This window comes from Ovis aries, chromosome 4, assembly GCF_016772045.2.
Source record: "Ovis aries strain OAR_USU_Benz2616 breed Rambouillet chromosome 4, ARS-UI_Ramb_v3.0, whole genome shotgun sequence".
Classification (NCBI taxonomy): Eukaryota; Metazoa; Chordata; class Mammalia; order Artiodactyla; family Bovidae; genus Ovis; species Ovis aries.
In genome coordinates, this window is record NC_056057.1 from 44,789,759 (window position 1) to 45,078,116 (window position 288,358).

Genomic DNA, 288,358 nt, shown 5'->3' on the forward strand with positions numbered 1-288,358 from the left:
AGACACCTGACCACTGTTCCTGCGGTACAGGTGGGTTTGCTGTGAAGCTGGAGGAACTGAAGCATGCGTGAGCCCTCAAGCTTATGTGAAATTTTACATTTTCTTTCATACTGAGTCTCTCCCAAAATGTGTAAGCTTGGGGCTCCCCTAGAATGAATCTGACCCTGCCCAACTGATATTATTTTTCAGGCCAAACTCACTGCAAAATCAAGTGACCTAACTGCTGAAGAAGTTGGACTAACAAGGTTTCTTTTTCAGATAACCATAGCGCCAGACGGGATGCCTACAAAATCTCCAGAGTGCTTTCCAAGTCTTAACACAGTACTGGCACTACGTTCAATGATAATGCATGATTCCGCATCATGTCAAGTTTATTTAGGGCACCAACTGAATGTGTAGAGATGATGCTTATGCTTACTGGTGGTAATAGCAGCTGCAGTGTGTAAACATTTGGGAATAAATGATGGAGCAACAATCTCAAACTACACTGACCTCTTGCTGGGCCACACTGGTGGCATATCACTCCGGCAGCCCAATGATCCAGGAAAGCAGAAGTCTGTCCACCGCCCTGGGGGAGGATTGCTGGCAACCGCAGATGAGGGCCGCATCTGTTTTAAAAGATTCTGAGAGTTTCATTGGATCTTTTCTTCTGATGTAACGGTGTCCTGGAGAATGAGTTCACCTGGAAATCTTGTGAAGCAACAAAGTGACCTTTCTTCATTAAGTGGAAGGAAAATTTTCTAAAACCCTCACAAGGTGTGTCCGTGTGAAAGAAGATGCGATCCCCACTGTGCCTTCCTCCTGGGTCAAATGCCTTCACGCCAAGAACACACAGTCCCTGGAGGGCACACAGACTTTCCAGGGCTCACACAAGCAGAGACCTATCTTACTTGGAATCCACTTCCAGAACTTCATCTTCCATTTTTATGCATTTCAAGGCCTGTGGTTTGCCCACTGCCCATTCCCACCTGCCCTACACAAGGACCCTTCACATTATGGAAGAAAGATGGACTTATCATGTAACCTAAATTCGACTCTGTTCATCCCCCTAAAGTGTAAAACCTCTAGGGCATTAAAGTGACAACTGGAGAAGGCAGCCTTTGGGAGTCAGGAGAGCAAAGCAGAGAGCGTCACTTACACGGGCAATGCCTTCCTTCAATTCAAGAGCCCTGTAGGGTTCCTATCTAAGAATTAGCACCCACGTTTATCTAAATTTTAAAATAAAGTCAGACTTTTTTTCTGATTAAATGTGTGGCTTGGCTGTTTGTCTGACTTGACCACAAGGACTAGCTTTTCAAGTTAGATTATATAGCAGGTATTTTCCATAAGTTAAATGAGTCAAATCTGCAACTACAAGGTTTAAATAAGATACATTTAAAGCATATATAAAAAAAACATATCCTTGGCAGTATTTAAATTTGTGGAAAAAACATAGATGTCAAGTTAAAAATGAAATCAGATCTAGAATTTTTATAAAATTATCTTATGGGCTACATGAAACAAAAGGAGCATGAAGTTAAACCTACTTAACTCAGCTTAACAAACATTTTGAACAGTGTTGAGTACCTACTATGTATAAAGCATTACAGATGCATAGAACACAGCCCCTGTTCTCAAGTTGCCTATAATCTGGTTAGAAGATCAAGACAGTTAACACAGTGGGAATGTCTGTTTCTACAAAACGCAGAAATGGGTGGAGGCAGTTAGAACTGACCTTGGACAAGAGGTCTATTAGTGGGCTTTGGAGGATGGGTAGGATTTCAAAAGGTAAGGGAGGGATAAGGCATAGAACAGCATGAGAGAAGTCAGAGTTAAGAAAGTTGGAGGTGCATCAGAGAAACAATGTATTGTTTATTTTGACTGAGACTGACAGAGACAGAGAGGCAGAAGAATAACAGACATAGGGGCAAGAAGATCACAAATGCTATTATGAGCAGTCGAGCGTCATTAGAGCTTTCTGAGCAAAGATGAACTCAGCACTCAGCTCTGGGAGGCGGCCCTGGTGGCCCTGTCCAGGTGCAGTGGAGACAGGAGACGCGCTGGCAGGCACTGACATCCTCCGGTGAGAAATAAGGAGACCTGAGTACCTGTTAAGGGTGCCAAGATATAACCAGGGACTCTGACTCGAGCACACAGTACATATACAATGACCCGTACACATTTTTAAGTTGTTTCTCTTAACAGCTGAGACATGTAATGGTTTGCAGTGGTGCTCCGGAATTCTCGTTCAGCAGATGTTTTTCAGTGTCAGTCATGTGACAGGTACTGTGCAGAGGGCCGAGACTACAACTTTAAACCAGACAGGCACTACCCACCTGTCAGAGATGTGCAGGCTTTAAATATCAGGAAGCTAATTCCACAACTAGTTACGTTACTTGCAGATGTAATAAGAGCTACAAAGGAGAAGTGAAGGAGTCAGAGTGGGCAAGCGGGAGGCCCCGTGAGGCCAGGAGGGGTATACCCAGGGCTTCTCCTAAGAAAACAGCCGGGGACTGGTTCAATGTGTGCAGATATCAGGACAGGAACAGTGTGGGGGGTCCAGGCCTCGGGAACAAGGTGACAACTTCCCCCAATTTGACAAGGATGGTCCTGGGTTCGAAACTGTTGAGTGGGCATCCAAGCAACACACTCCCTACCTTGAGTCCTGGGCAAACTGGAGCAGTTCAGCAACCTGAGAAGAAAAGGGCCTGGGGGCCAAGCTCCAAATCTGAGACCTGATGGCAGCCCATCACCTGGGGGCAGAGGATATCAAAAACTGGCCTGCAGAAGGCTGGGGGGCCTGGGCTGAAGATTTCACAGGCCTAACAGGCCCTGGCCAGGATGTGGGCCTCCACGCCAGGCAGCAGCAGGCACTGACGGGTTTCACTGGAAGGACAACCTGACACGACGTGGGTCCCCCTACAGAACCCGGAGCTGAGGTGGAGCCCACCTGTATGCTTCCTGCCTCTCTTCCTTCCCCTCCATCCTCTGCTGGAGGCTGCAGCCCTCACAGGCTGCTGGCCCGGAACTCACCCTCTCCCAGGCCCCAGATGTGTTTCAACTCTTCCAAGAGCTTTCCTGGGCAGGTATCTAATCAGTACACAGATTCACATTCTTATAATCTGCTCTCTTCTCTATCATCAAGGTATGAAAATTCACCTTGGATTTTTACAATTAATCTTCATGGTGCCTCACATACAATAGGCGCTTGGTGAGTATTTAAACATCAGATAATTAAAAAAAACAACTGGTCTCATGTCTAAATCCACTATAGTTTCCCTCGAATAAAAATGGTTTTCAACATGGTAAATGACCCTGACTAGTCAAAGTGGACAGCTTGCAATTCTTCCCAGGTTTGCTGCTATTTCTACACAATTCTGACAGAAGGGCTTGATGTTATATGAATAGCAGATGGGATCAAGGCTAGCTTCTGCAACCCACCCAAGTGCTTTATCCAAAATCAGTATCATTTTCCCTTGACTTCCTCCTGTTCCTGCTCAGGCCCAGCTCTGTCCCAAAGCCAGCAGGCCTTGAGAAGACCCAGCTCTGGCTTTATTTCAGGAAGGTAAGGTCAGGACCATACCCACAGTGATAGGGCAGGCCTTCTTGTTCCAGCCTTTCTTCCTCTCCACCTGGGGAGAGACTTCCCACTAGCGTCCTTGGCTGAATTCAAGCCCACTGGGTCCAGCTGGTCAAGGCTCCTCAGATGAACTTGGCCTCCCCAATGTGAATGTTCACTGCAAGGAGGCAAAAGGCTCCTGTGGCTTTTGACCTTGGAGCAGGTCTGGACTCCCTCTGCCTCTCTGCCCCAACTGCAACTCTTCCCAATAACACACACACTCAGATACCATATATCCCATCTGCCTCCCTGCCCAGGCTTCTGTCACTGGTGTCAAGCAGCCTTTGAGGGACCACACTTTCGGCTGGGCTCCTCCAGCCAACGTCTGCCCTGCAACCTGTACCAGGGCCCTGGCACTCTCCCGCTGGTCCCTTGCTTAAGAGACTCTACCCCAGCTCCCTGCTCTGAGACTTCTCAGGTCTCAGACCTGAGAAGACCTCAGAGACCTTCATGGTCTGCTCTCCACTAACCTTCCTGCCAGATGAGGCAGATCATTCACAACCCATCCCAAACATTTTCACTCTCTGTTTTTAATCCAAGTCAACAAGTATAAAACCCAGATTTTTTTTTTCCTTTCACCACTGCTATTGTCAATGAGCTAATGGTATAAGGCTTTGGCAGGTTTCAAAATGGGCTTCCCTTGTGACTCAGCAGTAAATAATCTGCCTGCAATGCACGAGGCACAGGAGACGCGGGGTCGACCCCTGGGTCAGGAAGATCCCCTAAATGGCAACCAGTATTTTCCAGTATTGCTTGGAAAATTCCATGGACAGAGGAGTCTGGCAGGCTAGAGTCCATAGGGGTTGCAAAGAGTCAGACGTGACTGAACATGCAGACACACCCATACCTCTCTGCAAAGGCCTATTTCTCACTCAGGTAACAGATCAGGAGTTGCTGAGTAAAGGAGATTTTTCTTATTTAAGTGATTCAGAGACAGGTTCCTTTCATTTTATGGCTCCATCACAGAATAAAGGTCTAAGCACCAACAGCACTGCCATCTCCTGGAAGCTTGTTAAAAATGCAAGATCTCAGACCCTGCCCTGGACCTACTGTGCCTGCCCTGTGCTTTAAGATCTCCAGATACAGGTGACTCAAACACACATAAATTTCAGAAGTCCTGCTCCACAACCTCAGAGCCCTCTATATCCAGATAGCTGAAGGGGACAGAGGGCTTTCAAGTGAGTATTTCATTAAAAATCCCAGCCTACAAATGACAGGTCACTCCCATTCCCAATCCATTGGTCAGAACTAGTCACATGGGTACACTAGACACAAAGGACTGTGGGAAATGCAGTTCCTGACTGGACAACTATCAGGCAGCTACCACACCACACTATGGAACTAGGAAGACGGATTTTGGTAGACAGACATTTCTGACTCAGAGTACTTTTCGTATTTTTTTCCATGAGTAGAAAGAAATGTCTTCCTCTCTCCTAGAAACTGTCTTGGAATAAAGTGACAGGGCAATTTTCCCAGCTTTCTTTTGGGTTTTTAAATGGATTTTTGTGGTAAGAATACTTAGATCTACTTCCAACAAGTTTTAAGTAAACAATTCTGTATCATTAACTACAGTCGCCATGCAGCCTCCAGTGTGAAGGTGGCCCAGCCTGGTGCTAAGTGGACCAACGTACTGGACAAGAAGATGCCCCCACAAGGCTTCTATATGCAAGAGTCTGTGACTACACATCAGTGCTGCTTCCCTCCTCACCCTCAGCTCAGAGGCCATCCCTGAATGACCTTATCTTCCGAACACATCTAAGGTATCCAACCAGGGCTCAGCAAACTTTTCCTATCAAGTGTCACATAATAAATATTATGAGCTATGCAGGCCATTCTGTGACTGCTGCAATCACTCAGCTCTGCCATTCTAGCATAAAAGCAGCACAGACAAAATGTAAACTAATTCACATTATATAAACAGTATGGAGAACTGACTATAGTTCATGTTGCAAACTTTACTGAGTATTTACTAAGCTACTTAATGCCTCCTGTCCAAATCGTAAACTCTGTGAGGACAGGAACCATTTCTATCTCCTTCCGTATTATAATCCTTGAACACAGCACCATAAATGTTACATTTAAATGAAAGAATGAATAGTTAAATGAATGTAAAACATGGGGAAATTTTCAGATTGGAACAGGTGTAGCAAATGCTCTGAGGTCCATCCTGGCCAAGGGCACTGCCCAGTCAGGGCTGCCATGCACCACAGGATCAGCATAAGGCCAGAGAAAGTCATCGGCAAGGTCATTAATCTTGGGCAATCTGGCCCAAGGCCCCTCCCAGAACAGGCTAGCCTGAGGCTTTCACCTTCTTGTCCAATACATCAGACCATTCAGCACCAGGATGAACCACCCTCACAAAGGAAGCAAGGATAGCCGCTAATAGTGCACTGTACACTTGAAATCTGCCAGGAGAAGATCTTAAGCATGTTCTCACCATGACACTTCCTTAGTGAGCAGGTGGCCAAAGGGGAAGAAACACTGCTCTGACAACAGACACCAGGCCCCGCCCCAGGGCACACACGACATGAGTGTGCAAGGGAGAAACAAGCAAACCCTTGAGAGTCCTCAAGAGAACCATCAGAGCCATGCAGAACCATGGAGCTACAGTCATCAAGACTGTGAGGTCCTGGCAAATACACGCAGATCAACGGAACAGGTAAGAGCTCATACACAACCATACATAAGCCTAAACGGCAAGTCAAAGAAGACAGAATAGTCTTTTCAAGAAATATATATATATATGTTCCTTGATGCATGCCTCACACTGCATAGAATTTAACTCAAAATAGATCACAGACCTAAATGTAAAACCTAAAATCTGATAACTGGACTTAAGTAAAAACTGGAAACATGTGCCATTCAAAAGACCCTATTTTTTTAAAAATGGGAAAAAAGAGAGTCAAAGACTGGTAGAAAATATCTGAAAAACAACAACTTGCTAAAGAAATTATATCCTAAATACATTTTTTAAAATTCTGAAAATTCAACAGCAATTCATCAAAGGCATGAAATATTCGTAAAGACATTTCATCAAAGAAGATATACAGAGGCAAATAATTACATAAAAATAATGCCCAGCGTTATTAGTCACTAGGGGAAATGCTACTTACAACCACAAAGAGACATCACTCCATACCAATTAAAATGACTAAAATTTTAAAAGTGATATGCATTGGTAGTGGGAGTGCAGAACGAGACAACCACTTCGGAAAACAGTACGATAGTTTCTTATACAGTTAAAATGTGCTTGCCATCTGACTCTGAACTCCCACTCTGAGGCAACTATCCAAGTGAAATGAAAATCTATGTTCACACAAAAGCTAGTATGTGAATTTGTATAGTAGCTTTATTTCTTATTCATCTAAAATTGGAAACAACTTGAAAGTCCCTAAACTTGTGACTGGATCAACACGGAGGCACATGCACACACTGGACACACTCAGCGAAAAGGAGACTGGGCAACTCCCTAGCGGCCCAGGGGTTAGGCCTCTGTACATCCACTGCAGGGGGCATTCTGCACCCACCAACCAAGACTGAAGATCCCGCCTGCTGATCCTGCCTGCTGCAACTAGGACCCAGTGCAGCAAATAAATACACATCTATATAGCACAGGTTAAGGATACATAGTTTCATTTATATGACGCCCTACAGAGGTAACTCTGAAGACAAAGCTAAAAGGCCAGAAAAGAGAACAGTGGTGCCAGGGACTCCGGGTGAGGGCCGTGCTGACCACAAAGGGCTCCCCATGCACTCTGAGTGGGGAAACTGGTCTACATCTAGACTGTGGTGACAGTCACGTGACCACACTTGTTTGTCAAAATTCACAGAACTATGTAGTCCATATCCTCAGGTTACCCATCCACAAATTCAACCAACCTCAGATCTCAGATTCAGGGGAAAAATTTTTTTGACAAAGTTCTAAAACAACAAAACTTGAATTCGAAGCATCCCAGCAACTATTTACACAGCATTTACACTGTATTAGGTATTACAAGAAATCAGAGATGATTAAAGTACATGAGAGGATCTGCGTAGATTATATGCAAATATAAGGAACCTCAGTATCCATGGATTTTGTTCTCTGCAGGCACGGTGTTCCTGCGGATCCCAAAAAAGGTGAATTTTACTGTATTTGAATTCAAAAAATTATATATGAATAGGATTTCTATTTAGACTTTTAGAAAGAAATTTGATCACTTATGAACCTGAATAAAATTCTACGACTGTAAATAAAACAAGTCAGACTCTCACTCTTTGGCTCACACTCAGCACCCTCTACCCTCTCTCCACACGCACACCTACCTGACTTCACTTCCTTTCGCTCTCCCTGTCGCTTCACTCCAGCTACGCTGGCTCCCTTGTTCTTCCTGAAATAGTTTCTTTTTCCTTTGCTCACGATGCTCTTCCTGTTGTTTTCTGCATGCCTTCCTCCCTCACTTCCCTCAGGGCCTTAGCTCAAAAGTCACTATCAGAGACCTCTTTCCTGATCTTTCTCTCTCGGTATTCCTTTTCCTCCTTACTCGGTTTTACTTGTCTCCACAGCACTTCCCAGGTACCTTTTTTGCTTATTTGCATAAGAATGTAAGCTTTACCTGCTGTCATCACTTTAGTCTCCTAAAACAGTTTCTGAAACATTGTTGGTTGCTCAATCGTGTCCGACTCTTTGCAACCGCATGGACTGTAGCCCACCAGGCTCCTCTGTCCATGGAATTCTCCAGGCAAGAAACTGGAGTGGACTGCCATTCCCTTTTCCAGGGGATCTTCAAATGCTCCATAATTACCTGAGTTTTTTGTTTCTTGAAAGAAGCTTTTTTGAGGTATAATTGACATACAGTATTATATTAGTTTTGGATGTTATAAATACTTGCTAAATGAACAAATAAATGAAAGACTGGATGCAGTGATGGGAGCAGGGATGGAAAGACACAGGAGGGAGGAAGGGAGACCGAAAGAAAGGAATGGGTGGATTAGCTGGTGGAGATGACTGGATATCCTCTCAGAATTTGAATTCAAAACATGAAATGAGAATGAGCAACAACTGTAACAGTAAAAACAGAGATATGAACAACTGTTTTACAGAAAGATTAAACACTAAAATTAGCAGTCACAAATAACTGCAATCTCACAAATAATTAAAATCTCAGTCAGCATGGTCACAAATTTTAACACACGATAAGTAAATGTATCACAGTCTTCTAACTAGCAAGTCTAGCTGCCCGTCTTCCTTACTTCCCCGAGTTTCCCTATACTAACTCTCTTTTGACTAAGGTTCCCCACACTCTTTCTGGGGGACTGGGGGATGGACTGTTTCCCCTGCTCAGGAAGAGCGCCCTCTGCAGGTTTCATAAGAGACCACCAGCCTCAATGTTATGACTACAGAATTTCCGTGTGTCCCCAGGAGACCCCTACAACTTCCTTCTTGCACCATCAGGATAACTTGCCCCAAATCATCATGCCCCTTAACTTTGCTTTGACCCTCAACGCTTTAACCCTCAAACCCTTATCCCACCCCTTTCTGAGACTCCTTTTTCTGATCCCCTTCCCGGAAGCTCTTCCACAGAGCCCTTTGAAAATCATCAGCAAAATGTCCACAGCCTTTATTTCTTCTCTGAACTTTTCTGAACCTTTGTAGTCACTGGAACCTACCTTCCCCTTGGGACTCTGCTTCCCCTGCAGGCTCTCAGGTGGTAGCAGTTTTCGTTTCCACTTCTCTTGTTCCTTGAGGGTTAAGTGTCTTTCTTACAGCTCATGTCACTTTCAGCACCTCTCCATCCTCCTCTATAAAATGTTTAGTCTCAAAACTCATGTCAACTGACTTAATAGTTCATTTCTATATATGAATTCACTGCTACAAATTTTCTTCTAAGCCTTGCTTTTATTGCATTCCATAATTTTGATGTTATATTTTTATTTACTTGAAAATATTCTTTAAAAATTTTCCCATGGCTTCATTTTGACCCATGTTATTTAAAAGTGTCATGTTTAATCTCCAATGATGTTGAGATTTTTCAGCTTTCTATTACTGATTTCTAGTTTAATTCCACGTGGTTGAGAAGAGCCTTTGTAGGATTTCTACTCTATTGAATTTGTTAAGGTATATTTTATGACCCAGATGTGTTTTAATCATCCATATGAGCATGAAGAGAATGAATATTCTGCTGTTCTGAGGTAGAGAACTGTATAAGCATAAACTAGATCCAGTTGATAACAGTGTTGTTCAATTCAACTGTATCCTTACTGACTCCCTGCCAGCTGGATCTGATCTAGCTTAAACTCCATGGGCACTCACCATACTCCTCCCTTGCACCTTGCCCCTCTCTGTTTTCCGTGCATTCACTTACCTAAACCACAACTCTGTTCAATCCAGTTTTCTGCATATATATTGCCTGTCTCCACACATACTGACTGTGGTCAGTGAAAGACACCCCAGCATGGTGAATGGTCTCTCCTTAAATTCATAAGCACTAAGATCAGGTGGGATTGGTTTGCTACGAAGTGAACAGACTGACACTCCCCATTCCCCGGAAGGCTCCATTTCTAACCCCATTCTCATGGGTGACTACTTCCTATCTTCTTATTCCCCCTCAGATGGCTAACACCTCCCTAGTCCTCACTCTCAGCAGCTGTTCTGTTTCTTAGTTCAGTGAGAAAGCAGACGTTTCCATCACCGTGTCTACACTTGTACATGCGCCCACTTACTCTGCCTTCAAGACTTTTACCAGGAATCTGTCTTTCCTTCTAGCAAGTGTCAACTGCTTGACTTCTGCACTGGATTCCCCTTGCTTACTCATAGGTGATTCTCCAGCAATTCTTTTTCCCCTGCAGCATCCGTTTGTCCCTCACTTTGATCTTTCTCATCAGCACACAGGCTATTTTGTCTCAAAATGGCAGGCATGTTCCTTGAAAATTTGCATTTGTTTTTTTCCTCTTGGGAAGATGCTCTTCCCCAGGACAGTCACATGACTTTCTTCCTCTCCTCCCAGGTCCTTCCCCAAATGGTACCTCTCAGGGATGCCTTCTCCGGCCCCCCTAAAACTGCAACCCCACTGGGTCGGGATATTCCCTAAGGTGACCTCTAATGAGCCACACCTAGAATCCTTCTCACCTTGGGTGAGAGCAGAACCTGTTATTTGCTTCTAACTAATAAAACAGAGCAAAGGTAATGGGATGTCACTTCCCTGATTAGGTTACAATATACAGCAAGGCGATGGGCTGTTACCCCATATTTAGACTGTATGATGAAAGACACCATCTTAGGAAACTAGAGTGACAGCTCTTCCTTGCTGACATGAAGAAGTCAGCTGCCATATAGAGAGAGGGCCAGTGGAATTGGGATGCCTCTAGGATCTGAAAGTGGGCTCCAGCGGAGAGCCATCAAAAAGCTGGGGCCTTCAGTTATACAACTGGAAGGAATTAAGTTCTGCCAACAACCTGAATGAGCTTGCAAGAAGATGATTCTCCAGTTAATTCTTCAAATGAGCCTGGGTGGCATGCTGACTGCAGTCCCGTAAGACATTGGGCAGAGGACCCAGTGAAGCCATGTCCAGACTCCTCAAACCATAGAAACTGTAAGATAACAAACATATGTTGTTTTAACTGGCTAAGTTTGTAGTAATATGCAGAAAAATTGAGAATATATCCCCCAAATCCTCCCAAAGAAGGATTCACTTTTTTGCCCTGGCATTTATAACCATTTAACATTTTCTATTTCACAGATTTACCTTGCTTATAGTCTGCCTCGTCCTCTACTTTCGAACACAAGTTTCACTAAAATAGGGATCCCTGTCCATTTTTTTTCCCCATCATTATATTCTCAGTGCCTGGAACACTCTCAGTAAATGTTTGTGGATGGAAGGAATACTGAATAGATGCTAACTCTTGTTACCTGAATAGAGGAATTCACTAAGCTCACATATATCTCAGAAAGGCAAAGGTATGAGAGGAAAGGTGTGTATTGTTTTAAACTTGTTATGGAAATGTTTAAGCACTCTTTCAGAGCCACTGTGATGTGTCTAAGCAACAGCTTCTTACTAGTCTGGCTTGCTCCAGTGGTAAATTACACATTCTGAGAGCAGCACTCTTCAAGACCTTTTGACTTGATTTAAAAATACATTTCACATTATGTCTCAGTATACACATATACCCCCATAAATAATTGAAACAAAGCTTTCATAAGATAGTACTTATCTTTATCACATGCTCTGATGGTTTCCCATTCTATTTCATCCTGCTGCATTTCATTTTTTTAGAAACTAGGTAAGATCCACTGATAGGTCAGACAAACCCTCCAGGCAATTCTCTAGGAAGATCAATTTTCTCAGTTGTCAAGCATCTCCCGGGTGCGGACTGCTACCAGTTATTCCTGGAGAACACAGGGAAGGCACCTCTGTGAGGCCTGGACAGCAGAGGCATCGCCTCAGCAGACAGAAGAGCTGAGCGGGAGGGCTTGCAGCGAGTGAGCCTGGGCAGGGAACCACAGCTTCTGGCTGCAGCAGAGCCACAGGACAGGCCTGGGGCTGATGCTCATCACTGTTAGCTAAATAAGCGTTCATACACTTCAAAGATTCTAAAATATCATAATACTGTTACAACTAACCTTTAATCACAGTCATCTCTCAGATGTCTAAATGGTCCCTAAGTCACTGGCATGTGGTGCTTGAATTTCTTGGTTATACAGTATTTTTGAAAACCACCAAAACATTAGCTACTTTACATGGTTCCAAATTGCATAACCTGTGAACTAATGAAAAATTATGGTAGGGCACTTTCCATATTGCAAGAACTAATCAGTGAGCCCAGAAAAATCTCATGTTGATGAAATGCCATTAAGTCATGGCATTAAATGCCACCTGTGGGTAAATCTAGGTGTAATTTGCCTTTTTGCAAGTAGTTTTCTATTTATTTGAATGTGAAATGAATCCCAAGGATGGGAGATGATAAAGATGCTGCCCCTTCAAAACTGATTTGATTTTAAATGTATTTATCTTTTTTTTTCCTTAAAAAGCATGTGGTTCAAGAAAAATAATTTTTTTCAAAAACCTTAAGTTTTAGCTCAACAGTGCAACCAGAATGAGGAAAATGCCCCTGACACCTTCCTCCCCTGCTGCCCCTGCCCTACCACTCTGCCTGAGGGTTGAGGTGGCAGGGTGAGGAAGGGGAGGTGCTGGAAGACAAAGAACTCAGAAATCAGCAGCAGGCGAAAGTTATCCCCAGTGCTTCTCCTTGCGGGTCCTCTGCTTTTCAGCCCCCACTTTCCTCACCTTCCCTGTGGGGTGTGCCCCTGTTACTGCAATTCCTTTCTTTGGGTCAGATGGCTCATTTTTCTTCCCTTCTGTTTTCATCCCTGACCTGTCTCATTCCTGTAGGATAATTTCTAACTTTAATGGATTTCTGTTAGGTATATTTTTTGTCACCATGAGGTAGCAACAGCCAAATCCACAATTGGGAAGGACAAAAGACCCAGTTGTTCTACCACAGGAATAGCAAGGAGGGAGAAGTGGAGATAAGGTATGTAGGGGAGAAGGGAGGAGGAGCTGTTATAAGAGACTACATTAATAAGATTCAGTCTTGTTTCAAAGTACAGGCAAGAGTTCAGTGACTCCCCATCCAGCTTGCCCACCATCCAGCTTCAGTATTTATCAATATTTCGCTCTTTTTTGCTTCAATTATTCACTTCAACAGATGTTTGTTTATTCCTTTGTTTTGTGGAGAATTTTAAAACAAGTCCCAGAGTTCTTACGATTTCATCCACAAATACTTCAATAGTGTATCTTACAGAAATGCACTTTGGCAAGAAGTGTCCAGCCTTCAGAGAAGGGCTCTCCCAAAAGTATTCCTTTGACTCTAAGTGAGGGTTTGCTTTAAGGATATTACTGATATTTAGAAAAACACATTGTACACACAGCCTCAGAGTAAAATTCCTTCCAGAGTTAGCTTGGGAGAACTACCACAATTTCTGACCCAAACACTGAAAAATTAGTACACGATCAAATTTCCCTTTATGTATTAATAAGATGTGCTGGGAAGCTTAGAGGCAAACCTGCAGCCCACCATGTCCCATGTCTGCCCTCCATAATATGAAATTGTCTGTTAGCATCATCTCCAGCTCTAGGCCCTCTCCTTGCTGTTCCTTTGACCTTTCTGATCTACTTCAAATCTTACCTTAGTGTATCTGTATATGTCCCTGTAAGCAGAGGAGTGCTGGTCAATGTTCCACACCTGGTTCTCTGAAAACAATGTACATTACAAATGTGCTGCTGTAAAAGATGTATAACACACAGTAAACAAATAATAGTAAAATACACAATACTTACTGTAAATTCCAAGCAGCCAATTGATTCTCATAGAATGCTTTTGTTCGTTTTTGTCAAATCCTTTATCCACAGCCAACCTGTGGTTGCAATCAATAAATAAGAATAGTTTAGACATGAATGTTGGCTGATACTTCCATTTACTTTAACAAGGAAGACAAAAGTGAAACAACAAAGATCTATGTCATGTGTCAGAAATCCACTCACTCTTCCCCATGTAAGCAACTTTTTTGCTAAATTTGTTAACTGCTTCCAAATGCTGGAGGAGTATTTCCTCAACTTTTTGTGCTATTCAGAATGTAACTGTTGTGGATATGACACACTTTTAGTATTTACTCTGCACTGTTATCATTCTCTTCATCACTATATGAAATTTAGACAATCAATAAAGAAATAAATAAAGAGTTGATTTGTAATGTGTGTCCATTTCTCTGGTGTAAATACTCCCCCCATGGCCAATTTCAAGATACTAACATGAGGCTGTCCAACGTGGATTTAGGAGATGTGCAGTAGGATACCTTTCTGTAGCATTTTCACCATGCAGATACGATGGACATAAATAACCTCAACAGTATAAATAACAGTGGAACATAATTAGAAAGTGATAAATTTGAGTATTTATTACATTTTTAATAATTTATTTAACTGTAAGTTTATATAATTTAATTTTTAATGATGGCTGTGTTTAACAGATGGCTTGCATGAGTCTTAAAAGTTTAACAATAAATTTCTCATAAGCCAGTACAAGATGACTCTACCATACCACTATCTGTAGGCCACCTAAGATAATTTTGGAATTAGGTGGGGAATGAAAAATGAATAGATCAATACACATGTGGGGGTTGCTCTTCTGGTAAGGTTATGGATTGCAATTATGAAAATCCTCCCCTGAGAATACTAAATTCTGGATTAATTATAATAAACATACTCTTTAAAGTGCAGCTGAATTATTTACAATAGCCAAGAGATGGAAACAATTTAAGTGTTCATCAGTGGATGAATGGATAAAGCAGACAGGTATACATATGCAGTTGAGTATTATTCAGCCATTAAAAAGAAGCAGGACTTGCCTGGACATCTAGTGATGAACAGTATGCACTTCCACGGCAAAGCACATGGGTTCAATCCTTGGTTAGGGAACTAAGATCCTGCCTGCTGCATGGCATGGCTAAAAGAAAACAAGAAGGAAATTCTGTCAGTCTGTGACAATAAGGATGGACCTTGAAGGCATTATGCTAAGTAAAATGAGTCAGGCAGAAAAAGACAAATACTCTTTGATCTCAATGTTATGTGGAATCTAAAAAGAACATAGAAACATAGAGACTATTAGTTGCCAGAGGGAGGGGCTCAGGGTGGGAGAAATGGGTGAAGGTGGTCAAATGTACAAACACAAACTTTGAATTATAAATAAGTTCTGGGGATGTGGTGTAAAACATGACTACTGTTAACAATACTGTATTGTATATGTGAAAGATATATAATACAGTATTTGTATACTGCTAAGAGAGTGAATCTTAAGGGTTTTCATCACAAGGAAAAAAATCTCTGTAACTATGTAAGGTGATGGATGTTATTTAAACTTAGCATGGCAATCATTTCACAGTATATACATATATCAAATTATATTCTGCACCTTAAACTTATACAATATTATACGACAATTATATCACAGTAAAACTTGGAAAAACTAAGTATTGCTGAGCTCAAATGAAAATATGGGTTCAATGGGCAAAATAGGAGCAGTGAGCTAAAACCAGGTCTGTAGACAGTAAATGAAAAATAAAACCAAAAACAAACCAAAAAACAAGACTAAACAAGCTTGGTTTCTCCTGAAGGTCAATGCTTCTATCAACAAAGAACCAGAGACCAATTTGGATCATGCAGAGTGAGGAACTGAACCTTGGACCCTCACAATGATTCAAGGACTCTCAAGCGGAGTATACCCTTTGTGGGACTTCAGGAGAGAAAAATAACTCATCTCCCAGCAGAGGAAACCCAGGCAGAACGTGGATTGTCTCTATCATAATTCCAGGTGGAATTATGTGGGTGCTCTGCTCTCTGCTCCTAACCCTGGAGCTGGTGGGGTCTAGTCCCCTCCACCTGGGAACTCACACCCAGGTCCCAGGCCAGGCAGCAGTCACTCCTGAGGCTTTCAGGACCCCCTCCTCCTGAAGCTATTGCACTTCCCTGGCCTCCCTTCACCCCTGGGCAAAACCAGGATCCGGAGACAGGCTGAGAAGAAACCACTGAGGGACCTGGTCCATTCAGTCTTCAGGGGTCTGTGGGGAAAGGGTGCTATCCTAGAAGGCTTCCTGGAGGAGCGGAGCGCTAAAGCTGGAAATAGCACTCCCTCTGGGCGGAGTTTAGTCCCGTCCTAATGACTTATTTTCTTACTAATCCCACGGACACCCCTTCCTACACCTCACGTCATTTGGCAGTGACTCTCCGCTCCTCTAGAACAACCTGTGGCCCCTCGGGCCAGTACAACTACATCCAAAGCCCTGCGTCTCACACAGGTGCCCTGCCATTCACGCTTCTTTACCCCTCCATCTGCTGCAGGCACAGTGTACAGGCAGTTTCATCATGACCACCCGAACCCAGCAAACTGCATGAAGAACTGCTGAAAGAAGCGGCAGGATCACGTGGGGCCATTCCCACAGTCCCACTCGCTTCACTGTTTTGCAGCTCACAGTATTTCTATTCCTCAGAAAGAGGGAAAACCACCACAACATTTAAAAGCTTCAGATTTCATTTGCTATTTTTCTATTCTACCCTTCTTCCCTGAGCATCTTTAAGGGCACTACTACTTAAATGGATAAATCCACACAGCGTGAACTGACCTCTGGGAGTGCCAGAGGAATCCATCTAAGCATGCCCAGTGTTTCTGACAGAATGGTCTCTTCTCTTTCCTTATTCTCTCTCCCTCCCCCTTAGGGTCTGTAAAAATAAGTAACAATTATTTTTAAAAATAAAAATTAATTATAATAGAGCGGTGAAAGTGGTGTCAGGTTACTAACACTTCCTAACGCCTAAGCAGAAGCAAGCACAAATTCTCTGGAGAAACAAAGTAAGTTCCATCAAAAATGATCCCATCAAATACAGAAGGAAATAAAACGACATGGGTGGGAGTCAGGAGAAACAGCACACAGCAGATTTACATCTCCAAGAACCCCAAACGTTAGAATCACTGGAAACAAAGTTAGTATGTATGAAATATTTAAAGAGGAAGATATCATCAGAAAAGGTCAAGAAACAGAACCAGAAAGACTTGAAATGATTCATATGAAAATTTTAGAAAGGAAAAATATTAAAACTAAAAATTATGAATGGATTAAACAGTCGATTAGATATACTGTTTAAAAAAAAAGGCAGCAAACTGGAAGATAGATTCAAAGAACTTACCCACAATTTCATAGAGGCATGGAAATAGAAAATAAGAAAGGAGAAATGAAAGAGAGAATGAGGTTCCACAGAAGGAGACTCAAAAGAAATAATAGAGAAAATGTAAATAAATAGCAGTTTGTTTGGTTTTTAAATTCGTGAGATGTTACTATAGGCAAGAAGCACATAGATAAATGAAAAGAAAAAATATCCTCACCTAGATCTGCTAGAGTAAAACCACAAAACAAGAAAAACAGAGATGATTACAAAAGTACCCAGAGAAGAAAGACATCTTGGTCACAAGTAATGTCAATTAGACCAATAGTCAACTTGCCTACAGCTATACAGGAAGACAGGAAAGGGTGGGGAAATCTCTGCTGAGAGGAAATAACTGTCAGCACAGAATTACGTATCCTTTCCAGAAGACAGGAGAAATACCCAAACTGAGGGAGTTTACCACCAACAGGACCTGCACCTAAGGGGAGGGTATCCTACAGAAGAAAAGACAGGACTGAGAAAGTACCTTGAATAAGAAAACTGATAAATCTGTTAGTAAATATAAACAACTATGTAAAATAATAACAACATCTAATTCTTAGGGGTTAAAAAGACATTAAAAAACTCACCAATAGCTTGGAAGTAAGGAGAGCAGATCTAAGTTAAAAGCAGTCAAGTCTCCTTATTTTTATAGTAAAGGAATTAAGATATTGATTACATTTGAACTGATGAGCGTGCATATTAAAGTTTCAAGGACAAACACTAACACTGTAAAAGTAGAGGGTCTAACTTCCCAATCAGTGAAAACGGGGATATGGAATAGGAAAACAAGCAACGACAGGCAAGCCATTCAAAAGACAGTAAGGCAAGAAAAAGGTGCAGGGCATTTGAATGATGAAATGACAATGGTCACCAGGAGGAAGGCACTGATTTGAGAGAACTCTTCCTGGTAACTCACCAGCAGTGCAACCATCCCTTCGCTCCCTTAAGCCAGACTGTCTCCAAGTTCAGCTGCCACCTGGGTGGGCAGGTAGAAGCAAAGGGTGAGCAGGCAGGTACCTGAAGCCTAGACATACTTTCTCAGAGAGGGAGGTTCCAAACCCATAGCCTTTCAGGATCTCCTGAGAAACCCTGGCTCAGTCTGACTCTTCCTCTCCCAGCTGCCTCCCTGAAGTCTGCTCAGCGGCAGCACAGAAACATGAGGTGTCTGTTTTACAGCGAATGCTCCTTCAGCACAGTTAACGATGAAGTGGATGGGCCTGGACAGAATGGAGTGGCCAGTGGTAATCCCTGTTACACTCCTCATGACTGTGTAAGCTCAGGACTTTCAAGTCATCTCTGCATATTCCTCATCTGTGCAATTGAGGAGGCTGAACTGGCCAGGTCCTTTACAGCTCCAATATCCCTTGATTACGTTGTTCATTAAATATGCATCAGGTACATTCAATTGTAAGCCTCAATTTTTTCTGATTAAAATATTAAAGTCTTCTCTTCGCACACAGCTTTTATAACTTGCAGCTTACATAACATGTCCAGCATGCTCACAAAACATGATAGCAATACTCCCTCTAATAACCTGTATTCAGTTACTGCCTTTCTTAATGTCACTTTTTTAGGACCTCAAGTAAGATGTTTAAAAAATAAAAAGAAGCAAAACAAACAAGCCACCTTCAGTGACTCTGTTCCCGTGATACATGTCTTTTCTCATCTATTCAGGTGCAACAGGTCTGCAGAGTTGGCTCAGATCTTAAGTTCTCTACTCTGGGGAGCTAATGGGCCTTCATCTGCCTGGATTTAGAAGTCAAGTTCTCCTGACAGTACACTATTCAGAGCTTCAAACATCCCTTGATAGATAAATTAAATGGTCATTGTCCACTATGATCCCACTTGATTTAGGTGATGTTTTGAAGTGATTAATCACAAGGTATTGCTTCACTAACTGTCCTCATTAAGCTTTCAAGGTTCTGGACTGCAGCCTCTGCTGTGTTTATTCCTGTCCACATCTCTCCCTTGGACAGCTTGAGTGACCATCATTATCATGCAGAAAGTGAAAGTGAAAGTCACTCAGTGTGTCCCAACTCTTTGCGACCCCATGGACTACAGTCCATGGAATTCTCCAGGCCAGAATACTGGAGTGGGTAGCCTTTCCCTTCTTCAGGGGATCTTCCTAACCAGGGATCGAACCCAGGTCTCCCACATTGCAGGCGGACTCTTTACCAACTGAGCTAACAGGGAAGCAGAAGATCATGCAGAAGGGACCCCAAAATCCAATGCTCCAAATTATTCTCCTCTTACCTCTCAGGCTCAAATGTGTCCACCTGTTTCACTAGAGTAACAGCTGAGAAACAGAGCAGCCTCTTCCTTGACTCACCACTCAAAGCCACTCTGCCCCCTTTTGTGTGTGCAGGCATTGCACTCAGGTGGACAGTCCAGATGTAGAGTGCTAGACCACGATGCCAGCCTCTTGCCCCATCATCCCCAGTTTCTGTTCTATGTCTGTGAGAGCATCCACTAAGGTCTTGAGGGTGTTCCAAGAATTCCGACCTCAGTCTGACCACTGGTACCTTGAGTAATGTCAGTCAAAGTAGCAAGATCTATGCACCCAGGACCATCAGGAGAACCTTTGCCACACACCATTGCCGTGCCAAGCTCATTTAATTCTTGCAATACTGTCAAGAGGGCTGATATTCAGCTGGTTGGCACGAGTCGGTCCCAACAAGTGATTTACAATCCTCATCCACAACCACTGGTCTGTGCCTGTGCCACACCGGTTGGAAATGTACTAAACACAGCCTGGAGATAGACAGCACTCCCAGTTTATCAACGAGGAGACTGACGCTCTGAGCTTCACAGGAAAAGGGGTAGTAGACCACGGTAGAGGTGCGGGAGGCCCCAGAGCTGCAGGGGTGCAGCTTCCTGCTCACGGTTAAGACAGCAGCTCTTTGGCAGCACAGTTCTATAATGTGGTCTGGAGGGTTGTTCCTGGAAGCCCAAGCCATAGGCCATTTCTTCAAACTCTCCTAATTCTATAAAATACCCCCATTAATAAATGCCTTGTGTAATATCCAAATGTCAGAACTAAAACTACAGAATTCTTAAGAGAACCTAGGCATAACCCTCCGTGACCATGATGGTTCCTTAGTACCAAAACGCACAAGCAAAAAAGAAACAGATAAACTGGACACCACGGGGTCATCAACAGTCAGAGCTTTGGTGACCTTGATTAAGAGCAGTTTTGGAGGAAAGGAAAAGAAGAAAGGTAAAAAGACTTGTACATGGAAATAGCAATGGGCATAGATAGACTGTAACAGATAAGGCAGGGGATGCGTCAGCAAGACCTGGCAAAAGAAAGGATCTTTCCCTGTGGTACAAGAAAGAATGAAACATCAAATATGGCACAGGTATGTGTATGTGGGCATGAGCATGCTCAGTCGTGTCCAACTCTTTGTGACCCTGTGGATTGTAGCCCAACAGGATCCTCTGTCCATGGGATTTCCCAGGCAAGAATACTGGAGTAGGTTGCCATCTGCTTCTCCAGGGGATCTTCCTGACCCAGGGATCGAACCCATGTCTCCTGCAATGGCAGGCAGATTCTTTACCACTGTGCCACCTGGGAAGCACCAAAGGCACAGGTAGCTATTAACAAAAATGCTTATTTTGAATTTTATTCTGAATTTAACTGTGCAACCTTGCCATTGAAAGGTAAGTGGCTCAGTACTTAAAACCCCAGTCTGTTTACATACATACATACGTATACGCACAGAAATAACAAAGTACACAAAAAATATTTACAGTGTTTCTTCCTGATTGAGGCATAATGGACGATTTTAATTCTTTATATTTTTAAATCAGAAAAAAAGTTTTAAGAAAATAAATTCAAAGAGTTGTTCAAATTTCATAATACACAACAAGAACAGAAAAAGGTTAGTGTTTCCTCTCTTATCATCTTCCTTCACTTGCTACCCTGCCCAGGTCCTTCCTTTGCTGAAAATTCACAGCAGGCCAAACCTTCAGGGATTAAGTAGTTTCTACAGACTTGGTTCTGCTTAAATCAGGAAAAGAAACCCTCAGACACAAAGTTAAAAGATGTCATTGCACACTTCTCTGGGGGAAGTAAGACAGTGTAAAGGTTAAGAGCAAACCCAGAGATTCTGATCAGGCACTACCCCTTATGTGTGAGTAGCCTAGAGCACATGTAAAATCTTCTTAGCTGTGTTTCCTTGGATGAAATAGGCTAATTCTATAAAGGTATTCTGAGATAAAACGAGCTAATGCTCATAGCTGGGTTATGAGTTTGACAACTTTCAAAGGGCAGCAAAACCTCTGAATGTTAGAGTATCTATGCACAGCGACAGAGTACCAGAACTTAAAGAGTTTTAACAACATCCTGTGCTGACCTTACTTGAACTACACAAGACTCATCAAGCCTGTCACATGTTGCTCCCCGCCTGCTCTCTCCCTAATGTCCACATCCCTTTAATTATCCAAACGTGACGGCAGATTCAATGATCAACATCTGGAATGAGGCTAGGGAGCTGAAATCACAGACTTTAAGATGACTCAAGATTTTAAACCTTGCTGTTTAAACAACTACTCAAATTTTTAAAATTCAAGCAATGCAGAGAAACAAAAGAGAATTTAAAATATATATATATATATTAGCAAATGAGCTCAGCAAACCATAGCCTGGAGACCTGCAAAACCCATGCCAAATGAGACAGGGACTCCCCACCAAATGACAGTTCAGGGGAGACTAAAGCATGGAAAGAAGTCATCCCAGGGAGGAGCAAGCTCAACTTCTTCACTTCACAGAAAGATCTGGGGTGTCTCCATCCAGCTACACATGGCTTCTCTTCCACTGTCGACCCACATGGACGAGCAGCACTACTGTTACCAGGTGGTCACACCTCAGCCATGCAGGAAGCCTCCCGCCAGAGTCACTCTGGCTCCTCTGACTCCCGACAGTGGAAGTTTCTCGAGTTTATCAAAAGCAGCTAATGTGGAAGGGCAAGAATTCAACAGCAAGCCCCCTAGATTTTCATGAACCGAGCTCATCAACTGAAATGCAAAGAACAATTCCTACAAGGATAGAAAAGAAACTAGGGCTTCCATGTCCCAAACTTCTTCAGAAAAGCTCTGTTCTTTATTCAAGGGCCTCCACTGGGCAGCTCCACACTACTCTTCTCATCTTATTCCAAAGGACTCTCTTCCTGAATAAATACTACTGGAATCTCCCAGACACTTAGCCCATTCTCCCCACTCCCCTGAAGTGCCTTTGTCCTATCCATTTCCACCTGTCAAAATCTCACTTATCCTTGAAAACCTAGTTTAAACCACTGTTCTCCATGGATTTATCCCTGATTACCGTGACAGGAAGCAGTGACTTTCCTTTGAAACTCAAACGGAACCACTAGGTAAACATCTCCCACAGTGATCTGATGAAGAAAACATATGACAAGTGGCATGATTCTTAAATACTGAAGGCCCTGAAGAGTAGGAGCTGTTTTTGTGTTAATGTCCTTCCTCAGTACCAGGCAGTGAAGGGGCTTCATGATGAACAAATGAATGAATGAAGAAATAGAAGAAAAATTAGACCTTCATGTTTCATCTCCTCAGCTTAAGAGATAATCAATCCCATCAAATGAGATACCTCTTTAAAAAAAAAGATTTATTTATTTATTTTTGGCTATGCTGGGTCTTCACTGCAACACGTGGGCTTTCCTTAGTTGTGGAGAGCGGGGGCTACTCTAGTTGTGGTGCTCAGGTTCAGACTTCTCATTGCAGTTGCGTCTCTTGCTGCAGAGCACAGGGCCTAAGGCGCACAGGCTTCAGCAGTTGCGGCCTGTGGGCTCAGTAGTTGTGGCACACGGCTTAGGTGCTCTGCAGCATGTGGGATCTTCCCAGACCAGGGATCGAACCTGCGTTGCCTGCATTGGCAGGCAAATTCTCAACCACTGGACTACCAGGGAAGTCCTGTAACTTTTGCCTTGTTTTGTGTTTGTGCCTGTGCTCAGTCATGTCCAACTCTTTGCAACCCCATGGACTGTAACCCAACAGGCTCCTGTATCCATGGAATTTTCCAGGCAAGAATACTGGAGTGGATTGCCATTTCCTTCTCCAGGGGACCTTCTTGACCCAGAGATTGAACCCGCATCTTCCATCTCCTGCACTGGCAGGCAGAATCCTTACCACTGGGCCACTGGGAAGCCCAACTCTCCTCTTAATGACAATTTAAACCTAGGAGCAGCTCAGACAACATACTGATGGATTAGAGAGATGATCATCAAAAATGTGAAGCACATTTGTCATCAATACTATTAATAAGTACAACTGATTTTATTACTTGTTTTTCCCCTTACTTTTCAATAATGAAATAAACCCCAGTCCCAGCAAATCACAAATCTCTATTCTTAAAGTACACTTGGATTTTACTAATTTACTTTGCTTATACATAATTCAAAGGGGGATTTTATTTCAGTGCTTTATTTGTGGCTTCTAGTTATTACTCCTTCTGGAAAAGGTCCTTCATGTATATTAGATGTAAAGCTCCACTAAAAGTTTTTGGGGTGTGTTTTTAACTTCATTTTCTTTAGCCTGTAAAGTGGAAGAATGAGTTTGGGTGTTTCATGGTGGCATTCAATTTCTAGGACTGTACAAACCCTAGTGAGGACTGGTGGCAGGATGAGGAATGAGATGTTGAAGTACCAGAATATGGGCTTATGGTTTCTCGGAAAAGGTCTTGTTTGAGCCAAAGTCTCTAATTGCAGAGAAAAATGCCTTATTCAGAGTCAAACAGGCACCTTCTCTGAAGTGCCAGGAACTATATTCCCCAGAGCCTGAATAAGCATGGTTTAAAACAAAAGAAAGAAAGAAATCCATCTTACCCCAGCTCTGCGATAGAGGGAACTCTCTATACTGTGGGGAGATGTCAACAAAAATCTCAGAGATTTAACAGATAAGCACTATATCTTGAAACCTCCTAGCAGGGCCAACAAAACAGCTGCCGTGTGCGTCTCAGCTCCCTAGGCTGCCCCCTATCAAGTGAGGTCTAACTAGTGTGTTGCCTGAGTTTCCTGCACCTCTGTGGGAGCAGAGATAACCTATAAGATGCTGAGATAACATATAAGATGCTGAGATAAAACCTGATTTTAAAAATAGTATTTAATTGCACGCCTGGGGCATTGGGAAGGGTTTATAGACAGAAGGGACAAGGGTAAAAAGGCAGATGGTTAGACTTACTATCTACCGGGTAGGCCAACTCATCCAGAAGAGTTTTCTAAGCTGCCAGGAGACCTGACAATGCTTCAGGTCCTTGCTTTCTGCCCTATTCAGCAGTGCCCTGCCAGCCACTGCTATGCTTAGGCCCTTATCTCCCGCTTTCCTGAGCTGATACAGACCTGACCTTGACAGAGATCAGGGAGTTAGACAAAATAACAATCTCAGTCTGAACGGTCCAGGAACCCAGAATCTAAGGTCCTATGGGCCAATCTGATGCCTAAAGTCCTTGGTATCATGACCGTTACTCAGTCCTAACCTCCTTTCACAGGGAGGTTGACCCTGGACCTGCTTTTGCTGCTCAACGATGACCTCTGGCTAGACCACAGCATCAAAGACTAAAAGCGTTGTGGATATCATTAAGTCCAATAGCAGAGATGAGGAAACTGAGGCTTCCAAAGACCAAACCCCTACCTCCTGCCCTCTGCCTCCTGAAAGGCAGAGTGTGAATGCGCCACCTCAGTGGGAGTGTGCACGCTCTGGCTCTAACCTGCGTGGTCACTGGCTGTGAATCAGTCCAAACGTGAATGCATTAAAATGTAAGGGTTTTACTACCCTCAAAATAGAAACCAATTTCTCTCCTGATATTTTCCATCTACCGTTCTCCTTGCTGAGCGTTTTCTTAGCGTTCTGCTAGCAAAGTCTCTTGCTGAAATAACTCTGCCTGTTATACTCTTGAGGGAAGTATCATAACTGCCTGGGGTGAGCTGACTAGTATTAGCCAAAATCTGAGGCTCTTCTATAACTAGTTCTTTAAAAGGTGGGGATGGGGGAAATCTGGTATTATCCCAAGGATTTGTTAGGAACAAGTGCACGAGACAGAAGGAATGACAAAATGGCATTTCTGTTTACAAACCCTTTGAACACTGTACGACCCAGCCAGTCCTCCCAGTGATGCCTGTCTCGATCTGCCTGATGACTGAGCCCTTGTATTATTTAATCAATTCAAGAAATATAAACTAGCTTCATTTCATTAGTACTTAAAATGCTATGATTAGGGCATCCAGCTGTGAATGGTTGTATTTGTGTTGTATAAAGTGGAACATATATTTTAATTGTGATTAATTCTCTCAAATTGGTTGACTAATGTCGTTAAGTATTACTGTGAACAAACAAACACAAAGGATATAAAAAGAGACCTCGTCAAACATAGAAGGCTATACCATCTTCAACTGATTTCAAGACTCACATTTTCACATTTAACATCTCTCAATCTATGACAGTGCTTTTTCTTAGTAATACACAGAATAATGATATATTTTACAATAGATGGCACCTTAGATTCAATAAAACACTGAACATCAGATTGCTAAGAAGAAATTACTGAGTGACTTATGATTTTGGAAGAAATAGAATGCAGCCATTTCCTTATCCTAACATTTGCATGTGGAAAATCAGAGTATACATAATGTATATGAAGTAATGAAAATTGCAAAGGTTATGTTTTCTTTGCTCCAATCCACTGAGGCCCACATTATATTTAGTAAGACCAGATGCTCATAGACTTCTATCATATCTTACATGTTTTACTCTATTAGAGAAATACACTGATTTGATGACCGGTAACTTTTTCAATGACAGTTTTATTAAGAGAGAAAAGTAAAATATAAGAATATACAAAAAAGTGAGAACTTCCATTATAGAATTAGTAAACTCAGTAGAGTTGCTTTCTCTTTTCTCATTAAAACAAACAAACCCAAAAAAATCTGATACATTTTGAACATTAGCAATGACAGTCTGCCCTGTTAATAGCACTTCCTATGAATAACAGGCCTAAGCCTCCCAAAGCTGAAAAAGGTCATCCCGGGAATCTGAAAGATGGAAGCATCATCTCACACGCTAGTAAAGTAATGCTCAAAATTCTCCAAGCCAGGCTTCAGCAATACGTGAACCATGAACTTCCTGATGTTCAAGCTGGGTTTAGAAAAGGCAGAGGAACCAGAGATCAAATTGCCAACATCCACTGGATCATGGAAAAAGGAAGAGAATTCCAGAAAGACATCTACTTCTGCTTTATTGACTATGCCAAAGCCTTTGACTGTGTGGATCACAATAAACTGTGGAAAATTCTGAAAGAGATGGAAACTACAAACCACTTGACCTGCCTCTTGAGAAACCTGTATGCAGGTCAGGAAGCAACAGTTAGAACTGGACATGGAGCAACAGACTGGTTCCAAATAGGAAAAGGAGTACATCAAGGCTGTATATTGTCACCCTGATGATTTAACTTATATGCAGAGTACATCATGAGAAACACTGGGCTGGAAGAAGCACAAGCTGGAATCAAGACTGCCAAAGAAATATCAATAACCTCAGATATGCAGATGACACCACCCTTATGGCAGAAAGTGAAGAGGAACTAAAAAGCCTCTTGATGAAAGTGAAAGAGGAGAGTGAAAAAGCTGGCTTAAAGCTCAACATTCAGAAAGCGAAGATCATGGCATCCGGTCCCATCACTTCATGGGAAATAGATGGGGAAACAGTGTCAGACTTCATTTTTTTGGGCTCCAAAATCACTGCAGATGGTGACTGCAGCCATGAAATTAAAAGACACTTACTCCTTGGAAGACAAGGAGCAACCTAGACAGCATATTCAAAAGCAGAGATATTACTTGGCCAACAAAGGTCTGTCTAGTCAAGGCTATGGTTTTCCAGTGGTCATGTACAGATGTGAGAGTTGGATGGTGAAGAAAGCTGAGCACCAAAGAATTGATGCTTCTGAACTGTGGTGTTGGAGAAGACTCTTGAGAGTCCCTTGGACTGCAAGGAGATCCAACCAGTCCTTTCTGAAGGAGATCAGCCCTGGGATTTCTTTGGAAGGAATGATGCTAAAGCTGAAACTCCAGTACTTTGCCCACCTCATGTGAAGAGTTGACTCATTGGAAGACTCTGATGCTGGGAGGGATTGGGGGCAGGAGGAGAAGGGGACGACAGAGGATGAGATGGCTGGATGGCATCACTGACTCGATGGACGTGAGTTTGAGTGAATTCCGGGAGCTGGTGATGGACAGGGAGGCCTGGTGTGCTGCAATTCATGGGGTTGCAAAGAGTAGGACACAACTGAGCGACTGAACTGAACTGAACTGAACTGAAGCTGTTTCTAGTTATGCAGTGTTAACTGAAGCATAATAAAGACAATTTATAGTTAGTTGGTTTAGAGATGAGCAACAGATAGTTTCTGGTTTTACTAACAGATTTGATGGGAAACTTAAAGAATGGGGTTTTGAGTCTGATAAAAACTGCTGGAGGGGGACTGAATTTATTTTGTAAATATGATTTGGCATTAATGAGAACTGTCACTTATTAAGCAATTTCCACTGCCAACATTTGACCCCATCTTATTTCTGGTAAGCTTTCAAAAATAAACTATCCAACTATTTCTACATGAGAAAATCATCTAAGGGTTAAGTTCTTCCTCAAGATCTCATCACTGTTGGCTGAGAGCCAGGACTCGCATCAAGCCTACCACCTTGAAGACCCATTCTCAGTCTTAACCTGGGCCTGGAGCTACCAGATAGTAGTCAGGTATCTCTGAGGCTTCTAATCGTGACTTTGTTCTTTAACAAGTAGTCTGTGCATCAGAAGGAGCAGTTCCCAGAGACTGGGTCAGAGATTTGACACGACACTGCACTCTTCACCAATGGGTTTGTGTGTGTGGTCAGACAACTGAGCTTACTCAGAAGAGATGAGCCAGTGGTCCTGCTGACATGCTGTGAATGTAGACCAGGTAGATGCTTGAAGGGAAGGCTTGGGGGTGAAGGCCTGCTCTCAGGGCACTGTGCCTATGTCTCTCCCTCCCCACTTAAAGCGATATATATGCTCCCTCTCCACTGCAGAGCTTACTGTCAGAAGTTGGGGGAAATGTCTCTTCTTTGCAACACAGTCATAAATCTTGGCAACTGCAGACCGGAACATAAGCTTCAAAACTTCCTCTGGGTTTGTCCTAAGAGGCCTTATGGTGCTTGTCAGACAGCTCTCCTGCAGCCCTAATGGCACAACAAAGGGTCCTGAGGTGGGTACACATGCCAAACCACACTGGGACTCCCCAGAATTAGGGCAGAATCAGAGTGCCCAGACAGGGGTTCAAGCCAGAGTTTCCTGAGTGTCAGTGGGTCTCATTCAGTAGGTGTATCCTGCTTAAACATAATTTGGTTTCTAAGAACTTTCCCAATTCAGCACAGATGCAATTTTTAACAATTATTTTTGTTTTAAAAAAAAAAGTCATCTCATTAACATAGCAAAGATACCCTTATGGCTCTCAGTTCAGTTCAATTCAGTCAGTCAGTTGTGTCCGACTCTTTGCGACTCCATGAACTGCAGCACACCAGGCCTCCCTGTCCATCAACTCCTGGAGTTTACCCAAACCCATGTTCATTGAGTCAGTGATGCCATCCAATCATCTTATCCTCTGTTGACCCCTTCTCCTCCTGCCCTCAATCTTTCCCAACATCAGGGTCTTTTCCAATGAGTCAGCTCTTCACATCAGGTGGAAGTACTGGAGTTTCAGCTACAACATGAGTCCTTCCAATGAACACCCAGGACTGATCTCCTTCAGAATGGACTGGGTGGCTCTCCTTGCAGTCCAAGGGGCTCTCAAGAGTCTTTTCCAACACCACAGTTCAAAAGCATCAATTCTTCGGTGCTCAGCCTTCTTCACAGTCCAACTCTCACATCCATACATGACTACTGGAAAACCATAGCCTTGACTAGACGGACCTTTGTTGACAAAGTAATGTCTCTGCTTTTTAATATGCTATCTAGGTTGGTTAAAACTTTCCTTCCAAGGAGTAAACGTCTTAATTTCATGGCTGCAATCACCATCCGCAGTGATTTTGGAGCCCCCCAAAATTAAGTCAGCCACTGTTTCCCCAGTGGCTCTCAATACCTAAGAAACTCCAAAGGTTTAAGAGCTATGTGCTACGGGACTTCCCTATAAAGTGGCTAGGACTCCATGTTCCAAACACAGGGGCCCCAGTTTGATCCCTGGTCAGGGAACTAGACCCACATGCCCCAACTAAAGGATCCTGTGTGCCACAACTAAGACCCAGCACAACCAAATAAATAATTCTTTTTTATAGACCTGTGTACTGGATGAAGACCAAACATACATTTCTTATTATAAATCACCATATCACACCATCTAAAACATGCCTTTGTAAAACTTACTTTAGCTATGAGGACCTGATATTGACAGACTCAGTGTGAACTAATAATGGACGAAAGAGAAAAGGCAGTCAGTGAGAAGGGCAGTCAGGGCCACCCGGTGAGAGACTGAATATACAAAGAGACAACTACCAAACCGGGTATAAAAACAGAACTCTGACCCACAACTTGCAGCAATTTGCCCAGGAAACCAACCCTCTTATACTGTATACAATAATCAGCCCAGGAAGTCTCCTTGCAGGAGACTGGATTGCTATCTCTAATAATAATCCAAGAAGCCAAACAATAACTTCTATAATAACTTGTTCAAAGTGACAAGGACTTGACTAACAACTGATAGCTTCTCTAATTTGAATCCTCATTTCCAATTTAGGACCAGTCAGAGAAAGCTAAATACATACACCATAAAATACCCTGGTTTAGGCTTCTAGTTAGACCACCTATGGCTTCCTCATGCAAACAGCTTCCAGTCACAGCACAACCAAGGCCTTCCCTTTTTTCCAGTATAAAGCTATCCCACTTTTCTACTTGTCTTTGAGTCTCCACTAAAATGCAAGTGACAGTGGTTGACCCCCTTGCTATATCAAAGATCTGAACAGCCTTTACTTGTTCTTTATAGTATTTTTTAATGTGAAAGTGGTATGTGCTCATTACAAAAACACTTGGACAGTAAAGAAATTAATATCACCCATATTTTCGTTTTCAGAGACAACTTCCAATAACTTTTTGAAGCATTTCTTCCAGCAACCTACCCATTTAAACACAAGTGAATGCCAGATTCTTGTATCTTATTGAACTGAGTATGGCTGAATCTTATGGAAGATCAAGGCCTTATATTTAATTCCAAATGTAAATTTCTTTGCTTGAATATTCTAGAATATAATAACCACCTGGTGTGTTCCTTTTCATTGTGATAGTACCAATCTAAATATAACATGTAGGTGATAAGCTACATTCTGAAACATAACTAAAATGACACTGTTAATCTTATTTTTTGTTGTTGTTGTTCAGTTGCTCACTCATGTTCAACTCTTTGTGACCCTGTGGATCTTATTTGTATGAGTGCACAAATTCAGACTCTACATTTTTGTTCAGTTCTCTTAGGCTTAAAAACATAGGAATGAGATTCTAAAGTGGATTGGTAGAGAGAGCTTTTAACTAAAGGCTGCCGCTTCAGAAAAAAAAGAATGCATTATATAATAAACATTCTGGCACTGTGCATAATCCTTCACCTATGTGTTCACTCTGTGTGTTTGCACTCCCAAAGAGGCTAGAGGTGATTACTCAACTAAACATTAAATCTGATGAGGATTCTGTATTAAGAGATCATCCTCTTTGCCTTTTTATTGATCTGTACACTTTTAATACCAACTCTGACTATACATGTCTGTTACACATCAGGGTTAAAGAAAATATTCAAGTAGAAAAGATTTGGACTTGAAAAGAAGCATGAATGTGATGGTCCAAGAAGGAAAATCACTGAGTAGGAATGCTCTGGGTACACCTGACTCTTGTCGATGTAACAAAAGTTAGTAAAAGGCTTTAGAGCAAAGATGATTTCTAAAGCGTGCAGATAAACTACCTGAAAAGCAATAGGCAAAGAGGAAACTGTTCCTAAGAAGAGAATTAGGGTACCCAGAAGAAAATGCCAAATTCTCAACAATGCTGTAATAGCCACATGATTGTATTTCTTTTTAAGTCATAAACACCTAATAGGCACAGTCTGCTTCACTTCACGACACTTTGAAGATGCAGGCTGCAGTCTGCCCAGCAGCCACTGAGCTGCCTCTGTCTTATTCCAGGTAGTTCTGATAGGATACCAATACCAATTTATCCACCACTCCCTGCCAAAGGAGTGGGCATATGACCCAGTCTGGTTAACCAAGGTTCTCCTGAGCTCTGTCTAAGGTTACTGGTTGAAAACAGGCATGTGGCCAAAGTCAAGCCAATGAAAGAGTCTCCAAAGGATTGGTCTGTGACTGCTGAGAGTGCATCTTTGTTTCGATCTCTGAGCTCATGAGCTCAAAGGTCCATATGAGCTTAGAGCTTTTGATGGCTATCCTGTGGCTGAATGGAGAACAAAGTAAACACAAGTAAGCAGAGGGAATGGGCAGAAAATGGGAAGAAAGAACAGGGAAGAGAACTTAGAGTGAAGCCAGTTTGAACACTTGGATCCAACTGATCCAAGCCAGCACTAGCTCAGCCTGGTTTCCCAGTTACACGAGTTAATAAATGCTCTTTTGTGCTTAAAGCTAGTTTGATGCAGGTTTCTGTAACTTAGACGAAGACCTAGAAAGGCTTCTGACTCCAACTTTGTAACTGTAGATAAACTATAATAAGTCCCAGAGAGGTGTTGCCCAGATTGGACAATAAGGTGAGGGAAGGTCCTCATTCTCCAGTGTGTGCCAATGAACTACCAGCATACTGAAAATAACCACAGAATCACAAAACTAGAGATTCCTTTTCTACACCTCAGACATGCGATCTGCTGGCCTCCCCATGAGCACTGTGAACAGTAAGAGCCTTTGTCATAGCAATGTAATTTCTGGACTCCAAAAGACCCTGGGCTCTCAAAATGTCTCCCTTTAAAGTCTACCACAGTGTTTTATTTTCCCTTCCTGTTTCTTTTTCCTCCCTAAAGGGAAAAAAAAGAAAAAAAAGAAAAGATGGAATTTAGTTTTAGTACTGTCTCAAATTTCTGTTTTAGAGAGGATTGCCAGGTATTATACTCTCACAGGTTCTTAGGAAATTTTGTGGAATGTTTAAGAGTTACTGAAATTCATTTATGGAATATTTTCATGGAGAAGGAAATGGCAACCCACTCCAGTGTTCTTGCCTGGAGAATCCCAGGGACGGGGGAACCTGGTGGGCTGCCGTCTATGGGGTCGCACAGAATCGGACACGACTGAAGTGACTTAGCTTAGCTTACTGTCTCAAAAATCCTAAGGGCAGGAGGGATAAGTGGGCCTTATAAATGTCTATACAGCAGCTGAAAAGTGAGAAATCTACATTACCCTGAGTCTCTTGGGAGCTATGTGACTTAACTTTTGTTTGTTGTTGTTGTTCTATTTGCTTACGGGTCTTCTCATGTTTATACCCATGCCCTCTTCAGCACCAGGGTTACCCAACTTGTAGGTTCAAGCAGTCCACTGTAACTACCTCAGACATTTAGATCACATGTACTCAGATTATTTTTGTCTCAGAATCACTTTACACTCTTAAAGTGAAGTGAAAGTCCCTCAGTCATGTCCGACTCTTTGCGACTCCACGGACTATACAGTCCATGGAGTTCTCCAGGCCAGAATACTGGAGTGGGTAGCCTTTCCCTTCTCCAGGGGATCTTCCCAACCCAGGGATCAAATCCAGGTCCCTCGCATTGCAGGCGGATTCTTTACCAGCTGAGCCACCAGGGAAGCCCGAGAATACTGGAGTAGGTAGCCTATCCCTTCTCTAGCAGATCTTCGCAACTCAGGAATTGAACTGGGGTCTCCTGCATTGCAAGTGGATTCTTTACCAACTGAGCTAGCTACTAAGGAAGCCCTTACACTCTTAAAAATTACTGACAAATCCAAAGATTTTTGGTTGCATGGCTTGTATCTATCATTATTTACCATGTTCAAAATTAAAACAGAAGAAGTTTAAACACTTATTTGTTAATTTATTTCAAGGTAATGATAATAAATCAATTACATGTTAATCTAAATATTTTTATAAAAAACATTTTCCATAACAAACAAAAAATAGCTTAAAGTGTAGAATTGTTTTGAATCTTTGCAAATCTCTTTAATATATGGCTTCTAGAGAATGGACGAGATTTCTGCTTCCAAAATAGATGGGAAAAACAGTAATCAGATTTACCATTCTACATGAATCATCTAAGAAACAGGAAAAAATATATAATGGCAGATTAGATGTGGAGAAACAAAAAATCAGTAAACTTGCTATCATGATTGAAACCATACAAAACGAAACACAGGACAAAAAGCTGAAAAAAAGTGAACAGAACACCAGTGATAACTTGGGAAAACTCTAAGTAGCCTCATATACATGCATTTGGAATCCCTAAAGCAGATGAGGGGCAGAAAACAATTTAAGAAATAACGGCCAAGATTCTATTGAAATCAAATTTGATAAAAGTAATAAGCCCATTAGATCTAAGAATCTTAATTGGTTCCAAGAACAGGAAACACAAACAAAGCCAAACCAAGTCACTTCATAAACAAACTGCTTAAAACTAGCTGTCCGAAAGCAAAGGCAAAATAAAGACGGTTTCAGACATACAAAAGCTAAAGGAATCTGTTACCAGCAGATCTACACTAAAATAAATACTAAAGGAAATCCTTGAAGGGATAGGAAATCTAGATTTACACAAAGGGATAAAACAGATCAGAACTGGTAATTATGTCAATAAATATAAATATTTCTTTTTATTGTTTAAATACATTTAAAAGACAGCCAATTATTCAAAGTAAAAACAACTACAATGTACTATGGAATTTATAACATATGGAAACAAAATGTATGACACAACAAGAATTTTCAGAGGGAAGAAATGAAAGTATATTATTATAGACTTTTTCTACTATATGTGAAGTGCTGTAACACCAATTGAAAGTAGAATATGGTAAGTTTAAGATGTATACTACAAACCCTAAGGCAACCACTGAAACAAAATGGTTATAAGACAACAAAAATGATAAAAAGTATCATAAAAAATGCTCAACCCAAAAGCAGGCAGAAAAAACATAAAACAAGAAACTGATGGAACAAATAGAAAACAAATGTCAACATGGCAGACTTAAATCCAACCATATCAATAACACCATTTTATGTACATGGTCTAAACTTCCCAAGTAAAAGACAGAGACAGGGCTTCTCTGGCGGCTCAGTGGTAAAAGAAGCCACCTGCAAATGCAGCAGACATGGGTTTGATCCCTGATCTGGAAAGATCCCACTTGCTGTGGAGCAACTAAGCCTGTGTGCCACAACTATTGAGTCTGTGCTCTGGAGTCTGTGAACCAGAACTTCTGAGCCCTCACACTGCAACTACTGAAGCCCACACACCCTAGAACCTGTGCTGAGCAACAAGAGAAGCCACCACAATGAGAAGCTTGTACAGCACAACTAGAGAGAGGCCCCCGCTCGCCACAACTAGAAAGAAGTCCATGCAGCAACAAATGCCCAACAGAGTTGAAAATAAATAAATTAAAATTTTTTTAAAAGAGAGATTAGGAGACTGGATAATAAAGCAAGACCTAAATACGTCCCCGATGCAAAAAAACTAACTTTAAAAATGAAAATACAAACTGGCTAAAAATAAAAGGATGTGATAATACATGCCATGCTAATAGTAACCAAAAGAAAGCCAAAGTGGCTATATACTAATATCAAACAAAGTAGATCTCAGAACAGAGAATATTACTAAGGATAAAGAGAGTCATTTCATAATGATAAAGAGCTCAATTTATTGTAAGTTCATAACAAGGCTAAACACATATGTACCTAATAAGAGAACATCAAAATAAATGAAGCAAAAACTGACAGAAATATAAAGAGAACTGTTATTCTCTTGAATAATAATTATATTTGGATGACCTCCCTAGCCGTCCAGTGGCTAAGACTCTGTGCTAGCAATGAAGAGGACCTGAGTTCAATCTCTGGTCAGAGAACTAGATCCCATATGCTGCACCTAAGAGTTTGAATGCCACAACTAAAGATCCTGCATGCTATGATGACGGCACACCTGAATAAATCAACACTAAAAAAAAGTTACATTTGGAGATTTCAACACCCCTTCCTCAATCACTGATTGAGAAAGTAGAGAATTTTTAAGTAAACAGAAAACTTGAACAATATGATCAACCAATTTGACCTAATATTTATCACACACTCTAGGCTCAGCTGGTAAAGAATCTGTCTGCAATTTGGGAGACCTGAGTTCAATCCCTGGGTTGGGAAGATCCCCTGAAGAAGGGAAAGGCTACCCACTCCGGTATTCTGGCCTGGAGAATTCCATGGACTGTATGGTCCATGGGGTTGCAAAGAGTCGGACACGACTGAGCGACTTTCACTTTTCACTACCAAATAATAGCAGAATACAAGTTCAAGCGTACATGGATTATTTAAAGCTAACATCACTGGGTAGAATCTGGAACCACATTTTACATATTTTATGCTGCTACATTAAAATACATTGATCCATATTACACTTGGATGGACCTTTCATTCATTCATGAAAGATCTATCATCTTGCAGATCCATGAAAGAGTCTTGGTAATATCCAAAATGCCCTGAACCACACTTTTCAATGGCAGATCTAGATTATTCAATCTTTTATCAACTGAGATGGAGGCAACTCCTGGGGCCTAGCTGACCCTAAAGAATCTGACAAAGTAAGGAAGGTAATCCTCGTGCTGATTTAAAGACTAGATTTGGTAAGTAGTTTGGATCAGTTCAATGTCTGCAACAAATTACTGTGCTTTCCTCTTTAAATATCCTCTTGAAACAAAGTACCTAAAAGACCTGCTGTACCTCTGCACCACAGATGAGCACTCTGGGAAACAGAGACGGGCTAAACATCACCAACAACACCCAGCTGACATATTCTGTCTGAACATATCAACAATCTTAAAGTCCTGAGGCAGGAACAATATTACTCACAGGTGCTATCAGCAGCTAACGAGGATCAACAGGGTCTCCAGGTATGAGAAGCGCCAGGAAACTAATAAATAAAAAAAACAATGGTACGTTATTTAGGGCACAAAATTTTCAGTTGTCAACAGAGCAAACACATTTCTTCTAGCCTCTGAAATCATGAATCCACTGGCAATGTTTTCAACACTGTCTAAATGTTTCTGATAATGAAGACCAACATTTTAATAATCACAATTCTGGTTCCCCAAGAGTAACTGGTAATAGTGGGCAGAGTTAAAAAATCCTCTTCTCAGAATCTCTGGGAGTGGAACAAATACATCAGTTTTCTTAAGGGTCCAGGTCATTCTAATAGTCAGCCCAGCTTGAGACACTCATGAAGACACCACACTCTTCAGTAAACCTGATGGTCTGCCTCTGCTACTCCCTCTGAATCTTCCCCTCAGTGAAAAGGTTATGTTCAAAGGTCTACATTAGATGTTTGGGAGGATAGAAAGACTTTGTTTCTTATAACCTACACACACAAAGATGTTACATTCTATTATGATGGCAGAATCATGTGCCTACTTAATATTTTAATAAGATGCTTAAAGAGGACAGAAAAAGTAAGTTGTAAACAGAAGGGCAAACTAAACAAAGAGTGAAGTGCAGAGGATCTGTCGCTTTCTGACAAGGTGGCATTCAGAGTTTAGTACCCTGTTGGGACTGGAGCATGAAGGGAAGGAGGAAATAGAAATCAGTCAGGGATCCTATCTCACAGTTCTGGGATTCACCTATTCAGCATAAGAAAAGGCCATAGAAAATAAGAGTTTGCCACCGTGAGCTACATTTTAGGTATGGTGGAAGATCAATGGAGTAAGAAAGTTCTGTTTCCAGAGTTTTAAAATAAAGGCCTACTAATGAGATGTGATCTGATTAACTCTTTGGTCAGAGAGTAACAATGCTTTTAAGTATTTATATTAGGAAATTATAACCACAGTCAAACGGCAACCCACTCAATTATTCTTGCCTGGGTAATCCCATGGACAGAGGAACCTGGTAGGCTACAGTCCACGGGGTCGCAAAGAGTTGGACACGACTGAGTGACTTCTCTTTCACCCTCTGAGAATGAAATATTCTTAATTCTATTGCTTATTAGCAGTAGAGAGAGAAAATGTAAAGAAAAAAGTCTCAGAATGGTAAAGTTCAATGGGAACAGACCAAGTTATTTTAATTCTGTCCCATCTTTATTCAGATAGAGAGTAAATGGCTACTATAGGTCACCAAGGAAATCAGCCTAAAAGGAAAGATAAAAATCTAGGTTCCTGATACTCAGAGCAAGACGCTCCTCCTATGCCACATCTCCTGCATATTCAACTGAGATGAAAAAAATCTTTCATTGCAGATGAGAAAATATGATTTTCAGGATCACCTACTGAATGACAATGTACTCTACATGGTATCATTCTACACTGATAAGAGGAGGATTCAATGCACCAATTAAACCAGTTCCTATTTCCAAGCAGGTGAACCCCATAACTGCCTGAAGTGTCTCTAAAGTTGGGATCGCCTCGGCTTCTACTAACATTCAGTGTTGAATAAGATGCTTTTTGTTTCATACTTTGTGTGTGTGACGAACCAAAGTCCCACAATACAATCTAAGGTACTACCTGCTGCTTTAAATTCTGAGGTGAATGAAGAGCAGCTGATTAGGGACTTCACTGTAAGCCATAACATGCCCAAAGACAAATGTGACCTTCCATTTTTTTTTTTCCATTTCCATATTGAGTAGTCCAAGTGCTTTCTCCCAAAGCCTGACTTTTCATCTCTTTAACAATTTAGACTTTTTTCTAGACAGCTTCAGTTTCTCTAGCTCATTTTCCAATTGGATAATTTCTTTAATTTATGGAGATCACTGAATCTTCATTTATTACCTGAAAAGGATGCTAATAAAAAATAATAATGATAATATTTAACAGTTATTGTGACATGACTGTATGTCAGGTACCAAACTAAACACTTTTCTTAAGTGGCAGGATTCTTTGGAATATCTGATGCTGGAAAAGACTTAAAAAAAAAAAAAAGTGATGTCTTCCCCTCCACTATTCTAAGAACACAATCCCACAAATCTATTTTGAGCTCAAGTCCCTCCCCTGCAAGGGTATCATTATCTTTGGAACTTCTAAACAGGAAAGAGTAGTTCTCAAGGCTCGCAGGACGACAACTCAACCAGGCTTTGGCTCAGAAGTCTCGTGGATTCAGAGCATCTAGTGGAAAATGAGGGAGTGTGGGTTACTGGAAGAGGGGCACATCCTCAAGACAGGCTGCAGACGTGCAATGGCCCACAGATGTGGGGCATCTGTGGAAGGAGACGGGCACTGATAGCAGAAACCCTGAAGCAGAGATGAGGACCCTGAGGCTTAGCCTGGGGTCAGAGTCATGGAGGACCTCTGTGGGGAGCATCTCTGAGCTGGCTAGAGCATACATGCCCAATAGACACAGGACACATTGGCCATCAGAATGGAGGAATAGCTACCACCAGAGAATAAGGACTGGGCCAGTTCTGTACTTTCCAAGTACTAGGTGAATCCCCCCTGGGATTTTGTGTCACTCTAGGGAAGAGAGGCTCTTCCAAACATAACATATTATATTCTCAATAATCTTTTCAGTAAGTGCTCAATGCTGGATTTAGTTTGAGGATAAATAAACTGATGTTTTATTGCACAGGAGGTTGGTGGAGCAGGACTATGCCCAGTGCACGGACATTTTCTAATTTTATACTCACAAGAACCACTTCAGGCTCCAGCAGCAGCAGCTCCACACCGCATTTTACAGGTGAGGCTGAGGGAGTATAAGGAGCTTGCCCAAGGCCATACACATGCTGTGAAGTATCCCAGCTCTGCCTAACTTCAGAACCCATGGTCCTCATCATAGTGCAGATGAGCTGGGCTACTCTGTAAAAAAAAAGACAGAGAGAGAGATGCAATTTTGCAAATATCAATAATTACAAATTGACTCTATCATCCAAACATGGAGAAAGAAACTGAAGTCAATTTAATTTTACAGTACTCTTGGATACAAATTCGTGCCATGTCATTTTTTTTATGACACAAAAATTCTAGCATAGATTTAACATGGACAAAAATTTTAAATTAAAAACCTTAATTCTCAGTCTGGAGCTGTTCACTGAGTACCCAAGTGAAGAACATGGTCCCTGAGTTTGGTATTTGCCAAGTAACTACAACATGCCAGAACTGAGCTAGATAGTCCCAATCTTTGAGAATAAAATTCAAAACCCTTAACTTCACAAAATCATCTGCTAGTGTTATCTTCCAACCCTTGTCTACGAATATCACCTTCTCCAGCCATACTGAACTGCCTGCATGTGACACTTACGCCGGCACCTCCACACATGCACCCTTCACAAGCTAAAATTTGTACCTCCTAGCCTCCATGGTAAATGAAACGAGGGGCTGTACTATTTCCCTAGTACCTAGTTCAGTGCCTAGCATGTGATATTCAAATACTATCCATGGAATGGATGGAAGAAAAACAGAATAAAATTGCAATTTTAAAGGCATTTGGTGTGTTTCCCATTTGCTAGACTAGCCTCTTACCCCAATGTCTTTCCCCAGACAGCAGACTCACATTTTGAGAATCTTTCAGCACTACTAACCTGACACAGTAAATTCTGGCTGAGAGCAAGAGTAAGGGTATAAATAGAAGGCCAGAAAGCTGCCAGGTCAGTCTGCATTTCCAGGCAAAAACAAGCAAATGCATTTGCAAACATTGGGTATATATCCCAAGGGATGCAAACTGGTCACAGCCTTTGGCAACATGTCTATTTTGGTTTAAAGCACACCGCTCACTACAAGGTTAGGAAAACCAGAAATTCCCAAATATAAATAATTGATCAAAGCTTGTAAGAGAATTTGATAAAGACAACCCCAAATTCTTAAAAACCAGTCAAAGATTGCTAAATAACTGCATTAAGTGAATGATTACATTTGGCACAGAGTCAGATTTTGCTTTAAAAGACAAAAAAGAAAGCAAGCTGCTAATTTAAATTTCAGATCATTGTTGAAAACACAGAACTGAGAAACGCAGCAGCATAAAAAGGAAGGAACAAGCAAAACTTTTAGTCCTGAGACTGTTAACTATTTTGTAGACACAGGAGATATAAATATGTTGGAAGAGTAGACAGCACTGATAGCCAAGCACTATCCTTAACGAGATAGGAGCAGAAAGATGCAGAGGGAAAGCCAATTAGGCAAGAAAAATGGCTTAAGATTATACAGTCAGTCAAATGTATGACGCTTATCCAGGTTGACAGTCATCCTTTGGTTACTTGAGGTGATGAATTTATCATAAAGATAAATGGGGGCATCTGGCCTCATGGTTCAGGACACAAGATGAAGCTACCACAGTCTGAGAGCAGCTCTAAAGATTCAATGGCACAGCTGATCAAGCTATCACTCGGTCTCTCTGCCTCCAACAGCTTAGGGAAGTTTCTGTTAGTTTCTTCTCCCATCTTCACTTTCACCACTGTCTCTCTACTTTAAGGCTTTTTAATTTCACGGCTTCTTTTGGGACTCTGCTATCCTACCAACTCTTCCTGTTTATACTGTGTCCTGATTCATTCCTGTAGCATTAACAGAAATTCTGACTGGGTCAGGAAGTAACCATTAAAGATGGAAAGCCTGTGCTGGGGAAAACTCTCATGCCTGTTGGTTTCACAGGCTCCTCAAGGCCTGTAAAATGGCTGGCTGCTTTCGGGCCCAGCACCAATCATTGACCTGTTCAGCTATGGCTGAGAGAGAAAAGTGAAGAAAACCAAGCTTGACCAACTTCTTGCTTTGTTCAGATGAGCGCTGTAGCAAGCCCTTACAGGGCCATCTAGTAGACAATGGTCCCATCCAACCTATGACCAATACATTCAATCTCATACTAAGGATCCAAGCACCTCTCATTGAAATATAAATGATTTATAACATAAAATTGCAAAGGGTTAAGACTGGAGATGATGATGGGGAAGAGCGGAGGAGGTATCGTACAGGAGGGCAGCAACAGAATCCTGAGCACTGATAGAGAGCTGGCCTCACAGAGCAATGTTTCCTTCACAGAACTGAAGGAGGGGAAAAAGACAGAATTCATGCATGAGGATTTTTCTCTCTTTCGTAAAATAACTAAAATACCAACAGCTGTAAAATGAGAGGGATTAGAAGCTTGAGGATAACAAAGGAGGTTTGGAAAAGCCATTGTAGGCAACATCTAAGTGGACAAAAGACTGATTAAAGAAAGTGAAAGTGAAGTCGCTCAGTCGTGTCCGACTCTTTGTGACCTGTGGACTGTAGCCCACCAAGCTCCTCCGTCCATGGGATTCTTACTGGAGTGGGTTGCCATTTCCTTCTCCAGATTAAAGAATAAGCACTGCCAAATACAGGATTCAAAATTTCTAGTCATACCTTGATAAGCACCATTTGTAGAAAGTGAAGCCAGCTGTTCTCCAGCTAATCAAAGCACAAATAGTGAGCAGACACTTAAAGTGAAGAGGTGAGATCAGGTAGAAGACAAAAAGACTAGGCTGTTACTAGTAAGGGAATCTACCACATAAATGAAACAGAAATCTAATAATGAAAAGATATGAATAGAATATGCGCCTGAGAATTTAGTAAAGTCATTCACAATTGGATAAAATACACAGGCTAGCAAAAGAATGAGAATAATTCCCTTCCACATTTTAGTGTGCCTACTTATGAAGTAAAGGAATTAGATCTCAAATCTATAAAAGAACTCTTCATGTATGATAATTTATATGAAGCATGATACTTAGTTATATCTCATATTTGGTAAGGATGCATACATCTTATGTAATGTGAATGCTTTAGCTTGGAACTTTTTGTTTGTAAATTGTCCTAGGCCATTACTTATTTGGAGGGGAAAGAGAACCAATCTTTCTGCACATTTAATACATATCAGTTCCAATGCTGGTGCTTTGCATATATTAATCTTACTAATCCCTCTAATAGTCCTGTAAAATAACTGTCAGTAATTTATAGTTGAGAAAACCAAAGTTCCCAGAGGTTAAATAATTTGCCTAAGACTGTAAAATAAGTCTGACTCCAAAGTATGTGTTCCCTCCAGCAAGTCCCACTGCAGAGCTGAACAGGGAGCCATCAAATGAATTCTCTTTCCTAATGCCAAAAGCTTCTTAGTATACACATGATCTCACTACGCATATGTATAGACTTATAAATATTTATAAATATTCCAGAATTTTTTCCTATAATTAAGCATTTTGATTAGTTAAGAGGTGCTGTTACAGAATATACCTCCAAAGGGAATAAAGAAGAGTGTGGATTCTACTTGAGGAAACTTAGGCAAGCTTTTCAATCTCTTCTTTGGATTCTTTTTTTTTTTAAACCTATCAATAGTGAAATGAGAGCTTTGGACTAGGTGGCGTTGGGTTCTATGTGACTCAGGTCATCATTCATTCAATAGACTGAGATTAGGCACTATTTTATGTGCTGGGAAAACAGCGGTCAATGAAGTTAAAAATCTCATGCAATTTACATGCTCTAAAATTTCTGATCTTAAGACAGTAATTCTCAAGGTGGTGAGGAATGATAAGTGGAACACAATTTCAAAATCACTTATGGAATACTTTTTTCAGAGTATGCATGTACCACATCCAAGATGCACAGTCTACTCCCCAGGAAGTAAGCACTGTGGGGAGCCAGAGATATCGATAAGCATTTGTGGTATCTCTCTTACAAGGTTGGCAGAAAAATGGTTGAGAATTAGTGTTCTAAGTGATACAATATAAAGAGATGCAAGTCATATTGCTCTATCTGTAAGTGTGAAGGGAGACTCACTAAGAGACCCAATTATAAGCTTAAAGAAAGTTGGAAAGTGCACTTCAATGAAGAGTCCCTGATTAAGGCCTAGGAACATTTGTACCAGTCAGAGAACAGAAATATTACAACGCTTACCCATGTTATTGGTGGCCATGATCTCTCTTGTTGAATCACGTGTAAAATCACTTGGTTAAAAACACAATCCTTCTGATAATGAATTTTAATATCCCAGGGTACAGCCAGTTTTCTGTATTTAAATACAAACAAGCAACAAACATTAATGATGTCATAGCATTTTGGTGATGAAAAGCCTGTGCACCAATTCTTCTTTACTATTCTGAGAATCATAACACAAAATCTGAAATGTTGGAAACGTTTTAAAAATATATTCCCACTCCCCTCAAATCTAACAGTTATACCTAAAGTTTATGCTACAGTAAATACAAAATTACCATAGAAATGTGCATGACTTGAAAATATGAAAAACAATCCAAAAAAACCAAACCCACTCCAGGTTTAACACTGTCAGTCATAGAACGTTTTATTTTAAACTTGCCATTCAAACTTTCAAATATGATACATGTGGCAAAGAAACAACAGTTAACACACAACATCTGCCACAATTCTATCTTTGAACTGTCTTTTCCATATAATGTGGTATATTACAATTTCTTTCAATTTCTTACATTCATTGTATTCTTAAAGGCAGCAATGTCAATTTTTCTGCTTTGAAAACAGTTCCATTAATGTTCTGAAATTACCTAAAATGATAACTTTTTCCTCTTAGCATTCTACCGCTGCCATATTAGTGACATAATTCAACATATTAATACGATGTTGAGAGGTACACTGTACTTAATAAATCAACTCTCAACTCCAAATTGAAATGAACTTCAATCAAAAAACAAGCATTTTCCTAAATCAGTTTACTCAGCTACTTTTCTCAAAAATATTTCCATTCTGAAATAAGTTTTTTTTTGTGTGTGAGATACAATAGTTTCATTTTTATTCCTAACAGAACTCATGCTGTACTTTTTTTTCTCAAAATATATTCAATATATTCTGTGCAAAATGTTAAGTTCTGTATAGGTATGTACCTTATCTTGAAAAACTTTATAAAATATAATTCCTAAAAACAACCTCAACATTAGACAATAGAGGAAGAATAAACATATCAGACAAAGCCTAATTTTTCACAGGAGAAAAAAAGTATGTTCTTAAAGCTCCAGTAATACATTCCTTGAAAAAACTCAGAATGCACTTTGGTCATTATTAAACATATTAGAACATAGGCAAATAAAACAAAATATTTTTGTTTTCTATACAATGAGGCTGATTTGAGGCTGATCAAAAGGAATGGTGAGAACAAAGTGATATTATGATATGGCTCTGTTCTCCACACATTCCTGATCTTAAGATTATGATTTGGGGATTAAAACTGTACCAGTCAAATAAATCGTTTACAATTAATTATTTTAAATTCCCTAAAACATGGTAAAAAAAGGTGAGGATATTCAACATGATACAACTTGCACCAAGAAAATTCTAGATTGTTTCAAATAAAGTCTTTTAAAAACTAGACACCCAGTTAAAAAAAAAAAAAGCTTGCTAAAACATTTCATATTTCATGTAACTCCTAAAATCTGATTGTGTAAATATAACAACTTAAAATCAAGGCCCAATGTAAGATACCATCATAGTTGCCCTATTTACCTAACATGCCAACAGATAAGTTCTCATTTGGACACTTGGCAAATTATTTGGAGGGGAGGAAGGGGGTTACTTTCTAGGTTAAAAGCATCTAAAATAGCCCTTATATAACTGCGAGTTGAGGAGGGGGATGTACTAGATAGTAGAATTTGCAAGCTATCGCTATTTTTCCTGAAAACTCATATATAGTTTTACAGCTAGCAATCAGGAATATCTGATTGGTTCTTAATGTTATTCTTAAGTTGTTCATTTGAGTGCGGTATGAATAGCATACACGATAGTGTACCATGGGGAGAAAATTATTTTACTTGAGTAAACATAACATACTTGAGTAATATCAATAGGCACTTCACTTGTGAGATGAGTATATACCTCACTCAAAAGGATACCATATCATGCCCTAGTACACTATAAAGACACATTATAGTACACCCCATATAAAGACACACATTAAAAGTAACAATTTTAAAAAGTGCACATTTTGAGCATGCACAGTTGGAGCTGTGCAAACAGCCCAGTGTTTCAAATAAATACAATTATTACTATTTATTTTTATCAAAATATCTTACAGTATGGTAACCATTTACAATTATTGCTCTATTAAGAGTTTTATCATCAAAGAGCACTTGTTGACCTGTTGTGTAATACCATAGATATTAATACTGAAGGGTGCTTAAACTGCAGCTTAATCAGTTTAGATCCTGGCATTGTTTCAAAATAACTCAAAAGAAACCCGGACTGGATCTTAATTTACTGAATAAAAATGTTTTATGTGTTTAGCTGAGTCTAATGCAAGATTACAAAGTTAAAGACGTTTACTTCAAGTAAGGCAAGTCACGGCATTGATGGAGAAACAGTGTTTAGCAATGGCTTCTATTCTCACAATTTGTTGTCATTTTTTATGAGCAATTACCAGGATCTCAAGTATCTGGACATCAGTTTCATCACCCTTTCAACAACTAAGTATATCAATGCTAAAAATAAAATATAAAGACTAGATGTAAAAAACAGTGAACAAGTGAAATAAATATAAGAATTGCACAGGACAGTCTGATGTAAACACTTCGATTTCTCAGCTGAGATTCCTGAAGCAAAGAGTCAGTGACTGCTTTCAGGCAGCTTAGTTGGTACTCTTATTCTGGAAAAGAGGCTACATCTTCTTTTCTCTGAATTGTCATGATTTAATCTTCCAGAGCTAGTGAAAAAATAATACATATAGGGACCATTAGAGCCAGTTTTGATATTGCAACTTATTAAGTTATATCATACGATGTTGTTTTTTATCTAAATTTCGTTCATAAACAACTGAAGGTTCTACTATTTTAAATTCTTTCATTCTTTTATTTTTAAGAATTCACCTCAAACAAATAAAAAAGTGAGACCCCAATTTCTCTTGCTTTCTCTAACTGGAAAGTGACAATATACATCTACTACCGGTTAATATAAACATTCTAGCAAACCTTATTTGCTAGCAGCTTTGCACCTGTTGGAGGATGCATATATTGCTATATAGATAAACAATATAGCTTTTGGCCAAAGCCAGTAATAGGGCTCTTTTTTAAAAAATCATCTAAATTAGATTTATCTTATATTTGAGCAAAAATAAACACTTCCACTTATCCTATCCAAGAGTACCATTTGTAACAAATACTGTTCTGAATGAGAAGCTCCATCAGTATTATAAGCCAAGAATATTTATCATTCTTTGAAATTAAATGTTAAGTTATCTTCATTAATTGTATATAATATAACCAAAATGACTCCATTACTATACATGTGAGATCTCAAAGTGTTAGGGTGAAATAAACATCACGAAAATGTAATAGGGTACTAAGAAATTTAAAAATACCTGCAAGCCCTTACCTTTAAATTAAATCCAAGCAAGTCACTGATAACACCAGAAACAGCTGACAGGATGACAACCTGGGTGATGTTATAAAGCAGTGGATTCATTGTAAGTCCATATAGTCTAAAGGGACTGTCCAATTCCTAGTAGAAGAGGAAAAAACCATGAACCCAGATTCATTGAGAATTATTAGTTAAACTAATTCAGGGCAATATGCAAACAGAATTTTTATAAACACTGTTTCAAAAGACAGTTACAAATCATGATAGTCTTACAATAAACTTGGTTAAACCTGAAGTAAGTAAATATACTTTTAGGTTTTCTTAGGAGAACGTAACTTTCATTTAAAAGAAATCTATAACCTAAATTTGTAACTCCAATTTCTGTCCCAAATGAATGACTAATAACTATTGGTCTGGTAGCTATAAGGTTAAAGAATACTTTTCACTATAATAGAAACTGAAAGAGAAAGAGAACAATATTATTTTTGCATAAGAATTAGAAATTTATTTAGCCAAATTTTCTGTCTATACACAGACACACACACATATACATACATATATGCGTATATATATAATCCCCCTTTGAGATAATTTTCAAATGCATAGATTCATTAATTGAGTCACTGACGCAAACATTTAAGTAAAGTTCTATATATGCTAGGCACCATGGCAGACTCTGGAAAAGTTAAGATTCAGTCCTCATGCTGAAGGACCTTGCAGTCTAATAGACAAGCAAAGATATAATTCAACTATGTGTCCCACAAAAGAAATATGTATAAATGGCAGAGGGCCAGAGTAGAAGGTGTTCCTGCAACTTAGTTCATGGGAGGAGAGAAGGTATTCCCCAAGACACAAGAACATGGCACCTTTAAATTGCTACAGGTTGTACGAGGCAAGGATAAATTTTATAAAACTAGCTACTTAGGTAAGGGTCATTCTTTAGGCAAAGTATGACAGGAGATTGGAACAAGAGGAATTTAATTTGGGGAGTAGTATATCAGATGTGCATGTGAGAAATACAGATTAGAGAGCAGCAAGATCAGAAGGAAGAAGCCCTCAGAGTTCAGTTCATCAGAAGCTCAAGTGAAAATGATGCGGGTCTGACTTACAGCAGTATTGGTAGGAAAAAGAGGATGAACTGGAAAATATTTGAGAGTGTGAGTCAATGGGCCCAAGAGTTTCTTGGCTGTGAAGAAAGAGAAAGAAGGAGCAATCTATATTTTGTCCCAGGTTCTGAACAGAAGACTATGTTTGATCAAAAAAGATCACACTGATGTGTTTTGTTTTTTGGTTAACTTTGTATTTCTCTCTATTTTGCAAATGAAGCTGCTCACATGAAGTCTCAACTTTAGAGCCTTCTCCTAGTTAGCATAGTGCCTAGACTCTTAAGATACTCAATATTTATGTGTCAAAAACTCACCCAGAGCTTCCCTGGTGGCTCAGTGGTAAAAAAGTCTGTCTACCAAAGTAGGAGACATAGGTTTGAGCTCTGGTCTGGGAAGATCCCACATGCTGCAGAGCAACTAAGCTCATTTGCCACATCTAATGAGCCGTGCTCTAGAGAGCGGGACTGGCAACTACTAAAGCCCATGCGCTCAACAGCCTATACTCCACAAAAAGAGAAGCCACCACAAAGAGAAGACTGCTCACAACTAGAAAGGGGTCCCTGCTCACTACAACTAGAGAAAAGCCCATGCTGCAACAAAGACCCAGCAGAGCCAAAAATAAATAAAGCTGGAAAAAACAAAAACAAAAACAAAACCCACCTAACTCCTCTGACCCTTTTCAGTGCCTATATACTGTGAGGCACAATCTATAGTCAGTTAATGCATTTTAGTTAACTGAAGAAGTAACCATAGCATTGAGACGCAACTAATTTCCTACTATTCTATGAACACCTTATACACAATTCTAAACTTTCCATTTAGTTTGTTACAGAAACAGAGATTTTTAAAAAATGGTTTCCTTTTAAGAAAGAAAGGAATTATTAACACTGCAGTGATAATGATATTTTATTAAATTACCTCCAAAGAGGGAATACCAGACGACCTGACCTGCCTCTTGAGAAACCTGTATGCAGGTCAGGAAGCAACAGTTAGGAATGGACATGGAACAACAGACTGGTTCCAAATAGGAAAAGGAGTACGTCAAGGCTGTATATTGACACCCTACTTATTTAACTTATATACAGAGTACATCATGAGAAACACTGGGCTGGAAGAAGCACAAGCTGGAATCAAGATTGCCAGGAGAAATATCAATAACCTCAGATATGCAGATGACACCACCCTTACGGCAGAAAGTGAAGAGGAACTCAAAAGCCTCTTGATGAAAGTGAAAGAGGAGAGTGAAAAAGTTGGCTTAAAGCTCAACATTCAGAAAACAAAGATCATGGCATCCGGTCTCATCACTTCATGGCAAAGAGATGGGGAAACAGTGGCTGACTTTATTTTTCTGCACTCCAAAATCACTGCAGATGGTGACTGCAGCCATGAAATTAAAAGACGCTTACTCCTTGGAAGGAAAGTTATGACCAACCTAGACGGCATATTAAAAAGCAGAGACATTACTTTGCCAACAAAGGTCCGTCTAGTCAAGGCTATGTTTTTTCCAGTGGTCATGTATGGATATGAGAGTTGGACTATGAAGAAAGCTGAGCACAAAAGAATTGATGCTTTTGAACTGTGGTGTTGGAGAAGACTCTTGAGAGTCCCTTGAACTGCAAGGAGATCCAACCAGTCCATTCTGAAGGAGATCAGTCCTGGGTGTTCATTGGAAGGACTAATGTTGAAGCTAAAACTCCAATACTTCGGCCACCTGATGCAAAGAACTGACTCATTGGAAAAGACCCTGATGTTGGGAAAGACTGAGGGCAGGAGGAGAAGGGGACGACAGAATGAGATGGTTGGATGGCATCACCAACTCAATGGACATGGGTTTGGGTAGACTCCGGGAGTTGGTGATGGACAGGGAGGCCTGGCGTGCTGCGGTTCGTGGGGTTGCAGAGTCGGACATGACTGAGCAACTGAACTGAAAGAGTTACAGTTATGAGATGAAATATACTGAAATTATATTATTTTTGATTGCTACCCAAAAAAGCTTTGAAAATTTATTTATTGGTGATATATAATTATTACAGTGATAATGTATTACTACTTTTTAAACCAATTCAGGCCAAGTAAACAGAAGACTGCTTTGAGAAATACAAAATGAAAAAAAATTAGCAAATTAACATCATATCTTTTTTAAATTCTATTTTAAGTTCTAGGATGCAAAAACTTCCAAAGATGCCAACTTCTACACTATTCTAAACATTATTAAGAGACTTAAAATTTCAAAACTGAATAAAAGTTCAAAATAAAATGATCTGAATTACTTTGATTAGCTTTTCAATGAGAAATAAAATGTAAACTGCATGAATGTGCTCAAAAATAATTTGGAAAACATCTTCAATAATCCTGAAAACCAAACACAAATTAGCATCTACAAACAAAACAGTAAGAAAAGTTAGAACAGCATTTTCTACATGATGTCCATTTTCATTTCACTCTTACCTTTAGCAATTTAGTAGCCAATTTTAAAACATTGTTTACTAGTGTCAATTCCTCCTTTTTGTTAGGTTTCTTTTCCATTTTCAAGTAGAGGTTTATCTTTTATTAAAAAAGAATGAACAATTAAATAAACTTAAAATTATAACTAATACTCATTTTTAAGAGGAACTGAAAAACATTTACTAAAATATTAGCAGTAGTTCTCCATTATTAAGAGTATAGGTGATATTAATATTCTTCTTCACACTTAACTATATATTCCTAACTTCTTACAGCAAATATTTTATAAGAAAATAATATTTTTTTAACTTTTCAAATGTAACTAAAAGCTGAAAGAAGGAACACTGGATTTCTTTATTAAAATGTGAAACAGTTTAGCCCCAGATCCAAATTAACACAGAAAATAAACAATAACTAGAGTAAAGCATGGAGAAGGCAATGGCACCCAACTCCAGTGCTCTTGCCTGGAAAATCCCATGGATGGAGGAGCCTGGTAGGCTGCAGTCCATGGGGTCGCTAAGAGTTGGATACGACTGAGCGACTTCACTTTCACTTTTCACTTTCATGCATTGGAGAAGGAAATGGCAGCCCACTCCAGTGTTCTTGCCTGAAGAATCCCAGGGATGGGGGAGCCTGGTGGGCTGCCGTCTATAGGGTTTTACAGAGTCGGACACGACTGAAGCGACTTAGCAGCAGCAGCAGAGTAAAGTAAATCAGTTGGTTTGTTTACTACTTTCCCCTTTCCTTCTAACTGACTTGGTTTGACAGGGTTACCAATTTCTAAAAATCAAACTATTCCTGACAAAAATATTCAACAAGTTCACTAGCAATAAGTTTGTTTAAATATTCCTATGAAATAAGGAAAACACTTTTTAAAATTCATATAAAATAAAGTTAAGCATCAAAATTATTTGGCTTTACACTTTCTATCAAATAAAAGTTTATGCTTATTCAAATATGGCTCTGCTACACTGCAATGCAAACATATCCCAACAATGGTTTAAAATCCATCCATTTCTACAAACGGTATTTCCTGCTTATCAAATGAAAATGAGACTCAGAAACAATAGCTTAGACTTGAAATCTGTATCAAGGCAGAACACTGAAGAAAGTTTTGTGCTCTACCAAATTTCAAGTTTTGCTCTGCAACATAAATGGTCTTAACAGAGGTTCCTGAAAAATTCTGAAGTAAATGAAAACTTTTAATTTTAACATATAGGTATCGGACATTAATTTATAACATAATTAACACGAATTCTCACCTGTTCAGTAAGTAATATTGAGGTATTGCTATATTTTTTACTTGTTTCTGATCCAAGGGTAACAAATCTTAGGAGAAAAAGTGTTAACGAGATGCACCAGATTACCAGTTCCCAATTGTAGTGACAATCAAGGAAGATCTCATGTACATGAAGCAACTAAAAATGTAAGGAAAAGGCAATACGAAGAAGAATGTGATTCAAAAATTTCTTCTTTAAAAGGAAGTAAAATTTTACTTCATACAGATAGATCATGGATATAGTGTTACATTTTTCAAACATTTGACATTTCTTAGGAAATATTGCAAGCACATGAAAGGTATTGAGTATTGTATAATCAAAACCTACATATTTACTTTCATTAAATCTTAATATCTTGCAACATTTTTTAGATTTTCAAAAAAATAAGAGTAAAGATTCAAAGGAAGCCCCTTTAAACTGTTCTTTTTCATCACTGCCCTTCTTCCTCACCCTTCTGTAAGGGTAATGACTTTTGCATTTACCTTTTCCACTTAGCTTTTATAGTTAGCTAGGTATTTATGGTTATACTATGTTATATGTATGTTGGAATTTGTATAAATGCTATCACATTGACCTTATCATTCTTTAATTTGCTTTTTAATCTACTGGATTTTGTTTTCAAAGTTTATCCATGATTCATTAAGCTTACATTCATTCATTCTAACTACTGCAAGGTATTATAGTAAAAGAATCAACCACAGTGGATTTGCCTACTCTACCAATTAACATTCACTGGGCTGCCAATTTCCTCATTGCAAACTATGCTGCAATAAATATTCTCTTCTGCCTCTCCTGGTCTTCTTGTGCGCATGTAAGACCTTCTTGAGGAGTTAATAAATAGGAGTAAAACTGCTAAAGCCTTGGATAGTCACACATTCAGTGTTAGCAGATATTACAAATTTGTCTCTGAAAAACAGTTATGCCAATTTATACTCTCAGCAGCAGATCAGAGTTCCCTTTGCCTTCATATCTGTCCAAACTAGGTATTATTCAACTTCTTAACACCTGCCATTCTAATGGGTGTAAATTGTTCTCTTACTCTTTTCCTTTTACTTTTCCACATTACTTAGGGAGGATGAGTATGTTTCATATGCTTACTGGTCACTGGGTTTCCTCTTCTCTAAGTTATCCTTTTAAATTCTGTATCTAACTTTTTCTATTAGGTTGTCTGTTTTTATTGATTTATTGAAGTTATTTATTTATTGTGATTAACAAAGCTAAAGTCATGTCTGACTCTTTGTGATCCCATGGACTGTAGCCTACCAGGCTCCTCAGTCCATGGAATTTTCCAGGCAAGAGTACTGGAGTGGGTTGCCATTTCCTTCTCCAGGGCATCTTCCCAACCCAGGGATTGAACCCGCGTCTCCTGCATTGCAGGCAGATGCTTTACCGTCTGAGCCACCAAGGAAGCCTATTTATTTATTGTGATTAACAAAGCTATTTAAACCATGTATTTTGCCAGTATTTTTTCACAGATTCTCTTTTGTCACTTACGGTGCTTTTTTTAATACTTAACAATTTTTAGGGAGAGGCAGGAGAGAAGAATATATGAGAGACTGAATGTATCAGGTAAAAGTCTGAAATATTTAGTCCAGACCTTTATAGAAAAAGTTTGCTGATTTCTGACTTAAAGAAACAAAACTGATTCTTTTATATTGAGGTTATATCCATTTTTATTGATCTTGCACTTCTAAAAAAATGTGTCATGTTTTTAATAATTTGTCTGGAAAGTTACTAGAATATTGTACATAGACATCCATACAGTCTATTTTTTTTTCTTTTCCAATCTTTATACAATTTCTTTCTTTTCCCTATCTTCACTGGTTAGCACCTTTCTTAACTAGAAGTGATCAAGAGGCCACTCATCTCATTCCTGATTTTAGAGTATCTCGAAGATAATAAATATCATATGTACAATGTTTGCTCCAGTTTTTGAAAGATTTTTTATTTATCATATTAAGAACAGTACTTTTCAGTCACTACATTATGACTCTCCTATTGAAATTTACCAATTTGTTTTCTGTATCTATTGAGATGATCAGATGATTTCTCCTTTAATCAACTAAAGGAGTTCAAACTAGATAACTGGAGGGATAGGCTGTCTAGGTCATGGCATATTTACCGTTATTAACTGCTGGCTTCATCTTCTGAGTATTTCTGCATCTAAGCTGGTTGACTGCTTCCTGTGTTCATACTGTCTCTCTGGTTTGGTAACAAAGTTACATGAAGTACATAAAATGAGTTGGGGAATATTCCCTTTTTCTACTCCCTAGATCTTTTGCGTAGGATTAGGGTTACTCGTTTATTAAAACATTTGGCAAAATTCATCTGTAAAAATCACATGGGTCTTGGGGATTTTTGTTGGTAGCTGATTTTCAAACTACTGAATCAATACTGCTGTATGGCTACAGGGTCTTCCCAGCTCTTCAGTTACTTTCTGAGTCAGTTTTAATTAATATTTCTACAAAACTGTCAACAGAAGCTTTTAACTTTAATGACATTAATATACACTACTAAAAATTCTCAACTATTTCAGTTTAATACTGTGAGTTTTCTTTTTAAACACTGCTATCTATAAGCGTGTTTTGAAATTTCCAAATGCATGGTTTTCTTTTTGCTGTCATTGTTTTCTACCTCTAGTATATAACTAGAGGTCTGTATGGTATCAGTTGAGAATCATTTTGTCACCTAGTACATGGGAAAGTTTAATAAACTGTTCTGTGTCTGAAGAGTATGTATTGTCCAATTTCAGAATAAAATTTTAACTGTCTTGTTTAGATACATGTCTTCATATTTTTGTCTGCTTCATCAATAATGAAAGAAATGTGTTCAAAGCTCCCAATGTGGCATTTTGTCAATTCCTCACTACAGTGCTATTGATTTAGGCTGTATATAGATAAGACTGAAGTTATGTGATAACACACATACTATTCTAGAATTGTTAGATCTTCCTGACTAACAATTCTTCAAACTTTTTGTCAGGTTTCTCTCTATCCCAGTAACACGTCTTAGATTACAGTCTATTTCATCTGCTATTAACGTTACTTCTCCAGCTTTCTCTTGGCTAGTATTTATCTGCAATGTATTTTTCTATCTTTTTACATTTAAAACTTGACAATGTTATTATGTTCCATGTGCCTTTTGTTGACAGAAATAGATTTTATGTTCATTAGAGACAAAAATACTGCAGGATGTACTTCAGGAACATGGAAATAAAACCCTGAAGAAAAGACTAAAATGCAACAAGCAATTGTGAGTAAAGAAACCAGTCTTCTTCCTTTTGATTGGGTTAGGTTTCTCTGTTTTCTGGTGTTCTGCAGTATCTTTACTGCTGTATCTCTATAATGTATCCAAGTGTCAATTTGTTTTTATTGTGGCTTCTTGTTCTTGTCCTTCCTAAACCTGAAAATTAATGTCTTCTACTAATTCAGAAAAACTCTTAAGTCATCATCTCTCCAAATATTGCTCTCTCTCTTCTTTCAATATGAAATCCCTGTTAGATATATGTTGGATCTTCTTTTCATATTTCCATCTCTTCATCTCTGTTCTATATTCTGGCTAATTTCTTCCACCTCCCAGCTCACCAATTATCTTTGTCTTCAATTTGCTGTTTCTTCTGTTTGTTGTGTTTTTAATGTCAGTGACTTTTTTTTTTTTAATTCTATGAAGCAATGCTCAGGTATTTTTCAAATCTATCTGCCTTTTTTTTCAATAGTGTTATCTACATCTTCAGTCATTTTAAACAAGCTTATAGTTTCTATCTGATCAGATCTGAAGTTGCTGGAGATGTACTCCTGCTATGTGTTAATTTGTTGACTCACTCATGCTAGAAAGTTTTTTCATGTGTTCTGAGACCTGATGGGGCTTTAACTGTGCAAATTCTGTGAGGATTAGGGTTGATGTTCCCCAAGAACAGTCTTGGTTTAGCTTCTTTCAGGTATCCAGGAGTCTAGGATCTTGTTATATAAACTTCTTGACACAGCGGCTACAAGACAATATCTGTAATGTACACTTGAACCCTGAATCTGTATTAAAAGCTGACCTACATTTATATATTCTTAGGAGAGACTTTCTCTGCCTCCTTGGCCAGAACACTGGCAAAACTGGCCAAGCTCCCTATTGTCTTCCTGCGCTGTTGGGCAGCCTTGTCTTACTGCACCTCTCCACTGAGACTGTAGGCCTTCGAGGGTTTTGGCCTTGCAGCATCTGTATATGGAGGGACAGCAGATCAAGGCCTCATCTCCTGTCCTCAAATGGGCGTAAAATCTCAAGTCTTTCACATACTAACACAAACAAAGCACTTCAACCTAACATTAACACATATACTTAACTGCTCTGTTTTTCACTTTTATCCTCATTTTTGGCCCCTTACTGTGTTATAAACTCAAATATACAAGCAATATATATATTTATAAAACACTTCACTTATACATATTAAGATGCTGGGTTTTCTTCCCCCAGTATTGTATGTTTTAAACCAGAAGAATTTTCAGGTAATCCAGCATGTCTTATTACTTGAAACGGAAGTTTAAATTTCATAGCGTAGACTATATCCTGAGATACTTTTGTGCTTCCCGACTAATCTTGGTCAATGAGAATTCTTTTTTCAGAGATGAGGCGGTCAAGTGACAGTGATATATTCAGGTATAAAATAAAAGTTAATATTAAATGTGAATAAAGCAGAGATCATGGAAAATAGTCTGAAAAATTTCATAACTCTAGACACTCATCAGTTTGTTTTGGGAAATAAAGGTGAATTGTAGACAAAAACTATTTTATGTTCAATTAATAGACCCCTGAAAATAAGTTAGTTATTATTCATCACATAAATAAGTAAGATGCATTTACTTACTCTACTGAAAAAAAATAGACTGTAAAAATTCAATTTGAAATTACTTATTACTTTGTTTATTATTAGAAAGCCTTGGAGGTTGAATATTTACAGATCTGATTATCTAAGTTCTACACAAAATAAATTAACTCACCTGGGCACAACAGATAAATACAACTGAGATAGTCAACAAGAAAGCAGATGAAACTATGACATCAACTGATCGCTGAGGACCTCGACGCTGGGGGGAGAAAAGTGAAAACACTTTTAAATATATTTACTAATTAGCAGCTAATTCCATGCTTTCAGTTAAGGTACTGATCCATCACTGCACACTGACCATAGCTTATGACATTGCAAATATACCTGATTTGTGAGATGAATTTTAATTATAAACTGTTATTATTGCCTGAGGATTGGCAACACCATGAAAAATGGTGAATATATAGCCTAGAATTTGTAGAAGGATAAATCCCAAATATTCCATTTTGTCAAACACTAACTATTTATTCAACATGTTTTTTGAACACCTGCTCAGAATGAGGGACAGTGCTAGATGGTGGAAATATAGTAGAGAACAAAACAGACAAGGAGTCAAACATCAAGGTCACAGAGACAGATATACATGCAAGTTGTGATGAGAGCTATGACGGAAAGGTATAGAATGCTTTCAGAACACTGGTGACAAGTTTGGTACAAATATCATTTCCTTACAGAGATCTTACCAGGCCCATACTCCTCTCAGGAGGACTGTGTAGGCCTGGGAAGATCTCTCCAAGGAAGTGATATTTACACCAAAGTAGGGTGCAGTAGCATGATGGCACACGGCAGTGTTATTGGTAGAAGGAAAAGCAAGTGCAAGAGTGTAAAACAGAAAAGATCACAGTACATTCAAAGCACTGAAGCAGTGTAGTCTGGGAGGAAAGTATTTCAAAATGAGACAAGAGGGACAGGCTATCTGCAGGAGCTGAGTCACGAAGGGCATTAAAAGCCAATTAAGATTTGGTTCTACATCCTAAGATCAATGGAGAATTTTCAGAAGGTTTTAAGAATATGGTCAAACTGGCAGCAAACTGAGGAAAATATTAAAAGGAGGATACAGGAATGCTGAGAGGCCATATAAGACGAAACTGCAGTAATCCAATACAGGAGATAACTGGTGGCTGCAATTAGGTTGGGGAAATAAAAACAGAGAGAGAAGTAAATGGATTTGAGATACATTTTGGAAACAGAAAGGGTGGGAACTGAATAAACTGAATGTTGGAAATGCAAAAGATGAAGTCAGTACTCAGGATAATTCCTAGACCTAGGGTTACATGTTTCCCTCACTGAAGAATGAGCTCCTAATGGCAGGGAGTTTCATCTCATCAATAATGAATGGCACATGGTTAACATTAAATGAATGTTTACTGACTAAAATAATCAATGCATAAAAAAATGCAATACCTGCTCAGGGATGATACGGAGAGCAAATTTTAGGTGGCTTCTCACTAAGACAGGTAACAAGGATCATATCCATCCTTCCAGCGGTGTCACAGTGAGAAAAAACAATCTACACTGATCTGTGGCATTGCCCAATGAAGACTAACTTAGCTGAGTTCAACAAGTTAAATAAACAGCATAATGAATTTTTTAAAACAGAAGTGGAGACAAATACTGCAAAATTTTTCTACTTTTTCCTTGTTACCTCAAAATAAAAGCCATTAAAGATCTAAGCATGTCAGAGGATAGTCGGCCTTTGGGTCAATTTTATTAAGCTATGATTACTCCATACACAGTGCGTACGCAACAAAGAAATAATCCTCATAAAAATGTTTTCCTAAAACTAATTCAGATGTTTCCCATTTCCCTCCTGAGCTTTTATATCTTAATTCCATAATTAGGAAAGTTATTTTAAAAGATTAAAGGAAAAGAATGGCATGAAAAGGATGGCTTAGAATTGGAAGCTAAAGTTTTCAAATAGTAATAGGTCACCTCAGTGAGGCAGCTCATTGACAGATTTTTTTTTTTTTTAATTTCCTTTTTTAAGCAGTGGGCTCCCTCTGCTGGCTTGTGGAGTAGTAGTAGTTGGTGAGATTTATGAACAAAAATAAATTTAGAACAATCTGATCTTGAATCATCTACCTAAAATGCATTTAAGTCTTCTGGACTTCAGATCTTTTACTGTAAAGAACCAGTTAAACATTTTGAATTTCTGCAAATGGATCAAAATGAACACTAGACGTGGCCACATAGCACCATGTGAGTACAAATCTGACTATAAATCTAGACATACATACATACTGACAAAGAACTAGAACTATGAGAGGGAGCCAGCAGGTTAAGAGTACTTTTATCACTACCATTCTACCTTAAGATAGGATCGGAGAGAGAGCCACATTTTTATATTCTGTACTTTCTTCAATCGGAAATGGGGAACCTCAGATTTTCGAGCCCTCCTTGCCGATGTTAAATGTCCAAAGAGTTTTGCAAAAAGTAATCGCTAAAAAAGATTAAAATAAAAATTAATTTTCAAGTAGATTACCACATAAAAACAAAAATAACAAAATAGAAGTCATTATGGTTTTATTTGGTTAACTATTATAAAAACAAAATGGGGAAATAATTAGCATGTCAAAATGATTTAATGAAATACTTAAATACTTCAGGAATACCATGAATATTATGAAAAGGATAAAATTCTCTATTGAGGTGTCCATATTATACTCACCTGTTTATAAGTTCTTTCTGCTACACAGAGCAAAAAAAAGAAAATCCACACAAGAGACACACGAACCACAAAGCTTATTATAACCATAGAAAGAACTATAACATCTTCATTAGAACCAAATGCAATCATATAAAGTTCTGAAGCAGAATGTGCTGTGAGTTGATCCAAGTCGGTAGCTTGGGAGAGTCGGAAAACAAATGGAGTTAAACCCAGGATTAGAGAGATTGCATTTCCAAAAATCTGGTAGCCTATTCCTGGTATATGGCTGTTTACCTTTAGAGAGAGAGAGAGAAATACACAAATTTTATCTACAGTAAAATTAATTCCTAATGAAGCATTATTTTATTTATAGCAATATGAAATTACTGTTATATATCAGTTTTAACACCTGAATAATGCAATTTAAATTTACTCAAAGTTTGAGAACCTATTACACATAAAATATAAGTCAATTTTTTCAGTTTTTAAAAACAGTTCATTATCAGATCTCTAATTCATTAAGTAGATGCAAAAGGATTTACTTACCTGGTCTTACCTGGATCTTGAAAAACATATTCTACTTATCTCATTATTTAAAACTTTAGAAATACTTACAAATACTGAAAAGAATGAGGAGATCTTATCTACTTAAATCCAGTTACAGAAAAAAATCTAGAATTTATACTTTATGTTCTTCTTCAAAGAGTTCACAATACAAATGGATAATCTCCTTAAACTGTAAAACTACTTTCTTTTATGTATATATACATACATGTATATACATATTGTTTTCTGAAACCATTTCAGAAGAGAGACTATGCTAGAGGGGTAAAAATTAAATAAGAACGAGGGAAAAAGGGGCAGGGGAATTATAAGAAAAAAAAAAGGAATTTGGAAATTGAATAATGGAAAATATAAAACTGGCAGGACTGGGAAGGATTTTAAATATCATCTAGCTACCTTTTTTATCATCATATTACATAGTATGTAAAAATTCACAAATAAGGTACAGAGTATTAACCAGATGCAAGTTTTTGGAGACTCCTTGTTAACAGCTTTTCATAGCTCACATGGAAATATGTAATAGGAAGTAGCTCAGTTTCTGAAACCAGTTATTTTAATTCCTTCCCACATAAAAGTATGCACAAGAGTTCTAACTAGCAACACACAAAAAATTTAAAATTCCAAGTTAAATCACGCCTAGCTGTCCATGGGAATTAGGCAAAATTTTTAAAGTAGTAATGATGTAAGAAACTGAAGTTTAAATCTGTAGGATTTGTATTCTACATCTCCAAGTGACTTAAGATTATTTTACTGTTAGTTGCATTACTCTTGTATATTTAAGAGGCAAGCATCAATAGAAATTTTCCAGTGTGAATTCTCTTTTTTAATGTTTTGAGTAGTAATAAACCAATAAAGTGAGATAAATAATACAGAAAAACGTTTTCATTAACAACTGTATATACCTAGCAGCTCCTAAATTTGATCCACTGAAAGCAAAAAAATAGAATAACATAAAAGAAAATTTTAAACCATCAAGGTCTATTCTTGATCAGAAAATGAAAAGCACCAAAAAATGTTTGGTGACAAACCACTCAAACACAAGGAACTCTTTTTTTTTCAGGTTAAAGAAATGAGGTGAGTAGGTTGTAAATATAACACTTCAGTAATCATTTACTATATTAATAATCACTATCTAAACAAAATTTAAAAACTCACTCTGTTCATTATCATTCCACTGATTTCAAGGACAGACATATCTGCTTTCTTGCAGTCATTGCCTTCCCATACGATAGCACTTATTTTTTCTAATCCCGGGTGGGAACTATGGAGCCAGGGCAAATGACTCTATAAAAAATAACCAGAAATTGGTGAGTATATTAACTGCATTTCAAAATAAACTGTGTATATATACATATACACACACACACAATTTTATCTATATACACTAAAAAACAGAAATTGGTGAATGCATTTATATTTATAGAATAGATATATCTATACAAAGCTATCTCATGTACAATTTCAAGGACACTAAAATTCTATCTTAAAATTAGTTAGCATATACACTGGACATGTAGCCTAAGAAATTACAGTTATAAAAATGCATATAAGTTTCAGAATCTATACTAGTGCAACTTATTGTTCAAAAATACTCTAAAATTTGTCAGCAAAGGCACTTAGTTGTTAATCTGTTTACATAACTCCTAATATATTAGTGTTCAAAGACAAATGTGCATCAAATTCATATTACTAATTATTCATACTACTGACTGTTCAACTTATGCACGTCTGATACGAAAGAAAATGATCATTGAGATCTGAACCTTTCTGAAAGACTAAACAGTGATATAATCTCATTCAGAAAGACACACACTTACCCTTAATACTTGATTTAGTTACTTTTCTGATTTTTTTAAATCTAGCATTTCTCCAAAGGATCCATTTAACTTTTCCCTTTGGAGCAAATATTGCAAACTGAAGCACATAGAACTAGAAGTATTCCCCCAGGTAAAATAAAGTATCTCTCACAGTTTCACAGAATAGAAAATGGTAGGAAGAAAAGCTGGAAGCTTTAATGCAAACAAAATCATATATTTAGTGTGTTTTTCTGTTTGTTTCAGATCTATAATTAAAAGAGTAAAACTTCAAAATAGGATAGTTGAGGGTTAAAGATAGCAACACAATAAAACACTAATCTTTGCATTATCAGATATCAATAGAAATAACACAAAAAGACTGGTCCCTCCTCCCAAAAAAGATTAGTTCCAGAATGAGATACAATTGATATTTTTAATATCATATTATTTCTAAGTTATTTTAATAACATATTTCATTGAGAGAACTTCTAACAATGAACCAAAGAATCTACTTTAAAATATTCTTTGGCAGAGAAAAATGTGATTGAAATATGATAAAAGATATGCTTCTGCAGACTTAAGGAATATATTTTCCTCTGGAGGAAGTAAGTTGCACTGATTAATTTCAATTAAAGGTATAAAAAGTAATATAATAATATGCAAGAAATAAATATGGGAACTTATTATTCTGACCTCATACATTAATTTTACGTAAAGCTAATACACCACATTTATAGTGCACAGAGTAAAAAAAGTGATGACCAATTATACAGGCAAACCATAATGCCAGTAGTCAAGCTACTGGCAAAGCCCTTTTATGTGTAGTTATTTGGCTACCAAGACGGTTCCTCTGAAAATTTATCTATTCCAAAAACAGAGTATCTTAATATACTTTAACCTTCATAGTATATATTTCATTATTGGAGAACCTTAAGAGCTATGTGATACAAATTGTATTTTAAAATTTATCCCCAAACAAAACAGAAATAATTTACACTAAAACGTCAAAATTTCCCTGAAACTATAATTAAATTATGAAAAATGATGAAACCAAAAAGCCTGGAACAAGTATGATAAGCTGAATGGAAAGAGTGTTAAACCACAGAGGTAATAGATTAAAGCATCGATATACAAGCTCCTTTTTTTTAAACTCTTAGTCTGTAACAGTGAATTATATGAAGCAAGATATTCAATACCAAGAATGTCCATCTAGAAAAAGAAATGGGAAATCAAAAAATTCTTCATTCTAATTCTAAAAGTACTCATTTTGCTCAGGTAACTTCTAACTAGCATGTGATAGCATTTTCCTATTTCTAGAAAGGAAAAAGGCAAGAGCATAGAAAGCAACTAAAACCTGGAGAATTTAAAAAGATATAGGAATGTGTGTGTGCATGTGTAATGTACTAAAAGAAACATTCTTATTGAAATATACACTGCCTTTAGTACATGAAAGATTTTTTTAAAGGCTCAAAGAAAACATAAGAGCAAATCATTCCATTTTACAGCTTCATCAGATAACAGGTTCTTCTTGGCTATGTTTTTCAAGCTAAAGTTTAGAACTCATTCAATACTTCTTGTTATCCTTATCAAAATCTCAATTGCTTTGCTCCCTGTTCGGTCAAAGTTTTCTTGAAGTTTCCACCTCTGAGAACTATAGCAGTTAAAGTATGGCTTTACCCACTGAAAAATTAACTTCACTTGAATGTGTCTTGGTCACTGTTTGGTCACTAAGTTGTGCCAACTCTTTGTGACCCCATGGACTGTAGCCTGTCAGGCTCTTCTACCCATGGGATTTCCCAGGCAAGAATACTGGGGTGGGTTGCCATTTCCTTCTTCATGGGATCTTCCTGACACAAGGACCAAAACCATGTCTCCAGCACTGGCAGGTGGATTCTTTGCTACTGAGCCACCAGGGAAGCCCCCAGAATGCACCTTTATATTATATACTCATCCGTGGCTACAGAATAAAAATTTTCTCTTTTAGAAATGTTTCAGTAACTATTTACCAAGAAAAGAAAAGAAAACTACATATTTGGTGACACACTGTCTAGAACACACTGACTGAAATGTTCAGTGCGTCTTCATGGGGAGGAATTTTCCAGTCTTTATCGTAGGCAGAAAAGGGTCCTCCAAACCTTATACAGATCTCAGCCAAACAAACAAACAAAAAAGGCAGCTTTTCATTAAAGGGAGCTAATTTCAGCTAAAACTGAAAATATGAGCTTGTTTTTAGAAGCCTGAGAATACAGAATGCATGTGAAATCGTCCTAAATCAAAAAGCAAAACCACTTTAAATCTAGAATATTGTAATTAATATGTAGAGTAAAACAGTAAAAAAAATTTTTTTTATTTTACAAAAAAAAAAAAAAAAGGAAAAAAGAGATATAACAGATTTAGGACCAAAATTTATTCTATAGAGCATTCATTACAACAAAATTTTTTATCATTTAAGAAGGTCTACTTAGCACCTTTTGAAAATTTTTGTTTCATTATTTGACTCAACTAATATTAAGCACCTACTATGTACCAAGTGCTGTGTGATACAACAATGAGCAAAGCAACGCGAGGTCCCTAGCTCTGTGCCACTTATGTGGTTGCTAAGAAAAGAGCTCACAGACATTTTCATAAACCTAAAATCCAGTTATTATCCTCAGTGACTTAGATGAATATACAGGTAACTCATCCATCACCCTTTTCCCATGCATTATTCTCTTCTCTCTTTTTTTTTTTTCTACTTCTTAAATTCGAGGGGTCTTCAACTAGTCCCATGACCACACCCTGGACCCTGTCACCACACTGAAATGAGACTCTAACCACAGTCTTCCATCTTACCAGAGAGGAAAGATTCCACAAACCTTCAATTTAAAACACACTTTTCCTTGAACACACATATTCTTCAACCTATCGGTCTCTTCTTCTTCATATTTCCTTCTCAACTTAACATGTTTAGATTCTTGCCTTATCCATTATTTTAACCAGCATAGCATCCCCTTTCCTGTCCCTTGAATAGCAACTACTTGGCACCTACACTGTGTGACTCTGGGTGCATTACTTAATCCTGAGCCTTCATCTCATTTATGAAACAAAAAACTACATTGACATAAATCATGGAGATTATATGAGACAATGCATCTAGACTACTTTGCACAATGGGTGATATATAGGGTCAATGCTTATTAAATCTTTGTTATTATAATTATTACAACTATATTCTAGAGAATATCATACAACTGTGTAAAACTGTTATTTTTCAGTCACTAAGTCATGTCCGACTCTTTGTGACCCCATGCACTACAGCACACCAGGCTCCTCTGTCCTCCACTATAACCCAGAGTTTGCCCAAATTCAAGTCCAGTGAGTCAGTGATGCTATCTAATCACCTCATCCTATGCCACCTCCTTCTCCTTTTGCCTTCAATCTTTCCCAGCGTAAGGGTCATTTCAAATGAGTCAACTCTTTGCTTCAGGTGGCCAAAGTATTGGAGGTTCAGCTTCAGCGCTAGTCCTTCCAATGAATAGTCAGAGTTGATCTCCTTTAGGATGGACTGGTTGGATCTCCTTGCAGTCCAAGGGATTCTCAAGAGTCTCCTCCAACACCACAGTCCAAAAGCATCCATTCTTTTCACTCAGCCTTCTCTATAGTCCAACTCTCACATCTGTACATGACCACTGGAAAACCCAAAGCTTTGACTTCACATACCTTTGTCAGGAAAGCGATGCCTCTGCTTTTAATATGCTGTCTAGGTTTGTCATAGCTCTCCTTCCAAGGAGCAAGGGTCTTTTTTTAATTTCATGGCTGCAGTCACCACTGACTGTGATTTTGGAGCTCAAGAAAATATTTTTTTGAAAATCCATCACTGCTTCCACTTTTCCCCCTTCTATTTGCCATAAGTGATGGGACCAGATGCCGCAATCTCAGCTTTATTTAACATTGAATTTTAAGCCAGCTTTTTCGCTATCCTCTTTCACCTTCATCAAGACGCTCTTTAGTTCCTCTTCCCTTTCTGCCATTAGGATGGTATCATTTGCATATCTGAGGTTGTTGATATTTCTCCTTGCAATCTTGATTCCAGCTTGTGAGTTATCCAGCATGGCATTTTGCATGATGTACTCTGCATATAAATTAAATAAGCAGGTGACAATATACAGCCGTGATGTACTCCTTTCCCAATTTGGAAAATTGGATGTTCCATGTCTAGTTCTACCTGTTGCTTCTTGACCCGCAAACAGGTTTCTCAAGAGGCAGGTATGGTGGTCTGGTATTCTCATCTCTTTAAGAATTTTCCATAGTTTGTTGAGATCTACACAGTCAAAGGCTTTAGCATAGTCAATGAAGCAGAAATAGATGTTTTTCTGGAACTCCCTTGCTTTCTTCATGATCCAATGAATGCTGGCAATTTGACCTCTGGTTCCTCTTCCTTTTCTAAATCCAGTTTGTACATCTAGAAGTTCTAGGTTCACACGATATTGAAGCCTAGCTTGAAGGATTTTGAGTGTTTCCTTGCTAGCAAGTGAAATGAGTGCAATTGCATGGTAGTTTGAACATTCTTTGGCATTGGAATGAAAACTGACTTTTCCAGTCCTCTGGCCACTGCTGTTTTCTCCAGATTTGTTGGCATATTCAGTGTAGCACTTTAACAGCATCATCCTGTAGGATTTATAACAGCTCACCTAGAAATCCGGCACTTCTGCTAGCTTTGTTTGTAGTAATGCTTCCTAAGTCTCACTTGACTTGACACTCTAGGATATTCAATGTGAGTGACCACACCATTGTGGTTATCCAGGCCATTAAGATCTTTTTTGCACAGTTCTTCTATGTACTCTCAATCTCTTCTGCTTCTCTTTGGTTCTTACCATTTCTGCCCTTTATGGTGCCCATCCTTGCACGAAATTTTCCCTTGATATTTCCAATTTTCTTGAAGAGATCTCTAGGTTTTCTATTCTATTGTTTTCCTCTATTTCTTTGCAATATTTATGACTCTCTCTCTCCTTCCTATTCTCTGGAACTCTGCGTTCAGTTTGGTATATCTTTCCCTTTCTCTCTTTTCTTTGCTATCTATAAAGCCTCCTCAGACAACCACTTTGTCTTCTTACATTTCTTTGGGATGATTTTGGTTACTGCCTCCTGTATAATGTTATAAACTTCTGTCTCCAGGCACTCTAACAGATCTAATCCCTTGAATCTATTCATCACCTTCACTGTATAATCATAAGGGATTTGATTTAGGTCATACCTGAATGGTTTTCCCTACTTTCTTCAATTTAAGCCTACATTGTGCAATAAGGAGCTCATGATAGGAGCCACAGTCAGCTCCAGATCTTGTTTTTGCTGTCTACATATAGTTTCTCCATTTTCAGGAACTAAGAACATAATCAATCTGACTTCAGTATTGACCATCTGGTGATGTCCATGTGTAGAATCATCTCTTGGGTTGTTGGAAAAGAGTGTTTGCTATGACCAGCAAGTTCTCTTGACAAAATCTGTCAGCCTCTGCCTTGTTTCATTTTATACTCCAAGGTAAAACTTTCTTCTCTGATTATCTCTTGACTTCCTACTTTTGTGTTCCAATCCCCTATGATAAAAAGGACATATTTTTTTGGTGTTAGTTTTAGAAGGTGTTGAAAGTCTTCACAGAACTAGTCAACTTCAGCTTCTTCAGCATCAGTGACTGGAGCACAGACTTGAATTACTATAATACTGAATGGTTTGCTTTGGAAAATGTGTAGACTGGGCAGCTACAAATTCATAGTTTTAGATTCCAGCTAAACAAAGATTTCATTCAACCAAGTAGGAGTGTGACTCTTTTAATGTGTTATATGGCCTGAACACAAATAAACATATACTCTTTCCTCACTATCTCCATTTCCCATAAATGATAATGCCAGGCCTTCACCACTGTCCACAAGCCCCTTATCCTATCTCACTTCTTTACTATTAAGAGACCATCTGACCTCCAGCACTTCAGATAGAGATCATGCAGTAACTCTCATGGTCTGACTTGCTTCATGAACTCTTCCTCCTCTGCCTGTTTCAGCAGAGGATGTGTTCCTTGTCCTATTGGAGGCTAGGCTTCCTAAGTACACCTTTTCTCCAGAACCCTAAGAAACCAAAACTGTACCAATTTTCCCACCTGTTTTTCTCCTATGCATGTAAGTGCTCTCCCATCTTCACATCTAGCAGCTGGGGACCAAAACATTCCTTCACTTTCTCCAACTTGTCAGGGTTATGCTTCTTCTCTTTTTTTTTTTTTGTATTTATTGTATTTATTTATTTAGCTGCATTGGGTCTTAGTTGCAGTACTCTGGATCTTCTTATTGTAGTTATATGTTGAAATGATAATATTTTGAATATACTGGGTTAAACAAAACACATTTAAACTAATTTTATCTTTTTAAGTGTTTTTAAATGAGACTACCAGAAAACTTTAAATTATGTATGTAACTCATTTTATTTCTGTTGGATAGCATTACTACAGGCACTTTGAAATAGAAATCTGATATTCATGAGGTGTAGCTGTGTGAATTATAATTGTATATGTGTGTGGAATTAAGGTTACAGGTATAGATGAATCTGACCATGAAGCATGCTTAGTGAGAAAAGAACTAACACATCTAAAGTACAATCTGACTTAGAAAATTCTATTTGCCAACAATTTCTCAGGAACATATGTTTGCAAGGTGATTGACAATCACTATATAAATACTGAGATTCTATGTTCCTATGAAGCCAGATCATAGGTCACATAAAGATTAAAATATGGGAACATTATTTTAATTGAATGTAAGTTTTCTCTCACCTCTGTAAAATGTACATACATTCAAAGGAGCGGGACCAACAGCCCCACACAACCCAACACTGTAAACCAACCTGATGAAAAGGGTCGTCTCTATATTCTTTTTTCACACATGGATTAATTTGAGGATTTTCCACATCTGTCTCACTGGTACAAGATGATCGGCATTCTGCACAATGTAACAAGTCTTCCCATAATACATCTTCTGTTTCAGATTCTGGCCTTGTGCTCTCAGAATCCTGTCTGGAACTTGAACAGCGAGAGCTGCAACTAGTACCCGATTTAGGGGCATCCTGAAATCAAGATATTCTTTGACATTAATACAATTTATGTACCCTTTCCAACTCAATGGATTTTATCAGAAACATATATTGCTACTTTTTACTAAAACAACAAACACACTGCCAAATGACAGTGAAATAAATAGCAAAACATTAAAATACATATTACTTTTTAAGGAGTAACAAAATTTTCTCATATCAAAATGTGATTTCACATCTCAGCTCCAGTATTATTTTGCAGGCAAAAGCTTTGCCTGTTTTCTCTTAAACTTTATACAAAGTTCAGAATTCAAAGACTAGCCTAAATCTATAAGGACTGCATAGTCAGTGAATACTAACCCACTTTAACTGATATATTTAATGAAGTTCTTTTCTTACTCTAGTCTTTCTTTTTTTTTTAGGTTTCATATATCTACTGTTTTCGTTTTTCAAACAGAAGTTCAATAAATTGATATAAAATTAACAAATACTCTATACCAGGAAGATAACTGCCAACTTGTGTTTTTTAGATGTGTGCTGTGCTTAGTCATGCCTGATTCTTTGTGATCCCATGGACTATAGTCTTCCAGGCTCCTCTGTTCATAGGATTCTCCAGTCAAGAATACAGAGGGTAGTTGCCATGTTCTCCTCCAGGGGATCTTCCCAACTCAGGGACTGAACCAAGGTCTCCCGCACTGCAGGCAGAATCATTACCATCCAGGCAAACCCAAGAATACTGGAGTGGGTAGCCTATCTCTTCTCCAGCGGAACTTCCTGAACCAGGAATTGAACCAGGGTCTCCTGAATTGCAGGGGGATTCTTTACCAGCTGAGCTACCCAGGAAGTCCCAGGTTTTTTAGATAATCTATGGTAATTTAAAAAAAAGGGAAAAACTAAAAGGCCTAAGTTAAATAATTTCTCATCAATATACTTTTCCACTAGGAGTTTTTTCAAATACAAAATAAATACCTTTGAGTAAAATTTTAATTTAAATTAATTCAAAAGTGAAAATGAAGTCGCTCAGTTGTCTCTGACTCTGTAGCCCTACAGGCTCCTCAGTCCATGGGATTTTCCAGGCATGAATATTGGAGTGGGTTGCTATTTCCTTCTCCAGGGGATCTTCCTGACCCAGGGACAGAACCCGGGTCTTCCGCATTGTAGGCAGATGCTTTACTGTCTGAGCTACTAGGAAAGTATTATTTTTTTTTAATAACTTCCTAAATAAAGAATGGTAATAGCCATCCTTATAGTCAAGTACGCTGAAATTTTTGGATTTGTTTTTACCCATCCTCTGTTGGTAAGACTGTCAATTTTACTTGCAAATGTTTTATATTTATTCCTCTCTCTTTGCCATGTTACCACAACAGTTCAGATTTCATCATTCACACTTTATTTACTGTAAGACCTTCCTTATTGACCCCTATCTGAAAGGCCTTTCCCTATTTCTAGATTAACCTTCTCACAGTGCAGCTGCTCTTTCATTCCTCAGACTAAAATCTTTCTGTGGCTTCTCACATTCCTTCAACCTGCACGCTTGTCTTTCAATGTACTACTTTGGACCCTGATGTCTATTTCTCCCACAGCGACACTGGGCTACTCCTAGCCCCTCAACACAGCTTGCTCTTTGCCACTCTAGCCTCTGATCATGTTCCTAGCATGATTAACATTAATCATGTTAATCCTACTCTCCTTTAAAGTCTACTCTACAAAGTATCACGAAAATACCATCTCCATCCTTTCCAGCTGTCTTACGTTGTTTCTGAATCATCTACCAATGGGGAATAAAACTACCTACCTTAAAGAGATACTGAAAATTAAATGAGAACTGTGGTTTTTAATGCAAACCTAGTACAAAGCAGGGGCTCGACAAATGTTAGTTTAAAGCTACTCTCTACCCATGGCTGATTCATGTCAATGTATGGCAAAAGCCACTACAATATTGTAAAGTAATCAGCCTCCAATTAAAATAAATAAATTTAAAAAAATAAAGCTACTCTCTATTTAGAGCAATCATTTTGTCCGTGAAGCAAGTTGTTACTTTTTATGTTTATTTAATGACAAATTTTGCATTGTTTTCTGGCATCTGAAATTTATCTATGTTAATTAAATGCTCATGTAGTTCATATTCTCAAATATATCTCTTAAATATACTATAAGTCCATGAAAGACAGAAACCACTTTTTTTTGCCATCATTAGCACAAGTAACAAATATCTTAAATGAATTAGATATATTATTGATAATTAATTTATTGATACTAGGATGGGATACCATAAACATAAATTTACTGCACTGATAAGAGTATTTATGGGAGGAACGTTGTTTGAGAGAGGAAAATTTTCCAGAAGAGCTGAGCAGGAAAATGAATAAAGAAAGAAAAAAGGGTAAAAATAAGTCAATTTTGTTTTAAGACATACACTCCCAAAATACTTCAGACTCAGTAATATCAACCATAATATTTGAAAGATAAACTGTTTTCATCAGATAGGAAGACACACTGCATGAAGTAATCAGTAATTGCTAAATCAAAATTTTTAATGAAACTAGATTATCTGTAACTAATTGCTGATGCAGACTTGCTAACCAGATACAAATATAAGTAATAAGATTAAAGGCCTGATAACTGTTTAGGTGAAACTAATGGGTGATTTCAGGGATTAAAAAAATGTATATGTAATTCTTAATGAATGTATTTCATCAAATATTCATTGCTAAGTGGGCCATTTCACAAATGTCAAATCTAAACATTATTACCTATAATTGCTTACATTTCAAATAGAATTTTACCTGAAATATTTAGGTGGTTAATGGCCACTTTAAATTTCACTACAAATTGCTGAATTAAGCCTAAAAGTAGGGAATTTTACAACTGAAGAAAATAGCTCAATGGGTCATTCAATATGGTTTGCTCTGCTTATCTCAAATCTCTAGACTGGTAGTTTCAATTGAGGATACAATCATATTAATAAAGACTATTTATTTGAACTGAAATAGTTGAAGGGAAGAAGCATTTATAACATAAATGCTTTGTGCCAGGCAATTATGCATAATCTTATTTAAACTTAACAATCTGATGAGGCCAGTCTCCTCTCCCCACTGTACAGAAGCAGAAACTGAGATGCACACAAGTTAAACAATTTTTCCAAAGTCACTTAAGTAGTCTGACTCCAAGCCCATTGTTTCTTCATTATGCTTCCCATTATCAGATGAAAAGCTAATTCACAACAGGAAATAAAAACTGAGACACTTGCAGAGTTAAACAAAGCAAGACAGAGCTAAGAAATAGTACAAATGCTTAAAAGGAGCTACCAATTACCCAGGACATCTCCTATATCCCAGATAACCAAGTAATTCCACCACCATCTTCCCAATAGGAGACTGGAAGAAACCCATCAGACATGGTAGATATTAACAGCAGAAACAGGCAAGGAACCAGGGTAGGGGGTTGAGGGGTAAGAGACAGAAGGGTTAAGTCAAAGTCCAAGATACTGAATGGCAAGATCACACCTCATCCCCAACTCCCTTGGTGCCAAACACCATGACAACATGGTATAGTACCTACCACCCCCACGCCACCAGAAGACTGGATGATTTCTTCCTGAAAAACAAAATCCCCCTAAGAAGCATATCTACAGATGCTAACATCTGGGAGGCTTACAACAAATGGCTGAGTTCCTGAAAAGTACTCTTATAGTGAGGCCCATCAGTCCTGCTCCTGCACAAAGTGTTTCGCCAAATGATTTATTTGTGTCTCACCCTAAAAGAAAACAGTATCACCAGTAATTTGAAAAGTACAGCAATAACTACATATAGATGCAAAACAACACTATAAATCCTGTTTGAATTTTACTTATTCAAAGGAGGTTTTGTTTTGCTTTTTTAATAAAACAATAAGAACAACTTTTCAGTTGGTTTGACTTGAGAGTAAAAAATTTTGAAACACAGCCTTTTAAATATCCTTGAGTCTCAAGTTTCTCACTTCACAGATGAAGAATTTGAAGATCTGATTTTATTTTTAATGTAACCTTTTAGATCACTTTTAAAAGATTTAAAACAACCACTGCCTACTCTCTAATTATTAGCCTTACTTAGCTTAGAATCTGGAAGATGTGAAGAAACATTAATTTAAAAGTTAAGATTAGCAGAATAATGTTCTGTCCTTCAAGAGTCTCAATATCGGGACTTCCCTGGTTGTCCAGTGGCTAAGACCCCTAGCTCCCAATCCAGGGGGCCCAGGTTCAATCCCTGACCAGGAAAATAGATCCCACATGCAGTAACCCTGGCACAGCCAAATAAACAAATAGTTAAAAAAAAAAAAAAAGAATCTCAAATCTCAAAATATAGTTGCAAATCAAGAAAAGTAAAGATTATGGGTAAAAAAAGTAACTTTAAAACCAAATACGTTATTCTATAGGAGAGTGGAGACCTCTTTTTATAGAAGGTTCTGAATCCTTTCCAGGACCAACAGACTTTCACCTGTTTACAGACTAAGACTATAAATTTCACAAGCATGGTTATCTGGCTTAGGAACAGGAGATGGAACATCAGTTGTGGGCGAAGAGGCAATGAGCAGACACACTGGCATTATGCGTCTTTCAAACGGAGACACTAACAGAAGAAACAGCCATAGTTCTCAAGAAAGATTAACTAGAGACAGAATCACAAAGAAAAGTATAGGAAGAACAAGTAACTCCTTCAATCTTAAAACTCTTAAGGTTTTCATATTACAACATAGCATAATATTAGATTTTTCAGAAGTTTGACTCTAAACCATCAAGAAAAAAATATATATTCTAATATAGTACAAAAAGAGCAGAAGGTAACATTTATCAGCAAGTGACAAAAGGAGTAATTCATGTGCCCTGAAGAAAGACAATGTTCTATCCTTAAGAAAATGTGAAAATACAATTGAATGAAAAAATCTTTTTCTATTGAAATAGTTTCCAGAGATATGACAACACCAAGAGATGCAATAAAGTTGGAAAAAAAGGTTTAAAGAAAAACACACATTAATAAAGAAATATAAGAGTTATAGAAGAAAAAGGAATTGAATTTTATAGTGTGGGCAATGTAACTGGTGACAGTGACAAGAAAGAAGTCACTTAGAATAGTAACACTGCTATAATTTAGAAGTTGTAAAGCCTTTTCAAATTGTGGAAGTCTAACATGGGAGTTCAGATTGTCTCTCCAGAACGCTCTTTAAAACAAAACAACAAACTCAATGTATGAATCCTCAGAGATGATGCACAAAGTGAATAAAAGTATGTGGCTATTTATATGTGAAATATATAAAACTAAAAGTACTCTTCTATAAATTCAGATCATATAACAGTAAGATATTGAGATTGATGGGAGATATTTATTTCAGTAATATATGCAATAGTTGAAAGAAGTTGTAAATGAAAAACATATAGATAAATATGCACAAATGTAAGGCCAAAGTAAATACCTCATTAGGGTAATGTTTCTTATAATGGTGTGACTTTCTATTCCGAAGAATGCTCTCAGAAGTCCTGTCTGCATGACGGCGTAATGGGTATCCTGTTTCTGGACCTTCTTCACTGGAGACTTCATCAGAGACATTTGTTACTGTCCTTTGGGTATCCTAAGTTAGGAGTATGCAAAGAGGATCGTTGGTAATTTCTGACTAAACCTGTAGCTTTAAAACTGAAAATTTTAAATTATACATACATATATACACATACCTTCAAATACCTCTAAAAATTTCAAAGTAACTGATTAATACCACCTGATTTTCTAAAAAACATCTTAAACCAGTGACTTTGGTACTGTTCTGTCAAGAGTAACTCAAGTCATTTATCAAATATTGTCCTACAATGTTTCTGTTCAAAAGATCTGAAATAGCTTATAAAATTATGAGAACATAAAATAGTATAAAAGTAGAAAAGAGACCCTTTAAATGAAGCTGAGAGACCTAAAATGTATTTACTATTTTCACAAACCAAAAATGCCATAAAACCAACCCTGTTTTAATAATGGTTTACAAGGCAAGATGAGGTGACTGGTAGCCAAATGAAACACGTATCAGACAGACAACATCATGTACACATTAAGATACCCAGATTTTAGAAATTCTGAAACCAAGAGACTTCAGAATAGGTATTTTATTGATACTTTCATGTTCCTCTTATAGAATGTTAGTAGATAATACATATCTGGAAATGTGTTTGAAAACTGCATAACTAAAAACTTTGTTTGTTGAGACATGCTAGTGATGTGAGGGCTCACATTACCAGAGAGTTAAATGCCTCAAAAATCTAAAATTATGGCAAGGGACTCTATTTTACTGCCACTCTATGATATTTATTATATAGCTACAGGTACTGAAAATATATATACTGTCAAGCTATAACACATACTTTACTCAAAAAGAGAATTCTCTTTTCTTCATTTACTATTCCTCAACAGCCACATTCATGTTTATATTTCTAAATGTAACTAAGGTATTATCTTTTAATTTGACCAAATTTTTTCCTCTGTAACAGCTTTTAAAGAAAAAAATTATCTAACTAAAAAACTTCAGGGAAATGAAGAGAAAGAAGATATTTATATTAGGCTATGTTACAATAAACCTAGGGTTTCTTTTAGAAAAGTAAATAAACAATTGTTATCCTTAAATATTTTCTCTAAGAATTTTAAAAAACAAAACAAATGTGCTGACACCAAAGGCCACAAAGGTAGGAAAAACAAAGTAAGATTTTCTTATAGAGAACATTAAAGGAAAACCAGGGTCCTAGGTTAAGCTTTTAGATTAACATAGATCTTCCATTTGAAACAAATTCATTTACACATATGGAAATGGAGAAATAAAAAGTAAGGTTTAATGAACATTAATTATAAATTTAAAACTAATTTAACATTTTAGAAAAATTGGAGTCAATTAATTTAGAAGGTGCCAGGTTATAATGGAAATCAGGCTTATTCACATTACTTTATCTATTTTCAGCATTATCAGTGTTATTTGTAAAGGCTCACAGAATAAATTCTGGAGAATATATATACACTCAAGGGTAACTACTACGTCTAAGTCACTTTCCATTAACTAATGTAAAATCTCACAAAGCATTATTTTTTTTAACCACACGTACTTTGCTGGGGATGTTCCTCAGTGTTCCAGTGTTCCAGGTTGCCTCTTCTGGTCGAAGAGTTTCACACTGAGGTTCATGGCTTTGTATTCCATCTTCACTGCTTTTAACAGTCTTTTTCCCATCAAGGGATACATAGCCATTGTCAGTCTCAGTTGATTTATCAATTGAATTCTTTGCTTTCTTTGATCTACAAAGAAAAATATGTGAAATGTGTTATATGGACTTAGTTTATTTTGGATAGGTTACCAGCAGAAATTACAGTCTGCTAAAAATTAAATATGGTAGTTATTTCTCAGGTTTTAATTGCTATCTTATATTTACAATAAATCATTCATAAAAATAATATCATAAAAATAAATATGAAAACCAAGGTCCTATTTTACCTTACTTTATAAGTTTTAAGGTTTTACAAAGAGCAATTCTAAGAGACATGCCCTAACTTATCAAACAATATTTGGTCAAAATCAACCAGTCTTTGAGCAAAACCTAGATCAAAATTTGGCCCACTTTATTATGGTTAATAATATACTTTTAAAGACTAATTTTAAAAAAACTATCTCAGTAATTACAAAATTAAGTTACAATTAGTGGTTTAACTTAATTTTAATACTCTCTTTTACCCAAACACTTTACCGTAAGTGTGGATATCTAAATACCTCTGATAAATTCATTTTAATACACAATGGAGACAAAGGACCTTTGTAACATAAAAGCACATGAAAAAAGGGAAAACTTGATACAAAATTCTACATAATGGAAGAAGTAAAAATGAAGAACACATAAAGAAAGAAGTAACCTCTTTCACCCACTGAAATACTCTAGGAAAAATGTCAGTAATCATATAGCTTACAAGTCTCTAAAAGACTACACTTGAGGTTCTTCATTTACAGGAATTAAGTTTTTCTCAATACATAATATGTAACATGGAAAATAATAAATCATTTTTGATTAATAGACAAATGTTTGAGGGATCCAGCGGGTGAAAGAATGGCTATTCAAAAGAAATGGTTAGTAGAAGAAATACAATGCAAATCCCACACAAACTTAAAATGTGCTCAATGCAGATTAAGTCTATCATAAAACATTATTAAAAAGCAACTGTGTCTAATTGTATTCAAAATAAATTTCCTTGAATTTTCTCTAGAGTATCGGCTTTGTAAGACAGGAAAAATAAAACTAGTACAATGCCTTCATGTAGGTCAAAAAACAGAACTTTTAAATGGTGGGGGGGAATGTTTCTTTGGGAGAAAAATGTTATCTTTAACACTACAGTTGCTCAGTTCTATTGGAATATATCAGAACTGTACAAGACACTATAACTCATCTATGCTAAATGCTCGCTTTGGAAACAATAAATCAGAAATAAAAAGAGGTGTAGATGATTAATTTAAGGTCACACAGTTGGTTAGAGCCAAAGCTGACATCAGAACACAGACCTTCTGACTATGAGGTGTATTCTCTATATGATCTCCAACAGCCCACTGTTCGGGAAACTGCCTGTTAAGATTTCTTCTTAACACACTCAAGGCCTACAAAGTTTGTCTTACACTTCCGACCTTCTTCTGTAAGATTATGAAAGGGGACAGACAGATCATACCTCCCACATGCTCTACAGAGCTCTAATGCTTCCTTCCCGGTCACCAAGAACAGATCTTCACAAAGGTGCAAGATGCAATGCCCAATCATCTCACCCTTTTCTTTCTGTATGACCCTAAGAGGCACAGAGAGACTAAGGGCATGCACAACAGAACAAAGATCATTTAAGAGTGGCAGATGCAGGGAGGAAAATGAACTACGGGAGAGAGGAGAGACAGGGCAAAAGAGAAAATAAAAGGTGCAGAGAACACCTGTAACCTTCTCTGCCTACAGAATGTCATTTACTGTTCCCTTTACCTCTCCCTTGAACACTGTGCAACATGGAGTTGTAGAAAAAGACCAAAAGAAGTGAAATTACTTGACCTTATAAAAATGTGGGAAACTCAGACAGTGAAAGAGTGTGCTGGAAAGGTATTATGAAGCTTCATGGAAACTGTACTAGGTTGGAAAGGGAGGGTGAGGCCGTGAATAAGAGGAAGGGAGACTGGAAAGTTAGCAGAATAGAGTCATTAATCAGCCAGGATATGCAAGGAGAGAAATTTATTTGGGAAGAAAGATGAAAATGTTGGAGCTAAAGTCCCCAGGAACATCCTGAGAAAGATCAGTAGACAGTTGATAACACAGGCCTAGAAGACAATTGTTAAAGCAGAAAAAGTAGCTGTAACCTTGAAGAGTAACCCAGAACCCCAGAGGACCAAAAGATATGAACCTAGGAAAAGAGCTTGAATCTGTGATAATGGCTGCTTTAAGAATATTTCTAAAGAGAATGTATTCTTTCTTTACCAGGACAGAGTAGACTATTAAGCCAAGAGAAAGAGTTCTAGTAGAACTCATTCCATATAATTTTCAGCTATCTCCTACTTCCTCTCTTCCTTATCTCTGCCTCCTTCCAATTTTCTCTGGGCTGTTTCTCCCAGTATCTCCTGAAAGTACAAGTAATGCTGTGAGAAGGTATGAATAGTAATTTACTAAGCTACAGTAGCTACTTGATATTTCTCTCACACTAAATGCACATAAGTTGAAAATCCAGCTGAAATAACAAAGAAAATACTAAAGGTAAGTACCAACCTCAGGGCTTACAAAGCAGCTTAAAATACAAATTGAGGCATACTGGCAGTGGCTGATAACAGCAGTGGTAATAAGAGAGTTGCAAGAGCATACACTAGTTGGAATGGAACAGCAGGAGCAGCCCAGCAACAAACAATAATGGCAACTAATCTGAAGGCAGTTTTAGGGCAGGGGGGGCAAGGTGCAGCCCAGAGGACTGGAAATGGGCTATCAATACACACAGAGGATTAATCGAATAAGTATATTCAGGATTGGAACCAGGTTTTTCAGTGACAGAGAATGAAAATATAAAAAGGAGAAAAGATACAATGAGCTTTGCAGTACTGTATCTGAATTGGAACTATCTCTGAAAATCCATGGCTTATATCTAGACAAAGAAATAAATATAAATGTAAAAGGACACACACACACACACACACACACACACACACACACACTTTCTAGCTCTTTCCACTGAGAAGGCTCCAGGGTGGCAACATTACAACAGCAATGAGTGTATCCAGCATTCAGAACTTAAGTTTCCACACATTACTCTCCTTGAAAAAGCAGTTCATCCCAAGCCTGAGGAAGAGAAAGTACAAGTTGAACCTGGAAACATTTTGTTGTACCAAAAAGGAAGGGTTCAGAAAATGACAAGGACATCCCCAAAAAGAAAAGAAACTGCTCTAAGGTATCCCCTGGCCAAACTGAAGCCAATCTAGTCATCCAAATAAAAAATGACAATAACAAATTGAAAAAATAAAAATCTCTAAGTAAATAGTTAAGGGAAAGCTCTTCCTTGAAGTCAATGCCAATTAATAAATGTAGAGGGAAATGATGTCGTTAGAAAAATTACCATTTGGCAACTACCATAATTCAAGCAAGAATCATCAATAGATGCTAAAACTAGAAAGAGAAAGTGGGATCAGAAACAGGTCATTTTTACAGTTAATGTATCTCTACACAGGATATCTGTTGACTACAGAGGAAAAGTATATAAATTTACAGTGGAGAAATTTAGCTGCTGCTGCTACTGCTAAGTCGCTTCAGTCATGTCTGACTCTGTGCAACCCCACAGATGGCAGCCCACCAGGCTCCACCGTCCCTGGGATTCTCCAGGCAAGACCACTGGAGTGGGCTGCCATTTCCTGCTCCAGAAATTTAGCAGACACTATCTTAATCAAGTGATTCATATAAATATCACTAGTGAGGAACAATCTATACTGTTTGCCATCTGATAGTACACAATGATATTCCTACCAAAAATGTGCAACTGGGATATGAAGAAATATCACACAACTAGCTCAGTGGTGGGCTGCTAAATGTTGAACAACCAGCTATCCAGGTGTAAAAAGTCCTTGTCTGTAGTGTTTTCTGATTTCCATAGTGTAGATAATCCTATCATGATCAATTTCAGACAGCATAGGGAAGAGATATACACTGAGCTCTCATGAGTCACCTGGAACTAGACACAGAAAACCACTGACACAAACCCACATTAAGGGACATTCTACTAAGTGACTGCCCTGTATCTTCCAAATTGTGAAAAACAGGAAACTTCAGGCAAGACTGAAGTCTGTCCCAGAGTGAAGGAGACTAAAAGGACATGACCCCTGAGTGTGGCATATAATCCCAGATTAGATCCTTTTGCTGCAAAAGATATTAATAGGGACAATTAACAGAACTGAACTGGGTCTCTGGGTGAAAAATATATGGGAGTTCTTTGCACTGTTCTCTCAACTTTTCTGTTAACAATTGTTAAAACTGTTTCAAAGTAAAATTATACATTTTTAAAAGTACAAACTGATTACTTTAGATTTTGACATAGGAGAAATGCAGGAAGGAGAAAATGTAGGAGAGCTAAGTTCAAAAAAACATGTAGGTTAAAGAAGGTCAAAAATGTAAGTTAAAGAGGTTAAACCTCCAGGCAAGGTTTAATTTTACCACTGATTGCTATATCATTGATATTGTTATTAATAGCTGAAAGTAAGAACTTCACAGAGTAATAATTTCTCAAAAGGAACACAGATTACCAAGACTGAGATTTTAAGGAATTCCTCCCATTTCTTTATAGAAGAGAATAAAACTGTTAGGGAAAGACAGTGGGAGTGACATTCAGTTTTAAAAAATAGATAACTGTGAAATTCTACTTAGAATATATTTTTTTAAAGGGAAGTGACTTCTACTTAAGAAAACTTTAAAATATGCTAAAAAATAAACTGAAAGGAGATAAACATCATTTTGATTTTCTTCCTTTTTCTTTTTTTGGGGGGATCATTTACTAGAATTTCCTCTTTTACAGGAGATAATTTAGTCAGTTTATTATTTTTTATTTTTGTCAATATTAATAGCGCATTGATTTTAAAGTAAACACATAAAAAATATAAATAAATAAATAAAATAAAATAAACACATGTATCTAAATCATCTTTTTCTACCAAAAACAAAAAGCAAGGTAGAAAGAAGCTAGTTAGGAATTAAAACCCTACAGTATAGAAAGAAATGGTGCTTTTTACTATTATTTACAAAAAGATCTTACCTTTTGATAGCTATATATAATGCATATAATACAGTCACCTAATAAAACCAGAGTTAACAATGGGCAGTGAGGTTAGCAGTATCTTTAAAAAAGGAGATATACAAGTCTATATGATTTTACTTACTCCACAACAGAAGTGGTATTTCTTGAATGTGGCCTTTTTTTAACCGAAGTATTGTTGATATACAATATTATTTTAGCTTAAGCTGTTAACAACATAGTGGTTCAGCATTTACATACTGCTGCATTGGATTCTGGACAGAAAGCATCTGCAATGACAGAATGTCCAACTTCACTGCCATGGCCATGGCTTATAAAGGGACTGATAACTAATAAACACTTTTGGAAGGCATGACCTGTGTAATCCTTTCTTTGGAGTATCATGCTTGACGTTCAAAGGAGGTAGCTCTATGTCAAAAATATCTTAGGAGGACATGACTTTAATTGCCTTAGTTCCTCTGTGAGACACAGTGGGAGACAATTTGGGTCTTTTCTGAAAAAAATGTAAGTAAATTTTGTACATGTACGATCTACACCATAAATAAATGATGAAACTAAATTTTTTCACATTGAAACTTTGGCCAAAAAGTTAACAGAACTTTTAAAGAACTACTTAGCTTATGAAATATCCAATCTACTATGCCAAACATGAGAATTAGTGTGTTTCTATATTTAAAAACCTAGTCAGGTTATCAAGAACACTCAGAATACTCTGAACTGCTATGGAAAAAAATGTTGGAAGTATTTTTTTGGTGCTCTCAAAACTGTTCAGAGCTATATAAACTGAGCCAACTGAAGATCATGCTTTTGGTACTAAAGGACATTAGACATGCTAGGGAAAAAGTCAACAGCAGCAGGTAACTCTGCTCTAGAATACAGTATGAAATTTCTGTTCCTGCTCTCATCTGCACATGGTTAGGAATCAAGGGGGGAGAGAAAGTTATAGAAACAAAATGCATAAAATCTCAGATATAAGAAAATGACAAAGGAGCCTATTACAACCATCACTGCTATCTGGATCTATGACTACACCATGATTATATGCTAACATACCCCTTTCAAAGACTCTGGGGACCCTATGTTTCTCTAGGTATCCTCTATCACAAATAAGTTTGAGAGGTGTGCCAAATTATTTATAGTACCTGTAACCTTTCCAGGATCAATCCAACCCTAAATACAGTGACGCTAGCAAATTTAGTAAGCTATCTAGTTGTGTCCATAAGATAGTCTTAAAAATCTGGAAAAAGACAGAATACACTGGCTTTTACATGGTCTTCATCCTTCTCTGTGGAACACATGCAACATAGCTTCGCCCAGTCAACAGCTTAAACAACTGAATTATAAACTACAGTCAGTAAAAGCCAAGTTTTAATCCCTGTTATCTAAAATTCCTGGCGGAACTGCTTACTATTTACACTACGCAATATACTCCATTATGTGAAGAAAATCTATTTATTGAAACTTTAATTTTCACTTTGGTGTTAAAAACAGTAAATATGGAAGCTAAACAGAACAGAACACTTCAAGGTAGGTCAGTTACGCAGAGGAGTTAACACGAAACCTGATTTTATTCTACTGTCTCTAACTTACCAATTCAATTTATATAATTACTTTTTTTACTCAAAAGCATAATTCCAAATGCTTTTGTTTTAATGATATTGCGAGAGACGAATTATTAAAGGACGTGAAAGAGAATTTAGGAACTCTGAATTTTGAAATAGGTACTGTGTTGAAGAGATGTACAATCTAGATGCAATTCTCATATTTACTCTTTCTATAATTATGCTAATTTAAGACTATAACTAACTGATATTAAAGTGCTAAGTCCTTACAAAATACGACTGATTTGTGTATCTTTTCTAATTGATATTTTGTCTGGCTCAGTTTTCTCAGGTTTACAGAATTCCTTTACAATAATTCCGAAATCTTTTCAAATGAGAAATATTATGCCTTACTTTAAAAAGTTTTATCTTGAAAATGAAATATACTCAGAAATGACATTAATAAGTAGTGCCTAGTGAGCTGACTGTGGCTCAGATCATGGACTCCTTATTGCCAAATTCAGAATTAAATTAGAGAAAGCAGGGAAAACCACTAGACCATTCAAGTATGACCTAAATCAAATCCCTTATGATTATACAGTGGAACTGAGAAATAGATTTAAGGGACTAGATCTGATACACAGAGTGCCTGATGAACTATGGACGGAAGTTCGTGACATTGTACAGGAGACAGGGATCAAGACTATCCCCATGGAAAAGAAATGCAAAACAGCAAAATGGCTCTCTGATGAGTTCTTACAAATAGCTGTGAAAAGAAGAGAGGCGAAACGCAAAAAAGAAAAGGAAAGATATTCCCATTAGAATGCAGAGTTCCAAAGAATAGCAAGGAGAGATAAGAAAGCCTTCCTCAGTGATCAATGCAAAGAAATAGAGGAAAACAAAAGAATGGGAAAGACTAGAAATCTCTTCAAGAAAATTAGAGATACCAAGGAAACATTTCATGCAAAGATGGGCTCGATAAAGGACAGAAATGGTATGGACCTAACAGAAGCAGAGGATATTAAAAAGAGGTGGCAAGAATACACAGGAGAACTGTACAAAAAAGAGCTTCACAACCCAAATAATCACGATGGTGGATCACTCACCTAGAGCCAGACACCCTGGAATGTGAAGTCAAGTGGGCCTTAGAAAGCATCACTACGAACAAAGCTAGTGGAGGTGATGGAATTCCAGTGGGAGCTATTTCAAATCCTGAAAGATGATGCTGTGAAAGTGCTGTACTCAATATGCCAGCAAATTTGGAAAACTCAGCAGTGGCCACAGGACTCGAAAAGGTCAGTTTTCATTCCAATCCCAAAGAAAGGCAATGCCAAAGAATGCTCAAACTACCGCACAATTGCACTCATTTCACATGCTAGTAAATGAACGCTCAAAATTCTCCAAGCCAGGCTTCAGCAATACGTGAACTGTGAACTCCCAGATGTTCAAGCTGGTTTTAGAAAAGGCAGAGGAACCAGAGATCAAATTGCCAACATCTGCTGGACCATCGAAAAAGCAAGAGAGTTCCAGAAAAACATCTACTTCTGCTTTATTGACTATGCCAAAGCCTTTGACTCTGTGGATCACAATAAACTCTGGAAAATTCTTCAAGAGATGGGAATACCAGACTATCTGACCAGCCTCTTGAGAAACCTATATGCAGGTCAGGAAGCAACAGTTAGAACTGGACATGGAACAACAGACTGGTTCCAAATAGGAAAAGGAGTACTTCAAGGAAGCACAAGCTGGAATTAAGATTGCCAGGAGAAATATCAATCACCTCAGATATGCAGATGACACCATCCTTATGGCAGAAAGTGAAGAGGAACTAAAAAGCCTCTTGATGAAAGTGAAAGTGGAGTGAAAAAGTTGGCTTAAAGCTCAACATGCAGAAAACAAAGATCATGGCATCTGGTCCTATCACTTCATGGGAAATAGATGGGGAAACAGTGGAAACAGTGTCAGACTTTATTATTTTGGGCTCCAAAATCACTGCAGATGGTGATTGCAGCCAGGAAATTAAAAGACGCTTACTCCTTGGAAGGAAAGTAGTAACCCAACCTAGATGGCATATTCAAAAGCAGAAACATTACTTTGCCAACAAAGGTCTGTCTAGTCAAGGCTATGGTTTTCCAGCAGTCATGTATGGATGTGAGAGTTGGACTATAAAGAAAGCTGAGCGCCAAAGAATTGATGCTTTTGAACTGTGGTGTTGGAGAAGACTCTTGAGAGTCCCTTGGACTGCAAAGAGGTCCAAACAGTCCGTCCTAAAGGAGATCAGTCCTGGACATTCATTAGAAGGAGTGATGCTGAAGCTGAAACTCCAGTACTTTGGCCACCTCATGCAAAGAGCTACTCACTGAAAAAGACCCTGATGCCGGGAGGGATTGGGGGCAGGAGGACAAGGGGACAACAGAGGATGATATGGCTGGATGGCATCACCGACTTGATGGACATGAGTTTGGGTGAACTCCGGGAGTTGGTAATGGACAGGGAGGCCTGGCATGCTGCGATTCATGGGGTCGCAAATATTCGACACGACTGAGTGACTGAACTGAACATAAATACAGGGTATTAAAAATACAGTTTTCATCATACCATCCAGAAAACCACCAACTCGCCAAACACAAAGCTTAGATATTTGTGTGATTATGCATTTATTTTTCCATCAATTATGCTAATTCAACTTATCATCGGAAACAATTTTAAGTCTCAGTTGATATTTCAGTATAAGCACTCTGTGTCTTATCAAAGCCTGAAAGACCAAGACATCATCAAGATTCCAGAACTCGGTTTAGAACTTTTGAAATTAACATTTTTCTTAAGATCTTTTTATACCCAGTATTTAAAACAGTCTCATTCATATGCTGGCAAACTATCCCAAATGAGACAGTTCAAAGCAGTGCTTCTTTAAAAACAGTCAGATTACAGTTGTCATGATTAAAGGGAATAAATCCAAAAGGATTTAGCCATCCTAATATCAATAACTAGGAGTCAAAGTCATGGTACAGCCCCAAAAGATGAAAATTAAATTCTGGAACTCATTTGACTAGAGAAACATGGCAGAATTCTAAAGGCACGAACTAAGTCAGGAGGATTCTGAATACTACATAACCATGTAACACCAGTTTCAATGACCAAAATATCTAAATGATCCCATCAAAGCCAAACATACCTACTATGCCATTGATACTTGCTTACAGAAAGTCCTGAGAAACATTTAAAAACTTGACTCTGCAGTGATAATACTATCATATTATAATGCAGATACTATCATATTTTCACTGTCAGAAATTAAGAGATATTTATTTATATTCATAAAATTCTCCAAGCTAGGCTTCAAAAATACATGAACTGAGAACTTCCAGATGTTCAAGTTGGATGTAGAAAAGGCAGAGGAACCAGAGATCAAATTGCCAACATCATGAAGAAAGCAAGAGTTCCAGAAAAACATCTGCTTCAGTGACTACGCTAAAGCCTTTGATTATGTGGATCACAATAAACTGCGGAAAATTCTTAAGGGGATGGGAATACCAGACCACTTTACCTGCCTCCTGAGAAGCCTGTATGCGGATCAAGAAGCAACAAGACATGCAACAACAGAATGGTTCCAAATTATGAAGGGAGTACATCAAGACTGTGTATTGTCACCCTGGTTATTTAACTTATATGCAGAATACATCATGGGAAATGCCAGGCTGGCTGAAGCACAAGCTGGAATCAAGACTGCTGGAAGAAATATCAATAACCTCAGATATGCAGATGATACCACCTTTATGACAGAAAATGAAGAAAAACTAAAGAGCCTCTAGATGAAATTGAAAAAGAGTGAAAATGCTGTCTTAGAACTCAACATTCAGAAAACTAAGATCATGGCATCTGGTCCCATCACTTCATTGCAAATAGATGGGGAAACAATGGAAACAGTGACAGACTTTATTTCTGGGGGCCTCTAAAATCACTGCAGATGGTGACTGCAGTCATGCAATGAAAAGACATTTGCTCCTTGGAAGAAAAGCTATGACCAACTTAGATAACATATTCAAAAGTAGAGACATTACTTTACCAACAAAAGTCCATATAGTCAAAGCTATGGTTTTTCCAGTAGTCATGTATGGATGTGAGAGTTGGATTATAAAGAAGGTTAACTGCCGAATAATTGATGCTTTTGAACTGTGGTGTTGGAGAAGTCTCTGGAAAGTCTTTTGAACTGCAAGGATATCCAACTAGCCAATCCTAAAAGAAATCAATCCTGAACATTCACTGGAAGGACTGATGCTGAAGCTCCAATACTTTCACCACCTGATGCGAAGAGCTGACTCATTAGAAAAGACCTTGATGTTGGGGAAGATCGAAGGCAGGAGGAGAAGGGGATTACAGAGGATGAGATGGTTGGATGGCATCACTGACTCGATGGACATGAGTGAGTAAGCTCCGGGAGTTGGTGATGGACAGGGAAGCCTGGCATGAAGTCCATGAGGTGGCAAAGAGTCAGACAACTGAGCAACTGAAGTGAACTGATATAAAATATGTATTTTCTAGAAGACTAAGTGGTTGAAAAGTCAGAGAATCAACTTAATGCCACATTCTTGCAAATTATTAAAATCTGTGAAAATTTCTCCCCAAATTACTATCAATAAGAATATTCCCAGGATATAACTGGTTAATTATATAATTAATTATATGCACTATAATTATATAGTACATGATAAACTTTATCATAAGAACACAATCACAAATTGATAAAACAATGATACTAGCAGAGAAGTTACCAGAAGTGACTGAAAATAAGTTACTTACAGTATCCCTTTTCTTGACTTATTAACTTAGCAATTTTCATCAGTTTTTATTATGGCACAAACTAAAGAAAAAACCCAAGCTACAGGAAAAACAGAATCTGGTATTATAGTATATATTTTATTCTTTCAAGTAACAATACGTATACCTATACGTTTTATTTCAGATAATTTTATGTAATTGAGGCAAATTTTTTTTAAATGTCATACAACTCACATGCTATATTAACAAAGCCAATTTGTCCTATAGTGCTGATGAAGATTAAATAAGCAATTTAATAGAAATAAAATAGTACTTGAGAAATCACAAAAGAAACTAAGATAAATACTAAATATACTTTAATAGTATATATTCATTCTCATACAGAATGAATATACGTATCTCATTCTCATATACATTTACATATATATATGTATATCTCAGAGTAAATTTTATGGTCTCTATTTTTTCCATTATATATAGTGTTATAATTTATAAAAATAAAATCCACACTAGGACTGTCATATTCAAAATCATTAGTACTCATTAATTAAGATTGTAGTGTCAAAAAAGGGACAGTGCATTTCTAAGCCACAGGAAGTCTTGAATAAATACAAACCCTGATAAAAAGAAAGCAGCATGCCAGAGGTCTCTGAAGACGGCGCCAACACTGTAAGAGGTGCTTGTACCGGGGCTCTGGGCCGCTCCCTCCTGTGTGTTATCTGTGGTGCTAGAACCATCTCCTTCCCTGTGTACTTCCAAATGGGCTGCTTTTCTTAATTTCCTTCATTAGAAGAGATTAAGAGTGGAAGGTAACTTTAAAATTTAATAACCACTTTCTCGACAGTACATTAAAAAATTCGGAAAACATAAACACAGGAACTCTAATACACAGTAAAATTCAGGCTGATGCATAAAAGTTATGCCAAATATTAAGTACATATTCAAGACCAGTTTCTATAAATGTTAAGTTATTGTTTCTTGCTCATACTGATAAGTCAGTGGACGCTAGGTTGTAAGGACAGCACTAGGCAGATTATTTACAAAAGTACCCCTTCCCTATTGGAATGCCACTTATTTGCAGATGAAGAAGAAAATTTAAATTGGAGAGATTTATAATCTATCTGTTCAGCAGTGCTACTTATCTAATTAGGTATTATTTATTTTTTTAAATAAAGAGCTTAAATCAATATTCCAAAACAACAAATGTCACAATCTCTTAGCAACAATATTCAAAAGAGAAATTGTTCCCAAAGACCCTTAAAACAGAACTTCATTGTGCTAAGTGGCCAGTAAGACTTGCTATGCTTACTTAATCAAAGGGAAATATTAAACAGCTTCAAATGACATATAATAAATGGAATTTAGCTAAAAAATTTCCTTGACTTTTGTTTTTGCCAAAGCATCTTTTCAGTACAAGGTTCTGTAATGGTGGAAATTATTAGCAATTCCAACTAACATATATTCCCTACATTGATATGTGCCTGAGCAATGAGCTTCAAGAAAGAAAACAAAAACAAACAGGTATAGGTCTCAAAATGGCTCTGAAGCACATATAAGAAACTAACTTATTCAATAGCTGATTCTGACTGAAGCTCAGTTTCAAGATAACATTTCATTCAAGTCAAGAACAACACTGGATTCAAATTACAGAAATCTACACAAAGATCACTTTTAAAGAGACAGCACCTTCTCCTTTTACCCCCTGTGCTTAGGGGAGGCTTGGGTGTCCTTGTTGAGACAATCTGGCAGTGCACAGTGCCTAGGAGCAGCATCAGCCATACTGGCTCAGTCACTTCCGTCAGAGGTATGCTATGCGGGCTAGAAGCGGAACAGAATAACACTATTGCGGCAACTACAGGAAGGGAAAGAAAATACATTTAGTCATAGATCTGACAGTCATGTCCTCAAAGTTTACAAAAAACTTTAAAAACTGTTCTGACATTGTTCTTTGCCAGATTATTTTTCTAAATTTAAATGAGTGTAAAAGTTACTTCAGACAAGCTCTTCAAGACTTCTTTGCCCCTGGCTAATCATGCCATTCAGAAAGAAACTCTTGGAACAAAGTTAAGAGCCAAGGTGGTCTCTAAAGTACACACCTTAACACTGCAATGAAAACTAGATACATATAAATCTAAAGGCATTCCTGGTAAGATCACAGATACCCCCTCCTTAAAGGAAAAGGAGGACATATAGAGAAATAACTAAAACCCCTGTAATGAACTGAATTGTGCCCTCCACCCTCATTCCGTATTTTAAAGTCCTGACCCCCAACATGATTATCTTAACAGATAGGGTCTATGTGATGTAATGAAGGTTAAATAAAATCATAAGGGTAGGACCTTAATCCAAAAGGACCAGTGCTCTTACAAGGGCTAGAGAGAGGTACCAGAAATATTTTGCAGCTCATGCACAGAATAAAGGCCATGTGAGGATACTGCAAGAAGGTAGCCATCTACAAGACAAGAAAAGAAACCTCCAACAGACACCAACCCTAACAGCACCTTGATCTTAGACTTCCAGCTTCCGTAACTATGAGAATATAAATTTCTGTTGTTTAAGCCACTCAGTCTGCAGTACTTTATTACAGCAGCCTGAGCAGACTAACCATGTCTATGACACATAAAAACAGATATGTACGGTGGAGAGGTATGAAGGAACTCTAATGCCTAACTCTCAAAAGTTAATTAATCACACAATAAGTAGTGGACTAAGTAAATAAAAGGGGAAAGGGCTACACAGGCAAAAAGAGTTACCCCCAAAACATACAGGTTACCAAAAAAGGCACAGAATGTTTAAGAAACAGCACAGAACCAGTTTAGTTTGGTTAAAGTTGAGAAATTTAAGAGACTGACTGAAAAACTGGCTCTTTATCTTGAAAGCAATGATAATAAAGATTTAGAACTTGAGTGGCTGGTTTAGATTTGTAATGTAAAAGGTAAATGCGTGTGTGTATGTTTAGTCACTAAGTCGTGTCTGACTCTTTCGTGACCCCATGGACTGTAGCCCCCCAGGCTCCTCTGTCCAATGGGATTTCCTAGGCAAGAATACTGGAGTAGATTGCCGTTTCTTTCTCCAGGGGATCTTCCTGACCTAGAGATTAAATCCATGTCCCCTGAAAGGCAGGTGGATTCTTTATCACCAAGCCACCAGGGAAGCCCCCCCAAAAGGTAAATGGACAGAAAGTAAAAGACATAAAGGGCTCTCGGCAGTGATCCAGGAGAGAAATGACATAAGCAGTAAGTAGGATGAAGCTGAAAACACATAGTTGAGATATTTAAAAGGCATGCGACTGAAGTGAAAAACTGTAGCTATGTAAAACCCAGTCTGACTACACATGATTTTTTCTACTCTTCAGGACAAGAAGGTGGGACAGAGAATGAGGACATAATTCAGAGTGCTATACTCTGCTCAATATGCAAAGAGGCAGAAGCACAGGGGTTTCTAAAGGCACTCAGATTGCTGAGGGTTTGTCTTATCATGGCTTTGTCACTGGCTTGTGTGACTTGAAACAAGTTAAGGCACTTTTTAAACTAAGCTTTACCAGAGAAGATTTCAGTGGCCAACACTTATAAACACTAATTACGTTAAACTTCGGTTTGGAACTGAAAAATATCTGTTTTTCATGTTTCATCTAAGCTATGCTCCCTATTTAATTTAGGCAAGCCAATATGTGAATTTCAGCCACAATATACACCCTTCTAATTACACTGGAAACTTGTTTGTCCTCAAATACAATAAAGCAATAATATCATAAAAGTACAAGGCACAGTAGTTACAATGACTGATACTGATTAATTATTACTCTAATAAGCAATTGCAATTTCTGACCATGGAAAGTGTTCTCCTCTAGGTAAACTAGAAAACATTGGAGAATAACTTCAAGTTCACTCCCTCTTAAGTATATAAGATATACACAAGCTTAAATAACCGAAATAAGTCTTTCGTTTTTATTGTTTTCATTTACTTAAAGGATATCTTTTAATTAGTGTTTTTTGATAGAAAGACAGTGAAAGTCGCTCAGTCATGTCAACTCTTTGCGACCCCATGGACTGTACAATCCATGGAGTTTTCCAGGCCAGAATACTGGAGTGGGTAGCCTTTCCCTTCTCCAGGGGATCTTCCCAACCCAGGGATCGAACCCAAGTCTCCCAGATTACAAGCGGATTCTTTACCAGCTGAGCCATGAGGGAAGCCTGTCAGGATTACAATTGTGTTTAAAAAAAAATAAATAAGATAAACCAAATTAAAATTGTTGCTTTGTCAGAGTGATACAAATGTGAGCAATTTCTTCTTTGAGGCTGTAAATGCTCCAGAGTGTTGTGCATTTTGCACTGTACGCTGCTGCTGTGACTGTGCACGGGAATACTGCTGTGCTGGGATGCAACGTTACAGAGGTGTTAAGCATGTGGTTCTGAAGTCAGACTGCTTAGGCTCGAACCTGGACTGCCACACTTGCTGAGTATGTAACTTTGGACCTGCAGGTCCTTCAGGTCCCATGTCTATAGGCTAGGCATACTAATAGTACCCATGCTTCACTGGATGGTTGTATTAAATGAGCATCTCTGACGAGCTCTTAGAACAGTACATGGTACACAGAATTTTAACACAGAACGAGGACAGTCTCAGAACACGGTGGTTAAGGAGAAAAAAAGAATACTGCTGAAAAAGGAAGAATGAGCCCTAAGACTTCATAAAAAAAGACTCACGGGTCCATATTGTACGAGTACATTTAGAAGAGATTCTGTAATTTTTAAAAATCCTCTCAACTTGTATTTTTCTTTAGCAATCCATACATTCAAATTATCATAAAATTATTTTGGAAAATAACTATTTTGCTTCCTTAGATATTTTTAATCCCAAACTATTTGCGTCTTATTAAATGAAGCATCACAATAAATTTTTTTCCATACTCAGTAGTAGTATATTTTAAAAATAACAAAGCCTTAGTAATCCTAACCAAAAAGAAAACATGCTGAAAGTTAAAAGCAAAATGCATTTCCTTCATTTAGTTGTACCTTGAAGAAGATAAAGGACTAGAAGCCAGAAAAAGATGACTTTTGATGTTACTTGTAACCACCACCGGAAGAAAAAGGGAAAAAATACAACTCGAACAATTCCCTTTCTAGTCAAAGAAGTCCATGGACTTTCAGGTTTTGCCTTAGCAAATGCAGACCCTAAGAAAAGTAATGCAAAATGAAAGACAACATTTATTATTTTTTAATTTCCTTAAAGAAAAAAATTTCAACATCTGAAGAACAATACAACATATTATTTCTTTTGTACTATGGGTGTCAACTGTCCAATTGTGGGTAGGAAACATTTTTTAAAACATCACACATGCCATCATATTGACTCAGGTACTTTGAAAAGAACTATTTTTAACTGAAATAGGATCAATATTTCTCCTAGATATTTTATAAATACAAGACAATTTTCAAATGTCAGTTTCAGTTAGGAATTAAAAATACCACTTTAATGTTTATAACAAGTTTCATAGTTTGCTAAGCAAATATGAACTGCTTTTCTTTTACACTTATTAACTGGAATGATTTTTAGTGAGAGAAAAGACTAGTCAATGGTATTTAAAGGTCTCCACTCTCTCTTTTTTAATACTACTTCTAACTTCATTTAGCCTCACATTGCTTTTATTCCTACAAACATATTCATCTAACCCATTTTGATCGCTGTTCCTTCGAGGACAATTTCTAACTTCATTAAATATTTGGTTATTCAAGACTCACCTCTTACAAGATCAACATCTATGAGGTCTGGTTTCACATGGGCTGTTTTCTTTGGTTTATTCCTTAACCCCTATAACATATTAAAAGTAGTACTGATAAGAGAGTCGATCTTTAAAGTTCTTATCACAAGAAAAAAAATATGTAAGTATGTATGGGGATGATTATTTAAACTAGACTTATTGTGGGATCATTTCTCAATATATACAAATATCAAATTACTATGTTTTACACCTGAAACTAATACGTTATATGTCAATTTTAACTCAGTAAAACAGTAGTATTGAAATTCAACACATGTACATTTTTAATACCCCAAATCAATGCCTACAGATTTCGATTAAGAAGAAAAACTTTAATAGACAAAAACATATATATCTGTGACAAACGGAACACAACAGTAGTGTAATAAATTTTATTATTTCCAAAAGGATAACTTTAGGGATGTATGTAACACATGGGGTCTGTTTATTACTAAAAGCATAATTTTAAAACAAAGACTATCACCACCAATTTAGATGTACAGCCTGAGATGGTCCAGGAGACTGAGGTGGTCCTTGTTTTGCACAGCAAAGTGCTGAAGCTGGCTGGGAGAACAGTGGCCCTAAAAGGCCTTTTAAGGTGTGATGCTGGAGGCAATGCTGAATAAAGCAGTGGTCACAGAGCTGAGGACAGACAGGAATGCAGACTTCTTAGCAGATGCCAACATGTAGGGTGAGACCAGAGAGGACGATGCACATCTCAGGGCTGCTATTGTCTTCACATGCCAACCACTAACCAGACCACAATGCCACCTTATCCCCTCATAACTTAGATGCCATGCCCAGGAGGAGGAGAAAGGAGAAAGCAGAAATCACGAAATGAGTTAGTTTCAACTTGGAATTACTGAACACTAAGATTAAGTTTCTGCATCAGCGTACTGAGTTAGAGTAGGAGTAGAGATCAAAATGAATGAAAAAAAACTATCAAAATAAATTACGCTTTATAACTTAAGACTAGGATGTTAAGAACTGGAGCAGCCTAGGCTAAACTCCTTGGAATCCAAGTGCTGAGAGATGACCTAGTGTTTCAAATATTTGTTTATTGTTCATTCAATTAACCAAGTAACTATAAAGTAAATCCTTTGTTTAGTCCTAATCTAAGTAATAATGACCCCTTAAAATAAAAATTTAATCAAGTAACATTTTTATCTGAAACAGAGAATAGGACATTTGAGCTCAAAATTAACTGAGATTTTTAAACCAAAAATGTATCCTGAAATCAAGATGCAATTAACCTCTGAACTCCTTCAAATAGTCTGTGTGAAGGTGCAAACTACCCACAGATACAAAAACAAAAGAAAGAAAGGGTCAGAGTTGAAGACACAGCCACGATCATCTTACATGTAGTCAGTACTGATATTCATAGATTCCATACCTGCAAACTCACCTATATGGTAAAACTAATTTGTCCCTAAAATCAGTATTTGCTGTGCAGACATGCAGTGAGAGTACAAACAATTTGAGTCACTCAACGTTTACATTCCCAGCTGGGATCAAACAAGGCATCACTCTGCTTTCTTGTTTAGCTCTCTTGTTTCAGTTCCTTTTCACAATCTATTCAGTGTCAAATCTTTTGCTTTCTGTTGGTAATTTTGTGTTGAAATGATCCCTGAGATAGTGCTGACAGGTGGTCTAGTGTTCCTAAGTGCATGAAGGCTGTGACGTGGCTCACTGAGAAAACGTGTTAGATAAGCTCTGTTCAGGCATGAGGTGTTTCCTGTTCAGTGTTAATGAATCAACACCATATATTAAATAAGATGTCATTTAAACAAGGTTATATATTGATTAGCTGACAAGTGTTGTGACTAGGGGCTTGCAGGAACTTAATTCTGTATTCTTCCTAAGAACAACAGTCAGTATTCACTAAATCAGCATTCACGGTGAGCTGAAAGAACATTAACTATTGCACATCACAAAAAACAACTATCTATATGTCATTTCCCACTTTAATGTCATGATAGTGTCACTCATAGACTGCAAATCACTCCCAATATTTTGCAAATTGAAAAGGTAAACTAGTAAAACATATTTAAACAAAAAATTCACTGTTCAAACACTATTTAAATTTGGCATGAAGTTTATTATGCTATTTTACCTTTATTAGTGCCAACAAATTTGAAAACAATAACATATTTTCATTTACTTATATCTTTCATAAACTGCTTTTCTAGCACTTTGAAAATAACCTTATTGCTAATGTTTATAACAAATGTGAAGCCTAATTTACTGCTGTATACCTAAACTTTTCCTCAAGACTGTTTTAAGAACTTCAAGTCCTTATAAGAGAAACAGTAAAGTATTTTGATTTATGCAATTATGTTGTTTTCAACATGCTTATTCTACCTGGCCTTTTAAATATGTGTTAATTTCCTATTTTATATTTTATTAAAACATTTTGAACTATCGTACACTGTAAAGTCATAGCATAATTTTGAGCTACATTGTGAAGTCATAGCACTGTAAAGTCACAGCAGAGTCGAAAATACCCTTCAAGGTAGCCTATCAGTATTTAAAGGGTTTAAAAAAAAGGATATAGAAAATTATTATTGATAAATCTTCTAACATTAGTGACTTTATTCACAAAAACAAAAGATATTAGTACCAAGGTCATTTATAACATGTGATTCTAATTAAGTAGATATTTTAAGTTGGACAACTTTAAATTGGTTTTGAATAAACTACACTTACACAAAACAGCATAGCTTTCAGTACTAAAAAAAATGTATGCGCCTTCAAGAAGTTTAAGTGAACAAAGAAAAAATGAAAACTAACTTAGTTTTAGAAAGATTTTTTAAACTACTGGTTTAACTAGAAAGTAGAAATAAGTACTATGAACACAATTGCCAAGAATTCAAATAATATATTCTTTATTGAATATATATTATTGAAATATATACTAACCACAGTTTCACTTCCTGGAAATCCTAGTTTCCCCCATCCCTTTAATGACTTGAAACAATACAGTTTGTTTTGTTGAAACTTTACAACTCTAGTGGGTACTACAACAGGGAAATTCCATATTTACTTTTAAATTTGGGTCAAGGGGAACAGAAAACTATAGTTTTCAGTTATAATTTCTAAAATGTTTAAGAAAAAAATAACTTGCAATTTACAAGAGACTTTACACTTTAGCAGTATCAGCTAGGGTCTTTATATAAAAATAATTTTCAAGAAATATATTTTCATGGTTTCCTTTAATTGTTGCTCACTGCTTTGACAGATAATAAAAGAACTAATTATATAAAAGGACAAAGTCAATACATTTGTTACGGTATTCTCTAAGCACAACAGGTAAAATGTTTTTGTTTTTTTAATCAAGTATCAACATTAATACACCACAGTTACACAACTTCTCTACCTTCCACAGAATAAATACAAAATTATTTTACACTATAAATAGCTTGCTTCCAATAGAACATTTAATAAGAATGGAATGTGCTTTGAGGCTTGTCAACAAACTGAGCCTTTCAATGCAAAATAACGAAAGTAAGTTTTAATTCTTCAGTTACTATTTCAAAGTATTATCTTTAAAAGGAAGACATATTTCAGAAACAAGTTATAAGTCTTAGCCTTTCCTAAGTTCATCCTGCCAGCACACCAAGTACCAATGGATATAATCCTCCCTTACTTTGGCCTCTATTTAGGCATTAAAATAGATCTATTAAAAATGAGATTATATAACTAAAATAGTAATTTGTGATGAGCACTTAAAGCTAAAAAACTGCGCATAGACAGATAGATAGATTTGGGGTGGGGAGTTAATTTCAAAAACATCTAAGTGTGCCAACCGGTAACACAATCTCTTAAGGTAGTTAACATTTCCTGCCCAATAAGTTAAAGACTGTCAAAGAGCATTTTAAAGCATCTTAGTAGACCTCTCTGCTAATATTCTTGACTATTCCACCTCTTTGTGACGTTCTCAGACTATTGTTTCATGATCTCTCATTTCTCTTTCCTCCTTCACTTACATCTCTTTTTTTTAATAAACCTATCTGTTAAATCTTGTTTCCCAATGTTCTGTTCTCAGCTTTTTTCTCTCATCATTCAGTGTATATCCACTGAGTCCTATGGCCGTATCTATATAATGTGTACCATATATAATCTACATAACACCCAGGCACAAACTTAGAGACTGAACAACAAAAAACCACCCACACATAGGTAGCTCAGCTGGCAATGCAGGAGACCCCGGTTTGATTCCTGGGCCAGGAAGATCCACTGGAGAAGGGATAGGATACCCACTCCAGTATTCTTGGGCTTCCCTGGTGGTTCAGCTGGTAAAGAATCAATCTGCAATGCAGGAAACCTGGGTTTGATCCCTGGGTTGGGAAGATCCTCTGCAGAAGGGAAAGGCTACCCATTCCAGTATTCTGGCCTTAAGAATTCCAAGGACCATTCCATGGGGTCACAAAGGGTCAGACACAACTGAGACACTTTCACTTTCATACACATACATGTGGAGAATCTGCCGGCAATGTGAGAGGTCCAGTTCGATCCCTGGGTCCAAAAGATTCTCTGAAGAAAATGGCAACTCACTCCAGTATCTGGCCTGGAGAATTCTATGAACAGACGACTCTGGCAGGCTACAGTCCATGAGGTCACAAAGAGTTGGACACAACTGAACGACGTAACACACAGGTACATACATATACATATATACAGACATACATACTTTATATACTGAGGACTCCCCAATCTCTCTGCCAAGTATCCTGAATATTTCTAAAACAGAATTATGTATCTGCTCCTCTTCTAATATTTCCCGCCATACTTAGTGCTGCCTTAGGGAAGTTGTTGAAATAGAAATCTAATCAGGTAACCTTTTCTGCTTAAAATTCTTTCATGTCTCTTCCATTGTTTTTTAGATATGTCTAGACTTTTGGGTAGAGTAGTTAAGCCTCTTCAAGATCTGACTTCATTTTCCTTTCTTGTTTTTCTCCACATCACTCTAATTACCTTCCTCCATCCAACTATTACCCATCAAGTTCCTTGAGGATTCCTGAGTCAGTCATGCTCCTTCCATCATGTCTATTTTCATAAGCTCTTCATTCTGTCTGGAATGTTTTCCTCATTCTCCCTAATGTGTGTCAAACTCAACTCATGAGTCACTTCCTCTGTGAATCTTTCCTAACCTCACTAGCGGTGCTTCTCAAATTTGTACCCTAACAGAGAACTACACATCCCTCTCTTAACTGAATTTATCTCATTTGTAATCATGTATCTCGTCTACATAATTACAGTATACTTTATCTTTTTTTGTCCCCATGATTTAATCCTATATTTAAGACATAGCAAGTGCTCACTGCAACTTTGTTGACTGTATTAACTCTTCATGACAATAGTTCAAAGATTAAAGCTGACAAATGGTAGAGTCTTGCTCTTTATTATAGACTAAGTTTGTCTAAACACTAGATTTTTTTTTTTGACAGATTTTTAAGCAAATATAGACATGGGTTTTCAATTTAATGTAAACTTTTTGTACAAAATATAAAGCAACTAAAGTATCATTCTCTGGGCCAATATTAAGTTTAGTTCGTGCAGGAAAACACTGATTAGTATCATCTATGCAAATGAAAAATATAAATCTTATTACTGAAAAGGTGTGACTGCTGAGAAACAAAACAAATTTAGTTAAAGAACGGTTTTCATGCTAGCAAGGTAGCCTATGAGGACATCTTATCACTGTAAATGATTACATGTTCAAGAAGAAATTGCAAACTATAGAAACATTTTAATTAATGTTTTATTTTCCTAAATTCTTTCCAAAAATGACCAACTTTTCAGCGATTCTGTTTGCGTCCAAGTCATTGTTAGTAGCACCAAAAAGCAGATCTCAATTAAGCAGAGCAGCGTTTGCACAGTATCACTCAGGCGGGAAAAATCCTGAAACACTTACCAGTTTAATAAACTGTACAGAGCAATGACAGCATCAAAAGGGAGGAAAAGTAAACTAGAAGTATAAGGTGACAAGTGAAAGGGGAAAAAAGCTGACAAAAAAATAATCATTAGAAATTAAATTTTAAAAAAACAGAAAGATGCTAAAGATCCCAAAAAGAAAAATCAGAGGTAAAGACACATGAATATACCATCATTAAAGACTTTACTTTGTTATATAAAAGTGTGGACAGAATGAGTAATATTAATTTGTACCTGAAAAGGTCTGCGGAAAGATATTAACTATGGTTCATAATCAATTTATAGAATACACAAAATAAATTCATTACCTTGATTTCTCTTTGTTCAACAGATTTTTCCCATATTTGTTGATCATATGCTCCAATCTATAAAAATAAAATAAAAACAGTACTACATTAAATGATCATTGTTGGAGCCCATCCAACAAGTACAACTTTTGAATTACAAGCAACAAGTTGTTCATTCAACACAGATTAGATCCAGCTCTGTCTCATACTTCTGTACCAGTGCTGTATGGCAGTGGTTCTCAAAGAGTGCTTGTAGGACCAGCAGTTTTAGCACCATCTCAGAACTTGACAGAAATGCCAACTGTCTTCACCTCAGAATTACTGCATCAGAAATATGGATTCGATACTCAACAATCTGTTTTTAAAATCCCTCTAGATGCTTCTGATCCACTACTAAAGTTTATAAGCCTAGGGCAATGACCCTAGGGAATCTTTTATTTTAAACTAACATAATTGTTAAAGCCCTGGTACATTCAAGAAAAAACTCCCAAGTGACACACTCTTTATGGAGTTATTTTTAAAGAGAAAATGTCAATATTATACAGAAGTAAAAATTCATGAGCAGGCAGACCACAATTACCCACTTAGATTAAGGTTCAAGTTGAAAAATAAAGTCAGAAAAGCAACTGAAGACAGAGAGAAAGCATCAAGAAGCAGAATTCCTTGGAGCTTGTGCCTATTACTCTTACATGCTGGAAAGTCCTCTGGATATACCTTTACTTGGGCAGGATGAACAAACCATTCTTACTGTTCCTAACCAAGTTCTTTTCTCTTGCCTCCTATTATCTCCAGTTTCCACTCAATTTCCTATATTCAAGAGGACACTGAAATGGGTCAAAAGCCTATAGTTTAAGAGTTTTCATTATAAGCATTAATTGAAAATTAGAATTCTGAAAAATTAAAATTACTTCAGATAATTACAATTTAGAGACTTGAGACAGTGACCAGAGACAGGCAAAGACATGAGTAAATTCAAGAAAGTATTTTCTGACTCACAAGATCTTTCTACCCACAAGTCCTCTTTTCTACCCATTCTTTTTAAAATCTCATTTCAAGAAACAACAAATTGATAAGCTGATAATGTCTTAAAGATAGACATAAAGGAGGTAAAAAAAAAATATTAAATCATATTTTAAAGGTGTGACTTTTACAAAGACTTTTTAAGGATGTACATGCTTTTACACATTTTCTAGCAGAGAGAAAGAAATGCCCAGACATCCAGTCTGTATCTGGGGCTGTTCTGTAAGTACCCTTCATTTCTATTATTATCTTCTAATTTCTCTGTTCCTTGAAATACTGTTCTTTTTCATCACTTTCCTGTGACTTCTTTCTTATTTTAAAGACCACTTCATGATATACTAATACCCTGCAAATTAAAATCCTTTAACATGTAGACCAAGTCACACATACTTAACTGAAACTGCCATCAGTCTCTATAAAGCATGATTACTAAGTCCTAGGTAAGCAATAACCGAGTGGTTAGTCCTAATGGTAGTGCTGAACTGAGATGACTATCTTCCCCTTACACTCTTAAATTCTGAATTCAATCAATCATCTTTCTTAAAATCATAAAAGGTTAGTATCAGAATATAAACTCCATAGGAATAATTCTGCTCTAACATGATAATTCAGAATGACTGGGCTAATTCAATCAACATTTGTTTTTTTAAAATATGTAACTATTTCAGTGCACTGCTTACTCTTCAGTGAAACAATAACCAAAACCAATAAATAGTAGGTTTTGTTGTTATTGTTTAGTAGCTAGTGAGTGAGTGCTGAAAGTCGCTCAGATGTGTCTGACTCTTTGCAACTCCATGGACTGTATGCAGCCTGCCAGGCTCCTCTGTCCATGGAGTTCTCCAGGCAAGAATACTGGAGTGGGTAGCCGTTCCCTTTTCCAGGGGATCTTCCCAAGCCAAGGATCAAACCCAGGTCACCTACATTGAAGGCGGACTCTTTACCATCTGAGCCACCAGGGAAACCCTAGTAGCTAAGTCACATAAAACTCTTTTGTACTATATACCATGGCCCACCAGGCTCCTCTGCCCATGGGATTTCCCAGACATAGGTAGCAATATGTTTAATAATTATTTTGGCAGTATTTTGTTTTCAGGTACAAAACAATGCACTAGTTTCTCTTTAAAAAGAACTGTGGTGGGTTTTGTTTTCTGTTTGTTTTTTAAAGTAATTAATTTATTGGCTGTGCCATGCAGCATGAGAGATCTTAGTTCCCTGACTAGGGATGGATGTTAGTTCCCTGCAATGGAAGCATGGAGTCTGACCATGCTTAACTTGATCATGAGGGGATCCAAGAACATCTAAGTGTTTTTATTTCAAGATGACTCAAGAATATGGGCATGGGAATATATACCCCACAGTTCTAAAGTCAGGGAAAATAAAATAATCCATGTACAACAGACCAACTCAAAAAAGCATGCCAGTACAACCACAGTATGCTACTGAACAGCTCCAGATTTTAAAGGTGTATAAAGTCTAATAAACCTTGCAGAAGCAGTGGTTACAAGTGGAAGATTTTTGAAGGCTGAAATTCTTGCAAATAGCAGAATGGTGATGCAGAATATTGCTATAAAAATATAAAAAAGAAAAGGATGGCTTGTTTTACTGGGTAATCAACTTTTCTTCAACGATTTTGTAGATGAGAGGAGGCACAACTTTTGCTGTAACAGAATACCTTGTGAGATCTTTGTTGTTGTTTTAAACCAGGTTTAAGTGTCATTTTCAATTACAAGCATTTAAATTGCTCTAAAGTGGAAACATCAGTTCTCTTTTGTTTAGTTTTCATTTTGTTTTGAAAATAATACCAGAGCAGACCCTTTAGTTACATAAACAGACTGCCTGGTTTACTGAAGAAAACTACGAGATAGGAGCCTTTAAAGCTAACCACAGGTGTTTCAGGAGATGCTAAGGCCATTAACCAATTACCCTTACATATGAATTTAGGCTTAACTGTCTCTGAAAACTGCATCCTGGGATATGTGTATAGGACCTCAGAAGCATCATGAAATCAGGGTGGTGGCAGGGCACTAGAAGGGACTGGAAAGGAATTCAGAAGGGAAGAATCCTTTCTGACCTAAAGCCTCACTTTATTCCACCCTGAAATCTGGCAAGATAGAAGACTGGAACACACGCGGCTGGGGTCAAGCTTTTCTCTTGAAAGAAACATAATCTATGGTCAATCGTAACAGAGCAAAAAGAGAAGTGAAACAAACTGAAGAGAAGAACGAACTTCTCAAGACTTAAGGTCATAGATCAAGAATAATTTGCAGAGCTGTGTATTAAAAAAAAAAAAACCTGACAAGTTTTCCAAAGGTTATATGCTATTTCTGACTCACACATACTACACAGACTTGACTAAATCACCTAACCTTGATAGCTATTTCTCTTGCGTATTTATTTCTTCAACAAAAAATTAAATGCCAAGGCCAAGTTCAAATAGAGTTCTGTGAAAAATCAGGAAGACAATAACTACATTATATTTTAATGCCATACAAAATATTAACAGAAGTTCAGTAGTAACACGTGTCTAAAAGAGAATGCATTTTAATCAGAAAATATGTTCAACTGAGAAATATGTAATATTTTGGCCACTTTCAAATTTTAGCTACCTCCTAACTGCCTAACTGCTCTTCCCTGACCTATAAAATACCTCCACTGTTTGGGTGTTTAGAAAAGTGTCCAACATTCTATAGGAAGAAAAGGATATATATGCAAATAATGTTTTGTTGGTAGACAAATACCTACGTAATTAATGTATCAGTAGTTCCATGAATTTTGGCCATATTCTCCATGTGATGCTGTGCTTTAAGGAGGGAAAAACATTGCTTCTATTATAAGAGAGGACTCAAATTCTGATTAACATTTGATGTGCAGCCAACAGTTTTATACACATTAAGAAAGTAACATTCATTCTCTGGTGCCTGGCTACAAAAAGCAAATTTTATCAATGCTCTGATTATTACTCCCACAGATGCCCCGAACACCTTAAGCCTCTAGTGTAATCTTATCTAACCAGAGCTAATCAGCAGTCAGTCTTTTTCACCAGGTCCCAGAAGACCAAACACTTTGCCCTCTATAGATGCATTCTGTATCTTCAACAACAGGTCTTTTAATCTTATATGGATCATTTACAATACTCCCCATAATGACAGCAAGCATAATTCTAAATTTTCTCCTTACAGGCTTTAATTCCTAATTACTCAGAACATAACACTCCTGGAAGCGCTTTTAATCAATTGCAAATGTTAAGATTGGTTTTTAAAAACAATTAAAAAATAAAGAAAATATTTGAGGGACCAGTGTCCTGAAAGTGGTTAAAAAAATAATTTTAAGGAAAAAAGGAGAAAAAAAATTGAGATCTTATAATTTAGTAGTATCAAGCACATTAAAACTGAACTAATAGATGCTTTATGACATTCTGAAGAACTGCTTATAAAAGGCAAATGGATGGAGCTTATTAACTACATTAAACATGTATATAAATATACAGAGCAGACATTTCAAAAAGATACATAAAAACCATTAATAGTATCTTTGGAAAGTACAGAAAAGAACAGCACTTTTACTTTCTGCTTTATATTCACTGATACTGTATCACTTTTTCTCCCTACAATGGACATGTACTATTTTTATAAAGCAGGAGTCTAACCCAGGTCTAGTGAACCACAAAGTCATTTGAACTGGTTATCTAAGAAACTAATATGTTTCTGTCAATGAATATTATCTTTGCAAGGAATCATCTACCTCTACTTGCCATCATTCTAGTTTTTATTTTTCTATATACTGAGACAAAATGGGGAAGAGAAATAGAGGAGTGGGACAAGGAGAGGGAGAGGTGGGACAGACAGTCAGGGATGGAGGGATAGAGGGGAATGAGAGGAAAGAATTGGTAGGTAAAGAAAAAGACTGTCCAGGTGTCTGCCATTTGGCTCTGGCTTCTCCGGAAAAGAAATTATAATGAAAATGAAGGTATTGAGAATACAAATACTAAAAACTTGGTAATTAAATGCTGAAGTGGGAAATATGTACCAGTTATGATTCCAGAAAAGAAATACCTCTGAAAAACAATTTGAAAAGGTACTCTTGGGTGATCTGATTATTACTTAGGTCATCACATTCACAAGAACAGTGGAGCAGATATCAGGAGGCTAAAGAGAAAGTGTTGCTTCAAAAATGTAGTTACCAACAATTAATAGATGAAGTGCTTAAATAAAAAATGTAGAGTTCACAAATATAAGCAGGGCAAATGGAGGCCCAGATTTGCACACATACTTTAAACACTCAGCTCTTTCATTAATGAATGGGCATTCCATAATACTATGTTAGAGCCTTAATTTTTCCTACTACTTTCATGCTCAGTTTCATTTTTTTGCAATCTCATTTCAGAAACGCTGAAAAGTAGGCTATTAATTCTCACAAACAATAAATCAGGTTTAAAAAGGTGGGACTTCCTGGTGGTCCAGTGGCTATGACTCTATGCTCCCAATGCAAGAGGCTTGGGCTCAGGCCCTGGTCAGGAACTGGATCCAAAATGCTACAACTAAAAGATCCTACATGGCACAATAAATAAAAATAAGTAAATGTTTTAAAAAGTAACACAGAGCCCAATCCTCTCCAAGCTTGGTCTCATTCAACAAACATCAAAGGCCAATCACGTGTCAGGACAAATGAAGCCTGCCTTTGTCAGCAAGAGTGTCTGTTAAAAGCACAAGACAAGAGGCTAAAGAATCTTGAGAGGTAACTGATTTCCAGTACAAGTCACAATAATTAGTTTTTATCTTTGAGTCTTTTTATAAAAATGAAAGTTATCAATCAGAAAATATCCTTTGTTATATTTATAAGTTTGGTTTCTTAATCCTATGTTCCTGCACTGCCTTAGTTTTTCAGCTCTTAATGTTTGCTGACAGGAGTTAGAAGAGACCCTGGACTCTGCAAGAGAACTGGCTTTTCATCCTGCCTCCACCATGACTAGTCTTATGGTCCTTGGCAAGTTTCTCGACCTCTGAGTTTCTTTAAAATGGGGGAAACAGAACATAGTTCGCAGAACTGGAACATAAAATGACTGTGTCTGCTATACTGTCAGTGCTCTGTGAATGTTAGTTCTTTCCTTTCTTGGCAAACCTCAATCTCTCCAGGCCTCAAATACCTCATTTTTAAGTTGATGAAGTTAATTATATTTAAATTGAATCAGGACAATTTTTTTAAAGTTTTAATTGGAGGACAACTGCTTTACAATGTTGTGTTGGTCTCTGCCATACAACAGTGTAAGACAGCTCTAAGTATACACATATCCCCTCCCTCTTGAGCCTCCCTCCCACTCTCACCCCTCTAGGTTGTACGACAACATTTAGGCTCACTATTGATAATTTGGATGACCAGAGATAATTTTTTTTTATGTACCAGTATGGGGAGAGAAAAGACTCAGTGCTACTATGGAAAAAAGTAGAAACAAAAGGATAGCTAGAAATGTCGAGGCAGACGGTACTAAGAAAAAAAGCAAACAATGGTGTAAAGTGTCCTTTTCTAAATTACCAAGATAAAATTTTTCTAGAATTACAAACAATTTATTAGTGAAACCAGAACTGTCAACACCCAAAATCTCATTTACCCAGACAACTAAACTATATGGTTTCCACTCTCACAATCTACAAGGATGACAAGAAACATGAGACTGAGGGAGGGGTTGAGCAAACCAATAGAAGTAAAGTTACTGAAGAGAACAGTAGATCTGAGAATACTAATCACCAATGAAAGAAAATTTATATCTGTAATAAATTATGTTGTCATGGTAGACATTCTGAAATTATATGGTACTTCTGTTCATGTTACTAAAAAATCCTAAAGAAATAATTAGGGTCATTTAAAATCATTAGGATTATTACCTTGCAGATAAATCTCTCCCCAGAATTAGTGTAAACTAATTCTTTTGACTTTTTTAAACTTTCAAATTTAATTTTATAACCATTTTTATTTGAAGTATAGTTAATTTACAATCTTGTGTTACTTTCAGGTATACAAAAAAGTGATCCAGTTAGATATGTATATGTATATAGTATGTATATACATACACACATATTCTTTTAAAGTTCTTTTCCATTATAAGTTATCACAAGATATTGAATATAATTCCCTGTTCTATATAGTAAGTCCTCATTGTTTGTCTATTTTATGTAGAGTAGTATGTATATGCTAATCCCAACCTACTAATGCATACCTTTGGTAACAAGTTTGTTTTCTATGTCTACAAGTCTATTTCTCTTTTACAAAAAAGTTCATTTGTATCAGTTTTAGATTCCATATTTAAGTGATATTGTATGATATTTGTCTTCGTCTGACTTACTTCATTAATATGATAATCATTAGATCCATCCATGTTGCTAAAATGGCATTGTTTCAATCTTTTTCATGGCTAATGACCCATTGTATAAATAAACACCACATCTTCTTTATCCATTCAACTGCCAATGGATATGTAGGTTAACTTTTTTAAACTATTTTATTTCAAGGAAAAGCTCTCAATGCTTTGAATATCAAATAGGTTTTCATTGTTTTTTGCTCATAAATACTGCCTCTCAAACAAATTTAGCTATTGAATGCCTAGGAATATCTGAGTCCTTAAAACTGCTCCTATGTAACATAAGCCTTATTTCTAACCTGCTATGTATCTTCAATACCAAATTCCCATTACATCTCCAATTATATGCTCTCTTATCCTATTCTCTTGCTTTTTCACAATGTCTTATTTTAATCAACATATTGTCCAATGTTTCTGATTGTCCATTACATACATACACACACTCCTATAATTGTCAGACACTCATGTAACTTTAATGATAAGGATCAAATGAAGACGTTAAAATCATCTCTTTACACAATATAAACTATGAGTGATAATGTCAGAAAAAATGGTGTGGTATGAAGACATGGCATGAGTTAGCAACTCCTTTGAATGTGTAACAACTACCAAATTACGAACTCTTTAACTCTACTGAATCAGTTTTAGAACTCTAAAAATCATATGAGACGCCAAATCATAGTGTGAAAGTGTCAGCAGCTCAGTCATGTCTGACTCTTTGAGACTCCACAGACTGGAGCCCGCCAGACTCCTCTGTACATGGGATTCTCCAGGCAACAATAATGGAGTGGGTATCCCTTTTCCTTCACCAGGGGATCTTCCCAACCCACGGATTGAAGCCGGGTCTCCCACATTGCAGGCAGATTCTTTACTCTCTCAGCCACCAGGTAAGCCCAAGCCAAATCACGGAAGCCTTCTAATCCAATAATTAAAATACTGCCCTATAATTCTAGTTTTGAGGGCAAGAGAAGGACCTAAAATGGTAAGTATTTAAAGTTAAGATAGGGTTTCTCCCACTTTCTGAAAGTAGAGCAGTCCTATGAAACTGTTTATAGGCCAAAATGGCTTAAAATGAAAAATGAAGAGGACACATCTTGCTAACAGAGGCACAAAATAAATCGAGATAAAGCACAGATGCTCACAGACACAGTTCAAAGCAGTGGCAGCTGGGATGCTTCACGTTGTTCCTGGGGAAGGAGTTTGGCGGTGCATTCTTGCTGCTCAGGGTGTGTGCGGCCCCTTGAACAGCTCACTCACTGCAAAACAAATGCTGGATGCTATTTTCACTTTTCACCTTTTTTCATAAAAGTGAAAACACTCTTTGGATTTTTTTTGGGGGGATGGGTAGCAACAAACCCAATGTAGGCCTTTTGTAACCTGTATCCTAATTGGGGAAAGAAGTTTAAATCACAGAATAAATTGGAATAATCATAAGCAAAGAGGTTTCCTGGCAATCTCTTTGATTCAACTGTCATTTATTTCTTTTGCTATCAATTACTACCAGAATCATATTATGCCAAAAGTGTTACTACAGAAAGCAAAGCTGCTTAAGTAGAAGGTAAAGTAAAAAATAAAACTTTTTTTTTTTAAGAGTAAAAAGTCTTTTCAGATGGCGAATAGAACTTTAAAGGAAGAAAAAAGATTTATGAAATTTAACCCACTTTGCTTCCCTGGTGGCTCAGAGGTTAAAGCATCTGCCCGCAATGTGGGGGACCTGGGTTTGATCCCTGGGTCAGGAAGATCCCCTGGAGAAGGAAATGGCAACCCACTCCAGTATTCTTGCCTGGAGAATCCCATGGTAGGCTGCAGTCCATGGGATCACAAAGAGTCGGACACAACTGAGCAACTTCACTTTCGACTTCACTTAAAATTAAAACGTATCTACCTGGCCTCTGGCATTTGGATTAAATCATCGAAGTTTGAAAACACATCCTCATCTACAGATATTAAAATCTGGCTAAATAGCAAAGATTCCATTCATTATTAGTAATAACAGCTAAGGTCATTTCACGTCTTCCCACAGATTCTGCTAGGTTATACATCATCTAAAACTACTCTCTTACCTGGATTAACCCTAAGAATAGTGTATTACAGGCCACATACATATTATCAAATCGTGAATCATGACCAAGTTTCTACTGCCTAAAAAAAAGCCAGTTAATGATATAGTAAAACAATGATTCAAGTTCAGAAAAAAAGTCTTGAAGGGTATTCTTTAGTTCAATAAAGAGAGATGATTATAGTAGAATGTGCTTCTAAGAAATTATAAATCCAAAGAAAAAATACTCAGAGTTCATTATAATGCAAAACAGAATGAAGTAAGGACTATCGTCTCACACATCACTGAGAGTTGGTCTGAAAATGAGCAGTATTTGTGAGACAAAAGGTATAATAGGAAACATACTGGATATGGGGGCATGGGAAAGAGGTAACACGACAATTTCTGGCTTAAGTACCTTGAACTGTATAGGTATCATTAACCATGGCATGGAATTTAAAAAAAAAAAAACAAAAACACAGTTTTGAAAAAAGCTGTTGGAGCTCTAGGACAGCTAGGAATTATGTCTGAGATCAGAGAGTTGAAAAGATGATTAAAAAAAATTGGAACTCAGAAGCTTAAACTAGATGTTTTGACATTATGTGGTCAATTTGATAATCTAGGGGAATAGAATAACTCAGTGAGATCAAGAACAAAATATTAAGAAGGGTAAATATTCAACTGGAGAGGAGAAATATCAAAAGTCAAGTTATTAAGAAGGACAAATATTCAACTGGAGCGAAGAAGTATCGAAATCAAGTAAGGAGACTTAGAAAAATTAGATAGGTAGGAAGAGATTGTATAATATATCTATATATGATAATTAAAGCATTATATTTACATATATAAAGGGAGTATAGTATACATATTAATATACTATAATAAATGGCAAACAGGAGTTTTAAGAAAAAAGGTAAAGAGAGCTAAAAATATTGAAACATTTTGAAGTTATTAGATAAACATATTCATGTCAAATAATCTTGATCACATTTAAATAGAGGCCAAGTCATTAGCTGAAATATGGAACTGGGAGTTTAGGAAATGGGGAATGATAAAGGTAAGAAATAACCAGTCGGGGAGACAATACAGAATCAACTAGAGTGAGTTAAATTAGGGACACCAGGAAGAGCAAATGCAGATGAGTTGGTATTAGAAACAGTCAGCTGGGAATCAGCTAAGTTACATGTTTGTATTTTCTCTTTCACCACCAAATCTCAGGATCAGGAGAGAAGAATTAAATATACAAACAAACACACACCTGCCACCAAATATCTACAACATACCAGGCATGATGCTATGCCCTTGGCAAGGCCCTTCGTTAAGTCTTCAAACTACATAGCTTGCTTTCTCTTTCTTCCTGCTTCTCCCAAACAATTCAGGAGTACAGCCATTACGTGGGTCAGAGTTACCGGGGCGGGGGGCGGGGCCGGGGGTGTGGCACATGCAAAGCAGGGTGTCAGAGATTCTGACACACAGGGGTAACCATGGTGGGTTATCAACCGAAGAGGGGTGTAGAAGGGGACCTTGTGGGAAGGGTAAGGAGAGGACATGTGAGAGTGACCCGGCCTAGCAGGGTAAAGAGATCAACTACTTGGAGAATATGCTGATGAGGGGTATCAGAGCCCAAGAAACATAGAGAAGGTCTAGAATAAAGAGCTTGAATGGGATTAAGAGGGTATCCATATACAATATGGTATTACAAGAGACTGGTTACATTTATAGGGACTAATATCTCAAAGGCTTGGAAATGTTCCTCTGTTGACTCAAAAATCTCTATAAAGCTATTGAAGTACAAGAGATAATTAGTTCAATGACATGAATGCTATATATAAGCAGAGGGGTTTCATTAATAAATTATGGCATATTTAGTCAAGAGACTATTATAATCTTTAAAATTATGCTTTAAAAGGATGTTTAGTGATGTGAAAAAGTATATTTTTGCATGAAAACAGGATATAAAAAACTAAATACAATATAATCCTAATTTTGTTGGGGTAAATTCACAATGTTAATAGTAGGGTAATTGTGTGACCTTATACTTACCTGCATTTTCCACTTTTTGTAATGGAGACATATATTACTTTTAAACTATGACTAAAACATTAAAAAATCAAGAGGAAATAGAAGCTCATATTATCTGAGTAGCACCAAGTATTGGGTTTTCCTTGTTGTTCTGACAGTAAAGAATCCATCTGCAATGAGGGAGACCTGGGTTCAATCCCTGGGTTGGGAAGATCCTCTGGAGGAGGGCATGGCAATACACTCCAATATTCTTGCCTGGAGAATCCACATGGACAGAGAAGCCTGGCAGGCTACAGTCCATGGGGTTGCAAAGAGTCTGACAGGACTCAGTGACACAACACAGTATCAAGTATTTAGGTACTGGGCTGCTGCTGCTACTGCTAAGTCACTTCAGTCGTGTCTGACTCTGTGCGACCCCAGAGACGGCAGCCCACCAGGCTCCCCCGTCCCTGGGATTCTACAGGCAAGAATATTGGAGTGGGTTGCCATTTCCTTCTCCAATGCATGAAAGTGAAAAGTGAAAGTGAAGTTGCTCAGTCGTGTCTGACTCTTAGCGACCCCATGGACTGCAGCCCACCAGGCTCCTCCATCCATGGGATTTTCCAGGCAAGAGTACTGGAGTAGGGTGCCATTGCCTTCTCCGTAGCTACTGGGCTAGATGGTTTTAAATACATTTTCTCATGGGAAAGTACTGCCAAGAAAGTAACTGCCATTTTTCAAAATCAATTTAAGTCTCATTATGAAAATAAATAAGGCTTTTTCTATGAGTTATGTAACAGAAATTTTCAGCTAAGTTATGCTGTAATAACAAAACTGTCAGAAATTCTAGTACTGTAAAAGGGCAGATAGATATCTACATCCTAGAACATCAACGGAAAAAAAGGAGTTAAAGAGGCAAAATGCTAAAATACTCAAAAGCTCAAGAAAACAACACTTCATAGAGGACTCCTGTGGTAGAAGGGTAACTTAAATTGCATTACGTGGTGATGGAAGGAATTAACTGGTTCACACAGGAAAGGGAGGGAACAGAGGAAGGGAGACTGGCAAACAGCTCCACGGTAGAACTGGGAGAACTCCAAGTTCTGGAAGGAGCCAAGGAGAAAAGGCCATCATCAGTTGTTTGGCCTCTGGAGCCACCAGTAGGGGCTGGACATACAGGAGAAAGCAGCAGCTGTGGACTGTCTCTTCTGAATCCTCTCCTGGTGTTCCCTTCGATCCTCAAGAGAGTAAAAGTCTACCCTCAGAGCAAATGAGAGCTAGTGATACAGTGTGGTATCAGGGATTCTCGAGAGATTCAAAGTCTACCCTCATAGCTAACGAGATCTAGTGACGCAGTGTAATATCAGGGGTCCTCAATAGCCCCTGAATGCCAAGTTCCCAACTTTAATATGGAGTTGTAATCTGTAACTTAAAGCTTAAAAAGGATACAGCTGATTTAATGCCTTTCATGTATACTTAGGTAAAATCATTCAATCACTAAAAATAAAGGACTGAAGTCCTACTATACTCTGAGGAGGACTCCAAAGGACCTGGTCTGTGTAATTTGATCCTGCCCAGGCCCCTCCTCCAGTGATTTCAGGCGAGACAGCTGACTCAAATGAACAAATCAGATTATCTCTCCATTTCAGTGTCAGGTAAACAGAAAAAACAGAGATGAATGGTGAACAAAGGGAAATAAAATTAATACCACAGAGCCCTACAGAGAAGTATCTAGAAATTCTGCTGCTGTGGGCCCTAACATAGTCCTGGTTTGTCTTTCCGTCCCAGCTCTCTCGGCCGTCTGCTGTTGGCACAGTTTACATGTGTAGTGGAAGGAGAAGCAGAACACAGTGGTGTATTTTCCGGGTCCAACTTTAATGAGAATGCTGCTGTTGATGCAAACCAACACCACTGCATAATTTACGAAGACTGTTTATTTTCCAATGTGCTAGTACATGGCAGTGTATTCTCAGTGGATTTATTAATCAAGGCACTATCCAATTAAAAACTTTCTCCAAGAAGTCATCTTGGCAAAGATAATTTTACTTCTATGTTTTTACTTAACCTAACTTTGCACAGTAAATTGTGAAAAGACCCTGCTAGTGAGAAAAAGGGAGCATTGGTTGCTACTATTAATCATAGGAAAATAATTCAAATATGCCTTACTTAATCAATCAGAAGGTCAAAAACACATTGCCAAGGGTAAATACGAAAGTTCTGTTTAACAAATCTATAACATCAATTTCCAGGTGTTAAAGTTTTTACAATCAAGTCTATAAAATTTAACAATTAATACTCAAAACTTTCAGTAAATGATATTTCAACAATGAGAATGGAAATTATTAATAGTTTAAATAAATTATTAAACTATTTAAAAAAGCTTTTTAAAATCTATTCATTACTTAAAATACAGTTTTAAAAATTAAGGATTCACTTCTCTAGTTTCTAGATCATCCAAAAACAGTGAAAGACCAAATATAAACTTTACTTGGTCTTCATTTTACCATTTCCAGTGCTGCACATAGTTTATATATCAAGCTTAAGAAAGAAAGTGAAAGTGAAGTCGCTCAGTTGTGTCTGACTCTTTGAGACCCCATGGACTGTAGCCTACCAGGCTCCTCTGTCCATAGGATTCTCCAGGCAATAGTCGTGGAGTGGATTGCCATTTCCTTCTCCAGGGGATCTTCCCAACCCAGGGCTAGAACCTGGGTCCCCTCCATTGTAGACAGACGCTTTACCATCTGAGCCACCGGGGAAGCCTAAGAAAGAAAACCACCCCCAAAAAATAAACTTCATCTCACCAAGTCCATGACAAGACATTCACCAACAACACAGATTTTAATTCTCCTAGCCAAACATGCATTTATAAAAACTTATTTAAATAACAAGTTGACCCAGACCAAGCTAGTCAGAATATGTACAAGACTTCCAATAGACTAAACAAATACATTTAAGCTAACGTAACAGTTGTACGAATAAACATAACTGCTGTTCTAGTTACTGAGCACTTGTTGTTTTGTCACAGATTACAGTCCTGGCAGGAAACGAGACACACAGGACGGATTCGATCCCACCACTCACAACCACCTGAGAGCCCACAGCCAAGAAAATGCAAAGTGAAAGAGGAAATAGGCCAGATTTGGATATAAAGTTGGGAGTTGAATAGCTATCAGTTAAGGAGTGAAGATTATGAAGCCTACTACAACTGGGTTTAAATTTTGGCTCTTCACGCCTTCTTTATGTGACTTTGAAGAAACCAATAGACTTCTCTGAATCTTAAGTTTCTTCAGCTATAAATTCTGGATAATGGCAGTAATGCCTATTTCGTGAAATTGCTGTGATAATTAAAGGCAAGTATGGTACTAAGGACAATACTGTAGCACATAGTAAGTATTCAATAAATGCTACGTGTTATCATCATTCAACAAGTTCAACAACTGTGACATAGGAAGCCCTGGGCCAACTACTTTACTTACACAGTATTATATAATCCTCATATTTTAAAGAAAATTGGACATATGAAATTCAGTAATTTGTCCAAAGTCACAACATAGCAAATGATGAAACCAGATTCAAACACAGGCTCTATTTTTTTGTGTTTTTTTTTTGTTTGACTGTTTACTCCTGGCTGACTTTCAAGTTATTAAGACTCGGTATCTGTATGTGCTACAAATTCAAATTGTGTCAAAGTGAGAGAGAATGTTTATTTTAAAACTTTTCAGACACTGTGCTAGAATTTTCTCAAAATACATTCAGACTTATGGTTACCAGTGGGAAAGGGGGATGGAAGAAGGATGAATTGGGGTTTGGGGTCAGTAGGTGCTAACTATTACACATAATAGATGAACAACAAGGTCCTACTATAAATCACAAGGAATCATATTCAATACTCTGGGATAAACTATAATGAAAAAGAATGTAAAATAGAATGCATGTATGTGTATAACTGAGTCACTTAGCTGTATAGCAGAAATTAACACAACACTCTAAATCAACTATACTTCAATAAAAAAATAAAATAAAAAAAAGTCAACCTTTTCACTCCATTTTGAAGATGAGGAACTTGAGTCTCAAAAAGGTTGAAACAACTTGCTCATGGTCAGAGAGCTTATAAGATACAGAATTTGGATCCCATCTATAAACACTGATACCCAAAGACTGACTTTCCATTGCACAGTGCTATCTTCCTAAGATAAGTCTTCATTTTCTTTTCTCAAAATAACAGCAATCTGTGGAAACTGCTATCTCTTAGTAGCTGAAACCATTTCAAATTACTTGTTAAGGTAAGAATTAAGTAACCATACCAACTATTTCAGATATATCCATTCTTTGATTTGCCAAGACTTGTTTTTAACCAATCACATTCCCAAGAATAACTATCACTTTTCCTTTGCATTCATGATTGGAGTATTATTACTTACTTTGCATATAAGAGGATTAACACCAACCCGGAACAGTGAGAAAAGATTCCACACCAAAGCACTTCATGTACATTGAGGAGAAAAATTAACTATTTATTAAAACATAAATGTATATACTTTCCTCTAAACTGTATTGTTTAATTATTTTAGACGAGTTTTTTAATAAAAGTAAGTTTTTTTAGTTTTTTTTCTTTTTAATCAAAAGTAAATTCCCTGTACAGGGTTTCACTGGTCTCAGTTCAGTCCAGTTCAGTCGCTCAGTTGTGTCCGACTCTTTGCGACCCCATGAATCGCAGCACGCCAGGCCTCCCTGTCCATCACCAACTCCCGGAGTTCACTCAGACTCACGTCCATCGAGTCAGTGATGCCATCCAGCCATTTCATCCTCTGTCGTCCCCTTCTCCTCCTGCCCCCAACCCCTCCCAGCATCAGAGTCTTTTCCAATGAGTCAACTCTTCGCATGAGGTGGCCAAAGTGAATAAAACCAAAAAAGCACATGAATAGGATAATTCTGTAGATGGTTTACTGCATCAGACTGTAGATTACAATTATAATACCAAAATAATAAATTAAAAGGAACAATAATGCAAATTAAGTCACCAAGAGATAGCACTTCACATCCACCAGAATGTCTATAATTAAAAAGACATCAGGCAACTTCCCTGGTGGTCCAGAGGTTAAGACTCTGTACTTCCACTGCAGGGAGCACAGGACAGATCCCAGTTGGGAAACTAAGATGCCGCAGGCAGCATAGCCAAAAAAAAAAAAAAAAGAGGAAAGACAGGCAATAACAGATGCTGGCAAGGATGGGGAGAAACTAAAATCCTCATACAATGCTTGCAGGAATGTAAAATGAAGAAGCCACTTTGAAAACAGTTTGACAGTTTTGACCTGGTAATTCCACTCCTAGTTACTATTCTAAGAAAAATGAAGACATATGTCCATATGAAGATGCGTATGTGAATGTTTATACTTGCACCATTCATAACAGTCAAAAAGTGTAAACAATCCAGATGCCACCAATGGTGAATAAACAAAACACGGTACACCTATACAATGGTATTCTCAGTTCAGTTCAGTTGCTCAGTCATGTCCAACTCTGCCACCCCATGAACTGCAGCACACCAGGCCTCCCTGTCCATCACCAACTCCTGGAATTCACTCACTCATGTCCATCGGTTGGTGATGCCATCCAGCCATCTCATCCTCTGTCATCCCCTTTTCCTCGTGCCCCCAGTCCCTCCCAGCATCAGAGTCTTTTCCAATGAGTCAACTCTTCGCATGAGGTGGCCAAAGTACTGGAATTTCAGCTTTAGCATCATTCCTTCCAAAGAACACCCAGGACTGATCTCCTTTAGAATGGACTGGCTGGATCTCCTTGCAGTCCAAGGGACTCTCAAGAGTCTTCTCCAGCATCACAATTCAAAAGCATCAATGGTATTCTACTCAGCAATAAAAAGGAATGGAGTACTCACATATGCTAAAACAGGAGTGAAACACATAAATAGCATGTTAAGAAAAGAAGTCAGATACAAAAGACCACTCTATCATTCTGTTTACATGAAATGTACAGAAAAGGCAAATCTATGATACAAAAAGTAGATCAGTGGTTGTGTGCTGGTGGGGGTGGAAATGAGGAATGACTATAAATGTTTTCAGTCACTAAGTCCTGCCTCACTCTTTGCAACTCCACGGACAGCAGCATGTCAGTCTTCCCTCTACAAATAAGCAATACATTTTTGGGGTTAATGATCAAAATGTTCTGAAATTAGATTGTGGTGATGGCTGTACACTTAAAACAACTGAGTTTTATTTCATTTAAGCTACATGTCAATAAAAGCTGTTTCGTAAAAAGGAATAGCTGTGTTTCTGCAAAATTTCTTTAACTAAAATAATATAACAGCATTTAAAGGGAAAAGACATACAAATAGATATAGATAGGTAGATATGTCTATAATTAAAGACACTGTAGGGAATTTTAGGATTTCTCTGTAAATATGTATAAGAAACTTGTTTGCAATTATTAAATATGTAATTTTTGCTTGGATAATCAGATAATTGCTATGAAAGTAAATAATAATGAGTTGTTTTTTTTTTCTTAAGCAGGGCTTTAGAGACAGAAGATCTGGACAAGCCAAGTTCTGCCATTTACTCAGTGAGTAGAGCACTCAGTGAGTAGAGCAAAAATGAAAAAAACCTCTGAACTTGCTTCTTCAGTGACATTTTTGAAATTGGACAGTGCAGCACTTAATATATATCAGGAATTTAAGTTTTATTTTAATGCCAGCTATGTCTAGCATTACACAAAAATATCATATACAACTGGAGAAAATCTGCTGTAATTCGATTCCATCAAAATGCCCTCTCTAGAATTTTTGGATCAACACTGAAATAAAAGAATGAGTTATTTACTCCATGACATAATATTTGAAACATAATAGAAAGCTGAGTTAGTTTCTGATTTTGACATCTATGGCACTATGGTATGAACTTGTAAATAGGGATGACAAGTTAAACATTCATATTAACAGCAATTTAAGCTATGAAGAAATTCAATGCTCATATTTAACTTAGACAATAAGCAATTTTTAAACTGAAGTATTTATAGGAAAATCTAGCTTTTGCAGCTTTCAATTTTTGATTTGTTCAACCTATCAAAAATATATCAGAACGTTTTCCTAAACATCACAGGTAAAAAAAATTTCAGTTAAAAGTCAATTTCTTCTAGGTTTGATACAGGATACAGGATGCTTGGGGCTGGTGCACTAGGATGACCCAGAGAGATGATATGGGGAGGGTGGTGGGAGGAGGGTTCAGGGGTGGGAACTCATGTACACCTGTGGTGGATTCATGTCAATGTATGGCAAAACCAATACAGTAAAGTAAAAATAAAAAAAAATAAATAAAGAGTCAATTTCTCAAAGAACAAAAGCATCAGGAAATGGACTCACACACTGAGAAACAAGGCAAATCTGAGTAACTGTACCTGAGCATTCTTCCATGTACTCTAAGAATTTCTCAGCTTCTTATTTCTCAATGGTCAGTACTCCTGTATAATCATTTTTTAAGTTAATTATTTATTTTGTTATTTTTGTCTCCACTTGGTCTCTGCTGCTGTGCAGGCTTTCTCTAGTTGCAGTGAGGTGGGGATACAGCTGTGAGGCAGAAGAGTGCATGCACTCTCTTTGCAGTGGCCTCCTTTCTTGTGCAGCATGAGCTCTAGGGCTTGCAGGCTTCAGCAGTTGTGGCGCATGGGCTCAGCAGCTGTGACTCCCAGGCTGTAGAGCACAGGATCAGTAGTTGTGGCCCACGGACTTAGCTGCTCTGCGGCATATGAGATCTTCCCCGACCATGAATAGAACCCATGTCTTCTGCACTGGCAGGTGGATTCTTTACCACTGAGACATCAGGGAAGCCCCTGTGTATTCATTTCTGCTTAAGGGCAAATGAAAATTCCCTCTCATGGACACTTCTATTAAACAGCCAAGTAAATGAAAAAGGAACCTTGTGCTTCACAGACGTTAACCTAGGATGCCGTACATTTTCATCTGATATTTTTTAACATCTAACGCTATTAGACTACAGCTTGTTGACAGCAGTATTTGCTTTACTCTGTCGCCAATTTGCTTTCAGGAAAAGAGTCCTTCTATACATAGACATGGAAGAAATTTCTAAAACAAACAAACAAAAAGGAATCTAGTTCTATTTAAGACCAATTTAAGATACTGCCTTGTTTACAAAGGGGTTTAAATCAGAAAACTTCTACTCACTGTAAAATTATTTGCTTTATTTATTTTTAAAGCAGGGGACACAGAATTAAAATCCGAGGCTTAAACTTCAGCCTTATCAGTGACTAACTAATGACTTCACTCAAATTACTTCAACCTCCTGATGTTTTCTCATTTACTGCAGTAGACAGACATTTCTGAAGAAACACCCTTTTTAAAAAAAAAAAAAAAAAAGAAAGAAATCTCTCCCCCAACCCTTCCATTCAGGAAATCATGTAATAACAGCATCAGTATCAGGAGTTTTGTCTGAAAAACAGAAAACTTGAAAGTAGAAGTAGAGAAAGTACTGGTGTTGAGTCATGTTCACTGAAATAACCTTTATATCACCCAAGATGTCAATAAGAGGTGGTCTATCTTTAAAATTTGTTATTTACCAAGTGCCAGACACAATTTCCACAAAATAATTTAATGAATCCTCACAATTCTATGAAGTAGATACTACTGCTATCCCTATTTTATAGTTACAAAAACTTAAGTTGTACAAAATTTAACAGTAAGTAGTGTAATATAGGAATTCAAATCCAGATGGACTGGCTCTACAACTGAGGTCTTACCCACCAGTAATTTCATTCACATCCTTACACAAACCACCTTATGGTCTTCTGCCTTGGCTCTGATCACTAAGAGGTATCCGAGAAGGGTGGTATTCAACCCCTAATCATTGTCAGATGCTCTACTGACTCTCCATGGCTGCCTTGCCAGCTGGGAAGCTGTCAGACCTATTAAGAAAGCAAATGAAAATACACAAAACTCCTCTGGAAGTACAGTTTACTCAGTTCTAAAAATATGCAAAATACTTAATATTATTAGTAACCACAGGGATAACCATAAGGATTAAACGTGCTAAATCATATTGAGCTAACAACAGTAACAGACACGTAAGAGCTCAATAAATGTTAGCTATCATGTCACTTTGATAAATTACCTAATGCTTCCCTTTCCTTAATAACACAGCATGAGACAAGGAAGGAAGGTATATATGCCTTTTTTGCATTCTTTTAATGTTTATCACAGGATATACTCTGGTTTATTACTCGAAAACATAACCCTGACTAAATGATGCATACATATTATGAATCAACACTACAGCACCTTCCTTGTTTACATATTTCAACAGTTAACTATAAATAGCATGAAAAGCTGTATCATATTTATAAAGCAATTAAAATGCTAAGAGTATTAAAATATCTTGGTTATTTAAGTACCTTTGTATTTTAGAAAATACCTAACATATTACTGCCACTAATTCAATCATTTGAAATTAGAAATGAGATGATGAAATAGATCTAAGTTATTCAAAATCAAACACATTAAAGTGTTTAGCTTTCTTCCACTTACCTACATAAGATACAATTAATGTGGAGAAAAAGTTAAGATAAATTGCTCCTGGATGCTTAGTTCAGATTCCTCAGAATTAGAATCTAAGGGACCTGGACCACTATTATTATTGGTTAAGAAAAGATTTGCTTTAATTCAAGAATCCAGGTGGCTACAAAATTGCTACTAAGAGTGACTATGGGAATTCCTTTCGAAAACAGACTGTTTCATCTTCCCTATGTAGAATTAGGAAAAACTTTGCAGAGGAAGGAATGAACTGTTTATCTAGATAGTAAGACTATGCTAAATTACTAATCTTTGTCAAGTGCTTTGTAAAGAATTTGTAATCTTAGGCTGTACATGGGTTTCCCTGATAGCTCAGTAGGTTAAGAATCCTCCTGCATTAATGCAGGGGAACCCGGTTTGGTTCCTGGGTTGGGAAGATCCGCTGGAGAAGGGACAGGCTACCCACACCAGTATTCTTGGGCTTCCCTTCTGCCTTAATTGGTAAAGAATCGGCCTGCAATGCGGGAGACCTGGGTTCAATCCTTGGATTGGGAAAATCTGCTGGAGAACGGAAAGGCTATACCCACTCCAGTATACCAGGCTATACATACTAGTGCTGTATATCTTCTTATACTGATGAGAAAACAGAGGCTCTCAGAAAGTTCTGCATCTAGGGTTTCAGGGTAGAAATTCAAGTCCTGACTTACAACAACATGCCTTTTCCACTGCACTGCACTCTTTTCTATAACTTGGCCAGCATTTTCCTCAGTATGTTCCACAGATACTTGCAGGGGGAGGGGATGGGGAATTAAACAAACTGAAAAATTAACCATGTTTCTTCTATTTGTCTTATAGGCAGTAACACTACACATAAACTATGAAATCCTATAATAAAGTTTTTAACCTCTATTTAACTCAATATTTGACTCAAACTTATTTGACCATAAAAATACCTCTATTCTAATAACACCTATTAACATCATACAGAAAACACTTGGGGAATGTTCAGTTCAGTACATTTCAGTCGCTCAGTCATGTCTGACTTCTTCGGTGCTCAGCCTTCCTCAAGCTAAAGTATTATGTTTAATACTTAATGTAACAGATATTCGGCATACAGAGACTATTTCATATTTACTACTAAATAAATTAAATCAAATTACTCAAAATACGTGTCTGCCTTGGTAGGTATATGGCACATCACTGGCACTCAATATAATAAAAAACTACATAAACCAAAAGTTTTAATGCAAGTATTGTCTTCTGAAAGCACTGTTATCAAAGCAGAAAAATTTACCAAGCTCTAAATAAAAAGTAAAGCATTGAAATAAATAATAGAGTTACAAAGATAGCGATTCCTTCCCTTATGGATTATCAGGGGGAATTAATTATATTGCACTCAATCTGTGGTAAGTGCTAGAATAACAAAATACCACTGTAACACAGAGTCAGAAAAATAACTGAATTTATACAAATACTACTAGTCATGCAGGCAGGAGGAGAAGAGAACGACAGAGGATGAGATGGTTGGATGGCATCACCGACCTGATGGACATGAGTTTGAGTAAGCTCTGGTAGCTGGTGATGGACAGGGAAGCCTAGCGTGCAACAGTCCATGGGGTCACAAAGAGTCGGACATGACTGAGCGATTGAACTGACTGACTCACTAGTCATACCAAAGAGACTCAAAAGCCAACCTGAATAATCTCCTATTGGCAACACAATAATCTGAGCATCAATTACTGCAACAGGGTGAAACATTATCAAGTATCTTTAAAGCCAAGAGTTCACAATGATAATTAAAAACAAAGAATGGTGTTGACTTCTGAAGGTGGCAGGTAACTATCACATTAGTTCGTAAAGTTGTTAAAAAAAAAAAAAAACGAACAAGAAAGAATCAAGAAAATAAAAATCACCATATTCTTGCCTTACCGATAGCATGCATAAATTTCCTATATGAGCATTGGCAGGGAACACATAATCCAGTCTCTATGGGATTATGAAAGATGTCCTTCGGGGAAGATACTAGGTTTACCTATTAAGGATCAACTGAGTTAGTTTGGGGGTGGGGTGGGCAATGAAGTGGGCACCTCAAGCAGTAAGGTAGAAACCAGTATGGGGAGATGTCAAAGTTTCATTTGTTGGAGAATTGGAATTAATTCAGTGAGAGCTGAAGGCTGGAAGAGGTGACAAAGGTTACTGAAATAAAATTTTTTTTAATCCTTATGGTTTGTGAAGAAATGTGAGTTTATACGATATGTGAGAAGTCTTTGAAGAGTGTTATTAAATATGTAAGTCCAAATTTTCATTTAAGATAAATCACTCTGGTGGCTGTAAGGAAGAAATATTTAACTGGAACAAGAATTAAGAAACAATAAAGACAGGAAGATTACAGCAAATCTGAGAACTAGTTAGGAAATACAAGTAGTATATCTGAGTTCCCACAGTGCATCTAGGATAGTTTTCTTGTAGCACTTGTATGATCGTTTTCTGTTTGCACTTTGTTTCTCCCATGATGCAGAGCTGCTGTAGGGTAGTACTCAATGCCTAATACATAGCAGGTCCATCATAAATGCTATTTAAATACAGATGGGTGCAAATTCTAACAGGACATTATTTTTGGAGAGAGGGGGAAGTCTTGATTTTTTTTTAAAGGCTTTAATTCTGAAAGTCAAACTGTACTGATAAAACTTATATGTATTGAGTTTTCCTTATATGAAGTCAATGTAATGAGGCTTCACTAACAATTTTTCCTAGTTTTCTACCAGTAAATAAAAATGAACCACGTGAAGTGTTGTGGCCACAAACCAGTAATTAAAAATTACTTTTTAATTAAAAAATCCTTCTGTCTACCATTTTGATATTGGAAAAATAATACTTCATTCTCTGATTCCCCAAAACTCTATTAAATAATTAAATTTTAATAAGGCTATCTTTGGCTTGCCAGGTGGTGCTAGTGGTAAAGAACCTGCTTGCCAGTGCAGGAGATGGAAGAGACACAGTTCAATCCCTGGATTTGGGAAGATCCCCTGAAGAAAGAAAAGGCAACCCACTCCAGTACTCTTGCCTGGAGAATTCCATGGATAGAGGAGCCTGGCAAGATACTGTCCACGGGGTCACACAGAATCGGACACTGAGGGCTACCATACTTTCTTTTATATACTGTCTTTTACTTGTTTACAGTTATGCACCAACCCACTTCTTCATTAGATAAACCAGATAAAGAAACTAGATAAATAAACTAGATAAATCAGAACTCTCTATCTATAATTCCAATCTCATCATAGGAGGAGAAGGGAAAAGACACCAAACACAAAAAGCACACCAAAGAAAATTTCATTAAAATGACCAAGTGTATCTTAAGGATGTTCAGTTCAGTTCAGTCACTCAGTCATGTCTGACTCTTTGCGACCCCATGAATCGAAGCACGCCAGGCCTCCCTGTCCATCACCAACTTCCGGAGTTCACCCAAACTCACGTCTATCGAGTTAGTGATGCCATCCAGCCATCTCATCCTCTGTCGTCCCCTTCTCCTCCTGCCCCCAATCCCTCCCAGCATCAGAGTCTTTTCCAATGAGTCAACTCTTCACATGACGTGGCCAAAGTACTGGAGTTTCAGCTTTAGCAACATTCCTTCCAAAGAAATCCCAGGGTTGATCTCCTTCAGAATGGACTGGTTGGACCTCCTTGCAGTCCAAGGGACTCTCAAGAGTCTTTTCCAACACCACAGTTCAAAAGCATTAATTCTTTGGCAATCAGCTTTCTTCACAGTCCGACCGTCACATCTATACATGACCACTGGAAAAACCATAGCCTTGACTAGACAGACCTTAGTTGGCAAAGTAATGTCTCTGCTTTTGAATATGCCGTCTAGGTTGGTCATAACTTTTCTTCCAAGGAGTAAGCGTCTTTTTAATTTCATGGCTGCAGTCACCATCCGCAGTGATTTTGGAGCCCAAAACAATAAAGTCTGACACTGTTTCCACATCTATTTCCCATGAAGTAATGGGACCAGATGCCATGATCTTTGTTTTCTGAATGTTGAGCTTTAAGTCAACTTTTTTACTCTCCTCTTTCACTTTTCATCAAGAGGCTTTTAGTTCCTCTTCACTTTCTGCCATAAGGGTGGTGTCATCTGCATATCTGAGGTTATTGATATTTCTCCCGGCAATCTTGATTCCAGCTTGTATTTGGGGCAAAAAATCAAATAGTAAATTTTTAGGCAATATACCCTCTCCAGCTTTTTATTTTCGTGAATCAATCCTTGGTACTGAATTAACAGCCTTCTTTTGAATAAACTCCATGTGCCATTTGGCAAATGGCAATTTAGTGTGTAAGTTACCCTGCTAAACAGCATTTATAAATGTCATTCTTTGTGAACTATAAACACAGAGCAGGTTAACACCAGTGTTTTAGATACTTCAGGCCTTGTAAAAGCTGGTACATTTGCCTAATTTTAGACTGTCAATGGCAACCTACCAACTTATTTCACCACTCTGTCTGTTACCATGGTTAAAGATAAACTGACTGCAAGATATTTGGAATATAATTGGCAAACTTATATCCTTGACTAACATTTCTATTTTAAAGAAAATGAAAAAGATTAGAGACTAGTTTTCTAGTATGTCATAAAATATTAATATTTTTCTTACCAACTCCCTACAGGTATAAGCTTTAATCACTGAAAAGCTTCAACTCTCTTCAATAACGTTGTTTCCTAGATCTTCTCATAATCTGTGTAAACAACTACTTTAATTTTTAGGCACTGTATCTCCAGCAACTGCTATAGGCAAATGAATATTTCCTTCTAAAGGAATAAATAGTTCACCTACCCCCCCAAAAAAAAAGTCATAAGCAAATAAGAGAACTGCAGTATTTCAAAGAAGTTATGTACTTTGTAGACATTCCTAGTTCTGGCATACCAGAATATTTGCAAAACAAAACCAAAAACCTTCTATCGCCAAAACTCAACTTCTAAAGAGGACAAACATAAAATATTAAGCAATTGCGTGTTTATGTATTCATAATATATTAACATAGGGAAAGATACTTCAAAAACTTTAATAATGATAATTTCCTATTAATACTGTTTTTGTGAACTTAGTACTTTAATACTAAGGAGGACTGAATATGGATCCCCTTGGAGTGTGTAAACATTACCATGTAGCAGCTCAGAAGAACTTTGCTAGGAAAGAGTACAAGGTATTTTTTTTTCCATTTTTTTCCATTTGCTTCATCCACGGGAGCTGACTCTACTATTTCAATTAAGTACAGGTAAAGCTTGCTCAAAAAGTGAAATTCAATAATTCACAGTATGGTTGACAGCTCTCTAGACTAGGTAAAGACAAACACATAAATAAAAGCAAGACCTTGCTGAGTTCTCTCATCTCTCAGTGTCTCAGTTTCCTCATCAGTGAAATAAAGATACTAAAAAGGTTAATTTCTAAGGTACCTTTTTCCCTCTCTACATTTCTGATTCCTTAGAAACAAGGTTCTAACACAAGGCAACCTCAAAGAATGACAGCCTCAGGTCAAAAAAAAAAAAAAAAAAAAACCAGAAATAAGAGTTTCTGAGTCACTGAAAAAGCTGTCGGCAGAATCAGCTCACTGGAGTACTTGAATTTTTACCCAAAGAGAAACTTCCTTGAACCTTCCCTCACGTTTTGCTTCAGAGACGTCCTCCTTCAGTATCCACAGGAGATTGGTTCCAGTTCCTTACAAAAAGGGCATAATATTTGCATTTAACCTATGTACATCCTCTCGTTTACTTTAAATCATCTCTAGATTACTTACAATAACTAATACAATGTAAAATGCTATGTAAGTAGTTGCTTGTGCTTGGGAAAATCATATTTTGCTTTTTGGAACTTTCTGAATTTTTTTTGTTCCTGAACATCTTTGACCTGAGTTTGGCTTAACTTGAGGATATACAACCTGAGGATATGGAGAGCCCTGTGCAATGAATTTACCTATTATTTTACTAACTGATTAAACAATAAGGATGAGGCCAAAGAAGTGAAAATTCATGAGAAAAGAGCACAGGTAAACTACAATGTATTACAGACCAAATCACAATGAACACAGTTAAACCACAATTAACAGCAACCACAATTCAGGAAAATATTAGAAAGTGATCATCTCTACACCATTTGCAGTAAAAGAATTTTTGGAAAAAGTCAATTTTTTAAAAACAAGTTTGGCTATTTGAAGAAATGTATCAGAAAATGTATCAAATAGTATGGTTCATTCTTCACAGTTACTATGTAAAATTAGGCTGTATTAAACTTAAGAAATTATCCTATTTCATCCACTTTTTAACGCATCATTTGTTTTGTTCCTTCCTAAAATACCTCTCCTGAATCATGAAAAAAAGTATTTCAAATTATCTCAGATAAAGAATGACATTTTACAAAAAAAAGAAACTATTTGTTCTAGAAATTAAAGCAAAAAGCAAAGAAGAGAGCAACTAAATGCAACAAATACAGAGCTATCAAAAATACAAAAGAAAATTGCCCCCTTCTTTTGATGATGTCTATTTTAACAGATATAGAAATGTCCAATTTAAAACTATTAACCAAAACTTTAAGTATCCAAATTTTTCTTAATAACAACATTCCATTATTCTCAAGAGGGAACAGAAGAGAAAGTACAGAAAGAGTGACGAAGCCAACATGAAGTTGAAGGCATGGACTGGAATGATGCGTCCCCAAGCCAAAGAACGTCAGGGATTGTGTCTGCACAGAAGCTGCATGAGAGGCATGGACAGTTTCTCTTCTAGAGCCTCCCAAAAGAAGGAACCAATCGTGCTCATGCTGATTTTGAACTGCTGGCCACCTGAACCATTGGGAAAATATAACTCTGTGGTTTTAAGCCATCCAGTTTGTGGTCAATTATGAAAGTCCTAGAAATCTTATACAACTTCTTATAGTGTCTTGATATTGCCACCAAGTTAATCCATTTCATTATCACAGTAAATCAAACAATGAAAATATATAATATGGAAGCACTCTGAAAAACAGATGCTACTTAAATATGTGGCAGTGCTAAGTACCTTCATTATCATCATCATCATTCAATCATTAATGTTAAATCAATACCTATGTATATTAATTCTTTTATTTAAAAAAAAAAGGTGACACCCTTTCAAACACTCTCATAAAAGAAATTACCTTTAAAAAGCCCTGAATATCCATGTAAAGTGCAGACAGTATACCATGTTCCTATAGGGGTCAGACAGGTGATATAAATGAGAGGTGAGGTAGGTCCAAGGGCACATATATTCACCATGAGGACTGTAGCAAACTCGACAGTATATTCCCTAAGTTCAGATTTTTATCTGAAATATTCTGCTCTTTCAATGTTGACTTGATTTTTTAAAATTTATCCAACTAAGCCAAAAACATCTGCAAGTCCTGCATGGCCTTATGATTCTCCAGGTTTCTCCCTTCAATGTAAACAAAGCACTGAGCCCAGTGTTTGACATCCAGTAAATCTACAAGAAGCAGTAGGTGTTCTTGTAATAATGGTTTATTATCACCTCTGACCTTTGAATACTTCCAGTAGAAGGGCAGAGGCAGAAGCCAGACTGTAGCAACTCGAGGACCAATGGCTAAAGAGGCAATAAAGACAATGTAATGCAAGGAGATCAAACCAGTAAACCCTAAAGGAAATCAGTCCTGAATATTCATTGGAAGGACTGACGCTGAAGCTGAAACTCCAATACTCTGGCCACTTGATGCGAAGAACTAACTCACTGGAAAAGACCCTGATGCTGGGAAAGACTGAAGGCAGTAGGAGGAGAAGGGGATGACAGAAGATGAGATGGTTGGGTGGCAGCACCAACTCAACGGACGTGAGTTTGAGCAAGCTTTGGGAGTTGGTGATGGACAGGGAAGCCTGGAGTGCTGTAGTCCATGGGGTCGCAAAGAGTTGGACACAACTGAGCGACTGAACTGAACTGAAAGACAATAGCACAGTCCTTTCTAACGGGAAGCCAAGGAACAGTAAGAAGGATGAGCAAGGGCAGAAGCTGGAAGGGGAGTCGGGGAACACAAAACATTCTTTATTAAGGTTTCAGTTCAGTTCAGTCACCCAGTCGTGTCCAACTCTTTGCGACCTCATGAACCGCAGCACGCCAGGCCTCCCTGTCTATCACCAACTCCTAGAGTCCACCCAAACCCATGTTCATCGAGTCAATGATGCCACCCAACCATCTCATCCTCTGTTGTCCCCTTCTCCTCCCGCCCTCAATCTTTCCCAGCATCAGGGTCTTTTCAAACAAGTCAGTTCTTCTCATTAGGTGGCCAAAGTATTAGAGTTTCAACTTCAACATCAGTCTTTCCAATGAACTCTCAGGACTGATCTCCTTTAGGATGGACTAGCTGGATCTCCTTGCAGTCTTCCAAGGGACTCTCAAGAGGACTCTCAAGAGTCTTCTCCAACACCACAGTTCAAAAGCATCAATTCTTCAGTGCTCAGCTTTCTATTAAGGTTATATACAGATTAAATGAAGCTTTTTTAGAAGTTTTTTTTAAAAAGTTCACATTCAACAGATAAATTTTATAAAAGTTTCTTCAGTGTGTTTTTCAAAGCAACCTTAGTACAGGAGAAAAGAGTGGCCTGAAAGTCAGCAGACTTGAGTTTTGGTTTTATCATTAATTCATGACTACGATCAGGTTATTAGATCTACAGGCATCAGGTTTCTTATCAGTAAAGCAAAAAGTTTAACAGGAACTAGATGATCTCTAAAGTCAAACTATTTTGACGACTGCATAGTTTCTTTCTTCCTTGTAAATAAAATTCAAACTCAAATTATTTACCTTAGAAGCACCCAAACTGGAGAGACTGTGAGAATGGAAAATTTCAAGAACTTCATGACCAAAATAGGGGAGAAAAGTCCTAAGTGAAAAGGTAAATAATTCAGTAACTAAACTAACCAATCTATTTCTGCTAGGAAAAATCTTTATTTTTGGCAAGAAAGTGACTTTGAAAAGGAAATGGTGGAAAAAATGAGCAGTGACTGAAGCAAAGAAAGTTGAGGTTTATAAATTACACTTAATCATGTCTCTGTTGCATAAGTGTTAAATATCAACTAAATACCTACTGTTCTAATACTAGGCATCAGAAGACTGATATTTCAGGTTTCTTATTTACAAATAAGAATCTTTTTAGCCTCATGAGAATTTTTAGAATCCATGAAATAAACACTCTGAAATAAGTTAGGGGGACTTCCTCTGATCAGTGCATAGACTCTGAAGCAATTATAACAGAAATAACTCTCATTCATTGAAGGCTTGCCTGTGAAGAGCACTTTGCTAACACTTCACATATGTTATCAATTAATCCTCAAGTAACTATAAAGGACATGACTGAAGCAACTTAGCATGCAAGTATGCAAATATAAAGGACACTGTTTATATATATCATGAAAGTGAAATTCAGAGATGAAACTTATCCAGAATCATACATGCTTTCAAGAACAAGGATTCAAAATCTTTTGCCAACCCCAAAACCTGTGTTCTGGTTACCATGAAGACATACTGCCTCATACACTGGTCAAAGGGTCAGGCTGTGACTAAAAGGGAGCCTGAAGGTTTTGTAAAGCTAGTAACATTCTCTTTCTTGATCTGAGTCCTATTTTGTAAACAGCAAACAAACAGTCTTGAACACAAGCAATTGCTCAGTTTGTAAATATATATATAAATATATAATATATATAATAAATTATAATCTGTGTGGTTCTCAGTATGTATCATACCTCAATAACATTTATATATTCTCTATATGTTAGTTGGGACTCTTTTACAAGTAACAGTCCAATTTGAACTAGCTTCAACAAAAAGGGGAAACATCAGCTAAACAATTCAAGGGTCAGAGCTGAAACTAACCTCAGGGTGGAGTGAACCGACCACTGCATAGCATAGTTTCTTCTTTGTAAATAAAACTCAAACTCAAATCATTTTTAAGAGCGATACTGCATATTACTGAGCAATTCATAAACCAGTAATAAAAACCTTTTTAAAAACTGTATTCAAAGTTGATTTATTGCTTTACAAGCCTTTCAGGCACACCAGAAGAAGCATTAATCTCCTCAGCTTAAAAGAAATTGAGGTTCACACAGATTAGGTAACATACTCAATATTACAAGCTAACCAATATCACAAAATCAAATACAAATGCTCTTTTAATCACATCATACTATAAGGCACAGTAGTTTTAAATTACATTAAAGATTGAATGATTCCTGTAAGAATACAGTTCAAGAAAAAAAAAGAGAGAGAAAATGTGATAAATCCATTGGTCTGAGGCTCAGGACTTCTATGTTGGTAGATGTTAATCTTGTATCTACTCTATAACCATTCAAAGGGAAAAAAAAGGACTATGCAGGAAACCACATACCATTAGAAAGCATTTCTTGGTAATTATTTAGCATGCCTTCAGCTGCAAGGAAATTAAACTTCAAGTAGCTGAAAAAAATGAGGGGATAGTATCTCATACAATAAGAAGTTTCAAAGTAAGATATCTCCAGAGTTAGTTAATTCCATGGCTCAAAAAATCCTAAAAAATTCAGGTTCTTTCCATCTTTCAACTCTGCCTGTTGTTCCCCTCTGGGGAGTAAGTTTGCTACAACAGCTTCAGGCAGCAGAGATTCACCCAAAATGTACAGAGACAGGAAGCAGACACTGTATCTCATTTCATTCATTTATGTTAGATTATATATTTATATATATCACCTAGAAAATGCCTGGTACATAATAAATGTTATATAGCTTTTGCTATTATTATTGTTGGGTCTCCTTCTAAGATATGGAAGACTTTCCTCAGAAGTTTTCATATCTCATCAGCCAGAAACGGAATATGTGCCTCTTTCTAAGCCAATCACTGGGCAATGGAAATAGACTTTCAGACTGTCTTAGACTGATCAGGATTCATGCCCTCCGAGACTAGATATATGCTCCCAGGCCACACAGCTCTATAATCATTCCCTAACAAAACAGAGGTTCTTCCAACAGGGAAAAAGGTTGGGAATAGTTTTGGTAGGAAACCCACTGTATTCCAGTCCTCCACACATCCTCCTTAAGGAGCTAAAAGGAGTGTGGAGGCACCTCTGGGGATATTTCTACAGCAAGTAAAGTTTTTTGCGTGTACGTGGCAGGAAGAAACAAGTCAGCTCAAGGAAAGTAGGAAAGAAAGAGACAGATAAGACACCTCTGATGAAGCTCTGGTCTTAGAATTCAGTCAACCCTGAGATGCATTTCACCACTTTTCATAGTTTAGTTTGAAAGACAAAAAATGTCCCTTGTTTTGCCAAAGATAGGCTGAGTTGGATTTGTCTTACTGCAAATTATAGCACAGGTTTTTGGAAATGAAAGCTGACACTTAATACTTCTCAACCATCTGTGTGACCCTGGGCAAGTTTTTGCTCTGAAATGCCTTACATATGTCCTTAGTACACACACATACACACACACACAAGTATACACAACTGAACTTTACTAAAATGGTAGAGAATTTAATGTTCCCAACTATCAATAGTTGACAGTAGTTATCAATCAAGTTCATGATACTAAGGCCAGTTTCTCATTTAAACTACTAAATAAATTCCACTGTTGGCTCATATTTAAAAGCTATTAAACATAATTCACTCAAATTTTCTTGCTGGCTACTGACTCCATAAAAGCAGTGACCAAGATGTATACAGCTCTTCCTCGTTCTATAAAGTAAAGTTCCCTGTTTCACTATTTCTATACAGTGTCACTAGTGCCTCCTTAAAATTTGGAGTTGTATCTGGGCCACTCTGCTTTTACATACTCATTTCCCGAAAACATACCCTCATTCTCTCATAATATGATCTACATATTTACAATAGAACTCTACAGGTCATATTTTTTTAAAAGAAATACTTAGTGTGTCAATTATCTTTGAACTCCTATAACTTAAGCCCCTACTTAGGATGCCTTCTGAAAGATAAATAATCCCGTCTTCTCAGGAACAAGAAAGGAGAAATGTTAAAGAAAAGCACTGTACTATTTAAAAAAAAAAAAAAGTTCAAAAGCCCAATATTAATCAAAAACTATTCTGGTTTCTTCTATTACCATTCTTGAGGGTTAAATGAGTCTTCCAAATTAACACTGAAAATCACTTTGCTTCAACAGGAACTTTCAAATTCATGACTATAGATGGCCATGACAGTACAAAATGAAGTTTAGATTAGACACTAGTGAACTGTTAAAATCTCAAAATAAACCACGAAATTTATTAAAAGTTTTTTTAACAAGATATTTACCTAGGTCGTCAACACACATTTTAATACTTAAAACCAATTTATTTGTACTTATTTTCCTCCTGGAAATTTCCCATCTGATATTAGAATTCATGTTCACAGCAGTCCATAAATCAAGTAATGGTCTTTGGGGGTAGCTCATTTTCATTACTCAAAACTAAATTATGAAAATGTCACCATTTTCCAGTTAAAAAGGTGACTCTAAAGTGAGTTACAATTAAAGAAATATTCAAGAAAATGAAGTTGAAATTTCCCGGTTTTTATTTATAGTGATACCTCCTAGTATATAACATGAGTAACTACTGAATGACAGACACAAAATCAAAGAATGCTAAAATATTAAAACATTTACAATCACCTAACCCAGGACTTCTTCATGTGGGGCTTGAATCAGATGTAAAATTTTTTTTGTTCCTTATATACACTTTTCTGGAAATAAGAACCTGGAAACTGGAAATTTCATCATAATTTCAAAAAGATAAATGACTGAAAAGAGGTTGTGAATCATTAATTAATTCAGAGAAATGAGATTCAAAAAATCAAATCATCTGCTCATAGTCAAATAATCAGGAATATCAAGCTTCAGTACTCAAGCCTTCTTTTTTCAATGAAAGATGAACACCTCTGAAAGGACTTCTTTTTACTAGGATATATTTAAGAGGAAAACAAATCTGTATGATCTAAGAGCAGTGAAAGGAACTCTCAGGCTGATGATAAAAGAAAATACCAAGATGGCAGGTGACAGGCATGACTTGAGAACAATCCACCGAAGAATGCAGCAGGTGGACAGAGGGTTCTAAGAAGGTCATTCCCAAGAAGGAAAAAAACAAATTGGTAGAATACCCGAATGGGATTGACTATAACAAAAGTTCTCCAGTTCTGTCAGAGACTTTCAAGATCTAGAAAAACCAAGCAAAAAATATAAACTATTGCACTGAAAGGAAATATTATCACAGTATATTACATTGTAAATGATTTCTTATTGATTTTTGACTGTATAATTAGGATTTCATTTTTTTATGATTTCTCCCGACTAACCCGCCTCCATCCTCCCAATGACTAAAAACTCTGGTTAAATAAGTATTCAGGGCATAGGAATTTAAAACAACTACCTCTGGGAACAGAGCTCAGAGGCTGGATAAGGATAGGAAAGGCTACTTACAGGTGCTATTTTGTTTTTTAATAAGCCTTGAAAGATTAAGTAATGTTTCCAAGAAAATTAAATTTAAAAGCAAAATAAAACAATCAAGCAAATCAAATCTGGTTAATGGTTCTGGTGATTATGATGTGGTTATGATTGCTAGATATAATTTGTTGTATCTATTAGGGTTGCTCTGGAGAATTCTTTGGTTGCACATATCCCAAGCTTTTGGAAAAGGAAATGGCAATCCACTTTCCCGTGTTCTTGCCTGGAGAGTTCCACTGAACAGAGGAGCCTGGTGGGCTGTGATCCATGGGGTCGCAAAGAGTCGGACACAACTGACCGACTAACACACATCCAAAGCTGTTAGACCCTCAGATAAGAAGGGTGTTACTGTGCTTACTGAATGTGAATATAATATTTCAAACTCTCTGATCTTAAAAGAGGTCAGTTAAGCTAATACCTTCTATAAATGATCTTTAGTGTTTAATACCTTCTATAAATGATCTTTAGTGAAGTTTGAAATGTTTGCACATAAAAAGTTAGATTGATAAGCATTTCTCTCATAAGTAGAAATTAACAGAAAAGCTTTCAAAGATCTATCTGCAAAAACAATTAGTTTTCTTTAATTCAGCTTTCTTTAAGGTTAATGGAAATTTAAAAGTAACTTTAACACTAATATAGAAACATAAAAGACTGAACAGTGTGATCAACACCAATACTTCCAACTCACTGCTGCTGCTGCTGCTGCTGCTAAGACGCTTCAGTCGTGTCCGACTCTGTGTGACCCCAGAGACGGCAGCCCATCAGGCTCCCCGACCCTGGGATTCTACAGGCAAGAACAATGGAGTGGGTTGCCATTTCCTTCTCCAATGCATGAAAGTGAAAAGTGAAAGTGAAGTTGCTCAGTCGTGCCCGACTCTTAGCGACCCCATGGACTGCAGCCCACCAGGCTCCTCCGTCCATGGGATTTTCCAGGCAAGAGTACTGGAGTGGGGTGCCACTGCCTTCTCCATCCAACTCACTACTTCATGAGAAAAATGTGATACTGAATTATCTGTGGTATGTTCTACCCAGAAAGAAATAACATATTCAAAGACAGACTGTATTCTTGGGTTTGTCTAATCTTTAGTGTGCTAATTACCATTTATTTACTACTAAATTTTAAAATTGCCTGATTTTCCCATACAAAGGAAAAGCTTTAAATACCTAATTATCCTTTGTTAATAGGGACCTAATGAATAAGGCATAAAAATGTTTTAAACGTGAAAACAAACACAATTCACTACAGAAGTTAAAAATCTAAGATATCACATATAACAACAGTACATTTTAAAGAGTATAAACAACACTCTTTAGGAGTAAATAGGAGTATATTCAAAAAAAAAAGGCACTGGAACTTATACTTTGTAAAGGAAACATTAAATTGGTAAAGCTTATTTTGAAACATATAGCATGACAGAGCTAGTTAAGTAGTTATGACAACTATTCCTAAAATGTCAAATAAACATTTTAATATTTCAGTTTGGAAAATACAGTCTCCAAAGGTTTATTTTACTGAAAAGATTCAGCTGTTGAATTGTAGCTTACAAGAAAGAGATTAAACCTATAGTTACCCTTGTAAAATAGTTATAAAATTATAACAGCTCTGTTAACCTACCTCTTCTCGAAATTAATGCAAGAAAAAATGTAATGCTTTCATAACATGTGAACTGGAATCCTGGAAATGTGGTTTATAACTGAAAATAATCTAGATACTCTGACAATGTGGAGTAAAAATTAAAGAAAAATATTTTTAAGCATCACCTTTCTTATTTTAGGTAATATCTGACACAAATTCATCAAATTTTTAAAATATGCATAAAAAATATTTAAAAAGTAAAAGCTCTGGTTGTCAACTTACCTTCTTTTGATACCACACAATAGCATCTGTGACTTTGGACGCCATTTATTCCACTGAAATCACACATTCGTCATTTTAGGCTGTGCAAGAGAGAGAAAAACAAAGGACTTCTTGACTTCCACCCTCTAAAAGGAGACTGAACAACATGTATACATAGCACTCTGGTTACTTGCAGAGCAAGGGGTGTATGACTATACTTAAATTACACCCTTCCTCATTACTATTTTAGCAACAGGTTCTCTTAGGTAAACAAAAAATCAGTTGCCATAATAAAAGAAGGATCTTTCTACATGAATAGAACATTTAAAATTTCTTATAAAATAGTTGAATTTTTAAATAAGTCATTTAAATAAATTTCAGAATTTTCAGGGTATACAAGAAATTTTTCATTTATAAATTCACATATGATAGGAATCAATCCATTAACTCAGTAACAGATCAGTTGTGTTTTAGCTTCTATCCTAGGAACTAGCATCAATTACTGCTGCTAATGGATAGCTTGACAGAGATGCCAAAATTTATAATCACATTTAATTTTCCCTGATACTTGGTAACACAAAGTTGAACTGAGATCAAATAGCTGGGGAAACTTAATTAATGTATGTTAAATGCTAAGTGAATATTAGAGTTAATTACACACGAATAACTAATATTAAGGACTTTTCAGGTATCAGTTTGCTAATATTTAAAAATTCATCACAGACAATTTTATAACCATCTTCTAGATACTAAACTTAATGGCTCCTTACCCCTAAAGAAAATTAATTCCAGATTGATTCCAGTAACCTCTGAAATAGTTTACTAGTTTTTAATACCATACTGGCACAGGAGGGTACCTCTGGCAGGTGTTAAGCACAAGCCTAAACAGGTTCAAATGCAGATACTGGCCCCAGAATTCATTTTACAAACTGGGATCATCCAAGGCCAAACAGGATCTCAAGGAAATTCTGAGAGTCAAGAGCACCCTCCTCAGCCAATCCTGGCACATGCAGATTTGCAAGGGCCAAGTTCACCCAGAGGAAACAAAATACCAGAGGTTTTTATACTCCATTTTTAGGAGGGCATAATGATTCAAATATAATGACAATAATTACTGGCAAGTTCAAATAGTCAGATCAACTTCTAAAATTTAAGGCAGAATTTACTTACTGCCTGTATTTTTTTTTAACGTTTACTGAAATATAGTTGATTTATGATGTTGTGATGGCCTATATTTATGATAGTGTTAGAGACCAGATTACTTATTACCTTTCCTAAGATACTGATTATATCTTTAATTGGTCAAATTCAAGTAAACCATGTTGTGAAAACCTCATAAATTCCCACATATCATGAAAAGAGGAGTACAGAGTCAAAAGACAAGGATTCAAATGGCTCCACAAGCTAATACGTAACACTGAAGAGATCATTCACCTCTGTGACCTAGTTTCTTATATTTATAAAATAGGAACAACTGTACCTATCTATCCTCTATAAGATTCTTGTGACTAATAAATAAAACAATAACATAAAATGCTTTCCAACGTCTAATACATATCGATGCTCAATTATAATTATATTCTCAATTTTATATTTTAAAGTTCCCCAATTCAGTAACTAGGGAGTATTAATAGTTCATTTTTTTAAACATTGCAATCAGTTTAAAGAAGGAAAACAAAGTTCAATCATTTTTTATTGACATTTAAAATAAAATTTTTGCCTGGGAAATCCCATGGACAGAGAAGCCTGGCAGGCTATAAGTCCACAGGGTTCCAAAACAGTCAGACACAACTGAGCAACTAAACACCACCACCACCTAATTATCTTAAGACTGCAATGTCAATTCTCAACTATATACACACCAATTATTTAGAGACTTCAAAGTTCACATCCTCTGAACTTCCTCAGTCAAATGTGACTACCTTCATTTCTCTTACCAAGGTTTTGGGAGGAAGCTTGTCCTTACCAACTTAAAATCTCCCCTTTGTTTTTTCCTGGAGGCCTCTGGGAATATTTCATTAACTGTAAACAGATTTTGTCCTAGAGGTTTTCCCTTGATTCTGTCAGTAGACTACTCATTAAAACATTACACAGTCATTGTAACTGTTAAGACATGTGTATGTTTTCCAAACTGGTTTAACTCTCCTTTTCCCCCGCTTCTGTCCCCACCTTACCAAATGCAAATTACAAAAAATTCTACAGAATGTATGACAGTATCAATTTTTCACTTTACTGTCCTTTAATCTCACCCAATCTTCACTGATGAAAATTCCACATTATCTACCAAAGTAAAAATCCTTTTTCCTAATGTCCCACCTGTGTAAATACCATGCATTTCATATACAAAATGTGAAAGAATTTTTTTACTCAATCTATTAAATATGAGGTATTTAATACATTTAAAGAATATTTAAATTGTCACATATAAACAGTTTTGTTTTGTTTTTAAGAAAAATGCTTCAATGCAAGTTAGGAAAACAGTACCTGGTTCAAATAAAATTATGTGAAAAGCATTTTTTAATATGCTTTGGTTTATACTATGCTATCCTTGGAAATAAATTTCAAAAATCAACTATAACATTACCCTAGGTAAATAAAATGTTCTAAATATTTTAGTTATATTCATATGGACCTACAGAAATAAACTTTCAATTTTATTTAAAAAAAAAAAAACACCAAAACACCACCCTTCTTCATGTAAAGGTAAGTTCTGGTCCGCAAACTCATTTAACAGTTTCTCCACTGTGTCAACAATCTTTCAGAGACACTGAGTGGCTCATATCTATTTTTAAAACAGGTTTTACAGCATGCTAAGATGCATTCCTGAATCAGACATCTGACAAAGCATAAAGACACATTTAAGTCAACAAACGATTTCATTAATAATGAAGATTGTTTATAAAGCTTTTCCAACTACTTTAATTCTGACTGTCCAGGAAGAGATCTCTTTTATCATGATAGTTCATGCTAAATAACTTTATATGCTAAATTATGACACTAAGTTTAATTTACAGAAAAAAAGTAGAATATTATACTTACTGAGTACCTTAAACACAGGATTCTAAGAGGATTTTAACTTCTGATCAAATGACCTGATAGAAGGTATTAAGATATAAAAATAATCCAATTGTGAAAATAGAGCTAACCATAGGCATAACATTCAAATATTGCCACAGGCAGTTACCCTGAGCTAATTCTCTCCTTGAAGCTGCTTTAGTCACCATACCTTGTCAAAGCATTTTTACTATGTCAAAGTTATGACCAACCTAGACAGCTTATTAAAAATCAGAGACATTACTTTGCCAACAAAGGTCCATCTAGTCAAAGCTATAGTTTTTCCAGTAGTCATGTATGGATGTGAGAGTTGGACCATAAAGAAAGCTGAGCACCGAAGAATTGATGCTTTTGAACTGTGGTGTTGGAGAAGACTCTTGAGAGTCCCTTGGACTGCAAGGAGTCCCAACCAGTCCATCCTAAAGGAAATCAGTCCTGAATATTCATTGGAAGGACTGATGCTGAAGCTGCAACTCCAATACTTTGGCCACCTGATACGAACAACTGACTCATTTGAAAAGACCCTGATGCTGGGAAAGACCGAAGGTGGGAGGAGGTTGGATGGCATCACCGACTCAATGGACAGGAGTTTGAGTAAACTCCAGGAGTTGGTGATGGACAGGGAGGACTGGCGTGCTGCAGCCCATGGGGTCGCAGAGTCAGACACAACTGTGCGACTCAACTGAACTGATGTCAAAGTCTACACAAATGCATTAATAATGTAATCCTTTAGTAACACACTACAAAATATTATCTAAATCAATGATACATATTTGAGTCCTCGTTGTTATGCTATTCAACAACCTAGCATCACTCCCCCACTGCACTTAGAACTGTATTTAGACCCTCTGAAATCTCACACTACCCTACTTACCCAACATTATTGCTTACCATCTTCTCACACGTTTCAATCATACCATACTTCCTCCACTTTTCTACCTCTCTGCCAAAATTAACACTTCTTCTCTTTCCAAACAAGGATTTCAAGAAGGCCTTCTAAATTCCTCTTTCTCTACAAGTTTCTCCCAAATTCCTCCATTTTAAATATTTCTCATCCTGTTCTGTATTCCCATCACACTTAACATGTTCTGTTTTGTATAGACTTTTGTGTACTTGTCTGTACACGCCCCTACCACTATCCGCAGTTTTATTTCTTAGCCACTGAACCACCAGTCCCCCATAAGTTCTTTAAAAGCAATCCAATGTGTTTATTACCTCTGAACTCTCCCATACCTTTTTATATATAATAAACACAAATGTTTACAAATCAGATTAAACAGATGCCAACCAAAGTACCATCACAAATCAATGAATTTAAGGGCCTGTTGACTTTAAAAAAAAAAAGGAACAACACAAGAGTTGTCAGTTAAGTTTTATTTGGGTAAAATGAGGACTACAACCTGAAAGACAGCCTTTCAGGCAGCTCTGAAGAGGTAGGGGGCAAGGTTCGTATGTATGCGATTTTAGTGAAAGGGGGATATGAGTAGTTAGTCACACATTTTGGCAGAAGGCTGCTGCTGGTCACAAGAAGGCTGTTGCTAGTCACAAGGAGCAGATGCCTCCATTAATGATTTTTTCCAGATGTGAGAATATACAAGAAATTGGGCTCATAAAATCTTCTCCAAGTATCTAACTATCTGAAGGCCTGTACTGCCAGTTTTTCCAAGAGCACAGAGTGCCTCATTCCAGATCCCCGCCCTGAATTCCTCTCAGGGTGTGTTGAAGGTCAGTGGCTAACAACTTCATTCTTGTAGTGTCAGAAGGAGAGGGACAATTTTTAGTAGACAGGCCAAAATTAAAAACTCTACCTGTCAAACTCCTGTACTACCTCAACATGAATATAAACAGAGAAACATTTTTCCTAATAGTAAAAGATACAAAACTATAGTGAAGTATAATTAATATAGTTGGTTTATTAGCTGACATATCAACCAACAAATATATAATGATTTGCAAACCTATGAAGTACAATGCTATAGTTAAATATAACTCAGCTGCATCCTCCAAGGCTAAAATAAGTAATTTTTAGACTTCAGAAACTAGGAACAAGGCAGTTTTCTCTTTAAAAACAAACAAACAAACACTAATGGCACAAACCAAATTTTTCCATACTGCTACTGAACTTAGGAAAAAGTGAAATTCTGGTAGAAGGAATGTGGTATGGACAGAAGGAAAACTTCCACTAGTTTCAGGGTGGCTATGTTCTAATCATGTGCCCTACAGATCGCTCCAGTTTCTTGAAAGCTTACAAAATAATTCATCTGGAACAGACTTTATTTCATGGAGATGTTGTGAAGAATAAACATCACAAACTATATGTTTAAAATTGTTTTTAATCTTAGGATAGAAAAAACAAATGCAAAAAGAGGTCTAAAAGGTACACACTTTCTATTATACCAGTTCATAAAAGGAGTATTTGAAATTTTTATTTTCCTTCATGGAAACACCACATAGTCCACGTTTTGGGGGCTAGTAGATAACACCTAAGTTAAGAAAAATTAGTCTTTTCCAGCAAATCTGGAAGACCCAGCAGTGGCCACAGGATGGGAAAAAGTCAGTCCTCATCCCAGTTCCCAAGAAGGGCAGTATCAAAGAATGCTCAAACCATCAGACAGTTGCACTCATCTCCCATGCTAGTAAGGTCATGCTTAAAATCTTGCATGCTAGGCTTCAGCATTACAAGAACCAAGAACTTCCAAACGACCAAGTTGGGTTTAGAAAAGGCAGAGGAACCAGATATCAAATCAAATTGCCAACATTCGCTGAATCATAGAGAAAGCAACGGAATTTCAGAAAACCATCTACCTCTGTTTCATCAGTTACACTAAAGCCTTTGACTGTGTTAATCATAACAAACAGTAGAAAGCTCTTAAAAGAGATGGGAATACCAGACCACCTTACCTGACTCTGGGAAACCTGTATGTGGGTCAAGGAGCAACAATTAGAACCCTGTATGGAACAACTAACTGGTTCAGGATTGAGAAAGGAATACGACAGGGTTGTCTGCCTGTCACCCTGTTTATTTAACTTACACACTGAGTATATCTTGAGAAAGGTCAGTTTGGATGAGTTACAAGCTGGAATCAAGATAGGTGGGAGAAACAACAACCACCTCAGATATGCAGATGATACCATTCTAGGCAAAAAGCAAAGAGGAACTAAAGAACCTCTTGGTGAGGGTGAAGGAGGAGAGTGGAAAAGCTGGCTTAAAACTCAACATTCAATAAACGAAGACAGCATCCAGCCCCATTATATCATGGCAAACAGAAAACGAAAAGGCAGAAGCAGTGACAGATTTCCTCTTCTTAGGCTTCAAAATCACTGCAGATGGTGACTGCAGCCATGAAATCAGAAGACAACTGCTTCTTGGCAGGAAAGCTATGACAAACTGAGACAGTGTGTTGAAAAGCAAAGACATCACTTTGCTGACAAAAGTCCATATAGTCAAGGCTATGGTCTTCCCAGTGGCCACATATAGTTGTGAGACCTGGACCATAAAGAAGGAAGGCAGAGCGCCAAAGAATTGATGCCTTCGAACTGTGGTGCTGGAGAGACTCCTGAGAGTTCCTTAGATAGCAAGGAAATCAAATCAGTCAATCTTAAAGGAAATCAACCCTGAATACTCACTGGAAGGACTGATGCTGAAGCTGAAGCTCCAATATTTTGGTCACCTGATGTGAACAGCCAACTCATTGGAAAAGTCCCTGATGCTGGGAGAGATTGAGGGCAGGAGAAGGGGACGTCCAAGGATGAGATGGCTGGATGGCATCACTGATGCAATGAACACGAACTTGGCGCAAACTCTGGGAGATGGTGAGTGACAGGGAGGACTGGCATCTGCGGTTCTTGGGGTTGCAAAAAGTCGGACAAAACTGGGTGACAGAACAACTTTTCTCTAAATCTATATTTACAAAAACATGTTGCACCATTGTGAAATCTAAGAGAATCCCTAGAGGTATAATCTTAATACCCAGAATACCGTCTGTAGAACTTTCTGATGTGTACAACCAACCCACCCTGTATATCCTTTAAAGTAGCTTCTTAACTTTAGCACATACCTATGAAATCTCTACTGATAGCATTCCTTTGGGCTTTCTTTTCTTTTAAATACTTAGGAGGTCCTTTGAATACTCATTTGACAGTGTACTGGGTAAGTGATTTTCATTGTTAACTGTTGTGCCATTTGGAGAAGTCAACAATGAAATATGATCTAAATAGTTTAACTTCCTCATTTACTCAAAAGAAATTTTTTTACATCAACTGTTCAGACTTCATTCAAATATGAATATGCTATTAGAGGTGTCTACTAAAATATTAACTAAGTTAGTGTTCCAGGTACTCCATTATCAAAATGATAATGCATGATATGATAATCCAACATTTTAAGGATTTAATAGAACTTAAAAAAGTATTTAGAGATCAAAAATTACTCACTAAAAATACCATGAATAAAATCTGAAAAACACTACGTGAGAGATGTTTCAGCCAGTACCTGACTGACTAAACACTAACATTGCACTGTTGCAGGAACTAAGGACATAAGAGTAAACAAAAACCAAGGTCCCTGCCATGAAACAAATTAGAATGCAAAGAGAGAAGATAAATTAATAGCAGGACAAGATAAATTAACATCAAGATAATTTTGTGTTGAGGTGGTACTATGAAGGAAATACACAGGGAGATATAGTTGGGATGGAGTGCAGCACTTCTGGAAAAGATGGCCAAAGTCCCCTCCAAAACGACATGTTAACTGAGATCTGAAGGATGAGGACAGCCAGGCTAAGAACCAAGGGAGGACATCTTGAGCAGAGGGAACAGTAGGAAGCACAAAGACCCTCGGGTAGGAACGGGCTTAGAGTTTTTCAGAAGCAGAAAGGAGGCCTGTGTGACACAAGCATAATGGACACAGATGACAGTGGCTCTGTGAAATATGAGAGGGAGATAGGAGCCTTTTCACAGGGTCTCAGACACCACAGCAAATAACCTTATTATAAAGACAGGAAGCCACTGAAGCGACTTCAGCAAAGCAGTGATAATCTGACTTGCAAAGACCACTCTGAGAGCTGTGAAGAGAAAAGACTGGACTGAAGAACTCAGAGTGCAAACAGCAAGGCTACTTAAGAAAGTCAATCTCACACAGAAGCTGACAGTACGCTGGGGTCAGATGGAAGGAACAGAGATGGCAATGGGTGTGCAGTTTTTAATTTTATTTATAGGTAAAATCGACAAAATCTCGGAACGGACTAGTTTGGGGCAGAATGGAGGGAAGGATAGGGAGAGAAATCTAAATTTTTGATTTGAACCATTTTTGTGAGATGGACTCCCATTAAAAAAAAAGGTTTATGAGAATAATACAAACAATTTGATTCAGGCTTGTTAAGGTGACATTACCTACTAGACAGAAAAATAAAGATGTCCAACAAGGAGTTAGATCCTTGAGTCTGAGCTCAAAATAAAGATGAGGGATAGAAATATGGGTATAAAAGTCACGAATACACAGCCAACATTTAAAATCGGGGTGCAATGGGGGCGGGTCTTCCCTGGTGGCTCAGTGGTAAAGAATCCACCTGCCAATACAAGAGACATGGGTTCAGTCCCTGGTCCAGGAAGATCCCACATGCCTCAAGGCAACTAAGCCGTGCTCCACAAACTACTGGGAAGAGGTGCCCTAGAGCTTGGGCTCCACAGAGAGAGAAGCTACTGCAATGAGAAGCCCACACACCCCAAGTGGAGAGCAGCCCCTACTCATCCCGAGAGGAAGGCCCCTGCAGCAACAAAGACCTAGTGCAACCAAAAATAAAGCAGCAGAAAAAAGAACATAAAAAATAAAAAGATGCACCTGACGGAAAAAACAAAAAGAAGCTTTAGCAATATTGGGGGAAAAAAACAAACTCAGAGGTAGGCTATACAGGTTTAGGTCAAAACTAAACAAAATTTAACACCTGTGCCTTTCAGAGACGATGTCAATAAAATCATGTGACTGCCATATCAACTAAGAAGATTATAATTAGAGAAGGAAAGGAACTTGAGGTTCAGCCTCAAGTCTACTACTATTCAGAGAAGCGAAAAAAGAGGGGCCAAGAGAGGAGGGTCTTTTACAGAAGAGTAGGCTGCTAAGAGATCAATGGGTTAAACAAAACAGAAAGTCTGAAAAGAAAGTGAAGTCTCTCAGTCGTGTCCAACTCTTTGCGACCCCATGGACAGTAGCTTACCAGGCTCAGCGATCCATGGGATTTTCCAGGCAAGAATACTGGAGTGGGCTGCCATTTCCTTCTCCAGGGGATCTTCCCAACCCAGGGATCGAACCCAGGTCTCCTGCGTTGCAGACAGCAGATTTAGGAGCAATTGAAATGGAGTGGAAAAGACAGAAGTCAAGGTCAAATGAGAAGAATGGTTGATAAAGAAGAGAATGTCTGTTTAAAAAAATAAAAATCACCAGAGACTGCTAGTTGACTCTCATTATTCCACCTTCCTCTTCCTTTTGCAAAATTTTGCTGAGCACATTACTGCCCAAGATAAAGACCTTTCCTAAGCCAGGTGTGGCTATGACTATGTTCTGGTCCAGACACAAGAGGTGTTAGGTACAACTTCCAAGTTAAGCCCCTTAAAGAAAGCTCAGTTGAAGAAAATCCTTTGTTCTTTTCGCCCTTTCTATTTCCTCCACCTTGGAATGCTGTTCTAATGGCCGAAGTTACAGCAGGCACCATGGATAGTGACCTTGAGACAGAAGCTAGGTATATTCATGACAGGAAGGAAACTAGGTTGCCTAGTAAAACCACCATACTAATTCTGGACTGCCTTCCTCCATACTTTTTGTATCCAAAATTATAAATCCTTACAGCTTTAGCAACTATTATTAGCAGTCAAACCAAATCTAATACTTTTGTATATAATAGTTTTGATACACAATAATTTTTTTTGGAGGGGGGGCATCAATACTTCCTAAATGTTGTTGGCTTGTCTTTTGGAACTATATGTATATAACTGAGAAGTCTGCAATCAGCTAGATACCTGCCTCCCACTTCCCCATGTAAGTCAGATTTTCATTTTGGCCAGGATTCCAAAATAATTCTCTGCTTATTTCTGAAGTTAAGAACTACAATGATGTAGTCATTTTTTCACTGTTTCATGAAATTTTTCCTGCTGTTTAGAGTCTTTCAGCCTGCAAGTGTTACTTTTTAATGTCATAAATTTTTTTCCTTTTTTTCCTTAAATCTTTTTCTGTTCCGTTTGTTGGAGTTTCTATTTTGGGAATACAAGTTATGCTAATGTAGGATAGTCCTATTCTTTTTTTCATGGTCTTTTTTTTTTTTTTTTTCCTGTAATGTATTTGTAGAGTTTGGTTCAGTTCATCCACTCAGTCCTGTCCGACTCTTTGCGACCCCATGAATCACAGCACGCCAGGGCTCCCTCTCTATCACCATCTCCCGGAGTTCACTCAAACTCACATCCATCGAGTCAGTGATGCCGTCCAGCCATCTCATCCTCTGTCGTCCCCTTCTCCTCCTGCCCTCAATCCCTCCCAGCATCAGAGTCTTTTCCAATGAGTCAACTCTTTGCATGAGGTGGCCAAAGTACTGGAGTTTCAGCTTTAGCAACATTCCTTCCAAAGAAATCCCAGGGCTGATCTCCTTCAGAATGGACTGGTTGGATCTCCTTGCAGTCCAAGGGACTCTCAAGAGTCTTCTCCAACACCACAGTTCAAAAGCATCAATTCTTCAGCCCCCAGCTTTCTTCACAGTCTAACTTTCACATCCATACATGACCACTAGAAAAACCATAGCCTTGACTAGATGGACCTTTGTTGGCAAAGTAATGTCTCTGCTTTTGAATATGCTATCTAGGTTGGTCATAACTTTCCTTCCAAGGAGTAAGCGTCTTTTAATTTCATGGCTGCAGTCACCGTCTGCAGTGATTTTGGAGCCCAAAATAATCAAGTCTGACACTGTTTCCACCGTTTCCCCATCTATTTCCCATGGAGTGACGGGACCAGATGCCATGATCTTCATTTTCTGAATGTTGAGCTTTAAGCCAACTTTTTCACTCTCCTCTTTCACTTTCATCAAGAGGCTTTTTAGCTCCTCTTCACTTTCTGCCATAAGGGTGATGTCATCTGCATATCTGAGGTTATTGATATTTCTCCCAGCATTCTTGATTCCAGCTTGTGCTTCTTCCAGCCCAGCTTTTCTCATGATGTAATCTGCATGTAAGTTAAATAAGCAAGGAGACAGTATACAGCCTTGACGTACTCCTTTGCCTATCTGGAACCAGTCTGTTGTTCCAGGTCCAGTTCTAACTGTTGCTTCCTGGCCCGCATATAGGTTTCTCAAGAGGCAGGTCAGGTGGTCTGGTATTCCCATCTCTTTCAGAATTTTCCACAGTTTATTGTGATCCACACAGTCAAAGGCTTTGGCATAGTCAATAAAGCAAAATAGATGTTTTTCTGGAACTCCCTTGCTTTTTCCATGATCCAGCGGATGTTGGCAATTTGATCTCTGGTTCCTCTGCCTTTTCTAAATCCAGCTTGAACATTTGCCATGTCATTAAAAAATAAAATCTTGATTATGTTTAACATGGGGAGTGCTACACTGAAGCTCCTACTTATTCTGATATCCAATAGGTTCTCTGACTATTTCAACATCCTTCTCACCCAGGACCACTTTTATTTCTGTAGATACATGTTCATGCACACAGTACACACAAACTTCCATTTGAGAACTGGATAGTACTATTTTAATCATTTTTCCTATAATCCATCAATGGTCAGGAAAAGTTTAAACTGAGAACAGCCACTGCTGAAAAGTCATTTAGTATCCTCTACCAGGATACATGCCCCCATCAGGGGACTATCCTATCTATCTTCTTGGGTTTTGGTTCTTATCCTTAACCAGAGTACATTTCAGAATGTCAATGGTCCTTGACAGTGTGAGGCTCACAAATAGTATGTGAGGGTCTTTAGGGATTTTTTGTTGACTTTTTGTTCCCTACTCATCCCTTAGATCTGCCTCCCTGAAGAGAATTAGAGAATACTTCATGTTTTATAGACCTCATCTTCCCTTAGTCTGGCTTCTTGGATATGGGGCTGGAATTATAAACCTTGACAGATACATCTAGTATTTTCTCCTTCTTTCCTGGTCTCTACTTTCTGAAGTATTTGGTATAAGGTTGCACATACCTCTTTTCCCAGATTCTATTCCATTTTTTTGCCCTCTCTTCTCCCCCTACCCACTTTTTCCTATTTTCACTTGGTTTCAGTGAAGTAAAATTATGTGATTCTATAGTCAAAGCTATGGTTTTTCCAGTAGTCATGTATGGATATGAGAGTTGGACCATACAGAAAGCTGAGCACAGAAGAATTTATGCTTTTGAACTGTGGTGTTGGAAAAGATTCTTGATAATCCCTTGTTCAGCAAGGAGATCAAATCAGTCCATCCTAAAGAAAATCAGTCTTGAATACTCACTGGAAGGACTGATGCTGAAGCTTAAGCTCCAGTATTTGGCCACCTGATACAAAGACCTGACTCAATGGAAAAGAGTCTTTCCCTGATGTTGGGAAAGACTGAAGGCAGGAGGAGAAGGGGACAACAGAGGATGAGATGGTTGGATGGCATCATCGACTCAATGGATGTGGGTTTGAGCAAGCTCCAGGAGTTGGTGATGGACAGGGAAGCCTGGTGTGCTGCAGGCCATGGGGTCCCAAAGAGTCAGACACAACTGAGCAACTGAACTGAACTGACTGAACCTCATTATTACTCACAAATCCCTAAATTTACTTTTTAGTACTTATTTTTTTATGTACTAATGACAATCTTTTAAGTTAATGACTCAACTGAAAAGCAAAATTTAAATATTCTAAAATAGGATGCTAAACTAACAACAGCTGCAATTTTACTTCTGTTATTTCTAACAGAGGGAAGTAAAAGGAAGACATTCAGTTTCAATTCTTTTCATAAAATCAAGATACTAAACAGAAAATACAGGCCAAGCTTAAGCTTTTCTGTGAATCTGCGACAACTACCTCCAGGGAAAAACAAAGCTAAAATGCATTTTCCCTCCTCTGATCTATTATTATTCATTTACTATCTATTCAACTCAGTACTTAAGCAAGGAACCCTAGAATCTTTGTCTCCTTCCCTTTCCCACCACCACCAATTCTATTCCTGGCACATGGGAACCATTAGATAAATATGAAGGAATAAATTAATATAGTCTATCTGTCACATGGGCAAAACATCTCTTATATAACCTGTCCCTGGCCCCACTACCACATGCCTAGTGCACGCTCGTATCATCTATTACCAGGACTACTCTAATGGTCTCTTACTACTTCTTCACTTTCACCATTTATCTCTCTAAAATACTGAGTTTATGTTTCTCTTCTTAAAAAATCTCTATTAATTTCCTATTACCTAATAAAAGAGTTGTATCAGCACAGTATACAAAAGACCCTTCCTTTACAAGCTGATCACAAATTCATTGTTTTTATAACCAGCAGCATCCATCATCTCTACCTTCTTCCACACACTAACTACCCACTCCAATCTGCCATCCAAACATACCTTACAGTCAAGCCATATGGATTATCAAATATATTTCCATGCTTGCCTTCTAGTCCTGGTGGTAATTTCTCACTCTAAAATGACTTTTTCCTTGTTTTGACCTATTTGACAAGTTACTTTGGAACTCTTCTAGGACAGATCATCACAGGAAATTAAATGGTGAATATATAAACAAAGGAGAATATATACACAATGATGTTCAAATGACTTAATGAAGAACAACATAAGATTTAAATATTTGAAACTACCAGGGGAAAGAATGGTGGGGACTTCTCTGGGTTCCAGTGGTTAAGACTCCATGCTTCCAGTGCGGAGGACGTGAGTCTGATTCCTAGTCTGTGAACTAGGATTCCACATGCCAGCCAGCACAGCCAAAAAAACAAACAAACAAATAAACAAAAAAGAGTGGATGAAACACAAGCATCTAACAACTTCACTCCCTTACAATAAGTAACTGAAACTACAGCAAAAGCATACATATATAAGGAATGAACTTGGAATTGGTTTTAAGAAAGTAGATGCAGGATTAATGGTGAAGTAGTGGTAAGAATCAAATTGTGTCCCCTGGGTTTTCTCACCCCATAGTTAAAGTGGCCAATTTAAAATTAGGACATGTGGCTTAAAATATAGCAGGTAACTTCTTATGGGACAAGTGAACTATATTTTTTAAATGAACCTATGGTTGGTGATCAAATTATTTCATGTAATAATACCATTATTAATATGTTCAGATCATCAATTCAAGGTTAATGAAAATGAAATTGGGGGGTTTTGCTTCATATTACTACTAACTACCATGCCAACTGACCCAAACTGCCTGAAATTCAGGAATGCAGCACAGCTTAATAGCCACTACACTCATAACATTCTTGTGTCTGAGGGAGATTTCTACATATCAGGAAACCAACGTTCAATTTCTAGCCCATCCAAGTCCATACCACAGAGGAAAGTACTTTCTAACATACTACAACTACCGTTTAAGCAGAACCAACAGCTCGACTATGTATAACTCATTCTTTTCATTGGTCTCTAATCTCTCCAGCTATACAGTACAATGCCTTTTTATATAAAGGATTTGAGCACCAGTGAATCTTGGTATCCCCAGTAGGGAATCTTGGAACCAATCCTTCCGAGTACCAATGGATGACTATATACACAGAAGGTATGTGCTTGACAAAAGGAAATATTCCATTTCTGTTCCTCCGTTCACAGCAAAATTTTGCTATCTCCTCCAATCTCTCTACTTCCTCTCTTCAATCCAAGCATATCTTTGCTGTCCACACTCCAACGAAAGTTCCCTTTAAGGACACCAATGAATTCAGGTTGCCAAATCCAATGGTCAGTTCTCAGTTCCTCATCTAATCTGCAGTACACAACACAGCTGACTAAGTTCCCTCCAGTCAGAACAGCAGTCACTTACCCTCCAGAAAACCTCTCTCTTGGGTTTGCCCCTAACTTGCTGGCTACTCCTCAGTTTCTTTGCAGACTCCAATCTTCTCCCTTATCTCATTCCTTGACATCTGTCTTCTTCACTCAGTCCCTTGGTAATCACTCAAAATATCTTGGTTTAAATACCATGTGTATGTAATGACTACTATGTATGAAGATTATATCTCTAGTCTCAGTTCATGACCCCATGAATCGCAGCATGCCAGGCCTCCCTGTCCATCACCAACTCCCGGAGTTCACTCAAACTCATGTCCAGCCATGTCATCTCCTGTAATCCTCTTCACCTCCTGCCCTCAATTCCTCCCAGCATAAGGGTCTTTTCCAATGAGTCAACTCTTCGCATGAGGTGGCCAAAGTACTGGAGTGTCAGCTTTAGCATCAGTCCTTCCAATGAACACCCAGGACTGATCTCCTTCACAATGGACTGGTTGGACCTCCTTGCAGTCCAAGGGACTCCCAAGACTCTTCTCCAACACCACAGTTCAAAAGCATCAATTCTTCAGCCCCCAGCTTTCTTCACAGTCTAACTTTCACATCCATACATGACCACTGGAAAAACCATAGCCTTGACTAGACGGACCTTAGTTGGCAAAGTAATGTCTCTGCTTTTGAATATGCTATCTAGGTTGGTCATAACTTTCCTTCCAAGGAGTAAGCGTCTTTTAATTTCATGGCTGCAATCACCATCTGCAGTGATTTGAGAGCCCAAAAAATAAAGTCTGACACTGTTTCCACTGTTTCCCCATCTATTTGCCATGAAGTGATGGGAACAGATGCCATGATCTTCGTTTTCTGAGTGTTGAGCTTTAAGCCAACTTTTTCACTCTCCTCTTTCACTTTCATCAAGAGGCTTTTGAGTTCCTCTTCACTTTCTGCCATAAGGGTGGTGGTGTCTGCATATCTGAGGTGACTGATACTTTTCCCGGCAATCTTGATTCCAGCTTGTGCTTCCTCCAGCCCAGCATTTCTCATGATGTACTCTGCATGTAAGTTAAATAAGCAGGGTGACAATATATAGCCTTGACGTACTCCTTTTCCTATTTGGAACCAGTCTGTTGTTCCATGTCCAGTTCTAACTGTTGCTTCCTGACCTGTATATAGCATATACAGCATATAGCATAAAGCATCTATTTCTGCTTTATTGACTATGCCAAAGCCTTTGACTGTGTGGATCACAATAAACTGAAAAATTCTGAAAGAGATGGGAATACCAGACCACCTCACCTGCCTCTCTATTCTCAACTATCCCCTAAATCCACTAGATAAGAAAAAGTCAAACAAGTCTCCTTACTTGAGGGCTTCCCAGAGCCTCCTATGCTGCTGTGCATTATAACCATATAAGAGAAAACTATGATCATGTTGTTTCTTACACAGCAGAACCTTTTCCTCATGAGGCACCTCATAACACATACAATTAACTAAATATGGCCAATACAATTAACTAACAAGCCACGAAATATGGCATGCTTAGACATCTTCCAAGTACTTCCAACTTCTCATGGTACAAATTAATTATATGAAAATGGGCAAACTTTTCTACCAATTGAAAAGACAGTAACTTAGTTTGAGGATTTCTCAAGGGAATTCACTCTATTAGAAGAGAGTTTGCCTCGAAAATTTCCTTATGTAAAGATAAGTTGGTTGTCTTTCTTAAGTTACACTCACCTGTGTTATACTCTACATGAGCACAGAATTTTACCATATCTTCTGGCTTCAAATAAAATAATATAGCAAGTACATGCTGCTGTTAATCTTTCCTTTCTCTAGATTAAATATAGCTGCCTCCTTCAACTGTTCTTCACATAACATGCCTTTCAAACCTCTCTCCATCCAATCATCTTCCTTATCAGATAAGATCTAAATTCCTGGAATCTAGTTGGCCAACAGAACAATCTATTTGTCTGAAGAATGCAAACAACTGTGGATTTATAATGAACATGATCACTTAGTAATACAACCTAAGAGTATACTCACTTTTTAAATTTTTAGCAGCCATGACACTGGTTAACTCAATAATAGTTTCTAAAAGTAAAGCTATGTATCACATACATCCACACACATACATACTCATATATAATCAATACACTTAGCTATATCCACTAAGAGGGCTTAGATGCAACAATTTCTCAGTAGCAATAAGCATATCTAACAAGTAAATATTTAAATACTATTCTGGAGAAGAAAATGGCAACCCACTCCAATACTCTTGCCTGGAAAATCCCATGGATTGAGGAGCCTGGCAGGCTACAGTCCATGGGGTTGTGAAGAGTCAGACACAACTGAGCGATTTCGCTTTCACTTTTTTTTTCCTACTACAGTAAAGAAACCAAGGCTCCTTAGAGAAATGTCTAATTTCAGGGCTGGTATAGAGACATGACAAGGTGATCCTAGAACATCTTGCTGAGTCAGAAATTAAAGTGCTCAACCTGCAATGCCCTCCCACTCTAAAGCCTCGCCCTGCTGCTCTGGCCCCTGTGGGCATGCCCATGGAAGCCAGCGCCACAGCTAGCCCTTTGCCCATGTGTACTCCAGGCCAGCTTCAAGAGCAGATGCTGAGGAAAGTAACATGGTGGGGCTGACACAGCGGGTCCAGAGACCTACCTAGAGGTCTTGGAGGCCCTCCTGGGGAACAGAAGGTTGGATGTAGCTCACTGTAGGGGCGAGAACACTGACAATGGAAACACCAGGAAGTTTTAAATATTTTTAATTTTCTTAAAAATTAAAATAAAATTTTTTATATTTTTGTTCTTGTGCTTTATCATTTCACTTTGTTTTTATTTTACCAATAAACTTTTTGGTTTTCTAATTTTACTTTTTATCCTTTCTTCTTGTTCTGCTCTTTTCTGTTTGTTGTATTTTTTTTTTCTTTCATGCCACACCATGTGGCTTGCAGGTCCTTGGTTCATAGGCCAGGGTCAGGTCTGAGACTTTGCAGTGGGAGCACTGAGATCAAGCTGCTGGACTAACAGAGAACTTCAGGGCTCAGGCAATATTAACTGGCTTCAGGTAATATTAACTGGTGTGAACTTTCGCAGAGGTCCTCATCTCAGCACCACAACCTGGCTCCACCCAACTGCCGGCAAACTCCAGTCCACTCAACTCCAGTGCTGGATGCCACAGGCCAAACAACCAGTAAGACAGGAGGAACACAGCCCCACGTATCAACAAAAATGACATAACAGAAAATTTGTTGCAGATGAAGAAGCCAAGCAAAAACCTACAAGACCAAACAAATGAAAAAAGAAATAGGTAATCTACCTGAAAAGAACTCAGAGAGAAATGATAGTAAAGATGATTCAAAATCTCACAAATAGAACAGAGGTATAGATCCAAAAAATACAAGAAATGTTTAACAAGGACTTAGAAGAACTGAAGAACAGTCATAAGAAGCACAATAACTGAAATGAAAAGTAAGAATCAGTAGCAGAATAACTGAGGCAGAAGAACAAATAAGTGAACTAGATGATACAATGGTGGAAATAACTGCCAAGGAGTAGAATAAAGACAAAAAGAATGAAAAGAAATGAGGAGAGTTTCAGAGACCTCAGGTACAACATTAAACGCACCAGCATCCAAATTATAGGGAAAGAGAAACAGAAAGCGGCTGAGAAAAATTTAAAGAGATAACAGTCAAAAACTTTCCTAACATGGGAAAGAAAACAGCCACCCAGGTCCACGAAGCACAGAGTCCCACACAGGATAAACCCAAGGAGAAACACAACAAGACATATATTAATCAAAATAACAAAAGTTAAATTCAAAGAAAAAATATTAAAAGCGGGAAGAGGAAAATAAAAAATAATATACCAGAGAAACCCAATAAGGTTATCAGCTGATCTTTCAAAAGAAACTCTGCAGGCCAAAAGAGGGTGACAGGATATATTTAAAGTGATGGAAGAGAAAAGCCTACAACAAAGATAACTCTACTCAGCAATGATCTCATTCAGGTTCATCGGAGAAATCAAAAGCTTTACAGAGAGACAAAGCACAGACAAAGCTAAGAATTCAGGACCACCAAATCAGCTTTACAACAAATTTTAAAGGAGCTTCTCTAAGAGGGAAACAAGAGAAGAAAAAGACCTATAGAAAACAAACCCAAAATGATTAAGAAGATGTTAGCATATTGATAACAACCTTGAACATAAATGGATTAAATGCTGCCAGAGACACAGACTGGCTGAATGGATACAAAAACAAGATCCTCTCTTGAGACCTATTGACATACACAGGCTGAAAGTAAGGGAGCAGAAAACGACATTCCATGCAAATACAAATTAAAAGAAAGCCAGAGTATGGATACTTATATCAGACAAAACAGACTTTAAAACACAGACTGTTACAAGAGACAAAAAAAAAGATACTATATAATGATTAAGGGATCAATCCAAGAAGAAGATACAACTATAAATATTTATACAACCAACAAAGGAAAACCTCAATACATAAAGCAAACACTAACAGACATAAAAGGGAAATCAACAGTAACACAGTAACAGCGGGAGATTTTAATACCCTACTTATACCAATGGACAGATCATCCAGATAGAAAATAAGGGAACACAAGCTTTAAATCACACATTAGACCAGATAAACTTAATTGATATTTATAGGACATTCTATCCAAAAGCAGCAGAATACACATTCTTCTCAAGTGCACATGGAACATTCTCCAGAATAAATCACATCATGGATCACAAATCAAGCTCTGTTACACTGAAGAAAACTTAAATTGTTTCAAGGATCTTTTATTGACCACAATGCTATGAGATTAGAAATCAACTATAGGAGAAAAAAAAAAAAAACATAAAAAACACAAACACATGAAGGCTAAACAATAAGCTTATAACCACAAGATCACTAAAGAAATCAAAGAAAATATCAGAGTACATAGATGCAAATGACAATGAAAACACGATGACACAAATCCTATGGGAGGCAGCAACAGTGGTTCTTAGAGGGCAAATCACAGGAATACAATCCTACCTCAAGAAACAAGAAAAGTTTCAAACCTTTTCAAACCTTTACAAATTTCAAAACTTTACAAGTTGCTTTAAAGCAACCAAAGAACGAAGAACAAAGTTAGTAGAAGGAAAGAAATCATAAAAATCAGCAGAAATAAATGAAACAGAAATTAAGAAAACAATACCAAAGAGCAATGAAACTAAAAGTTGGTTCTTTGAGAGACAAAACTGATACATTTTTTGAGTCAGATTCCTCAATTTTAAAAAAAAGGGGGGGGGGGAGAGGATACAAATCAACATAATTAGAAATGAAAAAGGAGAATCCACAACTGATATAGCAGAAATTCAAAGGATCATAAAAGACTACTATAAGCAACTATATGCTAATAAAATGGATAATTTGGAAGAGAGGGACAAATTCTTAGAAAGGTACAATCTTCTAAAATTGAACAAGGAAGAAATAGAAAGTATGAGCAGACCAATTATAAGTAATGAAATTGAAACTTCCAACAAACAGAAGTCAAGGACCAGAGGGCTTCATGGGTAAATTCTAGTAAACATTTAGCAAAGCACTAACACCTACCCTTCTCAAACTGTTCCCAAAAAACTGCAGAGGAAGGATCACTCCCAAGCTCAATCTGTGAGGCCACCATCACCCAATAGCAAAACCAGACAAAGGATGTCACAAAAAAGAAAATTAAAGACTAGTATCACTGATGAACACAGATACAGAAATCTTCAACAAAATACTAGCAAACAGAATCCAATAGGATTTAATCCACATTAAAAGGATCATATATCTTCTATGACCCACCTCCCAGAATATTGGAAATAAAAGCAAAAATAAACAAATGGGATTTAATTAAAATTAAAAGCTTTTGCACAACAAAGAAAACTCTAAGTAAGGTAAAAAGACAAGCCTTCAGAATGGGAGAAAATAATAGCAAATGAAACAACTGACAAACAACTAATCTCAAAAATATACAAGCAACTCCTGCAGCTCAATTCCAGAAAAATAAATGACCCAATCAAAAAATGGGCCAAAGAACTAAACAGACAGTTCTCCAAAGAAGACATACAGATGGCTAACAAACACATGAAAAGATGCTCAACATCACTCATTATCAGAGAAATGCAAATCAAAACCACAGTGAGGTACCATTTCACGCCAGTCAGAATGGCTGCGATCCAGAAGTCGACAAGCAATAAACGCTGGAGAGGGTGTGGAGAAAGGGAACCCTCTTACACTGTTGGTGGGAATGCAAACTAGTACAGCCACTATGGAGAACAGTGTAGAGATTCCTTAAAAAGCTGGAAACAGAACTGCCTTATGACCCAGCAATCCCACTGCTGGGCATACACATCGAGGAAACCAGAATTGAGAGACACATGTACCCCAGTGTTCATCACAGCACAGTTTATAATAGCCAGGACATGGAAGCAACCTAGATGTCCATCAGCAGATGAATGGATAAGAGAGCTGTGGTACATATACACAATGGAGTATTACTCAGCCATTAAAAAGAATACATTTGATCAGTTCTAATGAGGTGGATGAAACTGGAGCCTATTATACAGAGCGAAGTAAGCCAGAAAGAAAAACACCAATACAGTATACTAACGCATATACACGGAATTTAGAAAAATGGTAATGATAACCCTGTACGCAAGACAGCAAAAGAGACAAAGAAGTATAGAACAGTCTTTTGGACTCCGTTGGAGAGGGAGAGGGTGGGATGATTTGGGAGAATGGCATTGAAACATGTATAATATCATATATGAAACGAATCGCCAGTCCAGGTTCGATGCATGATACTGGATGCTTGGGGCTGGTGCACTGGGATGACCCAGAGGGATGGTACGAGGAGGGAGGTGGGAGGGGAGTTCAGGATGGGGAACATGTGTACACCCGTGGCGGATTCATGCTGAAGTATGGCAAAACCAATATAATATTATAAAGTAATTAGCCTCCAATTAAAATAGATAAATTTAAATTTAAAAATAAAAAATAAAAGTTACTGTGTTTTGAAGAAAAATAAATAAAATAAAATAAAAGGATCATACACCATGATCAAACTGTGATTTATTCCAACGATGCAAGTTTTCTTCCATATAGGCAAATTAATCTACATGATACTCCATATTAACAAACTGAAAAAAACTATATGATCATCTCAACAGATGCAGAAAAACCCTTTTTTAAATAAAATATGTATTTTTTTTATTGAAGTATAGTTGACTGACAATGTTTCAGGTGCACAGCAGGTGATTCAGTTATACAAATACACATACATTATTTTTGAAATTAATTTTCACTATAGTTCCCTATGCTATGCAGTAAACCTTTGTTGCTTGTTGCACCTCTATTTTTAAATTAGAAATCTAGCATTCTATTCACACTAAGTCAAAAAGTAGAATCAAAATGTTCTAATTTTTTAATTTAGGCAAAAATTAACATTTTCTAAAATATATGATTACACACACATATATATATTATGTATACAAAAGCTTTTCTACTACACTTGATAAAGGTTTGAGAAAGAACATCAAGAAAAAAAAAAGGAGAAGAGATGGAGAAACTAGAGAACATAAATTAATGAAATGGGAGCACTGAAAATGAAATGGAAAAGTAAGACAAACTAGATAGAAATAAAAGATCATCATATAGTCCAGCTGTTTTGAAACATGATTGCTGGTTAGAAACATAGCTGGAACATATCAAGATAATTCTGATATGCATCTGGATTTTAAAAAGTGATTACAGTGATTTCTATTAGATCTTAGTTTTGGTGATACAGAGTACTATTATTTTTCTGTTAACAATGGTATTGAGTACTAGTTACTTAATCACAAAAGTAAAAGATGTTTATCAGTTTTCATAATCAATAGCCAGACAAAAAAATAAAAGATAGTTACAAATGCAAGCCATAATGGTAACATGATTAACTTAACAATACAAAAAAATCACATACAATTTGGGGGAGGGGGTCAAGCAGAGTGATGTGGAAGTGGAAGTGCATACATGCACATGTGTTCATCCACCCAGCCCGTCTGTCTTTTGGTTGGTGCATTTAATCCATTTACATTTAAGAGAATCATTGATATGTATGATCCTATTACCATTCTCTTGACTGTTTTGGGTTTATTTTCTTTAGGTAGGGCTTTTCCTTTTCTTGTTTTCTGTCTAGAGAATTTCCTTTAGCATTTTTTGTAAAGCTAAGGTTCAAAATCACTGCAGATGGTGACTGCAGCCATGAAATTAAAAGATGCTTACTCCTTGGAAGAAAAGTTATGACCAACCTTGATAGCATATTCAAAAGCAGACATTACGTTGCCAACAAAGGTCCGTTTAGTCAAGGCTATGGTTTTTCCAGTGGTCATGAATGGATGCGAGAGTTGTACTATAAAGAAAGCTGAGTGCCGAAGAATTGATGCTTTTGAACTGTGGTGTTGGAGAAGACTCTTGAGAGTCCCTTGGACTGCAAGGAGATCTAACCAATCCATTCTAAAGGAGATGAGCCCTGGGATTTCTTTGGAAGGAATGATGCTGAAGCTGAACCTCCAGTACTTTGGCTACCTCATGCGAAGAGTTGACTCATCAGAAAAGACTCTGATGCTGGGAGGGATTGGGGGCAGGAGGAAAAGGGGACGACCGAGGATGAGATGGCTGGATGGCATCACTGACTCGATGGACGTGAGTCTGAGTGAACTCCGGGAGATGGTGATGGACAGAGAGGCCTGGAGTGCTGCGATTCATGGGGTCGCAGGGAGTCGGATACGACTGAGTGACTGAACTGAACTGAACTGAACTGAACTGAAGGTTTGGTGATGCTGAATTCTCTTAACTTTTGCTTGTTTGGAAAACTTTTGTTTTCTCCATCAAATCTTAAGGAGAGTCTTGCTGGGTAGAGTATTCTTGGCTGGTATTCTTAGTATTCTAGGCTATTCCCTTTCACCACTTTAAATATATCTTCTATTCCCTTCTGACTTGTAGAGTTTCTGTTGAGAAATCAGCTGATAGCCTGATGGGAGTTCCTTTGTATGTTATTTGTCATTTTTCCCTTGTTGCTTTTAATATTTTATCTCTCTTTTTAGTTTTTGTCAGTTTGATTACCATGTGTCTCAGTGTGTTTCTCCTTGGGTTCATCCTTCCTGGGACTCTCTGTGCTTCCTGAACTCGAGTGACTATTTCCTTTTCCATGTTCAGGAAGTTTTCCACTATTACCTCTTCAAGTGTTTTCTCAGGTCCTTTCTTTCTCTTTTCTCCTTCTGGGACTCCTACAATGCGAATGTTGGTATGTTTAATGTTGTCCCAAAAGTCTCTTAGGCTGTCTTCATTTCTCTTAATTCTTTTCTCTATATTCTGTTCTGCAGAAGTGATTTCCACCATTCTGTCCTCCAGGTCACTTATTTGTTCCTAGAAAAAACTTTTGACAAAAATCAATACCTATTTACAAAAAAACCCAAATCTCCATAAAGTGGACACAGAGGGAACCTACCTCAATATAATAAAGGCCACATGTGACAAATCCACAGCAAACATCATTCTCAATGGTGAAAAACTGAAAGCATTTCCTCTAAGATCAGGAACAAGACAAGGATGTCCACTCTCACTACTATTATTCAACATAGTTATGGAAGCCCTTGCCACAGCACTCAGAGAAGGAAAAGAAATAAAATGAATGAATCCAAATTGGAAAAGAAGTGAAAACTGTCACTGCAGATGACATGATATGATACATAGAAAATCCTAAATATTCTAACAGAAAACTACTAGAACTCAACAGATAATTTAGTAAAGTTGCAGGATACAAAATTAAGGCACAAAAATATCTTGTATTCCTATACACTAACAATGATAAGTCACTAACAGAAAGTAAGGAAATAATCCCATTCACTACAGCAACAAAAATAAAATACTTAGGAATAAGCCTACCTAAGGAGACAAAAGATCTACATGCAGAAAACTCTAAGATACTGATGAAAGAAGTCAAAGGCATCACAGAGAAATATATCATGTTCTTGGACTGCAAGAATCAATACTGTGAAAATGACTATGATCCCAAAAGCAATCTACAGATTCAGTACAATCCTTATCAAATTACCAGTGGCATTTTTCACAGAACAAAAATTTTTACAATCTGCATGAAACACAAAAGACCTCAAATAACCAAAGCAATCCTAAGAAAGATAACGGAGCTGGAGGAATCAGGCTCCCTGACTTCAGACTATACCACAAAGCTACAGTAATTAAGACAGTATGTATGGTACTGGCACAAAAACAGAAATATATATAAATGGAACAGGAGAAAAAGCCCAGAGAGAAACTAACACACCTATAGCCACCTAACCTATGACAAAGGAGATAAGACTGTACAGTGTAGAAAAGATAGCCTTTCCAATAACTGGTGCTGGAAAAACTGGACAGCTATAGGTAAAAAGATAAAATTAGAACACACCCTAACACCACACACAAAAATAAACTCAAAATGGATTAAAGATCTAAATGTAAGGCCAGATACTATAAACCTATTAGAGGAAAATATAGGCAGAAGACTGACATAAATCACAGCAAGATGATTTTTTTTCGACCTATGTACTAGAGTAATGAAAAAACAAGGGGGAGGGTACCTAGAAGTTTTTGCACAGCAAAGCAAACTATAAACAAGATGAAAAGACAACCCTGAGAATGGGAGAAAATAACTGCAAACAAAGCAGTTGACAAAGGGTTAATCTCCAAAATATACAGGCAGCTCATACAGTTCAATATCAGAAAAATGACCCAATTAAGAATTGGGCAGAAGACCTAAACAGACGTTTCTCCAAAGATGACATACACATGACCAATAAATCCATGAAAAGATGCTCAACACTGCTCATTATTAGAGAAAAGCAAATGAAAACTACAATGAGGTATCCCCTCACACCAGGCCGAATGACCATCACCAAAAAAATCTACAAAGAAACGCTAGAGAGGGTGTAGAGAAAAGAGAACTCTCTAACACTGTTGGTGGGAACGATACAGTCACTATGGAGAACAGTAAGGAGGTTCCTTAAACTAAAAGCAGAAATACCAGATGATCCAGCAATCCCTTCTCCTGGGCATATACCAGGAGAAAACCATAATTCCAAAAGACACATGCATCCCAATATTCACAGTGGCACTATTTACAACAGCCAGGACACGGAAGCAACCAAAATGCCCACTGACAGAGGAATGGATAAAGAAGATGTGTACATATATAACCATGGAATATTAGTCTAAAAATGAATGAAATTGTGCCATTTATACAGACGTGGATGGACCTAGAGACTGTCATATAGAGTGAAGTCTGTCAGAAAGAGGAAAACAAATATTGTATATAACTCACTTCTGTGGAATCTATAAAAAATAGTACAGATGAACTTGTTTTCAAAGCAGTAATTGAGACACAGACACAGAGAAAAAAATGTATGGACACAAAGTTGGGGGGTAGGGGATTGGGACTGACATCACACTACTGTGTATAAACTAATAGATAATTAATGAGAACCTACTAAAAATGCCAACCCACTCCAGTACTCTTGCCTGGAAAATTCCATGGACAGAGGAGCTTAGTGGGCTACAGTCCATGGGGTTGCAAAGAGTCGCACATGACTGAGCAACTTCACTTTCTTTCTTTCACTGTATAGCACAAGGAGAAAACGAAGATACAATCTGTTTGCAAGACTAATATTAACTTTAGAAACACATTATAGAGTAGGTGCAAACAAATACTACTTGATTTCACTTACACAAGGTACCTAGAACAGTCAAATTCATAAAGTCAGAAAGTATACTGGTAGATGCCAGGGGCCAGGGTTAGGGGTCAGAATGGGGAATGGGGACTTAGTGTTTAATGAAGACAGTGCTTCAATTTAAGAAAGTGGAAAATTCAGTATATGGATGATGTTGAGAGCTGCACAACAATGTGAAAGTACTTAGTGCCACTGAAATGTTAAATATGGTTAAAACAGTATATCTTATACTATGTGACTTTTACCACAATAAAAAACATTAAAAAAATTAAAGTGCTCCAAGAATAATAGGGACACTGTCAAAAGAATAAAATAAGAAACAATGAGTCTATACTAGTATGAATGAATGGGCAAATAAATAAGAGAATGAAGTTTTTTCTGTAGCAGAAAGTCAGCTAATAAACACAGAAGAAATTAGTGAACTGGGGAAAAAGAAAATCACCAATTTTCAACCATCTTTCCCCCCCGCAATTTTAGTGAGATATAGTTGCCCTAACATTGTATAAGCTTAAGTTGCACAACATAATGGTATGATACATGTATACAGAGCAAAAATGATTAGCACAGTAAGTTAACCATCACCTCACACAGCTACATATTTTTTTCCCTTGTGATGAGAACTTTTATGAAACTATCCTGATAACTGATTCGTACAAGAATCATCAATAGATATTAAAGCCAATGGGCAAGTTAAGGCAATGGCACCCCACTCCAGTACTCTTGCCTGGAAAATCCCATGGACAGAGGGGCCTGGAAGGCTGCAATACATGGGGTTGCTAACAGTCAGACATGACTGAGCGACTTCACTTTCACTTTTCACTTTCAGGCACTGGAGAAGGAAATGGCAACCCACTCCAGTGTTCTTGCCTGGAGAATCTCAGGGACAGCAGAGCCTGGTGGGCTGCTGTCTATGGGGTTGCACAGAGTTGGACATGACTGAAGCGACTTAGCAGCAGCAGCAGCAGGATATTTACATAATCAAAGGATCTCTCCACAAGGTACTTATTAGTTGCAAAGAGTAAAATAATGACTTAACCTAGGAGAAACCTGGCAGATATCATCAGAACTAAACGATAAAAATTATCATCATCAGTAATAGGAGAAATTGCAGCATTTGCTTCTTGATATAATGTACTGAAAAGAACACAACATTAAGTCTGTGATATTCCTGTCAAAAGTATATAACCTGACTCTAATCTTGAGAGAAAATCGACCAAACTAAAACTGAAGGACATTCAACAAAATGAATGGCCTCAAAACTTTAGAAAAATGTCAGTATCATGAAACATAAACATAGGCTCTAGAATTGTTCCAACTTAAATTAGAGAGACATGACAAGTAAAGGCAGGATGTGAATCTGCACTTTTGCCAAAATGGACAGTATTAGGATAGCTGGTGAAATGTGAATATCTACAGATTACAGTATTATACCAAAGTTAATTTCCTGATTTTTTTTATCATCATACAATGTTTATGGAGGAATGACTTTGTTTTCAGGAAATAAAACTGAAGTTCATAGAGACAGAGGAATATTAAGACTCAAATGAGATGGCAATGTTCCAGAATAATGCTAAAATTAGCCTTGTACTAAAGGATGCTCAGGATTCATCTAACAAAGCTTAAAAAGCATGCTTTGAAGAACTGTTTTCAAGTAACTTAACTGTGTCCCAAAACAAATCTTAAAATATTGAAAAGAATACAAAAAAAAAAAAAAGATAGCTCTAAACAACAAAATTCACAATGTCTGGCATCCAACAAAAATTAGCAGGAACATAAACAAAAAGGAAAATATAATCCATATAAGGAGAAAAATCAGTTATAAGAAATGGATCTAGAAATGACAGAAGTGATATGACTAAAACAGCTACTGTACACAAAATATGGGATGCGTATGTATGTGTTGCATGTATACATATACAGACACAGACACACAGAAAGAAATGCATGTTCACGGATTAGAAGACTGAATATTAACATGTCCATACCCAAAATACTCTACAGATTCAATGCAATCTCTAGCAAAATTTCGAAGGCATTTTTTTCCAGAAATAGAAAAATCCATCCTGAAATTCACATAGAATCTTGAAGGATCCCAGGTGCTCAAAATAATTCTGTAAAAACAAAAACTGGAGGAGTCACACTTTCTGATTTCAAAACATACTACAAAGCTACAGTGTACTACTGGCATAAAGATAAACAAACTACTGGGATAGAACAGAGCCCAGAAATAACCTCTTGCATATGCAGTCAAATAATCGTTGATAAAAATGCTAAGATCATTCAACGGGGAAAGGACAGTCTCCTCAAAAACGTGTATGCAGAAAAATTAAAATACACACGCAAATGAATCAAGGTGGGCCCTTAACTAACACCACACACAAAAATTAACTCAAAGTGGATTAAAAACCTAAAAATAAAACCTAAAGCTATAAAACTCCTAGAAGAAAATTTATGGTTAAACTTCATGACACTGCACTTGGCAGTGATTTACTTGGTTGTGATACCTAAGGCACAACCTAAGACAGTAAAAGTAAAAATACACAAATGAGACTATATAAAACTTAAAAGTTTTGTGCATCAATGCATATAATCAATAGAGTGAAAGGCAACTTATGGATGAACGAGAATATTTGCAAGCTATATACATGATAGGGGATTAATATCCAGAATATATAAAGAACTACAACTTAAGAGCAAAAAATCAAATATCTCAATTTACAAATGGTAAAGGACTTGAATAGACATTTCTCCAATGATATAGAAATAGCCACAAGCATATGAAAAGATGCTCAACATCATCAATCATTCAGTTCAGTTCAGTCGTTCAGTTGTGTCCAACTCTTTGCGACCCCATGAATAGCAGCACGCCAGGCCTCCCTGTCCCTCACCAACTCCCGGAGTTCACTTAACTCATGTGCATCACGTCGGTGATGCCATCCAGCCATCTCATCCTCTGTCGTCCCCTTCTCCTCCTGCCCCCAATCCCTCCCAGCATCAGGGTCTTTCCAGTGAGTCAACTCTTCGCATCATTAGGTAAATGCAAATTAAAGCCATAATGAGATATCACTTTTATATTCATTATGATACCAAGTATCGGCAAAATAGAAAATAACAAATGTTGATAAAGATGTGAAAAAGTCAGAAACCATGTACACTATTGGTATAATGCTGAAGTGGCACAATCACTACAGAAAATAGTATGGAGGTTCCTCAAAAAATTTGAAAATAGAACTACCAAATGATCCAGCAATTTTGCTTTTGGAAAGTAAAAGCGTTAGTTGCTCTGTAATGCTTGACTCTTTGCAACCCCACGACTGCAGCTCACCAAGCTCCTTTACCCGTGGGATTTTCCAGGCAAGGACACTGGGACGGTTTGCCATTTCCTTCTCCAGGGGATTTTCCCAACCCAGGGATCAAACCTGAGTCTCCTGTACTACAGGCAGATTCTTTACTGACTGAGCTTTGCTTTTGGGGATATATCCAAAAGAAGCATGGTCTTGAAGACATAGTCGCATATCCAAGTTCACAGCAGCACTATTCACAACAGCCAAGCAATGAAAATAACCCACATGTCCACCAATGGATGAATGAATAAAGAAAATTATACAATAGAATATTATTTAGCCTTAAAGGAAATCCTGCCACACATCACAACATGGATGAATCTTGAGGACGTTAAACTAAGTGAAATAAGCCAGTCACAAAAAGACCAATGCCGTGTAATCCCATTCATTTGAGGTACCTAGCATAGCCAAGTTCACAGAGACAGAAAACAGAAGAATGGCTTCCTGGGACTGGAGGAAAGCATAAATAGTAGTTGTTTTTAAGTTGTTTAATGGTTGCAGAGTTTCAGATTTGCAAGATGAGAAGTTTCGGAAAGCTGTTTCAAGACAACATTAATGTAAACATTAACACTACTAAACTGTATACTAAAATGACTGAGATGGTAAATTTTATGTACTTTTTAATTACAATTAAAAAAAACCTCAGTATAAACGCCATGTATACAGTTGACCCTCAAAAAACATAGTTTGAACTGTGTAGTTTCTCTTACGCACAATTTTTTAAAAAATTACATTTCTACATGATCTGATTGGTTGAATCTGCAGATGCAGAACCATGACATAGAGTGTTATAAAGTTATACAAAGATTTCTGACTGTGTGAACAGTCACCACCACTAACCCCCACATTGTGGAAGGATCAACTTTATTCAAAAAAGGAGAAGAAAGCCTGAACAAATAAAGGGGAAACATTTAAGATACAGACAAGATTCAAATCAAACTTCTATAAATGAAAACGCCTATTAAGAAAAATACCGTGGGGCTTCAGAGGTGCTTCACACACTGGCCGACACAGGAGACTCAGGTTCAATCCCTGGTCCAGGAAGATCCCAAATGCTGTGAAGCAAATAAGTCTGTGCTCCACAACTATTCAGCCTGTGCTCCAGAGCTTGGGAGCTGCAACTACTGAGGCCCCCAAGTCTTAGAACTCATGCTGCACAACAGATGACACCACCACAGTGAAAAGCCCACACACCCCATATAAAGAGCAGCTGCTGCTTGCTGCAACTAGAGAAAAGCCCAAGCACAGCAGCAAAGACCCAGTGCAGCCAAAAATAAAAAAATTTAAAAAGAAAAATACACTTAATGAGATAATAGCAAATCAAAAAGTGAAAAGATTAGTAATCTTGAGGACAGAGCAAGAGACATTGTCCAAGTTGAAACAAGGAGAGAAAAAAAAAAAAGGAAGAAAGCAGCAGTTAGCTGTGGGACATTATCAAGAAGCATAATATATGAATAACTAGTACCAGAATGAGAAGAATGAAGAAACAAAAAAACTATCTGGAGAAATAACGGACAAATTTCTTCTACATTTGATAAAAACAGTAAAGCTTCAAAGTTCAATAAACCCCAAGCCTAAGAAACATAAAATAACTAGGCACATCTTACTACAAGTGCTTAAAACAAATGATAAAGAGATCTTAAAAGCAGCCAGAGGAAAAAAACATTTTCAGTATAGTGAAATAAGGATAGCAGATTTCACACTGCAAAAATGCAATGAGATGACAGTGGTGCAGTATTATCATACTCCTGGGGAAAAAAAAAAAAGGTGTTGATCTAAGTTTCTATACCTGGCAAAAATATATTTCAAAAAAGTATTTTTTCAGACATACAAAAGCTGAAAAAAATTTCATCAGTAATACCGCATTACAACCATTACAATAAATACTAAAGTAAGTACTTCAGGAAGAAGGAAAATACCAGATGGAAAAAGAATTTCAAAGGAAAGAAGGGCCCTGAAAATGGTAAATATGTGGGTAAATGTAAGAGCTTTAAAAAAAAAAAAGCTCACTGTACTTAATTAGTCAGTCGTGTCCAACTCTTCGCAACCCCACTGACTGTAGCCCACCAGGCTCCTCCATCCGTGGGGATTCTCCAGACAAGAATACTCAAGTGGGTTACCATGCCCTCCTCCAGGGGATCTTCCAACCCAGGGATCAAACCCAGGTCTCCAGCATTGCAGGTGGATTCTTTACCATCTGAGCCACCAATCCCCTTAAAAGACAATTGACCACGTAAAGCTGAAAAAGTAGAAATACACTGTGGAATTTTTAACACACGTAAAACCAAAATGTATGACAATAGCACAATAGAAGTATACCGTTACAAGGCACTGACATGAAATGAAAAGTGGTGTTTTACTCAGGGTAGATGTGATAAGCTAAACATATATATAGCCACTACAAACAAGCAGCAAAAATTTTTTTAAAGCTACAGATAATTAATTCTCAAATAAAGTATTTATTATCATAAAAATACTCAAATACAAAAGAAGGTAAAGAAAAAAAAGAACAAAGAACAGATGTAACAAATCAGAAACATGTACCAAGAAGGAAGATTTAAACCCAACAAAATAATAACATTAAATGTAAATAGTCTAAATTAAGAGCAGAGATTAGAAAGCTGGATTAGAAAGAAAGAAAAGAAAAAGCAAGGTCCAACTATATGCCGTGTACCAGAAATCCAGCTTAAATACAAATAAGTAAAAAGTTTTCAAGTGGAAAAAGAGAAATAACACTAACACTACTCAAAACAAAGCTAGAGTGGCAATACAAAGTAGACTTCAGAGAAAAGCATATTACCAAAGGTCATTTCACAATGACAAAAAGATTCACTTCATCAAAAGATAACAATCCTAAATATGCATGCATCAAGTAACAGAACTTCAAACTACCAATATATGAAGCCAAACTGATCAAACTACAAGGAGAAATTGGCAAGGCCACAATTATAGTCAGAGATTTCAACACCCTTCTCTCAAAAATGGAGAGAACAAGCAGACATAAAATATGTAAGGATACAAAAGGCTGAAAATTTTGTCAGTCAGCTCGATCTGATTAGTATTTATAGAACACTCCACCCAACATTCTTTTCAAGCACACATGAATCATTAACCGAGAGATGACACTCTTATAAAACAAGTCGCAATAAATTTAAAATGACTCAAGTCATGCCACGTATGTTCTCTGACCACAGTGAAATTAAATCAGAAGTCAACATCTGAAAAATACCTCAATATTGGGAAACTTATGTACATACCTTTAAATAACCAACAGATTCAATGAAGAAACCACAAACAAAATCAACAAGGATTTTTGAATTGAACAAAAATGAAAACACGAATATCAACATTTGTGAGATGCACTCCAATCACTATTTAGAGGGGAATTTTATAGCATTAAAAATTTATATTACAAGACAATAACAATAAGTTTACATTTTAAGATTCTAACAAATCAAAAGCAAATAAAATACAAAGTAAACAAACAAACAAAAAAATTAGAGAAGGCAATGGCACCCCACTCCAGTACTCTTGCCTGGAAAATCCCATGGACAGAGACAGAGGAATGTGGTAGGCTGCAGTCCATGGGGTCGCTAAGAGTCAGACATGACTGAGCGACTTCACTTTCCCTTTTCACTTTCACACACTGGAGAAGGAAATGGCAACCCACTCCAGAATTCTTGCCTGGAGAATCCCAGGGACAGGGGAGCCTGGTGGGCTACCGTCTATGGGATCACACAGAGTCGGACACGACTGAAGTGACTTAGCAGCGGCAAACAACAAAATGGAAGTAAGAACAGAAATCACTGAAACTGAAAACACAAAATCAATTAGAAAAAAAAAATACTGGCTCGTTGAGAATATCAACAAAACAAATTTGCAGCCAGACTGAACAGGAAAAAAAGTGAGAAAATACACAAATTAACAGTCAGGAATGAGAAAGAAAACATTACTACAGATCTTAGAGATATTAAAAAGATAATAAAGGAATACTATGAACATGTATGCCCCTGAAGTTATTACAATTGAGACTAAATTAACAAGTTCCTTGAAAGATACAAACAACTGACGCTTACTCAAAAAGAAATAAATAAAAGAAGTAAAAAGAAATAATAAATTAAATAAATAGAATTTGAAGTGAAAATCTTTCCCATAAAGAAAACTCCAGGTGTAAGTATGCTAGCCACTTAAATTCATCTTAAGTTTAAGATATCAATACCTGGAGAGATCAAATATTTATTAACTATCATGTACAAGCATTACAGATAGAAATTTGATATGGCTATGTTAGTATTTCAGTAAAATCATTCTGGAAGGAAGCTGTGTAGAGAATTGGTTAACATGAGGCTAAATTAAAATCAAAGAGACCTGGGACTTCCTTGGTGGTTCAGTCGTTAAGACTCTGCACTTCTGCTGCAGGGGGCCCAGGTTTGATCCCTGGTCAGGGAACTAAGATCCTGAATGGCTCAAAGTCAAAAAAAAAAAAAAAAAATGGTAAAGAGACTAGAGACAGTAATAAAATGACAAGGACATGAAATAAGTCAGTGGTAATGAGCATTTTTATTAACTTGGAGTCGGTGTTGGGATAAGCATTAATAAAATAGACAACTAGTAGAGAGAATTAGCAGATGTAGTGACTGATTGGACTTGAAAGCTATGGGGAATAAAAGAGAAAGGATATTCCATGATTCCCGGCCTGAACATCAGAAGAGCCATTCACCAGAATAGGCAATACAAGAGAAGAAAAGATGATATGTTCTTCAACATATGGCGACATCACTCACATATAGCCAGACATCTTGGAATGCGAAGGCAAGTGGGCCTTAGAAAGCATCACTACAAACAAAGATAGTAGAGGTGATGGAATTCCAGTTGAGCTATTTCAAATCCTAAAAGATGATGCTCTTAAAGTGCTGCACTCAATATACCAGCAAATTTGGAAAACTCAGCAGTGGCCACAGGACTGGAAAAGGTTAGTTTTCATTTCAATCCAAAAGAAGGGCAATGCCAAAGAATGTACAGACTACCACACAACTGCATTCATTTCACATGCTAGCAAAGTAACACACAAAATTCTCCAAGCTAGGCTTCAACAGTACATGAACCAAAAACTTCCACGTTTGAGTTGATTTAGAAAAGGCAGAGGAACCAGAGATTAAATTGCCAAATTCCACTAGAAAAAGCAAGCGAATTCCAGAAGAATATTTACTTCTGCTTCACTGACTACGCTAACGCTTTTGACTGTGTGGATGGCAACAAACCGGAAAATTCTTAAAGAGAGGGACTACCAGACCACCTTACCTGTCTCCAGAGAAACCTGTATGCAAGTCAAGAAGCAACAGAACTGGACATGGAACACCTGACTGGTTCCAAATCGGGAAAGGAGTATTTCAAGGCTGAATACTGTCACCCTGCTTATTTAACTTATTCCCAGAGTATATTATGTGAAATGCCAGGCTGGATGAAGCACATGCAGGAATCAAGACTGCTGGGAGAAACTTCAATAACCTCAGATATGCAGATGACACCAAGCTTATGGCAGAAAGTGAAGAGAAACTAAAGAGCTTCTTGATGAAGGTGAAAGAGGAGAGTGAAAAAGCTGGCTTAAAGCTCAACATTCAAAAAACAAAGGTCATGACATCCAGTCCCATCACGAATAGGCAGGCACACAATGGAAACAGTAACAGACTTGATTTTCTTGGGCTCCAAAATCACCACAGATGGTGACTGCAATCACCATCTGAAATTAAAAGATACTTGCTACTTGGAAGAAAAGGTATGACCAACTTAGACAGCGTATTAAAAAGCAGAGACGTTACTTGGCTGACAAAGGTCCATCTAGTCAAAGCTATGGTTTTTCCAGTACTCACGTATAGATGTGAGAATTGAACCATAAGGAAGGCTGAGCACCACAGAATTGATGCTTTTGAACTGTGGTGCTGGAGAAGACTCTTGAGGGTCCCTTGGACTGCAAGGAGATCAAATCAAACCAGTCAATGCTTAAGGAAATCAGTCTTGAATATTCACTGCGGGGACTGATGCTGAAGCTCCATACTTGGGACACCTGATGTGAAGAACTAGCTCATTTGAAAAGACACTGATGCTGGGAAAGTATGAAGGCAGGAGGAGAAGGGGATGAGAGAGGATGAGATGGTTGGATGGCATCATCGACTCAATGGACATGAGCTTGAGCAAGCTCTGGGAGATGGTGAAGAACAGGGAAGCCTAGTGTGTTGCAGTTCACTGGGTCAAAAAGAGTCAGATATGACTAAACAACAACAATGGTGACAGCGTTTCTCATGATGTCCTCTGCATATAAGTTAAATAAGCAGGGTGACAATATACAGCCTTGACGTACTCCTTTTCCTATTTGGAACCAGTCTGTTGTTCCATGTCCAGTTCTAACTCTTGCTTCCTGACCTGCATACAGATTTCTCAAGTGGCAGTTCAGGTGCTCTGGTATTCCCTTCTCTTTCAGAATTTTCCACAGTTTATTGTGATCCACACAGTCAAAGGCTTTGGCATAGTCAATAAAGCAGAAATAGATGTTTTTCTGGAACTCTCTTGCTTTTTCCATGATCCAGCAGATGTTGGCAATTTGATCTCTGGTTCCTCTGCCTTTTCTAAACCCACCTTGAACATCTGGAAGTTCACGGTTCACGTATTGCTGAAGCCTGGCTTGGAGAATTTTGAGCATTACTTTACTAGCGTGTGAGATGAGTGCAATTGTGTGGTAGTTTGAGCATTCTTTGGCATTGCCTTTCTTTGGGACTGAAATGAAAATTGACCTTTTCGAGTCCTGTGGCCACTGCTGAGTTTTCCAAATTCGTTGGCATATTGAGTGCAGCACTTTCACAGCATCATCTTTCAGGATTTGAAATAGCTCCACTAGAATTCCATCACCTCCACTAGCTTTGTTCGTAGTGATGCTTTCTAAGGCCCACTTGACTTGACATTCCAGGATGTCTGGCTCTAGGTGAGTGATCACACCATCGTGATTATCTGGGTTGTAAAGATCCTTTTTGTACAGTTCTTCTGTGAGATACCGGGGAAGCCCACCCTATTTATTTGCTCTATCTGGTTTAATGAGCCTGACCTACTTTCTTCAGAAAAAAATTTGGGAATGTGAAGCTCTCTCCCTACCTTTTCCCTTTTTTGTTGTATGTGGCTGTAATTATTCCGTTCTTTACTGAATTCTGCTTATTACCTATGTAATATCCTTTGCCTCCTTTTAAAGTTTTCACTGTTTGCCATTTTCTGGCTTTCCTGACTCTACTTGAGAATTATATTTTTTTACATTTTTAATATTTATATTATTTTATTTGGCTATGCTAACTCTTCATTGCATCATGCGGATCTTTAGTTGGGCATGTGGGATCTATTTCCCTGACCAGAAATTGAACTCGAGCCCCTTACTTCAGGACTTCAGCGTCCTAGCCATTGGACCACCAGGGAAACCTCAAGAATTGTATTTTTTTTTTTTTAAGTACATCTTTTCAACTTGGTTGAACTGCAGCAACTTTTTTTTTTGGCAAGTTTTATAAGCCAGGCCATCTATCAAATGCTTCACATATATTAGTTCATCTCATTTTCAAAATTTTGCAAAGTATCTCCATTTTATGATTAAATAAAACTAAAACTGTGAAGAAAGCTGAGCGTCAAAGAATTGATGCTTTTGAACTGTGGTGTTGGAAAAGACTCTTGAGAGTCCCTTGGACTGCAAGGAGATCCCACCAGTCCAGTCTAAAGGAAATCAGCCCTGGGTGTTCACTGGAAGGACTGAAGCTAAAGCTGAAACTCCAATACTTTGGCCACCTCATGCGAAGAGTTGACTCACTGGAAAAGACCCTGATGCTGGGAGGGATTGGGGGCAGGAGGAGAAGGGAATGACAAAGGATGAGATGGCTGGATGGCATCACCGACTCGATGGACGTGAGTTTGAGTGAACTCCGGGAGTTGGTGATGGACAGGGAGGCCTGGCGTGCTGTGATTCATGGAGTCGCAAAGAGTTGGACATGACTGAGCGACTGAACTGAACTCTGAAAAAGATTGCATGATGAGCCGAAAACTAAGACAACTGGTAGAGTGCAGAATTGACACTAACTAGATCTGTAGGGCACCAAAACTTGTGACACATAACTTTCATAAGCTTTCTGCTACCTTTAAGAGGCCTCTTGCTTAATTTTTGACCAAGGTGATTTCATCCATGCAACAAGTGTGCCTACTACATGTCTTCAAAATTTCTGTAGATACACTTTTAATAGCCCCTTTCCCTACTGTTTCTAAAACTGGAAAGCTGCATACAGTGCACTTTTTCTCCTTTACTTCCTCTCATTAAATGTCACATTTAATCATGTTATGATTATTATCAGGTAGTGGTTCAGCCACAGCCATTTCCTGCCCCAGTTTCTGTTCAAAATTCTGTTCAAAATGAAGTCCAACATATTTTCTTTCCTAATCTTCTAAAATTACCTGTTTTAGGAAGCAATTTTTTTCATCTGAAAGCTCACCTCTATTATTTTGTGTCATTTACGCATCTACATGACACTTAACAAGTTGGACTAAAAAGGCAGCTTTCCTAAATGTCATTTGGTATTTTCAACTTAGTCATATGATTTTAGTTATCAAGTGATCCACATTTATAAATCCAATGTGAGTATTTATGGTTCTGTGATATCCTGAAGAGAAGACATAAGCATGGGACTTTTTCTCAGGTTTTCAAGGACAGTCTCAATTTAAAACATTCTGTTAGACTGTCACATCTCAAGTTTTGGGTCAGAAAAGATGGTAAAATATATGCCAAGGGTAGTGTGCAATATTGACTCTACGCAGCAACGCGGTAGGTCAGGTTAAGGAAAGGCAATCAGTTAAGACTATTTTACTTTCATTTGTTTGGTGGCACCCCACATCCTACAGAATCTTAGTTCCCAACTAGGGATCCAACACGCACCTCCTGCAGTGGAAGTGTATCACTGGACATCCAGGGAATTCTCAAGATTATTTTTCTTTTTAAAATAATCCCCAAATGCTTCCCTTGAATTAGGTGCAGTTGCCTTAGTCTTCTTTTACTGGTTAAGATAAATATCATAATGAAATAGTTGCTTGCCTGAACACATTTGGAAATCAGTTTTAATAAGTATTAAAAAGTACATATTAAATAAAAAAGTAACAATTCACACTCTTGAGATACTCTTATAAAATATATAATTTCTAACTACTAAAATTGCCCAGCCACATTTCTACACAATTACCAGTTACATTTGGCCTTTGCAAATACTTTGTATACAGAGCCACAATTACTTGCCATTCCCTCAACAATCCATATTCCTGTTCTGAGATCCTGCCTCTGATTCTGTGTGTTCTGTCTGTGTTGATGCCCTTCCTCCCCACTAATAAAAGTTATCAGTCACCCTTAAGGCTCTAGAGATAGCGCCCTGGTAAACCTCCAACCCACCTCAACTCTGTTCAATTTACTTGTTTCTTATTCCTCATTCAGGATTTTATTCATCCACATACCAATAAGCCAATACTTTACATATCTTGCTTACTACTCCTCTTTGAAATATTATTCTCTCCACTTAACAGATAAGGAAACTAAACATGAATGAAATTTGGTATCATGTTCCAGGTCACAAAGCAAAACAGGAATTCAAATGCTGGTCTGAACTTTAACTCAATTCTCCTTCCATGAAACCACAGACTTTATGGCACTCTCTTATAGTACAATATACACTGTATTGTATTACCATTATTTGTTCACATCTCTCTCTCTCACTAAAGGGATGTTCCTCAAAGACAGGGAAGGACTCCATCCTTACATTCCAGCAATAGTCAACAGTGCTTACTATACAGTGATCGCAAAGTGTTACCAAATATTAAGTTTATTCTGAAGCATTATTTTCCACTGATTAGTCGCCTTCAACCAAATCTGTATGAAGCCATTTTTACTGTGATGGTAAAACACAACAGTTTTGAACAGAGGCTTTGTAATTAGGTCACTTAGATGTGAATTCCACCTCTAAACTTATTATCTGAGAAATCCTGAACACATGTGTTAACTACGTTAACTCATAGGAGGACAGTAATCACTGTAGCTACCTCTTAGGATTATAACGATTAAATGAGGTAATACAGAGGCAACTGAACTATTTTTTTGATCTCATTTTTTTCTACATGCTACCCTAAATTTTCTTCAGCTCAGTCTAGGGAATCCTTTTTCATTATGAATTCTTGCAATGTTGGTATTACTCAAGTCATAAAGAAAGAAAGAAATAATTCCATTTGCAGCAACATGGATGGACCTACAGACTGTCATACTGAGTGAAGTCAGAGAAAAACAAACACCACATGATATCACTTATATGTGGAATAGTTTAAAAGGGTATAAATGAACTTATCTCCAGAACAAATAGTTACAGATGTAGAAAACAAACTTATGGTTATTGGGTGTAAAGAGGAGAGATAAATTGGAAAATTGGGACTGACATATAGACACTACTTCATATAAAATAGATAATAAGGATTTACTGCATAGCACAGGAAACTCTACTCAATACTTATAATAGCCTACGCAGGAAAAGTGTCTAAAAGAGTGGATATATGTATAACTGATTCACTTTGCTGTACACCTGAAACTAACAACATTGTAAATCAACTATATCCAATAAAAACTTTAAAAAAAAAATTCCTTGTAATTTTGAATGAAATGGACTAGCCAAAAAGGTTCATGGCTTAAAAATTGGTCAGGTCGCTTACTTGACTTTTACAGCCAACTGGCCAGTGCCAGTTTGGATTCAAAAAAAGTTTATTCTTGGAAGTCTGACCATGCAAGAGTGTCCCCACTGTATATTTTATTTGCTTACCTCATTTTCAAGCCCTACCAGAAACTTTGAAAATTAGACACAGACACTTTCTACTTTATTACCACCTAACTTAATACTATCTAGGATGCACACAGACAACTAAATTGTGAGGGAGGCATGCTATTTTCCCAACAAGAAAACGCTCCTGGAACCACCTGTGTTCTGGTCTCAGACATAGCTCATTCTCCCCACACCTGCAAGATTTCTCTGCAATCTAGAGGATTAAGTCACTGAACCGGACAGGGAGGACCCACTGCCATCCCTTAAACATAGCAGCGGTTACTCCAAAAAGTTAGGATTTTATATTGTTATGCTATTTTTATGGATCTTTAGGCTGAAGTGTGTAACTTCCAAATTTTTAGAATTTACCCCTTAAAACTTTAAAAAGCTATCAGTTTGGGGGGAAAAGAGTTTTTAAAAATACATAACCCCTTGAGACAAGAGCAAATACTAAGGCTACGGCCACAATCTCAAAGGGGGAGGGGGGACAAATCTTCAAAAGCCTAGTTGGCTAAAGCTAACCAAAAACTATAAAATCAAAGTACCACAAATAACAGACTAATATCAAAGTAAGTAGGATATACTATTAAGAAAGCAAGTGTAAATGACAAAACACTTAATACAGTCACACGAATTTTAAAATTACTTGGTACATGTCAACAGATACTGAGATTAAGAAATTGTCCCAGATTCTGCAGTTCCCTACTCAGTACATGTTGTTATAAAGCAGGTCCTTTTTTGAGGGGGAGGGGGACCACGCTAAAAATTAAAAGGGTATCAGATTACCGACAGAATACTCTCCAAAGTTCTACAAAGAGACACTGCATTAGAAAGCTATCACCTGAAGAAACAATACCAAAACACTGGCTGTCAACATGAGACAGAATAAAATAAGAAAATGTGAAGCACGCTGATGGACCGCGGCATTGTTTCCAGACAAGAAATACCCCTTTAAGGCCCACGCCAAGGATTTCAGCACCCGCTCCGCAGTCAGTCCTGGAATCAGAAAACTGTTGCCCTCTCAGCGAGGGCAGGGCAGCGACCCCCGCCAGCCGGCTTTCAGCGCGCACAGAGTCGCCTCCTTCTTCCGAGCTCGCTCCTCTGGCCGCTCCCCTCTGCCCGGGACTCGGCCACCCGCTGGCCGCACACGCCCTCGGACCCGACGCGCCCCCAACAGAACGCCACGGGAAGGAAGCGAAGGAGAGGGGCCTTGAGAAGGGGCGGGAGGGGCGAGAGGCGGCGCTGCGATTCGGGCCGTCACCATCCACGCTCAAGAACTGCCCGGGTTCGGGAGGAGGGAAACTGAGCCTCCGCCGCCGGCCAAATGGTAGGATCCCGGAGCGCAGGTGCCGGCGGCTGCCCGACGAAGTCACGGGCCGGGAGGACGACGCGTTGACCCCGGAGCCCCCACCTCCATCCCACTCGCCGCTCTCCTCCCTCATCCACCTTCATTTTCGGCTTATGTCAGAACCCAACGACCTCCACACGGCCCGCCCGAGCGTGGAGGTGATGCCGGCTCTTACCTTAGGAAAGGGCGCCGCGCCGCTAGAGGCGGCTAGGGTGCGCGCGGGAGACACCGAGGCGAGCGCCACCGCCGCCGCGGGAGCCTGAGGAGTCACAACGAAGCTGCCCGCGGGCGCGCCGCCTCCAGATCCGCCGCCCCACCCCCTCTCCCGCAGGATTTTGCGCTGGAGCCTGCAGTCTCAGGGCTCTGACTGGCAGAGCCAGAGGAGGGGCGGGGCGCCCCGCGGGGGCGGGGCTGAGCGCTGCAAAGTCTAATTGGCAGCTGTAGGCCCAATGGGACCACGGACGCTCCCGGCTTTGCTTAGACTGACTTTCCTGCTAGCCCGTAGCAGTCAAGAGGCGGGCCCAATGGCTTCTATTATAGCCATCTTTTTGACAAACCAGATTGTACGAAAATGTCGGTTGGTTAGCACTGGCGGCTGAATGGCCCAATTAATTCAGGGGAGGGAGCCTCTGAGCTCTCTGATTGGCGTTCTCTCTACCTATAGGAGAGGCCCAGGCGGTTAGACCCTGCCCCGGATGTGGGCGCGGCTCTAAGGTACACCCGAGAGAGCCTGTACTGTGGTCGTTTGAAGAGACGGAGTTGAGGTACCTTTTTCTTGACTATCATGTGATGGCTTCTGGATTTAATGGGGGAAGAAGTGTGGAAAAGGCCAAGGATCCAAACTGGCGAATTTCCTGATCTTAGAGCCCCTCTCCGCTCTCCAGACAGCGGAACTGCCGGGTGAGTCCAGGGCTCCGACGAGCCGGCATACCCCGAAGTGCACTAGCCCCCCGCCCGCTACCCTGTGTCTGCCTCCCTTGTCGCCGCCCCCATCCCCTCACCCTCCAGCCCCACATCCACCGGATTGGCAGCAGGCTTCTGTTTGCGTTGTGGATCACATCGTACAAGAACTGCGTTCAACTCCAAAATGTACTGGGCCCACAGTGCAGAATGGGGGGAGTCGGATAGGGCGCCGCTGTCGGACCGTCGGCGTTTGAAGTTGAAGGGTACGGATAGTTTAGGAACGCCCTTAGAAACGCCCTGAAATACTAGAGACATGTAGGCCCGAAAATCGGGTAAATGTAAGCAGAACGCTGTTCCTTTGAGGGATGGTCAGGTTGGCCAAGGCTGTTGGAAGTAGGTACCTTTCGAAGGTGACTGGAGGAATTCTTTGTTGTGGGCTTATTAAGCAAAACTGTCTTTGGGATAGGACGAGTTCATGGAAGTGTACTGGCAGTCGCGGGAAGGGAAATGGAAATGGTGTGGCAAGCACCACGGACAAGTTATCGGGTCCACACACACCTGATACCGAGATGCTGGACCTGTGTGGGGGCAGGGCCCTTTAGATTTCCATTTAGGGGAAGTGCAGGTGTTAGGCAGATAGGTGGTATATACTTAACTGTCTTCAGATGCAAAACATAATCACCTCAGATGAAAAATACTTTAAAAAATTTTGGAGTGTGCAGCTCCCCCACCCTCCTTAAAAGAGAAAGGAGAGTAGTAGGAAACAAATATAATAAATTAATGGAGATTTATTAATAAATCGGAGTTGTATGTCATCTTTGTACCCCAGCACCCGTGATTCTTCAAGCATCATTTAAGTATCAATAGAGTGCTTTTAGTGAAAGTGCACACAAAACTTTGTTGCATCCCACGTAAAAAAAACTTGCAGCCACAAGGTTGTGTTTTTTTTTGCAGTCTTTTGACCTCCAATCTTAAAGCACCTGTTTTGAATGCAGTTACCCTTCTTATTGAGTTACTACTCAGACCTATGTTGGGGGAGGGAGGCGGAAAGCTTGACTCATTTAATGGCTGGCTGATAGAAGTTATGTTTAAGCAAATGTATTATCGTAAACTTTTTTTAAAGTTAACAAAAACGGCCAGAGGGATTGGAAACTGGAACTGAGCAAATTGAATTTACAGTATGAAACCCATCTGTAGTTACTAATCAGTACACACCTCTCCGCCTCTTCTTCCAAATTTGGTTCCACATCCCATTATGGCAGCCTCTAGCCAGGAAAGGAGACCAGCACAGAAAATGCCTTCCTGGGAGCAAAAGCATCTGTTTTTCATACTGCAGTATGAAGTATCTTCAAGCTAAGTAAACAAATTGAGTGCAAGCACATGGGTAGTATAAGGGAAAGAAGAAGGGAGCTGGGAGACTGAGATCATTACTGAAATGAAACAGAGATGTATACTCCTGCACCGTGATAGCTACCCACTGTTTAAAGCAGTAAAGATGTAACAATCAAAGTTAGTCCTAGAATATAACTACTTAAAGATGATAGGCTAGGACATTTGATTTATCTAGCCAGTTTCCTCCCTTTTTCCTTATTTCTTATCTCCCTGCATTTTTACTCCTGTCACCCATACTTCTGTTACCATCCGAATGGCCTGCTTATCTTTCCCCTTGCCATCTCATATGCTCTCTCATCCTCAGTCTGTCATTCCCCAGTGGCTTATTTCCCTTTGTTTATAGTTTCTCTACTGAAAATCTCTTCTTGATCCTTCATCATCCTCATCGTAAGTCTTGTCTTTTATTTTCTCTTCTCCCAGTGTTTCAGAGAAATAAAATGTTGTCACCTGTTTGCATTTCATTATCTTCTGTTAGCTCCTCACCCAACTTCATGCAACCTTGCTTCTGACTTGCCATTCTGTTTACCCTTTTTCCAGATGGTCACAAGACTGATATAAAAATTGGAATAAATATGGAACATACTGTAAACCTGTATGTGAAGATTAAATGTGTTTATACTTAAGTATTACAGATTGATGGATCCCTATCAAAATTCCGAGTTTTTTTGATTTAGTGATTTTAGCATTGAAAAACTAGAAGGGCCAAATAAGAGAAAATATTTTGGAGAAGAAAATAGTAAGTAGATGCTAGGCCTCCCAGATATTAGAACATATCTAGTAACAGCGATACAGTACTAGTGCAAAACAGACATCCATCAGTAAGACAGGATCGGAATGTAAGAAATAGTTCCAATTATTAAACAATCTCGCATCCAGTAATCACAAGTTTTTTAAGTGGTTTTGATTATTGGGTAGCAAGTAGTAAAAAAGCTATATACCACAAACCAAAAAAAATGGGTATTACTAAAAAGTTTTAGACTAAGAAAATAGGTATTTATAAGAACTTTGAGAAAATGTGATTAAAAAATGTAAGACCCATGGATTAAGCTATGTGAAAATCCAGTGTTACCAATGTGTTCTATGTTACTTAGCCCAGTGACCTCTGTACAATCATAGTTCTACTTAATGTAGTAATTGTTTTTAACTGTTCCCTCCTTATTAAAACTCCTCTCCTGGCTTTATACCACCCTTTCTTTGATTTTGAATGCTTTTTCTTAGTATTCCTTGATACTGAATGAAAATTAATAGGTGTGCAAATGTACAAAGAAAGGGTAATTAAGAACATCCCTGAGGTACAGGGAAGAAATCCTGAGTGCCTGGATTTGTGTGAAAAACAATGAAGAAAAGCAGGCTGTTTTTAAAACATCTTGAATAGAACTTACACCCAGTGGATATACTAAAAATTACATTTTGTCACAGCTGTATGGAATGATGGATGTGATGTTATCAAAGATGGCTACAAATTTGATGGACTATGAAAGGGAGATGATAAAATGTTTTCAAAATTAGGAAATCTATGAGAGAAAAAGAGCCAGCTTTGTAAACCAGGAATAGAAATAATTTTTTTTCTGGTACCAAAATTTAAGATCTTGACTTTTTTTTTCCTTCTCTTAGGATATATTTCCCTTTTTTCGACCCTGCAACAGCTTCTTTAAATTGTTTAAATGAGAATGTCCTTGGCTCAGAGAGTACTACTCACCTGGCTTTTCACATTACTCTTCTTGATCATGTTGGTGTTGAAACTGGATGAGAAGGCACCTTGGAACTGGTTCCTCATATTTATTCCAGTCTGGATATTTGATACTATCCTTCTTGTCATGCTGATTGTGAAAATGGCTGGGCGATGTAAGTCTGGCTTTGACCCTCGACATGGATCACACAATATTAAAAAAAAAGCCTGGTACCTCATTGCAATGTTACTTAAATTAGCCTTCTGTCTTGCACTCTGTGCTAAACTGGAACAGTTTACTACCATGAATCTGTCCTATGTCTTCATTCCTTTATGGGCCTTACTGGCTGGGGCTTTGATAGAGCTTGGATATAACGTCTTTTTTGTAAGAGACTGACTTCTAAGGACATGAGTTCATTTTATTGCTGTTCAGCAAACTATTATTAAAGTGTACTGAATCTTTGCAAGCTTGAAGAATGCCAGAGAACTGAGAAAAATACCAAATGTAATTTTATACTGCTTCCATTAAAATAGTCTTCTAGTGACTATTTGGGTGACTTCTAGTTGACCCAAAACCTAATCATTTCAGTATTTGAGTTATTAATACCCTTATTGTTCTATATGAATAAAGTTTGTTTGGGATCTTATGTTTCTACTTGACTTGAATAATCTGTTTTAAGTATGTGGTCAATATTAAAAGTACATAAACATAAAGTAAAAGCCTTTAGTAAGTAAAGTAAAAGTAAAAAAGTAAAAGTAAGTAAGAGCCTTTAGTCTACACATTTGAATAAACATTTACTATATCATGGCCCCATTATGACCATGTAAATAGTCATTTGTGCTTCTCAATTATGAAGAAGAAAACCTAGTTACTGAAATAATTGGGGGTGCCACTTAAGGTTTCTATTCAGAAAGAATCTTAAGAGTTTTTAGTTTTTTCATTTTTTTGTCTAGGCTACCTTCATTGTTATCTTCGCCTTCCATTTTGAACAAATAAAGTAGAGATAGCATATTAAGAACTGAGCAGAAGCTTGTCTGTTCTAATGTTAGGGGAACCATCCATCCCATTTATGTCAGGACAGTCCAGGTTATGCCTATTGGTCTGGGGTCTCAGGGACGTAGTTCCCCTTTAATTCTTACAAGTGTCTTGGCTTGAAAAATTACAGATGCTCCTACCATAGGACTTAAACAATTCCAGTGAGACAGGTGGCAGTAGGGCTTCCCCAGTGGCTCGGAATCTGCCTGCAGTGCAAACGCTGCAAGAGCTGCAGGGTTGGATCCCTGGGTCAGGGAATATCTCCTGGATAAGGAAACGGCAATTCACTCCAGTATTCTTGCCTGGAGAATCCCATGGAAGCAACTTAACAGGCACATAGGTAGCAGTACTTAAAAGAATTCCAGAGTGCACAGCCCTAAAGCAGGGTCAGGGTGATTATTTTTGCCCTATACAGCCCTCTTAGCTTTGGGAGTCTCTAAAGTAGTATTTTTGGGGGCTCCAAAATCACTGCAGATGGTGATTGCAGCCATGAAATTAAAAGATGCTTACTCCTTGGAAGAAAAGTTACGACCAACCTAGATAGCATATTCAAAAGCAGAGACATCACTTTGCCGACTAAGGTCCGTCTAGTCAAGGCTCTGGTTTTTCCTGTGGTCATGTATGGATGTGAGTTGGACTGTGAAGAAGGCTGAGTGCCGAAGAATTGATGCTTTTGAACTGTGGTGTTGGAGAAGACTCTTGAGAGTCCCTTGGACTGCAAGGAGATCCAACCAGTCCATCCTGAAGGAGATCAACCCTGGGATTTCTTTGGAAGGAATGATGCTAAAGCTGAAACTCCAGTACTTTGGCCACCTCATGAGAAGAGTTGACTCACTGGAAAAGACTCTGATGCTGGGAGGGATTGGGGGCAGGAGGGGAAGGGGACGACCGAGGATGAGATGGCTGGATGGCATCACGGACTCGATGGACGTGAGTCTGTGTAAACTCCGGGAGATGGTGATGAACAGGGAGGCCTGGCGTGCTGCGATTCATGGGGTCACAAAGAGTCGGACATGACTGAATGACTGAACTGAACTGAAAGTAGTATTATGTTCATTTTAAAAATATCTAACAAGAAAATGATTCCTGGCTGCTAGTACTTGAGGGTGTTACTAGCTCAGTTGTGCCCGACTCTTTGTGACCCCATGGACAGTAGCCTGCCAGGTTCCTCTGTCCATGAAATTGTCCGGGCAAGAGTACTAGAGTGGGTTGCCATTTCCTTCTCCAGGGGCTCTTACTGACCCAAGGATCAAGCCCAGGTCTCCTGCATTGCAGGCAGATTGTTTACCATCTGAGCCACCAAGGAAGCTTGAGAAGATTGCTTAGAGAATTGTGATCTAATTCTCCCTGGTGGTTTAGAGGGTAAAGCATCGGCCTGCAATGCAGGAGACCCAGGTTCTATCTCTGAGTCAGGAAGATCCCCTGGAGAAGGAAATGGCACCCCACTCCAGTACTCTTGCCTGGAAAATCCCCTGGATGGAATAGCCTGGGAAGCTGCAGTCCATGGGGGTCGCAAAGAGTCAGACACGACTGAGCGACTTCACTTTCCTTTCCTTTCTTCTTGTAGACAGATAACGTGACAAAGTTTCAGACACAACACTACAAATTAATACTGCTTAACTCTTCATTTGAAACTACAGAGATAGGTTAAATGAAAAGAAAAAACTGATTACAAATGTTTTCCTATAATTGGTATATACTAGTATTTTGGATATGTAAAAATAGGATTAAGAAGGATAGTTAATATGGGGAGCATAATGTTCCAAGACTTGACTAGGTATTCCTAATTCAATTGAGAGATCTAAACTATTTGTCCCTGGAATCTGTTAATTGGGTACATTCGAAGTAGAAGAAAGCTTTTGTGTCTGAGAAACCAGATAAGATTTTGTAGTTTAGGAAAACCTATATTTGTGAAAGCATCACGAAGTATAATCTCTCATAGAGAAAAGGAGAAGGAACAGCATCATGTGCAAAGAATCAGCTAGGCCAGGAGTCAGTAAGGTTATTTCATAAAGGGCTGTATAGTAAATACTTAAACCTTTTGTAGGCCATATGGGTTTGTCATACCTATTCAGCTTAGCTCATGTGGTAAGAAAGCAGCCAGACCCTAGCTATGTTCCAATAAGACAGTTTATGGACAATGAAATTTAACATGCTATGATTGCCACGTATCAAAATATTCTTTTTTGTTTCAACTATTTAAAACCGCAAAAGCCATTCTTACCTTACAGGCTAAACAAAAAGCAGGTAGTGGTCTAGATGTGGCACATGGGCAAAGTAGTTTGCTGACCTCTGAGCTATAGGCCATAAAATAAGCAAAAGTAGAAATTTTTATGACACTACTAAGAGGAGAGGTGGGGCTGGTCTCCAAGGAAAGGAAAAGAGGTTTAGGTAAGAATTATATGTAAAAGGCAGCGCAATAAGCAACTTGTTTACATGTAAGGATCAACCAATCTTAAATGTCTGAAAGAATCCCAGAAAGTCGAACTCCTCATTCTTAATTTGCTCAATTGTGTCTGACTCTTTGCAACTCCATGGACTGGAGCCTGCCAGGCTCCTCTGTCCATGGAATTCTCCATGCAAGAATATTGGAGTGGGTTGCCATTTCCTTCTCCATAATTTGGTGTACTGCCACACTAAATAAGCAACTTGACGCAGCAGTATTATTGATGTGTGCCTCCCTGATCTGGACACCAGATAATTTTGTTTTTTCCCCACACCACCAAGGAATTAACTCAGTTCTGACACTGTGTGGAGATAGAAGATAGAATCATATCCCATAAGCTAAGGTTCAATCTCAGAAGACTGCACCTTTTCCTTCCCCTCCCAACTTCAGATGCCAATCACAAATTCAGGTTGTCACCTTGCTTCTGACCTACTTGGCTCTAGATTGCAGGTTCCCATGATCCTCTCAAGTTTGATTAATTTGCCAGAACAGCTCACGTAACTCAGAGAAACATTTTACTTACTAGAACACCAGTTTATTATAGGATATTAACTCAGGAACAGCCAGATGGAAGAGATTCACAGGGCAAGGTATGGGGAAGGGGTGCAGAGTTTCCATGCTCTCTGTGCACACTACTCTTCCCCCATCGCTTCATGTTCACCAACCTAGAAGCGTTGTGAACCCTGTACTTTTGGGATGTTATAGAAGCTTGATTATATAGGCGTGATTAATTAAGTCATTAGCCACTGGTGATTGAAATCATCTCCGCCCCTGGGGGAGAGAAGGGGACTGAAAGTTTCAACTCTAATCACTACGTTGGTTCCCCTGGCAACTGGCCTCAAACCTAGGACCTTTCCTCATTAACATAAATTCAAGACACCTTATTCACAGTTGTCACGGGAAATTACAAGGGTGTCCAATTCCTGTGCAAGCAACAGGGATGAAAACTAGATATATATTAATACTTCTTAAAAGTCACAATATCAGTCTCAGTAATTGGGATATACTTAAGTAATAAAACATTAATGAAAGACATAGAAGTGAAATTATATGTAAGACAGGAAAAGCAAAACTACTGTAATAATACAGTAAGTACTGCAGAAAGTTGTCTTCTAGATTTTAGCTACAGAATACTTCCTTTATAGTAGAAATGTTTACTGATGGTATTTATAAAAAGAACACACTTTGCTTTGAGAAAGAAGCTTGAAATACTTTAGTGAAGCCATTAATTACCAGGTGGTAACATAACAGGTTGGAATAGGGGTAGAGGCAGAGGACTGCAGGCAGCCTAGAACAGTTTATGCTATTTTAAAAATCTAGATGAGATGAAGATCTATGACTGTGAACATCTACTATAACGAGGAGTAGAAAAGCTATAAACAGTTCTGGGGTCAACGCAGGAAAATATTTAATAATACACTGTAGAGCTGATCCTTGAATAATGTGGGGTTTGGAGCGCTGACCTCCATACTGGCAAATCCACCTATAATTTACAGTTGGCTCTCTGGCCCGCCACATCCAAGGTTCCACATTCTTGGATTCAATCAGTAACAGGTTGTGTAGTAATACAGTACAGGTTAAAAATGTGTATTAGTGGACCCTCACAGTTCAAACCTGTATTGTCCAAGAGTCAACTATAGGGACACAGAGAAAAAGGTATAGAAATCAGATTACCATGAGATGACTGTGTAGAGTGATACAACAGCCAAATTAAGAGGGAATGAAACAGCTAATTCTCGGGGGCAAGGGTAAAGAGAAGAATTTAGATTTGATAGCATGGGTCATTAGAGGTTAAGTAAGAAACCAAGGCTGACTGAAGTCATGGTGTCATGAAGATAGTTCAAGGACATAGCCTAAAGACCTAAAGGGGAGAACCACAGAGACCGCCTTAAATGGTGGTGGTGGTTTAGTTGCTTAGTCGTGTCTGAGTCTTGCAACCCCATGGACTACAGCCCACCAGGCTCCGCTGTCCATGGGGTTTTGCAGGCAAAAATACTGGAGAGGGTTGCCATTTCCTTCTCCAGGGGCCTTAAATAGTAGTGGACAGGTAAAAGACGCCATCCAAAGAAACCAAAAACAATGAAAAACTCCACAACAGGTCATGTAGAGTTTTACTGAGTAAAAGATCGATAACAAGTGTTACAAGGGTTAAAGGGAAGTATTAAGACATGAAGCCACTGGATTTGATAGTCAACAGTTGGGAGAATCATTTCGGTTGAACAATTAAATTTTTGAGAATTAAAATGAAATTGTAGTGAGATGAGGAAGTGAAGCAGACAAATTTCCAAAAACTTTGTTAGGAAGACAGAGGGAACAAGAGCATAAAGTCAGACTCAATGTTTTTTTGTTTGTTTGTTTTAAGACAGATGAAGGGTTAATGCAGCCACAATAGGGTAGCGGAGATGTGCCTGCAAACGGGTCTCTCTGCCCGGGCTGAACGTGCTTGCAAACGAGGCGTTCTGCCAAGGAGTCTGGACACAGCCTTGAGTTTAATGGTCCCTTGCAAACGAGGGAACATTTCCTTCTTGTGATAAGAAGAAAAAAAGGGGCTCTGGACAGACTCTGCAGTAGACAGGGATTTCACTCCCCTTGCTGTACAGTAACATGTATGCACCTGTGCTGTACTGAAAAGGCTTATTCATGCAGTCTGGAATTCTGCCTAGGGGGCTTTATAAAAATAAACCGCAATTAGTTTTGCAGTTTTTTTCCTCCGGCTGGAGTGGTATATTGTCTGTCTCTTGTGTGTCTCGTGTGTTTGTCGTTGTGTCATTTAGCTCACAACATCTGGCGCCCAACGTGGGGCTCGAGTGAAGCCAAAAGGGTGAGTAACCCCGGGGGGATTTTAAATCCATAGCAGGGGAACTTTCGGGAAAATCATGGGGAATTCCTCACCCTAGCAGGGAAACTTTCAGAAAATCATGGGGAATTCCTCATCATCATTACGGACACAATACATGGAGTTAGTCAAAGGACTTCTCCACTCCATAGGTGTTAAGGTCTCGACTCGTCGATTGAGTGAGCTCTTTTGCTTGGTGGAGCAATATTGTCATTGGTTTCAATATCAAACTAAGTTACAGTTAAATTTAAAAGAGTAAAAAAATAATTCAAAAAGAATTGAAAAAGCAACATCAGAAGGGTAAAGTGATCCCTTTGAAGTTATGGACTTTATGTAGTGCTGTAACACAGGCTTTGACCTTGCTTTCTACTGATAGTAAAACTAAATCTAATGCTTCAAGGAAGGGAGAAATAATTTATGAGGATGTGTCAGACGTTGGTGGTGCTTCTGCATCGCCTGAAGGCAAGAATACAGGTGAGCCTCCTCCTGTAAATGGTGAAACATCTGATAGTTCAAAATCAGATTCAGAGGCTTCTTTGGTTTCGTCAGAGGAGGGCAAAGAGATTAAAAAAATGACCCATCTATTCCAGGAGTGGTGGAAATCCCGTAAGGAGGAGAAGAAATCTATACCCTCTGCTCCTCCTTGTGCTTCTCTTTTCCCCACTGCGGTTGGTCGGCCCGATGCAGGCAGGGAACATTGTCGGTTCTCCTTTCCTTTGTCTATGCTTCATGATGAGGACTTGCCTGCTCCCCCTGGTGGGTTTATCGATCCTCCACAATTATTTCCCATTCAGAGACAGCAAAATGACAATGTGATAAATGTTCAATACACTCCTTTAAAATATAATTTTTTTAAAGATCTTAAAGCTACAGTAGCGCAGTGCGGTCCTCAATCTCCCTTTGTTTTGCCTATGCTAAAATCATTGGAAAAAGGTAAATTAATCATTCCGTTAGATTGGGAATCTATTGCCCAAGCTGTCTTGGAGTGTTCTCAATGGTTGCAACTTCATAGCTGGTAGAAAGAAGAAGCTAAAAAGCAGGCTCAGGTTAATGAGGGACAAAATCCCCCTGGTCCTCTCGAGGACAAGCTAATGGGAGAGGGCCATTATCAGGCTTTAAGAAAACAGGCTCAGTACTCTGATCAGGACTTAACAACAAGTCCGCCAGGTCTTTTTACGAGCATGGCGCCGTGTGGTGCCTACTGGCCACGCCCAGCCCTCCTTAGTTAAAACAATGCAAGGCCCCAATGAGCCATATACTGATTTTCTAGCAAGACTGAGGGTAACTGTGGAATGGGCTCTAGGGAGAGATGAGATTTCAGAGTTATTATTACAAACTTTAGCATTTAAAAATGCATATCCTAAATGCAAGCATATACTGGGACCATTAAAGGGACAGGGTGCATCTATAGCTAAATATATCAGAGCCTGCTCGAAAATTAAAAAAAAAAAAATGAGCATCAGGCTAATGTCTTTGCTACAGCCTTGGCCAAAGCTATGAGACCACAAAAGGGAGGTAACTGCTTCCATTGTAAAAAAACCTGGTCATATTTAAAGAGAGTGTCAAAAATTAAAAGCTAATCAAGGTACAATTCCTAAAGACAGATCTCTTGCTGAAAAAAATAAGACTCCTGGACCTTGCCGTCGGTGCAAAAAGGGGCTTCATTGGACTAATAAATGCAGATCTAAAACAGACAAAATGGGCAACCCGATACCAGAAAACTATCCTGCGGGCCTAAGTCCTTGGGGCCCAGAAACAATACCGGGGGCTTCTCCTCCCTGCCCTCCTGCCATCCCACCTGCCCCAACCCTGTTCCCTCCCAGCAACCGTTAGGAGTCGATGCCCCATTAGAAAGACCTCAGATTACTTCAGGGAGTGCTGCTGCTGATTTGCCACTAGCTGATAATGTTCTTTTGTCACCAGGGGGAGGCATTTACAAATTAAAAACAAATGTATTTAGACCACTGCCTGAAGGCACTTCTGGCTTGATATTAGGCCGTAGCAACACGGCTTTGAGAGGTCTTACCTGGGGTAATAATTCCTGGGGTAAGAGACTCTGACTATGTTGAGAAAATTTTAATTATGGTCTCTACTTCTACCATGCTTTCATTGTTAGCTGGGGAGCATATTGCTCAAATACTTCTACCTTATCACCCCTTTTTGGCTCTTCCTAATAAACAGGAGGATTTAAAAGTACTGGGCGACATAATATTTTAAAAAATGCTTATCAAAGATTCTCGCCCTGTTCTCTCCTTGATTATACAAGGAAACAACTTTGAGGGACTAGTAGACACAGGGGCGGATGTTTCAGTCATTTCTTCTCAACAATGGCCCCAAGATTAGAAAAAAAAAAAAACCTCTAATGCTGACAAGACTAGGCTCCATTGCAAATGTCTAGAAGAGTACCCATCCCTTGCAATGCCAGTTCCATAATGGAAGATCAATGTTTGTTACCTTTTATATTGTAAACATACCTATTAATATATGGGAAAGAGATCTCTCTCCTTTGGGGGCTTCTGTAACCATTCCATCAAAAAACTAGTAGCCACTGCTCAAATTCCTCGAGCATGCCCATTAAAATGGTTAACTAATACTCCAAAATGGGTGAGCAGTGGCCATTACCACAAATAAAGCTCGAGGCATTAAAACAATTAGTACAAAAACAACTCCAACTTGGTCATATAGAGCCCTCTACCTCGCCCTGAAATTCTCCTGTTTTTGTTATGAAAAAGAAATCTAAAAAATGGAGAATGTTAACTGATTTACAAAAAGTTAATAAATGTATTAAGCCTATGGGAGCATTACAATTGAGACTCCCCTCTCCAGCTCTTATTCCTCAAAATTGGTCCTTAATGGTGCCAAATCTTAAAGACTGTTTTTTTACCATTCCCCTACAATTGCAAGATAGAGATAAATTTGCTTTTACAGTTCCTGTTCTTAACCATGCTCAGCCTGTTAAGCGTTATCAATAGACACTTACCACAAAAAATGATAAATAGTCCTACCTTATGCCAAAAATTCGTAGCTCACTCTTTACAACCCCTCCATCAAAAATACCCCAATTATATTCTATATCATTATATGGATGATCTATTAGCAGCTCCTAATATTGCTAAACGTGATAAATTCTTTTTAAAAATACAGGAGGCTTTAAGACTATACAATTTGCAAATAGCCCCCAAAAATATTCAAAAAGACTTTCCTATTTCGTATTTAGAGTCAATATTGGAACAACATAAAATAAGGCCCCAAAAGTTACAAATTAAAAGAGACCATCTCAAAACCTTAAATGATTTTCAAAAGTTATTGAGAGATATTAATTGGCTACGCCCAGTACTTGAGATTCCTACTTATCAATTACGACATTTGTTTTCTACTTTTAAAAAGAGATACAGCTCTGGATAGCCCCTGGACCTTAACCCCATTGGCTTTACAAAAACTTCAATTTGTTGAGCAACGACTAAATGACGGCTTTTTGACTTACTTACATGCATCTCAACCTATTTCGTTTATATTTCATACCCCTTATTCTCCATCTGGTGTAATTGCTCAAGAAAAAGGATTAATAGAATGGGTTTTCTTACCTAACAGTTTTTCCAAAAAATTGACTACATATATAGATAAATTAGCCTTCCTTATACAGAAAGGTCGCCATCGTATTTTACAATTGTCAGGATGTGAACCACACCAGATTGTTAGTTAGCAACTGCTCAAATATCTCGATGTTTGCAATTTAATAAAAACTGGCAAATTTCTCTTGCTTCATATCGTGGTTCGTTTTCTAATCATTATCCATCATCTAAATTGATTGATTTTCTCCAGACTAACACTATGATATCTCATTCCCCAATTTCAGATGTTCCAGTTAAGAGACCCACTATTTTTACAGATGCAAATAAAAATACTGCTGGATATTAGACCCCAAAAAGTTCCAAGGTTCTCCCCCACTCATTTTCTTCTGTACAGCCCACTAAATTGTGGGCTCTCTATTTAGTTTTGCAAGATTTTCCCCAACTTCCTATTAACATTGTTTCATATTCTTGATATGCTGTTCTCTCTTGCCTACAGCTTCCCCATGTCTCCCTTCCACTAACCCTTAAAACAGCTATTGATAAATTGTTTTACCAAGTACAACAATTGCTCTTGCAACATTCAGAGTTAATTTTCTTTACTCACATCCCTGCACATTCTGCCCTTCCTGGACCCTTATCATTCAAAAATGCTACAATTGATGCCTCACTTTATCCTATAAAAACAACAAAACAAAAACATTTCTTATAGCATACCAACTCCAAAGGGTTACAAAACTCTCATGCTATTACTCAAAAACAAGCTCAAAATATTGTTCGTTCTTGTTCCATATGTACACCCTTTGCTTTGCCATTTACCCCACCAGGTGTCAATATGAAAAGACAACAAGCAAATCAGATATGGCAAATGGATGTAATTTACATTTCTTCTTTCAGACAACAAAAATGTGTGCATCATACTATAGATACTTGCACACATTTTCAATGGGCCACTGCATTACATTCTAAAAAGGCTGATGCTGTTATTACTCATTTGTTATCTTGTTTTGCAGTTATGGGATTATCAATTAAATTAAAAACTGATAATGCACCTGCCTACCAATCCACAAAATTAGCTCACTTTTTATCTCAATACCATATAACTCATACTTTTGGTAGTCCTTATAGTAGTCAAAGACAAGCTATCATTAAAAGAGCTAATCATACCTTGCATAAATATCTTAAAAAACTAAAAAAGGGGGAACAAGAGAGATTTATGAAACCTAAAGACATTCTGAATAAAACCTTACTTACCCTAAATTTTTTGAATGTTTGGAGCAAGGGAAATCTATCAGCAGCAGAGTTGCATTTTCAAGGGAAAGAAGAGGATAAGAAGATCTTGAATACGCCTATTTGGTATAAAGATAAAGAGAAAGGTTGGATCCCAGCATCATTAATATATTTGGGACGAGGGTATGCTTTCATTTCTGTTAATAATTATAGGTTTTGGACCCCAGCAAGATTGATCAAAATCAACAATGGCTGATCCCTTTGTTCAAAAATTCAAAGAGCTTACTATGCAGAGAAGCTTTACTTTCCGTACAAGGGAAGCAACACCTCCTACATGGGGTCAAATGAAGAGGTTGACCCAGGAAGCAGAGAAGACGTTAATGAAGGCGGGGCAACCTCTGAATCCTACCAATCTTTTGCTTGCCATGATGGCGGTGGTGACATGTCAGGTAATTGGTGTATCGGCAAGTAATCATACATATTGGGCGTATGTACCGAATCCCCCATTAGTAAGAGCAGTTTCCTGGGGGGAACCAGAAGTGCAGGTATGTACTAATGAGACTGCCTTCTTTCCCCCACCAGCTTTCGGGGGAATAGAACAACTATCTCATCATAAACAACAATATAATATTAGTAACTTGACCATTGCAGTGGAAGGTATTCCTTTATGTATAGGGGGACACCCCTTTTGTCTGTCCACCAAGGAACATTCTCATCATTCTTACAATACATGGGGGGTAAAATATAATAATTACCATTTTGCTACTTTTACTGTGCTTGTTTCCACCAGGGGATTTAACACCTTGACAAAACCGATAAGACATTCATAATGGAAAACACATGTCACTATGTCCTGTTAACTTTTTTGTTCCTTCTCTAGAATCTTTGCAGTGGGAACGTTGCCGAAGTCATCGACCCTTTAGTCATAAATTATTCTGGGGCCATCATTGTAGATTGGAGTCCAGATCATGGGCAATTCTTAGAAAAATGGTCAAATCTCTTAGGTGGCATCGTGCAAATAGCACTTTGATGGGCGATGGTAATGAAACAGTTAAATGGCAGCAATTTGCACTTGTCCCTCCTCAATTACAATTGCAAGGATATCCGCACATTCAAAGAGATATTTGGAAACTATGGCAGTTTCTGATAATCTCACTATATGGTCAGGAAACTATACTTTGGATAGTGGTGACTCTTCGGGTCCATTCCATGTTAATTTACATGTTAATGTTATTCCGCAATGGCATGTGTGAAATATCCTTTTGCATTGTTATATGGAAATTGGACCTGAAATGATACTGTGGGGTCTGTGTCATGTGATTATTATAATCTAACTCAATGTGTAAATCAGTCTTGGTGGAAAAAATTTGAAAGACGAGCCTATAACTCCAATGTCTCGTTAGTAATTGTTAAGGCTCGGACAGAAGTATGGTTACCTATAAATCTGACTCGGCCATGGTCAGATTCTTTTGCTGTTTCTCATCTAGTAACCGCTATACAGACTTTGCTACACCGATCTCGACATATGCTTGGTGTGGTCATTGCTTCAATTCTAGCAGTCGCATCAGTAACTGCAACAGCTGCAGTGGCAGGACTTGCATTATACCAAGAAATTCAAACAGCTGATTTTATTCGGGACTGACATAAAGACTCTCATTTGTTATGGCAACAACAGCGAGATTTGGATGCACAACTTGCTACCGACGTGCTCAATCTTCAACACACTGTTTCCTGGCTTGGAGATCAATTGGCTGTTTTATCTACACGAAGTGTGTTGAAATGTGATTGGAATTCTTCTGTTTTGTATAACACCTGTACCATTTAACATGAGTGAAAAGTGGGATAAAGTAAAACGATCCTTGACTGGGCATCAAAATCTCACTACGGAGATTATGGACCTGGAACGACAAATTTTGTCTACTTTTAGCAGGACTTTACCTGACATTACGGGGTCTGATTTGCTGAGAAGTCTTCAAGAGGGAATGAATAACTTAAATCCATCAGGGCATGTATCCTCACTAACTGGGACTACCTTTGAGAACACTGTGTTTATATTACTTTTATGTTGTGTTGCTTTTCTAGTCTTCCGGCGATGGCAAAAAGGAAAACAACTAAAGCGCAAAGCAGAAAAGACCCAGACCATGCTACAATTTATAAAAGCAAATAAAAAAGGGGGAGATGAAGGGTTAATGCAGCCACAACAGGGTAGCGGAGATGTGCCTGCAAACGGGTCTCTCTGCCAGGGCTGAACGTGCTTGCAAACGAGGCGTTCTGCCAAGGAGTCTGGACACAGCCTTGAGTTTAATGGTCCCTTGCAAACGAGGGAACATTTCCTTCTTGTGATAAGAAGAAAAAAAGGGGCTCTGGACAGACTCTGCAGTAGACAGGGATTTCACTCCCCTTGCTGTACAATAACATGTATGCACCTGCGCTGTACTGAAAAGGCTTATTCATGCAGTCTGGAATTCTGCCTAGGGGGCTTTATAAAAATAAACCGCAATTAGTTTTGCAGTTTTTTCCCTCCGGCCGGAGTGGTATATTGTCTCTTGTGTGTCTTGTGTGTTTGTCTTTGTGTCATTTCGCTTGCAACAGACAGACTTGAGATTTTTCACATAAAAGTCTAATTCAGTTAAAAAACAAAATTTCGGGATTTCCCTGTCATTCCAGTGGTTAAGAATCTGCCTCGCAATGCAGAGGACGCCGGTTAGGTCCCTGATCAGGTAACTAAGATCCCATATGCCTTGAGGCAAGTAAGCCTGTGCACCACGACTACTGAACCCAAGCACCACAACAAAGACCAATGTAGTCAAATAAATGTTTAAAAAAAAAAATTTCAACTGAAGAAGAAACTTGGCAGAGTGGGGATTGAACTGTCTAAAAATTTTAAAACACTGTTGATGTAAAATATTTGCAAGTATATTGACTTGCCTCTGAGTCTGCACACTTAGTAGTATTCAGCAGTACTGTAGCAGTGAACTTTATAGGAAAGTGTAAAGATTTAACATTTTAGGGACTCCCATGTATGGTTTTTCCTGTGGTCATGTATGGATGTGGGAGTTGGACTGTGAAGAAGGCTGAGCGCCGAAGAATTGATGCATTTGAACTGTGGTGTTGGAGAAGACTCTTGAGAGTCCCTTGGACTGCAAGGAGATCCAACCAGTCCATTCTGAAGATCAACCCTGGGATTTCTTTGGAAGGAATGATGCTAAAGCTGAAACTCCAGTACTTTGGACACCTCATTCGAAGAGATGACTCATTGGAAAAGACTCTGATGCTGGGAGAGATTGGGGGCAGGAGGAGAAGAGGACGACCCAGGATGAGATGGCTGGATGGCATCACTGACTCGATGGACGTGAGTCTGAGTGAACTCCGGGAGAAGGTGATGGACAGGGAGGCCTGGCATGCTGCGATTCATGGGGTCGCAGAGAGTCGGACACGACTGAGCAACTGAACTGAACTGATGGTGGTCCAGTGACTAAGAGCCCACATTCCCAATGCAGGGGCCCCAGGTTTGATCCCTGGTCAGGGAACTAGATCCAACATGCTGCAACTAAGAGTTCACAGTCTGCAACTAGGAAAAAAAAAATCGTACATGCCACAGCTAAAAGATCCTGCATGCCCTGCAATGAAGACTGATTGCAACTAAAAGCTGGAGGAGCCAAATAAACATAAAAATATTTTTTAATTAACATTTTAAAAACATAAATGCATAAAATCTAAATCTCAAAATGTGCTAAAGATCCAGAGTTTCATATTTTAATAGTACAGTTCTTAGAAGGTAGAGAATAGTAATAGAGCATACAAGTAGTACAAATTCTACTTTTAATTTCTAGTTAACATAATTCACTTTCCTACATTTTGTTCTCAGGTTATTCATATTCCTTGTTTGGGTCTGAAGTCCTGAAGGGAAGATAAACGTAAAATTTTTAGCAAGATGTATTCCCCTTCCTTTCTCTGTTCTCCCAGTAGAGAGATGATATACAACATCTGTAAACTTAAAAAAGGAGACATCACTGCTTTTAGGTTCCCTGTGCTTAACATTCTAAAAAACTCATTCCCATCTGCAGTATGCAGTGGGTTACAGGAAGAGCTGAACAAAAAAGCCAAGACAGAGATAGGATTTTATAACTGTCCTGAGTTGTCCTCCTTGGAGAAGGCAATGGCAGCCCACTCCAGTACTCTTGCCTGGAAAATCCCATGGACGGAGGAGCCTGGTAGGCTGCAGTCCATGGGGTCTGGAAGAGTCAGACATGACTGAGCGACTTCACTTTCACTTTTCACTTTCATTCATTGGAGAAGGAAATGGCAACGCAGGCCAGTGTTCTTGCCTGGAGAATTCCAGGGACAGAGAAGCCTGGTGGGCTGCCGTCTGTGGGGTCGCACAGAGTCGGACAGGACTGAAGCGACTTAGCAGGAGCAGAGTTGTCCTCCTTTCTTATTTGAGGTATACTGTCAGAGCCAAATCTTACCAAACATAACTCTTTCTGTGCATATTCTAATATAACTTTCATAGCACATTCTAAAACCAGTAAAATTTTGTTTACATATCAACAGCAGTTATACAAGAGGAAAGAAGATAAAGAATGAGCTACATATAAAACCCATCAAGTAACACTTTACCAGGCTAAAAGTATTTTGAAAACAATGGCACTTCTGTCCTTTCCGCCTTAAGATAAAAACAGTCATATCTACAGGGAAGAGAGGCAATTTACCATTACACTCCAGCACCCATACCTTCCTAGTTTAGCAACCTTTTTTAAAGTGAGCTTTACTATTCTTTTCTCTGTTGACAGAAGTCAATTTTTCATAGTTTTTAAAGAGAAAAAAGAGTTTTCAGATTGGAATCACTTTCAAGATCTTATGGTTTCTGTTGAAGATAAACAAGAACTTTCAAATATGGTAAGATGAAAATAAAATGTCAAATATAAGAAAATAATTACAAAACAAATTTAAAATATTACAATTATCAATTTTAGATTTATTGAAAGGTGGAAGACAAGGAAGATTCCTCTCCAACTTCAAAAATAAATCCTGCACCTTTGCTAAATGCAGAATAAACTGATATTTGCTTTACATGACAATGAAGTTACCCCCAAAAATAATCCAAATATACCGGAAGAGTGCTAATCTATTATTTACAAAGATGATCTTACCTGCCATAAATATTCAGGAAAAACCTGTTTACATTCAGGAACACCAATGAAATAACCTTGAATACTTAACCCAAGAAATAAAATATTTCCTACCTTCATGACCACCCCTTCCCACAGTTACAGAATGGATACAAAAATGAATATATGTGGAAACAAAACAGTATTTCCAATAACTTTATAACACAGGCACGCACGCGTGCACACACAACCACACACACACAGTGCTATGCTAGATCAACTTAACCTTTAAGGTCAATAGCTGTAGCGACAAAGAAGATAATAAATATGGCTTTAGTAGAAGTTTTCAACCAAGTATCACAAATGCTTAATTCTTTTCATAGCTAACCTGAGTATGGAATATATATTACTTACCAAAAAGGATATGACCAAAAATAATGAAAAAGAAAAAAATCTCTGTAGCAGACACCACTGAGGTACCTTAGTTTTGCTTTTTTTTTTTGTAAAGGTCTTTATAGCAATTTAATAATTTACGTAATAACATTTATTCCATATAGTGTAAGTTCATATAGAAACTATCTTATGTGCTTTATTGTTCTGGTCCAAGAAATTGGAAGTAATAGCAGAAAAGTTTTGTTCCGATAAAGAACTGGAGTGGACTAGCTAGGAAAACTTTAATACCAATATTAAAGTTTGAAATAGGAATTATTTGTATGTAGCAAATGGAGCCAATAAGCTCTCAGTTTGCGTCTAGAGAGAATTTTAAAATTATAATTTGTAAGACAGGAAGATAAGCATGACGCAGCGTAACAAGGCTGAATCTTGAAAATCTGGGTTCACTGACTGGTTTCACCTCTACGGGGATGTATGCATTTGACAAAACAATTAAATTTTCAAAATATGGAGAAGTTTGACAATAGGTTAAATAGGAAACTACACTTAAAAAGTAACCACTCTGGTTGTTTTAGATATGTCTTTAAAAGTTTAAGGCTCATATATTTTGGAGGGATATCCTAAAGACATTTTATGGTCTCATGCATCTATGTGTGTGACACTGGAAAACTGGAGCTAAAGCAAACCTTGTTAAATATGCCACCCTTTACTTGAAAAACCTAAACATTTTAATCACATTCTCTCTCAGTTTTCAACACTGGTTTATTAGAAACTTCTGTCTCTCCCCAAAGTAGGTGTAAATACATAAATTTAGCTTAAAATTAAAGACAAAGGTAGTGAGGAACAAGAAAGTTATAAACAAAAACCCTATTTACATTTTGATGATTTATACTTTCCTTACTCCATGAAAATTCATGATGCAAATAGATTGATTTCTTACAAACCATTGATATTTCTGTATAATATTTGCCTGCCCTTTTAAATTGGAGGTCAGAAATGACACCATTGCTACAGTTTATTATTTCTAGTGAAATGCCTTTAAGTGGCTTCTCCCTAATCATAGAGATAAGCAGCTTTATGGGCCAGAGTAGAAGCCACTGAGTGGCAATAGCTACACAAGCTCAAAAGGCAGCAGCACAAAGAACTCCAGCTGAAAGTAATCCACCAAAGCATGAGCCCAGAAAAATATCATTCAAATAGAAGAAAATAAATTGCAAATGCAGAGTTCTTAACATCAAAGCAAACAATAGACATTTGCTTGACTTTTATTACAATGAAAGCAATTTGAAACAGTGCTAAAGTCCATCATTGAAGAGATTTGTTTTAATCATCTTTGGCGAAGCACTGGCAATCTTGTTTCCTATGCCAGTTTTACTTTCCAGAGCTTCTATACAAAGAAAAAAAAATCTAAGTTGTTTACTTCAGTAAGGTAGGGAGAGGTATGCTTAGAAAGATCAGGTAACAAATTTTGTTAATTATACTTCTGTATATGGCAGTTAAGTCACTGCTCTTATTTTAATATGCTATATTTGCCATCTTTTTCTCCTGTTCCTCAAGAAATATGTAATAAAATATTTTAACTGCACGCAATTAAACTTTCTGTAACTGAACATTTTTTTCCCAGCTACTATTAGATACAGTATAGGTGCTGATTAATTAGAAAATTTTCTCAACTTCTTATTCCACACACTACAAAGAAAATTCACGTTAATAGGACTATATAATCTGGCCACATAACTTCATTAGTTAGAAGGTTAGATACCACTCAAATACCTTTTTTCTCCGAACTTATTTGACTTTGAACTTTCTTGACATTGAAATATTTTAAAATATATTCCAGGGAGTATAGGAAGTTTCACATACTCATTCAGCAATTTACGAAGTTATGCAAAATATGATAACATATATATATTCCCATACATACACACACACATAAATATACTTTCATAACTGAATCTTGGTTTTAAAAATGCTTGCACAGTGTGGGAAACTTAAATATTAACTAGATTTGAATACATACACTTGCATTCCATTAGCACTTGATATACCAGCAGAAACATAACAGATGAAATAAATGATGTAAATGAATAGGTTTTTTTTTTTTGGCAGACCCAACAGAAAACATATTTATTGTTATGAACCTTTATTAAGTGTCTCACATTTCAGTATAAATCACACTAAAAAGATTTTTTAAAAGCTATTTACACTACAGTGCTGACACATTTAAAATGAAAAAAAAAAATTGGTATAAATAAACTCTATGGAAAAGCCTTAATTGTCAAAAAAGAATTCTGGCTCATATTACAAAATATATATATATATATATATATATATATATATGGTAATGTCAGCTCTATTCTAAAACCTACAACTCCAACTCAAATGATTTTTTTAAAGACTGCTTTTGTTTAAACCTGCAGTGTTTACAGTGCATCTGGCCCTAAGTGCTTTGCTGCTTCACAGTTATGGACAGGCACTGAGGAATGTTACAAAGCTACTTACACTAGATTTTGTAACAGACTTGGGAGCAAGTCCTTGGCTTGCTTTCGAATCTTTTTACACTATTAAGTTTACGAAAAAAAAAATTTTAATGGTATGTACAAATTTAACACAAAATGTCATCATCTTTTCTCTCTTGATTTGAATGTGTTGAACTATGTTGCCTTGTATCAACTAGACTTATGAGACTTCCAGGACACAATTCTTCCTTTAAATCTTTGTTGCTATTTTCAAATTTAGAGTCCACTTCAACCTTAAATTCTGTAAACTGAACATGATCCAATTTTGCTTTAACATTCTTGCCATCCATATTATTCGGTGCTCCAGTCTTTTCAGGAATATAAACATTCACAGGTTCTTCCTTGATTCTTACAGATGGGACAGGTTCATGTTTAATCTGCTGTAATTCATATTTAGAATGAACTTTGTCTGAAAAAATAGAATCCAAGGAGGTTTTGCTTACAGCACAAATTGTGCTGTCAGTGTGAGGTCCAAGAACTGATGATGTGGAATCTGGTGATGTGCCTGTTTCATGAGTAACTGTATTCTCAGCAGTGTCCTCCTCTGAATGATACAACTTGAGCCGAACATGCCATGCTAAACTGCATACGGCTGAAACTGTCTTGAACTGATGAACAACGTTCCTTGGAATAAAATAAATGTCATTATCATACAGCTGAATCCTGGCATAGCGAATGCCTTCCCTCCTCAGTTGATTAAGTTTTGCATCATCAACCCATTGGACACACTAAAACAAAACACAAAATACCAGTAAGTCTTTTCTACAATAAAAATTAAATTGAGGATAATAATAGTTTTAAATATACCTGGGACAGTGGAGGTTCATGTAAATCTAACTGCATTCGTTGAACTACTTCTAAGAAATCTTCAGCATGAAAACAAATTACATCTTTGGTTATTCGGGGTTGATCAGGCCTAAAAAGAACAAGAGATAATGAAAAGTCTGCCATTAATGTTTCACTCAGCTAAGTCCTTATTAAATTCAAAGCAAAAGGGACTTCCGTGGTGGCCCACTGCTTAAGAAGAATCCACCTGGCAATGCAGGAGGCGTGAGTTCCATTCACAGTCAGGATCCCGCATGCCATGGGGCAATTAAGCCTGGGTACCACACCTACTGAGCCCACACACTCTGGAGCCTATGTGCCACAACTACTGAGCCCACGCCCCACAGCTAGAGAGTCTCTGTGCTGAGAGGAAGATCCCGCATGATCCAAAAGATCCTGCTCGCTGCAACTAAGACTCAGTGCAGCCGTGTGTGTGTGTCCATATATATATATACACACACACATATATATATACTAATTCAAAGCAAAACTAGTTTATGGTCAAAAATCAAAGTATTATCTTAGAAATAAACTGTAATTAGAATACCACTTTACATATTTAAACAAAGGATAACACTATGAGATTTAACCTAAATATGGATAAAAACAACTCATTTTATTATTTCTATAATATATAGGCAATAGCAGAGCAGAAACTATTCACTGTTCAAGGAAGGGAGAAGAACAAAGGAAATTTTAAGCAGTAGAAGGAAGACATGTCATGAGGACTCTTGGAAAGAGGCAGGGATTTCCAGGAGCAGGCTCATCTCATTTTATTATGGCTATATGTAATGATGTTTTGAAAAATTAAATTGACTTGACTTGGTTAAATTACGCAAATCAAAAACCTAAGTGTTTATAGTTAAGGTCAGTACTTCAACAAATTAAGTATGAAATTAAAAACACAACACAGAAGTCAGAGGTAAATGTGGAGAGGAAGGGAATACATTCTTTCAATCTAAACGTATATAACTGCAATGATACAGTAAATCCCTAAATAACTCTTTTAAAAAATTAAGAGACATTTATTAGGAAAGTGCTTATAAAATAAACTGTTACCATTCTACTTGCAGAGGTTAATAGTATCTTTAATTATACTTCTAAAAACCCCCAAACTCTTCAGTTAATTAAGAATATACACATACACGTTTATAAAAGATGCTCAAAATGGATTTTGGAATAAAATTCCAAGCAAAATAAATACCACCCCCCCAATCATACTGAGGCAAATCATAACCGATTTAAGAAACTAGTGATAAAGAGAATATCTAAACCTTATGCATCATATTAATATACAGGGAAAGAGTGTAAGAATGATTGCAGGCTACATCAGAGACAATGCAAACCAGAAGAAAGCTGACTATCTTTAAAGTATTTGAAATAAAAGGTAAATCTAGAATTCTACACCCCAAAAAATATCCTTAAAAAAGTCTGAGATAAAATCATTTTCAGACAAAAACTTAGAGAATCTGTCACCAGAAGACTGCACAACAAAGAATGGTAACGAACTTCTTCAGGCTGAAGGGAAACGATATTTCAATGAAAATGCAGATCTATTCAAAGGAATGTAGAATGCAAGTAACAGTAAATATGAAAGTTATCTTATTCTTATTTTTAAAATATTTTCAGAAATATATCCTTAATGCCAAAGTAAGGAACATATGGGGGAGGGGGTCATGTTATAGAATATAGAGAGCAAAATGTATAATAATAATTAGCACAGAGGCCATAAATAGGGGCATGGAAAGATGGCAGTACACTGTTGAAAATTCTTACACATTACATAGAAAGATACACTATGATAACTTTAGGGCAACCACTACTAAACAAATAGTGGAGGTATAACAGTGCATGCTCAGTTGTGTCCAGCTGTTTGCAGCTTCATGGACTGAAGCCCACAAGGTTCCTCTGTCTATGGAATTTTCCAGGCAAGAATACTGGAGCAGGTTGCCATTTCCTACTCCATGGGATCTTCTCAACCCAGGGATGGAACCCATGCGTGTGTCCTGCCTTGGCAGGTGGATTCTTTACCACTGTACCACCTGGGAAGTCAGTGGAGGTATAATGAAAACACTAAAAAAGGTAAGAAAGGAAAGTGGGGAAAAAGAATGAACTGACATATAATACGGAGTCTTTCAATCCATAAACAAAGTATATCTCTAACATTTCTATAAATCTTATTTTTCTCATTGGTGTTTTATTGTTTTTAGTGCAAGTCAATCTTATTTTAAAAAATTAAGTATTTTATAATTTTTATTTTACTATAAGCTGGCATTATTTTTTCCCTTCATTTTCAAAATGTTTCAGTATTTACTGCTAAAATATAGTTATATACAACTAACTTTTTAATATTGTCTTGTAACTTAGTAAATTCTAGTACTTCTTTTATAGACTTAGAATTATCTCTACACACAATTATTTTACCTTATTCTAAGACCCTGTAATTCCATGTCTATGTATTTACTGAAATGAAATTATATGTGCACACAAAGTCTTATAAGGAAATGTTCATAAGAGCTTTATTCATAAAAACCCCAAACTGGAAACAATTCAAATGTCTATCATCAGGTGAATGGATAAATCAATTCTGATATATCCATACAATGATATACCACTCAGCAACAAGAAGGAATGAACTACTAAGACACCTAATGCTAAATTTTAGATTTTAGATAAATCTAAAAACCATCATGCTGAGTGAAGTCAGACAATATATGATTCTATTTACATGAGATTCTAGACTAGGCAATGCTAACCTATAAAGACAGAAAATAGGTTAATAGACGTCTTGAGTTAGAGTAAGAATGGGGAGAGATTAACTGTCAAGGGATACAAGAAAAACAAAATGGTCTATATTTTAGTTCTGGTAGTGGTTAACATGGCTGTATATATTAGTCAAAACACATCTACCTGTATACTTATAACAAGTTTTGTATTATTGAATATAAATTATATTCCATTAGTTGATTTTTCAAAAAACTGAATTCAAAGAGGCAACCTTAAATTTATAAATCTATGTGAATTCTGTCTTCCTAATACTAAAAAGTGATAAAATTGACCAACACTTCACAAGTCTATCTAGTTTAAGATCTCTTTATGAAAGTGAAAGTGAAGTTGCTAAGTTGTGTCCAACTCTTTGCGACCCCATGGACTGTAGTCTACCAGGCTTCTCCATCCATGGGATTTTCCAGGCAAGAATACTGGAGTGGGTTACCATTTCCTTCTCCAAAGATCTCTTTATAGTCTAAATCAACTTAAGTCTTTTATCTCAAATTCATTTTAAGCCAGGCTCTAAGATAAAATAATGTCTCCTTGAGAAAAAGAAGGAGAACTCAAAATGCTAAGATAAGAACACTAAGACAGTGCTCCAATTTCCTTAGTATAGCTTAGGTTAACAGCAAGAATCAACAGTAAAGCGATCATAAACCATGTCTGCATCAGAGCCATGAAACCATCTTAAAAGTATCAACCAAATTATTTTCTTACCATCTTTAGTATAATACTAAGAGATCAAAGCAGCACTGGTAGATAAAGTAAACTGTATTTTACAAAAGTGAGAAAACTCATAACGAGCAACATCTCATTCCAAAATCTATCTCAAGAATATTCTTAAATCTGGCCCCTAATATATTTGTAATTTGACAATAGTCTTCTTCACTGTGAAATTGCTAGCTTCAAGTACTTTTTAATTCAGTAACTACAGTGAACTATGATGGACCTGTGAAGGACAGGAAACAACCTCCAACATCAAATCACATATAAAGTGGAGAAAAAGCAAACAAAAACAATAATTAAACTTGAAAGAGATTTAAATAAAGTTAAGGCCAAGAAGCAAGAATATTTATCTCTGAGGAAATATATAAATATGTGGCTAACTTTATTGAGTACTATCTATAAATCAGATTTCACTCTAATAAATTTTGATGCCACTCTTAAATCTTTTTACCAAACATTCAAGAGAAATCCCATTAATTTGAAATGGGTTTGTTGTAATGATTTCCACAGACAAATCTGCCTTTACTCTTTGACAAAATTAGCATTTTAAACCAGATTATAGTAAGAGCTTTGAAACTGTATGGGAATCACCACAGATATTACCATTTAACTTAAACACAATTATAAATTATTATTATTGAATCATAAACTAATAAATTATTAACATCATTTTCCTAAAGAACTCATAGGGTTAGCTTGGTACTAGCTACTTTGCATATCTGAAATTGATAAAGCTTCCTTCATTTATGTTAAGGAACAAAGTCAGTTTACACTGGCTTCCCCATTCAGTATTAATTTATAACACATTACTTTAAATTTTCTCTTTTGAACATAGGGTCAATTTTGTATTCACAACTCTTGAAAATACAATTTCCTCATGTAGAAAATACAGACCATATTATTCAAAACATCTTAGAAATCTATGCAACAATATTGACATTTTCTGTTTTCAGAATTAAAGTTTCTTTTTACTTAGAAAACTTTCTTATATGCTAAGTATTTAATTCAACTGCTTTAATAAGCAAAATAACATATTTCAACTTAAGGTTCATACCCAAACGATACCCAATTTGAAAACAAAACCTAACTGACCAAAGTTACCTTACAGTATAAATATAGCTTTGCTCTACAGGTTTTATCAATTTAGTAAATGGAAATTCTCTTAATGTATGAGACAACCACCTTAAATATATTATCCATTTCCTTAAAAAAATTATCCATTTTTTCTAATCTATCAAAAGATTTAGTGAAACTTGCAAGCAAAGCTGGAAAAATACTAATATACTAAGGTAAACAAACACTTAATAGATACCAAACCTTAAAAAGACAGCAAGTTAAAACAGTATAAAGAAAAAACAGAAGAAGCTGGAGTCAGTTCTGAAATCAGACTGAGCTCTACCACTTATTAGCTATATGACTATGATACTATTTGATAGTCCTGAGTCCTTAGTCTCCTTGTGTAAAAACTATGAGCCAAAAAGCAGAGAAAATTAACTGAACATTTGTAAATGGGCATACAGTAAGCACCAAGTGAATCTTGGGTTTTCCATTACTGTTTGTAAGACAACTGTTTTCCAGTCACGTAGAAAATCAAACTATTTCAGTCAAATCCAAAAGATAGAATCTAGATTCTATCAGTTGAAAATCTTTAGTGCAATCACACAAAAACAATATCCAAATACAGGAAAATTAAACCTTTTCCCCCACATTAGGAAGAATTACTGAAAAACTTCCCAAGAAAAAGCTTAGAAGCCATTAAACAGCAGTAGTTAACATATACCACTCTCCGCAGTGCACAGCCTTCAGCACTCCAACAGCAGCTGTAGTCTGTCGTTCAAAACCTTGTCCTATATGATCTGCATGAGCTCTTGTTCTATCTTCAAAGAGCATTTCACGGGGCTCACTAGTTCGAGGTAGGTATTGCAGGTTTTTTATTTCATTGGTAGTTCTGTTTAAAAAAAAAATTACATATATATATGTAGATAAAGAGACAGAGGTAGACTTAAGTCAACAAGACAGCAGTGAATAAGACAAATTCCTTATTCTTGGGGGAGTTTATATTCTTATGGGAGAAATACCAAAATATAAACAGCAAGAAAACACTTGGCAATAAGTGCTTCCATAAAACACACATAGTTTACCATAAGTAGGAGGGGAAAAAAAACACTTTAGCTCCACTGTAGAGGATAGATATCTCCCACTGGCCCTCTCCTCCACCACTCACCTTCTAGAATCCATAGGTATACAGAAACTGCTTACCACCTAGCCTCACTCACAGCAGAAACCCTCTCAAATTTTGCTGCAGAAGGGGAACAGGGTGAGAAGAATTTACTTTGGGAGTCATCATCTTATTTATCACCCTGTATGATTTTTCTTTTGCTTACACAGACAAATCAGGATTGCCCGCATTATTTTCTTATCGCATCCTAGTCTATCCCCTAGGGTCACTCTTCCTTTTGGTCCTCTTTATTTCCCACCCTCAATCTCTACTACTTCACTGCTCTTTGCACACTCTTGTCTTAAAAGTTTTATACAAACATTCACAGAGACACACAGACACATATGCAATGCTTTAATATCCTTTTTTCCTGTTCGTGATTAAAGTTTTACAGATATCAGAAAGGTAGACGATGATGTTGCTTTCTGTGAAAAGCTAACAGGTTTACAAACAAGCAAGTCTGGTCTCATTATACCGCATTCTAATGAATTGAGACTTGCAAAAAAAAAGCATTTGCAAAAAAAAAGCATTTGGCACAGTGCCTAGGACAATGTTCTCATTAGTTGGTAATGTGATGGGAAATGACCATATATACCATGGATTTTAATCCTTGAGTTCCTCAAGGGGCTGGTGAACTCCCTTAAATTACATGTAACAGTCTGTACATCTGCATTGTTCTGGGGAGAGGCTTTTGTATTCTCTAAATGATTGATAAATTTAAGTTAATCATTAAGATACATACCAAGTTTACCATTTACTCCCAACTTAAAAATGAACTTGTAAAAATTTCATTCAACAAAAATTTATTTATTAACCACCAGGCATTCTGTTTAGGTGCAAGAGACATTAGTAACAAGCACCACATTGTCCATGCTCTCATGTAACCTACATTCCACTCTATCACCATTTTTCCCTATTTTTTTTTTAATAATAAAGAGAGACCATCTTTACATATGTAAAAAAACAGATATTACCTCCCCCCAGGATCACCTACTCCATTCCCAACAATGTTAACCTAAAGTACATTTTTCTACACTTTTCTACGTGTTTTTTATTTCTTTTCATAACAACAGAATCATACTTAACATATACTCTACATTTAGCTCTTTTCATTGGATATTCTTTCAGCTCAACAGACAAAATTCATACTATGAAATTAACTATTTTATTGCATTCTTCTGTAAGTGAAAGTGAAAGTGACTCAGCTGTGTCTGATTCTTTGCAACCCCATGGACTATATACAGTCCATGAAATTCTCCAGGCCAGAATACTAGAGTGGGTAGCTGTTCCCTTCTCCACGGGAGTCTTCCCAACCCAGGAATCGAAGCCAGGTCTCCCTCATTGCAGGCAGATGTTTTACAAGCTGAGCCACCAGGGAAGCCCTATTCTTTCATAGGAATATACCAAAATGAATTCAACCATTCTAATAATGGACAATGAGATCATTTTATACTCAATCTCACTATTGTAAATGGTGCAACTAACATTCTTATATATTTACCTTTAGTGCTTTTATTTTTGGGGACAGATTCCCAAAAGTACAGATTGTAGTTCAAAGAGAGAGAGAGAGTGTGTGTGCGCACGTTAAGCTTTATGAGCTATTTTACTTTTAAAAAATGATTTTAAAAAAATGATTACAGAAGCTCACCCATCGACCAATAATATCTATGACCCTGTTTCCTCACATACCTACCACTCTGTAATATAATTTCTCTATTAATAGTTTCTGCCAATGTAATGGGTAAAAATAATATCCCATAATTCTTTTAACATACATTTAATACACAATTCTATATGACTTCCCTGATGGCTCAGAGGGTAAAGCATCTGCTTGCAATGCGGGAGACCTGGGTTCAATCCCTGGGTCGGGAAAATCCCCTGGAGAAGGAAATGGCAACCCACTCCAGTACTCTTGCCTAGAAAATCCCATGGACAGAGAAGCCTGGTAGGCTATAGTCCATGGGGTCGCAAAGAGTCGGACACGACTGAGCGACCTCACTTTACTTTTACTTTAATATACAATTGGAGAAATAACTCCAGAAAGAACGAAGGGATGGAGCCAAAGCAAAAACAATACCCAGTTGTGGATGTGACTGATGATAGAAGCAAGGTCCGATGCTGTAAAGAGCAACATTGCATAGGAACCTGCAATGTCAGGTCCATGAATCAAGGCAAATTGGAAGTGCTCAAACAGGAGATGGCAAGAATGAACGTCAACATTCTACGATCAGCAAACTAAAATGGACTGGAATGAGTGAATATAACTCAGATGACCATTATATCTATTAAGGTGGGCAGGAATCCCTTAAAAGAAATGGCGTAGCCATCATGGTCAACAAAACAGTCCAAAATGCAGTACTTGGATGCAATCTCAAAAATGACAGAATGATCTCTGTTCATTTCCAAGGCAAACCATTCAATATCACGGTAATCCAAGCCTATACCCCAACTAGTAACACTGAACAAGCTGAAGTTGAACAGTTCTATGACGACCTATAAGACGTTTTAGAACTAACACCCCAAAAAATGTCCTTTTCATTATAGAGGACTGGAATGCAAAAGTAGTCAAGAAACACATGGAGTAAAAGGCAAATTTGGCCTTGGAGTACAGAATGAAGCAGTGCAAAGGCTAACAGAGTTTTGCCAAGAAAATGCAACTGGTCACGGTGAACACCCTCATCCAACAACACAAGAGAAGACTCTACACATGGACATCAGATGGTCAACACTGAAATCAGCTTGATTATATTCTTTGCAGCCAAAGATGGAGAAGCTCTATACAGTCAGCAAAAACAAGACCAGGAGCTGACTGTGGCTCAGATCATGAACTCCTTATTGCCAAATTCAGACTTAAATTGAAGAAAGTAGGGAAAACCACTAGACCATTCAAGTATGACCTAAATCAAATCCCTTATGATTATACAGTGGAAGTGAGAAATAGATTTAAGGGACTAGATCTGATAGACAAGAGTGCCTGATGAACTATGGAATGAGGTTCGTGACATTGTACAGGAGACAGGTATCAAGACCATCCCCATGGAAAAGAAATGCAAAAAAGCAAAATGGCTGTCTGGGGAGGCCTTACAAATAGCTATGAAAATAAGGGAAGTGAAAAGCAAAAGAGAAAAGGAAAGACATACCCATTTGAATGCAGACTTCCAAAGAATAGCAAGGAGAGATAAGAAAGCCTTCCTCTGGGATCAATGCAAAGAAATAGAGGAAAACAACAGAATGGGAAAGACTAGAGATCTCTTCAAGAAAATCAGAGATACCAAGGGAATATTTCATGCAAAGATGGGCACAATAAAGGACAGAAATGGTATGAACCTAACAGAAGCAGAAGATATTAAGAAGCGGCAAGAATACAGAGAAGAACTGTACAAAAAACAGCTTCACGACCCAGATAATCACAATGGTACGATCACTCACCTAGAGCCAGACATCCTGGAATGTGAAGTCAAGTGGGCCTTAGAAAGTATCACTATGAACAAAGCTAGTGGAGGTGATGGAATTCCAGTGGAGCTGTTTCAAATCTTGGAAGATGATGCTGTGAAAGTGCTGCACTCAATATGTTAGCAAATTTGGAAAACTCAGCAGTGGCCACAGGACTGGAAAAGGTCAGTTTTCATCCCAATCCCAAAGAAAGGCAATGCCAAAGAATGCTCAAACTACTGCACAATTGCACTCATCTCACACGCTAGTAAATGTACACTGAAAATTCTCTAAGCCAGGCTTCAGCAATACATGAAACATGAACTCCCAGATGCTCAAGCTGGTTTTAGAAAAGGCAGAGGAACCAGACATCAAATTGCCAGCATCCGCTGGATCATGGAAAAAGCAAGAGAGTTCCAGAAAAACATCTATTTCTGCTTTACTGACTATGCCAAAGCCTTTGACTGTGTGGATCACAATAAACTGTGGAAAATTCTGAAAGAGATGGGAATACCTGACCACCTGACCTGCCTCTTGAGAAACCTATATGCAGGTCAGGAAGCAAGAGTTAGAACTGGACATGGAACAACAGACTGGTTCCAAACAGGAAAAGGAGTATGTCAAGGCTGTATATTGTCACCCTGCTTATATGCAGAGTACACCATGAGAAACGCTGGGCTGGAAGAAGCACAAGCTGGAATCAAGATTGCCGGGAGAAATATCAATAACCTCAGATATGCAGATGACACCATCCTTATGGCAGAAAGTGAAGAGGAACTAAAACGCCCCTTGATGAAAGTGAAAGAGGAGAGTGAAAAAGTCGGCTTAAAGCTCAACATGCAGAAAACGAAGATCATGGCATCCAGTCCCATCACTTCATGGGAAATAGATGGGGAAACAGTGGCACACTTTATTTTGGGGGGTCTCCAAAATCACTGCAGATGGTGATTGCAGCCATGAAATTAAAAGACACTTACTCCTTGGAAGGAAAGTTATGACCAACCTAGATAGCATATTCAAAAGCAGAGACGTTACTTTGCCGACTAAGGTCCGTCTAGTCAAGGCTATGGTTTTCCAGTGGTCATGTATGGATGTGACAGTCGGACTGTGAAGAAAGCTGAGCACCGAAGAATGGATGCTTTTGAACTGTGGTGTTGGAGAAGACTCTTGAGAGTCCCTTGGACTGCAAGGAGATCCAACCAGTCCATCCTAAAGGAGATCAGTCCTGGGTGTTCATTGGAAGGATTGATGTGGAAGCTGAAACTCCAGTACTTTGGCCATCTGATGTGAAGAGCTGACTCATTTGAAAAGACCCTGATGCTGGGAAAGATTGAGGGCAGGAGGAGAAGGGGACGACAGAGGATGAGATGGCTGAGTGGCATCACCTACTCGATGGACATGAGTTTGAATGAAATCCAGAGGTTGGTGATGGACAGGGAGGCCTGGTGTGCTGCGATTCACGGGGTCCCAAAGAGTCAGACATGACTGGGCGCCTGAACCGAACTGAATATACTATTGACTACCTAGGGCCTATTTATCTATTGGGTTTTTTTTTTTTTTACATTTTTCTTCTCATTTAGAAATGCTCTTTGTATATTAACTTTAGTCTGTCATGTTACTAATATCCAGTTTAGAGCTTTGTTGTTTTGATGTCTTTTTTCTCACAATAGTATCACCATTATATTCTTGCATCTTTGTTTAGGAAGGTCTCTCTTAAGCCTAAGTATTTTATTCTGATATTTTTATTCTTTTTTTACTTATTATGTTCAAGTCCCTTACTTCTTATATAACACTGGGGTTATGGCTTTGTTTCCCTTCAAATGGACTTCCAATTATGCCAGCATTATTCATTGAATAATCTTCTTCTTCCCATTTATCTTATGTTTAAGTTCCCATTATACTTTGATCTATTTGTGTACTCTATCCTATTCCAGTGATCTTTTTGACCTTTATGGTAATTTTTAATGTTGAGTAAGATGAGGTCCCCCCTCACATGTATCTTCTCTTTCACAGCTGTCTAGACTATTTGCTGACTTTGTTATTCCAGACGAATTTTAAAATTATTTTATCCAGTGCTGGAAGTGTGAGTCCAAATGAACCCTAAAATTCTAATGGACTACCATTTGTATTCAATCCAGAGTACAGATCTAAACATCTGCTTAGATCTTTTTTTATATTCTCCATAGATGTTTTAGTTTTCTTAAAATATTATTTAAATTTGTTTCTGAATATTTATTCAATTTATTCCAATACAGTTTATAATGTCCCTGTTGTGAATGACATTTTTTCCCCATCTGTGGTTACAACATGTCATTTGCCTGCATTTTTCATGTTTGATTTTATTTGATATTTATAAGAAATTATATCAGCATGGATAACCATTTTTGAATTTACATTTCAATTATGCTCTAAACTTTCCCTACTTTCTTCCTCCAACTTTCAACAAATGCATACATACCAATGTACAAACACTCATTCCCAGCAATAAACATTTATATCCAACATACCTTTTCCTTTTGAAAGGTGACTTTGGCATGTCAGCCACAGGGATCATCTGTTCTCCCGGGCGCACCCACATGATGGGACCATCATCACTATCTTTCCGACTCTCTAATTTTAAACTAGATAGTGTCCCCCAGGGCAGTGTACACTAGAGGCAAATAATGACACAGAAATCGATTATTTTTTAAAACGAATCTTCAAATATACATTAAAGACTACTGTGTCCTTCACAAAATTTCATATATACATCTGAATTAGGTACCTGTTTTAAATATATTTCTATATATTCATAAGTTTGCCTTCAAAATATTCTATTTCAGATACATTAAGAGAATAATTATTCTTGGATGGTTTCCCCCACTTCTCCAATTCTGCCAGAGGTATGATTCACTGTATTCATCATCTGTTACTCTTTCTACCAAATATATGGGTCATATTGTTAAGTAGGAAGTTAGGCATGAGCACAAGGGGTGGCCTGGCTGAAAGGGATAGAAGCTGATCTCTAAAACCCATCCTAGACACACATAGGAGACTGCACAGATATGCTACAAAAATAACCAGAGGCTTTTCCAACTCCTGCACAATGGGCACTAGGCCCACAGTGGATACAAAATAACCACAGTGTCTTCCCCAAGTAATCTTAGGCAGTTAGGAGCTCATTAAGGGTTCATAAATATACTACATCTGATTGTAACAGACTGAATTTTGGAAAGATATAAACAACACAGCCTACTGTTATATGACTTGCAATTGTCATTCGGCCTTGCGTGTATGCCCATTTGCATTCCTTTTCATTGACTGGTGGTGAGTACAAACCCTATTTTGCACAGGGCATAACCAAAAGAAAGAAACTAGAAGTATAAACAGTGGGAACCCAGATGGAAAAGGAAGACTCCTTTGGGGTGGACCTGCTCTCATATTTTGGGGGTGTCTGTCTAATAAAAGATCTGCCTGGTTGAGCTGAACTGAGCTGTAACTTGTCAGTTGTCTTAAACCCTTTACTCAGTCGTTCCAAATTTTTGTTGCGACGAGGCAAGAACCAAGGAAGAAAAATAAACCAACCTGACAATATAGTGTTAACAGACTGGCAAAATAAGCAAGTTATCTTCCATGACAATCTATAAAAATGACCAACTGAGTTTTAAAAAATGGATACCTCAAATAAAAGGGGGCTACCTCTTTGAGTAGTTAAAACCTAACAGAACAAAGAGGAAAACTAAATCAAAATTAAAATTTATTCCTGTGTAGTAGTTTCTTGAAGAGGTTGCTGGTCTAAAACCAGGGATTAAAATCTCTGAAAACAGGAGCAACAGAGAAATGACCAAGAGTCACTGTCCACTGAATGGTGAGAAAATGGGTATTTATAAACCATACCCCCCTTTTCAAAAGGGGAGGTTGTCAAATTACACCTCTCCAGGAAGAATGCATTTATTTATCTCATTTACTTTTAAAATTAAAATCTGAAATATAAATACTTAAATGATTTTTTCTTCTTTATTTCTTAAATTATGAAAGTATGATAACATTTACAGGAGACTTGGAAAATACAGAACAAGTTACATATAGTTCTAGTATATATTATAGTTTTTTAAGTAAATAAATTAAGATTTTTAGTTGTTTCAATATCAAACTCTCAAAAATTAATAAAACGAATAGACAGAAAAGTAGGAGGCTACAGGAGACCTGAAAAGCACCACGAACCAATTCAGCATAAAGATTTATAGAATATTCACACAACAATGGGATACAAATCCTATTCAAGTTCCCACAGACTATATAAACCAGGAGAAACTGGAACATATCCCAGGACATAAAACAGTGCAAAAATTTCATCATCTGAAAGGGCTGAAATCATAATCTGTTCTCTTATCACTGTGGAATTACATTAGAAATCAATATAAAAAGATATCTGAAAATAACTCACATATTTTCAAGTACAATGTGACATTTACCAAGAGAAATCTTTGACTTACCATTGGAAAAGCCTCAATAAAGTTAAAAGGCTAAAAAGGCACTGCTGCTGCTAAGTCACTTCAGTCGTCTCCCACTCTGTGCGACCCCATAGATGGCAGCTCATCAGGCTCCCTCGTCCCTGGGATTCTCCAGGCAAGAACACTGGAGTGGGTTGCCATTTCCTTCTCCAATGCATGAAAAGTGAAAAGTGAAAATGAAGTAGCTCAGTTGCGTCCAACTCCTGGCCACTCCATGGACTGCAGCCCAGCAGGCTCCTCCGTCCATGGGATTTTCCAGGCAAGAGTACTGGACTGGGTTGCCATTGCCTTCTCCATAAAAAGGCACAGAGGGTAATATTATAGAAAAAAAAAAGCATTTAAGTGAGAAATTAACATCAAAGATACTTTTAAAAACCCATCTATTTGGAAATTAAGCATCCACTTTTAAATGATAGGTGTATCTAAGAAGCCATAACAAGGAAAATTAGAAAATATCTGTAACAGAATAAAAATGAAAAAAATAATTTATCAGAATTTGCTGCATGCAGCTGTAGCTGCTCAATACAACTAAATATGATGTGGACTCTTAAAAATAATGCATGAAAACAAATGGACACTAGCTTAAAATGTTGTGAAATTTGAACAAAATCTGTACTTTAGTTAAAAAAAAAAAAACTGTATCGCATGTTAATTTCCTGTTTTCCAGATGCACATTCGAATTATCTTGGAATTTTTTTGACAAATATAAATACCCAGGTGTTTTCTTTCCCCCTTCTCCAAAGTTCCAAATGTGATTCTAATGAAGCAGCCATATTTAAAAACAATAATATGATGATCTTTAATTTTTATTTAGCTTGTTTCACTTTTTCTATTTCATATTCAGTGCTCCCATTTCAGTTTATGTTTCTAAACTATGTATATATATATATATTTTAGAAAACTTATGAATTTTTGCTTAACTAAAACTTTCATGACGTTTTGGTTCCACTTGTTTGAATAAGTATGAATAGAATGCTAGGCCTAATTTATAGTCATTCAAAACTCTGATATAGTTCCATTTATTCTGGCATCTCGCATTACAGCTAGAAGTTGAGAAAGCTTATTATCTTAGCAACTTTTTAAAAATAAATTTGAAGGAGGCTTGAAACTTCTAATTCAATTCTGAGAATATAAAGGAAATTCTATGTTGTAAAAGAAATAACGGTATTTTTAAAATGCCACTCAAAATAAATGTAACCAAAATCCATGTCACTAGCTGGGAGAAACAGACAAGGAACCAATGGTTTAAAAGGAACAAAAAAGGAAATAAAAGGAAAATGGAGTAGGATGAAAAAGGAAAAGATATATATAAACACGTAGACTAGAAAACTGAGAAGTAAAAAAAAAAAAGAGAGAGATGTTCTACAGAATATGTACCAAGTTTTAGAGATAAACTAATCTTGTCACACTTTGACCTTTTAATTACTGATTAAATAACTGACCTAACTACATAGTTCAGAGATTTTTCTCTCAATAGGACAGTGCTAGCAGCCCATTAGAAGAAATATTTTCTGGAATGCAGGAACTGCTGGGAAAACAAAGAAAAAGGAAGAAAGGGGGGGAAAAAGAAAGGAGGAAGGAAAAAAAGGAAGGGAGGAAAGGAAGAAAGAAAACAGAATCCTGCTCAAAATCATTTAAAGAATTTAAAGGGGTCTTAAAGCTGCATTGTTTAAATACCTTATTTTATTGATGAGGACACTGAAGCCCAGCAAGTATAACCCAGCTAGGATCTCCAAAGCTGAAATACAGTTATACAACTTGCCAGGCCAGTTTTCCACACACCCAAACTGTCACTACCCAGTTGCAAACACTGTGGTAAGCATCTATCCTGTACTTCTTAAATCTGCTGCTGCTGCTGCTGCTAAGTCGCTTCAGTTGTGTCCGACTCTGTGCAACCCCAGAGACAGCAGCCCACCAAGGCTCCCCGGTCCCTGGGACTCTCCAGGCAAGAACACTGGCACTCAAGTATATAAAAAGGTGATAAACCAGTGGAACTTACTTTCCTAAAGTGGCAGCTACAGGCAAGTATTATTTTCTGATCTACCACGCAGCTTTGCTATTAGAATTAGTACCTGAGAAGTTACACACACAACACAAGAATTACTTCTAGTTTCTCACCTCTTCTTCCCTTCCTGCCAAATCAACTGAAATCAAAAATTTTATAATTCTGAAAAACCCATGATTTCTATCATTTGTAGCATGAAAGTAACACCCACAACTTAGATTGCTTCACATTGTTTTCTCTTACTTTTAAAAATGGTGAATCTTCCAACATGTCAAGGAACTCAGGGAAGTAATCTCCCACTTCTTCATCAACTGCTCCCACCAAGCTGATTTGTCTCATTGGGCCAGCTCTATAAGTACCGTGAGAATATGTTCTTTTCACCTGAAGGATATGGATTTAATTTCATTAAACATAAGACAATTCCTATTACCACTGCATAATCCTAAATTATGTATGCTGTCTTAGATTTTTAAAACAAAATGTGAGGCAAGCAAAATAAAACAAAAACGCCTTTTACAAACAATAAAACAAACAACAAAAAATCTGCACAAAATCGAGGTATTTTACCTTCTCTAGCTATTACTACACACTGCTTATGAAAACAGAATTGAGATAAACAGCATACTTCCTGACAATATAGTTCCTCCTTTCAACATAGTTTATTTGATCTATAATGCTACTGAAATTATATTCAAAAGTTCCTATACCTTTATTTTTTGTCAGAATTTTCAAAAACAGACCCTCTGAAAACAGTGCATTTAACCATCATCAGTACTTTGTATGTCAAAAAGGCCACCAGGAATTATGTTCCTTTCTAGATTTCAGCATATTAATCGAAGATTCAGTTTATATTTCTCTGATGAAAACCTACTAGTAAGCTAGAGAACCAAAAGTCCTAGGTTCCAAATCTACATTTGCTATCTACCAGTTATGTGGGTAGAAATCAGTTAAATTCCTTCAGTTTTAGTTTCTTTAACTGGAAAGACTGATCTCAGATTTCTAAAGAAAACAATAATTATGTAAAGCCACCTGTCCAATGTGAGCAAATGGTTATCATTCAAATTTAAACCAAAATAAAAGAGGCTATACCTCAAGAATTATTGGTCCTAAATTTCAAAAGTACATCTAAACCTTACAGAGAAACCTCATATGGTAACGCTAGTAAACACAAGTATCCTTAAAGCAAAACAAATTCCTTTCATAAATAAACATCTTTTTCTCTGGATTCGCTTTTGTGGCCACTAACTTTAGGGAAATAACATTGTCTCAGTTTACCTGGGTCTATTCCGGTTTTAAAATGGGAAGTCCCATACACCAGGTAAATCTAGATGGCTAAATTTTCATCACATCAGGGACACAGACTCTAAAATATGTTCAGATCACAAGGTGAATCTCTACAACTGCAGTTGGTAAACACAATATTATGTATCAAAGTATCTAAGCCCCCACCTACATCAAAAACAGGACAATAAAATTTCTATCTTAAGAGAATATTTTACTAAAACACTAGATAATTTTACTTTTTAGAATAATAAGCAAAGCGGTGTTATCAACTATACATTATTTCCTTAATAAGTTCATTTACCAGAATTTCAAAGTTAAGTTTTCATGAACTGCCACAAATTCACTTCTCAGAAACATAAAACCTTACCCAAATTCTTCAAGTTATGAAAAAAAAAAACAAAACAAAAACAAAAAGCTGGGGTCTGTGTCCCCATTTTGTACTCATGGTCTGATCTTTCTCCTGCCTCCCAAAAGTTCCTAGCATCTCCGATACTGAGAGAACTGTAAGTGAGTATCTGACTTTACAACAATATTTAGGCTCTAGACGTTTAGATATACTAACAGTACCACAAAAGTAAAATTAATCATTGTTATGCATTTCTGTAATGCAGTCGAACAAAGCTAAAAATGTCAACTTAAAATTTAGCAAAATTATCAGGATTGATATCAATTTTGTTAGCTGACTCTGAGATCGTGGCCTCAGTACTGGATCTGCAAATGAGCATGACTTTCTGAGAGACTTGATTAAAATTAAAAGACTTGTATTAAAATTCATAAATATCTCACTGAAATCAAACACCTTTTGTTGTTAAACACAAGTTTACAAGTGCTTTGATTTACAAGATATATTTGACAGGCAGGATTTCCACTTCACACAAGTGAGTCAATTTTCTGTGCTTCAAACTTCTTTGTCTTGTGTAAACTTCGATAACTGTCTAAACTGTTAACCAGTTCTAACAAAGCCAGAATCCAGTCTTTCCCATCCAGCTGGTTCATTCTACTGTATCACAGTATCAACAATGATCAACTTAATGATTTGCACAGTGACTCAATTATCAACAAATTAACTTGAGGAAGGAGGAATTTCCAGTGAGAGAATCCTTCTGAAACACAACTAAATGTAAGATCTCTTACAAAGAAATGGGTACTTTTAACATACCTTTAAAACAAAAGTCAAATGAATGGATGGTCTGCTGGACTCTTTTCTTTCCAAGAGATTATATGTAAGAATACACACATTCAGACTTGGAATACATATTAGACCATTCAGGTATCCTAAATCAAATCCCTTCTGTTTCTATAGTGAAAGTGAGAAATACATTTAAGGGACTAGATCTGACAGAGTGCCTGATGAATTATGGACAGATGTTCACGACATTGTACAGGAGGCAGGAATCAAGACCATCCCCAAGAAAAAGAAATGCAAAAGAGCAAAATGGCTGTCTGAGGAGGCCTTGCAAATACCTGTGAAAAGAAGAGAAGCAAAAGGCAAAGGAGAAAAGGAAAGATATAAGCATCTGAATGCCGAGTTCCAAAGAATAGCAAAGAGAGATAAGAAAGCCTTCCTCAGTGATCAGTGAAAAGAAAGAGAGGAAAACAACAGAATGGGAAAGACTAGAGAACTCTTGAAGAAAATTCGATACCAAGGGAACAATTCATGCAAAGATGGGCTCAATAAACGACTATTTTTTATAACTTAAGAAATGGTATGGATGTAACAGAAGCAGAAGATATTAAGAAGAGGTGACAAGAATACACAGAAGAACTGTACAAAAGAGCTTCACGACCCAGATAATCACGATGGTGTGATCACTCACCTAGAGCCAGAAATCCTCCAACATGAAGTCAAGTGGGCCTTAGGAAGCATCACTACAAACAAAGATAGTGGAGGAGATAGAATTCCAGTTGAGCTATTTGAAATCCTAAAAAATGCCTCCTTTGTCAAAGATAAGGTGTCCATATGTGTGTGGATTTATCTCTGGGCTTTCTATTTTGTTCCATTGATCTATATGTCTGTCTTTGTGCCAGTACCATACTGTCTTGATGACTGTGGCTTTGTAGTAGAGCCTGAAGTCAGGCAAGTTGATTCCTCCAGTTCCATTCTTGTATTTCCATACAAATCTTGAAATTATTTGTTCTAGTTCTGTGAAAAATGTGCCTGGTAGCTTGATAGGGATTGCATTGAATTTGTAAATTGCTTTGGGTAGTATACTCATTTTCACTATATTGATTCTTCCAATCCATGAACATGGTATATTTCTCCATCTATTAGTGTCCTCTTTGATTTCTTTCATCAGTGTTTTATAGTTTTCTATATATAGGTCTTTAGTTTCTTTAGGTAGATATATTCCTAAGTATTTTATTCTTTTCGTTGCAATGGTGAATGGAATTGTTTCCTTAATTTCTTTTCTACTTTCTCATTATTCGTGTATAGGAATGCAAGGGATTTCTATGTGTTGATTTTATATCCTGCAACTTTACTATATTCATTGATTAGCTCTAGTAATTTTCTGGTGGAGTCTTTAGGGTTTTCCATGTAGAGGATCATGTCATCTGCAAACAGTGAGAGTTTTACTTCTTCTTTTCCAATTTGGATTCCTTTTATTTCTTTTTCAGCTCTGATTGCTGTGGCCAAAACTTCCAGAACTATGTTGAATAGTAGCGGTGAAAGTGGACACCCTTGTCTTGTTCCTGACTTTAGGGGAAATGCTTTCAATTTTTCACCATTGAGGATAATGTTTGCTGTGGGTTTGTCATAGATAGCTTTTATTATGTTGAGATATGTTCCTTCTATTCCTGCTTTCTGGAGAGTTTTTATCATAAATGGATGTTGAATTTTGTCAAAGGCCTTCTCTGCATCTATTGAGATAATCATATGGTTTTTATTTTTCAATTTGTTAATGTGGTGAATTACATTGATTGATTTGCGGATATTGAAGAATCCTTGCATCCCTGGGATAAAGCCCACTTGGTCATGGTGTATGATCTTTTTAATGTGTTGTTGGATTCTGATTGCTAGAATTTTGTTGAGGATTTTTGCATCTATGTTCATCAGAGATATTGGCCTGTAGTTTTCTTTGACAAAGGAGGCAAGAATATACAATGGAGTAAAGACAATCTCTTTAACAAGTGGTGCTGGGAAAACTGGTCAACCACTTGTAAAAGAATGAAACTAGATCACTTTCTAACACCACACACAAAAATAAACTCAAAATGGATTAAAGATCTAAATGTAAGATCAGAAACTATAAAACTCCTAGAGGAGAACATAGGCAAAACACTCTCAGACATAAATCACAGCAGGATCCTCTATGATCCACCTCCCAGAATGCTGGAAATAAAAGCAAAAATTAACAAATGGGATCTAATTAAAATTAAAAGCTTCTGCACAACAAAGGAAAATATAAGCAAGGTGAAAAGACAGCCTTCTGAATGGGAGAAAATAATAGCAAATGAAGCAACTGACAAACAACTAATCTCAAAAATATACAAGCAACTTATGCAGCTCAATTCCAGAAAAATAAACGACCCAATCAAAAAATGGGCCAAAGAACTAAATAGACATTTCTCCAAAGAAGACATACGGATGGCTAACAAACACATGAAAAGATGCTCAACATCACTCATTATTAGAGAAATGCAAATCAAAACCACAATGAGGTACCACTTCACACCAGTCAGAATGGCTGCGATCCAAAAATATGCAAGCAATAAATGCTGGAGAGGGTGTGGAGAAAAGGGAACCCTCCTACACTGTTGGTGGGAATGCAAACTAGTACAGCCACTATGGAGAACAGTGTGGAGATTCCTTAAAAATTGCAAATAGAACTACCTTATGACCCAGCAATCCCACTGCTGGGCATACACACCGAGGAAACCAGAATTGAAAGAGACACATGTACCCCAATGTTCATCGCAGCACTGTTTATAATAGCCAGGACATGGAAACAACCTAGATGTCCATCAGCAGATGAATGGATAAGAAAGCTGTGGTACATATACACAATGGAGTATTACTCAGCCGTTAAAAAGAATTCATTTGAATCAGTTCTGATGAGATGGATGAAACTGGAGCCGATTATACAGAGTGAAGTAAGCCAGAAAGAAAAACACCAATACAGTATACTAACACATATATATGGAATTTAGGAAGATGGCAATGACGACCCTGTATGCAAGACAGGGAAAGAGACACAGATGTGTATAACGGACTTTTGGACTCAGAGGGAGAGGGAGAGGGTGGGATGATTTGGGAGAATGACATTCTAACATGTATACTATCATGTGAATTGAATCGCCAGTCTATGTCTGACGCAGGATGCAGCATGCTTGGGGCTGGTGCATGGGGATGACCCAGAAAGATGTTATGGGGAGGGAGGTGGGAGGGGGGTTCATGTTTGGGAATGCATGTAAGAATTAAAGATTTTAAAATTTAAAAAATAAAAAACTAAAAAAAATAAAATAAAATAAAATAAAAATAAAAATAATAAAAAAATAAAAAAATATTCACCTAGTCTTAGTTTAAGATACTTGAAATAATTGTTCTGAATAATCTTTTTTCTGATGTCTCCAATAAGTTAAAAAATAAAATAAAATTATTATCTATGAAAAAAAAAAAAAGAAATCCTAAAAAATGATGCTGTGAAAGTGCTGCACTCAGTATGCCAGCAAATTTGGAAAACTCGGCAGTGGCCACATAACTGGAAAAGGTCAGTTTTCATTCCAATCCCAAAGAAAGGCAATACCAAAGAATGCTCAAGCTACTGCACAATTGTACTCATCTCACACGCTGGTAAAGTAATGCTCAAAATTCTCCAAGCCAGGCCTCAACAACACATGAGCCAAGAACTTCTAGACGTTCAAGCTGGTTTTAGAAAAGGCAGAAGAACCAGAAATCAAACTGCCAACATCCAGTGAATCATCGAAAAAGCAAAAGAGTTCTAGGAAAACATCTATTTCTGCTTTATTGACTATGCCAAAGCCTTCACTGTGTGGATCACAACAAACTCTGGAAAATTCTAAAAGAGATGGGAATACCGGACCACCTGACCTGCCTCTTGACAAATCTGTATGCAGATCAGGAAGGAACAGTTAGAACTGGACATGAAACAGCAGACTGGTTCCAAATAGGAAAAGGAGTACATCAAGGCTGTATATTGTCACCCTGCTTATTTAACTTATATGCAGAGTACATCATGAGAAACACTGGGCTGGAGGAAGCACAAGCTGGAATCAAGATTGTTGGGAGAAATATCAATAACCTCAGATATGCAGATGACACCACCCTTATGGCAGAAAGTAAAGAAGAGTGAAAGAGGAGAGTGAAAAAGTTGACTTAAAACTCAACATTCAGAAAACGGAAGATCATGTCATCTGGTCCCATCACTTCATGGCAAATAGATGGGGAAACAGTGGAAACAGTGACAGACTTTATTTTGAGGGCTCCAAAATCACTGCAGATGGTGACTGCAGCCATGAAATTAAAATATCCTTCCTCCTTGGAAGAAAAGTTATGACCAACCTAGACAGCACTTTAAAAAGCAGAGACATTACTTTGCCAACAAAGGTCCGTCTAGTCAAGGCTATGGTTTTTCCAGTGGTCATGTATGGATGAGAGAGTTGGACTATAAAGAAAGCTGAGTGCCAAAGAACTGATGTTTTTCAACTGTGGTGTTGGAGAAGATTCTTGAGAGTCGCTTGGACTGCAAGGAGATCCAACCAGTCCATCCCAAAGAGATCAGTCCTGAGTGTTCATTGGAAAGACTGATGTTGAAGCTGAAACTCCAATACTTTGGCCAACAAAGAGCTGACTCATTTGAAAAGACCCTGATATTGGGAAAGATTGAAGGCAGGAGGAGAAGGGGACGACAGAGGAAGAGATGGTTGGATAGCATCACCAACTCAATGGACATGAGTTTGAGTAAACTCCCGAAGCTGGTGATGGACAGGGAGGCCTGGGGTGGTCGCAGAGTCGGACATGACTGAGTGACTGAACTGAACTGACACACATTCAAAAGACATACCAATAAAGAAAGAATGCTCTTTAATACTAGGAGACATTTAGGAGTCAATCTTCTCTGAGAAAATATTAATCTAAAATGATTACAGTTTATTTAATAGGTAAAAATGGCCAAACTATACATGAAATAATTCATTTCTCTAAGTGAAATAGACTTTGGAGTTCTACCAAATGGTTTCCATGCAATTCAAGTAACTACTTCCATTCTAAAACATAAAAAAAAGAACCTACTATAACATTATTTAACTATAGAGGAGGATAAATACTGTTAATAATTAGAAAAACAGAGCTACTATTAATAAGTTTAACATTCAGCCCTCTTTGAATAAAATTTCTGTGTTTAAATGTTAAGTAAAAACATGCAACGTTTAGTAACAGCAAGAATGGGTAAAGCTTCTTTGGTGATAATATTAAAGATATATTTTATAACTTAAGTACTTTGATTTATCCAGATGTTGCTATTTTAGATTGGAATGGTTATTTCACTGACTGAAGAGAACATTACTGACCTAGCTATCTCATTTCATTCAAATTTCCACTTTTACATTAATTTCCAAGTTTACATATGTTGTTCTTTGTTTAAAAGTAAAATAAAATGAAACACATGTCTAAATTAGTACAGACCTAAATGTTAAAAACTTTAACACAATAGATTAAAACAAATTTGATTTTTCCTCCTCTCCTCCGTTTGACACCCTTAAAACAACACTATATTTGTTGATGATTTTTTGGTCTGTCCTATTAAAATTCATAAATATTTCAAAGGATATATGGAAAAAACTAAATTTTAAAGAATAAAGTAAATACAGACTCTACATGTTGGCTTATAATGTTAAATATGGTACGTGAATCTTCATAGTTCTTGTCATCTCATGGCAAAATACATATATATGTAAAATTCATTTACACATATAATTTGCTATAATAAAAGCACAAGTCCGTTCCTTTTTCACCAAAATGTGCTAAAACTGTAAAACACATTTTGTTGGTCCACTACTAAAACCACAGATAAGTAATTCTCTGGTGATCCAGTGGTTAGACTCCACGATCTCTCACTGCCAAGGGTCCAGGTTCAGTCCCTGATAGGGGAACCAAGATCCCTTAAGTGAAACAGTTCACAGCAAAACCAAACAAACAAAAAGCAATCCACACATATGTTCCACTAAAAAGTATGGTAGCTATATAAATTACACATACTTAGCTATCGGGATTAAAACAAAAAAGAATTTTCTTCTAAACATTGATTCTCCAAATATTAAAGATAATAATCTGATGATTCAATAGAATGGATATAAATATATTTAAATTTAAAACTAAATTTTAAAAATTAAATTCATCACAATCTTAGCTTGAGAAAGTAATCTGCATTTTAAAATACAGTGTAACTCAATTAAAAAATGGCCAGACCTGAACTTCCAAAAAATATACATAGATGGCCAACAGGCACAAGAAAAGATGTTCAAATCACTAATCATCAGGGAAACACACATTAAAACTACAGTGAAACATCACTTCACATCTGTCAAAAGGGCTATCATCAAAAAGGATCAAAAATAACAAATGTTGGAGAGGATGTGAAGAAAAAGGAACCTTTGTACACTGTTAATGTGAATGTAAATTGGTGTAGCCACTGTGGAAAACAGCAGAGGTTCCTCAAAACACTAGCAATTTCATTCATGGGTATATATTCAAAAAAAAAATGAAAATGCTAATTCAAAAAAATAAATGCATCTCAAGGTTCAAAGCAGCATTATTTATAACAGCTAAGATATGGATGCAACCCAAGTGTCCAACAATAGATGAATGGGTAACAAAGACATGGTGTGTGTGTGTATACATATACACATACAAAGACACACACACACACACACACAGTGGAATGATATTCAGCTATAAAAAAGAATGCATTTTTTTTCTATTTGCAACAACATGGATAGATTTGAGTGATATTACTAACTAAAATAAGTCAGAGAAAGATAAATACTATGTATGTTATTAATTATATAAGGATAAATACTATGTATGTTATTAGTTATATAAGGAATCTAAAAAATTAATGAATATAACAAAAAAGAAACAGACTCACAGATATAGAAAACTAGTGGTTACCTGTGGGAAGAGGGGTGGGGGGGGAGGGGGATGAACAAGACTGAGGCACGGAGTTAAGTACAAGCTACTATGTATAAAATAAATAAGCTCCAAGGGAATAATGTACACCATGTGGAATATAGACAGTATTTTATAAGAGCTTTAAAATGGAGTATAATGTAAAGAAACTGTGAAGCACTGTTTTGTCACTTGAAACTAAGATTAATATAAATCAACTATAACCCAATTAGGGGCTTCCTAGGTGGCACTAGTGGTAAAGAAGCCACCTGCTAATGCAGGAGACATTAAAAGATATGAGTTCAATCCCTGGGTCAGGAAAATCCCTTGAAGGAGGGCATGGCAACTCACTCCAGTATTCTTGCCTGGAGAATCCCATGGACAGAGAAGCCTGACAGGCTACAGTCCATAGGGTCACAAACAGTCAGACATGACTGAAGTGACTTAGCATGCATGCACACCCCGAATTAAACAAACACACTGTAATGTAACTTTTAGTTATATACCATTTAATACCTATCATTTAATTCCTTCCTGGAGAAGGAAATGGCAACCCACTCCAGTACTCTTGCCTGGAAAATACTATGGACAGAGGAGCCTGATAGGCTACATACAGTCCATGGGTTCAGATCGCAAAGAGTTGCACACGACTGAGCAACTTCATATTAATACAACTTTTAATACTAAGTGCATAAAGAATCTGCCTACAGAGCAGAAGACACAGGTTCAATCCCTGGGTTGGAAAGATCCCCTGGAGGGGGAAATGGCAACTCACTCTAATGTTCTTGTGGCTTCCCTGGTGGCTCAGAATAATAAAGAATTATTATTGGTAAAGAATCGGTAATTTGCTATTGGTAAAGAATTACCAATTATTAATGGTAAAAAAACTTGCACCACAGGAGACCCGGAGTTTGATTACTGGGTTGGGAAGATCCCCTCGAGAAGGGCATGGCATCTCACTCCAGTATTCTTGCCTGGAGAATTCCAGAGCCAGAGGGGCCTGGTGGGATACGGTCCACGGGGTCTCAAGGAGTGGGACATGACTGGGCAAGTAACACTATTACTTTCTAGATTAATAACCCAATACTTCAAACATACACTAAATTTGAACAATTAATGTTTCAAACATTGAAAACTACACATTCAAATTCAAAACATACATACTTCTTGATGAAACTTGAGATATAAGAATATAATCACATACTTCTCACAAAAAAAATAGTATGCTTTGATTTACATGACATCTGCAATAATGAAATATTATACAGCAAATAATTAAGTTTCCTCTGTAGCATGGAACAAAAAGAAATCTACAATAATCATTAGAAAAAAAGTTTCAATTATCCAAAAATAATTTATCCAACAATTACAATTCAAGAGCAGTGGGATGAGAAAACGAAAAAGGTAAGAGCTGAAAGAATATCTAAATAGTTAAAATAAATGTCACAAAGGCCACGATTCATATGAGGATACTCTTCTTACATATGTTTCTACACTTGGCATAATTCCAGTTAATATCAAAAATCTTAAAGGATAAGAAACCACAATTACAAGGGAAAGGAGTGGCAAGAGGTATGCACAACTGCACCTGCCCTAGCTCATCGAAATTATAACACCATAATGACAAGTCTAGATGGAAAAACATAAATTTTGTTAAATATGCTCAGTCATGAAATTAAGAGACACTTGCTCCTTGGAAGAAAATGACAAGCCTAGACAGCATATTAAAAAGCAGAGACATCACTTTGCTGACAAAGGTCCCCACAGTCAAAGCTATGGTTTTTCCAGTAGTCATGTACAGATGTGGGAGCTGGACCATAAAGAAGGCTGAGTGCCAAAGAATAGACACTTCTGGATTGTGGTGCTGCAGAAGACTCTTGAGAGTCCCTTGGACAGCAAGGAGATCAAACCAGTCAATCCTAAAGGAAATCAACCCTGAATATTCATTGGAAGGACTGATGCTTCAAAGTATTGAAGCTCCCAAGTATTGAAGCTGATGTGAAGAGCCGACTGAATGGAAAAGACCCTGATGCTGGAAAAGACTGAAGGCAGGAGGAGAAGGGGGCCACAGGATGAGATCGTTGGATGACATCACTGACTCAGAGAGTTTGGGCAAGCTCCGGGAGACAGTGAAGGACAGAAAAGCCTGGCATGCTGCAGTCCATAGGGTCTCAAAGAGTCAGACTCAACTCAGTGACTGAACAACAACAATCCTCAGTCAAAAGGTTATCTTCAATAAAATCTTGGTCCTTAAAACCGTATGCTTCCATTATTCAAAAAAACCACTTACCTGGAAATACTCACATCGTGATGACACTTTGCATAAGATCACTGTATTTGCTTCAGTAAACAATGAAATTATCAGTTTTCTGATGCAGTTAAAAAATTGAAAATATCAACAAAGATCACTGCATTAAAACATACCCTATATGCTTCCTTAAAAGTATACCTTAAAAGGTATATATATTCCTTAAAAGGTATACCTCTCAGAAGACAACATAATAAAAGGCAGAAAGGATAGTTATGCTTATATTTGTAAAAGCTATCAACAGATGTAACATTTTTAACCTAAACCTCCCCTACAGTCCTCCACTCCACAAAAAACCTACCACCATCATGACTACTTTCATATTTCCCTTTATTCACTCCATTTATTCTCTATAAATGTTATGAAGGGGAGTAAGGGGAATGGGAGAGGAGGAAATAGAAGACTTTTCGTAGCCACTGTCTGTAATTGTCAACAACATAATCTCAGTTTCGGTTAATGGGAAAGGGACTGTTCAATTAGATTATGTTTAAACTAAAAGCCTATTCATTATTCCTCACATAATCTTTAAAAACAAAAACAAAAAACACATCTGGCTTGCTATAGAAGAAAAAAGTAGCCTTTATGACAGGAAATGCATTGCCAAAAATATACTGCTTTCTCTTATTTTAGTTATAAAAATTGCTGCAACAAGGGAAGCAAATTGGACATATGTAATTAAAAAAACCACTAGGAATGACTCACTTGAAATAATGCTGTTTCCCAAAATGTGCTCCCTGATATGCCAGTCCCTGAAGAGAAGGCTCTATAGTCCAGTAAGTTTGGAAAGCTCTTCTGGTTGGGAGGTTCACCACACACTATTAAACGCTATAAAGGCTGTGAGAACACTCAAAATAAATAAACATTTTGCCCAGCATAAGACAAACTGTTTTGATTTCAAAATCTGTTTTTCTTATTTACCTGTTTTCTTTTAGTGTGCCTAGCAACATCCCAAGATATTAAAGATTCCACCGTATACTTTATAGTATACAGTATGCGCTTAGTCGCTCAGTTGTGTATGACTCTTAGCAACCCTTTGGACTGGAGCCCGCGAGGCTACCTGTCCATGGGATTCTCCAGGCAAGAACACTGGAGTGCACTGTCATTTCCTTCTCCAGGGGATAGTATATATTATAGTTAACTCATGCTAAATAGAGAAGATATTATAGATGCTTCTAGCAAGTATCATCATCAATCCAAAAAAAATACAAACAAGAGGATAGTTACTACAGTAAAAAAAAAAAAATGTGGAAATGAGAGCAGAAGAAGCTACTGGTTCAATTCTGGTGAATTTAAAAAAAAAAGTCACGCTCACCACAGCAATCCAAGCGTCTAACAAAAATTAATGTGCCACAAGGGGGAGCTATTCCCCATCATATCTAGTATATCCTTCCAAATTAAAGCATGTACCAGGTAATAACATTTAATCAATATTTTATTTCAAAAATATCCTTATAACTAAAATAAGAATAAAAGTGTTATTATTTATTATTTAAATTAGTACAATAAAGGAAAAAGTCTCCGTTCTCAATTCAAACATCTGATACCTGCCACCTGCCACAGCAGATCAGGTCAAACACTGGAGCTGTATATGTCAAGCACAACTGGTCAAAATGAAAAGTCAGTACAAACGAAGGCAATGGTCAAAGATGCCATGTTGAATCATTTTCATTGGCCTAGCACGATGAATGAATGACCCCAGATGAATTCAATAACTGTTAGTTTTCTCCCCTCATTTTGCAGAGCCAAGGCTAAGATTCAAATCAGATTTAATAACTTGGACTTCCAGATGTCCAAGCTGATTTTAGGATAGGCAGAGGAACCAGAGATCAAATTGCCAACATCCGCTGGATCATCAAAAAAGCAAGAGAGTTCTAGAAAAACATCTATTTCTGCTTTATTGACTATGCCAACGCCTTTGACTCTGTGGATCACAAGAAACCGTGGAAAATTCTGAAAGAGATGGGAATACCAGACCACCTGACGTGCCTCTTGAGAAACCTGTATGCAGGTCAGGAAGCCACAGTCAGAACTGGATATGGAACAACAGATTGGTTCCAAATAGGAAAAGGAGTACGTCAAGGCTGTATATTGTCCCCTGTATATTTAACTTCTATCAGGGTACATCATGAGAAACGCTGGGCTAGAAGAAGCACAAGCTGGAATCAAGATTGCCGGGAGAAATATCAATAACCTCAGATATGCAGATGATACCACCCTTATGGCAGAAAGTGAAGAAGAACTAAAGAGCCTCTTGATGAAAGTGAAAAGAGGAGAGTGGAAAAGTTGGCTTAACGCTCAACATTCAGAAAACTAAGATCAGGTCATCCAGTCCCATCAACTTCATGGTAAATAGATGGGGAAACAGTGGAAACAGTGACAGACTTTATTTTGGGGGCTCCAAAATCACTGCAGATGGTGACTGCAGCCACGAAATTAAAAGATGCTTGCTCCTTGGAAGAAAAGTTATGACCAACCTAGACAGCATATTAAAAAGCAGAGACATTACTTTGCCAACAAAGGTCCATCTACTCAAGCTATGGTTTTTCCAGTAGTCATGTATGGATGTGAGAGTTGTACTATAAAGAAGCTGAGCGCCGAAGAATTGATGCTTTTGACTGTGGTGTTGGAGATGACTCTTGAGAGTCCCTTGGACTGCAAAGAGATCCATCCAGCCCATTCTAAAGGAAATCGGTCATGAGTGTTCACTGGAAGGACTGATGCTGAAGCTGAAACTCCAATACGTCGGCCACCTGATGAGAAGAGCTGACTCATTTGAAAGGACCCTGATGCTGTGAAAGATTGAAGGCGGGAGGAGAAGGGGATGATATGAGATGGTTGGATGGCATCACTGACTCAATGGACATGAGTTTGAGTAAACTCCGGGAGCTGGTGATGGACAAGGAAGCCTGGCGTGCTACAGTCCATGGGGTTGCAAAGAGTTGGACATGACTGAGCAACTGAACTGAACTCGCTATTAAAATATTGGTAGATTTAATCATGAGTTAACACTTGCTTTAAGTTATTTGCCTGCAGTAACTCAGAACCAGGTTTCAGTCAGTTCAGTTCAGTCACTCAGTCGTGTCCAACTCTCTACGACCCCATGAATCGCAGCACGCCAGGCCTCCCTGTCCATCACCATCTTCCGGAGTTCACTCAAACTCATGTCCATTGAGTTGGTGATGCCATCCAGCCATCTCATCCTCTGTCGTCCCCTTCTCCTCCTGCCCAGAACCAGGTTTGAGGGAGGGAAAAAGGTGACTGGAGGATAACTGCCCCAGTTTTCATATTCTCACAGTAGCAAGTTCTTACTACAGCATTTGGAATGCACACTGATTAAATACTGTGTGTCAAGACAGAAGTCTCAATTATTCCTTGACAGATGAAAATATTGTCTTACGTGCCTTTCTGTTCTCCTACCATGAAAGACGAGAATGATAAATGCCCAAATGACTATTTGAACAAAATAGAGATGGTAGACCAAGACAGATGTGAAAAAATGAAAGTGTTAGCCACTCAGTCGTGTCTTACTCTTTGTGACCCCACAGACTGTAGCCCTCCAGGCTCCTCACCGTTGAATTCTCCAGTCAAGAATACTGGAGTAAGCAGCCATTCCCTTCTTTAGGGGATCTTTTTGACCCAGGCATCAAACCGGGGTCCTCCTGCATTGCAGGCAGATTCTCTACTGTCTGAAACACAAGGGAAGCCCGAGAGAGATGTGGATGACTGCACATGGCCAAAATCTCTTCCCAAGCATGTAACTCATTTCTGAGCAACGTGACTGTGCCACTCCCACTATCAAGAAGGGAATCTGGGTTTGGCCTCATGATTTCCTTTGGCCAGTGGGACATTAAAGCAAACACAAAACAAGCAGACTCACTCTTTCTGCTCTATAAATTCTGCAGCTAATACCATGGGTACAAGCCCAAGTTAACTTGCAAGAAGATGAGAAAAACGCGATCATTACCCCAACTGACACTGCATCAAACCACCAGACATATAAGCAAGATCTCCTAAGAACAACTGATCTGAAAACCACAAGACATGAATGAAGCTATCCAGCCACCAGTCAAGCTGACAGAGACTTTCCAGAGAGGCCAACAAATTGTGAGGAATACCTTTAAGCCACTTAGTTTTGAGGCTTTTTGATTTGATCTGTGGCAAAATATCTGATATGGATAGGTTACAAGCTTTCCCAAAAAATCCATTTTTATTCTCAAACAGAATTTTATCATACAGTTTGACTGATATTATATCACTAACCTCAGAGTCACAACATCAGAAAAATGACATAATCTATAAGACAATATATAATTCTACCATATTTTCAAATTTTTCAGGCAATCTGCAGGGATATAGATGAAGATGAAAAACAGAATTATACAAGTAGAAAGAATTCCAAAATCACTGACCAAAGAACAGGATGTCTTGTGCCTTGATCTGTTTTGGCAGTGCCGTGTATCTGTGTGTGTACATACACCAAAAAATCTTTAAATTAACATGATTCAAGGATAAAGGCTAAACAGATATAAAAATGAAGTTCTGTGAAAACTACAGAGTAATATTACAAAGATAAACCTTATCACTATAAAGATCATAGAAACAGCTACATCTTACTTATATTGTCATCATTTAGTGTCTACAGATATAGGGCAAATGATTTTGGCTGCTCTAATTTTCATTAAACAAATATTCAGAAAACTAGTCTGCAGAAAACAACTTCCTCAGTCTTCTAAGCTCTTAAAAAAACAAAAAATCTGGTTTGGAGAAACATCAAATGAGCAGCTCAGGAAAGCTTTTCGCTAGATACTCTTTCTGACACCACGGGAATGGCTGGATCTGGAGGACCATGGGGTAAAGGCACACGGACCTTGTACAGGCAATTTCCTGCCACCACATCTAAAGCTAAAGAGGGAAAAGCAGTCCCTGTAGCCGGCGAATCACACAGATACAGGGCCAGAGACACAACCGGTAACAAAGGATATAGCTGTATGTGGTATCCAAGAACTCCAACAGGTAATGGCAATCAGGGAAGGTGGCTCTTCAAGGACTTCAGACTCACTACCTAGTCACACACCGGCCTGATTAACAAGTCCCAGCAAAATATGGTATTTAACAACAGAAGCATGGTTTCATGTTGTATGTATTACACAAGTTAGGATGAAAATGCTTATCATTTAACAAATATCAAGTAATAAAAAATTAATACTTCCTAACCTTAAAATCTATCTTAAAAGCAAATAAACGTATTGTGACATTTAAAAGATGACTGAAATAACTTGCACTGTATGGCAACAGAAAGTTTATGCTACAGTGGAAACAAATTACACTGGAAGCCAAAAGGTCTACCATAAAACCTAGCACTTAGCAGACATAAAATAAATGAAAAACAAATCAATGATCTAATACCAAAGGTTTCTGGGCAATTATTCCTTCTCTGTCCTCATTGCTAAAATTAAATGGTAACGGAGATTAAATGGGTTATTACATATAAAGTACTTAAAACAGTTCCTGGTAGTCAACAGGCAGTACTCAATAAACAGCAGACACTAGTACTAGATGCCAGTCTACTAACCATTCTGAAATTTATAAAATGACAGAGCAAGTGCCCAATGCTCTACAGCTCCCTTTCAGCTCCAAAAAATATTCAAATTTGAATTCTCCCACAGTTAGTAGCCCCCCCAACACACACATATTAAAATGTTAAATACAAGCACATTATCCAGACTTCAATATATGATAGAATACACACCAAACATACTGTGGGGTGGGGAGGTGGGTATGTGTGGGTGTGACTGAATGTCCAGACTATCATTTAAAGTGGAAACTATAACTTGAACAGATATTAAACAAACACAAAAAAAGATACACACTCAAAATAAGGAAAAAGGTCCTCCTGGGTGAAGGTTAAGGAGACGGTGTCCTACTGCTGGCACTGCTGCCAACCGTAAAACCTGAAATGACTCCTGTCTGTGCTTGTTTAAGTGACAAAGATTGGGTCAGGGATCACTAAGATCTCTCTGAAACTTTCTTCACTTTCTTTCCTCTTTTCAAACCAGAATATCAATTATTACTTAGAATACCAGAAACTTTAGCACAGATAAACATGAAAATTGCTGATCTTCGGCCTAAGCAGTCTCTGATCTGAGAATGAATAATAATGCACCCGCCTTCAGATGGGCCTACATTCACTTCTAAAAGCCAGTGGACTGGATTCTGCCTCTGCTTTCTAAAATAATGTATATTCAGGAATTCTCTGGCGGTCCAATGGTTAGCATTCCATTCTTTCACTGTTCAATCCTAGTCAGGGAACTAAGATCCCACAAGTTGCATGATGCGGCCAAAATAAATAAATTTAAAATAATGCATATTCTACAATGAGAAGGGTAGGAAATAGAAATTAGCTCAATATATGCACTGATGTGCTAATATTCTCACATAATCACATATTTAACTAATAATCATTAGTTAGATTCCTTTGTACCACAATATATTGAATACCCAACATTTATTTAGCACCTTCCGTATGATGAAGCCAATGCTAAGCACTTTTAAAGCACTATTTCATAAAGCAAGAAGACAATTTTAAGTGATGTTCAGGTAACAGAACTATTGTATGGACTGGAATAATAAATAGGTAAATTCATTTCACTCCCAAAACAAATCCAAGGAATAAAGGACAACAGAATCTTAATTATTTCACTATCTTTAAGAAAAGACAGACAAATAGAAGTTGAAATTTAAACTCTAGTGTTCACATCAAGAGAGTAATTTATTTTTAATATCCCCAAGAGGTTTCAGTATATCCTTACCTTTTTTTGTTGCAAACCTGTAAGAAAATGATGATCAAAGAACATAATAAACTTGTCTAAAACATGTAATTTAAAGTTTAAAAAAAACACACAACTAAAACCTCTTACCTGAGCATGAAAATTGGACATAGTCGTTGTCTCTATATCCTTCTTTCCCAATATCTCCATTTTCACTGGTGAATTGGGAAAATTAAATGAAAAGTAGTCTAAAAAATCAGGTAAATAAGTAGCTGCCCCATGAACAATACCCATTACATAGAAAGCTGCAGAGTTCTCATTTTCACTGAACACCAGATCCACAAACTCTTCTGCAAACCTCTCCATCTCCACAGGAGACAGATGGGAGAGTTCATTGCTGTAGGCATGGATAACTGATGCACCTCCGTTAGGCTGGTGCTCAATATGAATGAGCTGTTTGAACTGCAAAGTGTCCAGCCTTCTGAGGTTGTTCTGAACCCGTGGCTCCTTTAATGAGACAAATGGAAACTCACTGTTTTCTGGAATTTTGGAATCATAACTCTTGGTATCCAAACTCTTTCCACTGTAATCCTTTATGTTATCATTTAGGATACCTCTGGCTTCTTGATCTTCAACATCAGACAGCAATCCTGAGCATATAGTTTGAATAGATTTGCTATACATTTTTGGACGCTTCCGTTTTTCATTCTCTTTGTGTTTCTTTTTCTTTTTCTTCTTTACCTTCTTAATTTGTAAGTCTTCTGCACTTGTTTTTGGTTTCTCCTTCCCACCTGTTGGGAAAAATTTTTTTTGAAAGTACTCATTTTAGTTTCTTTAAATATCATGCTTCAGGAACTGTTTTATAACAAATAAGCAAAGTTTACACAAAATGAAGCTTATATTTGGGACTTGTTTTACGCAGTATTGATAATCATAATTTAGTCAGACTCTTTCCCTCTCTCCACACACATAGGCACACATACACAAAGAGGAAGGCTTAAGACAGTTATGCTTACAGTGAGTGGTACCATTCTAACATGAAGTAGATGCTCAATCAGTATTTAATGAAGTAATGAAATTAATGTTTTAGAAATCATAAGTCTTCAAATTTTAAATAAAAATCAGAAATGGAAAGCTGAACAAAAGCCAATGTGAACAATGAATGCCCTGCATTTAGGACATGAGACATTTTCCATTGATATGTATCTTTTTTACTTTAAGTTCTTAAAAATTACATACAGGTGTCAAGATTTACAAATCAGCAAAGGAGAAAAACACTTGCATAGTATATGAGCAACAAACACAGAAATTCCTTAGCTCTTTACCATACTTCCTTCTCCGTAAACTACTCTTTCATCCAAAACGGGCTATTCTAGATCTACTAGAGTCTACAGAATTCCCAGTGAAAACCCAGCAAGATACCATAAGAGGTGACAAAATCAGAATAACTTCTCATGTCCTGAGTACAAATGATATCCATGTACTGGTAAAGAGAAACATTAAAGAAAAGAAAAAGAAATGGGTCAATAATAAGTTTATATATTAATGAACCTCTGTAACCAAAGGTAAGTAGACACTAGGCTCAAAAATTTAGAAATCCAAAGAATAAAAGATTAATCTACAGTGGCTATACAGCTATAGAATTTAAGTGTACATATTAAATACAATATTATCACAGTATATTTATTTCTAGACAATAAAAAACACAGAAAAGAACAAATATCCTCACAAGAAAATATTATGGTTCCTAAGACAAAATAAAAAAGTTATTAATATGACAATTGAGAAGAAAAAAGGATTTACTGTTTCCATCTGTTATTTCACTTTTAAAGATAACCAGTCATGACTTAAATCTTCACAACCTGCTTCTTTATCTAAATTTTTCAATCTTCACATATCTCTAGTATTCTTTTCTGTCTCTGGTGAATGAGATGTCCTGCCTACTTTCCAAAAACAAGTTCCTCCCACCAACTCCAAAACTCTTGCTTAAAGTTCTCTCCTCTTCTTTTGACCATCAAACTTCTCATAAAAAACCACTATATCCACCAACATCTTATCTTCATTACATGACTATTTCTATCCTTTAAAATTCTGGGTCTGTTTCCAGTCTACTCAAATTTACCATCCCAGATTGTTCAAATATCAAATCCAATGATATTCTCTCTCAAATCATTTTTCCTGATCTCTCCACGGTTCTATGTAAATACCCACCTCATCCTTGATTATTTTTAACTTCCATGATACTACTATGCCTTAGCTTCTGATCTAAAAGCCTCATGACTAACTCTCATCCTTAATGCTAGAGCCATAACACTAATTCTATAAGTTTTATATATTGTTTTGATCATGTTCATCCCTTGATTCAACTGTTTTCAAGGGTTCTCAATGACTACCAAGTAAAATACAATCTCTTCAGTCTGGAATCCAAACTCAGTGTCCTCAAGTACCCCCATGCTCTGGTCAATTACACTACTCACAATTTCTTATGAAACATACCTAATCCTACTTTATCTTTCTACTACTGGTAAAGTTACTTCCTTTCCCCAAAACATCTTTGCCTTGCCCCAGTACTCACTACTGGACTTTCTTACCCATCCTATAAAGACAATTCTTATATTATTTTCATTTTTCTTTGGAACTAAAATATCTTCGCTCTAAATTAATAAACTGTTATTACATATTCTACATAAATGAATATATACGATACAGTCATACAAAGTTATTTTTTTCATTCACAGGATATCTGTATAATATATATCCTTCAGGATAATGTATGAGTGAAACAAATAACTTTAATGAATTCATAGTGAAACACTTTTTTCACCAATCATTGAATCCCTCCTGGCATTTCTGGCATCTAGTACATTGCTATATGTGAACATTTAACGAATCCATGAATCCAAAGATTTCTCTCACCAACAGACTACCTGACGTTTATAGGCTTATCCCCTGTTTCCAGTTCAGTCAGTTTTTCACCATATCCTAACCTTGAAACAAAAAGCATAAAAATTCTCTCAAGTTCACAGCAATTCTTACAAATGGAAAGTTTAATGTTAATAATTAACCATCTCTTCTGAAAATTCATGAGTATGAAATGAAGGCCAAACTGGTATCACTGTGAAAAGCAAAATGAAAAATATGATAACACTATTGATTGCACAAGTTCGCAAATTCATAAAATGCAAAGTGTTAATTTTCTCAAGAGTCTACATGTAAGTAAGTTAAAAATATATTAACAAATTCATACTTGCTACCCAGGTATAAATGATTAAAACACCAGATTCAGTTAATATCATAGGAACAAAATTAGTAATAAAAAGTTAAAATAGGGAGTTAATCAAAATGAAAGATAAAAAGAAGTTTATATATGTAAGTGAAATCCAAATGAGTCAAGGAAAAAAGACAGTAGTGAATTAGAAAAGAACTTAAAAAAAATAAAATCAATAATAAAAAAAACCAGAACTTAAAACAGTTTAATTGTTCTAGGTATAATTAATAACTAAACTGGAAATAAATGTAAAATTGCACAAATTAAATAGCTTGCCAATACGAGCAGAATTTCATTTGAATGAAAATATATTACATTTATACCTAATACATTTTTTAAAAATTAAGAGGAAATATTCAGAATACATGTTACATTAAAATAAAACAGGTGTAACAGTTCATTTCTGTTGTAGTATGATAGTCAGAAACTGAGAAACACTAGCTAATAACAAATTAGTCAAAAGATTATTATATTGCAAATCAAATAATTAAACTTACATGACAAATTATAATTAAATATTAAAGTGAGCACCATGAGCAGAAGAGAGTTAACACAAAATGCCTAAGAGTGCTATCCTTGGAAAGGCCTGCTTGCAAGGTTGGCCCTTGGTTGGCACCTGAGAACTTGTATTTTGGGAAGATTAAAACTGTTCTCTGATAAAAGTGGCTCATTGTTTCTGCAAATAATATGGTTTACACTGAACACCCGTTTTCCTTCTGGGAGCCTTCGATTTTGCTACAACTAGACAGGGGGTGCCTACGTGACCAGTTCCCAACAGAAACCTTAATTACTGAGTTTCTAATGAGCTTCCAGGTAGACAACATTTCATATATGTTGCCACAATTCACTGCTGGAAGAACTAAGTGCATCCTGTGACTCCATTACGAGAGGACTCTTAGAAGCTTGTGTCTAGCTTCCTCCAGAATTTGCCACACGTGCCTTTTGTCCTTACTGATTGTACTTTGTATCCTCTACCATAATAAGTCATAGCCATGAGTACAAATTTATGCTGAGTCCTATGAGTCTTCCTAGCAAATCATCAAATCTGGGGGCAGTCTTTGGGACCCCTCCCCTCCAATGGATACAGATAAAATGCATTCTTTACATTTAAAACAAATCAAACACTAGCCTTTACTAGATAGATTTTTAAGTTTTATATAATCATGCATTTCCTGTCTTGGAATGATGCATGAAATGCAATAGATACATATGTAGGAAATTTTTAAATACTTAAGGCAGAAGACTATTTTGAATATTAATGTTCTTCTCTTATACTAAAAGGTATTTAAAGTACATATTTACTCTAAATTCATAATTCTTCAAACAGAGCCCAATACATCAGAACTGCAGTGTTTTATTAGAGGATCCTGGTAAATACCCGTAACAGAAAGAACTGCTAAGTAATTTGGATCCTCAAAAAGTATAGAAGTGTAGTTGATGGGAGACCCTCCCCTTGAAGATCCACAGACATATGAACAGTAGATCTCAGACACTTAGACCCCAGCCCCTCTCCACATGCACAGATAGCCAAACGGAGAATCAGACACAAAGAGAAACGGAGATACACACAGCCAGAAGAGACCCTCTGACAGAGACAGGAAAAAAATCACAGACACAGATGAAAAAGAAAAACCAGTATGTGTCACTAACGGCAAGCTATGTTTAAAAAATCTTTAAAACTTACAAAATCACTAGAATTAATTCCCATTCCTAACCTTAGTATATTTTTAATTTTAATAAAGGTTGCCAGAAACACTGGATCTGATTTCATATTTAATATAGGAAGTAATAGGGGCTTCCCTGGTGGCTCAGAGGTTAAAGCGTCTGCCTCCAGTGTGGGAGACCTGGGTTCAATCCCTGGGTCGGGAAGATCCCCTGGAGAAGGAAATGGTAACCCACTCCAGTATTCTTGCCTGGAGAATCCCATGGACAGAGAATCCTGGTAGGCTACAGTCCAAGGGGTTGCAAAGAGTCGGACACGACTGAGCAACTTCACTATGGGAAGTAATATACATAATTTCATTATCATACACAGAAACAAAGTAGTAATTAGCTTAGCTATTTTCAGCCTGTGGTCTCTGGGAATGACTTTCCTTTTATGCACAGCAATATTTTCACTCTTCCTTTCAAGAATTACCTACCCATGACCTTTAGTACACTACCAATAACCTTGAACATAGGCTTCTTTTAATGCTCCTTTCATCTGCTCACCATCAAGCTCCTTGATATGCTATAAAAACAAAATTTACTCTCAAAAATAATATACTGGTAACATCCATGTTCTTATACCTTTATCAATAAAGAACATAAAAATGACTGGAACATGTAAGTATATTCAGAAAAAGTAATTGGTAGACATTTGAAATTTTAAAAATGAGCTAAATAAGCTTATGTTTCAAATTTATTTGTTCCTTTAAACTGTTTCTAATAAAGCAAACTCCTATTTTATCAGTGAAATACATTTATAAGATTTCTCCATTAATAATACCTTTCTGCTATGTATGTAATCAGTATATACCTCTAGTCATACTCGATGCAGTTTTAATGAAAATCTGGAGGAAATAAGACTGGTGTGGAGAAAGAGTTAGCATCTATTTCAGATATTCAAGGGTCATCACCCACTCCATGCCTGTATCTGCCCTAAGTTACAATGTTAGCATCATCAGAAGGTGAAACTTATAAAGAGAAGAAAAGTTAAAAACCATAAAATGGGCATAAGGCAGTAAAGAATAGCATACTTACTCTCCCAACCTAACTGATTTTCTTGTTGCTTCAGGACACCAATAACAAAGGATGCCTTTCCCTGATCATAACGCTCACTTGGCAAATGGCTGGCCACACAAGCAGGACAAACTGTGCTGAAAATAACAACAGCTAATACTTACTCACTGCTTACCATGGGACAGGCACAATCTCACAAGTTAATCATGTTTTTATTCATTTAATTATCTACATACTACCCGTGGCTCAGCTGGTAAAGAATCCGCCTGCAGTTTGGGAAACCTGGGTTCGATCCCTGGGTTGGGAAGACCCCCTGGAGAAGGGAATGGCTACCCACTCCAGCATTCTGGCCTGGAGAATTCCATGGACTATATAGACCATGGGGTCGCAGAGTCAGACACAACTGAGCGACTTTCACTTTCACTTTTTTTTACCCTCCGAGGAGAGATAAGTTTTCTCATTGTCTTTAATCACAAGAGCTCATCTTTTGTACATGTAAACAAGAAAGATTCATATCTACTTATTGAATATCTGTGGACTAGGCACTGTACTTGGTACTTTCCCTATACTTAACGTCATTTAATCTCCACAACCCTGAAAGGCAGTAATTATTGTTTACCTCCATTTCACAGTAAGTATGTTTTCCTATGCCATCCCAGAGATCAATTTATTTCCAAATCTCTTTTATTCCCCTCTATCATCACTAGGTTTCAGTTTAGCTTAATTATCTCTTAAGCTTTTCATTTATTTCAAAATCAAGGTTACCACTGTATATTACTAGAAAAATCTCCACTTTTTAGGTTATTTAAAATTCTTCTTGCATATGTAATTTCGAGGTTCACATATTTCACATTAATGGTATGCAAGGAATTTAACATTCTACCAAGTCACAGGAATTTACAACACTGGCACTCAAACGAATACTAAAATGACTATGTGACTAAAGCAGTTTTAAAAATGACTAAACCAATATGGTAAGAAAAAGAACACTTTTCAAGTGTTCATCATAAGCTGCTGTACAGCACCAGTGTGATTATATTCAATTCCTGCCTCAGAGGCTTACAATCTATTTGGACAACACATATCAAACACACTGGCAAAGAAACAAAACGAAAGGACCACGAGCATTAACCAAGTAGTCACCAACTTTGGCTCTGTCATGTTTCTTCAGGATCTAAAGAATTTTTTAGAAAATAAAGTTCTGACAAGTAGAAAATAAGAGCTTAGCCAAAGTGCACCAAAGAGCATGTGGAAACAGGACAAAGAGTTAAATGAAACCATAGAATCTAAAAGTCTGTGTACCTTAAATTATGTAATTAACCAGCTATTTCATTGCACCTACAGTGCTATGGACTTCTCTCCCATATGTAGACAGGAAGGCTTATGCACATGTAAATCCAATACGAAATTAATAAAAGTCAACTTGTTATGATCAACAAATTGTTGACTTGATGAGGCAGTTAATGAATTTGCTAGCTATCAAGCAAGCAAATGCCATTGATTCTTCTTACCTTCCTATCTGAGTGAATTTAAAACTATCTATCACAAATTCTCTCTCAAAGAGTTCATATTTATTGATAGGATCTATTATTACCTAACCATCCACCCCCACATAATAAATAACTTTAACAGTTATAATGAGAAAAAAATAGGAAACAAAAAGAGGATATTCTTAAGCATGCAAGAAACAGACAGTAAAACAGGAAAACTTGTTATTTAGCTCAGAGTAAAATGCTCCCTCTAAACTATGCACAGTGATTATCATCAAACACTGGTGAGATCACTGCCTCTGCCATACCTCTCTATCACGGAAAAAGCTGCTTTAGTCTCTTCTTTTAGATTATCCATGAACCAGTAATGTAAACACAGAATTATATAACCTATTTTTAAATGATTCAAGGAACCTAATAATTACCTTTACTACTTCCAATAACTCACTAAATATACTAAAGACATATTACTATACAGATTAGAGAAGTCCACTATTAACTTTTCGTATCTTGACCACAAATGTTTACTCTCAGTAAAATTCAGCACCAAGTAACATTTCTTATTTTAATCACTAAGCCAATAAGTATACTGAACAATGTTAACATCGTACAACTGAAATCACTTAATATAAACTTACTTTTCAGCAAAATCTTTACTTCTCCATTTTCTTTCTTGATCTCATTCATTACTTTATGCTTCTTTTTCTCTCTCTCCTTTTCTTTATCTCTCTCTTTAATTTTGTCTTTGATTTTATCTAAAAGACAAAATAAATACTTCAAAACATTTTACAATTTTATTTCTTTCATGAACTACAGTCCAATTTCTCAAGTTACAATACACCAAGGAAATCAGAAAGAAAAAAAGATGTAATTGTTGTTCTAAGTTTTTAGGAAGTATTTTTAAATTTCCTCTCATATATTAAACACTGGAATATATATATCATAAGCTGTCAAAATGTATCATTACAAATTTTATTCTACAGATTATTCTTCACCTACTTCATTTCCAACACAACATCAGCCTAACTTCAAATCACTTAAAATAATTGGCTAACTTTGATCATGAGAGTAAACTACAGTGGAAAAAGGGCTAGTTTTGAAGTTGGGCATATTGGTTAACATAACACTGGAAAAAATACTCATTCTCAATGGCCTAATGTGTAAAATAATGAAATGGATGATAAATTTTCATAAGTTACACCCGGGCTAAATGAAGGAAGATATAAAAAAACTACCTAGAGTCTGATATATATATATACATATATACATATATATGTATATAAATACATATATGTCTGTACATATACATGTACATATATATACATATATATATGTATGTGTGTATATATATATATATATATATATATAAAAGACTAGATGTTAAGTTTCCTTACCCTTGTATCTTTTAAAAAAGACGACTGACTTGGCTAACTAGTGATACTATGATATTAAAATAAAGCATATACGAACTCAAAGAATCATTGGTTCACATTCTAAAATTCAAACTTTGTTTCTGCAAAATTATTTGATGTCCTTTTAATTCTTCTTTGTTCAATCAAGCTCCTACGCACTCAGCAACAACAATGCAGAGGAGAACTTTAAAATAGTGATGAAGTCCTTGTCCTCAAAAAGCTCACTATGATTACAAAGTTATGACACAAAACTTCACACAAAACTGCAAAACATCCTGTAACAGCCAAGATTATACACCACATATGCCAATGACATAATTTCCTCAAATCCCTTCATGCTTCTCTTTCTACAAATACTGGTCTAAATTCAGGTATTAATCATCTAATGTTTATTTAGGTTACTGTCTAGATCAGTTTTGTCAAATAGAAATATAAGGGTTACCACATAAGTAAATCTACATTTTAGCAGTCATTAGAAACAAAAGGAAACTAGTAAAATTAATTTTAATAATATATTTTTCAACAGGGAACCGACACTAAAAAAATGTTATTGAGATATTTCACATTCTTTTACTCATAAGATTACAAAATTCAGTCTACAGTTTATACTTATGGCACATCTCAATACGAAGTAGCTCAACTTTAACTGTTCAATAGCTATGTGAGACCAGGGGCTACCGTACTGAACCACTCTCTGGACTACTAAAACAGATAATTCCTAAAAAACATTAAATCTATGTACTTAACAAATATTTTGAAATGTATTAATTTTAAAAATATAGATTTGAGGACTTTCCTGGTGGCTTATTGGTAAAGAATCCACTTGTCAATTCAGGAGATACAAGTCTGATCCCTCATCTGGGAAGATCCCACACGCCACGGGGCACCTAAGCCCAAGTGCCACAACTATCGAGCCTGTGCTCGAGAGTCTGGGAGTGCAACTGCTGCGTCCTGTGCACCCTAGGGCCCGTGCTCTTTAGCAAGAGAAGCCATGGCAATTAGAAGCCTGTGCGCTGCAACTACAGAGAGCCCGCGCACAGCAACAAAGACCCAACATGGCCAAGAATGAATAAATAAAACTAGTTTTTAAAAAGAATCAATGTCTTTTCCAATGAGTCGGCTCTTTGCATCAGGTGGCCGAAGTATTGGAGCTTCAACTTCAGCATCCGTCCTTCCAGTGAATATTCTGGGTTGATTTCCTTTAGGATTGATTGGTCTGATCTCCTTGCAGTCCAAAGGACTTTGATGAGTCTTCTCCAGCATCACAGTTTGCAAGCATCAATTCTTCAGCACTCAGCCTTCTTTATGGACCAACTTTCACATCCATTAAATGACTACTGGGAAGACCATAGCTTTGACTATACAGACATTTGTGGGCAAAGTGATATGTCTTTACTTTTTAATACACTAAGTCTGTCATAGTTTTTTTTTCCCTAAGGAGCAAGCGTCTTTTAATTTCATGGCTGCAGTCACCATCGGCTTTATTTTGGAGCCCAAGAAAATAGTCTGTCACTGTTTCCATTATTTCCCCATTTACTTGCCATGAAGTGACAGGACCAGATGCCATGATCTTCATTTTTTGAATGCTGAGTTTTAAGCCAACTTTTTCACTCTCCTCTTTCACCTTCACCAAGAGGCTCCTTAGTTCCTCTTTGCTTTCTGCCATTAGGGTGGTTTCATTTGTGTACCTGAGATTGTTGACATTTCTCCCTAAAATCTTCATTCCAACTTGTGATTTACCCAGCCCGGTATATCACATGATATACTCTGCACGTAAGTTAAATAAACAGGTTGACAATGTACAGCCTTAACATACTCCTTTCCCAATTTTGAACCAGTCCATTGTTGCATGTCCAGTCCTAACTGTTACTTCTTGACTCACATACAGTTTTCTCAGGAGGCAGGTAAGTCGGTCTGGTATTCCCATCTCTTGAAGAATTTTCCAGTTTGTAGTGATCTACAGTCAAAGGCTTTAGCATAGTCAATGGAACAGATGCTTTTTCTGGAATTCCCTTGCTTTTTCCATTTGATCAATGGCTGTTGGCAATTTGATCTCTGGTTCCTCTGCCTTGTCTAAATCCAGCTTGAAGGATCCTGAATATTACCTTGCTAGCATGTGAAATGAGGACAATTATGCGGTAGTTTGAGCATTCTTTGTCATTGCCCTTCCTTAGGTTTGGAATGAAAACTAACCTTTTCCAGTTCTGATATATGCTCATATACAACTTATTCTCAAGTTCTAGAATTGATCAAACTGTTCTCATACTTCAGATTAGCTCACTACTCTTACTTTTTGATGTTTTAAAATCCTTGAAATCATATCATAGGCTGTCATTCAGCCATAAAATGGCAGCACAAATAGCTGGAGCCTAAAAACATATATAAGTTAATATTGTATAAGTAATCACACTTTTTAAATGAACTAGTTACATATCACTTAAAATCACAACTGAAGAAAACAGTTATCTGTAATGTCTCCACATTTCTTTTCCCAATTACCCCTAAATATTTATTAAGTGTTTTTCAATAACTATTAAACTTTTAAAAGTTTATTAATAAACTATAATATACATACAGAAAAAAAACACATGTAAGTACCATAAACCGCTCAATTTTCACAAAAATGAATAGCACCCAGTACCCCTATGTGTTCCCTTCAGTCTTTATGAAGTACTGCTAAGGGTAACCATGATCCTCACTTCTAACACCAAAGATTAAAACAACTATAGACTTTTAAGGGCAAATAAGAATATGAGCTATAAATCTACAACAGAATATATTTTTGCAGAATAAAATTAAACTAGTTTCTCAGGAAATAAAACTGTAATATAGCATGATCCAATTTTTATAGACTTTATTTATAAATATATTTTCTTACAGATTTTCCTTTTTTTTTTTTTTTTAAGTAGTTTTATGTTCAAAGACATCCTGGAATGTGAAGTCAAGTGGGCCTTAGAAAGCATCACCAGGAACAAAGCTAGTGGAGGTGATGGAATTCCAGTGGAGCTATTTCAAATCCTGAAAGATGATGCTGTGAAAGTGCTGCACTCAATATGCCAGCATTTTTGGAAAACTCAGCAGTGGCCACAGGACTTGAAAAGGTCAGTTTTCATTTCAATCCCAAAGAAAGGCAATGCCAAAGAATGCTCAAACTACCACACAATTGCACTCATCTCACACACTAGTAAAGTAATGCTCAAAATTCTCCAAGCCAGGCTTCAGCAATACGTGAACTGTGAACTCCCAGATGTTGAAGCTGGTTTTAGAAAAGGCAGAGGAACCAGAGATCAAATTGCCAACTTCCACTGGATCATCGAAAAAGCAAGAGAGTTCCAGAAAAACATCTATTTCTGCTTTATTGACTATGCCAAAGCCTTTGACTGTGTGGATCACAATAAACTGTGGAAAATTCTGAAAGAGATGGGGATACCAGACCACCTGACCAGCCTCTTGAGAAATCTGTATACAGGTTAAGAAGCAACAGTTAGAACCAGATATGAAACAACAGCCTGTTCTCAAATTAAGGAAGAAGAACGTCAAGGCTGCATATTGTCACCCTGCTTATTTAACTTATATGCATAGTACTTCATGTGATATGCCAGGCTGGATGAAGCACAAGCTGGAATCAAGATTGCTGGGAGAGATATCACTAACTTCAGATACGCAGATGACACCACCGTTATGGCAGAAAGTGAAGAAGAACTACAGAGTTTCTTGATGAAAGTGAAAGAGGAGAGTGAAAAAGCTGGCTTAAGACTCAACATTGAAAACACTAAGATCATGGCATCTGGTCCCATCACCTCATGGGAAATAGATGGGGAAACAATGGAAACAGTGACAAGACTATTTTTTTGGGCTCCAATATCACTGCAGATGGGGACTTCAGCCATGAAATTAAAAAGATGTTTGCTTCCTGGAAGAAAAGCTATGACCACCCTAGACAGCATATTAAAAAGCAGACATTACTTTACTAACAACGGTCCAACCAGTCAAAGCTATGATTTTTCCAGCAGTCAAGTATGGATGTGAGAGTTGGACTATAAAGAAAGCTGAGTGCCAAGGAACTGATGAACTGTGATGTTGGAGAAGATTCTTGAGAGTCCCTTGGACTGCAAGGAGATCAAACCAGTCAATGCTCAAGGAAATCAGTCCTGAATATTCAGCGGAAGGACTGATGCTGAAGCTGAAGTTCCAATACTTTGGCCACCCAATGCGAAGCACTGACTCATTAGAAAAGACCCTGATGCTGGGAAAGACTGAAGGCAGGAGAAGGGGGCGGCAGAGGATGATGGCTGGATGGCATCACCGACTCGATGGACATGAGTTTGAGCAAGCTCCGAGAGTTGGTGACGGACAGGGAAGCCTGGCATGCTGCAGTCCACGGGGTTGTAAAGAGTTGGACATGACTGAGTGACTGAACTGAACTGAATACACAAAAAGGGGTCTTGAAATATGCCCTCAAGTACAGTATTAAATAGTTCAAGTAAAAGTAAGGTGTGAAGTCATCATATGAAAGGCACCTATGGAAACAAAACAATGACACAGCCAAGATAGTAAGAGTGACTGACAACATAACTGCATTTACTGCCTATCCTATACCCTCAAAACAAAGGAAACAAAAATACAAATAAACCTATATATACATAGGAGAAAAGCATTTTTGTGGCGTAACTGTTGTCCCAACATACACATCTATCTCAGTCTTGACCTTACTCACTCTTCCGAGAATTTTTTGCTACCTGTCAGAGCACATCCTTTTTTCAAAATCCAACTTCAAGTACATTCATTAAATTTTCTTTAGTCATGTTACACATAGTATAAAGATGTATGTTAGGTATTTACTTGTTACAGGCAAACATGTAACAGCTATGAGAAAGTGGGAAACCCACAAGCTCAGAAGACCGAGGTTCAAATTTAAGCTCTATAACCCTGATAACTAACATATTTTCAGATCTCCAGTTTCAGCTGTAAAATGGAGTTTAGGTGAGATTAAATAGAAGTATATACAAAAACATTTTATACAATATGCCTTATAAATATAGACTATTATTATCTATCTAACCATACTACTGAGGTATAACAAACATTCCGGGCCGTAACAATTGAGAACTCCACTGTCTATACAACCTCAAGTCTGCTGCTACTACACAATAATGCATTTTTATTTATAAAGGCCACTTCTAGGTCTTTTCACACACACAAAAGAAAGACTCCCTGGCATCTAGTTTACTGAATAGGTTGCTCTTCAACGATCATTCTTGAGTGTTTATTTCTTTCCATGACCAAGAATTTGTACAATTTTAACCTTCGGGGTTTAATCTAAGGCTTGGAAAGAATTTCTAGCTCACCTTCCCATCACAATTCTTAGAATAAAAGTAAGAATTATTCCATCATAAGAACAACAAAAGTATTTGTTTTGAAAAGTCCAATTTAACCTAAGGACAAGTTTTATTTTAAAATAGAAAGGGGGATACAGAACAGATGGAACACAGATGCTAAGAGACCCACGAAAACAATTTAAATCTAAAGAGGCCAAAGGAATAGAAGAATGAAGGGAAAAAAAGGAATAAGTCATTATCAACTCACAACATACTATAAATTATGTATGTGGAAAAACACACATGGGCTAAAGACAGATCTCATATGGAAAAGTTAAGACATAAAAAGGAAAGCTAATGAAAATAGTTTCAAACAAAATATAAATGGGATTCGTCAAACATATGGTCAACTTATGATTTAGTAGCGTAAACCATATATGCAGCAATGTATAATAACATACATTTCATTCACCCAATACATTCCTATTGAGCACTTATGTGTAAGAGGCAAAAACGAATTCTAGTGCTTGACTAAAGAACCTTAAAATTGATAAGGTATCAGTTGATTCTTATGTTAAGCACCACTTTGGAAATGTGTCTTTTTTTTTTTAGCTTTTACTGAATTTGTCACAATACTGTTTCTGTTCTACATTTTTTGGCCACAAGACATATGGGAACCCAGCTCCCCAAATAGGGATGGAAACCACACCCCCCGCACTGGAAGGTGAAGTCTCAACCACTGGACCTCTAGGGAAGTCTCCTGGAAACCAGCTCTTAAATAACAGAATAACTGTTTTTGCCTGGTTATAATAAAATTCAGTAGACTCCACAAGTATTGATGTTATTATAATAATGTAGGGATGAAAATATACACACACACACAAATATTAGATGAACTGCTCCAGTAAGAAAGCAAAACTTAGAAAAAGAACTGTGAATACCTTTAAGAAACTGATCAAATATATCAACAAGTCATTCACCTGGAATCTTCAGAATTAATTCACAGATTTCCAGATAACACACGATTGCCACCTATGTTTTAACAGTTCTAATTACATTTCTACATACATCACTGTTTTCAAAAATACAATTCATTTTAACTTTCACTATCATATTCATACTGCCTTCAAAAACAGAAGGAAAAACAGCAATTGAGAATCATTTCATTTTTATTGTTTCACCTGTCATTTATCACCCAGCTCTAACTTCTGGCAGTCACTGATGGGCTCATTCTCATTTGTTCTGTGCTAAGAAACTAGACCAAGTCCACTAACACTTTACTGAATAATACAGAAAGCAGGTTCTCCATCTCAACTGTATTCTAGTTAGCTACAAACATATCTTTCTTCTTAGCATCATTCCGGCTCCCACCAGCATACATTCCTTGAGACAGAGATGGTTCTCCCTCAATAAATGCTTGTTTGATGCATGAAAGAAGTCCTGCAATAAAGTGAGATATTACTGTTATTTTCTATAGTTCATCACGACTTTCTCTCCAGTAAGGTACTCTAGGTTGATCTTTGTTAATTCTTCCTTCTTTTCCACGGCAAGAAAGGGAAAACTGTTCAGGATTAGTCCTTCAAATGTATATATATCCCTTTTCTAAGTGACCTGGTCATTTTTGACAAACAGTTTTAAGATTTAATAAAGCTATTCTTCAACAACAGCAGGAATCCAAAACTTTTCTGGATTAGCCTCAATAAAGACAAATAATTCTCCCAAAAGACAATGGGGTATCGCAGCACTGTTTATAATAGCCAGGACATGGAAACAACCTAGATGTCCATCAGCAGATGAATGGATAAGAAAGCTGTGGTACATATACACAATGGAGTATTACTCAGCCGTTAAAAATTCATTTGAATCAGTTCTGATGAGACGGATGAAACTGGAGCCGATTATACAGAGTGAAGTAAGCCAGAAAGAAAAACACCAATACAGTATACTAACACATATATATGGAATTTAGGAAGATGGCAATGACAACCCTGTATGCAAGACAGGAAAAAAGACACATGTGTATAACGGACTTTTGGACTCAGAGGGAGAGGGAGAGGGTGGGATGATTTGGGAGAATGGCATTCTAACATGTATACTATCATGTAAGAATTGAATCGCCAGTCTATGTCTGACGCAGGATACAGCATGCTTGGGGCTGGTGCATGGGGATGACCCAGAGAGATGTTATGGGGAGGGAGGTGGGAGGGGGGTTCATGTTTGGGAATGCCTGTAAGAATTAAAGATTTTAAAATTAAAAAAATTAAAAACTAAAAAAAAATAAAAAAGACAATGGAGTAATTTCTTATTTACAAAGAGCTGCTTTTACACAAAGAACTCTTACAATTTAACACCAAGAAAGGAAAATATTATAAACAGAAAAATAAAAATCTTAAAAAGAAAATAGTAAATAGAAAAAGGTAAAAAGCACATAAAACAAACACATTTCAAACAATGTTATTGTCCCATAAACATGAAGAAAAACTCAATTAAAATAATGTAAAATCGTTTTTTTCACCTATCAAACTGACTGGTTTTATTGGGATATTCATATGTCACTGAATAATAAGTTGAAGGTGTATAAAGCATAATGATTTGACTTACATGTATCACAAACTGTCCATCATCTTACATAAACACAAAATTTTTTCTTAACTAGTGCTGCTTGGCAAAGGTGAAGTAAATAGGTACTTCTACACAATGATAATGAGTATAAACTGATAGCCTTCAGTTTAGTTCAGTCGCTCAACTGTGTCCGACTCTTTGCGACCCCATGAACTGCAGCACGCCAGGCCTCCCTGTCCATCACCAACTCCCGGAGTTCACTCAAACTCACGTCCATCGAGTCGGTGATGCCATCCAGCCATCTCATCCTCTGTCGTCCCCTTCTCCTCCTGCCCCCAATCCCTCCCAGCATCAGAGTCTTTTCTAATGAGTCAACTGGAGGGCAATTTAACTACACACTGAAAAAATATTAAAACCCATCATTCCTTTTATCCCCCAATTCCACCAGTAGGATTTAATAAAAAGAAAACCAAGTCTGCACAAAAATGCTCATGAAAGGATCTTCACCCCATATTATTCTTTTTCTATATTATTTTTAATAGTAAAAAACTATAAATAACAAATGTTTAATAATGAAAATTAGTTAAATTTGGGTATATTAAGAAATGGAAGATTATGAAGTCATTAAAAATTATGTTTGTGTGCATACGTGCTAAGTCACTTTAGTCATGTGCGACTCTGCAACTCCACGGACTCTAGCCCACAGGCTCCTCTGTCCATGGGATTCTCCAGGCAAAAATACTGGAGCAGTTGCCATGCCCTCCTCCAGAGAGTCTTGCCAAGCCAAGGACTGAACCCACGTCTCTTACATCTCCTGCACTGGCAAGTGGGTTCTTTACCACTAGCGCCACCTGGGAAGCCCCCTCAAAATCATGTTTAAATAATAGTTAACTTCACAGGCAAAATTTTCAAGATACGTTGGAGGAAAACTGCAAATTGATATATATAAGTGTAAACCTATAAAAGAATCCCAAGTTTGACATATAATGTATACTGTGCATATATATATGTAAACACACACACATTCATGTGTATACATCTGGTATGTATGTATGTATTCACACATATACACACATACAAGGATCTTAAAACAAGAGAAATTGTTTATAAGTTTATATGAGAAAGAGTTTGATTTTCCAGTTCTCTTACCCTCACCCCAAACATTCAAGTGATCATTTCAATCGCACCCCTTAAGGCAAACACTCATTTTCTCAAACATTCATTTTCTGAAAAAAGTGAACAGGCCTAAGACTCAGATATCCTGCTGCTGCTGCTAAGTTGCTTCAGTCATGTCCAACTCTCTGCGACCCCATGGACTGCAGTCTACCAGGCTCCTCCACCCATGGGATTTTCCAGGCAAGAGTACTGGAGTGGGTAGCCACAGCCTTCTCCCAGATACCCTAGGCAAGGTAAATACAAGCTGATTGTACTTTCCTAAAATATTTAAGCTGAACTGCATCAGAAAATTTTTAAAATGAGAACTTTCGAAAATTAAAAATACAACAGCAAAACTGACAGGCTTAATTAAAAGGCCAAAAGAGATCAAGTTTAGATAATCTTCCAGAAAGCAGAGCAACAGAAAAAGAAGTGAAAAATAGTAGAAAATAAAGCAACCCAAAGGATCTATTCAGGAGCTCCAATATCAAGCGAACTGAAATTTCACAAAAAAGAAACAACTGTATAAGAAAAATATCAATCAATAAATGCCGCTGCTAAGTCACTTCAGTCGTGTCCGACTCTGTGTGACCCCACAGATGGCAGCCCACCAGGCTCCCCCATCCCTAGGATTCTCCAGGCAAGAACACTGGAGTGGGTTGCCATTTCCTTCTCCAATAATCAATAAATAAATCCCCCCCAAAAAAATCAGTCTCCAAAATGCAGATTCTTTAACGGACAAGTACAAAGAACGGCATTCAGCACTGCAGCCCCTTACCCCCACACCCTACCCACCTTGCACCAGCACACCCTCAGGAAACTGCAGTACACTGGGGATAAAGGAAGATTCGAAAAGCCTCCAGAGGAGGAGAAGATAAGAATATATATATCAGGTAACAATGTGTAACTGGACTCTTCAACGTAACACTAGATGCTAGAAAGCAGTACTGCAGCAATGCCTTTACAATTCAGAATGAAAATGTTTTCTAACCTAGAACTCTACCTAGAATCTGCCAAACTGTGAATCAAGTATGTAGGAAGACATTTTCAGATAAGCAAAAGTTCAAAATTTTCATCATGCATGCATCCTGTTTTAGGAAGTTACTTGAGGGTATGCTGAAGTAAAGGAGTACACAAAGAAGGAAGAAGACTTGAGACATAGGAAACAGGACCCAGAGCGCAGAAGAGCAACACAAGAAAATATGAGTATGAAAGCTGTGCAGCTGGCTCAAAGGGTAACAGAATGGGCCAGAAATACGAATGGAGAACTGCAGAAAAAATATTCCCAGGAATAAAGGAGAATCACCAGATTACCTCATCACAGACCAGAGAAGACAGAAAATGAAGTTATAAGTATATATGTAAATGAAAAAGAGGCAATTTTTAACTTTCTGAAAACCAAGAAAGGACTTCTGATCTGCACTGAACAGTATTTGCAAAGTCAATAAGACCTGATTATTGCTTAATAATCTTAATAACCCAAGTTAGGTTTATGAAATTATTAGAGATAAGAAGGAAGCTAAATTATATAAGTGATCAATTCTTATTTATCCTAACCAGAATAACCTGAGATATGCAGATGACACCACCCTTATGGCAGAAAGTGAAGAACTAAAGAGCCTCTTGATGAAAGTGAAAGAGGAGAGTGAAAAGTTGGCTTAAAGCTCAACATTCAGAAAATGAAGTTCATGGCATCCAGTCCCATCACTTCATGGCAAATAGATGGGGAAACAGTGGAAACAGTGGCTGACCTTATTTTCCTGGGCTCCAAAATCACTGCAGATGGTGATTACAGCCATGAAATTAAAAGACACTTACTCCTTGGAAGGAAAGTTATGACCAACCTAGACAGCATATTAAAAAGCAGAGACATTACTTTGCCAACAAAGGTCCGACTAGTCAAGGCTATGGTTTTTCTGGGTCATGTATGGATGTGAGAGTTGGACTATAAAGAAAGCTGAGTACCAAAGAATTGACGCCTTTGAACTGTGGTGTTGGAGAAGACTCTTGAGAGTCCCTTGGACTTCAAGGAGATCCAACCAGTCCATCCTAAAGGAGAGCAGTCCTGGGTGTTCATTGGAAGGACTTAAGTTGAAGCTGAAACTCCAATATTTTAGCCACCTGATGTGAAGAGCTGACTCATTTGAAAAGACCCTGATGCTGGCAAAGATTGAGGGCGGAAGGAGACGACAAAGGATGAGATGGTTGGATGGCATCACCGACTCAAGTCATGGGTTTGGGTGGACTCTGGGAGTTGGTGATGGATAGGGAGGCCCGGCATGCTGTGGTTCATGGGGTTGCAAAGAGTCAGGTACAACTGAGCAACTGAACTGAACTGAAATGGCTAATTCAAGCAGGGATCATGAAGTTAATGCTAAAGTCTTTAGGTAAAAGACAATTGGCAAAGTAGATATTCGCAAAGTTTCACTCCACAGATTATAAACTAAATACAAGGTGAAAAATAAACTATTAAAATGGTGACATTGGTCATCTCAACCAAGTGATCAAATGTAACATGATTACTTACAGCAAAATCTGGATATTACAGGCCTCCTGATGGGCTATAATATGAAGCACATCTGTGAAATATTCTTACCAAATCTATTTAAGCTGAAATCAATCATGCCTTTAAACCTCACTTTCAGTTTATAAGAAATACAAAGGAACAAATTCAATGCCACAATAAAGCAACCCTTTAAAAATCATAAAAAAGAAAAATATATAACAAATATCTTAAACTGGTATTTTCAAAAAGTCAACTGATCATATTGAAAATGTAACCAGAATAATTTTAGATTAAAAAAAAAAAAAAGAAAATGTTTCAGTATGATGAGGGGTTTGAGGGAAACTGGAAGAACGTGCGTATGGACTGGCTATATTAAGTTTCTTAAGTGTTCTATTATTATGGTTATGTAGTTAATTGTAGGACATGATGGCTGGAATATTTAAGAATGAAGTGCCATGATGTCTACAACTCAGTTTCAAATGATTCAACGAAAATATATGATAAAATATTAACATAAAAAAATATATTAACATAGAAGGAAAGCAGTAAGGAAAATCTATACGAGATCATCATGTTTTTCTTTCAACTTCTCTGAATTCTAAATTTTTTTATAATAAAAAGTTAGGGGAAAAATAGTTTGTGAAAATAAAGTTCATCTTTACTCTCTTCCTGTTATCACAGTCTAAAAGGAAAAAAATCAAGTTAACTGAAGCACTGTGTAAAAAAGTAGTCTTAGATCTTAGCAGAGACAGGGTTGATTCAAATTCTTCAGACATTAGCTATGCAATTCTGAAAAAGATAAACAAATCTCCAAGTATTAATGGAAAAATATTAAGCTAACACCATGGCACCTGACAAGCACTCAATAAAAGCCTTTTCTTTCTCCCACCAAACCCCTCATTTTCTTCCCCCTATATTGATATGGTTGAATGCACACTGACTTTGCAAATATCTGCATCAATTAGCTGTTATGGGGGTTTGTTTGCTTACTTATTTAGTTTTCAGATACTAAAGAGTTAACCTTAAAAATAACAACAATAAAACAAAGCTAACCTAACCTCTGGGGACTGCTGGTGGAAATGTAAAATGGTGCAACTGCTATAAAAATAGTTATGGGCAAACTATAAATGTAACAACAATAATAAAATTATTATAGCATTCAACAATTCTACTTCTGAGGTTAATACCCAAAAGAATTGAAAGCAGAGATTCAACTGGGTATCTGTACACCCTGTTCATAGCAGCATTATTCATTACAGACAAAAAAACAGAAGAACTCAGGCATCTATCAAAGAATGAATGCATAAACCAAATATGGTATATACGTAAAATGGAATATTACTCAGCTTTCAGAAAGGAAATTCTGACACATGCTGCAGCATGGATGAACTCTGAAGATATTATGCTAAATGAAGTAAGTCTGTCACAAAAGGACAAATACTTTGATTCCACTCATACGAGGTACTTAGGAGTCATCAAATTCAGACAGACAGAAAATTAGAATGGTGGTGGGCTAGGGCTGGGGTGAGCAGTGGGGAAGCAAAAGAGGAGTAATTCTTTAATGGGTATGGAGTTTCAGTTTGGGAAGAAGAAAAAAGTTCTGAAAATGGCTGGTGCAGTGGTGGTGGTTGCGTAACAATTTGAGTGTACTTAATGCCAGTATGCTATACACTTAAGAATGACTAAAACTCCTGTATGCGAGACAGCAAAAGAGACACAGGTGTATAGAACAGTCTTTTGGACTCTGTGGGAGAGGGCGAGGGTGGGATGATTTGGGAGAATAGCATTGAAACACGGATAATATCATATGTGAAACGAATCGCCAGTCCAGGTTCGATGCAGGATACAGGATGCTCGGAGCTGGTGCACTGGGATGACCCAGAGGGGTGGTACGGGGAGGGAGGTGGGAGGGGGGTTCAGGATGGTTAACACATGTACACCCATGGCGGATTCATGTTGATGTATGGCAAAACCAATACAATATTGTAAAGTAATTAGCCTCCAAAAAATAAATTAATTATTTTTTTAAAAAAAAGAATGACTAAAACTGTAAATTTCATGTTCTGTGTATTTTACTAGAATTTTAAAAAATAATTTTTATAACAGAATCTAAAAAATGCATAAGCTTATTTATTTCAGGAGATACTGAAATACTGTTTCTGACAGTTTGGGAGTGGAAGAGAACTGCAGTCTTTAAAAGTATCTGTTCAGGCACTCAGTCTGTCCAACTCTTTGCAGCCCCAGGGACTGTAACCCGCCAGGCTCCTCTGCCTATGGAATTTTCCAGGCAAGAATACTGGAGAGGCGTGCCATTTCCTCTTCCAGGGGATCCTCCCGACCCAGAGATCCAATCCGCATCTCTTAGGACTCCTGCACTGGCAGGCAGATTCTTTACCACTGGCTCCACCTGGGAAGCCCTCGTTAAAGCACCAATATATACACTGAATTGTTGAAATTTTATAAGCATTATTCTATAATGAAAATTCAATGCTAATTATTTGGGGGTCAATGATATATATTCAGCATATGCTTTAAAATACTTGAGCAAAAAACAAAAATAAGTAGAGGAGAAGAAACAAAACATGAATTGTAAATTGTTGGTAATTGTTGAAAACAGGATGATGGATAGACCCAGAAATCATATGGCTCTGGTTTCCTTAGTATTAAATTTTTTCATGATAAAAAGTTAAATATTTTCAACCAACAATTAAAAAAATAATAATATGTATAAAGCTTAATGTATTCAAAATAATGTCTAAAGAGATTAAAAATTACTTTAGTTGGTAAGAATGTACTTTTATTATTAATTCTCCTAAATCACACACACAAAAAAATTTTACATAAGCCACAATTATTTCATCAGAATTCTTTTTACTGTAGTTCAGTTGCTCAGTCGTGTCTGACTCTTTGCGATCCCATAGACTGCAGCAAGCCAGGCCTCCCTGTCCATCACCAACTTCCGGAGCTTACTCAAACTCATGTCCATTGAGTCGGTGACACCATCCAACCATCTCATCCTCTGTCGTCCCCTTCTCCTCCTGCCTTCAATCTTTGCCAGCATCAGGGTCTTTTCCAACAAGTCAGTCCTTCACATCAGGAGACCAAAGTATTGGAGTTTCAGCTTCAACATCAGTCCAGTCCTTCCAGTGAATATCCAGGACTGATCTCCTTTAGGATGGACTGGTTGGATCTCCTTGCAGTCCAAGGGACTCTCAAGAGTCTTCTCCAATACCACAGTTCAAAAGTATCAATTCTTTAGCGCTCAGCTTTCTTTATAGTCCAACTCTCACATCCATACATGACTACTGGAAAAACCATAGCTTTGACTAGACGGACCTTTGTTGGCAAAGTAATGTATCTGCTTTTTAATATGCTAAGTTGGTCATAGCTTTTCTTCCAAGGAGTAAGTGTCTTTAATTTCATGGCTGCAGTCACCATCTGCAGTGATTTTGGAGCCCCCCCAAAATATTCTCTCATTGTTTCCACTGTTTCCCCATCTATTTGCCATGAAGTGATGGGACCAGATGCCATGATCTTAGGTTTCTGAATGTTGAATTTTAAGCCAAGTTTTTCACTCTCCTCTTTCACTTTTATCAAGAGGCTCTTTACTTCTCTGCTTTCTGCCATAAGAGTGGTGTCATCTGCATATCTGAGGGTTTTGATATTTCCCGGCATTCTTGATTTACTCTAAAACCAAGTACTATTTTTTCAATATCCTATTTATATAGTTTATCTATAATTTGACATTTTTAATTCATTTGAGGATGGTGAAAAATGAATGAGTTACTATTAACTGTAATATAAACTTCTGAAATATACACTTCTTTGAACAAGTTAGTATGGCTCATACTAATACCAAAAATTCTGGTATACCAGAAACCTGGATACCAATGGGAAAACTATACAGGTTATACCTACCCATGAATTAAATCAAACTAAATGTCTCCAATGTCTTCTATAGGAAAGAAGAGTTAGGAACTAACATCCCTATAAATGCCTACAATATGCCAGGTTCAGGTAATTTCATGCTCTGAAAAGGAATACCTGTAATAACAGATGAGTATGAGCTCAAAAAGATTAAGGCATTTCACCAGTGTCCCACAAATAGGCACAAATCAAAATAAGGCTAAAATTTAAGATCTTTTCTTGAAAAACAGACCCTAACAATAAGGAGAAGGAAAAAAAATTTTGAACACATAAATTCCATTTTTAATATAACTGTGAAATTATAATTTTAACCTGAAATACAACTTACAAAGACAGAAAGCTGATGGTGGAATAGTAAATGACCTAGCATAATGAAAGAAGGTTAATATAAATCCTTATAGAAAGAAATAATAAGAAACAACTCTGTTTACACCGCAGTACCTCAGAAAGGCTTAGAAATTCGAAGTGCTGGGAGAGGCAAGATGACAGAACCATACTGCCTCACCCTCCCCACCTCTCCACACGCCCCCTCCCCCTAACACACACACTAACGGAATGAGAGGTATTCCGCAAAACTGAATCAGAGTGTGGCTCCAGTCTCAGGGATGACACATACAGAAAAAGGGAGAAATTACATGTTGGTATGAAAACAGGCAGATTTACTGAAAACTTATAAATCAGTGAGATTTGTAGCTTTCTTCTCATATCCAGCATTAGAACCCTGACATCAAAACTCATTACTTCTGCCAGTCCTCTTCTCTCTCCACTATTCCGTTTATACAGATGAACAGAAAGATGAAGGAAGAAACTGAAAGCCCTCTTACCAACCACCTAGAGGAAAACAGACAAACAAAAGATAAAAAATAAGGGAGTTCAGTAGTCAGTAAGCTATGAGAGGGCTTCCCAGGTGGCTCAACAATAAAAAATCTGCCTGCGAATCCTAGAGACACAGGTTCAATCCCTGGATCGGGAAGAACCCCTGTAGGAGCAAATGGCAAATCATTCCAGTATTCTTGCCTGGAAAATCCCATGGACAGAGAAGCCTGGGGGACTATACAGAGTCAGACAGGACTTGGTGACTGGACACTCACGCATGCTCATGCATGCCCAGTGAGCTTTCAATCATTCTCTTGATTATAAAGGAACTGCTAAGGATCATACAGATCTGAAGAAAGCTCTGAGCAAAAAGAAAGAGACCAAAACAAACAGAAAAAAAGTTAGAGGAAGCAGATACAATGCAAGGCATGGAAGAACATGCCAAAGAAACTATAATTAACATCCTTGAAGAGATAACAGAAGATGCTGTACCTGTGAAAAAGAAAAAAAAAAATGCTATAATACAGACAGAGAAGAGTTCATAAAACATTTTTTAAAAAAGACATCTGAAATTTTAAAACTTGGTTAAAGGATTGAAATCTCCCAAATAGAACAGAAGACAGCTGTTTGGAGATCAAAGTTCTCAACATCAATACTGGAAGCAATAAGGTAACACTTCCAAACTTTTAACGGAAAATAATTTCCGATACAGAAATCTCTCAACAGCCCAACAGTCAAGTGTGAGGGTAGAAATAAACCTTCCCAAGCAAGCCAAAATGAAGGAACAAACCAAAAGGAAGGCATGGGATCCAGGAAAAAAGGACTCAACAAAAGCGAAACAAACTCCCAGAATGTCCCAAGATGACAGCTTTGAGGCAGGCTTAGACAGAGAACAAACCAGAATAAAGCGGGAAGAACGACAGCTATAGAAGGGATGACTACAGGAATAAATGGAACTACTAAGTTTATCTGACAGATTTGACCATGTGGAAAATTGTACTGAGAAGCATTTTATAGAGCTGCTAGAGGGCAGAGAAAGACAAAACTTAGCAAATGAAAAAACAAAGTATGGAAAACAAAAGGTTACACAATAAAATAAAATCACAGTAAACTACTATCTCACCAGTGACAAATATTTGGTCAGAATGATGAATACTCTTAACCTGAATTTAATCTAAAATTGCAGAATAACAGGTTTAGAAAGATGAAGAAAAAGCCCAGTTTGAAAAATCTTTGAACATCTATCCCTTTAAAATCACTGATATTTACATATATCAAATTATTCAATTCTAAAGAAAGCCTCTATTTTCATTAAATTCTTTAACTACACTTTCAAGGCGAAAAATTAGTGAAATGTCCTGGTTTTGTTCCTTTGCAAGGTCGTTCTAAGGAAGTAAGTTAATAAAGGCAAAGCAAAAATGCTAACAAAAATCAGAAAATCGATACAAGTTTTATTGGTTAGTGGATTCAGTTAAGGGAGCTTACTATCTAGTAACATGTCTGCTCTATTTTTTGCTGTAAGTTAAATGGCGGACACCAGCAAATATTCATTTTTATCTTCTACACTTATCAGTATTACAGGAAAATGGGCTGTGAACTCTTTAGTGGATTACCTCTTTATACAGCAAAACTTGCTTATTCATAATTTTTAGAATCTAAGATGTTTTCCACTTTTTCTTCTTATAAGAAAGAAATTTAACTTTTACTTGATGACTAAGGCTATCATGCAAGTCAGCTCCAGCACTATGACAAAATGGCATCAGAGTTTTTAGGTGTGTGAGGCATCAGTCCTTATACTTAATGGGCTGAGACTGGTAAATTCTTATAATCCCCCTGTCCATCACTTTTAACTTTCAGATATGCTGTCAACAGATCTGTCCTCAATCTGGACTGACCCATCTTTTCTAAGGGGTTTAAAAAAAAATCATGCTTCTGACTCAAGTAACATTTACTAGATGCCCTACTTTTCACACACACACTTTCATTTAATCCAAATAACTTCTGCTGGAATGGTAGCCAATGTAAAAATGCAGCAGTTCTGACTGAAAACTGATTTTTAAAAAATTCTACTAATAAATACAGGAGCTTAATTGTTTAATGGAGTTTGGGGGCTCGATCAGATTTTCATCATGAAATTTACCATCAAGACACTAAAAGCAATCCTCCTCAATGACTTTTAGTTTTCTCTCTATAAAAACAGCATTTCCATCCAAGAAAGAGAAGAAAATTTTACCATGGTGTTACTATCTAGTCACTATTCAAAAAACCTATAAATCATGAAAAAACATCTTAATGTAAAAGCTATCATTGCTTATATTCAGGCTTAATAACGTAAGCTATAGCCTGCAAACAGAGGATTCTAAATGCAATTTAAGATTAGAAAACTTCTTCTTTAACAGCCATTTCACTTTAAAAGTGATTTATGTGCTCCAGTTTTTGAGTTAGAATTATTAAAGATGCTTATTCATTTTCAGCCATTCCAATACGTTGACAATGTTATATTCATGTTCACTTCCTCAAAGAACTTAGAAGTGCAATTACACTGTTTACACATCACAAGTAAGACTAATATTGAGCTGTAAATGCGGACTTCCAGGCACTTTCAACTTTCAAATGTATTCAAACAAAATTGCTTTAAAACAAAAATCACTTAAAATCTCAGACTAAAAGTAGTACAAATCCCATCCTCAAAACCACTTTTCTAGAAACAAAACTCTTCAAAGCTGTGAGATCTTTTATCTTGTGCCAGAGTACCTGATGGCTATGCTTAGATATCAAAAATTTGCTACAGGCAGACCATCGAAGTAACACTGTTGTTACATACTCAGGTGCAGCATTTTTTTTTAAAACTACGAAAAAATACAGAGAATTTTTCATGATCTAAGGTACCATTAGATTAGTAATGCTGGGGATGACCCAGAGAGATGTTATGGGGAGGGAGGTGGGAGGGGGGTTCATGTTTGGGAACACATGTACACCCGTGGTGGATTCATGTCAATGTATGGCAAAACCAATACAGTATTGTAAAGTAAAATAAAGTAAAAACAAAAATTAAAAAAAAAAAAGATTAGCAATGCTAAAAGTGCTTGACATTTCATTTTTTTCGTAAAACATACTTTGACAACACCGTGTATCAATGTACATTTATAATAAAGATCATTACGTGCTTTCAGCTTTTGATCACATAAAAATCTAATTTTCAACCAGTCTCCACGTGTACCACTCTCAAAACATTGCGCACGAAATGGCTAAACAGGACTATCTATTTTACAAAAATACTTTCTGAAAATTATATATGCTTAGCCTACATTTTAAAAGAAGACCGTGTAGTCCTGTCTGCAAAGAGTGCTTAAGAATGTGCCTTTCGCACAAGAGTGTAAACCAATTATCCTCCATTTAAAAATAAATTTTAAAAAATAAAGAGTAAAGAATCTGCCATTCTCTGATGCTAAAACATTCTGCAGCCAAGTATTTGGTCTGGGCAAAAAAAAAGTCAATGTTCCTGATTTTATCATTAGCTGCAAGAAAGAAAAAAAAAAAGAATATGGCTGAAAATTCTTTTTGAAGGGTGGTATTTCAAACAGGACCACTCAAAACACTTAAGGGAGAGAAGTGTGGAGGGAGGGTACCTTATGAAACAGCACACTCCAGGCCCTGCACACTACCTCATTTCCCTAATAGGGATGAAAAGCTCAGGCCTCTGGTAGCTTCCAGCTGACGCCAATACTCTCCACACCCCTTTTCTTGATAGGATTTTCTGGCGTTGGGAGCCAGTGTCACAAATATAAATTCGTGATCATGTCTAAACGGTCTAATAGTCAAGCACATCTTTTACAAGACCAAACCTTTCCCGATCCTGTTTCCTCAAATCTCCCTCCATAGCCAAACACACCGAGGCGGGTCCTCTAGATCGAGTTCTACAAACCCTGCCGCGCATTAACTAGGAGGCAAAAACGATACAGAAAATGAGTTTCGGCCATTCCCCACTCTGCGACCGAAATTACAGGCTCCATTTCCTGTCCCCACGGGGACCGCAAAACAGCCTGCAGTGAACGGGAAGCCTCCCGCCCGCTCCCGGCTGGCGCACGCGGCCCCCGCACGCCCCCAGCCCGCGCCCCGCGGGCGCGAGCTCGTGCCTGGGACCCCGGGCGCCCTCCCCTCCCCGCTGCCGGCTTTGGCACCCACCTCGCGGCAGCGGCTTCATCTCCCCGTTCTCCTCGCGGGAGGTCCCGCCAGCGTCGCCCGCCCCGCCGAGACCGTGCCTCCGTCTTTCCTTCTCTCGCTTCTCCTTGGGTCTGCGCGGCTTGGCGCCGGCCGAGGCGGCGGCGGCGGGCAGCAGGAGATGGTGAGGCTGAGCGTGTAGCAGCGTAGGAGGCACCAGCAGTTTGCGCGGCACCGGCTGAGAGGAGGAAGCAGAGACAGAGGAGGGGACGGCCGTGCCCGCAGAGAAGGAGAAATTGCTCCGAGCAGACGACGGGGAGGGGGCAGCGGACAGAGCGGCAAAGCTCCAAGACCCAGGGCTGCCATAGCTCTGAGGCGAAGGTGCGGCGGGAGACTGCAGCTGCCTGCTGTTACCGCTGCTGGCTCCTTCTCCGTTCAGTCTACGCGGCGCCTTCTTCTCCTCAGTCCGGATCTTCTTGGCGGACAGAGGACCCGGTGGGTCCCGGGATGGGGCTTGCACTTTGCCGAACGATTCTTTCTCCGAGACGGCGGCGGGGGCGCCTTGCATTAAGCTCGGCGGTTCCGCCATTTTGCGCTCCTGTTGTATTTACTCTCCTCGGCTCCCGGGCGCGGGGCAGGGGCGGGCTCTCCTTGGGGGGCGGGGAAGGGGCGGATCGGTCTGGCCCTCCATTGGGTGAGCCACGCTGAGGGATATCTCCAAGAACCAATCAAAAGCGCGAATCTCTACCCGAAGTTGTGTGGGGAATCGCCTAGCATACCCGTTTTGGAGGTCACAGGTCCTCCAGGCGTAGTTAGTGGCGGAGCAAGCTGTGAGGGGAGGGTCTTCGAGTTGTCGCCCGCGTGAATTCGGGGGCCCAGTGAATGTCTGAGAGGAACCTTCACTCCAGACTCCGAGTCAGTTCGAACGCAGGTCTCTCTCGTCTCTGCCTCGACGACTTTTTCTTGTACCACTTTCCCCTCCTTTTCCCCTGGGGTCCTTTTGGTCCCGCCCCTCTCTCTTCCCCCTCAAAAAGCCGAATTTCGCAGATTCTCAGCTGTGAAGAGAAAATTTTGCCGGAAATTAAAACCTTCCTTCTATTAGGCAGTAGTCGGTTGATGGGAGGGGCTAAAGGTCGCTTGGTGTCCTGACAAGATGCGTTACTGTCTTGCTCAGATCATCTTTAATGCTTGAGGGAAAATAACTAACTGCAAACCTAGAACTTTCGGATTACTATCCAGCTTGAAGGTAAGATTCCTAGAGAAATTTCTTTTTTAACTATTATAATTCAGATACCCTTAAGAAAAATTCAATAGCGATGTTTATAGATGTTTGAAAAGAAAGAGGGTTTTGTGTGTATTTTAGCGTTTAGTTAGCAGTCTGAGTGTTTGATGTTTTGTAAGTGTGTGCTTTGATTTGTACCTTAGAAGATACAGAATTTGAGGAGATGGGTTGCAGTAATTGCAACCAAAGTGAAGAGTATGATTATAATTTTATTCCAAGATCTTACATGAGACCAAAAAGTCAAAGAAATATATATAGTCAAATGAGTAGATGACCAATCAGAGAATGTTTTGAATCCCAAAAGGTGCCCTAAGTTGCCTGTAACTTTGTAGAAAACAATTGAAAGTAACTTTCCAGAATTCCCACTTCTTGGGAGTTCATGAAGTTGGAATTCTTAATTTTGTGTTCACTTTTGAGGGATAAAGGGGGTTGGTTTTAAGAATATTTTGGAGTCAAAACTTAATATTGCTTTATAGACTTTTTTGATGTACCTCGAACTTTTAAAGTAATGAAAAGTATTTACTGTAATTTTAAAAAATGCAAAACAATAAAAATAAGTGTAAACTTTTGGACTTGACTGGCAGTAGATATCTACCTGAAAAGTAACAATGGTGCAAGAGTGGACAAAGAGAATGGGGCTGGAAATTATGTGGTATTGACTACCTTTGTGATTTCTGTCAGGGTGCTCGTTTTCTGTCAGAACTTCTGGTTTATTTATTGTTAGAAAATTTTATTACATGACCACCAAGATCCCTTCTGCACTCTAAACTTCTGCAATATTTAAGAAGCTTTTCAAAATCACACTGAAATCACTAAGAAATTTACATCATTTATACCCATGCAAAAGTCTGCAAAATCTTATCTCTTAAAGGGTCCAGCTAAACTGAACTATCATCTGAATATGTTACTACTTGCACTATACTCTTTTATACTCTTACACTCTCTTATCGGCTTGACCCTAATTTGTAGAGTGTGAGCAAGAGTATGGTTCAGTTCAGTTCAGTCGCTCAGTCGTGTCCGACTCTTTGCGACCCCATGTAGAGCAGCACGCCAGGCCTCCCTGTCCATCACCAACTCCCGGAGGTCCCTCAGACTCGCAGCCATCAAGTCAGTGATGCCATCCAGCCATCTCATCCTCTGTCGTCCCCTTCTTCTCCTGCCCCCAATCCCTCACAGCATCAAAGTCTTTTCCAATGAGTCAACTCTTCGCATGAGGTGGCCAAAGTACTGGAGTTTCAGCTTCAGCATCATTCCCTCCAAAGAAATCCCAGGGCTGATTTCCTTCAGAATGGACTGGTTGGATCTCCTTGCAGTCCAAGGGACTCTCAAGAATCTTCTCCAACACCACAGTTCAGAAGCATCAATTCTTCGGCGCTCAGCCTTTTCCACAGTCCAACTCTCACATCCATACATGGCCAAAGGAAGAACCATAGCCTTGACTAGACGGACCTTAGTCGGCAAAGTAATGTCTCTGCTTTTGAATATGCTATCTAGGTTGCTCATAACTTTTCTTCCAAGGAGTAAGCGTCTTTTAATTTCATGGCTGCAATCACCATCTACAGTGATTTTGGAGCCCCCAAAAATAAAATCTGACACTATTCCCACTGTTTCCCCATCTATTTCCCATGAAGTGATGGGACTGGATGCCATGATCTTAGTTTTCTGAATGTTGAGCTTTAAGCCAACTTTTTCACTCTCCTCTTTCACTTTCATCAAGAGGCTTTTTAGTTCCTCTTCACTTTCTGCCATAAAGGTGGTGTCATCTGCATATCTGAGGTGATTGATATTTCTCCCAGCAATCTTGATTCCAGCTTGTGTTTCTTCCAGTCCAGGGTTTCTCGTGATGTACTCTGCATAGAAGTTAAATAAGCAGGGTGACAATATACGGCCTTGATGTACTCCTTTTCCTATTTGGAACCAGTCTGTTGTTCCATGTCAAGTTCTAACAATTGCTTCCTGGCCTGCATGTAGGTTTCTCAAGAGGCAGGTCAGGTGGTCTGGTATTCCTATCTCTTTCAGAATTTTCCACAGTTTATTGTGATCCACACAGTCAAAGGCTTTGGCATAGTCAATAAAGCAGAAATAGATGTTTTTCTGGAACTCTCTTGCTTTTTCCATGATCCAGCGACTGTTGGCAATTTGATGTCTGGTTCCTCTGCCTTTTCGAAAACCACCTTGAACATCAGGAAGTTCACGGTTCACATATTGCTGAAGCCTGGCTTGGAGAATTTTGAGCATTACTTTGCTAGCGTGTGAGATAAGTGCAGTTGTGCGTAGTTTGAGCATTCTTTGGCATTGCCTTTCTTTGGGATTGGAATGAAAACTGACCTTTTCCAGTCCTGTGGCCACTGCTGAGTTTTCCAAATTTGCTGGCATATTGAGTACAGCACTTTCACAGCATCATCTTCCAAGATTTGAAATAGCTCAACTGGAATTCTCAAAGACCATGTGTCTAAATATTTAAGTTATGAATCATCAAACTATTATTTAAAATATATTCTACTCTACTACCTTCACAAACCTCTGTAAATAATAATCTGGAAGGCCAAGTTTACATTTAGAATTCTCAGACTTCTAGAGTCCTCAGACTGACCCTATTCTTTTCCCATTCCAAGCTTCTTCACCAACCTCACTCAACATATTCAAGCCGTGTCCACATCCCTAAGTGAAGTCACTTAGTCGTTTCCGACTCTTTGTGATCCCGTGGACTGTAGCCCACCAGGCTCCTCCATCCATGGGAATCTCCAGGCAAGAATACTGAAGTGGGTTTCCATTTCCTTCTCCAGGGGATCTTCCCGACCCAGGGATCGAACCCAGGTCTCCAGCATTGCAGACAAACGCTTTAACCTCTGAGCCACCAGGGTAGCCCCTCCCTAAACCCTCTGCAAATAGTGATGGGTAATGAGCCGCTCTATCTGCCCTCAAATCTAGCCACTCTGAAAGAGGTGTGCATGCTCCTGGTAGACGTGACCCCTTGACCTCAGACTCCCTGCCCTCTGTAGCAGGAGGAGGAACCTTACCCAAGTCTAAGGGCAGTACTGTTACAAAACATGCTCAGTTATCTCTTCTCTCCCCTGGAATCAGTCATTCCCTCACAACTAAATAATTCCTAACAACATTAAGAGGACTTTCGTGGTGGCTTAGAGGGTAAAGCATCTGCCCGCAATGCAGGAGACCGGGTTCGATCCCTGAGTCGGGAAGATCCCCTGGAGAAGAAATGGCAACCCACTCCAGTATTCTTGCCTGGAGAATCCCATGGACAGAGGAGCCTGGTAGGCTACAGTCCATGGGGCCGCAAAGAGTCGAACACTACTGAGTGACTAGGGGAGAATTCCTACTATTATCACCAAGTCCTACTGGCTTAATCTCTTAGCTGCTGCTGCTGCTAAGTTGCTTCTGTCATGTCCGACTCTGTGCGACCCCATAGATGGCAGCCCACCAGGCTTCCCCGTCCCTGGGATTCTCCAGGCAAGAACACTGGAGTGGGTTGCCATTTCCTTCTCCAATGCATGAAAGTGAAAAGTGAAAGTGAAGTCACTCAGTCGTGTCCGACTCCTAGCGACCCCATGGACTGCAGCTTACCAGACTCCTCCACCCATGGGATTTTCCAGGCAAGAGTACTGGAGTAGGGTGCCATTGCCTTCTCCGTAATCTCTACTAGCACTAAGTATTAAGTGTAAGTTGCTCAGTCGTGTCCAGTTCTTTGTGACCCCATGGACCATAGCCTCCCAGACTCCCCTGTCCATGGAATTCTCCAGGCAAGAATACTAGAGTAGGTAGCAATTCCCTTCTCCAGGGGATCTTCCCGACCCAGGGATCGAACCCAGATCTCCTGCATTACAGGTGAATTCTTTACTGTCTGAGCCACCAGGTCTCAGCAACTAGCACTGAAACCATCCACTTCTCTCCATGTTCAGTGTTGGTACCCTGTTTCAAGTACCACCCCTCTCACCTGGATAATTGCACTAGCCTTTTATCTACTCTTCTTCTTTTCTAATTTTCTCAAATCTGCTGGCCATTCTACCCAAAATACACTTTTCAAAACATAAGTCTGATCATGTCACTTTCCTGCTTCAGACCTGTGTATGGCTTCCATTGATATTAAAATAAACAACAAAATCCTTAATTGACCTACAAAACCCATCATGATCTAGCCCCTTCCTCTTCTATTTCAAAGTAAATGGTCTTTAATTTCCAGAATGCACCATAGTCTTTCAATTTAGGAATATTGCATACATAGAATGCTTTTCTCTTTGCCTGATGCTCATGTGATGGTTTGCATAATGGATGTAATGGAGCCAGATATCATGAATACCTCCTATATTTCTAACCTGCATGACTTGACAGACAGTAGAACCATTCATTGAACTAGGAAATACTAAAAATATGACAAGTTTGGGATGCTCTTTGATCTTGCAGCTGATGAATATGAGGTACCTGTAAGACATCACATCCTTTGGATCTCAGCTCAAGCTACACTTCATTTACTTCGAGAAGCCTTCTCTCCCTGTCAGGACTAGGTTACTAACTTGTTTGTTCCTTTTCTTCTCATCCCCATTTCTTTCTGCTTATTGTTGTTTTTTACTCACATCTCTCCCATCTCTTTTCACTCCTCCTCTGCAACAGCAGTTCTATGAAAACATACTCCCCTTTACCCTATTTCTCCATCTTCTTGTCTGACACTTGGCTGTCATGTGTCAGACAAGAATACAGACTATATATATATTTTTTAATCTCTCGCATATTCTACTTTATTTTTTAATTATTAAAGACTTAGCTACATATTCATCCCCTTTACTCTCTAGCCATCATTTTAATTGAAGTCAGTGTCCATGCTAATGAACCATGTACTTACTATTCTTCTTGTCTCAGTGTTTCTCCTTGGACTTACATTTCCATTCTGTTTCAGCCACAAATTCCAATGGACCCCTTCTTGATCCTTTTCATCACTCTTCCATCTCTGAAATTCTGAACTGCAGTTTTTTAATATTCAGCTTTCTCAGTCCTCTACAATATGCCCTTGCCTTGTAACCTCAGAGAATTCCCATCTCTACATCTTTCCTTTTCAATTAATTATGATTGCCAGATAAAATACAGGACACTCAGTTAAAGTTTCAGATACCCAGTGAGCAGTTAATCCCCTGCCCCCAGTTAATTTTGAATTCAAATAAACAGTGAATAGATTTTTAGTATAAGTATGTATTATACAATATTTGGGATATGTTTATACTTGAAAAAGTATTCTTTGTTTATCTGAAATTCAAATCTAGCTGAATGTCCCTTTTTAGTTTCCAGTAAATCTGGCAACCCTATACAGATTCATCCTTTCTATATTTTCTTCTCTATCCAGCCTAGAATCTGTGTATATAATCTGCACCATACCTTTGCCATCACCTCAATTCCTGGTACTCTGATTCTCTTCATCTTTAGACTGCTACCCCTGCCCCACATCTACCTGCTTCTCTGCTAAGCATTGCTCCCTCTCTTCCATGTAAGTGTTGGGGATTCTTAGGAATATGTAGTTGCTCTTTATCTAACTCTGCACACCCCTCTGTGATACTGTGCATCTTGGTGTCTTTAAATGCTGACAGCTTCCTAGTCTTTGTCTCCTGCCTTGGCCTTCCATATGATTCCTGACTCTTATCCAGATGCCAAATGGATATTGCCATGTATGTAGCCACTTACACCTCAGATTTTATACTACCTATTTCCATCCTCCCATTCATTAATTCTCCTGCATTTTTTTTATATACCTCATCATTCAAGTACAAGCTTGCGAGTAATCTTCATTGACATTTTTTTCACCCTCATCTTCCTCATTAGTCAGTCACTGTCTCTAACCAGTTTCTCTTTTCCATTCCTATCGCTGCCTCTTGCCTTCAGGCCTCAAACCAGTTTGGATTTTGTCGTTGATACCTTCCTAACTGGAAGTCTTCCGTCAGAAACTGTCCTCCATGCTGCTTCCAAAATCATATTTCTAAAATATAAACCTGATTGTGCCACAGTCTCTTCACTAATTCCCTTTTGCATATGGGATAAAAGTCACTCTTTCTAGTGTAAATACAAGCCATTCTTTTTTTTTTTTTACTTTACAATATTGTATTGATTTTGCCATACATCAACATGAATCTTGATATAACCTTAGCACTCCTATCGCTCTCACCCTCCTGCATCTTTACAATGTTTCATCTATTCTGATTATGTGTAATTGCCAAAAGAGTAGCATTCCTTGTTGCTCTGTCTGTTCTTCCTGGAATACCCCTCCAAGTTTGGGTTCAAGCATATCCCTAGTACTGTGCTTCCTGACCTGCCAGAGTAGAGTTGATTGTTTCTTTGTGCTGTCAGCATTTGCCTAGGATCATTTAACACATTGGTCTCAGCCTCTAGCCTGAGAGCTCCTGAAGGGCAAGGATGATGTGTTATTTGTATTTGTATGCATAGCATCTGGGACATGGTTAGAAAATAAATGTTGAAAAGAAGTATATAAAGAACAGGTTTGTGATCTTCATGATAAGATGAGGACCAGAGATTACAAACAAATGTTCTTGATAGGTTAAAAAAATAATATGGCAGGCTGAATGTAATATAATAGGAAGTGGTAAAGACTGGAAACTGAGAATTATATGCCTTGTCTATATCTACAAGGTACATTGCTGATTGTAGCAATATAGAAATGAAGCAAGCCAAATATTTAGATTGCTAAATATCTAGATTTCTTTCAAAATGTTTTAATGAATGGGAGTATGCATTTATTTTTATTCATTTATGTATATTTTTGGCCACACCATGCAGCATGTGGGATCTTAGTTCCTCAACCAGGGATCAAACCTGCACTCCCTATGTTGGGAGCACAGAATCTACCACTGGACCACCAGGAAAGTCCCTTGATTTTTTTTTTTTTTTAATACGAGGTATCCTAAGAAACTACTCAAGACAAGACAAACATACCTGTGGGTCAGATAGCCTAGTCTGAGTTCCAGTCTAAAAAAAAGTAAGTTGCTTTGGTTAAGATAGCTTCTAAGAGTTTTATTCATTTGTTAACTCACAGCCCTACTTTTGTCAGTTACTAGAAATGATAGATGCTAAGCAAATATATGGGCTTCTCAGGTGGCTCAGTGGGTAAAGACTCTGCCTGTAATGAAGGAGATGCTGGAGCTGTGGGTTCAATCGGAAAGACCCCATGAAGAGCATGGCAGGCAACCTGCTCCAGTATACTTGCCTGGAGAATCCCATGGACAGAGGAGCCTGGCAGCTGTAGTTCAGGGGGTCACAAAGAGTTGGACACAACTGAAGCGACTGAGCACATAGGCACACAAAGAAATACATGCAAACTTCTAGCTGTAATAAATGTATGTTAGCAGTGCTTAGTGTGTAAGCAGGAATCAGTTTTTTCTCTTTATAATGTCCTCCAGTACTCCTGAGCCTAACTGCATTTTTACTTTGCAGTTAGACTATCCTCGGGCCTTGTCCAGGTTCCTGACCCCCTTGGATAAAAGGTCCTTGTGCTTTATGAAACCATATATTAATCTTAAAGACATCTCTTCTACCCTTCTGGAATGGACATCTTAAAGCCCTACCTCTATAACACTGATCTGCTTATCTTTATGTGTCTTTCTTATGTGAATCAGCATTGAGCAGTTATAAAGAGTGGTTCTATGCTTTAGGAAAGCCTGACCTTTTCAACTTTCATATTGTCAGTTCTAATTTACTCCACACTTAGTACAGGAGGCAGCAGACTTGTTCCGTAAAGAGCCAGATAGTAAATATTTTAGGCTTTGCATTCCGCATCTCTCTGTAGCAACTACTGCTTGTTGCGCAAAAACACCATAGACGATATAGAAATGAATGGGCAGGGCAGTGTTCCAGTAAAACTATAAAAACAGGCAGGATAGATTTGACCTACAATATATAGTTTGCAGACTCTTGGCTTTAGGATGTGGATTTGTACCTTTATACCATGTGAAAGGGTAAACATCTCTTCCGCACTCACCTTTGCTCCTGCTACATCAATCACACGACTTTCCCAGTCCTGCCTCAGACCCTTGGCCCAGGCTGTTTCCTTGCCTGGAATGCTTCCTCCCTCCCATCCCGACTCCCTTCTTTCAGATGTCATGACAGGCCTTCCTCTGTTCATTATTTTCTGACATAACATTCTCTTTCTATCACAGATTATATCTATTTTACAATTGTTACCTTTTTATCATCTGTCTCCTTCAGTAAACAGTAAACTCTCTGGGGATAAGGAGCATGTCTTTCTTATTCACTTTTATATATTATTTAATGTATCTCTGCCATTCAGCAATATCATGATCATAAAGTAATTAGTACTCTATGTTATAGCTCTAGCAAAATGCCTTGTATGCATTAGACACTCACCAAATGTTTATTGAATGGATAAATCAATTAATGACTCAGCCTGAATTTTGATTAACCAACTTAGTTGTTCACCAGGAACTGATAGAATAGTTCTATGATGATGCAATGGTATATACACAAAGAAGTAAAAAAATTTTAGCTTTCTGATTAATCTGATTATACCTACATGTGCATTTCAGTCATAGTGACTTTCTTAGTAAATGTTTCACTCTTTCTCAATGTATTAGCACACTGATGCATTGAAAATTTATACGACTCAGAATACCTTTCTATAACTCATTTCCAAAAGTACAGAATAGCTCTAGCTGCAGATCTGAATAGGTCAAACAATGCCAAGTGTATACCGTGAGATTTTATGGAGGTTTACCTCATATAAGGAAGGTCAGAACTCTAAGAAAAATACTGACATAGTTTTGTCTTTTAGCAGAAAAGGTATATTTGGATAATAGAGTAGTAAATAGGACTTAGAGGGTCAGTTTTGATCCTTGTGTAACTATCTTCAGAATCCTGGCAGTTAAGCAACTCTGAATAAACTTTAAAAAGTTTTTTGAACTGGAACAAAACATAATATCTAAGACCAGTTTCTTTGTATTCATCTGAAAGCCTTCTGTTATACTACTGAAGTAAAAAAAAAAAAAACTATTGACAAGCATTGCATCCATCCACACCCAACCTGTTAAAAGAACTATTGGAATTAAGTATAGAACAGGAAACTTATTAAGCTGTATAACATTACCTTATTGCCTTTTCTGTTGACAAATAAGATTGTTACCAAGTTTGCATCCATATAAATATATGACAAGAGAACATAGTGATCCACAGATTCACTGTTAATTTCTCAGGCATCCATCAACACTAGACTCTGTAATGATTATGTAAATCCTCTCCCTCACCCTGATTACAATCATTCTTAAGAAGTAGAAAAGAACCTATTTGAGGTCCCAGGGTTGAGATATACCATATGTTATAAGTAGAGTTGTTGCATATAGAAATAATTAAAATAACTTAAAAAAAAAGACAATTATTATGAGATTGGATTACATGAAAAAGTTAAAATACCCAAACAGCATTTGTTTAGCCGTATAGTATACAACTCCCTGGTGGCTTAGATGGTAAAGAATTTTCCTGCAATGCAGGAGACCTGGGTTCAATCACTGGGTTAGGAAGATCCCCTGGAGAAGGGAATGGCTACCCACTCCAGTATTCTTGCCTAGAGAATTCCATGGACAGAGGAGCCTGGAGGGCTATAGTCTGTGGGGTCTCAGATATGATTGAGTGACTAACACTGTCACTACTTTCATAGTATCCAAAATACAATTTTTTAATAAATAGAGGATGGATATGGGGACATCAGGGGAGAATTATTCAAATTCAGTTCAGTTCAGTAACTCAGTGATGTCCAACTCTTTGCAACCCCATGGACTGCAGCACACCAGGCCTCCCTGTCCATCACCAACTCCCAGAGTTTACTCAAACTCAGGTCCACAAGTCGGTGATGCCATCCAACCATCTCATCCTCTGTTTTCCCCTTCTCCTCCCGCCTTCAATCTTTCCCCAGCATCAGGGTCTTTTCAAATGAATCAGTTCTTCGCATCAGGTGGCCAAAGTATTGGAGTTTCAGCTTCAAAATCAGTCCTTTAATGAACATTCAGGATTGATTTCCTTTAGGATGGACTGGTTGGATCTCCTTGCAGTCCAAGGGACTCTCAAGAGTCTTCTCCAACACCACAGTTCAAAAACATCAGTTCTTCGGCACTCAGCTTTCGTAGTAGTCCAACTCTCATATCCATACATGACTACTGGAAAAATCATAGCTTTGACTAGACAGACCTTTGTTGGCAAAGTAATGGCTCTGCTTTTTAATATGCTGTCTAGGTTGGTCGTAACTTTTCTTCCAAGGAGCAATTGCCTTTTAATTTCATGGCTGCAGTCAGCATCTGCAGTGATTTTGGAGCACCCAAAAATAAAGTCAGCCACTGTTTCCATTGTTTCCCCATCTATTTGCCATGAAGTAATGGGACCAGATGCCATGATCTTAATTTCATTCAAATTGAACTGCCACTATTCACTTGTGTATCTCAAGAACATTTCAGGCTCATTATATCAGCTCCATGATAGTTTATAGGTGCCTCCTCTAGAGACTCTCAAGTTTCAATTTGAGGGTCTGTTTTTTCCCCTCACATTGTTCCTCTTGTTGTTTAGTCACTCCGTCATGTCCGACTCTTTGAGATCCCATGAACTGGAGCATGCCAGGCTTCCCTGTCCTTCACCATCTCCCGGAGGTTGCTCAAACTCAGGTCCATTGAGTCAGTGATGCTATCAAACCATCTCGTCCTCTGTCGTCCCCTTCTCCTCCTGCTTTCAGTCTTTCCCAGCGTCATGGTCTTTTCTAATGAGTGGGCTCTTTGCATCAGGTGGCCAAAGTATTGGAGCCTCAGCTTCACCGTCAGTCCGTCCAATGAATATTCAGGGTTGATTTCCTTTGATTGACTGGTCTGATCTCCTTGAAGTCCAAGGGACAAAAATGGCCATAAAGTTGGTAAATTATTTTTATAGTAACAGCTCCCCAATGTATATCTGTAAACCTCCTGGTCCTCTTGTGTTTGTAACCACTTCAGCATCTTCCACAGGTATGTCAGAAGCACCTCAAATTCAGTATGGCTGTAGTAGAGATGGCTAATATTTGTTCCCCTTTTTTCCTTACTACCCTAACTTCATTTCATTCAGGTGCAATGTGCCTAGTTTGAAAAAAAAAAGCGTAGACCGCCCAACCTTCCTTATTCCTAGGGATACAGTGACGTTTTGGAAGTCTGGGCAAGGCTTTCAGGACAGCTATTTAAGAGTACGAGAGGGTATTTAGCCTCTTTGCCCTTCCCCCTTTCTCCCTGCCTGAAACTTGGATGTGAGGAAAAAGAAAGACCCTCAACTATCAAAATGTAAAACTTTCAGCCCATATTTTACTTACTCAACATTGTAGGCAAGTTGAACTCTCAACCATTAATATCATTTTACAACAAATGTGGCTTAACTGCTTGCCCAATTGTAGTCTTTCCAGTTTGAGTATGTTCTTAAGTTTGGGGGAAGCTGATAATTGTAGATGAGAGAGTGCCCTCTGTTTAAAGGATTCGTTGGGAGAGCCAGCAGCAACCACCAAGCAGGAAGAATGTAGGAAGAATAAAAGGGGCCAAATAGAGTAACTGAACACCATCCATAATGTCTCAGGAGATTAATTTTGCTACCAGAATTTTTGTTTGGAAAGACATCAGATCATTTTGATGCTTATTTTTAAGAAAAGGATAGGAAGCCTGTAAAATGTATGACAGGAGCCTTACTCAGTGCTGTAAATCTCTGAAAAGGAAAGCATAAGTTTTGTAGTACTAGTCAGTTTTCTGAAAAGAGGAAACTTTTTAGCTAAGAATTGGTGAGTAGAGTATAAGGTATATAGTATAACCTTGAAACCTAAGTGTGGCAAAGAGGTGTAAAGAAAGGTGATAAACTCATAGAATTTCTAGATTGGAAACCCAACCCTGTATCCAGTTCATGAGTTTCCTTTGCCACTTATCCTTTGCTTTGTTCTTGAACAGGAAAACTTCACCTCCAGAGTAACTGTGGTCTGCTTCATAAGTTTCAGCCACACTTTCAGACCATCACTGTAGGTAGGGGGATGATGTTTACTTAGTGTCTTGTGTAAACCTCATGTTTGTGAACATTTCATGTCAGCCTATGTTTTGAAAATCCTTCCAAGGTGTTTTTCAAAACTGAACTGGAATTCCATATTTATTGTGACACTGAACCGATTTTCTAATGTATCCTATCTTGTAAGAGGAAACAGAAGTCTTAAAACATCTTTAAAAAAGCCTTGTAAATCTAAACTTTGATCATGCCATTTTATTATGTTTAGGAAATAACGCATTCAGGAAAGATGCAGTGTTTCTTTGGTTGCTGGTAGACACAAGTGCTTTTTTCTCATACGAGGCCAAGAATATTTTTAGGGGAGGAAGTGAGAGTGGGAGAGAGTGTAGACAAACAGATCTATAAAGACAGTGGCTTGAACCCTCAAGACACTCTATGAGTCAGTCACAGAGTTGGGTAACCTGAGCACCCTGAAGCAGGCCTGACAGATTCCCGGAGGAGATGGCCCACAGAAGGGCGGTCTGCACGTGTGTCAGTAGGGCCAGAAAACTGCGAACCTTCGCCTGCCGTAAAGTGATTTCACTTTTCAGTTTCACAGATTCTAATTTGAAAAGCTTTTCTGAATATTTAATGAACAGAGCCATGAAGCAGCATGTATCTTGCCTCAGATGCCACTGCTGGCTTTTCTTGATTCCCATCAGATGAACTATTGCTTCTATGTACCATCAGATTAAAAAATAGATGCATAACTAAAACAGCTAAACTAAAAATAAAAAATAAAAAACCATAAAATGCCCACTTTAAAGTTAACTTTTAAATCCAACACAGGGTCTAATTAAGTCTATTATAATTGCTATTTTTAGGATTTTTATCCTAGTCTTTCTCATGTTTAATCCCTGTGTTTGATTCCAGTGAATAGAAAACACTAAGTTCTAAAATAATGTCACTGGGAGTTAGTGAGAGAGGACAGAAAAAGAAGGTACAAATCAGGTCCCTGGAAACCTTGAATACCAAGGCATGAAACCTTGCCAGCATAGATGGACAAGTCCAAGTGCCGAGCAAAGATGGTAAGCTCTCCATGTGTATATTTCTTGTAAGCTTGGGTCGAGTTTGTCCTGTCGTCTTTATCTTGCCATCTGAGTTTACAAACTCTACCAGCATAGCTTGCCCATTACCTTGATATGTGAAAAGTGTGAGTGATAAAGACGTTCAGTGATTTCTGTTTCTTCACATTGGACTGTCAGTACATGGGCATCAGTATTAGAGGTACACAGGTCCTCTTAAATATTGTTTGATGACGATACCAAGTTAAGTGCTTCAGTATATCATAGGAAAGCAATCCTAAAATAATGCAGCACCAGTATAAAGTACAGGTATGCTGTCATGGGCTTCCCTGGTGGCTCAGAAAGTAAAGAATCCGTCCGCAATGTGGGAGACCTGGATTCGATCCCTCGGTTGGGAAGATCCCCGGGAGAAGGGAATGGCTACCACTCCAGTATTCATGCCTAGAGAATTCCCTGGACAGAGGAGCCTGGCGGGCTACAGTCCCTGGGGTCGCAAAGGGTTGGACGTGAGTGGTATGATATGCTTGTAAATGAACAGCTAACTCCGTTTGGAGGTTAAGAAAGACTTTTGATGCCCAAGGTAGAGGCATTAAGCAGGAAAACATAAGTACATTAGTGGCAAAAGATACAGAGTATTTTGCAGATGTAAAGAACAGTGTTATTTTTATTTATGTGGGCATGCTAATGTCTTTGACCACTCTAATTGAAAGCATAAATCATATTTATATGAACTTATATTGACTCTTCCCCCAGCTCATATTTATATTTAGTAACTTTTTTAAAAAAATTTTGCTAATCAGTGATATTATTTTTTACAGCTGCTTTATTCCTTGATACAACTACCTCTTAAACTAGAGGTACTTCTCTTACTACTCGTTTACGGGTGCCCTTCTTCAATTTACCTTCCATTATTAGATAGTCTGCTTTTTCTTATTTTCCATGTGTGTTAAGTATTTAGTTAGTGCATACTTACAGGCTCTGAAGGCATTCTGGCTGCAACATCTATCACTCCTTCAGTTGCCAAGGTTGTTTCAGCTGATCTGACTAGCCAGGCCAGTGTCCGCTTCCCACCTCACCTCTCCATGTGTGTCCCTCCCAAAGCTGCACACTCAAAGAGAACCACCTCCCCTAGTAAAGAAGACCATTCTTTGGTCAGGGGTATATGAGTAGTTACACTCCCCTGCTAGAACCTGCAAAGCACCCACATGGTACCAAGCAGTAGACTTAAATGCTAGGAATATAGCAATAGACAAGGCAGACTTCACTCTGTAGTCACAATTTCTGTTTCCAAATAAGCTTTTCATCAGTGCTTTGTTATTCCAGACTCTCACTTCATTTCTTACTAATTTATTTATGTAACAAATGGCAGTAAGTATCTAGTGTCCCCAGCACTGTGTGGTAATATAATTGAGAAGATAAATGTCAACAGTTAAATTATCACACTGTGGTTAAAAGAATGCAATGATGGCATGCACTGGATACAGTGAAAATGCAGAGGACAGATCATCAACTTTAGCTGGAGAAGTGAGGGAGAAAATCCCAGAGATGATGATATTTGAGCTGAATTTTTAAAAATTAGAAGGCAAAAAGATGGAAAAAGACTTGAGGCTGAGGAAAGAGCACTTAGAAGAAGACATGAAATAATGACATGTTTAATGTGGTTTTCTCTGCAACAAGTTTTTTGTAATTTGAGTATAAGGAACATGAAGTGCCATAAAAGGAGAAGAGTCTCTACAGTGGATGAGTGCCAGACTCTGAGCTGTGTTGCTCTTGACTGCCTTGGCATGCTGAAGACTCACTGCATGCATTTTGTTAACTTAAGTGCTTAATGAGGAAGCATGGAAAATGTTTATCTGTGTCTCACTTCCTGCTAATTTCTCCCAGGCTTCACCACGTCTTTCTTCCTAACTCTAGCTGAACACTTCTCCATACCTTGCCTTGTAACTCTCCATGTAATACTTAAATGCTATTTCAGTTATCACAGCTTTTCTACAAACCAAATAATATGAAAAATTTGACATTCTAAAATTAGATTTATATTAGCTATTACTAAAATATTGTTGGGATTTAAAATACTACACTTACTTTATACAACTAATATCTTTATTTAGCTCTCCTGTTTATATTCCTTTTTATGATTAATTTTTTTTTCAAAAGCATAAAAATATTTTGAAAGTAAAACAGTAAAGTTGTGAAATGTTTTTATATTGGCTTCAAACAAAACTTACATAGCTTCTTCTGTTTTTTAAAAAATGAGTGTCTCTCTTGAAGAGATTTCTCCATATACAGAGATACAAAAGCAAGGGAAAGTAACTTAAAATACTATTAAACTAAATAAACCCAATGAAACTCATATAGGATCAAGTCAATATCTACCCATTCTTAAACGGTAAAATCTGAAAATGGAATGTGTGTCTAAGCCTTTCCTTAATTTCAAGAAGCATGTACTAAGGATATATATGCTTTTGTCAAACTCCATTATAGTCACTGGAAATATAAAAATGAAGAATACAGTCCATACTCTAAGTGGATTTGTTGTCAAGTATTAAGTTGAACCACATGAAATTGCATTGTTTTTTTAGGTCAGAATGTTCAAATATCAGTTCAGTCTAAATATATGTGTGTGTTACATGTATATTAAATAGAAATTTACAATAATAGAGATACGAACAACGTGCCCTGAAAAAGTGCATTGTGCTGCCCAGAACAGTCTGTGAAAGCTTTCCAGAGATGACATTTGAGCTGAATTTCAGAAAATGATTGGGAGTTCACTATGTGTTCATGTGAAGTGAAGAGAATGAGCACATTTCAACAATAAGAAACAGCGTGTGCACAGTTGTTGAACAGAGAAGGGGTCTAGTTCATGCAAATGCTTCAGGTTGGTTGGAACGCCAGGTATGTGGAAGGTGACAGAAGAGGCAGGCTAAGGAAGCAGAGGGAAGATGTTAGAAGGTAGGAGGTACCAAGCCAAAGAGATGATGCTATCCTTGAAATTGGTGAGCTGTGTATAATCCACAGAATGTGCAACACAACTTGTTAGGGTTCATAAAGGAAGTACTACTATTTATATATATATTTTACCTGCGTCTTTTCAGATTTTCTAATTGTGTAAGGACTACAGTATATATAATTCTTTCTGCAGGACTGAATGTAAATAATTTCTAAATAAATAAATATATATGTATTACAGTGTGTTAGAGGCTGAATTGTCAGTCACGCTTCTCTGTCCATGGAATTCTCCAGGCAAGAATACTACTATGGATAGCCGTTGCCTTCTCCAGGGAATCTTCCCTAACCATGGATTGAACCCGAGTCTCCTGCATTGCCAGCAAATTCTTTACCATATGAGCCACCAGGGAAGCCTCCATATTACAGTAGAAGTGAAGTGAAGTCGTTCAGTCGTGTCCAGCTCTTTGCGACCCCTTGGACTGTAAGCTACCAGGCTCCTCCCTCCATGGGATTCTCCAGGCTAGAGTACTGGAGTGGGTTGCCGTTTTCCTTCTCCAGGGGATCTTCCCGATCCAGGAATCGAACCCGGGTCTCCTGCATTTCAGGTGGATGCTTTAACCTCTAAGCCACCAGGGAAGCCCTATATTATTGCAGTAGAGTGGGCCACTTTGTTACGGCAGCCCTAGAAAGTGAGTGCATGCTATGTGATCAGAAAGTATAGAGGCTCTGTACACTACTGCATATAAAACATGACTAATGACAACTTACTATATAGAACTTTCTCGGTATTCTCCGTGGGGCCCTAAATGAGAAAGAAATCCAAAAAAGGGCAGATATAATGTAGCTGATTCACTTTGCTGTACAGCAGAAACTAACACTTTGTGAAACAACTATATTCCAATAAAAATTTATTTTAAAAAAGTTTAGAGGCCTTGATTAGATTATGAGAAGCAATAGAAGAGTTGGTTTATATTTAAGATTTCAAATTATTTATGTCCTATAATTATTCAGTCTCAGGATTCAATAATTTACTTATGTTGAATTGATTTATTGACTTCCAGTACTTTACTTCTTTAAAACATTAAACTTTGCAAATAACTTTCATTTGTGTTTGGTATAGTTTATGTTAAAGGCAGAAGGAATTAGGAAATACTTACCTGTAGCTCAAAACAGATACGGTGATAATTTTGCAGCAGTTTTAGGGGAAAAAATTATATTTAAGAAAAGTATTTAATCCCATTAGGCAGAAGTGAAACTAAAATCAGAAACAGGATCCTACCAAAAGAAGTCATAGCTGTGAACAGTTTAATACTATATCATAATTGCAAGAGGATTACAGGTAAAACATGCCTTATTCTAGCTACATAATCTTCAAGTATTAAGTACAACCAGTCCTTTTTATGTATGACATATGTTAGTCACTTGCCTGAGGTTCCAAAACACAGTTTTTAAGGTCAGGAATGATACACTAAATTCAAATTATCCATTTGAAGCCTGTTGATAGGTCAGCAAGATCCAAAAGTCAGCAATACATTGAGTAATGATTATGTCAGTACAAAGTATATTATGTATATTATATTTTGGGCATTTTAGAATTGTATGGGACATGGAATATTTGATAATTTTTGGCCTTATACAAATATGTAATAGCACTTTGAAATGCTACTTTTAAAAACTGTATCATTGTAATAGTTCTACTGTCCTTTAGATAAGTAGTTGTCAGACTTTCTAAAAGAATTCTTTCTTCAAATGAATTCTTATATGGAAGCCCATTATACAATAATTAGGCAGTTTACTCCATCAAAGAATACTTTATAGACCTTTGTTTTTTTTTAAGATTGGAAGGATGTGGTGGGTCTTTGTTGCTCCGCTAGTTTTATCGAGTTTGCTCCTGGCGCTAGGAGCAGGGTCTACTCTTTTGTGGTGTGCGAACTTACTGTGGTGACTTCTGTAGGGGAGCACAGGCTCTAAGCCCGCGGGCTCCAGTAGTTGCGCTGCATCAGAATTTGTAATGCAGGGACTTAATTGCTTCCTGGCGTGTGGGATCTTCCTGGGCCAGGGATTGAACCGATGTTCCTTGCATTGCAAGGCAGATGCTTAACCACTGGACCACCAGGGTAGCCCAACTTTTGATGTTTTAAATCTTTGATTCTTATATCTAGCCTGGAAGTTCTGTATTTTGTGAATGTGTATTTTATATTCACTGTGTAATGTTAGCAGGATGAAAAGGAATTTACGTGATAGGAATAAAAAATATGCTACTGACCTATGATCATAGGGCCTATACCTGAAGTTGCTTTCCCACAGGGTAATTGGAATATAAGAATATATCTGTTGTCTCTAATGTGGTCCCCTCGTTTATGACCAGCACAGCAGTCTGCGACCTGTATCTTCTTGGTCAAGGATATAATATCCTCTGTTCTCATTAAGAGACTTCCCTTTCTCTGCTTTTTCCCTAGTTCTTTTAATAATTTTTGGTTTTGCTCTCTATTCATTTAACTACACCTTTGTTACCTTTGGACTCAAAAACCTGTCTGTCCAGTTGAGTATCTGGTTATTTTTTCCCTCACCCATGACTTATAATCATATTGCTGTAAGCTGATAAATATTTGAAACTATGTATACTTTTTATATGCTTACCTTGTTGTAAAAATTAGCACCATATAGAAAGGGGATAGCATTGGAGACTCAGAATTACAGTTTTTACATTCAAAGCATTTATTAGATGACTAATTTTTTTAAGATCAAGATATGTCAGGTGGTCAATCTGATAACACATAAATCACAATTTACTCTTTTAGCCAGTGCTTATTGAACCCCTATGATATGCTAACAGTCATTATGAAAAGTTTGAAGTATATTTGTTATTTAGTCGCTAAGTCATGTCCAACTCTTTTGCTGTTCTGCCTGGCAAACTAAGTGAACGTGATCCAGCTTTACAGAATAGATGGATTACACACAAAGAAACCTCTTTATACACACACACGCACACTCCCTGGTATAAGCTGTGAAAGAAACAAATGGAGTTCTACTGCACAAGTAGAGAAACTAAATAGAACAGTAAGAAAAGGAACGGGAAGTGAAAAGAAAAACATTCTAGGCAGGGATGAGCTTGGGCAAAGGCCCTTGAGATGGGCTCTGGAGGGAGCTGAGCTTGTTCAAGCAACAAAAGCACATTAAGTTCTATGAGGAAAAGATCTTTCTCTTTTGTCTAAGACTATATTTTAGGACTTCTCTCGTGTCACAGTGGGTTAAGAATCTGCCTGCCAGTGCAGGGGACATGCATTCAGTCCCAGGTCTGAGAAGATTCCACATAGTACGAAGCAGTTAAGCCCGTGCACCACAACTGCTGAGCCAGTGTGCCTCAGCTACAGAAGCCCGCACACCCTAGAGGCCACCCAGCGCAGCTGCTGAGCCCACATGCCAACAGCCTGTGCTCTGCCACAAGAACAGCCCCTGCAGTGAGAAGGCTGCCCACCGCAACAAAGAGGAGCCTCCACTTACCACTAGAGAAAGCCCAAGTGCAGCAACAAAGAAGATACATTTTTTTAAAATAATATAGAACAATGTATTTTAAATTAAATAGGCACTGCAGAAATATTTGTGTATGACTTAATAAATATCTATGTACCTGTAAATAAATATCTGTATATAGGATGTAATGAGGACAGGCTGAAGTTCAAAAGGTAGGTAAGGACTAGACCTCACAAACCCTGTTTAAAAAAAAAAAAACAACTGGGGGATCTGATTTCATAAAGCCTCACTCACAGCCATGTGAGGAATTGTTTGCTGGGGATTAAAAATGGAAGAAGGAAACCCGGGTTCATGAGTGCAGCAGAGGTGGAGAAAGTAGACCACCGAAGCCACTAACTGTGTTAGAGCCAGGCCAGTGGGCCGACCTTGCTGCTTCAGCATCTCAGCAGAGGGAATGTATCTGGTTTCTCTTTTTATCCCTAGAACTACCATAGCCCCTCAACCCCCAGACCAATCCTGGAAAGAAATTAACCTTTTTAGAATTTAAGCCCGTGAGGAAAGTAATTTCAGAGTTTCTCCTAGGTCTTTGTATTATTGAGGAAGTGACCATCTGAAATGAAATCACAAAGAAAATTAAAAATGCAGATTATTCTACAAGATAACAGACTTGTAAAAAAAAAGTCAGTGCCATGGAGAAAAAAGGCAGAGAAACATTCGGGTTATGTACTACAGTCAACTTACTCCCAGCGAATATCCCTTTTGAAGACATTTTACCACATGTACAGAAGCACAAACGAGGGGAAAAAATTTTTTTTTTTTTTTGTTAACGCTCAATAAAACCATTCAACTTAAACTAAAAACACTTTTTTTTTTTTTTAAAGAAGGCTTGGAATCTTAGTGAGACCCAGGAGCCTGTGGGAGAGGCCGCTGCAAACGCGCTGTTGACCTACAAAGACATGACCACCAACACCAGCCCCACGCATCCCTACTGGCCTCGGCATCTGAGACTAGACAACTTTGTGCCTAATGACTGCCCCACCTGGCATATCCTGGCTGGCCTATTCTCTGTCTCTGGAGTCTTAGTTGTGGCCACATGGCTGTTGTCAGGGCGTGCTGCGGTCGTCCCACTGGGGACTTGGCGGAGACTGTCCCTGTGCTGGTTTGCAGTATGTGGGTTCATCCACTTGGTGATTGAGGGCTGGTTCAGCCTCTACCACGCGGACCTTCTCGGAGACCAAGCCATCTTATCTCAACTCTGGAAAGAGTATGCCAAGGGAGACAGCCGATACATCCTGAATGATAACTTCATGATATGCATGGAGACTGTCACGGCTTACCTGTGGGGACCACTCAACCTGTGGGTGGTGATTGCTTTTCTCCGCCATCAACCCCTCCGCTTTGTCCTACAGCTTGTGGTCTCTGTCGGCCAGGTATATGGAGATGTGCTCTATTTCCTGACAGAGTACCGTGATGGATTCCAGCACGGGGTGCTGGGCCACCCACTCTACTTCTGGTTTTACTTTGTTTTCTTGAATGCCCTGTGGTTGGTGCTGCCCGGACTCCTCATACTGGATTCTATAAAGCAACTTGCTCATGCCCAGAGCATACTGGATGCCAAAGCCCCCAAACCCAAGAGCAAGCAGAACTAAAGAGTGATGAACTAGGCTTAAACACCGGCTATTGAGGAACTCTCCACCTGCCAGAAGATTCCAATCCTTGCTCCCACAGGTTGGAAGGACAAATCGAATTGATCTGTCAAACTCAGGTTGATGGGTGGGCAGTGGGAAGAAAGGAGCCGTGTGGAGCCACTGTCAGGAGCCAATGGGACAAAGGTACAAGAGAACCTAGGAAGTCTGTGATGGGGACAATTTTTTTTTTTTAACTTTACGATACTGTATTGGTTTTGCCATACATTGACATGAATCCACCACAGGTGTACATGAGTTCCCAACCCTGAACCCCCCTCCCACCACCCTCCCCATGTCATCTCTCTGGGTCATCCCAGTGCACCAGCCCCAAGCATCCTGTATCCTGTTTCGAACCTAGACTGGCGATTCGTTTCTTACATGATAGTATACATGTTTCAATGCCATTCTCCCAGGGACAATTTTTTAAATCAGGAAATAAAGATCTTGACCCTAAAGAAAAAAAAGAAGACTTGCTTCTCTCATACCTCCTCTGGCATGATTGTGAGGGGATGGCTTCTGTTGTGAGGACTCCACCTCCAGTTCTAGGGAGTGAGTTGAGTCTAGGTACTCGCAGAGAAGTCTTTGGGAAGCTAAAGAGTGATTACTTGGTAGAGAACTCAGAAGGACATTAAGACAAAACTCTCTTTTCCCCAACATATACTGAAAATAACCTTGAGTGGAGCTATGAGTCTTAATGTTTGTTTTATATAACATTGATCAGCACATAGGTTCTCAATGAATGGAGATTTGTTACCTCACAGAGTAGTCTGTT

At 37.8% G+C, this 288,358-nt stretch overlaps 4 protein-coding genes and 1 non-coding gene across 16 annotated transcripts in view; 3 read left to right on the forward strand and 2 right to left on the reverse strand.

Moving 5' to 3' along the window:
- Positions 1-43,729: 43,729 nt before the first annotated feature.
- On the reverse strand, positions 43,730-177,999 carry PHTF2 (putative homeodomain transcription factor 2). 7 transcript variants are annotated; one of them, XM_060414647.1, is made up of 19 exons: positions 177,328-177,555; positions 138,414-138,466; positions 135,396-135,475; positions 99,150-99,206; positions 92,888-92,957; positions 92,162-92,320; positions 88,833-88,998; positions 87,763-87,927; positions 75,645-75,831; positions 73,985-74,140; positions 68,351-68,569; positions 60,843-60,971; positions 59,145-59,417; positions 58,785-58,916; positions 56,589-56,675; positions 51,586-51,741; positions 50,327-50,422; positions 46,788-46,913; positions 43,730-46,119 (listed from the first exon to the last, which is right to left on the reverse strand). In XM_060414647.1, the coding sequence occupies exons 3-19, from the start codon at positions 135,438-135,440 to the stop codon at positions 46,099-46,101; spliced, it is 2,244 nt and encodes a 747-aa protein (XP_060270630.1). In that variant the 5' UTR covers positions 135,441-135,475; positions 138,414-138,466; positions 177,328-177,555; the 3' UTR covers positions 43,730-46,098. The 7 variants fall into 7 exon arrangements, with proteins under 7 accessions (XP_060270630.1, XP_060270631.1, XP_027824363.2 ...); XM_060414648.1 differs by having other exon boundaries at positions 142,056-177,555; XM_027968562.2 differs by lacking the exons at positions 138,414-138,466; positions 177,328-177,555 and adding an exon at positions 177,904-177,999.
- Positions 169,895-169,967, forward strand: TRNAR-UCU (transfer RNA arginine (anticodon UCU)). Its single transcript has one exon. It is a non-coding gene; the product is annotated as a tRNA-Arg (tRNA).
- A 440-nt stretch (positions 178,000-178,439) lies between the features above and the next one.
- Positions 178,440-182,339, forward strand: TMEM60 (transmembrane protein 60). 2 transcript variants are annotated; one of them, XM_004007816.6, is made up of 2 exons: positions 178,440-178,628; positions 181,638-182,339. In XM_004007816.6, exon 2 carries the CDS (start codon positions 181,688-181,690, stop codon positions 182,087-182,089), a length of 402 nt encoding a protein of 133 aa, XP_004007865.1. In that variant the 5' UTR covers positions 178,440-178,628; positions 181,638-181,687; the 3' UTR covers positions 182,090-182,339. The 2 variants fall into 2 exon arrangements, with proteins under 2 accessions (XP_004007865.1, XP_042105095.1); XM_042249161.2 differs by having other exon boundaries at positions 178,440-178,492.
- A 14,133-nt stretch (positions 182,340-196,472) lies between these two features.
- RSBN1L (round spermatid basic protein 1 like) lies at positions 196,473-265,720 on the reverse strand. Its single transcript, XM_027968566.3, has 8 exons — positions 265,145-265,720; positions 243,902-244,018; positions 235,935-236,575; positions 217,544-217,681; positions 213,310-213,452; positions 206,933-207,100; positions 201,640-201,748; positions 196,473-201,560 (listed from the first exon to the last, which is right to left on the reverse strand). The coding sequence occupies exons 1-8, from the start codon at positions 265,707-265,709 to the stop codon at positions 200,919-200,921; spliced, it is 2,523 nt and encodes an 840-aa protein (XP_027824367.1). The 5' UTR covers positions 265,710-265,720; the 3' UTR covers positions 196,473-200,918.
- A 181-nt stretch (positions 265,721-265,901) lies between these two features.
- LOC101102976 (3-beta-hydroxysteroid-Delta(8),Delta(7)-isomerase-like) overlaps positions 265,902-288,358 on the forward strand; it is a 26,731-nt gene continuing 4,274 nt past the window's right edge. For 2 of the 5 annotated variants that reach the window (XR_009600350.1, XM_027968567.3), the window contains exons 1-3: positions 265,902-266,366; positions 279,324-279,478; positions 286,780-288,358. The exon at positions 286,780-288,358 is cut by the window's right edge. Coding sequence is in view for 1 of the 5 variants with exons in the window: in XM_027968567.3 (XP_027824368.2) it covers positions 279,449-279,478; positions 286,780-287,547 (798 nt within the window). In the remaining 4 variants the exon portion in view is untranslated. The remainder of the gene's footprint in view (positions 266,367-279,323; positions 279,479-286,779) is intronic. The other 3 variants (XR_009600351.1, XR_009600352.1, XR_009600353.1) reach the window with 3 other exon arrangements.

Excerpts from the sequence above, each read along its gene's own strand:
- PHTF2 (XM_027968562.2), bottom strand. The coding sequence starts at position 135,440 with ATGGCGTCCAAAGTCACAGATGCTATTGTGTGGTATCAAAAGAAG. Across the intron at positions 75,832-87,762 it reads GCTGCTTTCTTTTTATCAGG|ATCAAAGAAAGCAAAGAATT; the intron begins GTTTGTATTTAT and ends TTTTCTTTGTAG. Across the intron at positions 46,120-46,787 it reads TGCTTGGATTTAATTTAAAG|CTCTGGAAGATTAAATCATG; the intron begins GTAAGGGCTTGC and ends TTTTTTCACTAG.
- TMEM60 (XM_004007816.6), top strand. The coding sequence starts at position 181,688 with ATGAGAATGTCCTTGGCTCAGAGAGTACTACTCACCTGGCTTTTCACA.
- RSBN1L (XM_027968566.3), bottom strand. The coding sequence starts at position 265,709 with ATGGCGGAACCGCCGAGCTTAATGCAAGGCGCCCCCGCCGCCGTCTCG. Across the intron at positions 236,576-243,901 it reads AGTAAAGATTTTGCTGAAAA|GTGGGAAGGAGAAACCAAAA; the intron begins GTAAGTTTATAT and ends TTTTCCCAACAG. Across the intron at positions 201,749-206,932 it reads GCTGTGCACTGCGGAGAGTG|GCCTGATCAACCCCGAATAA; the intron begins GTATATGTTAAC and ends TGTTCTTTTTAG.